The sequence below is a fragment of the Pinus tabuliformis genome, chromosome 8 (assembly GCF_031772625.1).
Source record: "Pinus tabuliformis cultivar Carrire ecotype Pingquan chromosome 8, CPIR1, whole genome shotgun sequence".
Taxonomy (NCBI): Eukaryota; Viridiplantae; Streptophyta; class Pinopsida; order Pinales; family Pinaceae; genus Pinus; species Pinus tabuliformis.
Window position 1 is genome coordinate 240,534,692 of NC_142294.1, and position 288,358 is coordinate 240,823,049.

At 40.0% G+C, this 288,358-nt stretch overlaps 1 protein-coding gene across 2 annotated transcripts; it reads right to left on the reverse strand.

Annotated features, from left to right (window-relative positions):
• Window positions 1-86,209: 86,209 nt before the first annotated feature.
• LOC149235035 (serine/threonine-protein kinase/endoribonuclease IRE1a-like) lies at window positions 86,210-218,355 on the reverse strand. 2 transcript variants are annotated; one of them, XM_089372039.1, is made up of 7 exons: window positions 217,918-218,355; window positions 147,799-148,057; window positions 146,220-147,688; window positions 145,697-145,869; window positions 87,998-88,244; window positions 87,546-87,849; window positions 86,210-86,999 (listed from the first exon to the last, which is right to left on the reverse strand). In XM_089372039.1, exons 1-7 carry the CDS (start codon window positions 218,172-218,174, stop codon window positions 86,853-86,855), a joined length of 2,856 nt encoding a protein of 951 aa, XP_089228165.1. In that variant the 5' UTR covers window positions 218,175-218,355; the 3' UTR covers window positions 86,210-86,852. The 2 variants fall into 2 exon arrangements, with proteins under 2 accessions (XP_089228165.1, XP_089228164.1); XM_089372038.1 differs by having other exon boundaries at window positions 86,297-86,999; window positions 147,799-148,063; window positions 217,918-218,354.
• Between the last annotated feature and the right edge of the window lie 70,003 nt (window positions 218,356-288,358).

The following is a 288,358-nucleotide window of genomic DNA, read 5'->3' on the forward strand; positions in this document are numbered from 1 at the left end:
TTGTGGAATTCAACTCTTCTTAGTGGCTAACACAATGACATTACAGCCATCAGAGCTACAGTCTTTGCAACACCAAAGGCATTGGGTAGGTTGAACACAAGGGGAGGTATCATTAGTCAGGTCACTTCCTGCTTCCCATTGGCTTCCATTTCACAACCTACTCTGAAGATTGTTTCTCAAATATTTAAGGGAGAGGTTCAACTTAGACTAGGCATTTAAGATAAAAATAACCAACATCCTTGCGTCACACCTAGCTCTTAGGAATTGCATATCATATAGGATAGTTTATCATATTAATAAGTGGGTGTCCATTTGGTTACTTGGTTTCAATTTGTAATAAGCAAGAATTGTGACTCCATAATGCACTGGTCTCATCTTAAAATCTAATATACTCATTAATCTTGTTACATTCTAAAGTAGCTAGGCCACTCATCCGTGTCTCCCAAGAAACTTGGTTCCCAGCTTGTTTTCCTTCACCTCATTCCATAAGGAGTACCCCCAATAGCTTATTGTTGGGAGACAGCTAAAACGGAGTGGGCGGGGATCAGAGTGACATGCCCCACCCTGAGTGGTTGTCTCGTTGCTTGTATAGTCTAGGCGACAAAACGGTTGAGAGGTGAAATAAGGTTCTAATTCGTGAGAATTTTCCTCTAAACCCCCACATCCATGAAGGAATATCCTAGGGAAGGGTAAGTATCTCCTCACCTCCCATGAACAAAAATTAAGATAATTTGGTTAAATTTTTGTTTGGACAAACATCTTGTAGCGCACCCTTGCAGATTGTTTTTTTCTCAAAAACCTTTCTTTTCATATGAGGGAATAAAGGTGGAAGAAAAGATAATTTGTTTGGAATTTTGCATGTAATTATATTCCCTTCGACCAAAAGAAGAGCACCAACCCTCTCACCTCTGTCTTGAAACCCTAAGATGCTTAGAAAACAACAACTAATAGAAAATTCTTTGAGGAAACTTGAGGAAGCAGCACTAGGAAACATGGGAGTGGGTTTCGATAGAATGGAATCCAAAGACACTAAAATAATCCACCAATATCCTCCTATGCAAGATGTCTTCATAAGCCACCAATGGATGGGATTCTTTGAAAAACTAAATGGGTATGATCAAGAAATAACCCATGAATTTGTTATGGCCCTTCACTCTCAGGGGGAAGATAGTGCCATCGTTGTTGTAAGAATACTTTACATTAATTTGAATGTAGATCTCATTAGTATAGTTACCACACTACCCTAGGAGTTATATGGAGCAAGGAGGATAGGACAAAAGCCATCATAACCAAGAAAAATGTCTTCCTCCCTGAAGAAATCCAGTTGAAGACAATAATGGAGCTAGAAGGCCTGAGAGCCTTCCTTACCTATCAGATGAAGTGGATTATCACATCCTAAAATACATATCTTCTGAATGAAGGTTAAGTTTTGTGTATGCCTATTAGTTTAGGCTATTTTATGAGCTGAGGTTCCAGATAGAATTTCCCATGCCAAGAAAGCTTAGTATTCCCCACTTTCTCCTTCAGTCTATGATTGAAATGAGCCAGAGGATGAGAGAAGAAAAGCACTAGTTCAATTCTCATCATGGCCTCATCAAGCTCATTTTTGTGAATTCCTTGAGTCACCTCAATAGCCCTATGATATGGACCAATTTTGTGGACATGGATAGGGAGGCCTTCATTAAGACTCAAGCCCAAACTCTGACAGACATGAAGAGGTCACCCAACAAAGTGATGCTAAAGAAGAATTTGAAAAGGAGGAATAATTTGAAGAGAATAAAGAAAATATTGAAGAAGGGACTAGAGAAGGAAAGGAGGAAAATGGGTGGAACCAAAAGCAACAAATGAGGCCCTTGGGGAGCCCTCTAGACCTTTGGAGAATTGAAAGAAAAAGAATAAAGTAAGCCCCCTAGAAGGGAATACAAAACAAGAGGTGGCTACCACCCTTGAAAACCTTAGTGCACCTATCAAAACAAAAAGGAGTTAGCCCAAGCAAGGACGCTTGTATTTCAAGAGAAGGAAGAGCACTAGGATCACACAAGGGAAGCCTAAACCTCCTTCAACAGTCCCAATTACAATTGAATAATCTTTCAGCCACCAAGAAGGAGAATTGGGATGAGGAAAAGGGAAATTTGAGGAAGTCACATCCCTCAAAGTCAAGTGAAATCAACCTCATACATACATAAGAAGGCCAACCACTAGGGCAACTAGAGCCAAGAAATTACAAGAAAAACTACCCAACTATAGGAAGAAAAATAAATGTTATAGGAAGGGGAAGAACTACTTACAAGAAAAACTACCCAGCTACAGGAAGAAAAATAAATGTTATAGGAAGGGCAAGAACTACTACAGGATAGGAAGAAACTGTTGTAGGAAGGAGCAGTAACACCTCAAGAGGAAGAATAAGGACCACAAGAACTCCAAGATCCTGATCCATAACCAGATCTCAGGTCCTACTACAAGTTTTATGAACAAGGATGAATCATACCTAAAAAATTTGTAGTCCCCATCCTACTTGAGCTAGAAAAGGAGAGAAGTTGGACTCATCGATGGATGCAGATTGCTAAGTCCAAGAAAGTTGAGGATGTGGGCCTCATGGAAGAAAAGATGAATAAAATGGGTGAAGAAATGGTTGAATTAAGATTCAAAGAGTCAATCATGAGGGATTGGTTGCAATTAGAAAACTAGAGTCTAAGAGAACATCTATAGGAAGCACAACATGCCACCATGGAAAGCTTGTCCATGGAGGCCATTCGATGAAGGTATCCATCCAAATAATATGACATCTTCCTTAAATAACAATGATTGCAATTTCAATTCAAAACATTGGCACAGTATGGCTCTCTCCCATTTCAGGATTATAGGAAGTTCATTGATTTCTACTAACAATTCAACATTGAAGATAGGGCCAAATTAACAGAGTTCTACATATACAACATGATCCTCACAAACATGAACTTTTGGGACCCCAATTCAAGGTTGCTCTTGGCTTGTCCATGAGGAATAAAGGGCTAAGGAAGTGAAGAAAGTTATGGCCAAGGAAGAAAGTGAGCCTCTATATATTAGAACAGAATTAACAAGCCCTAAGGTTGTAATAAGCAACCATATCCTCATCTCTACATACCCTAAATTAGCCCCTCGCTACCTAGAGAAACAAGAGCAAGTTATCCTCCATTTTGAAGACATGTTTAGGCTTTTGGGGACTGAGAGTTTACAGGCATGCTAGAGGAGATGGCATGCTCTTCCTCACAGTCTACAAATTAGGGAATACCACTCCCCTAAGAGGTTGAGGAATTCCCTAGAAAGGGCCCCACTCTACACTCGATGGATGCAAAATTTGGTTCCTCATCCAAGGAGTACCCATGTTTCATACTCTTGATGGACCCTACTACACAAAAAATGAGCAATGCATGAAAACCATTATTGCAATCACATTTTTTCATGTATTTCTCATTTTTTTGTGTAGCAGGGTCCATCGATAGTATGCAACATGATTACTCCTTGGATGTGGAAATAAATTTTGCATCCAAAAAGTAATCCCACTAAAATTTTGAGTAAAACCTTAGGGATATAAGTTGAAAATATAAGTTGAAAAAGTAGTTTTATTATTTTATTATTTTTTAATATTTTTACATTTTCACCCCAAAAATGGTGAATCATCCCCCATGGTTGACATCATCATCTTGAATCCTATTGGTTCTTATAAAGTCTATTTTGGTTGTACATTTTTCTTAGGAAGCCCATTTTAGACCTCAAAATTCCCCTAATGATCAATAGGTATATCATACAGCCCATTTTTCCATCCTCCAACCTATAATTTCCTCTTTCCTTGCATTTATTAACATTTGTTAACTATAATTTTCTTAATAGTGATACTAAAGGATGGTTCTTATACTTTGTGGCCTAATGTGGTTAATGTGCACGAAAGAGAATGATTTTGAGTGCATTTACTATGCAGAGGCATGTTGGAGTCAGCGGGAGGAGATGTAGGAGGCTTTTCCCCTACATTTACTCTCCTACAACTTGACTTGATCCCTAAAATTACTCACCTACAACTTGAGGATCTACCAGCAGCCAATGCACTCAAAGAATTGTGAGGAACTAAGGAAGCTAGATCCACCTTCTTAGATATTTTTGAGGGTGTTGAAATATGTAGCTAGGTTTGGTCTTCATAATGACATATGTAACCATGATTTTATGTGTTTGGTGTAAAGAGAAAAAAAAATTATTATTTTTATTCTTGAGGTACTTCTAGGGATTTTCATTGAGTCTACAAGTCAATTGAGTCATTGTCATGTATTGAAGACCTTTTGGTAATGTTACATATTGTGAAGAAATTTTATTTGAGTCAAATATAGAGTCAAAGACCTTCTAAGACCTTCTTAAACAAGTAGCAACAAGTCGGCTTACATGAAGGAGCAAGTTGGCCTCATGAAAGGATATTCGACACCTTGTGAAGCCTATATATAAGAGAATTTGACCTCACTTGAAGGACACTCACTCACCACAATAAATTTGATCAAGGAAGAGAAGGAGAATGAAGAAGAGGAAGACTAAAGGGACAAAATTTTGAATATTGTTTTTGGGCTATCTTCTCCTCACACATGCAAAAATTAGGGCAAGTCGAAATCTTGGAAATTTGTTGTGAAACTCGAAGTGTTGAAAAGTTGTTGGGAAAGTCTAAGTTCAGGAAGGTTGTTGGGAAATTCAAAGTGCTAGAAATTTGTTGGGAAAGTTAAAGTGTTGAAAATTTGTTGGGCAAGTCGAATTTTTGGAACGTTTCTGGGAAAGTCAAAGTGCTAGAAAGTTTCTGGGAAAGTCAAAGTGTTGGAAAGTTGTTGGCAAGTTGTTGGGGGTTGAAGTTGTTGAAAGTTATTAGGTCGAATTTATTGTGGGCTGAAGTTGCTGGAAGTTACTAGGTCAAAGTAGCTGGAAGAAAGTTCATTAAGAAGAAATTTTAACTTGGTCTTGGAGGGGTCTTGGTCAAGGGTTATAGGTTTTGGAATTCGTCAATTGAAGTTCTATAAAAAGAGAATAGTTCTTGTGAGTTTTCCCCTCATCAGGAGAGGTTTTGGTTGTGGTTGATTGCTTATATCTTGTGTCCTATTGTTGCAATGTTTTTTATGGTTTGGTAGTTGTTTGATGATAACAACACTAACCATAATCAAGATAAAGAATAAGTTAATAAAGTTAAGTAATATATATCACAAGCAGTTATCAAAGTAATCTAAATTACCTAACCTAGCTTCCCATATATTTCTCAACATGGTATCAGAGCTAAGGTGTCAAGACAAGGAAAGGAATCTTGTAGAAGTACCATCAAAAGGAATATCAAGAAAGGTCAAGGCATGAAAGAGGAAATCAAACTATCAATGAAGAAACTAAGAAATATCATAAAATACCTCAAAACCCTAGTTCCTTCAAAGAAGGGTTACACACTTGAAGCGTTCTTGGGAAGCTCACACATTTTACAATCATCGTCTCAAGGAAAGGAAAGACCTCAAGGACCCTACCTCCCCTCAAAGAATAACTACACATTAGAAACATATTGAAGTCTCCATATTCTAAGGAAGTAAGAGGAAGTGTTTTCATCTTCATCAAGGTGATATCCCTCTCATTGAAGCAAGGATCACATCTTAATCATATTTGAAGAAAGACATCTCTAGAAAAATAAGTATTGTTATCTTCAAGGAAACAAAAATCATCATCAAAACCAAGAAGGTATCAAGTTGAATATATCACCATCAAAGAAGCATATTCACTTGACAAGTAAGTATCCTTATATTTATAATTGAATCTACTATCAAATGACTTCATTTTTCAAGGAGAGAAATAAGTTGGTTGGGTCATCAAATTTATTTCCATGGAAGAAGAGGATAAATTTAATCCTCATAGAAAATGAAGTCATTCGACATGTTAAGGGTTCAATTGTCGAACCACCAAAAGAAGAAGATCTATAAAAATATATGAAAGGGGAAATAATGGCTCAAAGAATCCTAATAGAATCAATCAAGGATTGCTTCATCCCTTATGTAGAAAAATTGGAGAAGTCAAAAGACATCTATGACAAACTAGTACAATTATTCTCTGTAAGTACTAAAAGGGAAGTGATATATTTGAGAATATAACTATTTCAGATGAAGGTATCAAAGGAAGAAGGGATAGCCTCATATTTTATGAGGTTGTCACAAATATGAGACCAATTGCAAGAGTTGGGGTAAATAATGTCCGACCAAGAAATGACCATTTTGGTGCTCAATGCACTACCTAATGAATGGGGAAAATTTGTATCAAGCATTTGTGGAAAGAAGTAAGCCACCCCATTCAGTGAAATCTAGTCATTGAAGAAACCAGGTTGAAGGAAAAAAGTGATTGTTATGCAGAATTTATGATCACAGACAAAGGTGAATTCCCTAGACCTAGTGGACTGGCTTAGAATAACATAAGACAAAGAAAATAGGTTTTTCCTTAGAGAAGTTAGAGAATGAGAAATATGCCTACCTCAAATCTGTAGTAAGCTTATCATTCTTCCTTGCTTGTAAGCTCCAATTATGGCTCCAAGTGTTATGATTAGAACCTGCACACATGACTGAAACAAGCAAAGGATCTACAATGACCAAGTAGAATAATCTATCATATTTGTACATTGAATAATCAAGGCATTGAAATACATGAGTGCAAACATAACACAACACATATAGGAAAATAATATAATATTTTTATTAATAAAAAAATCAGAGACTTTACAACCATAAATAATAGTTGAACTTGTAGAAGTCTCCCCAAGAGGATTGGTCCTTCCTTTCCACAAAAGACACCTCAATATGAAACATAATGCATGAAAATGATAACTCTTTTAGGTTCAACGAAACAGCATAAGGGCACAATAAATATCCAAAATCCAACCCTAATGCTATGGATGGAAGTAAATTTATAGGATATTGATGGTAGTTTATGATTTACCATTATGGGCTTACAACCCACATATGGTGGGAGGATGAGCTCAAGGGATGAGAGGTGAAATTTCCAAGGTAGGATCATATAGGATTCGAGCTCTTATCCATGGTAAATAGTTAAAGCAACCCTTGGAAGCTTCTGGAAGAGGAAGCTTTGAAATATTTTTTATTTTTCCCGATTTTGTAGAATTAGTGCACCTGCAAAAAGGAGAAACTAGTGCTGACCAATGCTAGTCCATAAGGGAGAAACTAGAATTTGTGCAAAAGGTAGAAACTAGCATTGAATGTAGGTGGCTAAAGGGGTAGGATGCATTAAGGCTAAAAACAATTATTTTGAGCAATTAATCCTAGAAACTCATACTTTTTGGAAATTTTATGCTTAGGTATTTGTGAAGGGATGATGAGAACATGTTCACGGATGTTGATTGATCTGATTTGTAAGCCTATTGACCAAATGTGACAAAATAGCCTATAACAGATTGCCCCCTAAAGTACAAAGTCAAAATTGGAAGTTTATGACTAAAGTGCTTTATGTTATGACAAGTTTGGATCAAGAACAACTAGTTGAGATCATCATCTATTACAATACATTTTTATCATGATATTACTGTTGAGGGAGGCATACCCATGCTCAACACATACTCTAACATTACATGTATAATGATCAAGAAGTTGTGTCCACTGATGATAAAGTGTGGAACCATGCTTAGATGATTGTTTGTATGATCATAGCCATCATACTTTGTAATCTTCTATTAATCCTAAAATCATAGCCCAGATGGATGAAACTAGATCTGGGATCTTCTATCTCATTAACTCAATCACTCGATGTATGAGTCTAACCATGCGAATAAATGAGATAAAGTAGAACATGGTAGACAGCATCTGATTACTAGTAAATATGTAAATCGTTAATAGATGTGAGAGAAACCCCCGATGATGGTAACGGCTCTTAAGTTACCATAGTATAATTTTTACAGTGAATAAATGAGTTGAATTTGAACACCGCACAAAATATTTCGGTCAAACACCAATGATAAAAACTTGTCGCCGAGAGTGAGGAAACTTTCCATTGATGTATGCAAGCCCCAAGGTACCAAAGTGAGTTTCTAAGCCAATTTCTTGGATAATGAACTGACGTCGACAAGAAGCGACTAGTCACAGGAGGGCCTTGAGGTAACCCCCATCAACGACATGAAATGGGGATCAATATTTTGGAGACAGAATGATGTTGATGTGGAACTGGTTTAGGAATGACAGAGATGAATTAAGGCTTAAGAATATTGTAGAAGATATCAACTAAAGGACTTTTCTTGAACATATCAGCAACACTTAATAGAGTTGGCAGCATTGACCCAAAAATATATGTGGAGGCTTTGATATGGTGTGATGAACCAAAAGACAAGAAGATTTCTCAACCCAAAAATAACGGAGATGAAGTGAGAGAGTGTCATGTTCAAGAGAAACTCACTACCATTAATAGGTTAAGTACCATTTTTTTCCCAATTTCCCCGACCATTTCTAGTCACTACCTCTTTATTTTTTGACAAGATTGAGGAGGATAGCATATGCTTGATTTGTATTTTCATCCTTCAAATGAATCCCTCTAAGTATTTTTAATGAATCCTAAGAACGACTAGTTTGGTCCCATCATGTTCAATGAGTCCAACACTATGTGATGCTTTTACGAGTCCAACGGAGGTGTAACTTAGCTCCTTTTTCATGTTTAGAGAGTTTGAAAAAGAGGTGAAAAAGAAAACTCCAAAGGTTCCTTTTCATAAATAGTCCCTTGAGTCTGAAAAGGAAGAAAATGATACTCAGGAGAACCTCTTAGCCATGTTCGACTATGGTATTCATTTTTTGTAAATAGCCTATTCCAGTACGGAAATTTGTTAAACTTATCTAGGAAGACGCCTTTTCATTTACTTTAAAAAGTTTGAAAATACATGTGCTCAAAAATCTTTTCATGTTTAGGGAGTTTGAAAAGAGTTGAAAGAGGACTCCATGGAATTCCTTTTTCGTGCATTTACAAAGCCAGAAAAAGTGATAAAAGTACACTCTATATTCCAAATGATTTGTTTTAACTCAAAAACATCATTATTTCCTTCAAACAGCGATTAACTTGCTTAGAACATCACCAAAAGATTAAAAATATCTGATACATAGTAAAATTAGGTCAAACTTCACATTTTACCTCTTGGTGAGCTCTGAGTGCATTTTTCCCTAGATATTAAGTAGTTGATTGCGGCCAATCTAGTGGATCATTTTCAGTGTCGTCACTTCTAGGTAGGAGATCTTACCTTCCTCTTTCTTTTTACAGTTCTAGTTTTTCATTTCATGCAATTTTTTTCAAGTTTTGAGTGATTTGGGGCTTTAATTTTGTGCCCTAGCTCCAACACACCCCAGCAATGTCGAAAAGTGCGCTAAGCTAGTAAAATTTTAATTGTGGAGAGAACTGCATCGCACTATCTCCCTTTAGTAGGGTGCATTGGGCGCATTTAAAAATTGTTATTTTCTCTCTTCACTCAAATTTCTCTTGGATTTTTGCATGGGATTTATTCTAATGATTTCTTTTGTCATGTTTCAGGTATCCATCAGACCAAAATGGCTTTAATTTGGTTAGAAGTAGAACATGAAGTATAATACATGGATGCCTCCAATGATCCAACAACCATACAACCATTCAGAAATTATGGGCTTCTCAAGTTCTTTTGGTTTACTGGGATGAGACAATAGATGGAACTATTGGATTATCTTGTCAAGGAATGAGATGTGCAGGCACAATCCTTTAGGCTTGGAATCCATATGCTCAACATACAAGTGGAATACATCTATTTCTTGATACTTGTATCAAGGAGAGGTGCTCCTATCTCACTATCTAGTTCAAGAAGGGGTGGATAAATTGTCAAGGATTATCTTTATACACATTGTAGACCTCGATCCCAACCAACAAAATATGGGAAAATCAAGATAAAGGATGTGGTCCATTTGCCTCTCATGATAATCCTATTCATCACTGCTATATTGATCAACAGTGCTACCTATCGTTTGGCTAATAAGTCCCAAATTCAATATGCATTAGAGTGCATAGAACTGACAATGTTCAACTAGAGTGAGGGGGTGTTAGAAAACATGAAGGAAAACTCACCAAAGAAAAATATGGGTGATTGAAAAAGTTTAGGTATGGTTCCATTTTGATTTTATTTTCTTTGGATAGGATTCCCTTACTCCGTCCACAACATATTTCACTCGAGCTTCTAGATCCTAGAGCTCCACAGATGAGGCGATGGGTGACCTCATGTCTAGACATGTTGGTATGTCTTCCATGAGATTCACGCCTATCTTCTTTCAATGGTTGCGTATGCAGCTAATTATGATTGAATAATATCCATATGTCGAGATGGATTACCATGTAGATCAAGAGCTTGTGCTACCTGAAGGCAAGAAATGGAGTGGCATAAGTAAAATAAGATCATTTTTATTATTTTTTTATTTTTGAGTTTTACAATTTTTTACTTTTTTTTGGTATTTTCATGTATCCAAGACTAACTATTGATTTTTACATGAGACATTGGGCCCGTTCAACCAGTGGGTTCATCTTATCTTCAATGTCCTGCATACCCACAACAGGCACAGGTTGGAGTACATGTTGTTGCAAGCTCGTGAGAGGTGTTACAATATCTCAATGTGACTAAGACTCTTATAGAGTTTGAGAAACATGTCGAGGGATTAACCCAGGGCATACTAGAGACTAGGGCATATCAGATCCCTCTGATATTTCAATGTCATACTATCAGGGTTCCTGAGCATAATATTCATCTATTATTCAAAGTAACTCGTGCAGTGGTTTGTTATCCTGAGCACCATCAATATTAGTCTACTAGGAGGCTATAGAGCCATATTTTGACTACATGTATTTTTGATATGATAGTCCATGTGGCCACATGTGTCTTTGGAACATTGTTTTGTAAAACTAAACTTTTATAAATATACATCTATATACCTAACGGGTTTTCTCATGTGTTCTATTATATTTTTCAATGTATGTGATGTGAATTTATTTTAATTTAAATATGTCACAAATGTATGTCTAAAACATGATTTTCCAATGCATCTGTCAATGTGTTTAAACTTCTAGGAATGTGTTGATATTTTATATAATCAAAATGTCTTTCCAAAAGATGGGCCCTTAAAAACATATGAAGCATAGTTGGACTTATAATTGAATAGACATTAGTCAAGTGTAGTACTACAAGTTCTAAGTCAATAATAACATATATACAATAGATAACATGAGACATAGCATCATATAATAGCTCGATCACTACGTTATACTCTATGGTGTTATTGGTAAAGTGACCGATACAAATCCCTTGTAAAGTCACTAACTCGCCACTTGGAGCATATATAGCCCATGTTGTGGAGGAAATAATATGAGTACTATGACTAGCACCATTTGCATAACCAACATATGGTTGAAGGGACGTTGACATATGCAATCCAAATGTAAAGCAATACTAACCGAAATGGTACGAAAATCTCAAGGGAACACACTGCAAACACACTCAACACACCTATAGATAATATGTACACAATGAACTATGCATAAATGACTTAAGCATGGTATTTTTTGAGGTACAACCCAATTCTGGGTTGTGCTAACGGAACTCCATCAAAACCAATAAGCTTGTAGGCCCCTTTAGCAAGAACATGTTTAACAATGTACAGGCCTAGCCACATCGGCTCGAACTTCCTAAACCCTAACTTATTAGACCCTTGATAATACAATAGGACAAGGTCACCTTCCAAGAAGGGACAAGGCTTAACATTCTTATCGTATTGTGCCTTAATTCATTTCTTATGGGCCTCATTGGTAATTGCAGCATCACGTCGGGTTTCATTTAAATGTATCAGATGTAAGAGATGCTCTTCTTCTATAGAAGTGGCAGGGAGGAGTTCAACAACAAGTTTCAGAGATGGAATTCCACACTCGATAGGAAGGATTAATTCCATGCCATACACTAATTGAAATGGTGTGAATTTGGTAGTAGTTTTAACAGAGGTTTGATATTCCCACAAGGTTGCATAAAGGATAAGACACCAATCTGATTTGTGGATCCCTATCATGCATTGAAGCATTGTTTTCAAAACTTTATTGATCGCTTCGACTTTCCCATTCTCTTGCAGGTAATAGGGAGTTGATATCTCATGGTGAAGGCCTAACTTCACAGTTAGTTCAAACATCATGTGATTATGGAAATGCTTCCCCTGTTCTGCAACTATAGCCAGTCGTACACCAAACCTTACAATGACATGATTGAAGAGAAAGAGAGTAGTTGTTTCACTAGTGTTATTATATGTAGGCATCGCCTCAACCCACTTGGTAAAATAGTCTACCACCACAATGATGTAGCCATGCCCCCTTGTCAAGTGAGGGTTGCATGTCATAAAGTAAATGCCCCATTTTGTGAAAGGCCAAACCGCGATAATAGGGTGTAAAGGAGTTGGTGGATCAAGGGTTTTACGATTATATATTTGGAAGGCATGACACTTTTGAACTGCGAGGATACAATAACAAAACATAACAGGCCAAAAGTAATTAACACGTAAAATCTTCTATGCAGTGGCATAAACAGACATATGTCCACATGTTGCGTTGTACAACAACCCCCCATTTCTAAAAATCTTTACATAAAATTTTGATAAGAAATGGATCCCTTTTAAAAATCAACTTAGTTATGATTTGTGTGTCCATAAATAAAAAATTTGTATTAACCCATCATAAGATAAAATCCTTATTAAAAGGCCCAATGTAAATGAATCATTTTATAAAGCCTTTTAAATAAAAATAAAGTTTTCCTTTAATAAATATTATAAAACCATTCTTTATTGCGATAAATCGATCGGAGATCGCATATCGCAATAATAAAGGAAACACACACAAAAGCGAAAACCTCACCCCATTCTCCGATCCGAAAAGGTAATCGCAATCGGTAAATCGGAGAAAGCAAATGCCAAAGGTATAATAAAACAAAGCCCCTCAACTCCTTCGATGCGATAAAGAAAATCGCAATCAGAAAATCGGCGGTGTCAATGATAAAGAAACATATAAACAGGCCTACTCAAAACCCCCGATGCGATAAAGCAAATTGCAATCGGCAGTAGGCGGAGCCGCATGAAAAAGAAATAAAGCTCGAGCCAAGTCTCAACTGCGGTCTATTAATTAGGTGTACATCTCGAAAAATAAATTTAAAAGGTTTGCATGCATTATATCACCTTTCGGTAATCGGAGATTTTTACAACAAGTGTTAAATCCCTTCCCTTCGACACTCCCGATCGTCGATTTGTGATTTATCGTCGATCACTGATCAATGAAATCTAAGGCACGTTTGAAATAATCATTCAGCATATGAGTGACGTGATGGGAATTTAGGATGTTATTTACCACGATTGACATGTTAAACAACTATTGAATAATGCAGTTAAGGGTAGATCTTTTAATAAGATTTTATCCATGGTAATCCTTAACTATATTTCATTTATCATATGCCAATCGACGTAACTCTATTCATTGTCATATTGGCTTGCAACAGCACTTCCTTTGTATCACGGTTTGCAACTGTTTGTGCAGAATTCCTCTGAAACCAGAGATCTGGAAAAAATGGGGAAGAAATCAAAGAATCCTGCAATAGCAACTCCTGCATTCAAAGATCTAGGACCAAGCAAAAAATGATTAATCTTAGATACAACGTGTCTTGGTCTGGGAAACACTAGCTGGGAGAGTATTTATAATCTGATTGAAGCAGAGGAGCCCGAAGAGTTATCAGAGGAGGCCACAACCGATTCAACTAACAAGTCAGAAGGAACTCTTAAAGAATTGGCTTGTTCCTATCTTCATAGGATAGTAGCACGAGCTAAAATCCTGCCATATACTGATGTGGTAAGATGGGTGGTAGAGAAAATTCCAGTTTCGGACAAAACCTTTTGCACAACTGATGGGAGGATATTCGGCTCATTTCAGCCTAAGGATCTCAGGAAAATGTATCACTTACCTCAACCTGAGAAGCGATACAACAAAGCATTCCTAGAAGCATTTTCAAAGGAAAATGACTCAGAGTCAGCCCTGATAAAGAAGTGGACACATTTCCCGGAAAAGCACAAGCACGAGTCATCGGGTAAGTACTTTGTCGACTCATTGCCTTCCCCTTACTGCTATGTTGGATCTATGATGTGTAGGATGTGGGGAATACATGATTCTGCTAAATTCACTATAGAAATGGTCCCTCTAATGGAAGCTACAATCAATGGTTATGTGATGGATTGGGTGAATATTTTGTCCAATAAACTAGCCACAGCAATTCTAGAGTACAGAACAAATGCACATCAAACTACTAGGACCATTCCCCCATTCTATTACAGTGCATACATTATGGATACTATTTGTTTCAATTCTGAATTTCCATTACTCAGATGGAGATGGACTCCCCAAGACCCTAAACCAATCCATATTTATCATGAGCAGTTATGGAAGGCTCACTACAAAAATCATCTGTATAAAATTTGCAATGGTTTTATTTTACCTGTATATTACTCTATTTTTAATAAGCCTGCTCCCAGGATATTGTAGGAAGCAGAGACAGACTTGACAGCAGTAGGTAGTTGGTTCGGGGAGGAAAAATTTACTTATATAAGGCTTTTTGGTAGCCTCACTAAACCCCATGTCCTCCCCCTGTATGTGCCCGATAAATTGCTAGCTCAGGAATTGGCTTATCAAATAACAGTAGAAGGGACATCAAAAACCCTTAGAAATTCTAAGAAACAGGTATGGCCTATATTCCCTTTACGATGCGGCGTTTTCACTCTTCATGATTACAAGCACGTAGAGAAAGAGACAAAAAAGATGCTAATGTTGAAGCTTGCCACAATTCCTAACAGGAAATATGATCCAAGAAAAGTTGCCTATAATGTTCTTGAACAAGCCAAACTTGCTAAATTTGATCATGAAGCAGATGACTTCGATGATCTATTTGCCTCAACTGAATCATTATTTCAAGTAAAAGGATTGGCTAGAATCAGGTATCAAGATGAAGGGCTAGAAACGTTTAATAGGCTTAGAGAATAGAGGTTGCAAACTCTACCTTTAGACCTATTAGCCACAATTCCTACAATTCAGCCATCCAGTCAAACTGAACAAACAGCTACTGATAAGACTCCTGATGTGGAAAAGATCTCCGAGAAAGAAAAAATGCCAGAATAGGAACAGGAATAGGGAAAAGGTAGTGAACTCATGGATACAGACATTCACATTGATCCCAAACTACTCAAAGAATGGCAACAGTTCGACTCAATCATAAGCAATACTAAGAGCCTACAGGGATTTAGCATGCCTGAAGTGACAACTACTCAAAAGACAACAACTAATACGGTTCCAACTGAAGGAACCAGCGGCCCACCCATGACTCAAAAGGATATAGAGATGATTCCAGAAAACCCATCCAATGAAATCGTTCTACATGTAGAAGAAATACCACCTTTGGATGTCTTCTACAGCCCTAAGCATAGGGTTGTAATAAAGAGACAAAGGAAAAAGAGAAAACTTGATCAATCTTCTCTTTTTCCTACACAGATGGAAATAACTAATGTGGTATGGAGAGAGGAAGTCAATCCTTCTGAAGACCTTACTAAACTCTCTCAGTATGCTAGGGCATACTCGGCAGCTACTGTGGACAAAGCATCAGAAGTCAGAAATTTGCTTAAAGAAAAGGATTAGACAATTGTTTCACTGGAAACACAGGTACATGAAAAATAGCAAAGGATAGAGCAATTAGAACAGCAATTGGCAGCACAGCAGCAGTCAAACAACCAATTAAACGAGCAATTGCTCAAAGAGAAACAGAGAATAGATCAAAATGCAGTTCAGAAACAAAAGGAATTATCCCAAGCATTATCCAAGCTGAAGACAATGAATGAATAGTTGAGCAAAACAAAAGATGAACAAATTTCTCAACTATCACTGCAAATAGAAAGGTTCAAAGAATTTCCTCAAGTAGGAGAATTCAAATCAGAAGCTCTCTAGATTAATAAGGCATTATCCAATCAATTGAACTTGCTATGTTATAATATCTCTCTTGCTCTACCCCTATGTGAAATTTCTTCATCAATGATTGATAAGTCAGCTGATGCAAGACAGAAATTGGAGCAAGCCGATGAAACACTTACAGAGTTTCTCTCCTGGAAAGAAACCAAGGAAGGACAAGCTGCAAATCTGCCTCAAAGTCTAGAATCACATAAGGAAATCATGTTCCTAGAATGGAAATCTTAACTGATGAAAGTGGGAGGGTGACTTCAAGATGCAGATTGGCGACTGGTAATCTGATTGAATTAATTAATGATACTCTTTATTTGTCCAATTTAATTTCAGAATGCACTCCATGGAAGCTGCCATCAGCCAAAGCATTGGAGCAGACATGCAAACAGGAACTGGAAAAGAGGGAGAGATTGATCGCGAGCATTCAAACTTTAACATGGGACACCTTTTGGTTCTTCCTTGTTAAACCACATAGTCAAAAGGCAGCGATGAAATGTCTAACCGATGTAATCAGTTACATGATTCCTGAAATTACTGATGCCACATATTCTACCCAACTACATTCATGTATGAGTCACCCTCCAGAACTGCAACCGATGCTTGCCATATGCCAGCTCAAGCCATAAGATAGTCAGACAAAACAATGAATCATTCTTACCGACTGCAAGCATGTCTATTTCGGGGAGATTTTCATATATTTATGATTTGGTTATACCAGCTCACAGCATTTTTATTTCATAGTTAGTTAGTTTAGAAAGTATTTATAGACCCTTTCATGTTTTTGGAAAGGGTCCTCAATTTTTGTATTAAGACTTGGATCGGGAGTTGCACTACTGTGCTTCCGATATATAATTTTTTATGAAGACTGGACCTGAATTCTGAATTTTAATGAAGAGTACTTTGATGGGATATGCACTATTGCTTTTTGTGAGAGTATTTCTAAGTTGAAAGATGGGATCTGAATGCGATTGATATCGAAGGGGATTCAAATTACATATGGTACTATTATCTATGTCTTTGCTTCATTCTTTTATATGAATCAATGTTTATTCATTTTTGCTATCATTTGATATATGTATGTGCTTTCACAACAGTCCTTTAGCTTATCACTATTGAATGTTTAAGGATTGTTACTTTTTCATTCATATTTATGTCAATGGTATATAAAGAATAGTGTAATAATGTTTTAATTATTACTTTGTTCAACTACTTGAACAAAGTAATTATCATATGAATGAATGTTCTTGTTTATAAGTGGAGTCATCTATATGCCTACTTGTTAATAAGAATTACCAAAAGTTGCACTAAAACAGAGATTTCCCAGGATAGATTAGTTGTTTATATTTTTGCATTTTAGAATAAATCATCCATCATTACCATTAGATAATAGAAAATCAATCACTTATCCATCCTATTTACAAATCATTGGGAAACTGGTCCCATTATATCCAGTCAGAGCCACCACACCAAATGGAAAAGGAGCTGCCTTTAAGGTCCGGACCGGGTGGTTTTCCCCGATGTCGATGCAGCGATTTTCGAGGCATCAACACCACCACATGACCCAGCATGGAATTCGTTTAGACCTTTCTCAATCTCCTCATGAGTGAGGCACCACCTAAAAATTGTATTGATACCACAGCAATAAAGGGTGTCGCTAATGATTATATAATTTTTAGCCTGGTATCAGATATGTTGTTAGTTAGAGAGAGAGGTATTGGGCCAGAAAGTATGGGTCTAGAGATATATGATGATGTCTCCATACCACAGATTAGATGAATCTATCAAGAACAACTCATCTGGAGTAGAATCGTCATATTTCATTTCAATTTCGAAAGTGGGAAGGTCACAGATAAGTTCAACAAAGACTAAGGATTTCTTGGATTTGGGTTTTTTGAACACCAAATCAAACTCTTGGATGATGACAACACATTTGGAATTCTTTCCCCCTAGTAATTTTTGTGACAAAATTCTTTCCCCCTAGTAATTTTTGTGACAAAATTTACTTCATGGGGTTGCAATCATAAACAACTATATTCTTTTGAAGAAGGATATAGTGGTGAAACCTTTGGACAACTTGGACCGCCACCAAATATAACTTTTTGACATGAGTATATTTGATCTCGGTATCATTTAAGTTCTAAATCAAATAATAAATGGGATGTTTGTCCCCTATGTCATCCTCTTGGACCAATACCATAGTGATGGTAGTAACTGCAATGGCGAGGTACAAGAATTAATCACATTGATAATCTAGGGGATACAACAATGATGCCTGAACTAGAACATCTTTCAAAGCATCAAACACCTTTTGGGCAGTGTCATCCCAATGAAAGGGAACCCCTTTCTTCAAAAATCGAGTAAATCCTTTGGTCAATTCGGCATAATTGGGAACAAATATCCGTAGAAAGTTACCCTTCCCTTGGATCCATTGTAGCTAAAAATGAGAGGAAGGAGAAGGCAGATCTAGGATCGCTTGGACTTTAAATGGATCAATATGAATTCCTTGGTTTAACACAATGAAGTTGATAAGTCGTATGGATTGCACACAAAACGCACACTTTTATGGATTGAACCTAATTTTATAATTTCAACAACATAGAAATATATCCCTCGGATGCATCAAATGATCTGCACGATGTTTGAAGTGGGTAGGTAGGTGATCCAAATATGGTTGGACAATGTGTTTAATGTCATGGAAGGCATAATTCATTTCCTTCTAAAAATTTTCCCCAGTATTTTTCAATCTGAAAGGGATTTTTCGATATGAAAATGTGCCGCATGGACAAATAAATGTGGTTTCATGTTGGTTTGATGGGAGAATGTTTATCTAATTATAGCCATAAAAACCATCCATAAACAAAAATATTTCACTGCCAGCAAGATCATCAACAATCTAGTCGAAAAACGAAGTAGGATAATTGTCCTTAAGACAAGCACAATTTATTTCTCTGTAATCGAAACACACATGTATTGTTCCTTGTTTCTTCATGACAGGAACAATGTTTGATACCCAATCAGTGAGAGGTACTGGGTAAATGAAACTAGCATGTAGAATTTTTTCAACTTCATCCTTAATAGCAGTCACATTCTTAGGATGGATCGAACATAGGCACTACGAATGGGATTAGCATCGGGATATGTTCTGATTTCATGTACAACAATGTTCATATCTATACCTAGCATCTCTTCATATGACCAGGCGAAAATGTCTCAAATTCTTGGAAAAGGGATTTATAGGTGTTAATCTCATTGGGAAAGAACAACGCACCAATATGTACATTCTGGACAATTCTAGGCTTGATCTAAATATCGAGAGGGATAGTCTCTTCAATATTCAACAAATGCTTCTCATAATTGATATTGTGGATAGATATGGAATTTGCAGATATCTCAAAGACATTTGGTAAATAGATATCACTAATATTATCCTCGAAAAAATATAGAAAGGAGGAATGATGATGATTCTCGTCCCACGGCGCTGTTGACATGGCAAATTTTCGCTATACCAACAAGGGGAACTAGCCTGATCATAGGCCCCAATTAGATCTGCTTTTGTTTGAAGTGGGTAGTTCCAAATGGATTTTAAATGATCCCATGAACTGTTCTAGGTGTTGAAAGATTGCTCCTCGGAGGAAGACTTTAGTTAAATCAACAAGAGAAACAACTAACCTATATATATTAAATCCTATATATGTTAATTTTAACTACTCTAAGTTAGTCCTAACTATCCTAATCTATCCTGCAGGAGCATAACAAAAAGAGGTTAAACATCATATATGGATTCCAAGTCTAAATGAATCAATTAATGGTTCACATAAGAACAAGGTTGTATTAAATTCTAATTGCAATCCAATTACTTATACAGGAATACACATTCCTTTCCATACAAATAACACTTGCAATTGATGTTTAACAAAGTTTCGAATCAGAAACCTTTCATGAGTTAACAATGCTATTGAATTATATTCGAATAACTAGGAACAAAAATGAACCATATGTTATCAATATGCACAAAGCAAAACACATTTATCTTTATGCCAACAACAACACTATGATTCCAAACACATGAAAGAAAAGGAAAATAAATCTGAAATGAAAGGCTCCTTTTGACCCAAGCAGTCTTCTTTATTCACAATAAATCAAAGTTGTTCTGCCCAAAAAAAGTCCTCATCTCCTCTCTGGAGGTAATACTTATGCCAAAGGAAAATGACCCTTGGTCTTCCCTCCCCGACTTTTCCTCATCCTACTCTTTATCATACACATTAGAATGTATAGATGTAGAGTCGATTGGTGAAATGGCCAACACGTAGAGGGAATATCTGTTGTAGTGCTTCATTTCCTGGGGAAGTGAATAAATGTTGATTAAAAGAGGATGACTGCATGTCATCCCTTCACACTTGTATTGAGCGGACGTTACTCCTTATCATTTCCGGAAGGAAACTGAAGATGTCGCGCTTATCATCCCACATCTCCCATGATTGAAAGTGTGTTTGGAGGTAATAACATCTTGATGTATCAGCGTTGAGCTTCCTCTTGACATGGAGCATGCCTTCATTATGCACTATGGCGGTTCATATCCATTTTTGTAGAATATGCCTTTGCAATATCAACACCAGTGGTGCAGAGGTGTCATCTTGATATAAATCGCCTTTATCTGCTACTGAGTCCACTCAAACTCGCCTGCATAAATAATTCATATTAGCTATGATTATGAGAAATATGACAAACATGCTCACAAACAAACCTTGCATTCAGCCATAGTTTCTATTTAATCTTGCAACGCAGAGCAACTATGATTATCAAACCACCGAACCTATTGTGACACATATTTGCGTTGCCCATAATATTCATTTTTACTCAAGGATTGCTTTAACCATGCTTCACAAGCAGACCATTCACTTTATGGGATTTTCCTTTGTAAACCCCAACCACAACATTTTATCGAAATACACAAGAAAGCATGGGAAAACCCATGGTCGGCCATAAGGCTGGACTTCAAACATTATGCATCCGGGCCTATAGTTATCGTCGGGTCCGTTCATCGCCCCTTCGCATATCGTATGTCAGTTTACTATTGCCGACTACCGATTGCAATTTGAGATTGGGTTCGGGACCCGAAATAGATATGTGTTACGATTTAATAAGGCCGGCGGGTCTAGTGTATCGTGGTGCGCATTGTGTATAAGCCCCGGGCTCCACCGATTGCGACTTGCGATTGGGGGAAGCGGACCCAAAAATATGTATATTATGGTTAATGATCCTGGCAGGTCTAGCAGATCGTGGTGTGCCTCATATACAAGCCTCGGACTCCGCCGATTGTGATATGCGATGGGCTCCAAACCCGAAATAAATATGTATTACAGTTAATAATGTCATCGGGTTTGGTGTATCGTGGGGGAGGGGTGGGTTGTGCATCAGTGTTTATTGCAATAAGCGAAGAGGGCAAGTTATGCATGTTGTAGAGTATTTCTATTATCAGAGCATTGATATAGAAATAAGGATGTGATGGGAGGTTTTGAGGGTTGAAAAAGTCTCGATGAAGGATTTGAATGAAGGGTTAAAAAGGGTTATAGACGAATCATGTGGCAGAGATTTATTAAAAGGGGCTTAACCATTAGGAATTGAATATTTGACTCGGCCAAGAGTTAAAATCCCTGGGATAAAATAGATCATTCGGAGAGGTGAAATATCAAACTTCTAGGGGACCCATTCAAAATTGCTACCAACGCAGGTTTTAATAGGGCGGTAGTTATGGCCACAACAAATGGCAAACTGTTGGGCGAACCAGTTATCTCTGTTTCCAAATAGACCTTGGATCAATAGAACATCAGGATGTTAAGATAAAATTGAAATTCAAACTGTATAGATGGATAGGCATGGGTTCCACTTCAACATTAATTTCTTCGGGTGGGATAAAGACAAATAGCTTCTACTTACTGATAGGGTTTTGACAGGCATTCTCCAATGGTAGTATTATGGGATTTATTGAACCTCCTTTACCTGTTTTCTACTTTCAAAAATCCTTTCGAGGCTATCACTGGTCTGTCAATACCTATTTAGGTGTGTACCTCATCTCTTTGTCGCTCATCAATCTTGATGTAGATATGTTTATCTACACTTTATATAAGAATTTCAGTGCTATATTTTCATATGATTGAATGGGGCGCAATCATGGATCAGGCCATATTTTTAAACCACTTAAGCAAGGTTGGGCTTGCTGTGTCAACCAATACTCTGAGCCAGCAACAATCCCTACTCCAACTGGCTTCCCAAACAACCTATCCTTCCAGATTGGCACAATGACTCGATATTTCATTTTCTTTTAAATAAGTCCTTCCAGTGTCAGTCACAAGGACTAGAGCACAATTGGATTTGCCATAGGGTATATGACAGTGAGCTTAGCCCATGAAAGGAGGTTTACTTGTAGATGATAGGTATCGAAAAACTTAGTGTGGTGGATGGGTCCAATGGAGAATAACTAAAAACCTTACAAGCAAGTATAGGCTAGGTCTGAGTAGGATTTTTAAAAATGTAGCATTCCGCCATGCCAGTCCAGCTGTGGTTACACATTTTTTCGTTTTATAAAGATGCCCCTGCATGCTCCAGGTATCCAGGTTATCAACAGATCTTACCTAGTTCCTAACAGATGTTAATGAGTGGCTTCGATTTGAATTCCATAGTTGATTTTCCAGTTCTCATAGGCTCATTGAAAATTTGTTTGATTTGTAAGATAATGATGAATTTAGGATCAACAAACTCATCAATAGGTTAATGAGGGAGGCAAGAGTTGAAGGTGGCAAATGAGGGAAATATGAAGAGAATTATAAAAGGTGAAAACGAGATTGGAGGACCGAAATCAGATGGCTGAAAAGGACTGAACTTCAAAACAGAAGGAAAATAAACTTTGCGGAAAGAATAAGAGCGGAAGGGATGAAAATATAACTAAGATAACAACAAAAATGAATTCTAACATACTCAGGAGGTAACCACCATGTGGTGGATACTGGAAGTATCTCTTGAGATGTTGGCCATTAACGGGGAGTTTTTCAGTTTCTCCCTGTAAATTTTTCAATCTGTAATTTCCCTGACCAATTTTCTCCTCAACTTGTAACGGGTCCAGCCATAAGTGTTGGAATTTCGTGTGTTTACCTTTTGGCTCATTTAACTTGTCCCATTTTAGGACTAGCTCTCCTATTTGGTAATATTTATCTCCTGCCAGATGGCAATCAAACCATCTCTTCACAATCATTTGGTTATTTCTAAATTTATTTCTGGCTTTGTCTCTCAATTCCTCCAACCTCACTAATTGGTTGATCCTTTCTTGAAGTAAGGCTGAATGGGTCCCTCTTGAGGCTTGGGAGAGTTGTAAAGAGGGAAGGGTAACATGGGGAGGAAAGATGGCTTCCTGTCCATAGATGAGGAAGTATGGAGAATTTCCTAAGGCCACTTTTGGGGTGATCCTATTGGCCCAAATGGCATTTGTTAGAGTGTTGTGCCAGTTCCTCTGGTTATCGACGACTATGGATTATGTAGATGAGGTTTTTATTTGAGGACTCTGCAACTCCATTTCCCTGGGGGTAATAGTTTGATGCATACCTTATGTGAATTGAATTATCAATAGAAAATTCAATCAATTTCAGTGATGAAAAGTAAGAAGAATTATGAAATATGAGAGTGTCAGGGATGCCATACCTATTGATAATGAATTTCTCAATAAATGATATTACCTCGTCTTCGTTTACCTTCCGAAGTGGGATGGCTTCAGTCCATGTAGTGAAATAGTCAGTCGTCGTGAGTATATACTTATGTTGTTGTGAAGAGTTCGGAGTGATATTGCCTATGACATCTAGGCCCCATTGCCGGAACGAGCGATAAATCATAATGGGCCTCAGGGGAACAGTTGGCTTTCTTTCTCGTCCTGCGGCAGTTTGACATACCTTGCATTTCTGAGGATAGGCATGCGAGTCTCTGAATACTGTGGGCCAATAATATCCAACTCTTAATATTTTGTGAGCAATGGTCTCTCCACCATAGTGACCACCTGCTGGGCCATCGTGCATTTCTTTCAAGACATGATCGGCATCATCCTTTTCTAAACACCTCAGCCAGATTCCATCATAATTTTTTCTATATAATGTGTCATTGGCCAAGTGATACTGATTAGATTTCAATTTGAGCACTCTCGTTTGTGATGCATCCATGTGTTCAGGACATGATCCCTGTGTGAGATAAAAGTGTATGTCGTAATACCACAACTCAGTTTCCAAAAGGTCTTTCGACATTTTGTGCTCACAGATTAGCGTCTCATTAATCCATAGGGGCTCCTCCCTGAATTCTACTTGTGCATTTTGCGTGCTCTATTTTGAGATTGCAACAAGATGATGGAGCTTAGTGAAAAGAGTCGCCTTCACTAAGTGGGCCCGCAGGCTATTTTTGGCGCAAGTCTATTTTTAGACTATGTCTATTTTTAGACATATGGATCATTTCTATTGATTGCAGGTTGTTGTTTATGGATGATTGATCAAGTTTGGAAAAAATAGATGGACTTCTATTTTTGATGAAAGTGTGAGTGATCACAGTGTGAGTGATCAAAGTCTATTTTTAGACTGGCTGTCAAAAATAGAAAGTCAAATATTATTATCTCACAATAATATTTGGACTATAAACTTAATCTTATTCTCTTGGAGCACTTCAGTTTGAGCTACAGAGGTGGCACATGCAGCTGTCAAAAGGAAATACGCTTTTCTTATGAGTCAGTTGAGTTGTTGCATGCATGACTTCAGTTAGAACTCAATCAGTTGAGTTTGGTGGAGTTGATTGTGGAGTTGATGGAGTTATGTTCAGTTTAGCTTTGTTAAACTGGTTGTATTTAGTCTAACTGGCAAATAGACTAGAGATGAGTTGGGTGAATTAGTTATTAATTAATTCACAAGTTATTAACTCATAATACAACTAATGAATACATCAGTTAACTCAGTTGCATGTTAGTGCATGTTCAATTCAACAGGGACAGGTGGTAGAGAATCAGATTACTATCAGTTGTGACTATAGTTGTGCACCAGATCTTGCACAATCAAGGGATTGAGTATGCCAATGAGTTTGCTCACGTATTTTCCCACATTATAGCTTGTGCTCACGTCCAAAAAAAAGTGAGTGACTATTTTGCAGGTGAAAAACGAGTTTGGTGAGCCATTCTCATCAGTTCTTGAGCAGGTATTGAGCAGTGGAGGCAGGCAAGCAGTGGAAGAGATTTGGAGATCAGATCTGAGCTGTATTGTGTGTAACAGAGGTGGAGATACTTGTGAGAAGTATTATGTTGTGTAATGTTACATGACTCAATCATTAATATACAGATAGTTGGGGTTTTTAGCGAGATGCTTTCCCCGGGATACATACTGTGTTAATGTGTGAATGCTCTTGATGTTTTATTGTTATTGATGTTGCTATATTGATGATCAACGTAGAGGAGCTTATGTATTGTGTATGTTTTCCGCAATCGTACATGATCAGGATAATCTCCATTGAATATGTGTTAAATTATTCAAAATTTCTACATGGTATCGGAGTTGCTTGATTTGTAGAAGAGATTTTTACAAGATATCAAGCGAGGATTGATCATCAGATCTACTATTCAGGAAGTGTTTACATTCTATTTCTTCAGGCAGAGTCTGTAATTGGGCCAGGTAACCTCTGGATTCATCCTTCTTTTGGAAGGTGAGATATCCGGTGAATGCCCATACAGTCAATCTCTGTACGAGAAATATTGTGTTCTCACGAATTCTAGATCGAAAGCAGTTGAGTTTGGAGCTGGTGGAAAATCGAATTTTGCAACGGTGTTGTTGAAAATGTCTTTCAACAGATTGCAAATGTTATTCTAAAGCAAGAGCGACCTGGCGCTCAAGGGTAAACTCAGTAACAATAAAGGTGAGAATGGATCTTCATCAAAGGTATCTGATGAAGAGAATTGCGCTTTGGCTGCCAAAGCAAAGAAGGGGAAGAACAAGAAAGCTTCTCATTCCGGTGCGAAAGGCAAGAAGCAGGACATGTCCAAGGTGAAGTGTTTTCACTGTCACCAGCACGGACACTATGCCACTAATTGTCCGCAGAAGAAGAAGAACAAGCAGGTTGCTGGATCTTTAGCAGGAGAGGCTCTAGCCTCACAGTTTGAGATTGATTTTTCATTGATCGCATGCTTGGTTTCAAGTGTGATGGTATCAGTGTGGTTCTTGGACAGTGGTGCATCTTTTCACATGACAGGAGATAGAGATTTGTTCTTTGATCTGGAGGACAAAGATCTTGGAGTGCACATCGAGATGGGCGATGATGGTAGATACAGTGCGACTGGTATCGGTACCATTTCCTTTGAGAGGGAGTCTGGTAAACCCTTTGTATTGAAGGAAGTCATGCATGTCCCAGGATTGAAGAAGAATCTCATCTCAGTGGCGATGTTAGAAGACAAGGGGTATGATGTTGTTTTCAGAGAGGGAAAGGCCTTCCTGCACAGCAAGACAACTAGTGAGACCCGGAAGATAGGGGTTCGAGTGAGGAACCTTTATCAGTTGCATGTAGATGGATGCGCAGCAATGGCAGGCAAGGCAGAAGGATTGGTGAGCCGGGATGATGGCAAGTTGTGGCACAGGAGATTGGGTCACCTTCACCATGGAGCCTTGAAGATACTGCAGCAGATCACTACAGGGCTTCCTAAAGGCACACTTGCGGAGTCAGATCAGTGCAAGGGGTGTACTTTGGGGAAGTTTGTGAAAGCCACCTTTCACGAGAAGGATAGTCGCGCCACGACGATCCTTGAGAGAATTCACACAGACGTGTGTGGACCTTTCTCAGTTGCTTCGACAGCAAAACACAGGTATTATGTGATTTTTGTTGATGATTTCTCTCGTAAGTGCTGGATCTTCTTCATGCAGAAGAAGAGCGAGACATATTCAAAGTTCTGTGAATTCAAAGCACTGGTCGAGAAGGAGTCGGGGAAGAAGGTGAAGGCTCTTAGGAGCGATAATGGTGGTGAATACATCTCGGATGAGTTCAAGGATTTCTGCAAGACAGAAGGGATTCACAGAGAGCTCATAGCTCCCCATAACCCACAGCAGAACGGGGTAGCTGAGCGGAAGAACAGAACGATTGTGGGTGTTGCACGGGCAATGTTTCATGATCAGGGCCTGCCCCTTCACTTGTGGGCGGAAGCATGCAATACAGCAGTTTATGTGCAGAACCGTTGTCCTCATAGGATACTTGGCATGAGTACACCTGAGGAGACTTATTCTGGTAAGAAGCCTGATCTTTATCATTTGAGGATTTTTGGTGCTAACGTTTACATGCATGTGACGAAGGATGCCAGGAAGAAGTTGGAGCCGACCGCAGAGGTTGGGATATTTGTGGGGTACACTGATACGCCCCACAACTATCGTGTGTATTTGCCAGACAGTGGTAAAACTGTTGTGCGACGGGATATAAAATTTCAGGAGGAGAAAGCCATGAAGTGTTCGCTTGAGAGGGAGCTACACTTGCATGCAGATGAGGAGCTATTAGTTCCTAAGGATGAGCTTCAGGACGTGGATCAGCCACAGGATGAGGTTCATGGAGTGGAAGAAACCACTCATGCAGCGCCAACCATCAGAGGGCGAAAGCGCTTGACAGAAGCTGAGCGACCGGCTCAAGATGCAGAGAAAGTTGTAGGACCACCTACAGCCCAACGTAGGCAGAGACAGTCACCTGATCGGTACACTGGATACATGGCTCTTATGAGCAAGTGTGTTGTGACTGAGCCATCCTCTTTCGAGGAAGCTGTGGAGGATCCCGCATGGGTAGACGCCATGGTGGAAGAGTATGATTCTATTGTCAGAAACAGTGCATGGGAGATTGTTCCTAGACCGGAAGGGAAATCAGTGGTGGGTTCGAGATGGATCTACAAAGTTAAGCAGGTAGCTGACGGGAGTGTGGAGAAGTACAAGGCAAGATTTGTTGCCCGAGGTTTTTCACAGATTGAGGGGATCGATTATGAGGAGACCTTTGCACCTGTTGCAAGGTATTCTTCCATACGGACGATTCTTGCTCTCTCAGCGCAGATGGGATGGCACATTCATCAGATGGATGTGAAGACTGTGTTCCTCAATGGAGTCATTGAGGAGGAGGTGTACATTGAGCAACCCGAAGGCTTTGAAGTCTTCAGCAGCAAGTCGCATGTGTGCAAGCTCAAGAGAGCATTGTATGGGTTGAAGCAAGCACCACGTGCTTGGTACACACGGATAGACAGCTATTTCACAGGACTTGGATTCTCCAAGAGCGAGGCGGATCCGAACCTATACCAGATTGTGGTGGAGGGTAAGTTGCTTATCATTGTACTGTATGTTGATGATTTGATTCTAACGGGTGATGAGTTGTTGATACTGTCATGCAAGAAGGATCGCGCTACAGAGTTTGAGATGAAGGATTTGGGCCTCCTTCACTATTTCCTGGGATTGGAAATATGGCAGCGCAGTGGTGGACTGTTTGTTTCTCAGGTCAAGTATGCTCGGGAGATACTGGAGAAGTTCAACATACATGGCTGCAAGCCTGTTGATACTCCTCTTCCTGGAGGTTGGAGGAAGGAGGATGCCACTTCAGGAGAAGAAGTGGATGCCACTGTTTATCGACAGTTGGTGGGGTCGCTGATGTATTTGGTCAATACACGACCTGATATATGCTATGCAGTTAACCAGCTTTCACAAGCTATGGTTAAGCCTACCAAGCTCTTCTGGAAGGCGGGCAAGCATGTATTGCGCTACTTGAGAGGCACATCGGGATATGGTTTGTGGTACATACAGGAGGATGAGGTGAAGCTATGTGGCTTCACGGATGCAGATTGGGCAGGGAGCCCAACAGACAGAAAGATCACATCAGGAGGGGTCTTCAGTATTGGATCGACAGCAGTTTCTTGGTACAGCAGGAAACAGAGATCCGTGGCACTCAGTTCAGCGGAGGCCGAGTATATGGCAGCAAGTTTGGCTGCATGCGAGGCTATATGGATGAGGAAGATCCTAGTTGGTTTGTTCGGTTCTCATTTGGATCCTACTGTGATTTACTGTGATAACCAGAGTTGCATTAAACTCTCAGCTAATCCTGTATTTCATGATAGATCTAAACATATTGACATCAAGTACCATCATATCAGAGATTGTGTGCAGCGGAGGATCATGTTACTTTTGTACATTCCAACGGAGGATCAGGATGTTGATATTCTGACGAAGGCTGTCACCAGGAGCAAATTCGAGTACCACCGAGGCAGGATAGGGGTTGCAGATAATCCATATCTTGTCGAGAGGGAGTGTTGATATTGCAACAAGATGATGGAGCTTAGTGAAAAGAGTCGCCTTCACTAAGTGGGCCCGTAGGCTATTTTTGGCGCAAGTCTATTTTTAGACTATGTCTATTTTTAGACATATGGATCATGTCTATTGATTGCAGGTTGCTGTTTATGGATGATTGATCAAGTTTGGAAAAAATAGATGGACTTCTATTTTTGATGAAAGTGTGAGTGATCACAGTGTGAGTGATCAAAGTCTATTTTTAGACTGGCTGTCAAAAATAGAAAGTCAAATATTATTATCTCACAATAATATTTGGACTATAAACTTAATATTATTCTCTTGGAGCACTTCAGTTTGAGCTACAGAGGTGGCACATGCAGCTGTCAGAAGGAAATACGCTTTTCTTATGAGTCAGTTGAGTTGTTGCATGCATGACTTCAGTTAGAACTCAATCAGTTGAGTTTGGTGGAGCTGATTGTGGAGTTGATGGAGTTGTGTTCAGTTTAGCTTTGTTAAACTGGTTGTATTTAGTCTAACTGGCAAATAGAGTAGAGATGAGTTGGGTGAATTAGTTATTAATTAATTCACAAGTTATTAACTCATAATACAACTAATGAATACATCAGTTAACTCAGTTGCATGCCAGTGCATGTTCAGTTCAACAGGGACAGGTGGTAGAGAATCAGATTGCTATCAGTTGTGACTATAGTTGTGCACCAGATCTTGCACAATCAAGGGATTGAGTATGCCAATGAGTTTGCTCACGTATTTTCCCACATTATAGCTTGTGCTCACGTCCAACAAAGAGTGAGTGACTATTTTGCAGGTGAAAAATGAGTTTGGTGAGCCATTCTCATCAGTTCTTGAGCAGGTATTGAGCAGTGGAGGCAGGCAAGCAGTGGAAGAGATTTGGAGATCAGATCTGAGCTGTATTGTGTGTAATAGAGGTGGAGATACTTGTGAGAAGTATTATGCTGTGTAATGTTACATGACTCAATCATTAATATACAGATAGTTGGGGTTTTTAGCGAGATGCTTTCCCCAGGATACATATTGTGTTAATGTGTGAATGCTCTTGATGTTTTATTGTTATTGATGCTGCTATATTGATGATCAACGTAGAGGAGCTTATGTATTGTGTATGTTTTCCGCAATAGTACATGATCAGGATAATCTCCATTGAATATGTGTTAAATTATTCAAAATTTCTACACTCTATGCTTCTGGTTCTTCAGACGCCCCATCTTTATCTTCCAAGGCTTCTGCGGCAAGCTCACACAATCCCTACCCTTGAACTATCTTCGCCAGCTTAATCTCGAGGTCGTATTCTTGAAGGGCGGTTATCCAATTCCCTCTTCATTCACCCATTTCTTTATGCATGAAGAGGGCTCTTACAGCAGGATGGGGAACGATCACTTTAGTCCTGGCCTTTAATAAATAAGGGCGGAAATGTTTTATGACTTTAAAAACCGCAAAGCCTTGTTTCTCCACGTTTGGGTAGTTTAGCTCTGCTCCGTAAAGATTAGAGCTCATATAAGAGATAGGGACTTCATTGCCATCATCATTTTTTGGGTGAGGATTGCAGCATATGAAACATTAGAAGCGAAAGTGTACAAGAGGAATTCCTTGTTGAAATCGGGACTGACCAATGCAGGGGCTTCTGCAATGGCCTCTTTAATTCGCTGAAATGATTTCTTGGTTTCATTTCTCCACTTATACACGTCTTTCTTCATCATTAGCTGCATGGTGCGCACTATTTTTATGAAACCTGAGACAAATTTCCTAACGAAATTGACCTTCCCGAAGAAATATTGCATTGCCCTTTTATTTGCAGGGGGTTGTATTCTTATGATGATCTCTATTCTTTCAGGATCAATAACAATCCCTTCTTTAAAGAGGATATGACCCAATAATTTCCCTTCTGTAACTTCAAAAATGCTCTTCTTGGGATTCAACGATATTCCATACCTTCGGCATCTTTCAAAAATCTATTTCAGGTGATAGATATGATCCCTTTTGTGATACGAATACACAGTAATGTCATCCATGTACACTACTATTGATCTGTTAATCAATCCTCGGAAAGCCATGTCCATAGCTCTTTGGAATTTGGTGCCCACATTAATAAGTCCAAAAGGCATTTTACGATATGCGTAAGTGCCCCATTTATTTTGAAGGTTGTCTTAAGCTGATCCCCATTAGATGCCAACACTTGATTATATCCTGAAAACCCGTCTAATAGGGACAACATTTCAAACCCAGAAATGCACTGAAGAATGTATTCCATAGAAGGGATAGGATAGTTATCTTTCAGTGATGCTTTATTCAGGTTTCTTAAATCGATACATAGCCTGATATCTCCATTTTTCTTTCTCACTGACACGAGATTGGCTACCCAGTGGGTGTGTCTGACCGAAAAATGATTTTAGCATCCAACATTTTGTTTAATTCTTTCTTCACCAATGGTTCTAGGCTTGGATGCATCTTACGAAGCTTTTGTTGGCAAGACTTAGCCTCCTTTTCCAAAGGAATTACATGCTGCATAACGTTGGTATAAAAGGTTTTTAAGTCACCATATGTCCATGCAAAGACGTCCTTGTACTATTTAAATAGCTTGACAATTGCAGAATTTTCTTGTAGAGAGCACCCCAAGCCCAAATTAACAGTTTTTGGGTCTTCTTTCGTTCCAAGGTTGACCGATTCATACTTCATGGATGAGCTATGCGTTTTTCAGTTAGTCAGCTTCTTGAATTTATCATGTAGGTCATACAAGTGCTCCATCTTGACAAATAACTTGGGAATCATATTGGACTGATATTTTTCCTCATCTTCCTTCTCATTCATAAGCCTGTCATGCTCCTTTTCATCAATGACTGCATCCTTGAATGTCTTCTCGCAGTGCAAGAACTCAAGGATTTGCTCGTCATCTTCGAACACCTGCCAATTTGAGATGTTATCAAGCACGGATGACTTGAAAATCAATTCATCATAACATTTATTCTTCTTTAATCTAAAATCAGGAAAAAGTTTTGCAGCCATACCAGCCATCAGATCGGCATCTTGGTTTTTCCCTCGAGGTATGTATGTGATATTAAAAGAATCAAAATTGTCAATTAAGCTCCATACCTCATGTTGGTACCTTACCTAGTGTGGTGAATTGCAGTGTATCCTTTTCCTTACCTAGTCCACAATTATCTGTGAGTCACCAAAAACTTTAATATTTTTTACCTTCATATCAATGGCCTTTTTCAGGCCCTGCAGCAAGCCTTCGTATTCTGCTGTGTTGTTGGTGCACGTGAACTCCAACCGGCTGGCCATTAGATGTTGGTTCCCTTGCGAGTCAATGAGAATGCTCCCAACACCTGCACCTTCAAGGCAGTTAGAGCCATCAAAATAGAGTGTCCAAAATATAGAGTCTAATGTTACATCAATTGAATTGCTTCCTACGAAATTAGTTCTATCATCTACTATATTACAGGGTGGTTCATCAGTTGGACTACAAGGGAGAGCTTCCAACTGTGTGTTTATTGCAGTTTCTTCAATTGTTTCTGCATGGAATTCTCCAAAACAGGTTTCCGTGGCACAGACATTGAAACTATAATTCCCAAGGATAGAGTTGGTAAACATTACAGGTTTATTAGGGCCGTTTAATTCCGTCACCACATACTTCATGTATATTACTCAATCAACTCTCAACATATCACCCTTCCCCTTCTGAGGCAGCAAGATATGGGACTAATCAGTTGAGAAATATCCATTGAGTTTTGCTGACCAATCCCTACTAAGCAGCATTTTATAAGCCGCAGGTATGTCAAGTACCACTATGTCAATGACTTGTGAGTACTGTGGTTTGGTAGCCATCTGAATCAACACATCTTTCAATTCCCAATTACCTTCACATTCGTTCTATCCAATTGCATAATTCAAGTTCCAGTTTTCTCGGGTATCGCATGAAGTCTTTTAGCAACAGCGTAAGGCATAACAGTGGACGAGGCATTGGAATCTACCAGGAAATGGTGTACGTTCATGTTGAATATTTCAAATGTGATAAGGAAAGGTGGAGTCATGGATTTGGATTTCCTTCCTATCATGGCCACACTGACATCTTGGGGGGTTCGATTCATTTTTGACAGAGTGGCTTCCATAGCTAATGGTGTTTGGGTTGTATTGGAGCTACTGACAGGTCTGGACACTGACTTCTTTGCTTGGTTGCTCAGGATGGTGGGGGTTTTACAATTCTACTCATTCATAGCTTTCAAGAGCAGATCTCTTTGCTGTGTTAATTTTAGGAAATCGAAGCATGTGATATTAACCCTAGATTTCTTAAGATCATCCACAATGTTGTAATCAATGTTATAAACAGGTTAGGGTAGAGTAAACATACCAGTTTTTCCTTTCTTAGGTGGGGGTTTACCATTTTGAGTTTCCTTCATGGCAGTCGAAGATGTATTCTCTTTCTCTGGGTAGTTTGCAACAGGAGTGTTTTGGGACTCACCACTAGGTCTACCCTTCTCAACAGGAACTTTGGGAGTGGATGCCTTCACAGGGCGAACATCTTTTTTTGTCTAGTCTACAGGCTTCACCACGCCCGCAAGTGGCCCTTTACTTTGTGTGTGGATTTCATTAGTGTGGATTTCTATCATACTATATTCTTTGTTTTCATCATTCTCATTTGTATAGAAATCCCACAGTACATTGATTTGAGATTCTTCATCCAAGGGCTCTTCTACTTGGTATTCTTCCTCATTTTCTTGTTCTGGCTCCAGCTCCACTATAGGTTCTTATTTGTTAAGGAGCAATCCGATAAGAGCTAGCTCTTCCATATTTACATTCCCTTCATCGGGTGGAGCAGGAAACACAAGTTGACCATGACCACCTTCTTACGATAAAAAGGTTTGAAGGGTCTTCTGTTGTTATACTCTCCTCCACTCTCTCCAGAATTTTTTTTCATATCGATGACTGTGTTCTTCAATTTCTTAATGATCTGATGCAAACCTTCCACATCTGTGGTGTCCCTTTCTTTGCCCTCACCACTTTGTTATCACTCCCATTATTCTTCTTGGATGATTGTGAGGCTTTCTTTCCTTCAGTCATATGATGACATGTTGTGAGATTGATCATTTCATTCTCTACTTTTATTGCTTCATCAGTAGCACCTTGTAAGGTTTGTGCGTTACTTCTCTTGACCCACATCGCAGTAGGGACAGGGAGAGCAGTGATGTAGAATTCCATGAGAACCTCATCAGTAGGTCTAGCGTTAGTCGGGATTCTATTGAACAAAGTGTTGAACCGGATGTTAAAATCATTGACATTTTCTTTGGGTTCCATTTTTAAACGGGACAGTTCTAAAACTAAGGCCACATGTGTTTTTTCATCGCCAAAATTGTCTAAGAAGGCCTGCTAAAAGGCACCCCATGAGGTGATCGATCCTATTCTCAACCTAAAGTACCATTTGGGCGCTGCACCAATCAGAGTAAAATGAAATAAGCAACATACCACATCCTCATCGGCTACTCCCATCGTGTGCACAGCTAGGAAGAAAGAGTGAATATGGTAATCAGCAGTGTCTCCCTACTTAGGGTCAAATTTAGGCAATACTCTTTCTACGTTCTGGGGTAAGGGATGTTGCTACCCAGGTACCGTTATGGCATCCTGTGCAAGCCATGGAGGGAGTGCTCCTGGAGGAGGTGGTGGTTGATTCCCACCCAGAGGAGGTGGTAGAGGTGGATTCCCACCTGGAGGGGGAAGGTTAGCCATATTATGGATATGGAGGTTTTGGTTGAAGGTTTCCCCCGGGGGTTCTTCGTTAGGATTTTACAAATCAGGCTATGGATTTCCTTTAGAAGGAGGATCCTCAGGAATTTCTTCCCAAGGAGAGTCGATACTTTGCAAAGAATCTAGCATAATATCTTCAAGAGAAAGGGGTTGCAGATGTCTCTTCATTTATGGGATAGATCCTTGACTTTCTTTTTGCTGTCAGAGGTAAAGACTAAAAGATAGGGATCTGTGATAGGGAAAGAGCATAAGCATGAGTAAGTATTCTGACTGGTTGTTCCTAAGTCATAGGGTACTCCCATAGTCTCTCTTCCTTGGGTGACCCAAACACAGGACTTAGATTTCCTTCCTATGCTTCTTCAAAATGAGGCTTTTCCAAATGGGAGGAGGGATATTTTCAACCTTTATGATCCATGCATTAATATTTTCGAATCCTTGCGCGACATTTATAGATGAAATCATAAAAGTTGTGGATGGTGGTTCAGGCCCTCCTTCTAGCACCAATTTGTTGACATGGCAAATTTTTGCTATACCAACAAGGGGAACTATCCCGATTGCAAGCCCCAATTAAATCTGCTTTCATTTGGAGTGGCTAGTTCCAAACGGGTTTTAAAGGATCCCATGAACTATTATAGGTGTTGAAAGATTGCTCCCCAAAGGAAGACTTCAGTTAAATCAACAAGAGAAACAGCTAACCTATATATATTAAATCCTATCTATGCTAATGCTAACTACTCTAAGTTAGTCCTAACTATCCTAATCTATACTGCAAGAGCATAACAAAAAGAGGTTAAACATTATATATGGATTCTAAGTCTAAATGAATCAATTATTGGTTCACATAAGAACAAGGCTGTATTAAATTCTAATTGCAACCCAATTACTTATACAGGAATACACATTCCTTTCCATACAAATAACACTTGCAACTGATGTTTAACAAAGTTTCGAATCAACAACCTTTCACGAGTTAACCATGCTATTGAATTATATTCGAATAACTAGGAACAACCATGAACTGTATGTTATCAATATGCACAAAGCAAAACACATTTATCTTTATGCTAGCAACAACACTATGATTCCAAACACATGAAAGAAGAGGAAAATAAATCTAAAACGAAAGGCTCCTTTTGACCCAAACAATCTTCTTTATTCACAATAAATCAAATTTGTTCTGCCCAAAAAAAAGTCCTCATCTCCTCTTTGGAGGTAATACTTATGCCAAAGGAAAATGACCCTTGGTCTTCCCTCCCCAACTTTTCCTCCTCCTGCTCTTTTCCATACACATTAGAATATAGAGACGTAGAGTCGATCGGTGAAATTGTCAGCACGTAGAGGGCACATTTGTTGTAGTGCTTCATTTCGTGGGGAAGTGAATAGATGTTGATTAAAAGAGGATGACTGTGTGTCATCCCTTCACACCTGTATTGAGCGGACATTACTCCCTATCATTTCCTGAAGGAAACTGAAGACACCGTGCTTATCATCCCACATCTGGCATGATTGAAAGTGTGTTTGGAGGTAATAACATCTTGATGTATCAGCGTTGAGCTTCCTCTTGACATTGAGCGTGCCTTCATTATGCACTATGGTAGTTCATATCCCTTTCTGTAGAATATGTCTTTGCAATATCGACACCAGTGGTGCAAAGGTGTCATCTTGATATAAATAGACTTTATCTACTACTGGGTCCACTCAAACTCGCCTGCAGAAATAATTCATATTAGCTATGATTATGAGAAATCTGACAAACATGGTTACAAACAAACCTTGCATTCAGCCATAATTTCTATTTAATCTTGCAACGCAGAGCAACTATGATTATCAAACCACCGAACCTATTGTGACACATATTTGCATTGCCCATAATATTCATTTTTACTCAAGGATTGCTTTAACCATGCTTCACAAGAAGACCATTCACTTTACGGGATTTTCCTTTGTAAACCCTAACCACAGCATTTTTTCTAAATACACAGGAAAACACGGGAAAACCCGCGGCCAGCCATATGGCCGAACTTCAAACATTATGCACCCGGGCCTATATCTATCGGCGGGTCCACCCATCGCCCCTTCGCATATCGCATATCACTTTACTATTGCCGACTATCGATTGTGATTTGTGATTGGGCTTCGGACCCGAAATAGATATGTGTTACGATTTAATAAGGCCGGCGGGTCCGGCAGATTGCGGTGTGCCTCATATACAAGCCTCGGACTCCACCGATTGGCGATATGCGATGGGCTCCGGAGCCGAAATAAATATGTATTATGGTTAATAATGTTGTCGGGTCTAGTGTATCATGGGGCGGGTCGTGTATCAGTGTTGATTGTGATAAGTGAAGAGGGCAAGTTATGCATGTTGTAGAGTATTTCTATTATCAGAGCATTGATATAGAAATAAGGATGCGATGGGAGGTTTTGAGGGTTGAAAAAGTCCTGATGAAGGATATGAATGAAGGGCTAAAAAGGGTTATAGACAAGTCATGCAGCAAAGATTTATTAAAAGGGGCTTAACTATTAGGAATTGAAGATTTGACTCAGCCAAGAGTTAAAATCCTGGGATAAAACAGATCATTCGGAGAGGTGAAAGTTAAAACTTCTAGGGGACCCATTCAAAATTGCTACCAGGGCAGGTTTTAATAGGGTGGTAGTTGTGGCCACAACAGGTGCATCATCTGACATCATGATCTCCATGTTGCTTTTCATCAGTAGATAATATATTGAAGAAATGGTTGGATGAAATACCATAATATAAGGAATTATCAACCTGATTGATCGAAGAGAAAAAATAAGAGTGTGTTGAATAGGCCAAATAGATGGCTTTATATTCGAGCTCAAGACAGCTTAGCGTCATGTGGTCACCAAAGGTATCAATATTATATGCATCTGGTACTATCCAATGATCAGATGGAGTAATACAATAAGATATCATGTTCACATAGGCAATTGGTTTCTAGTTATCAAGAAGGGGAGAAGGAAGAGGAGGGGGAAAGGAAAAGGTTCCCATAAGAGAATAATCCTTAAGCAATACCACCCCAACATGATGATATGCATGTGGGGTTTCTCCCACAAAAGGGATGCTTCCAGTAAGTTGAGAATTATTCAAAAAAGAAGGTGATTTGATCAATGGCCACTATGCCCCCCTGGTGAGCGAAATATATCATTCTGAGCTAAGTCGAAATGATAGCATTCATAGAATAAACCCATGTACGACCCAGTAGAAGGTTATAATATAATGGTCCATAAATAACTTCAAATTCTACTGACATTGTCTTGCCACCTAATTCAATTTGTAATGAACTCAAAATTCCATAAGGCTTGAAGCCTCTTCCATCAAAGGCCTTTAGAGTAGTTAGTGACTGATTGAGTTGAGGAGAGTCAATGGCCTTCCAGCAAGAAAGTGACATGATGTAGGTGGAATATCCTTCGTCCACAATGGTTTGATGGATAGTCTTACTTCGCACAATAACCTGAATCATGAAAGATAATTGTGCTGGAATTTTGGGCGTATGAGTCTCATGATTAAAAACTACAAGGTTAGAATCTGAAGGATCAACAACTCCAATTGCGGAAAGTAAATCCTTCTTCTGGGCGGGACAATTTTGCAACACCTCAAGAGTCGACATAGTTGAAGGAGCTTGAGCTAGATCCTCAACTATGTTATAATTTTGTGCAACTCTCGCACGAGGGTTGAATGTGGATTTATGAATAACAACCTTAGGAGGTTTAATTTTTAATTCAATAGGAACCAGATTTGGAGAAGAATCTGAAGCAGATGAGGTAGAACTGGCACGTTGATCAGCAGCCTGACTAGTCGAGTGATTCAAATTACCATATTCCTTATTCCTTGTTGCCACCATGACTTCATTTTTTGTCTTGGTGGAGGAAAGCATCATAACCAAAGAAGAGGAAGTGGGATCCCGAGAAACCATTTTAGTCTTCTGATGGTAAAGGGATGTATCAACACAATAGGCATGGTAGAAGATTTAAGAAATTGATTCACTTCCGCTCAATTTGGACAATCATGAGTGAAATTATCGTCATTATATATTAAGGAAGGATAACAAGGTTTCCATTTTTCTTCAAAATACTGGTTATTTTGTTTATCCTATGGAGGATTATATTTCTTCCTTTTACATTTCCCTTTCTTCTTACTTCCTGTTTGCTGAGATTTGTCTTTTGTTGATTGGACGACATTGATCTCAAAGTAAAAGTCATAGGAGTGGTAGAGGATAGGTTTTGGGCAGCCAGAGCATGAGTTAAACCAGATAGTTTACTCATTAATTGATGGCTAACATAACCAATCACTCCATAAATAGCACATGATTCTTTATCGGGAGGTTTTGGAACAGTATTCAAAGATTGCAGAGCATTTGGTATTTTATCGTAGAGTGTGCAAGATTGGGTATAAATAAGATCTAGATATTGGGCACGAATAATTACTTGGTCTTCAATTATGACTCTTCCTTTAGAAATGTCTTATATTATGGATGGTAACAGAGACTTCATAAATGATTCATCTAATAATTGGTCAGGAATGAAGGTTTTGACTAAACAACAATGACATCACCACTCATGAATATGATCAGAAATATGAGTGGAATCATATTATTTGAAGGAAGTCAAAATTTCAGCGTTAGTTTCATAGTGAATGGGTAATTGAAAATGAGTTAAGAATGTGGTTGTTAAGGCACTAAAATTGTCGAACAAAGCTTATGGAAATTCAATATACCACCTTTTTGTTGTACCTGTAAGTGTTCGTTGGAAAAGACGCAATCAAACAGAGTCATCATTTAAAGAGTTCAAGGAACACCATAAATGATACGTCATAATATGTGTAGATGGGCCTTCTCTAGAATTTCCATTGAACTTTGGGATATCACTAGTTAATTTCATTGAAATAACTGACCACTAGGGAGAGTGACAAATAGGATCATTTGTAAGTCAAGTCAGATCTAGAAATTCAAGGATTGCCACAAATGGAAACTGTCGACTAAATTCCAGTGAAGGGTATCTTAGGTAGGATGGGATGGCTTGAGAAACAAGTATTTGCACTCCTGGATAAGGAAGATTATGATAACCTAGATAAGCATAACCTAGTTGTCCAATTTCGGGATAACATTGTTTTTTAGTTCCATAATAACATTGCAAAGTTTGAAATGGTTGGGTTTGCATTTACTAACCTTGGTAAGGAATTTGAGGAATACCTGGATATGGATGCCCTTTGGTATTTTGCAACATCCCTAGATAAGGTGGGATAGGTTGTGTTTGTGCCATGCCATATATAGGTTAACCCATTTGTATTTGAGGAATAGCCTAACCAAGTGGTGGAGGTTGTAAGGCATCTTGAAGAGACTGAGTAAGTGGGATTTGGGAACCCTAGATACCGGTGGAAGAGGTTGATTTAAAGGTGAAGCCTACAAAGGTTGACTTACATGAAATGGAGCTTAAACAGGTTGAGATACAGGTTGAAAAATAGGAAACTAAGATGTATGCGGAACAGATTTAGAGGTTTTAATTTGATTCACAACCAAGCTAGGTTGTACAGGAAATGTGGGCTGCAAAGAATTGACAGCCATTCTTGGATATGGAAGACTCGAATGAGGTTGGGCACTAGTTTTTAGTACTTGATGAGGGGATGGGAACATTTCCACAAGAAGTTTCCACCCTGCTGAAAGAGGAGGGGAATACGGAGGAAACTGCCCCTCAAGAGGAGGGTTCCCAATATCAGGTGGATTGGGTTGTTGTAGGTGCCCATACCAACTAACATAAGGACCATATTATTACTCTACTGAGGGTTGAGATGGAGGATGAGGAGCATATTGTGTAGCGCTCATCAAAGAAGTGCCAGATGGGATTCCAAAATAAGATGACATGGGATAAGTCCATGGACTGGATGTTGCACCAGAAAATATACCAAATAATGACTGGTAACCAAGCGTGATGGATGGGCCACCATATAAATGTGTCTCTAGTGATGTTGCAAACATAGAAGACACTGCAAGATGGGTTGTCTCAATCATAGTAGTAGATACGGATTGAGAAACCATAGCAGACTAACTCATGGTTAAATTTCTCAAAGCAGATTGCTAAGGGAAATTCAAGGGTGAGTTGAAAGGAGATGAACCAGATAAAGGATATTGTGATGGAGTATAAGGAAAAGGAAAAGGATGGGCCTGGTAAAGATGAGTCCCTTTGAAATAGATAGGAGAATAAGGTCGAAGTTCTTTTTGAGGGATCTCCTTAATACTCACAAGATCAGGTGGAATTTTTTCACCGTCGGGTCTACGATATATAGGTTGAGGTTGGGTCTGAGATAGAGGAAGAGAAGAGGAAGTGCCTAAAGTAACAGGTGTAATTAACTGAGGTGACTCGGGTTGTATAACCTGATGTTATGATGTTTCTAATTCAAGATATTCATGTTCAATAACCTCGGGTAATGAAATCTCAAGTGCTTATGTTTCGACTATGTTGGACTCACTAGATAGCGAAGAAGTAATCTCGGGTTTAGTACTCACACGAAAAGAGGATTCTGGTGGATCAATTTCAGATGGAGGACCAGAAGGAGTAGCTCTCGAAGTACCAGATGTGGTAGTCTGCATCTTTTTTTTCTTTTGAAAACATCCACAAGTTACCTCAGGAGGAAGAGGAGGCAATATTTGCATCCTACTTGAATGACAAGGTTGAAGAGGTTGTTCTTCCATGCTGGTTTAATAAATTTGAGAAATTAATAGCAAAAAAATATCAAAAAGGGTAACCTGGAAAAAAAGGTTACCAAGAAACTATGAACTACAATATACAACCTTGGAGAACTAAGGATTTACGTATGATAGGAAATCTCCCCGAATGTTGTGTTCGATGTATCACAATGTACAAGGTTGCCGAATCAGTTACCTAAGGTGAGGATAGCAACCTAGTGTGCACTACCAAAATAGACCCGAAGGTACATGGAAGCACAGTTTGTGTTAGTATAGTCTAATGTGTAATTGTACAATGAAATTGTTCCCATGTACTTTTCATGCATGCAGCACCATACAATATACCTAGAGGTATATGGAGAATGGTTTGATATGCTTACATGCGTGGAACAGGATATCACCCCTAGAATGCAACATTGGAACAAAAAAAATAGCTCCTATGTTTATAGATGTCAAAACACATCTCTAGCCTAGACCTCTAGATGTTTGCATTAATGTTTCAAATGTTCCTTAAGATTGATTCAATAAATTTTAAATTTTATCTTGAATTAAGTTTCAATTTTCAAGGCTCACCATGAATTTCACCTAAATATCCTAAAGATGCAATCTAGCATGATAAAATGAAGTATTTTCTTTTCAATGAAAATATATGTATGGGAGGGAAGAAACAAAGAGTAATGCATCATATAAAATGTAGAAAACAAAATTTGTTAAGCAAATTTACCTAATGCAATTGTTTCAATTTCCAATTTCACACGCAAAACCCTAAATGTAATGAAAAATGCAAAATGATGAGATTTTTCTTTTCAATCCTCTTAATTTCGAAATGAAATGAAAAATAGGATGCTTTCTAAATAACTAATGAGAGAAACCACACAGAATGATGACTATAATATCAATTTCTTCAAACAATCAATGATCAAGAAAAAGTTTGTCAATGACCTAAATGACAAGAACAAAGAAAAAATCAAACAAATTCTTATCAAAGACTATCAAAACCAAAAGTAAACTAAGTGAAGGATGTTCATAGATAAGAACACACTCAAAGATAGTAGGAAAACAAGTTAGACCAAATAAAATCAAAGAGGAAGGAAAGAAAAGAAAATTTTTGCATCTTACAGGGATCAGCGTAGGTGAAAAACAGACACCGATGCTCTACAACACAGGTACATAGAAGGATATGGTGTGTTGAAGCGCTCTATCTCTAGACTAGGGGGTACACTGAGGTAGATCCATCCAAAATACAGCACAAAAAATCAAATCAATCTTAGAGAAGGGTTTTCCTCGGGTCAATCAGGGTCTGAGTGAATCAATAAAGATTGGTTTAAGAGGTGAAAAAGGTTCTAAGGTCAAGGAAACCATTAAGGGAAAAAATCGATCCCCAGTGGAGTTGTCAATTTTTTATGAAGAATTTACGATTACGGACAAAGGTGAATTCTCTAGACCTAGTGGACTAGCCTAGAACAACAAAAGATAAAGAATATAGAATTTTCCTTAGAGAAGTTAGAGAATGGGAAATAATCCTACCTCCAATCTAGAGCAATATTCTGTTTCATCCTCTCTTGTAAGCTCTAATTGTAGCTCCAAGTGCTATAATTAGAACCTGCACACATGACTAAAACAAGAAAAGGACCTACAACGACCAAGTATCATAATCTAACATCTCTATTCAATGAATCAGAAAGGCATTAAAATACATTATTGCAAATATAACACAACACATATAGGAAAACAAAATACTCTTTGTATTAATATAAATAGGAGAGATTTTACAACCATAAATAGTAGTTAATCTTGTAGAATTCTCCCAAGAGGACTTGTGCTTCCTTGCCCCAAAGCACACCTCAATATCAACCCTAATGCATGAATATGATGACTCCTTTAGGTTCAAGGCAACAGCATAAGGGCACAATCAATCTCCAAAATCCAACCTTGATGCTATGGATGGTAGTAAATTTATAGGAGAAGGATGATAGTTTATTATTTACCATTATGGGCTTCATATCCACATATGATGGGAGGATGAACTCAAGGGATAAGAGGTGAAGTATACAAGGTAGGATCAAATAGGATTCAAGCTCTTATCCATGGTAAATAGTTAAAACAACCCTTGGAAGCTTCTGGAAGAGGAAGCTTCAGAATATTTTTTCAATTTTCTCAAATTTCTAGAATTAGCACACCTATAGAAAGGAGCAACTAGTGTTGACCAATGCTGGTGCAAAAGGGAGAAACTAGCGCTAAATTTAGGTGGCTAAAGGGACAAGGTGCCTTAAGGCCAAAAACATTAATTTTGAGAAATTAATCCTAGAAACTCAGACTTTTTGGAAATTTTTTACTTAGGGATTTGTAAAGGGATGATGACAGCATGTTCACAGATGTTGATTGATCTAGTTTGCAGACCTATTGAACAGATGTGACAAAATGGCCTATAACATCAATGTAGAACCAAGTGAACAATTTCAATAATTTACTTCCATGGCTAAGAGAAAAGGAAAGTTTGGTCCTCAGAAAAAGAAGAAGATTGACATGTCAAAGATCCAATGTTATGGTTGTTAGGAATATGGGCATTTAAAGAGAGATTGTCTAAAACTTAAGAAGGACAACAAGAAAAGGAAATAAATAATTTAAGCCCATATCACTGAATAAGTAGAAGAATATAATGATAGTAAATCCAAGAAATAAGGGATAGATATTCACTATTAAGGTCTCTCAGGTATAAAGAAAGGACAAGTAGGAGGTGAAAAGACCTCTACCATGATTAAAGGTTCATTGTCAGATAGAAAGCATTGTAAATATGATAGGATGCATCATATTAGGATATGGAATCATATTAGAAGCATATGATTGAAGCAAGAGCTCATGGAATCATTATAGAAGCTTGAAAGAATAAGTTGAAGTAGAAGACTACATGGTTGTAACAGTCATCAAAAGAAAGGAAGTAGCTCTTGGTAACCTCATTGAAAGCATAAGTAGTATATATGGTTGGAAGAAATTCATATAGCATGATAAAAGATAAAAATAATTCATCATACTTCATGATCATTAGAAAGGAGCATTTGCAAGATGATGATAATCAAAATCCTTTGTTGGAATCTTCATTAGAAGGTTCACCTCTACTAGAAGAAGCAAGTGTCCTGCTAATCATTCTACTTTGTGTGGGATCCATTTTTTAGAAGGATGATGGTATGGTGAAAAAGGAATGCAACATTTCAAGATAGATGAAGTACTTTCAATCAAGGAAAAAAAGTTGTCAAAGGAAGTCTAGATGACAAAAAGGTGAAAAAGAGGTATGTATACATTAATTCATGTCATCATATAGTTGATTATAGCATAGGTAAATTCCCTAATTCATGAGCATGATCGAAGAAAAAGGATATCTTCCTCTGGAAAGATGCATGAAGGCATATTGTTCACATATTTACAAGATGAAATCAACATAATATGTACTCATATGAGGTGGTTAACAAAGATGAAGGAACTATGTATAGAAGCTCTTGGGAAAAATGTGTGAAGAAAAGAAGAGGAGTTTGTGAGAAATGAAACTATGGTCACATAAGATAAGATAATTGATCAACATCAGATGATGAAGATAATTGGCTAAGACATCTCCATGGATAAGGCATGAAGACTTTGATAAAATCTATAAAGAAAGGAAGAGATTTACAAGCAGCTGAAGATACCATGATCTCCACCAAAGAGCAAAGAGTTGTTGGAAAAAATTCCTTAGTTAAGAGGGAGCTTGGACAAGTCCATAGATAAGAGAGAGCTTGGGAATATTCCTTTTATAGGAATGAGTATATCTTCCCTAGTTGAGAGGGATATATAGACACATCATTCTTTTCTTCATATTGTAAAGAAATAATGGAGGATTGGGTAATCATTTGGGACTGATTAGATACTCTTTGAGGATGAGGTAGGGCATCCAAGATACTGAGTAGTTGAAGAGGAAATTCCTTGAGGATGTGTTATTCCAAGATAGAAATTTTCCTAAAATTGCATACCATGTGAACACCCATGTGGGGCATGTGCCTTGAGAGACAATGATGATGATGTCTATCAGTCATTGGTCTCACTAGCATTGTGCTCTGACCTTGTGGAAAAATAGAGTTTTTATTCAAGGCCTTGCTATGTGACAATGTTGGTTGATATGATGAGATTCTCTAGCCTAAGCTAAGGAAGTAACTTATGAGATGGCTTACCAATCCAACTCTTCTTATGAGAATTCGTGAATTTAAGAATGTCCAAATACCTTGTATGGATTATGAATACCTCCTTAGTTAAGAGGGAGTGTTGAAATGTGTAACTAGGTTCGGTCTTCATAATGACATATGTAATCATGATTTTATGTATTTGATGTAAAGAGAAAAATAAATTTATTATTGTTATCATTGAGGCATGGGTTTCATGCTCAAGGGAAATTTAATTTTAGGTAAAGAACCCATTAAATTCTTCTAGGGATTTTCATTGAATCAACAAGTCAATTGAGTCATTTTCATGTATGGAAGACCCTTTTGGGCATGTTACATATTGTAAAGAAAATTTATTTGTGTCAAAAATAGAGTCAAAGGAACTCCAAGACCTTGTCAAACAAGTAGCAACAAGTCGGCCTACATGAAGGAGCAAGTCAGCCTCATGAAAGGATATTGGACACCTTGTGAAGCTTATATATAAGATACTTTTACCTCACTTGAAGGACACTCACTCACCACAAGAAATTCGATCAAGGAAGAGAAGGAAAGTGAATAAGAGGAAGACTAAATGGATGAAATTTTGAATGTTACTTTTAGGTTATTTTCTCCTCAAACGTGGGAAAATTAGGGCAAGTCAAAGTGCTAGAGAGTTACAGGGAAAGTCGAAGTGTTGGAAAGTTGTTGGGAAAGTCAAAGTGTTGGAAACTTGTGGACAAGTCGAAGAGCTGGAAAGTTGTTGGGTAAGTCGAAGTGTTTAAAATTTGTTGGGCAAGTCAAAGTGATATAAATTTGTTGGGCAAGTCGAAGTGCTGGAAAGTTTATGGCAAGTTGTTGGGGGTCAAAGTTGGTGGAAGCTTTTAGGTAAAAGTAGCTAGAAGAAAGTTCATTAAGAAGAAATTTTGACTTGGTCTTGGAGTGGTCTTGGTAAAGGTTCATAGGGCTTAGAATTAATCAATTGAAGTTCTATAAGAAAAGAATATTTTTTGTGGGTTTTCCTCTCATCAGGAGAGGTTTTGACCCTGGATGATCACCTATATCCTGTGTCCCCTTGTCTCATTGTTCTTTATGGTTTGGCAGCTACTTGGTGATAAGAACACTAATTATAATCAATAGAAAGAAGAAGTCAATAAAATTAAGTAATGTATATCACAAGCGGTTATCAAAGTAAGAGAAACCACCTAACCTAGTCGGCCCTAGATTTCTCGACAAAGGGAAGCATTCCTCTTTCCAAGGAGGTTGCCCCTCATTCATTTATTTATAGATAAAAAATCATAAGGGCTCAATAGGATTCAAAATTTTGGAGAAGAGAGGAGCTACTAAGAGCTAGGAGCCTGAGATTGTCATTTTCATCTCCTTTCCATGATGTATTTTAACTTTGTTTTATGTCAATGAAAAATTTATTGTTATCTTTCATCTAAGTTTGTTTCATAGGGTTGAGTCCCCTTCGGTTAGGGCCCAACCCAAAGGCTCTAGTCTCTCTTTGTGTATTGTATCCATGCATTTACTTTGATTAGCAGTATCTCTTTTCTTACTTAACAGAAATATGCTTATAAAATTTGTTGGTGCAGGCCTATCTACCACCTCTCCTGTGGGAAATTTGGTTGATGAATATGTATTAGAAATCAAAAAACATGTGGTTACTTTCCTTTGCAATTGTTAGACCTTAGGTTAATGCTCTTTTACATATTTTCTTTTTTGCATACTTAGGGATTAAATCACAATCTTCTTTCAGCTTTCATGGATGTATGTTAGATGCATGCTACAAGTTAGAATGTGTTTTGATGCAAATAAAATTCAACTCATCCTTATTTTACTTAGTTTCATAAAATTTGACTCATATTTTCTTGTTTAGTTCATTTTCTTTCACTTTGGTTATTAGTTTAACATTATTTTCAAGTTTCAAAAAAGGATAATTATTCTAGTGTGAAGCTGCTACGAGTGGCTTTAAGGGTTTTCATATTCATCCTTTATTCCTCCTACCATTATCAACCTCTTTCTCCTCGACTCACAGTGCCCTCAAAACTTTGCCATTGAAAGTACATTTTTGGGTCATTGAAGGACAATGTGTGCCTTTGTTTTTGTGCAAGATGGGTCTCTAAGAGGTGATAAGCTTGGAAAAAACTTCATACAGCCTTCATATACCTTCATCTACCCTTTCCCACCTTTATATCACCTTTTCCACCCTCAAAATGCTCATGGATCCAATCCTGTAGCAAATTAGGGCAAGCATGTAGCATCCTGTAGAAAATTAGGGCAATCATGTAGCATCCTGTAGCATCATGTAAACTTGACCAAGTTTGCTCCAAAAATATTTATTTTTGTCTCTTAGCCGTGAATTAAAACCCTTGGCTCTGAAACCATGATTGAGGAGGACCAAAGAAAACTTAAGACATGTTTTTTCCTCACTACAACACAATTCTGCAATTTCTGCAATTAAGGATAGTGGACAAATTTTTGTATTTGAAATATAATGATGACTTTATTTATTATATCATGGAATACCTAATGAAATTTGTCACTAAATCTAAATCTGTTTGAACACAATGATTAAAGGTTGATTTACCAATGCAAAGCAGATTAGGTTTGTTGCTTTTGAATTTATGTGTCTTTTAAGGTTTCAATTACAAGCACCGTTATTACATAGGTTAGTTTCCTTTTCAATGCAATTTTTCAAATTTTTCAGTTGGACTAATGTTTATATTCCTTCAAGTAGCATAGAATTTACATTTTGCAAGTCGATTAATGTTTCTATTTCTGCAAGTAATATAGTATTTAAATTCCTGCAATTAAGGTTAGCATTTACATTTGGATAAGTAGCATCTTCATTCCTTTTGAAAATAGAATAATATTTCCATTTTTGAAATTAGAATAGAACTCTCTTTTTATGCAATATCCTTCCTTGAGGTAGTTGATAGAGTGGTCTTTGTATGCCTTGGTCTGGTCCATTGCTTGAAGGTGGCATGAGTAGAACTACTTTGCATATAACATTGTCACCTCTTAAGTTTGTATGAACCCTGGGTTGATAATTAAAGTTGGTAGCCTCAAGAGTTGCAACACTCTTGTTGCAATATTGAGGCTCATCAAGTAGCACATATATACAAATGAGGAGATTCTTTTTTGTTCCCCACAACATTTTCTCTCGATGAGTGATCAACAACCCTGTATCTCATTAGGGGATTTTTAGATTAAACAAAATGAACCTAAAAAGAAAAAATATACTATCAAAATTAACTTTAAAAGAACCAATAGGATTCAAGATGGTTATGTCAACCATAAGGGTAAATATTTTTGGACGAAAATGAATAAAACTATTTTTTTAATCATCTTTTTGACTTATCCTGATAGGTTTACGCAAATTTCAAGTGTACACACTTGTTGGATATGGAATTAAATATTGCATCCAATGAATATCCACTCGGTATGCTTTTAATATAGCAGTAGTGAAATGTGCTAAAAAGACCCCCAAAAAATTGTTTCTTGAAAAGAACCATGTTTTTTTCATGTATTTCTAGTTTACCTCATTGTGGATCTATCAAAAGTATGCAAAATGTGTACTCGTTGAATGTGAAATTTAATTATGTATCCAAGTTCTTACACTTGAAATTTGAGTAAACATAAGAGATATGTCAAAAACATGATTAAAAGAATAGTTTTCGTTTTTACCCTTTGAATATTTTTCATTTTAAATGAATATTTTATAATTTTTTTTAGAGACCTATTTAGACCTCAAATTTTCCCTAATGCAAATTCATTGCCAATTTTCCCAAGAATATTATCCTCTTGATGTTTAAATTCATAATTTAAGTGACATAGATATCTAGCCATAAAAATATTTTGAATTTGCAAGTGTGCCCTCTAAACAATGGTTGATAGCATTGACAGGAAAGGTTTTAGGTTAAGGAATTATGTTTTTAAATAAATTGGTGGCTAAATTTTTTGAGTTGTATATTTCATACTCTCCTTCCTTACCCCCCTATCATGTTCATAACTATATTGAAGTACCTTTCAATTTATAGCTTCAACATGACTCTCTTATGCTCAAGCTACAATAGTGGTTTTATCTAAAGAATCAAATTCAAACATTCTTTCTTTATTTTGAGTATTTTTAAATTTTATTTGAGATGTATATTTTTTGCACTAGAACTAGAGTAAGTTTATCCTTTGATTCCAAGACTTAGGACTTCTTAGTGTAATCTTGGACTGTCATATCCTTCTAGAAAAAGTACATGAGTTGAACATTATTGTGTTCATCCAAATTATAGTATGTGTTTTAATATAATCCATATGCAAACTCATCAAAATCCCCTCCTGAGTTTTTAGTAATCCATTTATTTTCCTAGTATGCTCTATTTAAAATGTTGCAACCCTGCTTTTGACACCTCCTAGTTGCAAATGTGTTGCACCTTGAAGGCTAAATTGGTCTCACTCAATGATTTGTGTGCTTCCACATCATCTCCAAACTCGTATTATGGTATCTTCATCAATAAACCATAGGTAAGTTTCTATACTTTATGTGTGGTTGACAAGTTTTTAGGGGTTTCTCCTTCTATTCCCCAAGGGATTACATCTTCATCCTCCTTAGGTATTTTAAGGTTTTGGAGTAAAGTATCTAGATGTGATTCCATGTTCCTTTTTCCTATAGTTTCCATATCTTTCATTATTTATTTTGCAATCTTCCGTTGACTTTATCAAGATTTTCATTAGTCATGTATTATGACTTTCCCCTTAGCATTTTTACTTGGAAACCCAGGGATATAGTTGTGTAAAAGAGTGAAGTTACATTAATGTTTCAACACCAAATTTTAGTGTTACTTTATCCAAAAAGGAACTAATAATGTAAATATTAATGTAATAGAAAAGAAACATTAAAGTTGTAGACATGAAGAGGCAGAAGTGATGAAAATGGGGACATGGACACACCCAAGGTTGAAATCCCCTACAAATAATAGTAATAGAGGAACACTCTCCAAATAAAGTAGTATATTTGTAGTGATAAAACTGTTATATTCTAAGGGATTAGCTCAACCAATTCTCGCGAAAATTGTTGGGCATTTGGCTAGTTCTGTGTCAATGGGTGTCCAATTCAAATCCATCTATGTTAGGCACTCAATGTTGGTGGGTTTTCTAAGGATGTCATCTGCAAATGTGGAGAAATATCCCTTGGGTTTCCCTGCAAATTTTTCCTTTGTGGGGGGGAATTATTAAAGTTAAAATGAGAGCAAAAAACCCATATTTATAACAACAATAAGAAAAAACTCTAACTTCAAGCTTCACCCACTAATAAAAGTGATATTAAGATTCTTATCATATAAAAATAGTCATTTATAGATATTAAAATATGATTTTATAGAGCCCTAAAACTAGAATAATATTATAAAATAATGAGTGTATTACTGTTACAGGTCAATTTGGGCACATCAACCCCGACTTCAAGATCTGTATTATTAGGGTCCAACAATCCCTAATTTAGTTTTTTTCATTCCCTAATAAGGTAAACCTACTTCATGCTTTCCTTCCAAGAGTTTCCATGTTACCATTCATCCAAAAAGTGTCCCTAAGGAGATCAGTGCAGGGAGCCTTCTATTAGGTTGGAATGCATTACAGGAATTACATTTTCTAGGTGCTATGCATCACATCTAGCCTTTGTTTCACCTGCGATGAGTGAGACTCATCAAATTTTTTGAAATGAATCCATTGGATTCCTCATCCAATGGATGTTTCTGGAAGTTTCCAGATGGATTGAGCTCGCTTTTGGATGAGGAAGAGGATGAATGAACCTTAATCCATTATCCCTTCCTCCATGGAACCACTTCCCAATTTTGGCAAAGCATTCATGAGGGCCATTAATGGCTTAACCTCCTCCATTCAGCTATAATTGAGCAAGAATTCAAAGGTTGGTCAAGGTTGGAATTTATTGAGCTAAGGAAATGTTGTTTGAATGAGATTAGTAAGAGTAGTGTAATGATGTCGAATTGTTGCTTCATGAGGAGAGAACGGTTTGAAGCTGGAAGGATGACACTGAATCGAGCATGCATCTACATTGGTTGTAATCCTTCCTTCTATCAATAAATAATTCTAATATTTTTCCATTCATGTGTTTATATGATTTATATCGTATTCTTGATTCAATTATATGTTTAGTTAACAGATCATCATTATTGTATGCTTTGATGGGTTTTTGTCTCGGCTCATGTGCAGGTACCTTCCAAGTGATTTAAGTACAGAAAGGAGTGGCGAAATCGGTCAAAGGAGAGAGGGATCAAGTGAAAGTTACAGGTTGGTACCTTTTTTCTTATTTCTCTTATCTGTTATCTATAGGAAAAGCTATGAATTACTTTGTTTGTTGTTTCTAAACTAGCTACTAGGTCTAGAGGGTCAGGCGTTTGAAGAAACACTAAATTTTCCCAAAACAAAATGGTGACTCCACTGGGGAACGATCCTATCCCTTATAGTAGCTCGTCATTCTCTTAAAACACTTTGACATATTGTACCTTCTGTTATTCATCGAATTCAAATCCAATTCACTGAAAGTTGAGTCAATTTTGAGCACAAAATTGTCTTACTGTGATCATCGCACTTCTGTGACTGACACAGTGTGATGCAGTGCACTTCCTGCATAGATCCAGTGCAATGCATCACACTGTCTCTAACTATTGCCTATGATGATCCCTTTAGGGTCAGTTTTCCCATCTAGGAACTGAAATTTTTTGTCAATTTTCATTAGTTTGAATTTCTTGTTGAATGTAAATGATGTCTTATCTCTAAAAACAGTCTTTTCATCTCCTTAATCCAACCCTACTTTGATTGGATTGATTAATGTTTCTTTAATGTTTTCTTTGTCATTATCAGTCTATAGTCAAAGTAAGTTTTTGATCGATTATTTTTGTCAATAGAAAAGTGTCGTAAAGTCGTCATTTTCTTCGAATAATGAAGTGTCGTATAGTCTTCCTTCATAGATAATCGATTGATTCACTTGTGCATTTGATTTGTATTTTCATTTAAAGTGTTGAAAATATTCATTTCTTTAAAATTGAAAGTGTCATACAATCTTCCTTTCCCTTTTAATAGAAATTGTCACAAATCGACATTTTTTGTGAAAAGAATTTTGAATTGTTTGTGCATTAGTTTTTCTTATTCCATCATTCACATTAAGAGGAACTAAAAAGGAAAAGAAATACATGCAATTACATTTTAGAGTTTGAGTTTGTGTGTTAAAAAGGAATGGTTTAGGGAATTGCATTAGTTTGTGCTCTTTGTTGTTTGATCCAAAAGTACTTGTATGCTCTATCCCTCATAGCTAGGAATTTCATTGTTGAAAACAAATGGAAAGAGTGCTTTTCATTCTAGTTGCATTCTTAGGAATTTCGAAAAACATGTTGTGGTGAACCCTCAAAGGCAAATATTAAGCAAGATCAACCTAGAATTTACATCAATTAACCTAATAACGCATTGGAACTTAACGCAAACATTTAGAGGTGTCTAGGCTAGAAATGTGTTCTGGCGTCTTAAAACCTAGTGGTTGTCATTTTCATTGAGGTTGGGTGATTCCTCCTCTCTTATTCGATAAGTACTAGTATGGACTTGTGCTCCCTGTACCGTAGAGTATATAGTGGGAGACTCCAATAGGTTGAAATCCTTTATCCCTAAGAAGTTGAGTCTACGGCCTTACCGATCACAATGCACCCAACATAGCATTCGAGAAGACTGACTGTCGTATGGTAAAACCTTGGTAATTTCTCTTTCATGTACCATCAAGGTGTATATTGCAGTTTTTTGATTCGTTTGGTAAACCCTCTCGTCTAGTATCTCCAGAGAAGTCACTTTCGTTGCTTTTCGACTCCTTAAAAGAAAAGGTTCATCTGAGCACTTGTCCTTTCAGGCTCATTAAACATCGAAAGCGACTAGAGTTGTCTTTTGTTTTTTCTCGACTCTTTAAAAATGAAAAAGCAAAGTTGTGTTCCAATGTCGTAAAAATTAATTGACCATGGATAACATCCTCCACTCTTTCTCCTTAGTTGATCTTAGGTTGAAACATATGGTGACAAATCCAGAGTCCACCAATCAAGAAATTCCTCTTGATGGGAATCCTAGTCCTTTTCCTCCTTTCAGAAATATTGGTGCTTCTTATATGGCTACATTGTCCCTTCCAGGAATTACCATTGGTTTACCAGTATGGTTGTTTTCAACCTCCTTGGTTCAAAATGTGATGATTTCCTGCAATCGAGTACACCTCCAACTGGACAAAATCAACCTCCAGTTGATCCTAAAGTTGAACCTTTGCCTTCTTCCTTGGTTGTTTCTTCCTCCCCTTCTTCCTCTTTGCCCAGTGAAAGTATTGGTATTAATAACCAGATGGCTAAGAAGAAGAAGAAGAAGAATCAAATTTAGTAGAGGGGCAACAAAGCAACCATTGATTTGAATGCATCATCTGATGAGAAATCGCCCGTCAAGCCTCACAAAGTTCGATATCCATGCAAACTTTGTGCAGGAGACCATCTTCTTCGAAATTGTCCTAATATTCCTCAGATCTTAGAAGAATGGTCTTCTCATTCACATCATCATGTGTCATCAACTTCTAGATATCATGTTGGTGACACACCATCAACTAGTGATAGTAAAGTTCATGGAAAGAAGGGAAAAGTTAAGTTTCCATGTAAGTTATGTAAAAGGAATCACCCCATTCACCTTTGTCCCTATCTAGATGAAGCCAAAAAAGTGTTGGATAACCGTCCTGCTTCACCGCAACGACTTCCATCTGGTTACAGGAAACTATCCCTAAATCCTTCACTAGTTGATGAATTGAATGACTCAAATCAATCATCAGTCAAACCCACTCTCTCTGAAAGTGAATCCTCTGAGTCTATACCCGACCCAAATCAACAAGTCAAGGTAACAGTTGACCTGATTTCGCCTTCAATAAATCGTACCTTTCCCGAAGAGAGTGAACATGATACCACTCAAGTTCTTTTTGTTTCCTTAGATTCTAATGAGCTTGGGGGTAGTCCTCCTGTTACATCAAGACAGGAAGAAAATCCTCCCGCTCTCGTAACTCAAGGGGTTAATTCTTTTGTTTCTACGGTACCCCCTCCAAGTAGCATAGTCACTTCCTTTTATTGGAATCGACTAGCAGGATTCCGCCTTCCTTCTTATGTGCCTTTCCAAATAATAGTACAAGTTTGTAATATGATTGTTTCTGGCACCATTATAGATGAAGGTGCATCAGTGAGTATCCTTTCCTCAACTGCTTGGCAAGCTCTTGGTTTGCAACCGCTTGTGCATGTTACCCAGAATCTGTTGGCTTTTAATAGAGGAACCAGTCAACCATTAGGGATCCTCCCTCGGTTACCCATTACTTTGGGAGGAAAAACCATTAATATGAACGTGATGGTAGTCCCAGAACCTTTAGATTACAATTTACTTCTTGGGTGTGACTATGTCTATGACATGGGAGGTATTGTTTCAATTCTCTTTCGAGTGATTTGTTTCCCGCATGAAGGCAGAATTGTCACCGTTTACCAGCTTTCATTTCCCAGTCCAAATATAGCTCCTAGTCAACCATCTTCCCTAAGTGGTCCTTTTGTACCAATGGTATCATCCCTGCCACTGGTTAACTATGTGGCAACCTGTTCCATACCTACATCCACTAACGATCAATTCAATGATGTTGTACATCATGTACTGGGGGCAATGGAACCAGATCTCTCCTTCATGAACACTTATGAGTTATGATTGACTTTGAGGATAGTTTTGTTACTGTTTCAACCTCGTTAAAAAATGAAACAGGTCTCTGATGATAGTTCGTTGTCTTGTGCCAAACTTATTAAAAAATGAAACAAGGAATCCAAGGATAGTTCGTTGTCTTGTGTCAACCTTGTTAAAAAATGAAACAAGGGTCCGAGGATAGTTCGTTGTCTTGTGTCAACCTCGTTAAAAAATGAAACAAGGGTCTGAGGATAGTTCGTTGTATTTTGTCAACCTCGTTAAAAAATGAAACAAGGGTCTATGAGGATAGTTCTTTTACTGTGTCAACCTCGTTAAAAAATAAAACAAGTAATTTGAGGATAGTTCCTTGTCTTGTGTCAACCTCATTAAAAAATGAAATCAAGGCCCCCTAGAGCAAAGTTCCAAGTCGAGTCTTTGATTAGATCTCGTAAAATCCCAGTCAACTCTTTCAGTTGATCTCGTAAAAGAACCTTCATTACATCCACTTGATATCCATGATTAGTCTACTTAGGTGAATGTAATGAAGGTTAGGAGGCATGCACCTAATGGTAAAGTTAAGTTTCTCTATAGGTTATGTGAAGGGAATCACCCCATTCACCTTTGTCCCTATCTGGACAAAGCCAAATAGGTGTTGGATAATCGTCCTGCTTCACCGCAGTGACTTCCATCTGGTTACAGAAGACTCTCCCTTTCATCATGTTGGGGGCATGTAAACAAATTCAAGCATAGTTTTTCGTTTTAAGCTTGTGTAAAAATGAAACTGAATCCAAGCATAGTTTTTCATTTCAAGCTTGTGTAAACATGAAACTGAATCCAAGCATAGTTCCCTATGGTTCAAGCTTTTCTAAAAATGAACCCATTTCCATTTTTAACCCTTGTGATTGCCATTCTATCAGCTTTTTCTATCAGATGAGCTTGGTTGTTTCATTCCATCACCACCATCTCTTTGGCTTATCATACACTTTCACTTGGTTGTTTTATCCTTTTTTGAGGAACATTTGCAATGTGTGGTCTTATTAACCAGCCTCTTCACATAAATCAACATGTTTTGAGAAGTTCCAACATCACTGGAACCAGTAGCTACCTTAGACACCACTCATTCCTCAAAATTGAGTTCTCTTTAAGCTCTTTTCAGACTCTCTAAACATGAAAAGATTGTTGATCACTTGTCATTTCTAGCTCGTTAATGGATTAGAATCGATATCTACTCAGTATAGTTTTACCCCTTCTTTGGGCTGAGATAGATTAATTACGAAAAAGGTACTCGTTGGTCAAACATGATCAATAGGTTCTCTCTTGTATTGTTTTATGCTTTTTCGGACTTGAGAGACAAATTTACGAAAAAGAACTTGTGGAGTTTCCTTTTAGTCCCTTTTCAGACTCTCTAAATGTGAAAAGGACCAAGTTATCTTTGTCGTTAAACTCATTAAAAACATCAAATAGCGACAAACTTGTCCATCTAGACAAGACCGAGTTTCACCTTCGCTAGACTCGTTAAAACATCAAATAGCGATGGATTCACCCGAAGGGTGAAATTATACAACAAACATATGTTATCCTCCTCAAGCTTGATAAAAAATAAAGATCTACTGGTCGGAAATGACTGGGGAAAATGGGAAAAAGCCAAGAAAACTTTATGGTAACAGGTCGCTCTTAAACAGGACAGTTTCACCTCATCACCGTGACTATGTGGGTTGGGTCATTCAGCTTGATGGTTATCATACCATTGGTCTATCATACCATCCATCACTTTGTTTTGGGTCAATGCTACCAATTCACTTCAGTGTCGCCAATATGTTCAAGAGAAGTCATTCAGTTCAAAACTTCATCCTTTACAATACAGTAAACCTTCATTTTCATGCCCGCCATTCCTGAACCTTGTGTCATCAGTCGATGTTTCATCTCCAAAATCATTTACCTCGTTTCGTGTCGTTGATGTGGGATACATCAAGGCCCTCCTGCGACGAGTCGCTTCTTGTCGACATCAACACATCATCCAAGAAGTTGACTTAGAAACACCCCTTCAGTACCTTGAGGCTTGCATACATCAATGGCAGGTTTCTCGCTTCTGGCGATAGGTTGACATCACTGGCCTTCGACCAAAAGACTTCGTATGGTGTTCGACATCAAATAATTTATTCACACCTTGCGAAATGTACTGCAGTACCTTGAGGGTCATTATCATTATCGATGATTCCTCTCGCGTCTATTAATGGCTCACATCATTGGCTGGTAATCAAACGATGTCTCTCCATGTTCGACCTCAGATCATCTATTCACATGGTTAGACTTGTACTTGAGTGAAAGATTGGATGAGATTGAAGACCCCGGATCTAGTTTCATCCATCCAGGCTGCGATATATTTTTAGGAGTACTATATCAAATGTACAATGGCCTTACATTCATGGGTCTATATCTGTAGATGATTATTTTGTACATGTAATGAAAGTTTATAAGCTGAGGATGGGTGTTCCTTCCCTCAGCTAGTTTGTGATAAAAAATCAAAGTATCATGATATAGGTATTGTAATTGCTGCAGATCTCCTTCTGTTTCGAAACCTTCTCTCCAAGTGGTAAAGAATCTCACTCGACATGTTTATTTTCAACTTCATGCTTTAGGGGGCAACTGTTATAGGTCAATTGGGCACATCAACCCTAACTTCCATATCTGTATTATTAGGGTCCATCAATCCCTAATTCAGTTTTTTTCATTCCCTAATAAGGTCAACCTACTTCATGCTTGCCTTCCAAGAGTTTCCATGTCACCATTCATCCAAAAAGTGTCCCTAAGGAGATCAGCGCAGGGAGCCTTCTATCAAGCTACAATGCATTGCAGGAATTACACTGTCTAGGCGCTATGCATCACACCTAGCCTTTGTTTCACCTGCAATGAGTGAGATTCATCGAATTTTTTGAAATGAATCCATTGGATTCCTCATCCAGTGGATGCTTCTAGAAGTTTCTAGATGGATTGAGCTCGCTTTTGGATGAGGAAGAGGATGAATGAACCTTAATCCATTATCCCTTCCTCCATGGAACCACTTCCCGATTTTGGCAAAGCATTCATGAGGGCCATTAATGGCTTAACTTCCTCCATTCAGCTATAAATTGACCAAGCATTCAAAGGGTGGTCAAAGTTGGAATTTCTTGAGCTAAGAAAAAAAAATTTGAATGAGATTAGTAAGAGTATTGTAATGATGTCGAATTTTTGCTTCATGAGGAGAGAAGGGTTTGAAGCTGGAAGGATGACACTGAATCAAGCATGCATCTACATGGGTTGTAATCTTTCCTTCTATCAATAAATAATTCTAAGCTTTTTCCATTCATGTGTTTATATGATGTATATCGTATTCTTGATTCAATGATATGTTTAGTTAACAGATCGTCATTATTGTATGCTTTGATGGGTTTCTATCTCGGCTTGTGTGCAGGTACTTTCCAAGCGAGTTAAGTACGGAAAGGAGTGGTGAAATCGGTCAAAGGAGAGAGGGATCGAGTGAAAGTTATAGGTTGGTACCTTTGTTCTTCTTTCTCTTATCTGTTAACTATAGGAAAAGTGATGAATTACTTTGTTTGTTGTTTCTAGACTAGCTACTAGGTCTAGAGGGTTAGGCATTTGAAGAAACACTAAATTGGCCCAAAATAATTACATATATAATAACTCATGTAGATTATAATTCCCAATAAATAAATTATTGGATACATGACCTACATGGGGAAACTTATCAATGGTCACTTTGTAAACCATTTGTTTCTTACCATTTTGTAGGGATGGGGATCCATTGAAAATACCCTGAAGTACTTGGGTATTTTTTACTCAACCTTAAGTACCAAATAATAATGGGAAAATGCAATGTTTCAAATTGTATAAATGACACCTCATAATTGATTTTGCATTAGAAATTATCCCTGATCCAACTAAGGCAATTTAAATTATGATCATTTTAGCTATTGTCCAAACTTCCATGAATGGAACTTTGGATGTGGTCATCTAAAGAGTTAAGAAAAAGATCGAAAAAAGTATTGAGCCCATGATGATAGAAAAATATGTTCAAAGTTGCATGAAGGCCCTCATTATCACCTACATTTAATATTTTTCATGTAAATCTCCCTCCTTAAGTTCCTATAGTCAATAAAAAAATCCTTTTAACTTTTTGTGGGTCAACTTTGAATATATTTAGGGCTTTCACAATATTAATTGGAACATCTGTTGTACTCTATTATTCCCCTAGCATAGCATACATGTGTATAACATATAATATGAACCTTTCATTGGGTCCAATGGGTTCTTAAGTGTTATTGCATCCATATAAGACAAAGTAATGGGTTAGTAAGTTCATTTTATGTAGTCATCTATGTTCCTAAACACTTATTATATTTTGTTATGTTTGGGTACATTAACATGGTCTCTAGGGTTAGGAATTATTTCTACTATAAATACATGACTCTTATGTCATTATAATATGTAGGTTTTAACCCCGTACAGAAATTACCTGCATACAAATTCTAAAACACAGAAAATAAACAATGTGAGAGCATAACACATAAAACACATATACATAGAGATTTTCCCCTGGATCCCAAAACTAGGACTACCAGCTTGATTTTTCATTATGTTCCTTTCAATGTTACAATACATATTTATACATGCCGAGGCATCCAATACCATGGACCGAAAACCATCGCATCCAAAACCATGGACCGAAAACCATCGCACCAAAAACTATGTGCGAAAATCATGCACAAAACCATAGGTAGGTCCACCCAACCTAACATAGGGTCCAAAACCCCCTTTGACCCCCCCCCCCACCCCGCTACGCAATCAGCGCAACGAAGGGGGGGCTCTGCACCCCTTCTAACCCCCCGGTTAACTACGTTGGCTAGTCGTGGAAAGAATATAACACAACCCAACATAATACATCATTAAGAAATCACTTCTCTTATATTGTGTGGTATTTTAGGTTTAAGGAAATTTATAACCATTTGGTAAGTATGGTACCCTCATTTACTTTTAATGGTGGGTGTTGTGAAACTCGACACTTTGAGTAGTGTGATTCCACTTAAATTTTATATCTTATGTATGATTAATGTTATTTATGTATTTTTTGACATTGCAACTAATTTATCAATATTCCAATATGTTTTATTATTTATGGAATAATTTGTTGTACTCTTGGTTTTTGTGCAATTTGGAGTACGAGAAGTATCACAATTGCATCAAGTGGGGTTAAGGCCACAAAAAATAGTATTAGAGCCATATCCAATGTTGTATGGTGATTCTTGAAATGTCACCTTAAAGGAGTATAGTGACTTTCTACAACTACAAAATGTATACTATTTATGGTTCAAGTCCAATGCTAGAGAACTATCACAAATTATAGGTTGTAGTAATTTAAATGTGTATATCATTTGATTTTTAGGGCCTAAAGTTCATGGTCAATGCACCCACACATTAAAATAGTATAATGGACTATAAAAACATGACTAACCACATAAAATTACTTTAAAAACCCATTGCATTTATTTATATGGCTCAACTAACTCATGAGGACTCGTAAGACCTAATGAAAGGGTCATCTTATATGTTATATATGTATTATGCTCTATCAGGGGTACCATAAACTCCAAGACACTAATGTGGTACCATAATTTGACACTCATATATAGAGATAGATTTTGTGTACTAAATGGACCAAATGTGCCTTAGAGGTACAAGTGACTTGGTGAGTGTTTCTAAGGCATACCTTGAGTGTTGGAAAATAGATAATGGCAGTTATTAATCTTATATTCCTTAACCTTTATATTTTCTTGTGAATATTATTTATATTCTTTGTGTTCTTTAGTTAGATATTTTTCATCAAGAATAGTAATAGCAACAATAGAGGACATAAATATTAGGCTCTCAGCCAAGGAAAAACCCCTCCAAGGAGAAAACCTATAAACTCTTCTTTTCTTAGAATCTACTTCAAATGAGATACAAAGACCCAAACCCTAGACTAAGTCCTTCTCCTAGTACCAAGTCATCCCTTCCTCAAGTCCTTTATTGGTTCTACACCAACCAGCTTCAATACTGCAGCTTCGACCTGCCAAGCTTCAATACTACAACTCGTCCAGCTACTTCAACCTTACAATTTTGGCTTTGCAACTTCTTTGGAAACCCTAATCCGGCCTCCTTCTTAGACCTTCCTAGAGCAAGATAGTTCTTCCAAGGTCAACGAGTTCAATATAGGGTTTTCTCCCTTCCAGCGACAAGATTCTACACTTTGTCCTAATGCAAATTAGACATTCAATTTTTGCCTCCTTTTGTGGCACAAAAAACCCTAGATATTTGCACATGTGAGAGAGATATTGAGCCCAGAAACAAGATATTTCATCCTTCTTCCTTCTCCTAAACCTTTGCTTGTCTTCTTCTTGCTTCCCAGCTTCAGATCAAACTCTTTCTTGATAGATTGAACTTGTGAGTGAGTGCGTCCCAAATGAGGTCAAACTACTTCTTTATATAGCCTTCTCAAGTGGTCGAATTTCCTCCTTTATGCTCACTTGTACTTTAGAGCTTCCAAGACTTTCTAAACTCAAAAAATAATTCTTTTTACAAATATATTTTTCTCGGAAAGGTCTTATAAACATGATGTTGACTCCTTTGACTCAAGATAGTAAATCCTAAGACCTAACAAACCCTAGAAGCATGAATAACATACTTTTACCTAGAATACCATAAATAATGAGCATGAAACACATGATTTAATAATAATAACTTATTTTATTTTCTTGTTTTTTACATAGGATACATATTGAAATGAGTACAACAATTATGAAGACTAAACAAGTTACATTTCTCAACATTGGGGACTCATAGGATCCAATGAAAGGGTGATCTTATATATTTTATATGTATTAAGTTTCACCATGGGCATAGAAAACAACAATAGACTAGAGAAATATGGGAATTTCCAACTCTCATGCATAAGAATAGGGTATGTGCACTTAATCAATTATATGATCCTTGGAGTGATGAGGCTTGGATGGTAATGCTAAGGAATAATCCCCTAGGTTTCTGCATATGAAAAGAAATCATTATCAAACCCAACTTTTCAAGATCTTATCCTTACCATAACCTAAGTTAAAATCAAGGGATTTGTGGATCTTAGGAACCTATCAAACCTTTCCTAAGATGGAAGGGACACAAATTTTGGTTCAATCTGACCTTTAATAAACACCCCAAAATAAAAATGTGTCGATTGAGAGGCATTGATTTTTAACTTTGAGGCATTTTAAGATAGTGATCAAAACCATCATATAGATCTTTGATGCTAGAGCCCATTATTAAATTATTTGGCATGAGCTAAAAGATATGGTTGTGCCGTATTTCGTTAAATTTCAATTTGCATGGCAATGTGTGAAGATTGAAACCTTATCTACAATTTAGAAAAAAATCACAATGTTAATTTTAACAAAATCCTCACAAATATTTTTTATTATACTTGTTGGGTAGCAACATGTGTTAATTTCTCATAGAAAATCATTGTACATGTCCAAGAAGTTAACTTAGGTGTTGCCTATCTATGCTAGTTTGTATATCATTGGGGTGTGTTAAAATTGGAAACTAGGGCCAAATTCCACCTTGGGACAACGCATATGATGGAGATGATTATTTCATTGGATTCCTCTTTTCGAGAGGTCCAATTTTGATATAAAGATCATCTCATTCTGACAAGAAAAAGTGGAATTTTGAATTTATTCTCTCTCATGCACAAATTGTCAAGGTCGGCCTTAGTCAAATGTAGGCTCAAGAAGCCCAATGGATGTGTCTCCTCACCCTCAACGAATTGTATAAATAGGAGTGACCTCTCTCCTCATTTGGATATCAGTCATCACATCATTCTTCTCTCTCTTCTCTTGATTGGTTCATACAACTTGGGTAGCCTCTCTCTCTTCTTCGCATGTGTGGTAGGAGGCTGAAGAATTCAAGACAAGCACGGGCCGAAATTTCAGAGAAACAGACCAATGTTGACCAGCATTGACCAGGGCTCATTTGACCATCTTTGACTTCCACTTTCAAGGCATAATTTTGATTTTCCTAGGCCAAGTTGTTGGGCACAGAAATCGAGGTGTTTTGGGCAGTTTGACCTTCGTTGACCGCGAGATTGTTTGACCACATTGTTGAATGAATTTTGACCGATTTTGAATGAGGATGGGTGGATTTTTTTGGTTGACTTTGGCTCTTCTTGGAGGCCGAATTAGACAGCTATTGACCGAGTTGATTGGAGGATGTTTTGTGGATGATTTGACCAGCGTTGACTTTTTGGTTAGGCCTGTAGTTGACTGTTGTTGACTACTAATTTTGGCAGGGGTTGTTTTGGGCAAGTAAATTTGATCTAAGTACTCTCTTTGCTGAATTTTTGAATAATAATAAGAATATTTTATCAAAGGGTTTTCCCCACATTGGGGTTTTTCCCTGGCATCTTCCAAATCTTGTGTCCTCTTGTCTTGGTTTGTCTTCTGCACATGTTTTTATGTTATATTTTCATTTACTATCAATGTGTTTAATTTAATGTGATTGCTACTAGAAATAATTGGAAATTGTCATTGGGATGATCAGGAACTTTGAATTAAATTGTGTTAAAGCATAGAACATACCATTGTTATCTAAAATTAACATGGTATCAGAGTGAGGTGAAGACAAAGCCCAAGCAAGAGTGAGGAAAAGAAATCACTAAGGGAAGTTATTGGACAAGAACTTGGAACTAGTCCCAATGACGACTACATCTTACTTCAAATATGAGGACAAACTTAAGGAAAAATCCAACTATCATGCATAGAAGATGTCTCTAGATTTGACTTTGGAGGAAAATGATGCCATGGACTATGTCAAAGGAAGAATAATGGAGCCTCCTTCAAATTCATCCATAGCTGCACAATGAAAGTACAAGAAAGGTGAGGTTAAAGCTAAGAAAATTATTTTTGATTCTATTCACAAACCTTTGGATGCATATTTTTATGATTTGGAAACATATAAGGAGATGTATGACAAGATGGTTGGGATGTTCAAAGTAAATAATGCAAATCAAGTTCTCTTTCTCAAGAACAAGTTGAAAGACATCAAGATGGATATAGGAGAATCCGTTCAATCCTACTTCATGAGGATTACCGAAATCAAGAATGAACTCCTATCTATTGGAGCAGTCATTGGTGATAGGGAGCTCACTCTTATTTCACTTAGAGGCCTTACAAGAGAATGAGATGTGTTTAACACTACCATTCTCAACAATGACATGATTCCAGGATTTGATGAATTATTGGCTAGATGCACTCAAGAAGATATAAGGATGATGGAAAGAGACAAGCCCTCAAATGGAAACAATCCTACCGCCTCCTCCGCTCATGCTAAGAGGAAGAACAATTTTGGTCCAAGAAGATATTGTCAAGGGTTCAAGTTGGGATTCAAAGAAGGAAGAAAAGGAAGATGCTTCAATTGCAATAGGTTTGGACATTTTTCTAGAGAGTGTCCTCACAAGAAGGATACTCCAAGAGATGATGACAACCATAACAACAACTACAAGGGAAATGGAAATCAAAGGAACAACAGTTTCAACAACAAAGTAAAGAAGAATGCTCCCGCTGCTCGAAATGGAAATGGTTGTCCTCCCAAGAAGTCGAGAAAATCCAGGTATGAAGAAGTTAATGTTGGAGAAAAGAAAAAATAATTATATCTTATTTTTTCCCTCACCACTACCTCTCCTCTGGATACATTGGATCACTGGTTGATTGATAATGGTGCCTAAAGGAACTTCACTGGGTACAAAGAGGCTCTCTCAAACTTGATTGAAAATAAGATGAATATGAATACTATACTTGGGGATAATTCCACTTATCCCGTGAAAGGAATTGGGATTTTTACTCTTCACTTAAATCAAGGTCAAACCCTTCATTTACAAGAAGTGTTGTATGTACCTGATCTGAAAAAAAACCTAGTCTCTATTTCTACAACGCAAGATAAAGATTTCAAGGTGACATTCATTGATGGGAAGGTTCATGTTTGGAAAAGGAACCCAGGAGATGCATTCACTCTTGGATTTAGGGTTGAAGGTCTCTATTAGGTTTGAGGAAGTCTGTTGGGAGAAATGACTTGCGATACTTCTCTTCAATCTGAATTATGGCATTGAAGATTTTCTCGCCTTCATTACAAAGCCTTACCTGATGTAAAGAAGATGGTCACAGGTATGCCTGAATTCAACTTATATCATGAAGTTGTTTGTCAGGGTTGTGTAGCTGGAAAACATACAAGAGGGCCATTCCCCTCAAGTCAAAGTCAAACTACCGATATTCTTCAATTGGTCCATTATGATCTATCAAGTATGCTTCCCGTGACATCTTTGGGTGGAAATTTGTACTATGCAATTTTTGTGGATGACTTCTCTCACAAAAAAAGGATCTATTTCTTAAAGAATAATGATGAAGTGTTCATATGGTTCCTCTCTTTCAAAGCCTTGGTCGAGAATCAAACAAGGAAGAAGATCAAAATATTGAGGATTGATAATGGGACTGAATATGAGTCAAATGAATTCAATGATTATTATAGAGAAGTTGGCATTAAGATGGAGACCACCACTACATATACTCCTCAACAAAATGGTGTTGACAAAAGGAGGAATCGAACTATCATAGAAGCCACTTATTCCATGCTCCATGACCAAAGTCTACCGAAGTTCTTATGGGGAGAAGTTGCCAACATAGTTGTGTATGTTCAAAATAGATACCCGCATCAAGCATTGAATTTCAAGACTCCCGAAGAAGTTTTCACCAGTAAGAAACCTTATTTTTCTCATTTTAGAATTTTTGGTTGTCCCGTATATTTCCATGTTCCGAAAGATAAAAGAAATAAGCTAGATGTATATGTGAAGAAAGGAACGTTTGTAGGATACAGTGAAACTTCGAAGGCATATAGAATCTATGTGCCTCGTCAAAGAGAAGTGGAAATAATTCATGATGTTACTTTCGATGAATATTGTGCCCTTAGGAAAGTATGAGATCTTCCTATCCCTAGGAAGGACAATGATGATGATGCAGGAAAGCAGGATGAACCTCCAACTAATGACCTGATGCCTGATGTTGAAGGTTTGATGGATCCCATTGATCCACCTCCTAGTGAGCCATCTACTTCAAGAAAAAAACCTTTGTGGCTCAAAGATACCCTTGAAGATGTCGAGAGACATATTTCACCGAGGGGAACATTTCATGAAAGCAAGAAGTGTAACAAGTACCAAGGGTACTTCACTTCCATGAGTACCATTGTACAATCTCAACCGTGTACATTCGAAGAAGTCGTGAAACACCAAGTTTGGAAGGATGTGATGAACGAGGAATATGAGTCGATCATGAAGAACGATGTTTTGTATGTGGTTCCTAGACCCAAGGACAAGTCAGTGGTCACTTCAAAATGGCTCTATAAGGTCAAACATGGAGCTAATGGAAGTGTTGAAAAATTAAAGGCTAGATTTGTTGCTCGAGGCTTCTCTCAAAAGGAAGGAGTAGACTACGATGAGATATTTGCACCAGCTGCCCGATATACCACCATTTTTTCGATCATAGCCCTTGATGCCTCACAAGGATGGAGCCTACACCACATGGATTTCAAAATTGCCTTCTTGCATGGCTCGCTTAAGGAGTAATTCTATGTAGAACAACCCAAAGGGTTCAAAGTTCAAGATCATAAGACACATGTATGCAGGTTGAAGAAATCCCTCTATGGATTGAGGCAAGCCCCTAGGGCTTGGTATGAGAGGATTGATAGTTATCTTATGAAGATGGGATTTATTAGGAGCGATGATGACCCGCACCTATACTTCAAGGTTGAAAAGGACAAACCTCTCATTCTGGTCCTTCATGTGGATGCTCTCTTTATTAAAGGTGATGACCCTCTCACTCATCAATGCAAGAGGGAGTTGGCTTCCGAATTTGAGATGAAGGACCTAGGACTGATGCACTAGTTCCTAGGGATGGAGGTTTGGAAAAAGTTCGGTGAGATTTTACTTTCTCAAGTAAAATACATTGCGAAGCTACTTGAGATATGTGGGATGTTGGATTGCAAGTCTGTATCTACTCTAAAAGAAATCAAATTCAAGAAGCTATGTGGAAGTGATGCTCAACCCGGATTAGCAAACCCTTCCAAGTATCGTCAACTTGTGGGGGGGCCTAATGTTCTTGGTAAACTCTTGGCATCCTGACATATGCCTCATTATGAACACGTTGATTCAATTTATGGTCGAGCCTCATCACATCCATTGGATTGCTACTAAGAATGTCTTGAGATATCTTTGGGGCACAATCCACTATGGACTGAGATACACTTCCGAGAACTTGAGACTGCATGGATATTCAAATGTTGACTGGGCTGGAAATGTGGTGGATCGTAAGAGCACGTCTGGGTGCTACTTCTCTTTGGGGTCTGCTTCAATATCTTGGATGAGTAGGAAGCATAAATTGGTTGCTTTAAGCATCACTGAGGCCAAATACATTATTTCAAGTATAGCATGTTGTGATGTTGTTTGGTTGAGGAAGCTCTTCATTGAGCTGTTTGAGCACCTTCTAGATACCACCGTGATATTCTGCGATAACCACAGTGGGATTCGCCTTTCATAGAATCTTGTGTTCCACGATCACTCCAAGCACATTGATGTCAGGTACCACTTTATCCAGGATATTGTACAACGGGGAGCTATAAGTCACCAACACATCAGGATGGATGAGCAGGTCACAGACATTCTCACGAAGCCTTTGGGGAAGGTCAAATTCTTAACCTTCCAAGAGAGACTTGGAGTCATGGAAAGACCCACCTATGAGGGTCTCGTATGAGTTGCACACTAAGCATTGGGAGATCTTGGGGGCTTGGGGTACTTCTTAGAGCTATGAACGACCATAGGGTGATTGGTTCACCTTCCCCTAGTGGTGTGCTAGATACAGGGTGTAGTGGTGTGCTAGATACAGGGTGAGTGGTTCACCTTCCCCTGTGATACCCCATGATGGTTGACATGTGTATAGGGTGAATGGTTCACCTTCCCCTATGATTGTGGACACATGTATGTAGGGTGAGTGGTTCACATTCCCCTATGATTGCGAACACATGTATGTAGGGTGAGTGGTTCACCTTCCCCTACAATTGTCATATGCATAGGATGAGTTGTTCACCTTATCCTGTCGATGCCCCAACATACATCCTACCCATGGAGTTTGGGACTCATGGGAAGTACCTCTCACCTATCCAATGAGTTGGGAAGATTAGTTAGGGACCATAGCACTACCAATGGACGCATCGTGTACTATTGTGATCCCTGTGGCTAGGATGGATGGTGTTCACCAACTTGATCTGGGATCAAGGACTTACTTTTTTTAATGGAGAGTGGTATGATATTGTGACTCTCTCGATCACTTCTTCTTCATTATTAATTCATGGTTCAGCAGAGCAGAGCAGTGATGACAAAGATGGTACATGATGATAGGATGGTATGATGATGACAGATGAATTGGTAGGTGGAATTCTCCCTAGTTAAGAGGGAGTGCTAAAATTAGCAACTAGGGACAAATTCCACCTTGGGACAGCTCATATGATGGAGATGATTATTGCATTGGATTCCTCTTTTTGAGAGGTCCAATTTTGATATAAGCATCATCTCATTCTGACAAGAAAAAGTGGAATTTTGAATTTATTCTCTCTCATGCACAAATTATCAAGGTCGGCCTCAGTGGAATGTAGGCTCAAGAAGCCCAATGGATGTGTCTCCTCACCCTTAACGAATTGCATAAATAGGAGTGACCTCTCTCCTCATTTGGACATCACTGATCACATCATTCTTCTCTCTCTTCTCTTGATTGGTTCATACAGCTTGGGAGGCCTTTATCTCTTCTTCACATGTGTGGTGAGATGACGAAAATTTAAGGACAAGGACAGACCGAAATTTCAGAGAAATAGACCAGAGTTGACCAGCATTGACTAGGGCACATTTGACCATCTTTGACTTCAGTTTTCATGGCAGAATTTTGATTTTTTTAGGCTGAGTTGCTGGGCACAAAAATCGAGGTGTTTTGGTAAGTTTGACCCACATTGACCACAGGACTTTTTGACCACATCATTGAATGAAGTTTGACCAAGTTTGACTAAGGCTGGGTGGATTGTTTTGGGTTGACTTTGACCCTTCTTGGAGGCCGAATTAGATTGTTTTTTATTGAGATGATTAGAGGATGTTTTGTGGCTGATTTGACCAACATTGACTTTCTGGTTAGGGCTGCAGTTGATTGTTGTTGACTGTTGATTTTGACAGGGTTGTTTTGGGCAAGTAAATTTGATCTATGTACTCTCTCTACTGAATTTTTGAATAATAATATGAAGATTTGACCATGGGGTTTTTCCTAGGCATTTACCAAATCTTGTGTCCTCTTGTCTTCTACACATGTTTTTATGTTCTATCTACATTTTCTATCAATATGGTAAGTTAATGTGATTGCTATTAGAAATAATTGGAAATTGTCATTAGGCTGATAAGGAACATTGAAGTAAATTGTGTTAAAGTATAGAACATATCATTTTTATCTAAAATTAACAGGTGCAAGCCCTTGTCCCATGAGTTTAGAGCCCCCTTGGCTCCCTTAGCCCATTCAATGTATTAATCACCACAAAGTGAAGGGAAACTCAAACATAGAATTGGTTGGGTCAGGAAAGAGAATCATGAGCGAAAATCACAATTGGCCTCTCAGTTTAGTATCCAACCCTTTAAACAAGAATATTCCTGCATTGGCCCTAACAAACTCAAAATTCAACAAGCCATCACAACAAGAGAATAATAGATGGAGGGTTGACACTCTATAGCCTGAGTGGCCAACTAAGAGATGGAGGTCTAACAAATTAGGACAAATATGATCCTCCAAAATTTGGGTTAATCGCAATTATTGCATGATATTCATCATAATAAACTTTACGTTAATTTTTTTTATATTTGTACTTGCAATGATGGCATTAATGGTTATCGATGTGTTATAGAGGCCAGAGAGGAAAAAATTTGGTGAAAAAAACCTCAAATTTTGGCTAAAGAAAGTTATGTGGTGTAGTGATGATGACTTGTGGTGCGTTATAGCGCTAAGGGCAAGGTCAAGGGTACCCTTTATCACATCCTTGAGCATCAAGGGAGTGTTATGGTGCTAGATAAGTGACTTACATTGTACTAGAAAGACTAGAAGAAGCCAAATTTGGTGGGAAAACCTTAGAATTTGACTAAGAAAGACCTTTAACGTAGCACTGGTGATTAGTGGTGCACTATAATGGATGGTAGAGGCCTAGTGCAATGCTACAGGAAGGAAAAATACTCAAAACTTGAACAGAGAACTCATATTTCCTTAGTCGACTAGGAGGAGGGTGTCTTTGAGCTACTTAATTGACTAAACAACTCTAGCTAATCACATAAGTTTATCTCCCTTTTATCAAACTATTAGAGGGTTTATCATATATCCCAAACACTGAATAGGCTTGGTAAAAGGTGGGGCCCATCACTTCCCTCCAAGCACAAGAAATTGTGAGGAATTGAGGGGAGGTTGTTGCCAAAGCCACAACAAAACCACATTAAAGGAAATTTCAGCTTAAAAGTTTTCATGGAATTTTCATGTACATAATATGTAAACCAATCAAAATGATTTAAATTTAGAAAGAGATACATGTAAATATTTTGGAGGGAAAAGAAGAGAAGAAAATTATCTTTTTTATTGTATTTTTGTATTATCTCCTTATAGGTTTACTCAAATTTTAAGTGTAGACACACATTGGATGTGAAATTAAATTGCACATTCAATGAGTACTCATTATGCATACTTCTGAGAAGACTCACATTGATAAAAATTGAAGATACATTAAAAAAATGTTGAGAACACGTTTTTTTAATGTATCTTCGTTTTTTATCAATGTAGGTCTTCTTAGAAGTATACATAATGGGTACTCGTTGGATGTGAAATTTAATTCTGTATCCAACGAATGTCTACACTTGAAGTTTGAGTAAACATATAAGGAGATAAGCCAAAAATACAATAGAAAATGTAGTTTTCTTCTTTTCCCTCCAAAATTCATGACCTTTTTTTATTTTTTATTTTTTTTTGTATCCGAGAGGAACCTAGCAGTCCGCCTGACACATAACTACAAATAAATCTTTGGAAGTCTACAACTTGTCCTCCTCTCCGTAAATTGGGTCGCACACAAGGGGATTTGAACCTTTGATCTCTCAAAGTTCACAAATTTCACATTACTTTGATCACCAATTGAACTACCCTTGGGATATAGCTCTTATTTTATTATTTTAACTATTATTTTATTATGTTTCCTTTGGAGGCCACTTTTAGGTTGAAATTTCCTCTAATGTCTAGATAGCTACAAGGGTGGCAAGTGTATTTGTATGCTATCTTGATGTTATTGAATATGTTGAATCTTTGATTAAGGGGAAGTGTATTAAGTAATCCAAAAATATTAGATGGTTGGGACCAAGTTATGATTAAGTAGGTTACATTGTTACACGGACATGAGAATGGGATAAGTCTGAAGGAGATAGCTTAACCTTTCAAGGATTTTCAAGCCAAATATGCAACATGAGGTTGTGCAACACATGGTAGAAGGCATGGCAAGGTGAGAGAACAATGGCATTTATAAGTGTCGGTAAATGAAGTAATGGACATGTTGAGCACAATCCCATGGAGTCATGAAGGCAATAATAACACATAAATAATAATAATAATAATAATAACTTTAGATATTAATATTTTTAAATATAAGCATACAGTTGTAAGACCTAGTTAGGCATGTGTACCCCTAATAAAGTCTAGAGTAATGGGGGTGAATGGAGGCATGTAGGTTTCCAAAATTGGTTCCAAAGATTTTCCCAAAGTCAAATTTAAAATGGAGATTGTTAGGTAAACTTGACTCGACTAGAGTTCTATAGTATGTGGTTTTAGGCCACATGGTATTGGTATCCCATGGTATAGCATGTAATGAAACCTATAAATAGGCTTGGTACCCTCCATTATAAGGTGTCTTTTGGTTGTGTAACAGATCTAATACAATCTGATTTTACCCTAATTGCGATTTTCCAAGATAAATTGTGTTGTTCCTTTATGTTTTATTATTTTTCATTTAATCTTTTTGCATTTTTAATATTGACAACACAGTGTTAGGATATTCTGACACATAGGAAATAGTTAAGTATAACTTGGTCTAGTGTAGAGTTAGGTAAAGTGTGTTTCTTTACTATGTACTTTTGTAACTTACAATCCGACGGTCACGATATATTCTAGACATGAAATGATCTGACGGTTCATTCTCTCCTTGGTATTACCGACACTTGATTTGTGGCTTAACACCCGATTGGTCTATGATCTCTATTTAAAGAGCATGGAGGGTCATTTGTAAGGTGACCGTTCATGAGAGAATATTATGTAATTTCTTTATTTTATTAATAAATTGCTTGAAGTGGTCGCGTTGGCTCAGGCCATGGATTGTATCCCTCTTTGAGGGTTTTAACCACGTCAAGAATACTGGTTTATTGAGCTATGATCTGTTTGTAAGTGGTGTCCTTTGGTGTTCTATCTGAGGAACTTACCCTGTAAATTCCTACATGGTATCGGAGCTATTTGAAGGCTGCATCCGTTGGTGATCCAAATCAGAAGCCGATACAACTGCATCCGACTGTCGTTTCCTAGATCTCCTATTTCTGACCACTTTCGGGCCGAGAGGACTGCTCTATTGTGTTAGAAGCCTTTGTTCCAGTGAGGAACCCCTTTCGTTTCATGCAAAAAGGTTCCCAGTAGCCGTAGCTATGTCATTTTTAAGATCTAGAGGTATACAGTCTTTATTTGCAGTTTTAGTTATTTATCTCTATGTTTATTTCGGTTTCTTTATCTCTCTATTTTATATTACCATATCTATACCTTTCATTTCTATGTATGCTCTTTGCCCTATGACTCTGTGTGATCTAGGAAAATCAAAAACAGAAAGGAAGGATTTTTCTCATGTGTATGCTCTTTTCTGTCACACCTTAGTGTGATCTCAGAAAATCAGAAACATTGAGGAAAATATTTAGTTTCCAGCAAAAGCTAACTTCAAGCCATAAGGTGTGGTTTTTTTTTGTATGTCCGTGTTGGGTTGTGTGGTTTTTTTTTTGTAGGCAAAATGGGATTTTCCAATTAAGCACGTACCCCAAAGCTTCAGTGACTAAAAAAAAAAAAACCCCTTCATGTTTTCCAAAAATTCATAACCTTTTAAACTAGTTCACTTGGTCCAAAGTTACCTTATGAGAATAGAGGTCATGAGTTCAAGTCTTTCTTTTTGTTGAGTTACTTTTTCAAAAAACACATGTAACTTATGTTTTAAAGTTACTTTATGTAAAAGTGTTCTCACCCATTATAAAAAGTGAGTCACTTATAATTCTAAAGTGTCTTTATCTTTTATTTAAGTTACAATTTAATGGGTAATTCATAAAGTACCATTATAAAAGTGACTTTCACTTATTCATAAAAGTGGGTCACACAAAATCTTTTTTTAAAGTGAGTTAATTAGATTAAGTTTGGAAAGGGGGGAGATTTTTTTAAAATAATCTAACATTATCATTCACTTCCGCACATTCACGCACTTTGTCGGCATCTTCAATATTTTTTCTTCAAAAAGTCATAACTTCATCATCCGGAACTCGTTTTCAGAGCATTTTTTTAATCGGCCTAATTTCCGAAATATTTCCATTGGAATACTTCGTTTCAACATCTATAGCTTCAGTTTCTATTAAAATGGAAAGTTCATGCCAAGTTATTCTTGAGAGCACCAACTATTCCAATGGTGGTCCTATATTGTGGATTTACTTAAAAGTAAAGGTCTTTACAGAATAGCCTCAGGCCAAGAGACTAAACCTAAAGATGAAGATAATGACACCAAATGGGAAAATAAGCAAGATCAAGCACGTGGGTTGATAGGGATGTCTATTTATCCAGACCTTAGATTCCATATCGCAAAACTTGATACCCCTAATGAAGCAATGAAATAGATCACTAAAGTTTTTGGAATTAAAAATGAAATTAGAGCCCATCAACTCGAAAATGAGTTGCTTACGTTGGACCCCAATAATTTTTCTTTCATTGAAGATTTTTTGTCCAAGTTCAAGACCCTTATACTTCTTTTGGAAGGTGTTAAGGTTAAGAAAAAAGATGGTAGCCTTATCTATTCCATTCTTACTAATTTGAGACTAGCCTACTCTGTGTTTGTTTCCACCTTCCATTCTACTAGAGAAGCATTTATTTCTCAAGGACAAGACTACAAGTCCCCAAGAAAAACTCTTACATCTTGGTCTTCTTAATCTTGGAAACTCTTCTAAGAAAGCCTTATCCGCCCAGCAACAACCAAATTCAAAGAATCCTAAGAAGAAGTATCCTAAAAAGAATGGTCATAAACCAAACAAAGGCCCTAAGCAATTTCAGTCTCAAAATGAAAAATCAATTCAACAAAATGATAAGGAAAATAAAAACAAAAGGGAAGAAGACTAATAGACATTGCAATTTTTGTAATCGAGATGGCCACTTAGAATCCAAATGATTTAAGAAAATGGAAGCCTTGGAAGCAACAATGAAGAAGCATAACATCCATTTGGAGCACTCTTCAACTTCAACTTCATCTTCAGGAATTGCACTTTTTATATGTGGTTGTCAAGCATCTCGGTCTGATTATGCACTAAATGTATCTTCTTCTTCTCATTCTCATCAGTGCCTCAATGATTCTGGAGCTTCTTATCACATGGCCAAAAACAAAGCCATGTTTTCTTCTTTAAATGATTGTAACACCAAAAATATATATGTTGGTGATGATGTATCTCTTAGTGTTGTAGGGACTGGAACTATTCATCTAAACAATGGTCAATTTAATGATGTATTATGTGTTCCAACCTTATCCTGCAACCTTCTATCTGTATATCAGATAACTCATTCAGGTGAAGGTAAAATCATTGAATTCTCAACTCATGATGTTGTAATTAAGGACCTAAGAGATCCTAGACAGATTTTAACTACTGGCATTGCTGATGATTCTACAAGGTTGTATAAGTTTAACAACTTTGGGTCATCAAATCTTCCCTCAGTATTTGTTTCTCATAATGATGAAGTGAACAAACTTTGGCATGAGCAATTTGGTCACTTAAACTATCGCTCGCTCCCTTCAAAATCTATGTATGGTGACAGGTCTTCCTATGGTATCTTGCAGAGATGGTGCTTGTTCCGGATGTGTACTCGGAAAACATCATTAGGATAGTTTTCAAAAATGTGCCTCTTGGCACGCCTCAGCGCTTTTACAGCTTGTGCATAGTGATTTATGTGGTCCACTTCCAGTTGTTTCATTCTCTGGCTACAAGTATTTCTTAACTTTCATTGATGATTTCTCTAGACGCACTTGGGTATACTTCTTAAAACTCAAGAGTGAAGTATTTAACATGTTCTTGGCCTTTAAGGCCTTTGTTGAGAAGCAATTTGGACATCAAATTCTTAAGCTAAGATCTGATAATGGCGGAGAATATGTTAACAACAAATTCATCAACTTTTTCACTGAGCATAGAATTCAAATGCAACATATTGTTCCATATACTCCACAACAAAATGGTGTAGATGAAAGGAAGAATCACACCTTCGAAGAAATGGCTAATTGTATGCTTCAATCTAGAGGACTTAGTCTTTATTTTTTAGCAGAAGCAATTAACTATGCAAATTACATAGTAAATCGCACTCATACTAAAGTTTTAAAGAATATCACTCTAGAAGAAGCATGGAGCTCAATTAAACCATATGTAAGTCGCTTTCATTTTTTTTAAGTGAAGTGTGGACCCATATTCCCAATAAGAAACATAAAGCCTTAGAACCTAAGAGTTAAAAATGTATTTTTGTTAGATATTCTGAAGATGTCAAAGGATATAGACTTATTCCACTTAAGTCCAAAAATGTTATCATTAGAAGAGATGTAAAGTTTGTTGAAAATATATCGGCTTATGAGCCTAGTTCGGCGGATGTTCCACCTCTCTCTATCCCTTCTACTTTTGAAAATATTTCTTCTTCAGATGATGACAGCGAGGATGACAATCTTCCCCCACCTTCTCAGGATCCTCCTTCAGCGCCTCAGCTCCAAAATGGGTCCGTTCTACTCGGGATGCAGCGGATGCTCTTGCGGTGATCCTACAGATCAACGACATACATGTTCTTAGTTTGATAGATATTCTTCTTTACTGGCTCAAGCTTTAGCGAATTATGATCCTGACACCTTTGCAGAAGCTTCAGGTGATCCAGATTGTGACGCAGCTATGAATAAAGAATATCGTTCACTATTGGCAAATGATATATGGGATCTTGTTCCTCTTCCAAAGGGACGAAAACTTGTTAGATGCAAATGGTTTTATAGAGCCAAGTTTGGACCAAATGGAAAAGTTGATAAACATAAAGCTCGTCTTGTTGCTAAAAGTTTTTCACAAGTTGAAGGCATTGACTATACTAAAAACTTCTCCTCTATTGCCAAAATGAACTCTATCCGCCTTGTTCTTTCCCTTGTTGCCTCTTTCAAATGGGAAGTCCATCAGATGGATGTTAAATCTGCCTTGTTGCATGGGGACTTGCATGAAGAAATCTATATGGAACAACCTCCTGGCTTTATATAAACAGACTCCAACCTTGTATGCCGACTTAAGAAATCCCTTTATGGTTCCAAGAAAGTCCCCCAGGCTTGGTATGCCAAAATGGATAGCTTTCTTTTAGATATTGGCTTTTCTAGGTGTCATTCTGACAATACTGTCTACACCAAGAAAGTGGGTAAGTATCTTATCATTCTTGTTCTTTATGTTGATGATCTTATCCTTACTGGTAGTGATCCCAACCTTATAAACCATGTGAAGTTTGGCCTTAAAAAGCAGTTTGAAATGACAGACTTAGGACACTTGCATTATTTTCTTGGTCTTCAAGTCTTGCAATCCAAGGAAGGTATTTCCCTTTCCCAATCCAAGTATGCATGTGATCTTCTACGCCACTTTCACATGGAATATTGTAAGCCAACCCCTTCTCCCTTTCAGTATGGAGTCAAACTTTCAGTCACTTGTACTTCCCCTGAAGTTGATGCTACCTTATACCGTCAACTTATAAGAAAATTTTTGTATCTGACCCATACCCATCCTGACCTTTCCTTTTTGTTGGCTTTATTGCTCAGTTTATGCAAACCCCACATGAAAGTCATTGGAAAGCGTCTAAAAGAATAATTTGTTATGTTCGAGGTACAATTCAGGTTGGGATTCATTATAGTGCAGAAGCATCTCCTCTATTGGTTGGTTTCATTGATTTTGATTGGTCTAGTGACCCTGATGATCGGAAGTCTACTATAGTGTATGTGTTCACTCTTGGTTCTAGACCTATTACATGGGCTTGTAAGAAACAAAGTGCCATTTCTCTTTCTTAAGTAGAAGCAGAGTATCGTGGCACCGTAGAAGCTAGTAAGGAAGCCCTGTGTCTTCGTCGGATCATGTCAGAGTTTGGATTTCAGCAGCAGCATCCGACTACACTTTGGTGTGATAATTAAAGTGTCATTCAACTATGCAAAGATCCAGTCCAACATCAATGCAACAAAAACATTGAACTACACATGCACTTCATGAGAAAGCTCATTCATGATCATGTTCTTGAAGTGCAATCTTATTCAACAAATGATCAAGTTGCAAACATCTTTACAAAGGCTCTCACAAAAGCGAAGTTTACTAAACTTTGATTTATGGTTGGAGTTTAGGAAGTTGTAACTAAGGGAGGATAGGCTCTAATTCCTCCTTCCTTCTCCTATTGTGTCATATTTGTACATCCTTCAATCTTATCCCAAGTTGTTATTAAGGGGGGATGTTAGGATATTCTGACACATAGAAAATAGTTAAGTATAACTTGGTCCAGTGTAGAGTTAGGTAAAGTGTGTTTCTTTACTATGCACTTTTGTAACTTACAATCCGACGGTCACGATATGTTCTAGACATGAAGTGATTTGACGATTCACTCTCTCATCAATATCACTGACACTTGATCCATGGCTTAACACCCGATTAGTCCAGGATCTCTATTTAAAGATCATGGAGGGTCATTTGTAGGGTGACCGTTCATGCGAGAAACTTATGTAAATTTTCTTTATTTTATTAATAAATTTCCTGAAGTGACCGCGTTGGCTCAGACCATGGACTATTTCCCTCTTTGAGGGTTTTAACCACGTCAAGAATACTAGTGTATTGATCTGTGATCTATTTGTGAGCGATGTCCTTTGGTGTTCTATCTGAAGAACTTACCCTGTAAATTCCTACAGAGTTATTGGTAACACAATCATATATAAAAGCAAAACACGATTAAAAAATAAACTTGCAACACTAACCCAATATTAATCAAATAATATAAAACTAATGAATATCAACCATGTGTTTTTAGAATCAACATATTAACTATATATTTTAGAGCATTTTAGGAGTTTAACTAATTAAACATGTAAGCATTATCTCATAAAGTAACAAAAAGCATAAGTGTGTCATGTATTACAAAATAATAACCAAAAAAATTCATAGTGATTTCTACTTAACACCATAGTAAAACAAATGACTACCTAAAATGATGTTTTAAATTCGGCATATTAGCTATATCTTTTAGGGCATTTTGAGTGTTTAACAAATTAAGCATGTAAACATAATCTGTAAAGTGACAAAAAGAATTAAGTAGGACTTGTACTATGAAATAATAACCAAAATATACCATAGTAGTAATGAAGTGATTCATTATTCCTTTTTAACAAGTTTGTCTTGTCTTTGAAGGTAAACACTATCTCATTAAGTGAAAAGAAGCATTAAGTGTGCCTTATACTACAAAATACTAACCAAAATATCTCAGAGTGGTTTCTACACTGGGTTGATATAATGAAGTGATTCATTTGTCTAATTTAAGGTTTCTTTAATGGGTTAATGTAATGAAGCGATTCATTAGTTCAATTTAACAAGTTTATCTTGTCTTTACGTTAATTCCTTATCCAACTACATGCCCTCTACTAGAAAAGGGGAAAAACATCAATATACTAGTTTATATATCACAATGTTTACATTGAGTTCATGTAATGAAGTGATCCCTAGAGCCCCTTAGTATAATATGCGCCCAAGTTGAAAATTATGTTTTTAATGGATTTCAATTTATTTATCTGATCTGTAATTGAAAACTGAAGGTGATATACAAATTGCAAGTAAAATGTATAGGTGTTTTGGGTAATGGATCAAGTTACTAAACACATTAACGAGTCATTTTTAAATAATTTTAACAATCAAACAGAGACAAATAACCATATTCAAAACACAAAACACAAAACATGATAAAGGAGTTCACCCCTCCTGGGCTACATATCTTGATCCAACTTCCAATGCAGGGCCTCTTTCATTGAGTGCTCCAAAGTGTGTTTCCATGGCTTTACAATGCTTAAACAACAGAGATGTCTCCAATGGATCCAGAACTGTCAAAAACCTCCATACAAGTTATTATGCACCTCATTTGGCCAAAACATTTGAGAAAGTTATGTTTGTTTCAAGTTTTTACCTAATTCCATAGGTAATCATCCTCCAATTCGGCCCAAACCCGGCTTGAGTGCCCAAAACCCGGAACCGACATGAAAATCTAGCCTATAATCCTGCCTGATGGGCGAAATTGTTGGACAGTTAAATTGCCCATTACACCCCAGTTCCGAAAATTTCAGTCGTATGGTTGCACATAGGACCAAGTTGTTGGCCTTTATTCTCCGGTCGTGGGCTAAAGGTGTGCCCCTTTTCCACTATGGCATGGTCACATGTGCAAACATGTGGCCCAAGGCTGAGACCCTAGGGGTTGGCCCCCTCCACGCTCACGCTCTTGGTTCTGTGAAGGGTCATGTGACCCGAGGTTGGCTCTTAGGGTTGGCCCCTTTTCATTTTTCCGCCCGCGGTTCTGTATTGGCTCCTGGTGCTTGGTTACGGTTGGTCAAGTCGTTTGGGCAGTGACCTTGGGGCTGAGGCTAAGCCTTGGCCCTTGGTCCCACCCCTTGGTTCCAAGGGTGTGGGGACCAAAGCTGGAGCTTAGCCCCAACCCAAGTTTAAATATAACCCAGATCCTTTGTATATCAAGTAAAACGGTAGGTGGGGTGGTGGAGAGTCTTGCTATCGGATGGGAGGTCATGCATTCGAATCCGGTGGAGGTCGATTTGGCCAAATACCAAAATTTTGCAAGGCCATCAAGAGGCCACATGGCAACCACTGATTGGCCCATGTGTCTCTCTCTAATTGGTCCATATAAACGAACCCACGAGCCAATAACAACACACCATTCACAGTGAATCACAAGGAAAAAAGTGTCAATCATCCATAGGCCCACAAAAAAATAGTCATGCGCAGTCATATGCCCAGTCAGCATACGGACTGCTAACTAGGTGTACCTGCAACTTCAACTTTTAAAATTTTATTTATTTGGCAATTCGATCAGAACATGATATTAGGAGCATCTGATATCAGTTTTGAGTGAAACGAGTTGCGTTGGATTCAGATCACCAAGATCTATCCAATCGTACAAGTTTCGATCATTTTTTAGCACTTGGAATTTTGAGCACTACACTAATCCCTTGGATCACTCCTCCCCATTAGAAGCTTTTGGACCTCCAAAAGCTCATTTTCAGTCAATAATTAGATGAGGGTACAATTCCCTCACCCTTCCAATTTTAATCCATTTAGCTTTGCTTGGATTTGTTGCTTTGAGATTTTCATGAAAGTACATCGCTTTCCTCGATTTTGGAGTCCTTGTCTTGCTATTAAATATGACATCTTGTCGCAATTTCCCAAGATTTTCATAAAATAAAACTGCCCTTGAAGGAATCTGAACATTCCCTCCTCAATCTTCGATCAAAGGAAACTTATTCAATTTCAAATTCACTTCACTTTGAAAAATGTCTCCATAACGATGCTTAGCATGTCTAGCCTTACACTTGCCTCGACTCTTTACCAAATGTGAATGCCATCGCCATGCACCATCCTTCTTTAAAGCCAAAACATTATGAAACCCACAAGAACATGTTTTGGGACCAATGTTCTCTTTGTCAAGCCTTCGCATTTTCTTTTTGACCTCTGCATGCTTTAACACTGACATCTTGTTCACACCAGTGTTCAACAATGATGCATCCTACTGCAATTGCACTTCATTTTGTTTACCTCTATTAGGAGGCAACCTGTTAGACTCCTGAAACATCTTATACAGGGATTAGCAACCTCAATGAAATCAGATTTCAAACTCGATTCATTTCCTTGAAAGACTTTAGATTCATCAACATCTTTGTACTTGAATATTAGCAATGTGAAATTTTGACTAGCATTAACAATCCTCCTCATGGCGATGAAAAATAGCTCTCCTATCATAAAGATATGGACTTTATCAAGTTCAACCTCATCAAGAAAGCTTGCAGTGATTGCAAATCTAAATATGCATTTCCTTGTCACCTGCAATTTTTCATTCTCACATACACAACCTAAAGGATAAGGTTTAGGATGAGGAATGGTTTCTGAATTCAACTTCTTGACAATGTCTTCTGAGATAAGATTTGCTTGTGAACCGCTATCAAATAGTGTATCTATCTTGGTATGTTTTGAAATGACTCTAATGTGGAAAAGCTTTATTCTTGTTTTTCATATTGAGTATCATTGAGACAATTTGAAGAACTAGTAATTGCAATGTCCTTACCTTTAAAACCCATGGTTGTGATCTTTGTTTCATCCCCGGAATCAAAACCTAAATCATGTTGTGTAGTTGCAGCGGTCTTTTCTTTCTCCTTGTTATTAAACTTATTGGGTCTCATTTCAGGGTGAAATTTCCAACAGTGGTCTTCATCATGGTCTTCTTTAGGACAATGTTTACATGTGATATTTTCTCCTCCTTTCTTGACTACAACATTTTTCTTAGCTTTGCCTTTAAATTCCCCTTTTCCTTTTTCTCCATACTTGAATGACTTCTCACTAGTTTTTTCAGAAACATTTTTCCCTCTTGCCTCTAGATGAGTTGCATGTACACAACCTTCATCTAATTTTGTAGGGTTAAACATAAGAATGGTATGCCTCAAGTAACTATGCAATCTCCAATGTATTTGAGCAAATTATCTTGAGAGGAAATATCTATATCCAAAATCAAATCTCTTTTCTTAAACTCGAGTATAACTTTGCACATTTTGACCTTTAGCTTGCCTAAAGTTTTTCCAATCCATAATAGCTTTTTGCATGTATGCTAATGGATAAAATTGTCTTCTTATTGCAACAACAAAATCATTCCAAGAGGATAAAACCTTACCATGTTTCTTCATGTCCTCTTGAGTTTTGGATTTCCACCAAATTAGTGTTGCAACTTCCAATCTAAGAGAAGCAAGCTGAATTTTGGTCACATCATCTTTGATTCTTTGTATCCTGCAATACACTTCAATCTAACGAACCCAATTATCTAATCTCTCTGCATTTACCTCTCCATTGTACATAGGGAATTCAAACTTAATATTAAGCTTTAACAAATGAGTTTTACCATTTCCTTTTGGAGAATTTGGAGGTGTTTGTGAAAGGGTAGAATAAGTAGAATATGAGGATGAGGATGATGGAGGTGACAGTGGTGGTTTGTCACCAATCCCTCCATTCCTTTTTGGAGGCTTGTCTCATCTTCCTCCATCTCCTTTTGGAGGTTTTGAATTCTCTTCGTACAACCTTGAATTATTTTCTTCATAAAGAACTTTTACCATTTCAAACATCTCAAAGAATGTTTTTCTAAAAGTTTTTTTATCTTCAAAACCTTCTTCATGTGCCATGACTATTGAAGCTTGAGGTATGTTTTTTCTCCTTGAAACAATTTGAGATCTTGGCTCCACAAGTTCTCCTTCTCCTCTTTTAAGCTTCAACCTTGTAAGCATCACAAAAACACTTGCAAACAAATCAAACCTTCACAATAATTTGATGCTCTGATACCAAAATAATATGTAATTGAAAACTAAAGGTGATATACAAATTGCAAGTAAAATTTATGTGTTTTGAGTAATGGATCAAGTTACTAAACACATCAACAAGTGAGTTTTGAACAATTTTAACAGCCAAACAGAGACAAATAACCATATCTGAAACACATAACACAAAACATGATAAATGAGTTCACCTCTCTCCTGAGCTACATATCATAGTCCAGTTTCCAATGCATTGTCTCTTTCATTAAGTGCTCAAAAGTGTGTTTACATGGCTTTACAATGCTCAAACAGCAGAACTATTGTCTCCAATGGATCCAGAACTGTCAAAAACCCCCATACAGGTTTTTTTCTGCACCTCATTTGGCCAAAAAATTGAGAAAGTTATGTCTGTTTCAAGTTTTTACGCAATTCCATAGCTAATCATCCTCCAATCGGCCCAAACCTCACTTGAGCACCCCAAACCCAAAACCGACATGCAAATCTACCCTACAATCTCGCTCGACGAGTGAAATTGTAGGACATTTAAACAATCCATTAACCCCAAGTTCCGAAAATTTTGGTCATATGGTTGCGCATAGGACCAAGTTGTTGGCCTTTATTCTCGAGTAATGGGCTAAAGGCGTGCCTCTTTTTCACTGCGACATGGCCGCATGGGCGTACATGTGGCCCGAGGCTTATCCCCTAAGGGTTGGCCCCCTCCGCGCTTGTGCTCCTGGTCCTGTGAAGGGTCATGTGACCTGGGGCTAGCTCTTAGGGTTGGCCCCTTTTCATTGTTTCGCTTGCAGTTCTTTATTGGCTCCTGGTGCTTAGTTACGGTTGGTCGCATCGTTTGGGCGATGACCTTGGGGTTGGGGCTAAGCCATGGCCCTTGGTCCTACCCCTTGGTTCCGAGGGTGCAGAGACCAGAGCTAGGGCTTAGCCCCGACCCCAACTGCCAACATGCTATACATTAAAGTTTAAATATAACCTGGATCCTTTGTATATCAAGTAACACAGTAGGTGAGGCAGTGGAGAGCCTTGTTGTCGAATGGGAGGTCATGCGTTCGAATCTGGTGGAGGTCGATTTGGCCAAATACTAAAATTTTGCAAGGCCATTAGGAGGCCACGTGGCTCTCTCTAATTGGTCCATATAAACAAATCCATGAGCCAATAACAACACATCATTCACAGCCAATCACAACAAGACAAGTAGCAATCATCCATAGGCCCACAAAAACACAATCATGCCAAGTCATCGTACGGACTGTTCACTGGGTGTACTTACAACTTCAACTTTTAAAATTTTAATTATTTGGCAATTCGATCAGAACACGATATCGGGAGCATCCGATATCAGTTTTGAGTGAAACGATTTGCATTGGATTCAAATCGTTGAAATCTATCCAATCGCACAAGTTCCAAACATTTTTTAGCACTTTGAATTTTGAAAACTAAACTAATCCCTTGGATCATTATCAAATAGCTTAGAAGCATTTGCATTAAATATAATACTATGTTCTAAGGATTCACACATAATTATGTACAATCTCCTCTCTCTAGGAGTAATGATTTTTGTGCCCATGGCCATTTAGTGTCTGCTCAATGTGCTGAAAATGAATATCACCATCAATTGGCTTGCATCACCATCCAAATCGTATCAAGGCAATTACTTTTGCAAGTCTCAACCTCAAGTACAAAAATATTGTCGCAGTTCCACATTAAACTAGAGTTATGTCATTGAAATAAAAAAGTCAACTCCCCAGCGGGTCTATGGTTAGCATATATTCTAGCAATAATTAGGTTCTAATAATACAGAAAAGAGCTGTTATATTATCCATGTGTTAACTATGCTCTTATTCTTTTATAACTATAGAACCCAATAAACTTCAAGATATTGAGGATGAGAATGTATCACTGCTGTAGAATGTTATTATGGCTTACTATTATTTCTTGTAGAAGAAGATAAAACTTCTAGCTATATAAGTATCAATTCAACAAAATTATCTCAATCTCAATTAGAAAAGCAGTCAAGTTTACACATTAAACTGGGTGTTGTCATTCAAATACAAAAAAACCAGCAACTCTCCAAACAGCTTATGGGTGAAAATATTCCAACAATAATTAAGCTTTCATAATAGATATAAAGACTGTTATATTGTCCATTTGTAACAATGTTCTAATTTTTAAATAACCATAATACAATGTAGCATTGTTACAAAATGATAGTGTTGATACATGTCTTGTAATTTATCCATAAACCTTTGATTTCCCTGGAGAGGAGCCAGAAAATTTATTTTTCCTTGGATTTATCTAATGGAGAAAATTTCTATAAACCCACCTCCTCTCCCTTAAATGTGGTTCATAAAGTTTAAAGATAATTGGTTTTTATAAGAATATCCGATTATATATCAGAGATAAAACAATAATGTCTTTTCAAATTCAAGTGCTATCCCTCTGCCTCCTCCCAAACTATTAATCTGTTTTATATCACCGATAAAAGCATGAAGCCTTTTTCAAATTCAAGCGCTACTCAAAGGCGTCATAATAATAAATTACAGTGGCAATGCCTGCAGCATAAATAGTAAAAAGTTAGGAGTATTTTAAAGTACATACATGATCAAAGTACAATGCCAATATAGCACAAGAGAATGCAGCGGTTGTCTTTTAGTACAACGGTTCAAATCCCACTGCCTTCTTTCAATACCAAGTCACAAGAAGAAAAATAGTACAAAGGGCGTGCATATATTTAGAATGAGTTAAACGGTAGAAGAGTAGTCAAGTATTGGATGACGAATTTATTTGTTTGGTGCACCCTCCAATTGCGAGCTTTCAAAACGCCATCTGAATGTCTCTGTAGGACAACTCTAGCCAGATCCTTGAATGAATAAAGAAATGCACCTTCCAGCATTTCAAGTTGTATAGAAGGTCTCCCTAGAAGGCTCTTGTTCCCTATATTATTGAGAGAACATTGTAAACATCAAGCCGCCTTATTTACCTTCTCCTGTAATGGTTCTCAATCCCCTCTCTATTGCAGTCGCTTTTGCAAGTACAAGCCTAATTAGACACTTGAATGTCGACAGAAATACACTTCACAGCTTTTAAATTGTACAATTTCTGAAGTACTTTTTAAAACATTCTTCATCGAAGCAGTGTTGAGAAAACACTTTGTAGACTTCAATGAGTAGCCTTGGAAATCTGCTCCTAAAATAGTTTTCGAACCCTTCAGGAATGGTACCAAGCAGTTCCTGGAACACCAATTCAAATAATAGACGATGATTCCTTGAAACATATATATACGACTTAAATGAAACAGCGAAGCACAAGAATTTTTGAACAAATGCAGTCCTTTGACTTTATTGGCAAAACCATCAATTCAGTAAAACAATGACCAAAATCCAGGCACAGAATAGAATGGAAGCAACTTAAAAATGAGTAAATCAAAGAAGATAAACTGACCCCGTGGCCCAAATGCACGACTAAATTTTAATTTTTAATTATTGCTCGGAAAAACACTTCACGGCATAGAAAAATGGAGAAATTTAACTATTAGTGCCCTATTTTGACATTTAACAGAATGTGCTGCATAGTTTGATGGTTCCTTTGGTCAGTCTCAATTGATATTGACATTTAAAAGTTACAATTTCTTAGCCCTTATTCAATTAGAATTACAAGATTTTCAAGTTTTTCAAAAATGCATCTGTCTCTATTATTCAATTAGAATTACAAAATTTTCAAGTTTTTCAAAAGTGCATGTGTCTCTATTGTAGAGAAGCAATGGCAGTATAACAAACCTGTACAGAGTTTGGGATTTCCCTGTAATGGTTTAATTTATTCCGAATGACACGTAGCAAATCCCGGACACTGTCAAATTTATATCTACGATAACGGCCAATGTTTTCAAGAAAACAACTGTCCAATTTACTATCCCATGTCCCACCAATAGCTAGAGATGCAACGCTTTCCAACGCCTGCAAAAGGTCAGACTGTTGCTCTCGATTCTCTAATTCCACCCTATCACTGGCTTCCCGAAGAAATGACAGGCGCTTTTCTGAACTCCAAAAGAAAGGATGCTGCAAAACTTCAGTTGCCCTGGGCCTGAAACGACAGGAATTCAATGGCATACACTGAAAAACTTAAGTTGGAAATTTGATAACAATCATTCACGTTCATAGTAACTGTTCAACTCTTTGTCTGTGGCAAGCCACTGAAAATAACAACAAAACGCCTTAGATATATTGTTCACCTTTGATCAGCAGCACTATCCAGTAAGCGAGTTACAAGGTCAGCAGCTTCAGGCATATCTTCAATCGGGAAGAGATCATATCGACTATTCACAATGTTCCCATCCCGTTCATACTCTGCACCAAATGGATGTTTACCTCCAGTGATGCAAAAGAAAAGAACACATCCTAGACTGAATAAATCTACTGCACGTGTCTGACGACCATCAAGAAGTTGTTCCGGTGCTCGCCATCCTGAACTACCAATACCTGCCACCAAATCAACATATGGTTATGATCATCCCAAAATAGCTCGTAAACTAAGTTTCAACTCCACTTATTAGTGATTTACAACAGCTTAATGCTAAATTCAGTCGATTGCAAGCATATAGGAGTAAAATTCTTTTATACTATGACAATTATTTATCTGTGTCCAGTAATCGACACAATAGTTGGACTCTTTGAACACCTCAACAAGCATTCTACGCTGAAAACCTTTTGAGTTGATTTCCCACAGGACGTACTGATTATCCAATCTAAGAGTGTATTTCCATCAAATAGAAAATGCTCATGATAAATATAGTTTTACGCCACAAAATTTACCCTTTTCATCTCTTATGTTCCTCTTTCTATGCACGCTCCGAGTGGCTACATTGCAACTACAAGTTGTAATTGAAAAGAAAACCTAAATAGGTCTTAGTATGCAATAATAAAAAGGTTATACTTTGGTGGGCGACCTTCAAAATCTGGAAAGGCGAGAACCCTTAGCAAACATGATAGTTATCTTGGTCAAGAAATGACATGTTCAGGGAATTGTGTTCAGCCATAAGGATGTTCAACTTAAGCAAGAAGCCAAAGCTTGAATGGGAGGTCGAGACAATTCAACTCAGATCAAATCTAAAGCAGCGTTTGAAGAAATGGATCACAGAAATCTGGCAAAAGAGCAGACAATGCGGAAAACAATCATATGGCATGTGGCAGATGAATGAATCAGTTACCCACATAAGCCAGCATTAATATCCAAACATAGGAGGAAAAAGGAGGATGACATTTGGCAGTAAAAGGGTTGCAAGGCAGATTTCATTTTCCATTACAATCGAAGAATGAATGGTTAATTAAGTTGGCTAGAGTTAAAAGCAACCAATCAATGACTGACATAGGGCAGCAGCTTAACAAGTCGAGAAATTAGTATTACTAAATGATATTTGAACTTCTGATTGATTTCACGATGTGAATCAAATTGCTAAAGAATCTGTGTGCATAAAAAGATTTATAACTTGGGAAAGCACTTCCATAGAGGAACCATTTTCCCGGGGACATCTAAGTTGTTGATCACCAGATCTGTTGTCCATGTACATAAGTTTTGGAACCATTAATTTATTGCAATTACAAGCATGTCTCCGACTGCGTCTGTAATACTCTTAAAGACATTAAGAATTCCACAGAGCTAGTGTTAGCAGTTGAAGTCAGAAATCTTGACAAGTTTGTCACTGATGTATCTGGATCAATGTTGATAACATCGCCAAGTTTTCGGCAATGTGCCAAAAAATCATGAATTTTTCAGCCAGCCAATTTTTTGGCCAGAAAATAGTACATTTTTTCATGAAACAAAACATTGTGATGTTTGCAGAAAAATTCCATGGAAGCCGGGAGCGACATTTTCAAAAGCTCTGTTATTTTGGGAGCGAATTTTATATAATATATATTTTGATACATATATGTCAACAAAAGCATGTAGAATGATGAATTAGTGATAAAAAACATAAAAACATGGATTAAACCATATAACATCATTCATCTAGTAGTTATAATCTTCATCAACCACAGGTCCACAAATTACAAGTTCTCATTTATATAGCATGTAAGGGTGCACATAACCAAAATAGCATCGAGTGCAATCCATCTCTGAATTGAAAATACATCAACAAATAGGCTCTAGATGGCCTCTAGCATCCAAAAAAATCATGCTACAACAAATACCTACATATCATCAAAATCATTGCCTATCTTGGGATCTTTGTCATTAATATCACCCTCTAAGCATTAACACGATAGGAAAAATGTAGCATTTCAAGTCAAGATTTTGTTTGAGTGATGGGTACATTTTTAATAGAGTCATGAATCATGATAGAAGAGTTCAACAACCAATGTCACTAACATCAAGGTAAATAGAGGGCTTGGTGCTCTTGATTAAATACGAATTCCATATCCTGGTACATAACAAAATCCAATGGAAACATTGCAATACCCCCAATCCTAAAACCCTGAAAAACTGAGAAGTCTATTGGATTTAAGTGAGATCTGCAATTCTACTTTCTCCATATGAAATCCAATAAGGTCCAAATCACTCTCAAACATCCCAAGTCATTTTGTGGTACCAATGCGCTCCCACTCAAATTGCGTTTTGAGAGTGGATTTGACGGGGGGGGGGCATGCTCCCCCGCAGCCCTAGTCGAGCTGGCAGAACCAGTGAGGTTTTAAGCAATTTTAGGTTTTCTTTTTTTTTAATTTGTTTCTTAGCTGTTGGAGGACGGAGGACTTGTGGTCATCATCACTCATTGTGGAGATAGATAAACAACCATCATCTTCACCATCAAGCATTTTTTAGTGGAGCAAGGTTTCAATTTCATTTGTCAACTAGTGTTGAATAGTCTATTTGTATGTATTTATTCGAGTACCACCATGTTAATGCTATATTTTCATAGATTTATGCCTCTTCGTTTGGCTACATTATGCTTCTTTTTTTGTTATTTTGCCATTATTTTCATGTCCATAAAACAATCTAAGGTTTTTTTAATAGGATAGCAATTTTGCATTTAAGTTTTTATCCACCCTCTTATTGTCATTTCTCATTGCTAATAATATAATCTAGAGCTCTGATTCTTTAAAGCAATAGGCTGTTACTTTTTTTTCTAGTGGGGATTTAATGTCATTTTCTCGTGTTTTTCGTGCCTCAAGTTTGAATTTTGAAGCTGTCCATTTTCATGGCAAATATGCCAGACTTTGAAACCATTTTGGTAGGTATGGGCAACCAGAAGATGGGACAAACCAACAACAATTGAATTGCAAATTGTATGGGCAGCATATGATGGGAGAGATTAGCATGTTGAAATACCATTTGGCTAATATCCCCAAGCATGATGTTGGAATTTGTCTTCAAGCTAGCCCAAAGGTTATGAGAGTCGTGCATAATTCAATTCATGCAAAGGATAGAAGAAAGAAGAGGCAGCTGCAAACAACGCCGAATGTGTAGTCAAAAGTTCATGGCTATCTACCATATTCACCTACTGAGAGTTCCTCGTCTTTTTTTGTTCCTTGAACCAAAGTTGGATCATAACCTTCCATCGTGTCAATATTAGAGAAGTGAGAGAAGGTAGAAGCATATAGAGTTACAGCGAAGTGTCTTTTATAGAGTGACTTACCTTTCATCATCACCAAAAACAATCCAATTTGGTCGTTGACGTGTGATGTCATTGTTGTTGTTGGCCTAGGGTATAAAAGTGCTACCTATGAGGAGTTGCGGGGACCGATTCTTCAAGCAGAAATAGCGTTACAGTGAAGTGCCTTTTATCAAGTGACTTACCTCTCAGCATCACGAAAAACAATCCATTTTGGCAGTCAATATGTGATGTCATTGTTGTTGTTAGCCCAGGGTAAAAAAGTGCTACCTATGAGGAGTTGTGGGATTAATTCTTCAAGCAGAAAATAAGGACATCAACTCTACATTAGAGGAGTTGAAACAATCATGGGAGGTATTTCAATGCACATTGATGTCTGAAGGCTAAACAAATAGGAGGGTAGGACGCTTCTAAATTTCTTGGACATTGTTCTTGAAGTACCAAGTTTATCAAATTAGTGGATGCAGTGACACATGTAAAAGATGCAGCACTGATACGTGATTTGATGGATGGGTTCCTCCAGGAGACCAATTTGCATAATGTGGTGCAAATCATAGCAGATAATGCAGCTAATTATGTGGCTATTGGTAGGATGATTATGGAGAGGCACCGCTCATTTTTTTGGACTCCATGCGCCACAAATTGTATTGACTTGATGCTAGACGATATGGGGAACATTTTCTTCATCAAGGAGGTGATAGATCTAACTAGGAGCATCATCAAATTCATATATAACCATACTTTTATTTTTAGCCTCATGGCGAGATACACCAAAAACAAGGAGTTGCAATGTCTTGCAATCACACGTTTTGCCACCAACTTCATTACTCTCTAGTGTTTACTTCAATGTCAGTTTGAGTTGAAACGAGTATTTGTGATGAGAGACATGATTGTACATATAGCAAGAGAGAGGATGGGAGAGCCAATGTTAGATTGGTGTACACTAACTCCTTCCAGGAAGGAGTGGAAAAAGGGTGCTTCGTTAGCAAACCTTTAGTAAAGTTTATGAAATAGATTGGTAATGATAAGCCCACAATAGCCTATTTGTATGAGACTGTGGATGGGGGAAAAGAAACTATCAAGGCTTATTATGTGGGCAAGGTTACCCTTGAGTTTAGTAAATATACGATATTATGGGATTTGATTGATAATATGTGGATCAGGATGCTCCATCTAGCCATTCATGTAGCAGCACCTTTCCTTAACCCTGCATTTGCCTACAGATGCAACTTTGATTTTGATGGCAAGTTAATGGAAAGGCTCCAGACTTGTCTTCATAGGATGGTAATTGATATTGAGATTCACAACACAATTAATACAAAGATAGAGAGGTATCACGATGGTACTAGACTATCTGGGTTTGATGATGTTGTTCAAGAAAAGCATTAGAATTTAAAATTTCAAAATTTTAGAACTCAATTATGTGTTTTATTTAAAAGTTTGATTATGTTTTCTTATTTTCTATTTTCCACTGTGATGAAATGTAGTTTAGTTCTCTTTTATTCTTATTTGTTGTAGATGTTTAGTGGTGAAACAATGGTGCAAGGGCACCAAATTTACAGAAATTTGCCACCATAATCCTTAGTCAAACCTGTAACACTTCTAAATGTGAGCACAATTGGAGTGTATTTGAAAAAATGTAATCCAAAAAACACAATTTAGGGATGGGTGGAGTGTCCACCCGAAATGTTGGACACAATCCTCGTACCATTTGTTGAAGAAAGTGTAACTAGGTTCGATCTTCATAAATGTACTTTTGATATTCGTATTTATTCAAGAAAAGAAATATTATTTTTGTTATATTTAACAATGAGTTTCTTGCTCATTGAAAGTAGTTTAGCACATGTCAAAGTGTTATAGGTAAGTCAAAGAGTCGAAAGAAAATGTTGAAGACCCTTAAGGGCATGTTACACCATGTATATATTTGTATATGAGTCAAAAATATCCCTCTAAGCAAAGTTAAGTCCTCTCCATGCAACGACATCTTCAAAGAAGCAAAAACGATGAAGAAAACTCAAGTCGGCCTACAGTCCTCAAGTTGGCCTCAAGTCGACCTAAAGGAGGGACAGTCCTCTATATATAGAGGTTGTCCACTCCTCCAACAACAAGCCATCACATCTCTAAAATCAGCGAGAAAAAGAGCCGAGAAAAGAGTGAAGGAAAAGCGAGATAAGGAGCCTCTAGTGTAGCGAAGAAGGAGGAGACATAACCGAAGTTGAAGGCACTGTTTTTAGGGTGAATTGCAGTCACACGTGCGAGGAAAGGAGGGTTGTCTGCGGTCACTATAGCAGCCACATCACAGTTGCTCATCTCTCATCGTTTGGGCTAGAAACTTAGGCCTACAAGGCCTCCTACTTAAGCGAAGAAGACTCTCTCTCAAGCGAAGAAGAAAAGGATCAAATACACAAGGAAACCTCTCACATGTGTGAGAAACTAGGGCTGCAATACTGTCACATCAAGTCTGCAACCTCACATCAAGAAAATGGCTCGGTTGTTCAAGAGAAGGAAGGTGTATTCATTGGTAAAGGATCTCACTAAGGATCAAAGGTTGTAGTCTCTTCTAGAGCTAGTATACCAAGGACTATCAACAGTTGAAAGAAGAACAAGTGTCGAAAGAAGGAGGACGAAGTGTCAGGAAACAAGTGCAGGAACAAGGAAGGACTTAACTTGTGCTTGGAGGATATTCTTGTCAAGGGTCTAGGGTTTGGCATTGATCAATAAGAGAAATTTACGAAAGGGTTTTCCTCTCTATGAGAGTGAGGTTTTGCCCTGGCAGAGAGAAAAAAAACATATTGTGTTCTTGTTCTTATGTTTTTGGTAGCAGTGTGATGAAGTAAACACACATGCATTAATTAAGAAGATTAAGCTAACATGATAAATTGTAAAAGTGCTTCACAAATTGTTATCAAGTCTAGAAGAATCCTACTATACATAATTTCCCTTAATTATTCAACATGGTATCAATGCTAAGGTGACACATCAAGGAAAGGGCATCTCAAGAACACTCATAAGGTGACTCATCAAGGAAGAACATCTCAAGAACATCTACAAGGTTGAAGCATCAAGCCAAGAAGTCTCAATCACATCAAGGACAATAAGGTCTACCATCTATCACTCATCAAGGAAGACTACAAAGCAAGAAGAAAAGCCTTATATAAAGGCACCTACAAGAAGAGCAAATCAAAGAAGGACCTACATCAGGCTACACCACCTTCAAAAGGAAAAAGCACTACAAAGTCAAGTCATCAAGCAAGTCCATTTGGAGAAAGCAACTTGAAGAACATCAAGATTTAAGGAAGGCAAACCATCTAGTCTTCAAGAAGAAAGCAAGTCCACTACATCTCAAACTCTATCAAGTAAGTATATGTCCCCCCCTGAATATGCATCAATGTCTTTTTGCAAGGAAAACAACAAATTGGTTGGGACCACTAACTTCCTTGCATGGAAGAAGAGGACTGATTTACTTCTCAAAGAGAATGAACTTCTAGACCACATCAAAGGGAATATCACTATCCCTGCTAAGGAACAAACTCAAGCCTTAGCCAAGTACAATAAGGATGAGACAAGAACTCAAAGGATTCTAATAGAATCCATCAAAAACTCTCTCATTCCTTATATCTCCAAATTTGAAACCTCAAAAGAAATCTATGACAAGCTAATACAGCTATTCTCAGTAAGCACAATTGGAGAAGTGATATCTCTACGAAATGATTTGTACAAGATGAAGATATCAAAGGAAGGAATAGCTCCATACTTCATGAAGATCTCTAAGATGAGGGATCAACTTCAAGAGCTAGGAGAAGTCATGTCTGACAGAGAAATGAAAATTGTAGTACTCAATGCTCTACCTGAGGATTGGGGCAACTTCACATCAAGCATATATGCCAAGAAGGAAGCTACTCCACTAAGTGAACTATGGTCTCTATGCAAGATAGAGGAAACTAGACTCAAAGCAAAGGATGATGTGGGATCAAAGGAGCAAGCATTTGCAACCATGGCCAAGAGAAAGGGAAAATTTGGCAAATTTGGTCCATGAAGAACAAGCAATAGAGATATGTCCAAAGTCCAATGCTTTGGATGCCAAGAATATGGACACTACAAAAGGGATTGTCCTAAACTTAAGAAGGACAACAACAACAAAAAGAAAAAGGGAAGAAGCTCATGTAACTCAAGAAGTGAAAGAAGAAGACAAGAAGCAGAAGAAGGAAGATCCTCCAGATCTCTACTATGACTAAGTCAACCTCTTTACTTAAAGTCTTCTTTCAAAGTTTTGAGTAGTATAGGAGCATGTAGAAATAGAATAGAATGCATGGTTAAAGATATCTTCTAGAATATAGGAGCATGGTAGATATAGCTCAAGATATTCATGTAGAAGGAGCATACCTATTATAGGACCTCATCCACAATGAAAGAATAATTGATCATGATTAAAAATCTTAGAAGGCCTCCATCATCAAAAAGAAGAAACATTTGCAGGGTAAGGGTCTTCAAGATCCTCTGATAGAATCTTCAAAAGAAGGTTCATAAACAAGAGCAGATGTCTCATTGGGAGTCCCATTCATGGGATTCAAGAAAAGGATGATATGCAGGCAAGAAAAGATGAAGCAAGAAAGACCACACCAAGGACAATCAAATGAAGCCAAGATGATCAAAGAAGAATCAAGATGAGGTATGTATGCATCAAAGTTAAGTCATGTCATCATATATATATTATTGAGTCATGGGAATAGTTCTATGGCATGATCAAGTATAAAAGGATCTCTTTCACCAATGACATGCTCAAAGGCATGTACTACAATCAACGTTGCAGGAAGCGCCCCCCCCGGATCCTAGGCCGGAATCGCGCTCCGTACGGAAGCGCCCCAGGAAGCGCGATTCCAAAAAATCCGAAGCGCGATTCAGATTTTTTAAAGCGCTTCCTGGATTTTAGGAAGCGTGGGCCCCGAAGCGCGCTTCGGATGGCGCTTCGGGCCTCCGAAGCGCCACGCTTCGGGCCCGGAAGCGTGCGCTTCACGCAGCGCTTCGGAGCGCTTCCTCCAAAACCGCGCGGGCAAGGGAAAAATACATCATTTTTTTTAATTTTTTTTAAAGTTAACTTAAGTTAGCATTGAGGGGGTGGGTTAGGGTGAGTTTAGGGTGAGGAATGAAAAGAATAAAGCCCCCATTCATTCCTCATTTTCTCACTTTGAGTTTATGAGAGTTGGAGAAGAGAAGAGAGGAGAGGAGAAGAGAAGAGAGGAAAGGAGAGGAGAAGAGAGGAGAGCTTGGAGGAGTGAAGAAGGAGGAGCTAGGAGAAGGAGGAGGAGCTTGGAGCAAGAGCTTGGAGGACTTCATCTACAAGAGCTAAAGAGGTAAGTTCAAACCCCAAACTCCCTTGTTTTTTTGAAAAAAAAATTGTATTTTTCTCCTCCCTCTCCTACTCTTTCCCATTGTTTCTACTTGCTCCTTTATTTACAGGTTGTCCACCACCTATATCCATATTCCAAGATGGTGTTCTTTTGGCTTCTATGTATCATTCCACTCTTGGTTTTAATGATGGCAAGGGTGAAGAATAGAAGGGAAGAAACAGAAGAGGACATTGGTGATGGTCCTAATAGTAGTGACCCAATGTATGATGAGGAGGAAGGGTTTGAAGAGGAAGGGGATGAACTTGAAGGGGACACTGAAACACAAGATGGGAAAGCTACATCAACACCCTTGTGGAACTATGTGACCAAACTTGATGGGGGAAAGGGTGGTGGATCTTACAAATTTGTGTGCCCTCATGGTTGTCATGGAGGAAAACCATATTGTGGTTCATATACCCGTCTGAGGAGGCATCTTTGAGGGGTGCTGGACAGTGATGAAAAAAAGGGTTCTGTGGGGGTACAAATTTGCCCAAACATTTCAACTGAAGAAAGAAGCAAATACATCCAAATAGAGATGGTTGCACAACAAAAAAACAAGAAACCAAAAACTCATTCTGAATCAAGTGCAACCTCTAAATTTGGTAGTTGCTCATCTCCTCATGGTACTTCTGCAACCTCTGGAGGTAGAAGAACAATAGGGGATTTCCTTAATGTTGCTGGAAGGGATGATGTGGATGGAAAGATAGTCCGTTTTCTTTGTGCTTGCGGTGTACCATTCAATGTGCTTCGCTCTCCCTATTGGCATGACATGGTAAAGGCCATCAATGAAGCCCCAAAAGGATACAAGGCCCCCAACTATGAGAAAGCTAGAACAGTGTTATTAGAAAGAGAAAAAGCTAAGGTTCAAAGAGCTTTGACACGTTTTACAAATGAGTGGGTGGATTCTGGGGTATCCATTGTATCAGATGGGTGGACAAATATTAGAAACCAACATTTGATAAATGTTCTTGGTGTTTCTTCTAGTGGTGCAGTATTTATTGCATGTCATGACTCCTCCTCCATCAGTGCAACTGCACAAAACATTGCAGATCTCCTATTGAAATCAATCAAAGATGTTGGTCCGAATAATGTGGTTCAAGTGATCACAGATAATGCAGCAAATTGTAAGGCAGCAGGAAAAATTATTGAGCGTACTCATCCAAACATCTTTTGGTCTGGGTGCCTGGTTCACACATTGAACCTTTTGATGCATGATATTGTGAAACACAAAGATTGTGGGTGGATTGCTGAGGTTTACAGGAAAGGGAAGCAGCTCATTAAATTCATCACAGGGCATACAAGGGTGAACTACTTCTAAGGCACTTACTCCAAGTTGCAATTGCTTAAAATTGCAAAGACAAGATTTGCTAGTTATTACCTCACCTTTAGGCGGCTAGTGAAGGTGAGACAAGCTTTAACTAATCTGGTGTGTGCTGAAACATGGGATGAAATTAACACTGACACAGATGGTGCTAATGCAGTCAAGGACATTGTTCTTGACAGTTACTTTTGGTCACAGGTTAAATATATTTTGCAATTCACCAAACCAATTTATTACATGATCAAGTTTGCAGATTCAGATCGACCAGTAATTGGGGAGGTGTATGAGCAAATGGATAGCATGTTGGGGCAGATTAAAGACATTGTTGAGCCTAGAGATACCACCTTGTACAATTATATTCGTGTAGAGGTGCAAAACCGATGGGAAATGCTAAATATTCCATTGCATGCATTAGCATATGTTTTGACACCTAAATACTATCATCCATCATGGCTTTCAACACCAGCACCTGGGGGGGAAGCAGGAGAAAACCACACCAAGATCAAGAGGTTCACCAAAAATATATGGCTGCATTGAGTAAATTAATCCCTGATGAGGAGGAGGCTGCATTGGTACGGAGACAGGTGAGCAACTATACGCTCAACACTGGTCCATTTGGGAGCATGCATGCAATTAAAGATCGAGAGACTTTTTATGCTCTTGAGTGGTGGAACATGCATGGAGGGGGTACTCCACTTCTACAGAGTTTGGCATTGCGGGTGCTATCACAGGTGGTAAACACTTCTTCTGCAGAGAGGTGTTGGAGCTCTTATTCTTTCATCCACAGTGTTAAAAGGAACAGGTTGAGTTTAGACCGGGCAGAGAGCTTGGTTTATGTTCATTACAACTTGCGATTGTTGTCCCATTACTGTGAAGATGCAAAGTCTAATAAAGACTTGTTGATTTGGGACAAGAATCCAGAGGAGCCCAATTTGGAGGATGGAGTGTTGCGACTAGAGCAATTAGAGGATGCTCTTTTCCAGGTATGTCCATTGTGGTATGAATTTTCCAATTTTCCCTTATAAAGCATTTCTCTAATTCAATTATTCATGTTTTTAATTTTATTGTTAACTAGTGTTTTTTTTTGCATGAATTTTTTGAGCGATTCTAGGATGATGATGACCGTGTTGATATGCCACCACCCCCACCCCCATCTGGTCCCTTGGTTCCTAGGTTCCATGGTTCAACACCAACAGTAGGGGGTTCTTCTTCATCAGTTTCAGTGCCACGACTTCCACAGGCACCATCTTCTTCATTGCCACCACGTGGCCCGCCACCACGTTCTATTCGTGGTGGAAGGAGGAGAGATTAGTAGATATATTCACAATCTACTACTTTTTGTCATAGATTACTCATTAGACTTGTAGACTTGTGTATTTGAATTTTGAACCTTTTTGGCTTGGCGGTGACCAAGTGACATATTTTGTAAACATTATTATTTGAATTTTGGACATGACAAATGTTGACAGTTGCTCACTTGCTAGATAAATCATAATATGCTCTATGTTTTATGTTTTATAATATGCTTAAATGTTTTATGTTTTATAATATGCTTAAAAATTTGATGTATGTTTGTAATAGCTAGAATATAGATGATTGTTGTACATACTAGTAACTACAATGGAATCATGGATGCCATATCTATCTTGATTTATGCAAAAATATGCATGTTTTCATGTCTTCTACAATTAATTTGGTATTTGGGATGTTTGTTTTGAGTATAAATGCAAAAAAATATAAAAATATATATATATATAGCAGACGCTTCCGCGGACGCTTCGCTTCCTAGATTTTTGGAAAATGACGCTTCCGCGCTCCTGCTTCCGCTTCCGCTTCCGCTTCGCTCCCGCTTCGTGCAACATTGACTACAATGCAATGAAGGTCAACATAAAGAAGTGCTCCCATAAGGAGTATAAGGTGGTTGATTAACCATCCAAGAAGAAGCAAATGAAGAAAGAGATCAAGCATGTGAAGAACACCATGGTCACAAAGAATCACTATCTGACAAGATCCATTAAAGACATCTCCCGAAACAAGGCATGACAACTCTAATAAAGGAAGAAAAAGATCAAAGGACCCTTGAAACCTATGAAGGCCTTGGAGATAGTAAGGTGCAGATAATTGATTCAACTCTACAAAGATGTCATGATGAAGAAGCCATCCAGCAAAAGCACCATTTGATGTTGAAGTAATATCAGGATGAAGTCATGAAGGGCTACTAAATATTCTGAACAAGCAAGTAAAACTAAGCATCCATGTGATAAGTATTCTGAAGCATAGACAAGATGACAAAGGAGTAGCCAGATGACAAAAGGACTTGATATATATCAAGAAGGCCACTTTCCACGAAGGGAGCAATGACATGACTAACCAAGAAGGAAAGTGATCGATGGTCGGTGCCGTACCAAGAAGAAGTTCAAATAAAGACTTCATGACATTGAAGGAAAGAAGGAGATCAAGCAGCTAAAGGACCCATGAAAGAGAAGTTGCTAATGAATGGACTAGTCCCTAGTTAAGAGGGAGTTCTAACAAGTTCCCAACTACAAAGGAGCTTGGACAAGTTCCTTGTTAGAGGAAACTTGGGCATGTCTTTCTCAATTAAGAGGAAGAGATAGACACAACATTCTTGTCTTCACTTGGGAAGAAAGAATGGGAGGATTGGGTAATCATCTGGCATCCGATACTCTTTGAGGATGTGTAAGGCATCCAAGACAAGAGTAGGCAAGAGGATCGATATTCTTTGAGGGTTGGGAACCCAAGACAAGAATAGTCCTAGAAGGTCATACTCAGTGAACACCCGGGTGGGTATGTACCTTGAGAGACAATGACTAAGGTGTTTATAAGTCATTGGTCTCACCAACATTGTGCTCTGATCTTATGAGAGATAGAGCTATTAGTCAAGGCCTTGCTATGAACAATGTTGGTTACTATGATGCTATAACAAATGGATTTCCAATCCAGTTTCTCTTATGTGAATTCTTCAAGATTGAAAAATAGCCAAACACCTTGTAATGATCTATGAATACCTCCCTAGTTAAGAGGTAGAGTTGAAGAAAGTGTAACTAGGTTTGGTTTTCATAAATGTACTTTTGTTTTTATTCAAGAAAAGAAATATTATTTTTTTTATATTTATCAATGAGTTTCTTGCTCATTGAAGTAGGTCTAGCACATGTCAAAGTGTTATAGGTAAGTCAAAGAGTCAAAAAAAAAATGTTGAAGACCCTTAAGGGCATGTTACACCATGTATATATTTGTATAAGAGTCAAAAGATATCCCTCCAAGCAAAGTCAAGTCCTCTCCATGCAACGAAATCTTCAAGAAGCAAAAACGATGAAGAAAACTCAAGTCGGCCTAAAAGAGGGGCAGTACTCTATATATAGAGGTTGTCCACTCCTTCAACGACAAGCCATCACATCTTTGAAATCAGTGAGAAAAAAAGCCAAGAAAAGAGTGAAGGAAAAGCAAGATGAGGAGCCTCTAGTGCAACAAAGGAGGAGAAGACATAACAGAAGTTGAAAGGACTGTTTTTAGGGTGAATTGCAGTCACACGTGCAATGAAAGGAGGACTGTTTGAGGTCACTACAGCAGCCACATCACAGTTGCTCATCTCTCATTGTTTGGGCTAGAAACTTAGGCCTACAAGGCCTCCTACTTAAGCGAAGAAGACTCTCTCAAGCAAAGAAGAAAAGGATCAAATACACAAGGAAACCTCTCACACATGCGAAAAACTAGGGCTGCAATACTGTCACATCAAGTCAGCAACCTCACATCAAGAAAAAGGCTCGGTTGGTCAAGAGAAGGAAGGTGTCTTCATGGGTAAAGGATTTCACTAAGGATCAAAGGTTGTAGTCTCTTCTAGAGCTAGTATACCAAGGACTATTAACAATTGAAAGAAGAACGAAGTGTCGGAAGAAGGAGGACGAAGTGTCGGGAAACAAGTGCAGGAAGAAGGAAGGACTTGACTTATGCTTGGAGGATATTCTTGTCAAGGGCCTAGGGTTTGGCATTGATCAATAAGAAGCTTCAATAAGAGAAATTTACGAAAGGGTTTTCCTCTCTAAGAGAGAGAGGTTTTGCCCTAGCAGAGAGCCAACATCTTGTGTTCTTGTTCTTATGTTTTTGGTAGCAGTGTGATGAAGTAAACACACATGCATTAATAAAAAGAGAAGAAGATTAAGCTAACAAGATAAATTGTAAAAGTGCTTCACAAATTGTTATCAAGTCTAGAAGAATCCTACTATACATAATTGCCCTTGATTATTCAACACCATTCACATAGTAAAAACCTCCAAAAATAGAATGACTTTGTTGAAGTTTTAAGTTCTATGCTATTGTATTTTTTGGATTGTATTTTTTCAAATACACTCCAATTGTGCTCACATCCGAAAGTGTGGGTGGAGTGTCCACCCAATATGTTGAAAGTAATCCTCATTCCATTCACACAGTAAAAACCTCCAGAAATAGAATTATTATGATTATGGACTGCGGAAGACTACATACTCACAAAGCAATTACATTTATTGTAATTTATAACCCTCTATTATACTATGACCCTCGAGACACATTAAATTTTGTATGATACTCTTATAGGATGGAGTTCTCATGTCTCAATGATTGGGTGCATGTCCATTACAATCTCCAATTATGGATGAGGAAAATGGAGAGAACACCAAATTTGGATGCCATTTCCTTTGACAATATTGATGCATTGTCTAAGTGGAGGGTGGAGTTTGAGGTGCCTATCATTGAGGAGGCAAACAATAGGAAAAGAAGCAAGAGGAGGAGGAGGAGGAGGAGAATGTGCTAGCATCAACACAACCTTCTACATAGATTGATGAACATAGTTCTACACCCATTACTCACCATAAAACATTTGGCGCGGGGCAAAAGCCCTCTCCTATTAGGAGCAGCCTTGGCAAAAAACCCATGACCTTTTACCATAAAATAGGGAGAGTGCATTAATAGTAGAAAGTTATCTGCTAGTTTTGTTTATTTTGTCATTTGTTAATTTAAACTCTCATCAACCCTGATCTAATTTTGTTGGAAATATGGTAGCCATGGTCGGTATTTTCTATTGGAAATTGTAACTAGGTTCAGTCTTGATTTATTTGTCATAAAGAAAATTTGAATTGTATTATGTCCCATTTGCACAATTAAAATAAAAGAAAATTTAAATTTTATAAGTGATATTTGTCCTCCAAATTGCCAAGTCGGCCATCCTAGGAGACAGGTCGGCTCAGCCCTATGAGGCACCCTTTCAGTCATGGGAAACAACTATATATATGCCAGCATGCTCATCCATTTGGGAAGAAGTTTGTGGATAACCTGAGGAAAAGAATTTGGATCTGTATGAAGTAATCTGAGGCATATAACTATGGAGCAGAACGAGCTATTAAAAGACATTCTTCTGTTGATGATTCGTGCTTTCCTGTGGCAAGAGCTTTGTGATTTTCGGACCCCCTGCAGTGCAGCTATGTAATTTTCAGACCCTCTGTGGTGTCATCCTGTAATTTTTGGATCCTCTGAGATGCAGCTCTGTGATGATTTTGAAATTTGGACCCTATATGGTACTGCTCTGTGATGATTTTTGGGCCTCCTGTGGACAGACCTATGGACAATAGTTATGATTGAAGATAGATGTGGCAGTTTTCATGATGTCCAGATGGAGGGTTGGCTTGGCATTTGGGGACATTGATTTGACTTGGATTTCTCTTGACTCTATAAGGAAAGGATTGATGTGTTTCCGCCTTGGTGGTGTTGTGCCCTGGCCTCTGGCCTAATCTCGTGTTCTTTGTGTCTTGTGCACTATGATCTTAATGCTTGGTAATTACTCGATGGAGAAGATTAACTAACTAAGAAAGAACTAATAATAATGCTCACAAGTAATTATCATATTAAAGAATTCAATTATCACTGGAATTCCAACACGGTTTCAGAGCTAGGGCAAGAGCAAGAGCACTATTATAGAGGCCATAGATCATAAGGAATTCAAGTTCTGAAGATGATCTCCATAAAGGTCTGATGCTATACGAATTATGTGACTCTATAGCAAGTTTTGAGAAGAGAGTATTTCTTTGTGACTGGAAAAGGTACAGACCCGAGTTCTCATATAATAATCAAGGTCGAGTTCTCTCTGATCCGAACCCTCTGAGATATGAGAAGCAAGTGGAAATTTGGTCTTAAGATCCGAATTAAACCTTTGTGAAGAATTCAAAAGATTGTTGATAGTGAAGTATATCGAAGCTCCCCAATGACCTAGTCCCAGGCTTAATTCAATTTCTGGCCAAGCTTTGGATTTTGTGATAATTCTGGAGTGACCTTTATCTACTATGACATCTTTCCAAGTTAATGAAGATTCTATGCAGATATATATGCCAAGAATATTTCTCAGTAAGAAAAACCTACAACTAAAGGTCCAAAATTGGTTACTATGTTGGTAACAATGCATAATAGGTTGAGACCTAGTTACGCTTCCAAAATAGTATAGAGAATTTGCTGACTGAAGATTTGACTAGACCGAAGTCTAGTATCCTACTAAGTAACCTCTGTTGGGTATATAAAGAACCTAGATTCCTAAAGTATTTTCTTTATGAAAAAGATTCAAGATTTTATTATGTGACAGATGGTGCAAAATTGAAGGTTTCATATTATGTGACAATGCAAACCCTAAAGGCACAATGAATGTGAGAAACTGCGGCACGTTACTACTCGGAATATAGAAAGGTTTGCGGCCCATTATGGTCTAAAGCTGATCATGTTACAATAAATAAATAAAAACAGTCCTGTGACTTTTGAAAGATCATCTTGCTATGACTTTATACATTCAGCCAGGTAGAAGAATGTTGCTAGCAACCTGAAGGAATTTTTTGTGATTCATTGGCTAAAAGTTTGAAGGCAACTCTGGTGGAAGAAGATGACATGCATCTGCTGAAGTGAAGGACTGTAAGTATAGACTGAAGTTGATCAGGTATGTATCTTGTTGTTTTCTCTTTGTTCAAGATCTAGGCCAAAATATGTGTTAAGGTTTCCTTGCTAACATGTACGCTCTTAAGAAGCTTTAATTAAATTGCTGGAGAGTGGTTGAAGTATGAAGGTCTGTAAGGATATATTGACTAGATAAGAGTATTCTCTCCTGTGAGTTAAAATCCTTGGTGAAGATCCTTGGAAAGCATATAGTTAGCAATTGTGTAATTTGTAACTAACATACGCATTCTTGTAGAACTTGCAATTTTTAGATTGGCAGGTTCTGGGGGTCTGGAGATTGACCCTTGCAAGGTATGATTAAGGAAGCTTTCATTATTGCTGAAAGAAGTCCCAAATCTTGGGAATGGCAAATGGAAAAAATGATCATGTAGCTCAAGTTTAAGAGGGAGCTGATTTTTCTTGAGAGATGAAGCTGAAAAAATGGATGCATGAAGTCCATGGATTACGTAAGGGCTGATCATAAGTATTCTGTGCCTTTCCTCCTTGATTGATGGTTTTGGTTAGTTTCCTATCTATATGATCTTTGTCTCTTTCATGTCAATGAGATTGCTAGGCCTACCTAGGGTTTAGCAGCAAAAGGCTAACATGGAAGAGTGTTGCATATTCAGAAGACTTTCTAGGTCTTATAGAAGACCTAACAATTGAAGGAATTGGCAGTTTAATGATTGCATTTATTGTGCCCTAAGAACTGTCAATTTGAAGTGGCAAAGGAACAGTCAGTGGGCTGCCTATATAAGCCTTAAGGACTATGATTTCATATGTTATCATGTTGTTGTGAGGGCTATCTTATGTGTGCCCTCAAGTACAATACTAGACATGACAAATCAGAGTTGAGTAGGTTGCTCATTAAGCCCTAGATTTGTAGAGTGTGCAAGAGATGGTTTGATGTCCTTGTTCAATAAAGTCTACGACAAGTGGGCAAACCTAGAGGATGAGAAGCAGTGCAAGAAGCAGTGCAGGATGCAGTGCAGGACGCCGTGCTGAATGCAGTTAAGTAAAGACTGTTGAAGAATCTAGGGCAATTAGGTTAATAAGATTCTTCTCACGATGATAACTATTTGTGAGGTACTTTTTACTTTTTCTTATTCGCACAATCTTCTCTTGTTATTATTAGAATGTGTTTTCTTACTTCATCAAATAGTTACCAAAACAAAAGAGACAAGAACACAAGATGTTGGCTTTCTGCCAGGGCCAAAACCTCTCACTCTTTGAGAGGAAAACCCGCACAAATTCTTCTTATAGAGATTCCAATTGATGAATACCAAAACCAAGACCCTTGACCTATGTTGCCATTCCCAGACCAAGACACAGTCATCCTTCTTCCTTGATTCTTCGATTTCTTCAAAACATGATCACTACAACATCCAAACGTTGTGATATATCCCTGAACTTTGGCCTCATAGAATTGTGCATCATACCTTCATACTGTCACTAGCATCGAGTTGCACCATGTAACACCTAGCTGCATCATGTATCACTGATCATCATATCACTACTAAGAACAGCAACTGGTATCACTGAGATCTAGCACCGAGCATCACTGAGTATCATCTTATTAGCACAGCACCAAGACTTTATCCAAACTGTACCACTGTGATATGTCCATCCGCATTACAGTGAATATATGTCGAGACAGTGAGGAAGATATCAATGTAATGTCACCCTATTGAAGAAAGTGTAACTAGGTTCAGTCTTCATAATGACATGATCTTTGTAAACAATGAAATGAAAGAAATAAAATTATTTTTGTATGCTTTGCTGCATGGGTTTCATGAGAAAGAAGTTTATTTGTTAGTGGCTCCCATTGAGAGGCTTACGATTTATTAATAAGTCAAAGAGTCAAAGTTATGTATGAAGAAGCTCTTCTTGAACCTATGTGTAATGTATACAAGTCTACAAAAATGTCTAACAGCCCTCCAATGACAAGCACAATCCTCTTGAAGAAGTCGGCCAGCAAAATGAATAAAATGCAGTCATGTCAGCTCAAATAAGATGACATATCTCTTCATTGGTTCATGTCAGCTAAATATGGAGGACAAACTACTATATATACTCAGCTAGGATCTGTGCAAAACAGAGACACAGAAACTCGGATTGTGCAAAGATGAAAAAGTTAAAAACACCTCACAAATAGTTATCATGACTAGAAGATTGTGCAAAGATGAAAAAGTTAAAAACACCTCACAAATAGTTATCATGACTAGAAGAATCTCTTTAACTCTAATTGTTGCCCTAGATTCTTCAACACACCCAAAACTAGTCCGCACTGTGATCACTGTGGTAACCGGACTCCTTGTTGTCTTGACCACTGAGAACCTCAGAAAATATGCCGAGAAGATTGTTGTCGATGATCCGCACCTTGTCTCTGTTGTACCCATCTGAAACCTCAAAGATATATCGAACTGTCATTGTGGAAATGTGAGGGGTATAGGTTCCTATATATATTTGTTTGCCCCTACATTTGAGCCGACATGATCATTTGAAAGCATGTGCCTCCATATGTGAGCCGACTTGTCATTTGTATACATTCTAACGCCGACATCAAGAAGAGGATGATTGTTCCTGTCTATTGGAGGGCTTCTAGTCAACTTGTAGACCAAGATACATTCTATATATGCCCAAGAAGGATCATACATGACATTGACATTAAAAACAAAAATCTCTTGCTCATGAAACCCATGAAGCAGGCCAATAATAAATTATTTTCTTCATTACATCATTTACAAAAATCACAATTACATGTCATTATGAAGACCGAACCTAGTTACATTTTACAACACTCCCTCTTAATGGTACTTTGGTCATTCTCAATCTAAAGAATTTCTCATAAGAAGAATTGGATTGGTAATCCATCCATATAGCGTCATAGGAACCAACATTGTTTCCACAACAAGGCCTTGACTGACAACTCTATCTCTCATCAAATCAGAGCACAATGCTGGCGAGACTAATGACTATAGACACCTTCATCATTGTCTTTCAAGGTACATACCCACTTGAGTGTTCACTGAGTATGACCTTCTAGGACTATTCTTATCTTGGGTTCCCAACCCTCAAAGAATATCGGTCCTCTTGCCTTTCTTCCCAAGTGAAGACAAGAATGTTGTGACTATCTCTCCCTCTCAACTAGGAAAGATATGCCAATTCCTGTAAAGGAATGTACCCAAGCTCCTTCTAACCAGGAACTTGCCCAAGCTCCTTCTTAATTAGGGACTTGTCAAAGCTCCCTCTTAATTAGGGACTTGTCAAAGCTCCCTCTTAACTAGGGACTCTCCTTTTCATTAGCAGCTTCTTCTTTGTGGGTCCTTTAGTTGCTTAATCAATTTCTTTCCTTGATGTCATGAAATTCAGTCGAGCTTCTTCCTTGTAGGGCATTAGCCATCGATTACTTTCCTCCTTGGTTCGTCATGTCATTCCTTTCTTCATGGAAAGTGGCCTTCTTGGTACATATCTGGAACCTTCTTCATATGGCTACTTCTTTCTCATCATGCTTCTTTCAGGAATTTCCATTCACCACATGAATGCTAGTTGTACTTGCGCTTACAACTCTTGTTCCAGTAGCCCTGCATGAACTCATCCAAATATTATTCAAGAAATCAAAACATAACATTAAATCAAATAGTACCTTACGAGATGGCTCTTCATCATGACATCTTCCTATAGGTATTAGCATCTTGCATACATGTTGACACATCTCCCAAAGATATTCATTGTCAAGGGTCTCCATCTTTTTCAGACTCTCATCAAAGTCTTCATATCTTTCTGGGAGATTTCCTAGTCAAATCTTCTTGGTCTTTTGGATGTTGATCGCCTTTATCATGGTTGCATATCTCACGATCTCTTCCTCTTACACATTCCATTCCCAAGAGCTTTCAATCAGATTTCCTTAATTGTAGTCAACCACCTCATACTTCATATGAGGATGAGGATATATTATGTTGATTTCATCTAGTGTGACTTATGCCTTGTTGCATCCTTTCAAAGGAGGAGATCCTTTTCCCTTGATCATGCTTCTCAAGATAGAAGTAGTGATCCATGTTACCTGCAACCATACGACATGACTTTATAATATTAAATACAAGCATACATACCTCATTTTACCTTTAGGTCATCTAGGCTTCTTCCAGCAGCTTCCTTGATTGAAAAGATCTTCAACCCCTTGATCTGCTTCATTTCTCATGTCATCGTACCATCATCCCATGAATTCCATAAGTTGGAGTTCCTGATGAAACACTTGCTTCCACTCTAGATCTGTGAATCCTCCGATGAGGATTCCATCAGAGAATCTTGAGGATCTCGCATATTCTTATTCAGCAGATGTTTCCCTTTTGACTGATGTATGATGAGACATGTCCTGGATAACTTTTTCCTTTGATCCATCAATGAGGCCACCAAGAGATGTTGATTTTGGGTATAACATTGGATGTGCTCTAGCTCTGAAATTTTGTGGAGGAGCTAGAACACATGACATCTCCAAGACCCAGAAATCGTTTGGAGGAATTCCACCCAGATGAGGAGTTATTAAAATAATTAATATTTTTAATGGGGTTCCTAAGTCTAAAAATAAAAATATTAATGGGTATTAATAAGAATATGGTGAGAAACTTCTAAGTGACGAGGATCAAGTCTGTTTTAATCTTAGCCGTTGATTAGGGACTTAATCTTGGCCGTTGATTCATCAATAGGAAAAGTATAAGAGGAGGCTTGAGGATCAGTTGGAGATACACTAAGAGTTCAAAGAGTTCGAGGCTTCTTCCAGCTGCTTCCTTGATTGAAAAGATCTTCAACCCCTTGATTTGCTTCATTTCTCATATGATCGTACCATCCTCCCATGAATTCCATAAGTTGGAGTTCCTGATAAAACACTTGCTTCCACTCTAGATCTGTGAATCCTCCGATGATGATTCCATCAAAGAATCTTGAGGATCTCGCATATTCTTATTCAGTAGATGTTTCCCTTTTGACTGATGTATGATGAGACATGTCCTGGATGACTTTTTCCTTTGATCCATCAATGAGGCCACCAAGAGATGTTGATTTTAGGTATAGCATCGGATGTGCTCTAGCTCTGAAATTCTGTGGAGAAGCTAGAACACATGAGATCTCCAAGACCCAGAAATCGTTTGGAGAAATTCCACCCGAATGAGGAGTTATTAAAATAATGAATATTTTTAATGGGGTTCCTAAGTCTAAAAATAAAATTATTAATGAGTATTAATAAGAATATGGGTGAGAAACTTCTAAGTGATGAGGATAAAGTCTGTTTTAATCTTAGCCGTTGATTAGGGACTTAATCTCGGCCGTTGATTCATCAATAGGAAAAGTATAAGAGGAGGCTTGAGGGTCAGTTGGAGATACACCAAGAGGTCAAAGAGTTTGATTTTTCTGGGGCGTGGTTTGCTAAGAAAGTTGAGCTAAGTGATTTGAGTCGTAGTGAGAGGGGCAGTTCGGCAGAGGGACTTCAGTACAAGGTCGAGGATACATAGCAGAGAGGCAAAGCAGCAGGAGAGACAGCGCAGCTCCAGAGAGGGTGACACGGAAGCTAGAGGGGTTGACACAGTCCCTTAGAGGTAGCACTGGGGTTTTCTGTGGGGCAGAGAGAGCAGTAGTTTAGCATATCGACTTCTGAGCCAGGGAGGCTCACTAGGAGGGTGACGCAGCTCCTAGAGGAGGTGACGCAGTTCCAGCGCAAAGCTTGGAGCAGCCATTGTTGCCCAACACTGGGTACAGCAATTGTCATTTGTGGGGTTTGATCATCTAGTTGCTGGAATTGCCAAAATATCTATCTCTGGATAGAGGTACTTCTGCCAGGTTTATTCTCTGTTGGGTGAGTCGGATTTGGCACCCTAGTTGTATTCAGAAATCTACTTAATAATACAAACCCTCTATATGTTGCACCGGTTTTCCCGAATTGGGTTTTTTCAAAGACGATTGTCCAAAAATAATGGTGTCCCTTGTGTGATTGTCTCAGTTTACTTTACTTCAGTTCATGATTTGTATGTATGTCTAGATTGCAATAGTGTTTTCATCGTTGTTTAAGTAATTAAATAACTTGCTAAATGTAAAGAACAAGTAGGAGATGATAAACCAATGATTGCAGTAGGATTTATGATGTGTAGATTCAGAAATTTTCACATGGTATCAGAGCATTGCAAATCATAGGAGACTGAAGACACCAGCCGAGAAGATCCAGAGAATTTGCGGCAGAGAAGCAGTTGTCTCGAGTGACAGCATTGTTTCAGAGGCAAAGAAGCAGCTGTACGAGTGACACAGAGCCAGAGGAGTGACACAGATCCAGAGAGGAGCCCACGCAGTGACTGCGTCAACTCTCTGGGCCAGCGAAGAGCCTGAAAGGTTTGAATCAGCTAGTTTGTCGGGGCTGAGGAAGCAGAGCAGATTCGATTTGAGGAGCTAGTGGGACGCTGGTTCTGTTGGTGTAGAACAGTGTATGTGGAGACAGAGCCGAGGTAGAGGGAGTCACTGCCTTGACAGATTTCTAGCCTAAGAAAACTAGATCCAGGTTGCAGCAGTGAAGGAGGATTGGAGAGGAAGTTTGGCGAGAGGATTATTGTGAAGGAAATCAAGACTCAGAGGGAGTCTAGAGGAGCTTGTTCCTTAGAGGATTTCTAGCGCCAAAGAAATTTAGATCCAAATCTTGCTAAATTGATAGTAGGAGAGGGAGAAGAGAACAAGACCTATTTTTTAGCAGAGATGGCAATGAATGGGTTGAAGATCAGGACAGATTGGATGGAGCATCCAATTTCATCGTCTAGAAAAGCCAGGATCCTGAAAATCCTAGACAAACATCGCATCAAGGATTATTCCTTAAAGGTAGTTGTTGAACTGATCGACGTTGTCCATTGAAGAAGTATGAGGAGGCCCAGGCTAAGGCCAAGTGCATGATCCTAGACGGGGTCAAAGATCATGTAGTACCACACATTGTTGAGAAGAACATAGCAAGGGAGATGTGGGAGGCGCTAACCACCTTGTATCAAGGATCTTCCGTCCAACGAAAGATGCTATTAGAAAATCAGTTGAGACAGTACCAGATGCAGAAGGGAGAAGAGATCAATCCCTTCCTTCTCAGGTTGCAAGGGATTCACGACCAGTTGACTTCCGTGGGGTCTACACCATATCCTAAGTTCATGGTCAGGACTACCCTAAATGCAGTCATCGAGGACCGGGAGACTTTTGTCCAAAGTATCTTGGGTGGAGCGTCTCTCCCTGGTTGGGAGGAGATGTGGGCAGCTCTTCGACAAGAAGAGCTCAGGCGGATGACCAAGACAAGTAGCAGCAAGGGAGCCCGGGTCAAGAAGGAGGAGGAGTATGCAGCTCTCGCATCATCGGGATAGCAAGGGCAGCAAAAGAGAAAGAAGGACATAACCAAGTTCAGATGCTTTAACTATGGGGAACTCGGACACTATGCCACTCAGTGCCCCCTGAAGAAGGGCAAGGGGTAGGCTTCTGACTCAAAGGCTGCTCCAGCAAAAGCTGACAAGGAAGGCGAGGATGACGATTGTGCCATGAGTTCTCATGCGCCTCTAGAGAAGAGGTGGGGCGACATGGAGTTGTAGTCGAGGGGACTACATGAGGGGCAGGATCCTTGAAGTGCCCAAACTTTTGGATCACATACGGCTACAATAGCCCTTAACGACAATAGAAAAATGACGGGTGTCTGTTGGTGCGAGGTGTGATGGAGCAACAATGGAAGAGCTAGAGTGCCAAAGTCTGAAGCAGCGCAATGGATGTTGTAGTAGTACGAGAGGCACATAGCATATTGTAGCAGCGCAGTAACAGCAGAGGGTCAGCACCGATTAGCAGCAGAGGTAGCTTCAACATCACGAGGCATCCATATTGACCAGCATGTCAGTTTTTGGGTGAATTTCAGTTACTTACTTCTCAGTAACTGAGTTGCAGTGCAGCAGTTAGCAGTGGCAGTGCTATGGGCAGCATGATGCAGCATTTTGAGAGGGAGTTGCAATACAGATGTAGTAGTGACAGTGGCAGAGTCATGGGCAGCAGTACAGGATGTAGCAGTGCAGTGGATGAAGGGCAGCAGGCCAAGCATCCGCAGCACATAGGACCGATGCAGTGCATCAATGTAATACTTCTATTGAGAAGTGTTGCTAGAGCACATTCCTTGCTAAGAGGAAGTGTTGATTTTGGGTAGCATCAAATGTTCTCTAGCTCTGAAATTTTGTGGAGGAGCTAGAACACATAAGATCTCCAAGACCCAGAGACCGTTTGGAGAAATTCCACCCGGATGAGGATTTATTAAAATAATTAATATTTTTAATGGGGTTCCTAAGTCTAAACTTAGGAAAATAAAAATATTAATGGGAATTAATAAGAATATGGGTGAGAAACTTCTAAGTGACGAGGATCAAGTATGTTTTAATCTTAACCGTTGATTAGCGACTTAATCTTGGTCGTTGATGTTGGCATTATGATTCAGGTGTTGTACTTGATGGCAAACGCCTTCAGGTGGTAAATCAAGAAGGACGCAGGAAATTTTGTTTAGCAAGCGCGTCCCCGCAGGTATTCCATACAGAACCCGCGTCTAGGGACGCCGGCCAGCCGTTCAGAAGGTGCGTCCGCCCAGTGCACACATTTCAAGGTAGAGAAAAACTCGTGGGGGCTTCTTGTGTGGTATCTAGCCGACGGTTGCGTGTTTCTCTGGTGTCGGCTCGTGGTATTGTTCCACGCTTTGGGGAGAAGCTTGCCTATATAAAGCAAAGGAGTTCATTTGGATTAGGCATCATCTTGGTTGATCATCTCTTGGTGTGATCTAGTCCATATCTTTAAGGGTAAATCTTCTAATGGACTACGATCTATATGGCGCATGATCAGATCTGTGGATCTGAGTGTTTGGGTTGGTTCTGAAGTCCTCTTATCTTCTATATCTAAAGGGACGCAGATTCAGTGAAGGGAAAGTGCGCCGGGACGCAGTACAGTAAAGGATCAGGTGCGTCTCTGAAGCGAAGGACGCGGCGCGACTGTAGTATTGGGTGCGTCTCTGAAGCGAAAGACGCGGCGCGATAGTGTTGATGTGTGCGTCGGTCGCAGACAAGCAAAAGGAACAGTGCGTCTGCACGCAGAACAGCATAAGGTATACTGCGTCCAGTCGCAGGCCACAGAAAGAAAATATGCGTCCCTGTCTCAAGATGATCTGTTAACTGTATATTTCTGTTCATAAGGTGTTCTGGGTTGTTTCTGTAATTACTGATCTGATATCTATAGTAGACTGTATCTGTTGTATACTTGTTGATCATTTTGAAAAGAAGTAGGGGGTTGTAGCTCCCTTCCAGGAGAAGTCTGGAAAACAAGAAAGAGTTGTAGCTCTTTGCAGGTTGCAGCCTGCGTGCTGGTAAAGGACTGCACCAGTACAAAATCATTGTAAAAAGAATTTTTTGAAAGAAGATAGAGACATTATTGCAGCAGGTGGTTTTTCTCCCGCATTGGGTTTCCACCTTACATCTTGTGTTCTTTGGTGTGACTGTCTATTTTCTTTATTCATGCTCATTGTTTTATGGTACTGATATGCAAGAATATTTCAAAAGATCAAATAAGGAAGATTTGGTAAATTGCTAGATAATACTGATTCCCCCCCCCCTCAGTATTATTTCCAACAATTGGTATCAGAGCAGGTCCTTCAGAACAGCTTGATCGCTTGAAGGTAGATCGTTCATCATGAGCAACTACGAGAGAGAAGCATCAATCAGGCCACCCGTCTTCGATGGAACAAACTTCAATTATTGGAAGGTAAGAGTTACTGCATATCTTCAATCTCTTGGTACAGAAGTTTGGAACATTGTAGAATCAGGCTATGCCTTTCCTTCAGTTACTCCTACAGATCCAGCTGAGAAAAAGCAGTATGAAACAAATGCAAAAGCAGTCAGCACTCTATTAGGAAGTATATCTCAAACAGAGTTCATGAAGGTCATGCACTTCAAATCAGCAAAAGAGATATGGGACAAAATGATCACTAGCTATGAAGGAGATGAACAGGTAAAAGAAGCTAAACTTCAAACTCTCAGGATTCAATATGAGACTCTCAAGATGTATAATGATGAAAGTGTGGCTAATTATTTTCTTCGAGTAGATGAGATTGTTAATTGTATGAAAAATTTGGGTGAAGAAATAAAAGAGACTATAGTAGTTCAAAAGATTCTAAGATCTTTATCTCCCAAGTTTGAATCTAAAGTATCTGCAGTAGAAGAAAAGGAAAATCTCCGTGTTCTCACTATGTCTCAGCTGCATGGAATTCTAACTGCTTATGAAATGAGAAAGGGAGGTCCATCAGATAGAAGGGAAGCTGCTTTTAAAGCATCAGGCAAAGAAGATCACTATGAAGCATGTCATGTTCCAGAAGAAGAGGAAGAAGAATCAAACTTTGTCAGAAATCTTCAAAGGGGTTCTGGAAGGTTCAGAGGTAAGCTACCTTTCAAATGTTTTGCTTGTGGAAGAGTAGGTCATTATGCTGCAAAATGCTCTTATAAGGATAAAGGAAAGGAACCAGTTAGATGGAACAAGAAACAGGGTACAAATAAGAAAAGCTATTACACCCATGAAGATAGCGATGGCTTATCAAACAGTGATGAAGATGAACAAGGTAACAAATATAGATTGTTAATGGCATTTGAAGATGACAATTATGAGGATGCTATAGATGTGGATAACCTTTATGATGAAATTACTAGACTCAAGAGATGTATAGAAGAAAAGAACATGATTATTGATACTCTACAATTTCAGATTGATGAAAAGGAAAAACATCTTGAAAAATTAGAAGGTGAAATTGTTGGTCTTAGAAAAGAAATTGAGAAAACAAAAACTATTAATCTCAAGTTTGTCAAAGGATCTGAAACGTTGAATGAGATTATCAGTGTGCAGCGATCTCCTCTAAATAAGACAGGTCTGGGCTACAATGGAGAAACTTCTCAAGCTTCCACTTCAAAAAGTTATCTTGATGCCGCAAGAAGAAATGAGCAAGAACACAAGGAAGATCATCAGGTAAAGCAGGGACAAACTTCAAACTATCAGGGGCAATCCAGCTTAAGGGTGAACAAAAGCCACAACCAGCCACAGGTAAAACCTTCTCAATTTGGTTCAAGAATAGATGAAAATAGAAATTACAATCAGTCGGCTGGTAGATTCAATAATCGCAGAAACTTCTTCAATGGACAATGCTTTTCTTGCCATAACTTTGGTCACAAAGCAGCCCAATGTGTTGCATATAAAACAATCATGACTAGGGAAGCTCAAAAACAAAGAAGCATGACAGGGAATACAAAAAGGACCTATAACAATTTTTCAGCTCTTGAAAATGAAGTTGAATGCTCTATTTGCAATAATTTTGGACATGAAGATGTTGAATGCAGAAGCAGGTTTCCGGAAAGAAAGGTACAAGAACAAAAAAGGAACAAACCTCAGGCACCAAAACATGGAAAATAAAGGAACCTCAAACAGAAAGATGTGGGATAGCATTCTATGCAGAAGGACAAGAAAATCTATGGTACATTGACAGTGGATGTTCAAAGCACATGACAGGTGATAAAGAAAAACTTGAATCTTATTCTAATTTAGAAAAGGGAAAGAAAGTCTCTTTTGGAAATGATACTCCTGCAACTATAAAAGGAAAAGGTATTGCTCCTTTAAAAGAAGATGTTAAGGCTGGAAATGTTTTGTTTGTTGATGGACTAAAGCATAATCTTCTAAGTGTAAGCCAGATGTGTGATCAAAGAACCGAGGTTATATTCAGATCAAATGGATGTCTTGTTCGTGATCTTGATACAGGTAAAACAGTTCTCAAAGGAAAAAGAACTTCAAATAATCTATACATTTTTGATGAAGAACAACAACAATGCTATTTAAGCAAGGATGAAGAGCACTGGTTATGGCATCGAAGATTGGGACATCTAAGTTTCTCACAAATAAGGAAAGCTTGCAAATATCAGGCAGTTCGCGATCTTCCAGATATCAAAATTCCTGACAACACCATGTGCAGATCATGTCAGTTTGGAAAACAGACTAGAACTAACTTTCCAGAGAAAGAAGGATCAGCCAGTATGCCTCTGGAGCTAGTACATACAGATGTATGTGGACCATTCAGAAAAAGAACACCTAGAGGAGAGGAATACTTGATATTATTTATTGACGATTTCTCCAGGTTTGTTTGGTTGGGACTTATGAAGCACAAAGATGAAGCTTTCGAAAAATTCAAATCCTTCAAAGCCTTGGCTGAAAATGAATCAGGTCACAAGATTAAGTGCCTCAGATCCGACAGAGGTGGAGAATTTACTTCAAATGAATTTTTCGATTTCTGTGATGAACATGGAATAAGGAGAGAATTTTCTACAGCTAGAACTCCTCAGCAAAATGGAGTAGTGGAAAGAATGAACAGAACAGTCCAGCAAATGGCTCGTGCTATGCTTGATGAATCAGGAACTCCTGCAACCTTCTGGGGTGAAGCTGCACATGCGGCAGTTATTATTCTCAACAAGACAAATGTTCGAGTGAACAGCACTCAAACTCCTCATGAGCTCTGGAGTGGTAAAACTCCTTCAGTAAAGCACTTCAAAATCTTTGGGAGCAAATGCTATATCAAAAATACTGAGGAGCAGCTTGGCAAACTTGATCCTAGAGCAGATGAAGGAATTCTTCTTGGCTACTCTCCACATAGCAAAGCATACAAATGCTACAATAAAAGACTTGGCAGAATTGTTGAAAGCATTGATGTAGTGGTTGATGAGAAAGGATACATTCCTAGGCAAATACATCGTGAAGACATTGAAGAAGATGAAAGCTACCCTCAAAGACAGAATGATGAAGAAGAAGAACCGCAAGAACAATTTCAAGACGGACCTCACGAAGAAGCAGAAGAAAGAACAAGAATAGAAGAAAAGACTCCATCCAGATATGTTCAAAAGAACCATCCAGAATCTCAAATCATGGGACAAAAGGAAGCAGGTATACAAACTAGAAGAACAGTTGCAGAAGCTTCAAGTTATTTGGCATTACTCTCCTCTACTGAACCACAAAATGTGAAAGAAGCATGCAAAGATGAATGTTGGGTGAAAGCAATGGATGAAGAACTTGAGCAAATCGAAAAGAACAATACTTGGGAGCTGGTTCCTAGACCAAAGGATAAGAATGTTATCGGAACAAAATGGGTGTTCAAAAATAAATTGAATGAAAATGGAGAAGTAATTAGAAACAAAGCCAGACTTGTTTGTAAAGGGTATGCACAGCAAGAAGGAATAGACTTTGAAGAAACTTTTGCTCCTGTTGCAAGACTTGAGGCCATCCGAATGTTTCTTGCTCTCTCAAGTTGTCAGAACTTCAAAGTATTTCAAATGGATGTGAAATCAGCTTTTCTGAATGGAGACTTGGATGAAGAAGTGTACATTGAACAGCCAGATGGTTTCATTCTTGGAAACGATCCAAATCTTGTATGCCGATTAAAAAAGGCTCTCTATGGTCTCAAACAAGCTCCAAGGGCTTGGTACTACCGGTTGGACAAATATCTTCATCAACAAGGCTTCTCAAAAGGTTCAGCAGATAGCAATCTTTATATAAAAGTTGAAAATGACAAATTACTAATACTTGTTGTGTATGTAGATGACATTATTTTTGGCAGTAATGAAGAAGCTATGAGTCAAAGCTTTGCCTCAGTCATGCAGAAAGAATTTGAGATGTCCTTGCTAGGAGAACTGACATACTTTCTTGGTTTGCAAATCCAACAAAAGAAAGGAGGAATCCTTTTATCTCAAACCAAGTATCTCAAGCAGATTTTGAAGAAATATGGCATGGAAGATGCAAAACCAGTATGTACACCCATGGTCACAGGATGTAGTCTCAGTGCAAATGACGAATCTGCAGCAGTTCATCAACCAACCTACAGATCTATGATTGGAAGTCTACTATATTTGACAGGTACCCGACCAGACATCATGCATGCAGTTGGAATAGTTGGAAGGTTTCAGGCAAATCCAAAGGAGACTCATCTTCAAGCAGTAAAGAGAATCTTCAAATATCTTCAAGGGACTCAAAATTATGGCCTATGGTATCCTAGAGATCCAGATCTCACTCTTCATGCTTATACAGATGCAGATTGGGCCGGAAGCGTGGATGACAGGAAAAGCACAAGTGGTGGTGCATTCTTTATGGGTTCTAGACTGGTATCTTGGTTCAGCAAGAAACAGAGTTCAATTGCCTTGTCTACAGCTGAAGCGGAATATGTTGCGGCTGCATCTTGTTGCACCCAACTTCTTTGGATGATGCAGACTTTGCAGGATTATCAAATCACTTGTACACCTCCTATTCCTATCTTATGTGACAACACAAGTGCAATCAGCATCTCAAAGAATCCGGTTATGCATTCAAAAACCAAGCACATACCAATCAAGTACCATTTTCTCCGGGAACAAGTACTTGAACAGAAGGTCAAGTTGGAGTATGTTCCTTCTAAGGAACAAGTTGCTGATATTTTCACCAAACCGTTGCCCAGGGACACTTTTGAATACCTCAGGCAAAAGCTGGGGGTTGTTGATGCATCATCTCACTGTTGACCATCTTCCTATTGATGGTATAGGCTCAGGGGGAGCACATAATGCATTGTTGGCATTATGGAGAAGGAGATCTTGGAAATAGCTGCAATATGTCTCTGTCTTCTTCATGATGGATTTCTGGTTACAATTCTGGAGAAGCATGAGCATAGGGGGAGCATACCCTTTGCTCTTGATGTCAAAGGGGGAGAATGATGAAGCTGAAAGTTTATGTGGTTGCCATCAAGTCCAAAGGGGGAGTTTGTTGGCATTATGATTCAGGTGTTGTACTTGATGGCAAACGCCTTCAGGTGGTAAATCAAGAAGGACGCAGGAAATTTTGTTTAGCAAGCGCGTCCCCGCAGGTATTCCATACAGAACCCGCGTCTAGGGACGCCGGCCAGCCGTTCAGAAGGTGCGTCCGCCCAGTGCACACATTTCAAGGTAGAGAAAAACTCGTGGGGGCTTCTTGTGTGGTATCTAGCCGACGGTTGCGTGTTTCTCTGGTGTCGGCTCGTGGTATTGTTCCACGCTTTGGGGAGAAGCTTGCCTATATAAAGCAAAGGAGTTCATTTGGATTAGGCATCATCTTGGTTGATCATCTCTTGGTGTGATCTAGTCCATATCTTTAAGGGTAAATCTTCTAATGGACTACGATCTATATGGCGCATGATCAGATCTGTGGATCTGAGTGTTTGGGTTGGTTCTGAAGTCCTCTTATCTTCTATATCTAAAGGGACGCAGATTCAGTGAAGGGAAAGTGCGCCGGGACGCAGTACAGTAAAGGATCAGGTGCGTCTCTGAAGCGAAGGACGCGGCGCGACTGTAGTATTGGGTGCGTCTCTGAAGCGAAAGACGCGGCGCGATAGTGTTGATGTGTGCGTCGGTCGCAGACAAGCAAAAGGAACAGTGCGTCTGCACGCAGAACAGCATAAGGTATACTGCGTCCAGTCGCAGGCCACAGAAAGAAAATATGCGTCCCTGTCTCAAGATGATCTGTTAACTGTATATTTCTGTTCATAAGGTGTTCTGGGTTGTTTCTGTAATTACTGATCTGATATCTATAGTAGACTGTATCTGTTGTATACTTGTTGATCATTTTGAAAAGAAGTAGGGGGTTGTAGCTCCCTTCCAGGAGAAGTCTGGAAAACAAGAAAGAGTTGTAGCTCTTTGCAGGTTGCAGCCTGCGTGCTGGTAAAGGACTGCACCAGTACAAAATCATTGTAAAAAGAATTTTTTGAAAGAAGATAGAGACATTATTGCAGCAGGTGGTTTTTCTCCCGCATTGGGTTTCCACCTTACATCTTGTGTTCTTTGGTGTGACTGTCTATTTTCTTTATTCATGCTCATTGTTTTATGGTACTGATATGCAAGAATATTTCAAAAGATCAAATAAGGAAGATTTGGTAAATTGCTAGATAATACTGATTCCCCCCCCCCTCAGTATTATTTCCAACAGTTGATTCATCAACAGGAAAAGCATAAGAGGAGGCTTGAGGGTCAATTGGAGATACACCAAGAGATCAAAGAGTTCGATTTTTCTGGGACATGGTTTGTTGAGAAGGTCGAGCTAAGTGATCTAAGTCGCAGTGAGAGGGGAAGTTCGGTAGAGGGACTTCAGTCCAAGGCCGAGGATACATAGCAGAGAGGCAGAGCAGCAGCAACAGGAGAGACAACGCAACTCCAGAGAGGGTGATGCAGAAGCTAGAGGGGCTGACATAGTCCCTTAGAGGCAGCACTGGGGTTTTCTGTGGGGCAGAGAGAGCAACAGTTCAACATATCAACTTCTGAGCAAGGGAGGCTCACTGGGAGGGTGATGCAACTCCTAGAGGAGGTGACGCAGTTCCAGCGCAGAGCTTGGAGCAACCATCGTTGCCCAGCACTAGGAACAACAATTGTCATCTGTGGGGTTTGATCATCCAGTTGATGGAATTGCCAAAATATATGTCTCCAGATAGAGGTACTTCTACCAGGTTATTCTCTGTTGGGTGAGCCAGATTTGGCACCCTAGTTGTATTCAGAAATCTTCTTAATAATACAAACCCTCTATATGCTGCAACAATTTTCCCGAATTGGGTTTTTCTAGGGACGATTGTCCAAAAATAACAGTGTCCCTTGTGTCATTGTCTCAATTTATTTCAGTTCATGATCTATATGTATGTGTAGGCTGCAATAGTGTTTTCATCGTTGTTTAAGTAATTAAATAGCTTGCTAAATGTAAAGAAAAAGTAGGAGATGATAAACCAGTGATTGCAATAGGATTTCTGATGTGTAGATTCAGAAATTTTCACAAGAGCTATATTGACTACCATAGATTTTGTTCCAATGGTCCTTCATATTTCCCTATGGTGATGTCACAAGCTCTTGCTTCTAATGCTTCTCCTTCCTTGTTCTTTCTTCTTTTAGTTTCCTCCATTTCTTCGATGAAATGGGCTTCTTCTCTATTCTTCTTGTTATTGTCCTTCTTAAGCTAAGGACAATCTTTCCTATAAAGTACATAACCTTCCATAGCATTGAATTTCAACTATGCTCTTTTTCCCTTTTTTGAGTACCAGAATTTTCCAAACTTCCTTTCCTTCCAGCAAATGTTTGAGTCCTCAACACTTTTTCCCTCAACTTGTCCTTTTCTATCTTGCATAGAAATCACAAGTTGAACTTATCCCATGAATTTTGTTACCCTCGTGATGATGTCATGAGTCTTTATTTCTAATGCTTCTAAGATGTCATACCGCATCTTATTGTAGACATAACCTATGCAAGATCTAGGAGCCAGTGAGAGAGACTATCTTAATGATTTCTTACTCCCTCTTACCATGGAATTATTTTCCTCAACTCCTCCTATCCTTTCAGTGATATGAAATTTCTTTTCTTGTAATGTTCATAATTCTTCTTCCAGCTTCTTTGATGTCTCCAATATTGTTTATGTGAGAGGACTTTAAGAGTTCCTTCCCATGAATTCAAAGGAGACCTTTTTCATTGATATGTTTCATGACTTCACTTATCTACGAGGACTATGACAGTCCTCCTTATTTCATGCAAGGACCTTCGGTCACCCAACCAGCTTATCGATTTCCTTGCAAAACGAAGTCATTTAACCAAAATTGATTAAAGAATGAAAAATACTTACTTGTCATGTGAAGATGAAATCTTCACCTTGATCATGTTGAAAGTGGTTGAAGCAGATGCATTGATGCTTCCTCCGGATGAGATCCTTGTTGTAATGATAGGAAGCTTGCCTTCTTGCCTTCAAGATACTTCAACTTATACATCTGATCCTTATGATTAACAAATTGTTGATATACTTGAGATGGCACTGTATTGCTATCACACAAGTGGACTATGGAACCTTGTAGCATTCTATTGAAGTTGCAGCATCGTGTAGAACCATAGAGCATTGAGGTCACTTGCCATGATTATCATCTTATAGTACTGAGACCCATCACTTAGTATTACTATGGCTGTATCAACGGACACCTTCATTCTACATCGAGTACTGTCCATACAAACTATGACTGAGGTATAGTGAGACCTATTTCTGAGCACTATGTCGTAGATGATCCGCTTCTATATGCCATCGAATATGTATCATCAAGCTCTGGGAATCCGAGTTGTCAAGACTGTTCTCTTTATAGAAAGGATTCAATCCGAGGTTGTGACTATCACTGGTATGTTGAGATCATGCCATTGTGAGATTATTGAGATCATTGTGGTATGACATAGACCGAGACTGTGAGAGGCACTGAAACTACTGCCATGTACCCGAGTTCTGAGCACTGTGATCTAACATCGAGACCTCATCTTTTGACTGAGATTACTTAATCATCTTGTGATCTTCTATTGTGACACCAAGATTCCAATAGCACCGAGACTATGGGTAGTTGTAGACTGCTGTTGTAGACTGATTCTTCAATCTTTGATGTAGATCTTGATCCTTTTCTTTTGATAACCTTCAACTTGCTTTGATGCCCTTCTTAAAACTTGATCCTTGAATGTCTCTTTTATGCCCTGCCTTTGACTTCAGCACCTTAGCTCTGATACCATGTTGAAGAATCTAGGGCAATTAGGTTAATAAGATTCTTCTCACGATGATAACTATTTGTGAGGTACTTTTTACTTTTTCTTATTAGCACAATCTTCTCTTGTTATTATTAGAGTGTGTTTTCTTACTTCATCAAATAGTTACCAAAACAAAAGAGACAAGAACACAAGATGTTGGCTTTTTTCCAGGGCCAAAACCTCTCACTCTTTGAGAGGAAAACCCGCACAAATTCTTCTTATAGAGATTCCAATTGACAAATACCAAAACCAAGACCCTTGACCTATGTTGTCATTCCCAGACCAAGACACAGTCATCCTTCTTCCTTGATTCTTCGATTTCTTCAAAACATGATCACTACAACATCCAAACGTTGTGATATATCCTTGAACTTTGGCCTCACAAAATTGTGCATCATACCTTCATACTGTCACTAGCACCAAGTTGCACCATGTAACACCTAGCTGCATCATGTATCACTGATCATCATATCACTACTGAGCACAGCACCTGGTATCACTGAGATCTAGCACCGAGCATCACTAAGTATCATCTTATTAGCACAGCACCAAGACCTTATCCAAACTGTACCACTATGATATGTCCATCCGCATTACAATGAATATATGTCGAGACAGTGAGGAAGATATCACTGTAATGTCACCCCAAACTAGTCTGCACTGTGATCACTGTGGTAACCAAACTCCTTGTTGTCTTGACCACCGAGAACCTCAGAAAATATGTCGAGAAGATTGTTGTGGATGATCTGCACCTTATCTCTATTGTACCCATCCGAAATCTCAGAGATATATCGAACTGTCATTATGGAAATGTGAGGGGTATAGGCTCCTATATATAGTTGTTTGCCCCTACATTTGAGCCGACATGATCATTTGAAAGGGTGTGTCTCCATATGTGAGCCGACTTGTCATTTGTATACATTCTGAGGCCGACATCAAGAAGAGGATGATTGTTCTTGTCTATTGGAGGGCTTCTAGTCAACTTGTAGACCTAGATACATTCTTTATATGCCCAAGAAGGGTCATACATGACATTGACTTTAAAAACAAAAATCCCTTGCTCATGAAACCCATGAAGCAAGCCAATAATAAATTATTTTCTTCATTACATCATTTACAAAAATCACAATTACATGTCATTATGAAGACCAAACCTAGTTACATTTTACAACAAAGACCTCAAGTGATCATGAAAGAAAGAATCATGGTCTGTTAGGAGGCAAATTTGGAACCTTAGTTTAGAAGTTGCAGATTAGCAAACTCAATGATAAGGGGGCTAGTTGAGGAAGCTACAACAAATCTCCATGGAATAATAGGTAGCTGATGTAAGGGAAGTATGAGTATTTCGAACACAAGTTGAGGCTTGTTGATGTACTCTCCCTATTTAAGAGGGAGCGAGTATGTATTTTTGCTCTCAGGTTGAGAGGGAGTAAGGCTGGACACATGGTTCTCATTGTGACATGTAATGTGATGGATTAGGATTGACATCCTAAGTCAAGTACATGGACATGGATAAGGAGAATGGTGGATTGGATAAGCATCTTGGACAGGCATTCTTGAGTCATGCACTGTGGTGGATTAGCACTGACATCCTAAGTCAAGTACATAGACTTGGATAAAGAATGGACCGGTGGACAGACATTTCCTTGAGGGAAGTAGTCTAGTGGAGGACATTCATCAGGTATCCTAGGTGGAGTATGTGCCTCGAAGAGGCAATATCGTGTCCTACGGAATGCCTCCCAGCATTGTGCTCTAATCTTGTGGAGAGATAGAGTGCACCATTCAAGGCCTTGGAAGTGTGACAATGATGGCTACGATAATGTTGTCATCATTGATGCTTATCAATCTGGATCCCTTCTTATATATGAGAATATCAAGATGAGTCATTATGAACACCTCCCTAGTTAAGGAGTGTTAGAAATTGTAACTCGCTTCGGTCTTCATAATTACATGAAGAAATGATTTATTTGTCATAAAGAAAGTTTGAATTGTATTATGTCCCATTTGGACAATTAAAAGAAAAGAAAATTTAAATTTTATAAGTGATATTTGTCCTCCAAATTGCCAAGTCGGCCCTCCTAGGGGACAGGTCGTCTTAGCCCTATGAGGCACCCTTTCAGTCGTGGGAAACAACTATATATATGCCAGCGTGCTCATCCATTTGGGAAGAAGTTCGTGGATAATATAAGGAAAAGAATTTGGATCTATGTGAATTAATTTGACACGTGTACCTATGGAGTAGAACGGGCTATTAAAAGACATTCTTTTGTTGATGATTCGTGCTTTCCTGTGGCAAGAACTCTGTGATTTTCGTACCCCCTACAGTACAACTCTATAATTTTCAGACCCTCTATGGTGCCATCCTGTAATTTTTGGATCCTCTGAGATGCAGCTCTGTGATGATTTTTGGACCCTCTGTGGTACTACTCTGTGATGAGTTTTTGGCCTCCTGTGGACAGACCTATGGACAATAGTTATGACTGAAGATAAATGTGGTAGTTTTCATGATGTTTGGACGCAGGGTTGGCTTGGCATTTGAGGAAATTGACTTGAATTGGATTTATCTTGACTCTATTAAGAAAGGAATAGTTGTGATTAAATTGTCAAGTTACTAACGATAATTCACTTCAATTAAGTAACTTACTTTTCTTAGGCCTTTCTTTCCTTGACATAAGAAAGAAGTTATAAATAGCTTGCATGTCATGAATGTCTCATGCAACTCTCATTCATGTCTCATGTCTCATGTCTCATGTCTCATGTCTCATGTCTCATACAACCTTCATTCATACCTTGCATGTTGCATCCAAACTCTTCAACAAACAAAACAAGATCTTCCTAGCTAAGACACCAAGGTAGAAGCCCTTCTATAACTACAAAATTCAAAACTCCCTCCTAGCCAGGAAGGGATTCTCCACCACCCCCAGCTTATCCCTGTAAAACACAAACTTCCCCTTCACTAGAGGCTTGTTAAGAATATATACAACCAATATGTACTGCAATCTCATAGCACCTCTCTAGACCATGTCTTTATGAAGTGGTACCTAATCTCTATATGCTTGGACTTCATGAAACACTACATTCTCCAAAAGCTTGATGCAATTTTGGATATCACAGTGTATCACAATCAGCCCCATCTCAAGATCAAATAAACCAGTGAGCATCTTAAAAACCCAAATGGCCTCACAACTCACTAGAAACATTGCCATATACTCCACCTTTGTTGAGCCAAGTGACACTAAGTGTTGCTTCATACTAAACCACAATATCATCGTTGACCTCAAGTTGAAACAACCATAAGTGGATTTCCTATCCACTGTGCTCCATGCTCAATCAAAATCTCTATACCCCTACAGTTGTACTCCACCAGCTCTGACATACATCAGTGCAAAGTCTGTTGGTACCACAAAGGCACCTCAACACATGCTTCGCTACCACCCAACCTTGGCTCCACTATAAACTGGCTAAGTGTGTTCACTGCAAAGCAAATATCTAGTGGCTAGCCTAGTGTTGACCAAATATATCAAGGACTCAATACGTTTCCTGTATAAAGTGGGATCTACCAACTCACTCTCAGAAGCATCAGCTTTCCTCAAGTTGGTAATCATAGGTGTAGACATAGGCCTGTAATCCTCCATCCTGAATCTCTCAAGATCTCGACTACATACTTTCCTTGCCCAAGGAAGATCTCTCATGATTGTTGCCACACCTCCAATCCCAAAAAGTAGTGCATAAGCCCAATGTCCTTCATCTCAAACCCAAAAGCAAGGTCCTCCTTGCACATCCCAATGAGCCTCTCCAATCCTATCAACAATAGATTGTCCACATACAACACCAAGATAAGTGGATCATCCTCAACTAATAGATAGTACAAGTTGGAATCTACCTCACTCTTGGTGAAGCCCAAACTAGGAAGGTACACATCAATGCTGAAGTACCATGTACAAAGAGCCAACTTCAGCCCGTAAAGGGCCTTCTTCAATTTGCATACATGGGACTCCCTACCATACGCCTCAAATCCCTAAGGTTGCTCAGCATACACCTCCTCAATCACCCCACTGGAGAAGGTAGTCTTCACATATGTCTGATGTATTCTCCACCCCATCTCTGAGTCTATAGATATGACTACCCCAACAAATGCATATCTGGAAAAAAGTGCAAAGGTCTCCTCATAGTGCACTCCCTCCTTTCGAGAGATCCTTTTGCCATGAACGTGGCCTTGTACTTCTCGACACTGCCATCTATTGCATGTTTGATCTTATAGATCCATCGAAAAATGACCACAGGGTTTCCCTCTAGTATTCACACTATGTCCCACACATTGTTCCTCGTGATGGAATTGTACTCCTCTACCATGTCATTCCTCCAGATCTATTAATTTGTTGCCTCCTCAAAGTAGAAGGCTCAAAATCACTAATGATGCTCATTAAGGCCATATAGCTAGAAAATCTCACTACTGGTCTACTCTATCTAAACATCCTAGTAGGAGCCTTCAAATGCTCCTCTGCATCTCTCAATGTTTGCTCGGCCCATCTCGGTCTCTTCTTAGCAGAGCTGGAAGGAACATCTTGCTCCTCCTGAACCGAAGATTGTGTCCATGTTGTTGGAATTGTTGGATCTTCCTCAACCTCTAGAGGCTCTTGCTCCCTTTCCTATACCACCACTGGCTCTATGTCATGAGACCTCCTAAAGGTCCTACCCTCCTCGAATCTGACATTCCAACTAAGAATGATTCTCCTCTGTCCTAGAATGTAGACCCTATAGACATTTGAGACCTCATTGTAGCCCACAAAGATCCCTCTCTTAGAAGACGACTCTAGTTTAGTCCTCCTCTCTGAAGGAATATGGACAAAAACTAGACCACCAAATATACAAAGGTGGCTCACCTCCGGTCTCACTCATGTAAAATCCTCCTCAAGAGTCTTGTCCTCCACTACCCTGCAAGGACTCTTGTTCTGCAAGTAAACATTTTTATTTCAGGCCTCTGGCCACAAGCACATATGCAGGTCCTAATCATGGATACCTTCCTTCATTGCTCCAACTATGGTCCTATTCTTCCTTTCCGCAACCCCACTTTGTTGAGGGTTGTAAGGCACTGTGAGATCTCTCTTAATTCATGCCTCCCTGCAAAAACCTTTGAACTCATTGGAGGAAAACTCACCCTTGTTATCTGATCTTAGCACCTTGACCTTCTTCCCAGTCTAGTTCTCCACAAGAGCTTTGAACTACTAGAACCAACTGAAGACCTCATCCTTGATCTTTAGGAAGTAGATCCAAATCGTCCTGGAATAGTCATCTATGAAGGTCACAAAGTAGTTGAACCCCGTGATCAACTCTAATGACATACAACCACTACATCTGAATGCACCATGTCCAACACTCCCTTAAACATGGTCTCTTTGTGAGGAAAGGCTACCTCACCAAGCATACAGCCATTACACACACCCTCCAGATTTACCCTAACCCCCAAAAAACTAGTAACCATCTCTCGCAACAGGTGTAAAGCCCTGTCGCGTGGATGTCCCATCCTCCAGTGCCAAAGCTCACTCTAGTTGTCACTATCATGCACCAAGGCCTTCACAAGCTATCCTCTCATTAAATATAGGTTACTCTCCTTGATCAATATCACACACCTCACACTAGGATATGCTCCTCTCACAATCAAAGAAAAGTCATCTCCCATGAAGTTGACCTCAAGTCCCATGTTCACCATGGCCAACATGGCGAATTAGTTCTTCCCCAACCCTAGTACATATAACACCTCCTTAATCTCCATAGGACTCCCTAAGTCCAGCTGGAACTGTATATTGCTAACATCCTCTAGTACATATCTCGCATTATCTCTGAGCTCTACATGGAGATCTCGGTGCTTCCTAGTGAAGCTAGTAAAGAGGTCTCAAGATCCTATCATATGACAAGAAGCTCCACTGTCCACAAACTACACACCATGAGATATGGTGCCAGAAAAGCAAGAGACTAAGGCAAACTCCTTATCCAACTTGTCGAAAAGCTCATCCATCTGCGCTACTACTATAGTAGAGGTTTTGGGCACTATCTAACACAGTGATTGAGCTTGTGACATGCAAAGCACCTGACTTTGCTCATGTTCTTCTCCTTCTTACCCTATGAAGATCCAACTACACCTTGGTTCTACTTGGTTCTTCACTTGCCCTTCTTTGCTTTCGCAACAAGAGCAAGATCCACCTCATCTTCTCCCTTGTGTTGTCCACCAGAAATAGAACTTTCCCAAATATCCTTTTGGGTAAATTTGTCTGATAATTGGTTCCAATCTAGAAGTCACTGTCTCGCAAAGATCCCCTCCACAAAGGTGGTCCATTGCTTAGCACACCCCTTCAAAGCTACTTTTACAAGATTTGAAGCAACCACAACAAGTAGCTCATCACAAGCCCGCTAAATCCTTGTGAGATACGAGGTCACAGTCTCAGATTTGTTCATGTAAAAACTATTGAGCTTCTCTCGCAGCATCATCTTCTTGTTCTCATTAGTACACTATTATAGACCAGTCAAGACGATCCACCTCTTATATGCAATATTCTTCCCTATGTGAGGGATCACGTGATCCTACATACTATCCAAAATAATTCCCCTTACTTTCACATCCTTCAGCTTATGATCGATTGCTTGTGCAGGGTCAATGGGAACCTGGATTTATGTTCTTGCAAATTCCCACAAGCCATTCACCTTTAGAACAATGGAGATCTGCCTTCCATGGATTGAAATTAATGGCCCCCTCCAACCTGTCTTCATACCTCAAGGCTCAAACCTATTGATGCCATACTAACCAAATCGACTTGGCCACAAAAAACAGTAAATGATTTTAAATCTATTATCCCAAAAAATCTTTTACAATCAAATATGTGATCTCTCCTGTCAGAGTTTTAGAGCTCTAATACCATGTTTAATTTGAAATCTTATCAGCCCTGATTAATTTTGTTGGACACCTAATCCATTAGGGTTGGCGTGGAGGATTGTTGATAGTCATAGAAGTCCATGAGACCTCTTGGAAGATGAAAACCAAGGGCCACACATTATATTAATATGTGTACCATTTGAGTAATAAGGTATCACATGATGTATCTAAATTGGTCTATTATTTTTGTGTGTTCAACGGTTGTATCAGAGTTACCACAAGTTTGTGCCACAACTTGTGGCCTTACTTCCTCAACCTGGGCATTATTCTTTACCAATCAAACTCTCTACCATCTCCTCAGAAATGCCTTTGGCCTCTCTGTGCGTCAGATCCGCCACTATGGCCAAACTCTGCTTGTTGGGCACTTGATTATATTAGGAGGGCTCATTCATATTCCTCAACCTGGGCATTATTCTTTACCAATCAAACTCTCTACCATCTGCTCAGAAATGTCCCAGGCCTCTTTGTGCATCAGATCTGCCACTATGGCCAAACTCTGCTTGTTGGGCGCTTTATTATATTAGGAGGGCTCATTCATATTCCCCACTAGCTATAATGTTCTAGTTTCCACTCTGCGGGTTCTCTACCATTTTGTGACCTTCTGCAACTTAAGGTAGCGCTTGACCTCTCCACACCTAACATGGTATCAGATCTAACATTCTGAAATCTCAGATTCCTGTTAATCTCATTGTTGGGCACCTTGATTTCTTCGACTTGAATCCACTACATGTGATTGATTCCAAAATCGTGAGGGTTTTAATTCTCAAAATGGTTCCATTGCATTGTTCTGACCCCAATTCCTTCTAATTCTCGAATCTTCCTTCATTTCGTTTTGTATTCCAATTAGGTTGATTGGGGACGGGGACCTAAACGAAGGAAAGGAAATGCCTGACAGCATGCCTCTATGATTCAGACAGATAGACAGTATGAGAACTTAGAAGTTGCCTTGAGTTGGTGTATGTAATTGGTGTTTTATGCTTGTGGGTAGTGGTACATGCATAGTAGCCACCTGGGATATTTAGCACCCTTACTAGTTATTTTGTGTTTCTTGGCTTGTTGATCTTAGTTTTGCATTTTATGTTCAGAAGTATGCACAGGACAAAGATGCTTTCTTTGTTGACTATGTGGAAGCTCACCTGAAACTTTATGAACTTGGGTCTGCTGATGCATAGATTCATACCTGCCAGAGAATTCCTTGCAAGATAGCTTCATTTTGTATTTGATCTAATCTTTTTGATCATATGATCAAATAGAACTTAGTATTTTGTCCGTTTGTGAGGATATTTTCCTATGCAGATGGGTTCGACTATATTTTAATGTCGTTGGAACTCTGGAAGCTGAGGCATATGGTGCAGCATTGGTGGTCTATTTGCACTTCATAAATTTGCTCAGTTTGCACAGTTCACTCTGTTCACAAGAGGAATTATTTCATGAGTTTACAAAACATGCTTTTTGTTGCTGGCTGGATTGAGATCTCGCGTTGGATTCTTACTAGAGGGAAGACGCATATGTTCCCTCCTTTCAAGGTATGATAGTTAATGTTAGATCTCCCTGACAAAGTGATTTTATTGAAAGATTGAGGTCCAAGATCTGACAATAATATATATGCTTCATTTATTTTTTATATCAGGATTCTAATGTGTTTAATATTGCAAGCTCCATGCGTCGATCATCATTGAATGGGAAGGGTAGTCCATTCAATTGAACTGTAAAGTTTGCAGAAGTGGGGCATTGCAGTGGCACTTATTTCTTCCGAATAGCGGTTTAGGTTTTGGTAACCAAGGCTTCTCAATTCCTATATTTTATTTGTCAACTTGGCTACAAATTTCTAATATACTCATAGTGGGAGAATGGAAGTTCTCTTTTATCTAGCATTGGGAGCTTTATATCTTTTGTATGTTTACGGGTGCATTTTCAGTTGAAGCTGACACATTTGATTTGTTGAGCTTGAGTTGTTAAAATGATTTTAAAATTGGCAACTAGGGCCAAATTCCACCTTGGATCATCTCATTTGTCAGAGATGATGATTGCACTAAATTCCTCTCTTCGAGAGGACCAAAATCAACCTAAATATCATCAATTTTGGATAAGGAAAAACATGTTTTTTGAATTTATGAAATTCCCATGAGTAACTCATCAAGGTCGACTTGGGGTTAACTAACCAAGTTAAACCCTTCTCCAACTCCTATAAAAGGAAGGGCACTTCAACCTCATTAGACATATCTTAGAGACATCAAAAGGCTTCTAAGGTAACTGAGTTCTTGGAGGAGGACACAGTGTTTGTTGTTTTGGGTCTCTCTTCTCAGGTAGGGTCGAGATTTTCCAGAAGGGCAGCCGCAAACTTTGAGGGAATTTCTGGAATGTTCATGTGGGTAACATCTGTCCTTGCAAGATCAAATTGTAGAACAGAAAGGCTGGTCGTATTCATTGTACTACTCCTGGGTTAGTTTTGGATGTTTTGATAAAGATTTTTAGACTGCTCTTCAGATCTACCACTCTAGGGCAGTTGCAGGTCTGCACCTTCTCAGTAAAGGGGACCGAGACTCCTATCATGGGCCCAAATCAGCTCTAAGGGCCAACGAAGGTCTTCTTCATGCATGCCAGTAAAAGCCGCAGTAGAAAAGAGGGTCTTTGGATCAAATGAATGAAATCACAGTGGACAGTAAGCAACCCTAACCAGATTACAGTTGACTGAATATTGGTATTACAATTTGAGCCCTACACTTGTTTAAGATATTGAATCTTCAAATTGTCAAAGTCATTTTGACTTTGGATTATTGTACTCTCTCTCTGTTGAACATTCGATATTAATAATAAGAAGAATTGATATAGGGTTTTCCCTATCTTGGGGTTTTTCCCTGGCTTGAGCCATATCCTTGTGTACTCTTGTCTTGGCTTGTCTTCTGCATGTTTGTAATATTCCAAACTGGATATTTTGCCAAATTTATAGAAATTTATCTCAACCCAATTTCACCATAAAATTTCCATTCAATTTACAGAAAATCGCCATGTAAAATAGAAAAAGAAAATGCATGCAATTCAATCATACAATGAACAGAAATAATCTCAGCTTTTATTATAATATATAAACTGGGGTTTTACATGCTAAAATAACAAAATCGTTGATATAGTTGAGATAGAACTGGCTACAAGGATCTGCTCCAATTTTGCATGAGCCCTCCACCAAAATTGAATTGAATTGTCACTGCTAAGCTCTCCTGTGAATTCTGGATGAATTCAACAAGGGGAGATGGGTACTCGCCCAATCTCACTAAATCACCCGAGGGTCTTCGTCCTGGGGCTACCAAGGAAGTAGAGAATTGGGTTCCAACCTCTCATACAAGGAGAAATATCAAATCCAAGATGATCCTCTAATGGCCTCCTCCTCCTCTTTTTATAGATCTGATGGACCCCTCTAGAAGCTCCTATTTTAATATTATTTTAATCATTGAGCACATTTCCCTTAATTAAAATATTCTTTTTGATGTGGGAAAATGGTAAATGGGCCACCATGCTTCCTCAAGCCTCTGAAAATCACTTCTATCTAGCCATCTTGTAGATCTTCTCATTCAAGTTCCAACAAGCTATTACACTAAGGTGTTCTGCCAAGCATTCCTTCCGAAATGCCACCTTAAGCGTAATTAATTGAGTTGGCCCATTAATAACTCAATTTTTTGAAAGTTGTCGGAATGCACCAAAACAAAAGGAAAATTGTGCAGATGATGGAATATACCAAGCGAGTGCCATAGACCTCATAAAATCTCCTCAAAACCCCATGTAACAGCTCCAGAAGCCCCTGGGCCCACTGCTGAAGTGAGCTTGTACCTGTGACCTATCTGCCCCAGCCCTAAAAGTCCATCCTAACCATGTCGTGAGGAACACTAGAAAAAGGAACATTACTAGTCCTCTCGCCCCATGATTGCTTGCCCTCAAGCAATCCAAACCTATGGACCAGTCTGGTGGCCCAATGCCACTGAGACCCAATGCCCGGATCCCATACAAACCGCTGGGTGAGGTTATGCCTCTATGTCGACCCACCAAGGATGGATCCCTCAATGCCTGGATCCCAGACCAATCTATGGTTGAACCTGTCATCAATAAACCCTCCTGGATCCCAATGCCACCAAGCATCAATGCTCCATGGCTCATGCTAGGCTATAGGTTCGGTTGTGAATGATGCCCCATCGACTGCGTACCAACTCATTACCTCTCTCTAATCCAACCTCTGGCATAGAACGAGGTCAACCCTACTCTATTGATGTTGGGCTAGTGCTATTGAAATACTGATGAACTGTCGATCCACAACCCACTGCCCACTAGAACATGCAATAACCCTCTTGTCTAAGGGTTCCTGATGTACTATGCCCTGAACTAAGAATGATACTCCATCAATAAGATACCAACTCATGATCTCCCGCCAATCTAATGTATGGACACTTGTGCAAGGAATATGTATACTAGGTTGATACTGGTCCATGCTCAACTCCTGATGCTTTACCCGGTCAATCAAAACTTGTCCAAGAAATCCTACCTCTCTCCCACTAATGGGAAAAAGTGGGTAAGCTGTGTTGTAAGCCTTGTCTATGTACTCCTGGAGAGGGCTACTACCTGAAAATATTGCAACTTTGTTGGTTGTCGCTACATCTGTTTGCATCTCATCAATGGATAGACCCAAAGATGGATGCACTGCCACCTCCCTCATCTGATAGGAAACTCCCTGCTCCTCCAATCTACCAATCTCCTGCAAAATTGTCTTGTCATACTCCAACACCTCCTGAAGACATGTCTGCAAATACTGCCACCCTGTTAGCTATCTGTACATCTGCCTACTCCTCATCAATGGTTGGCCACAAGGATGGTTGTTCATCCTCCTCCATCATGGACTCAATATGAACCTCCAATTGGCTCTCTCCAAAAGGCTCATCATGCATATTGTGCATATCATCCTCCTGAGCTGACTCATGCTCCACCATACGCTGCTCCTGTTGAATCATCACTGGTGACCCATCATCCCGAATGTCTCCCATAGAGTCCACTGATTGCTCACCATACACACTAGAATATAAATCTGGCCTGCTATCAACAACTCTGCATGACTTCTCATGCTCCTCAGAGGCATCCTCATATGACCCATGAACACATCCAAAGAAGAGTCCTTATCTTGAGAGACAGAAGGAATATCCTTATGCTCGACCTCTGCCATCTCCTCTGCATCTCTCAAGCATGAGTGATCGGGTCCCCAAGGTTCCTTGTAGATGAAGCAAAGACCCTTCATCCTCAGCTCATTCTTGTTGCATGGTTGGTCGTCATAAATCCACTGCAACTCCTCCTGGATCAACAGTCTCCTAAACAGTCCAATGTTCTGCTCAACTAACCTTTCGGCTAGTTCATAAGCAGCAAGTGAAACCAATTGTTCCTCCCTCCAAAGGGCCAACAAGCTAGACTGCAACCTTCTGCAAATGGCATCATGGCCTCTCATACATGAGGACAAAATGGACTGCATGTATGTTATGACTGTATCAAGATGATGTTTCCTAATGCTGAAGAAGCATTGGAATATCTGTAGGATCAAGTTGTCACATCCCAACTCAAACATGAGGTCATAAGATCTAACCAAGGTCATGACTTCTAGAATCTCTAGCCTCTTCCCAAAGGTAGGGCCCTCACTATTATCCAAATCCTGAAAGGTTTCCACTATCAGCTTGAAGATTCTCCTGATAATGTCATCACTGTAAGTGGGTATAGGTGCAATCAACATCATGACACTACTAAGACAAGAGGAAACTGGAAGTTTGACTCCTATACAAACGGTACTCCAAATACTTATGTTGTACCAAGGCAAGCATGGCTGGTTTTTTAGCCCAAATCAAACTCTTCCCATCTGACTATTGCACCTTGGAGAGGAGTGAAGTTCTTCTAGTTTGAGAGGGCTTTTGATGTAACCCCCATGCATCTCAAATCTGTTCCAAGTGCATAAATTTTGTATCCCAAACTCATGTTTTTTTTGTGGTTGCTCTCGCTGTAGCAAGGTAAGTATCCCTTTGGAGAATGATCGGTTGATTTTGGCTATGATGGGAGTATGTTTCATCCATATTTTAGTTGAAGAATGACAAGTACATCCAACTGGCTTATATATGACTATGACCCATAAACAAAATTACTGTGAATGTTTCATCCATATTTTAGTTGAAGAATGACAAGTACATCCAACTGGCTTATATATGACTATGACCCATAAACAAAATTACTCCATATTTTGACTCAAACCTAACTTAAGCAACAGACTCTGACTGTCAATGATTATACATGGCAATGACCATCTGATTCCAAGCATAGAGATACTCAGCCTACACTACCACTGTCAGCTCAACAACATTAACACTTAAGTATTGGGGTTTTCGCAGTGCATTATATTAGATATCATTTGGGGATTCAACTGCGTTAAGTATGTCATTCATCTATGACCATTTCCAAGAGAGGTAGTCGTAACTGACTAATTTCTCATGATTTTTAATAGTCCACTTAGCACTCATTGCATTGGGTGATAGTCCACTTCTTCACCCCTGTGAGCATCACCCGATGCAATGAGTGCTAAGTGGACTATTCACATATCATGAGAAATTAGTCAGTTACAACTACCTCTCATGGAAATGGTCATAGATGAATGACTTACTTAACGCAGTTGAATTCCAAAATGATATCTAACATTAACACTACCAGTAACCAGCAATATGTGGTGTTACATGGCATATTAATGACAACCTCTAGATATTCACACAACTATATTCAACTCTTCCTTAGTCATACAATGGACAATAGTAACATAAGACTCTGCAAATGCAAAGCGAGCACTAAAGACTACAAACAGACATAAGTCTATGGCAACGTTTTTGTGTTACTATCCTTGCTAAATACAAGATGGCAGTACCAGCTTATTTAGTTAATATGACTTAACAAATTCCTTACAACAACCATAAGATCAACACACTTGGCATAACTCTACTTTGTCCAATGGTGAGCAAGCTTCTGCTACTAGCATTGGCATATTACTGCAAGCAACGATTTTAATAAATAATTGAATTCAATTAGGAATTGATAAATGCACACCTGGAAATATGGATCCTCTGACAATTACGAACTACCTCCAGATTGTCAAATGACCTTTGTAGTGGCTTAGCTCAGATCCCAACAATTGATCGAAATGGCCCTTGTCTGAAACTTCGGTCTACAACCAATAGGATACTTAGCAATCAACAAAATTTGCACAACATATGTATTTGGTCTTTGCACCTCTATCTACACACCAACTTCAATCGCAGTGCTCAACCCGTGCGCATACTCCATAACTTTTTAGAGGTTAAATTCCATCCCTTGAAAGCTTGTAATGTTCCAGGAATCAGTCTACGAGTACCCAACCTCGATATTTTGCAAAATTTACTATGTCTCTACACTCAATGCATAGTGGTCACGAACATGTGCTTGTTTCGTGATTGATCTGTTGCAATAACGCTATATTTGATCGACAACAAACACGCCACAACGCTTCAATATTTCACATCGTTAACTTTGCTCCACGACCTTCACTAATCGCTGCGAAATCAGCTACAAATACCCCAAATGACTTCGTTGTTCACAGTCAACAGGTCTCACGATCTTCGTCTCTGTCTTTGGTTCAGTTATAACATGGCTTTGTGATAGCATGCACGTCAACTTCTCCCTGCAGCTTCCCTTTTTGACCCACATCAATCATGCCTCGCCCTATGATGCTTCCCGCCATTCAAACGTCTTGAATGCATAAGGAATCTCATCCTTGCATTATAACGAGTCTCGGCCCATCGATGGCCAGTCGCACTAGCAAATCAAGCCACGGGTTCACGCACTCTCTTAGACCAAATTTTTGATGAATGCGTAGCTTTTGGATCCCGCTCCTATGCACCGATTTGATAATCATGCTACAAACAACAAATTATGGCAAGCAATTTCGCAGGTGCCACGATCAATATGAGGCTCTGCTCTGGATCAAAACTATCTCCACTTCACAAATTTCCCTTCGATTGGGCTTCATTCAGACTAGCATCAGCTCTAGAAACTCGGCCTCGGCTCCTGGTGAATCCATGAATTCAGTTCCAACAAATGGTCATAGCTGCCATTTATAGCTTGGTCCAAAGACAGACATCAAGCACCCTCCTGAGCGACTTGATACTACTGTGATTGCACACACGGTCGATCCACTATGTAGACCAACCTGATTACACATGCGACGTATAGGAACTCTTTGTAATTGCATACACAGTTGATCCATTGCCTGGATTTACTTGATCAGGCACACGACTTACAGGGATTCATTCGGTCGAATAAGTGATTTGTTCAAGTTATATACTTGGTTTGGTCTTCACAATTCCACCCGATTCAATACTAGAGCTTGGCTTTGTGACGGATGATTCCTCCCGGCAGCAATGAATCAGCATGATATCATATTATTGTGCCACGGCTACATACTTGGACTCCTAAATTTCCTCACACAACAATTGTCGCATTACCTGTACGCAAAGAACCTGTACATAGTGTTCTCCAGATCCAAAGGTGACAACTTGATTTCGTCTACAATTTCAAACTTGCAACTCACAATCACGCTTCACGCTTACACGATCATCTTCGTATGTTGGTGCCTAAGGAAACATTCTTTTCAAAAATTCGCATGAAAATGACGGCTTGAAGCTTGACCAACGAGTTATATTAACACGTGTTTTTACTGTTGCAAATGGGCTCACGAAGTCACCCAGAAACCTCTCGCTTCAAAACCAAATTATGCATCGATGTCCCCATCTGCTCATTGCACAAGCCAGGAACCACCAATAATCGATCTAATCATCACTTGCCAGTACAAGCAATCGATCTCATCATTTCAAACTATGCTCCCGAACACTGAGTCAATTGGACCAGAACAAATGCCATGACAGCGAGGGGAAATGCCTTTATTATGACAGCATTGCTTGATTCAAACACCAAATATACAAATGCAATCAATTTTGGTTTCAAAGAATACAAGATTTTGGTGCGAGAAACCCTGGGAATTTTCCCTCGTAGACTTGGCTCGGACTCAGTTTCCAATAAACCCTCAGCCTGGCAGGAACACCAGCTCTGATACCACTGTAATATTCCAAACTAGATATTTTGCCAAAATTACAGAAATTTAACTCAACCCAATTTCACCATAAAATTTCCATTCAATTTACAGAAATTTCCATGTAAAATAGAACAAGAGAATGCATGCAATTCAATCATACAATGAACAGAAATAATCTCAGTTTTTATTATAATATATAAACTGGGTTTTACATGCTAAAATAACATAATCGCTGATATAGCTGAGATAGAACTGGCTTCAAGGATCTGCTCCAATGCTACACGGGCCCTCCACCAAAACTGAACTGAACTGCCACTGCTAATCTCTCCTGTGAATTCTGGATGAATTCACCAAGGGGAGATGGGTACTCGCCCAATCTCACTAAATCACCCAATGGTTTCTGTCCTGGGGCTACCAAGAAAGTAGAGAACTAGGTTCCCAACCTCTCATACAAGGAGAAATATCAAATCCAAGATGTCCTCTAATGGCCTCCTCTTTTTATAGATCTAATGGACCCCTTTAGAAGCTCCTATTTTAATATTATTTTATTCATTGAGCACATTTCCCTTAACTAAAATATTTTTTTAATGTGGGAAAATGGTAAATTGGCCACCATGCCTCCTCAAGCCTCTGAAAATCACTTCTATCCATCCCATCCTGTAAATCTTCTCGTTCCGGTTACAATGAGCTATTACACTAAGGTGTTCTACCAAGTATTCCTCCTAAAATGCCACCTTAAGCGTAATTAATTGAGTCAGGCCCAATAATAACTCCATTTTCTTTAAGTTGTCAAAATGCAACGGAACGAAAGGCAAATTGTGTGGATGAAGGAATATACCAAGCAAATGCCATCAGACCTCATAAAAGCTCCGCAAAACCCCGTGAAACACCTCCAGAAGCCCCCTTGACCCACTGATGAAGTGAACTTGTACCTGTGACCTGTCTGCCCCAGCCCTGAAAATCCATCCTAACCATGTCGTGAGGAACACCAGAAAACGGAACATTAGAATGTTCTTTCTTCAGTCACTGTCAGTGTGATAATGTTTCATGAGATTGCTAATGGAAATAAAATAGACTAACAAACGAGCTTATATGGAATTTTGAAGTGACTGTCCTAAGCTAAGAACATGTTATCCAAAATTCAAATTAACATGGTATCAGAGCTCAGGTGAGGACAAGCTCAAGCTGGAGTAAAAGAGAGAGTGGAAAGGATCTAATTCGCGTTACCTCTCTTGAGAACCTTGAAAGGAAGACGTTTTCTGAGAGAATTCCTTCAGGTTATGAGAACAAAAATGCTGACCTAAGTGCACCTTCTGCGGCCTTGTAGAGTGGATTCATAGGCGGAGTTTTGAGACAATTCTGGGCATCCACACATTGATGATTGGGTTTAGAATTTCGATAGCATTTCGGACTCCTTTTTTGAGCACGTCTGAGACTGATATGCTGGTTATCTATGCTCTGTGGCCTATCTCAGTGACTGAAGGCACAGGTCTGTATGCATCGAGCTCCAACATTCAAAACTGTGATGCCCTTTCCAGTTTCCGACCAATTAGGTCACAAACAATGGTGTCATTTTGAATCTTCTTAAGGACATTTGGAAGGCAGATCCGTGAGACTTCATGGCATGATTTTGAGGTTAAATTCCTGGCATAATTCCGAGGATAAGTCCCTTGTTGAGCTCTTGTCAAAAGCATGGTATATTGGAAGACTGTTGCTAACAAATACCACAGATCCGAGCTCTTCTTTTGACTTACAAATCTGAGGCAGTTTATGTGACAAAGCTTGGCACTGTCTAAGCCTTGAACTAACCAAAGATCTGAGTGAATTCTGTGTGCACAGTTCAAGCTTATTCTAAGTCAAACATCTGTGGCAGTCTCGGTCTACTAACTGTTCTTTGCTCAACATTTTCATGACATTTGTTCATGCTTTTTTTTGAAGCATATTTTGAAAACTAATTCAGGCCCGAAGTCATTTCTGAATTGACGCCCTGAAGAAATTCTACGCAAACTGGAGTTTCGGCCTCCTATTTCTTGATGATTAAATTCTACAATCCGGCACCTATCTGCATCCATTCTTGAGGCTGCCTGTGAAAAATTGGTCCTGCAAATCTACATGTTCTAGAGGTATGCTATCTGATATTAATACTGTATTTGAAGGACTGATAAAGGTCATGAATATAATGATGAATTTATTGGGCACCTTGAAAGCAATATTAAGACTGTGACTGTGTGAACAATCGTCCTTCTTTTGGCATGTCTGCAAAGTTGAAGTTGACAGTGGATTAATAATTACAGTCCATTTGTGATAAACCAACTAAGTATCCCTGTGCAATAAAAATTTTTGAGCAAGAGATCCTCAATAGGTTGATCACACTGATATGTGCCATGAATCAACAAGGATCACTATGTTAAAGAAGACAGAAGCATAGTTGATGTCCTTAGGGTTTGCAAAAGTATTTGAATAAGACCAGCAGCAAGCAGACACAGGCAGAGGCATCAGACTTCAACAAATAAAGGCAGAAGCAGTCCCGAACTTCACTCTACATGTGAAGTTGGGCTTTGGTCATCACTGGAATTGCTTCCAAAAGAGCAGAGACAGCATGTTAAATACTGATTTGTGTATGCTGTAAACACCGGTCTATGTTTGGGTGATGTATAGTTCTTATATTGAATGGTTGATGCCATATGGTTAAAGGGTGTCTTACCATTACTACTAATGCCATGTGAAGCAGAGAATGTAAGTGTTTATGTTGTTTTGTCATGAGAATTGCTACAGTGATGTATGGCTGATGCTGTGACTGTGGTTGTTGATTTGATGAGTGAAAAGAGTAATTCACATGTTGTTGAGTTTGTTTGTAGTGGAGGAATAATTGTTAAATCAGAAGATTCGTATTCTTCTCAGAAGATTAACAATCTTGAGGTCGAGGCTCAGCTTGCAAAGTTTTGAAGCTTCCTGAAATCTAAAGGTAGAAAACATTAGGGTGGTAAGATCTGTGGACTGACCTAGGGCTTGTGTATTCCAAATTGAAGAAGTAATTCTGACACTCTGTAGTAACTTGATGGCAAAAGGCTTCGTCCAGCATAAGTCTCATAATCTTTCAGCCTCAATTTACAACAGTTTAGGTATGTTTCTGAAGTCATCCCTGAGAATTTGTGTTACTTTTAGCAGTAAGGATTTATCTGGACATTATATATTGCTACTACTGTGAAGTAGTTTTGATTATATATATAACCATTGGAAGCTTGTTGTAGTCTAAGCATTAGAAGCTAGATTCTGAAGATTACATAACTCATTTAGCACTCTAAGAGACTCGAATGTGAAATATGGAATCAGAAATATGTCCTTGAAGGAAAGTACACTATGAACAACAAAGAACTGAAACTTGTGTACGTATACCTGAGATACACCATGCATTGCAGTACGTAGGAGAAGTGGTAGTAGCTTAGGTAGTTCCTTCAGACACTCATAGAGAATTCCGTTCAACCTTCTTAATTGACTAACCTAGAGAAAATCACTGTGATGATATACAAGAGAAACAATGATTTCTAGAGTTTGATCTCTCCTTGAAAGGAGCACTGAACCCTTGGATACTAACAAAATAGTCTAATCTTTATTATATCTGAATTGTTGTGCTATACATAAGTGACAAAGTGGTTGGTCGATCTATGCGAACATATAATAGCCTTGCATTAGAATGTTTTTCTACCAAATATTTATTATTACCTTGAATCAAAGTTCTAACCTGCAGAGTGAAGCAAAAGCAGTAGTTGCAAGAGTTAATTAAAAAGTTTAACTCAACATCTATATTGATTTAAGATTAAATATATGATGCATTTTCAAAATAAAAATGGTTGCCCCAATGTATCTCCATGTGGATCATCCTTGCATCGTCACCAAAGAAGAATGACAGATGCAGAATACACATTGATTGCAGAGCACTGGATAAGATCATGACTAAGAATGATCTACGTGGTCAATCAACTTTGAGGAGAGATAAGTTCATTAATGTCCAACAAATGAGCAGAAAAGTAGGTCAATAGGAGTCAGGACTGCTGAGTACATGTGTCAATAGATAGTGGCAGCACAGAGGACGGCTCCTAAATAAAGAAAGATGCAGAAAGTAAGTAAAACAAAGTGACATACTACTCTAAACTCAACTTGAAGTAGTATTTTACAGGGCAACTTTCAAGCTAAGACAAATATTCAAGAAATGGGGAACAGAGATTAAACACTTATCTTTGAACAAATGATGGTCCAAAATATTGGCTACATAAATGCAATTCACAGCCCAACCATAGGCATCCAGTGCAAATGCCACCCCCAAGCTGGGCTATGAGGCCACCAGGGCAACAAAACCCACCAACAAACTTACAACACACTCAAATTAACCCATTACCCTCACAAAGCCAATCTGCTTGCTATATAGCGGCCCAGACACCTCATCCAGCTATCAATCAGCTATGGGAGTCGGGACTCTCTTCCCACTGCCATACACAACATAGCTTGGACCTTTCCCTTCTCTGCTAAACAGTGCCTAAGGTTTTCACTACCAACTTGTCCTCTAGTGCAAGCAGAAACAATCCAACTGCCGATTGCCTTTTGGGAAAGCCTGGTGTAGTAATTATTTGGCTTCAAATGTGCCAACGAGCAGCAATATTGTGGGGTAATGGTTTCCTAATATTCCCAGCCTTCACACTTGCTTTTTTGAAGACTGTTGTACTCGTTTCACAGGAAGATCTGCTCAAAATGAACATTGATATACCAGGGATCTCTGGCGTCAATGGGAGTGGAGCTTTGGCTGTCTTTTGACTCAGTATGATTTGCATAGACTGTACTCCGTTTTGCATTAGAGGCATGTGCTAGGCCCAGTTTTAAATTCACAGTGGGTTTCTTCAGATGCTAAAAGCCCTTGGAATTGGAGATTGCATGATGTATGGTCAATGTGGGTTTCTTATGAGCTCCAAGTGCCTGCTTGGTAAGTGATTTATTAGGGCCTCTCGAGTCTCCACCAAGGATCAGTTGGCCAAGAGTGGCCTCTCTGATGGACTTTGCCCTCCTACCTTAAGGCAGAAATTGTGAAACATCTTTTATGAAAGTGCTCTTTTGCCAGGGTTTGTTGGGAGAGTGTTCAGTCAGAACAAGGATTCTTCAGGGGCATTTGAATTGGAGGGCAATGTTGTTTGGGGATTCCAGATTTGTGATTTAGGATTCACTTGCTGGTATCTAGCATTATTTGAGGATTTCAGCCTTGTTTGTTATTTGGAAACTCCACTTCAAATATGTGTTTGAGAATGAGGTCAGTTCTTTGGTTGCTTTTTGTCAGCTGTGGAGAGAGGAGGTACATATGCAACTACTGGGAAAAGGCCTTTTGTTGTTTAAGGATGCCAAACAATTAGTTTCTGGCACCTATTCTTATTTCATAGTTGTTCTAGTTGCCTTAAGGAAGAGGATGTAATTTTCATTGTCTATGCCCTTCCATTTTCCTTTTCTTGTTGCTGATGTAAATCATTTTCTCTGAATATAAGTATCTTCTACAAAAACAAAAGACAAATCATTTAAAAAACAGGATAAACAGATTAGTCAGATTAAAAAAAGTAAGGGAGAGAACCCTTGACACTCTACCCCACCTAAAAGACAACATGCAGACAGCGTATACTCAAGTTTCAACAGACCCTCGAACCCCAACAGGCAGAGCATCCCACAGCATGTTTAGATGTCCCACGTGTTTGGGCATCCCAAGGTCCGTTGAGTGTCTGGGTGATTCTTGACAGGTGGGATTTGGAAATGCTTACAGAATGTTCCTTGAATGCCCCTATATCTCACCAGGAATGTTGGGAATATTCCCAATGTTCCCACCAGATCAGGGACATTTCACTCCTGTTAACAAGCTTCCTGGAACAAAAGAAAAGTGGGGACAGATTCCCCAAGGGCTGCAAGCAGTTCCTGCGCCATCAAGAATAAATAAAGCTCCTTACCAGTTGCATGATGACCCAGAGAAGATGCATCATTTGCTAGCCGCTTGCTTATTCCCATGTCAGAAAGTTTTGCACAAAGACCATTCCCAGCGCTTATCAATATGTTTTGAGGTTTCAGATCTCTATGTATAATTCCCAAGTCATGTAGATGTGAAAGACCTGATACAACATCCCTGCACCAAAGTAACATGGCATTTAATCTTTCATCACTCCGTCTTCACCAAAAACCTGAAGACAATCTAACATAATTCTATGTATAGAAATGTACCCAACAAAATAAGATCCAAAGTTCAAACAAATTGGATGCAACTGCACACGTAGACGACATACATGGAATATATTGAACACAATATGTAATTCCTTTCCCAAGTCAAGTTACTCTAGGAGACTCAATAGAAAAATAACCTAGCCAACAAATCAAATGGTGATCAAATACCCAAAGTAGATCCGAAAGGTAACTAACAACACCTAAAAGCCAAACACACGCAAATTATAGAGACAAATTGAATATGTTGCAGCTTACCTCATCAAATTCAACATCTGTTGAGAAGCACATCCATTATCAGTCCACAAATTTATATTCATTTTTTCACACATCATAGACACCTGCTTAATCTTCTTTATCTGTAAGGAATTAGCAGCTTCACTCTTTGCATGCATGTCATTCGTCACAGATTTTGACAGAGTCATAATAAAATCACTAAGGCTGCAGTTGCAACGCTCCAAAGCAACATAAACAAAATCTGAATCAGTTTCTACCCCATACCATCTAACAATGTTTGGATGTTGATCTGATGCAATGAGATTTTCTATCTCTTTCCAAGCTGCTTCATAGTATGCCTTTACAATGCGTTTAACTGCAGCATTTCTCCCATCAAAACAACCCTCCAATATTATTGTGCCGTTACTCCCATTATCAATGACCTTATCAGACACGAACAATCTGCCAATCAACCGCCCAGCGCCAAGACAAGGTTCCTCTTTTCTTTGTTCCAATATTCTTAATGTTTCACTGCTAGTGTTCTGGGATAGTGTAAGGCCAGTGGTCTGTAAATCTTTAGTTTCCAGTTTCAGTTGTTTCTTGATGTTATTACTATCACTTGTTCCATTTTTATTGTTATTTAATTTACGAACTCTTTTCTTCTTGCTGCTTCCTAATTGTTTCTCATTGAGTTTTATCATCTGCTTCTCACTTCTGCCAATCCAATAAATCAGAGACATCCCAATGAATAACAATGTTGCAACCAATGCAGTCCATAAACCAAATGAGAAACCTGAATGTCGATCAGAGGCCCCAGGCACAGACTGATCTGTCTGAATTTTAACATTTTTAATCTCTGCTAAACAGTTCTTTTCAACTTCACAGGTGTTTTTTAATTGATTTGAGAAGACACCATTTTTATTCTTTTCATTTAATAACTCAATATCCATGTTTTCAACAGGAGGTAGTGAGAGGATGCTCTTTTTATCATGGTTAATTTCAAACATGTAACTTTGATGGAAGGTGAATTCATTTTGATGATGAACAGTCCCTGCTGGTGGAAGCATTTGATATACTTTGAGCTTTATTGGATGTGTCAAAGTATTTGGCGATCTACCACTCACTTCCGAAGTGATCCCAGAAAAACCAACACCAATGGCATCAATTTCTGCAATGCTCACATTCCACTGAACTTTTGCAGTGTTTGCTTTGTATGACCGCAAAATATAATCTGTCCGTGTGATGAAGATTGGTTCCATTGAAGAAAGATCAACAGTTCCTGATTCTGTACTGTTACCAATATTGTGACCAGAAACTACAGATTTATCAGGAAAAAACATGTCTGCTTCATCTGTGGACAGTGGAACCCCTGAATCATATCTACGGATGATATTTCCAGTCTTGGCATCAATAAGAAATGTTGTCATTGTTTTAGATCCAAGAATAAGTGATCCATCTGGTGATAAATGAGGTGTACTGTTAACAAGTTCTGCTGGTGCCTTTGGAAGTAACTATACCATAAGAATAATAAATCAGTCAAAAGAAAGAATAATTCTAGCATCAAACCATATGTTACATATGTATTTTTCAATACAAAATAACAAAAATCATATACATATACCTTTGTCCCATAATGCTTATCAAAGGTATCCAAGTTCCAGTCTTTTCCACAGAATAAAAATTGGTCCTCTTTCACATCTGTGTAACTGATTTCATACTCTTCACTGACGACCACTGTGGAATTGTCATCATTTTTGTCATAAGAGAATGTCCGATGAGATGCAAGTGAAGAGCCAGATGAAAATGACCAAACAATATTGCCAGATTTTGTATCCATGGCATATATAGTACCATCCCATGAAGCAATCAGTACAGTTTCACTGGAACTGGATCAAAAGAAAACATACAAAATATTATGTCTACACTCTCCTTAACTCAAACCCACTGGAGATAAAACATGAAAGAAACATTGCTGCAGGAAGTATTATGACTCAGCAGGAAAAACCGTTAATTTTCTTGAAACTCTGCAACTACTTGATGAATTACTGAAAATTAAGGCAACTGAAAACTGAAACCAAACTTTCACCAAGATACAGAGTTTCTTAGCAATTTATAAGCAGCGGAAAATAATCGAGAAATAAAAACATGTGCACACAAATTGACATGCTTGTTTACCCAGGAAACCCAAATGGGAAAACCTACTTTCTTTGTTGTGGTATTTTATTGATTGATCTTGAGCAATTGGATCTATTACAAAGCAATATGTCATTCTGAGAATACACTTGTTCTCCTGCTGAACTCGCCTGACTTACCTTGCAAATCGCCTGATCCTGCTCCTATTTTCTTGCACACTAGCATCCCATATTTCCTTGCACAAATTCTCCTATTTCCTAGCACAAATCCTGGCTCCTATTTTATAGGGAAAATCCCTATTTCCTTACGCACTTGTGATCTCCTATTTCTTAGGACACAAGCTCCTCAAGTCTGCAACACACAATCAAAAAATGATCTCATAAGAATGTGAATTATGTACCTTCTCCCTCCTCTTTATAGACCCAATTTGAGCATGCAAGGAAGGCCCAGTTCAATTTTAGAAGTCGAGTTGTGATTGTGAGTTAACTGAGAGTCCTAGTGGTTCTCTCTCCAATCAACATTGGAGTTCTTAACTCATTCTCTCTCCAGTCAACATTGATGACTAACTCGTTCTAACTGAACTTGTAACTGCCACCTCGTTTGTAGTCAAACTGAAGAAGATTCCACATAACTGAAGGTCCAACTCTATGCACGCAAACTTGATGATTATTCCAATAAACTAGAAACAAACTCATCCTAACTGAAGTCAAACTCATGAGCTCGCACTCAGGCTAGAGAAAGACAAATTGATGTCTTCACTAGCTAAGGCACATGTTAAAATACCTTCACGCACTACATTTTCAACACTCCCTCTTAGCAAGGAAGGGATTCAGTACAACTCCCAACTTATCTCTGAAATAAACAAAATTGCCTCTTGCTAATGCCTTGGTTGAGATATTTGTAGTCTGCTCCTCTGTTTGAATGTACAGTAGCTTCATTTTTCCTTTCTAAATATAGAATCCATAATCTGTTGTGCCTTTGAGATACCTCAAAACATGCTTCACAACAACCCAGTGAACTCTTGTCAACTCCATCATGAAGTAACTCGGTTCACTACAAAACAAATAGTTGGCCATGTGTTGACCAAGTACATCAACGACCTGATGAATTGCCTGTACAATGTGTTGAGAAATCAATGCTAGTAGGATTAAGGTTAGATTTCTCTTTCTCAATACTTACTTGTGAATTATGTTGGCTTCTTTTACTTATTTGTTATATATCTTTTATCAAGCAATTACCAAATTATGTGTGCATGAATGTTAGGGTCCAACCTAACCCCTTTATTTATATAATAAACCCAAATAGGGTCGAGTCATAGTCATAGTCAGTGAAAGAGTCAATAAACCCGTATTAATAATTGTAAGTGGTTGACCCGCATTTAAGAAAGGGACCACAGTTAGTTGCAAACGGGCCATAATTAATAAATAAAGTGGTTAACCCATGTTATGCAAAGGACCACTAGCCGTTAGGTTGTTGAAGGTCATTTAACTATAAATAGTCGTAGTTAGAAAGGAAAGATCATCGAGTCTTATTTTGTAATCAAGCTCTGCTCTGCGAGAGGTTTCCCCCTTGAAGAGGCAAGTGAACATTGCATTCATCTCTAAATAATAAAATACTTGTTGTTTTTCTCATTTTATTCTGTGTTCTAGGTTGTATTTCTTCGCATATTTGGTATTCTGGAATTTCTCGCAGGTCAAGAGCATAACAAGTGGTATCAGAGCACTTTCCAAGGCTGGTGGTACCTCCATTTTTGCAAAAAAAAAAAATTAGGCTAGAGACGTGTTCCAGTGTCTTTAAACCATGGGATCTGTCGTTGAGCGCATAAACCTGCGGAATTGGGAGGCATGCACGCAAGAAATACAAGAGGTGGTCACGCTTTTTGGACTCCCTTGTAATCCTTGTGGGTACCCCTTCGAGTAGTAGCGCATTAGACAGAACAGCACACAGACTGCACTTCCACATACCCTTTGGGTATATCGGAAGCCCCCTAGGATCACCTGAAACCTCGCCTTAGATAAGTCGTCGGTCGTCTTGCTGCTACAGTACACTAAGAACAGCACTCAGAGAGATTACTTGCGTGTACAATAGGGTAGTCAGGTAGTACGGCTAAGGGTACAATTGATCCTCCTTAGTTAGTGCCTTGAAAGATTGGGCCGAGTACTATTGTTGGACCCTTATGTATATTGCGATTTGTAGCACCTGACACTCCTTTGTGACCATAGTTCCCTCTGCTCTTTGAAGATCACCCATTATCTTATCTTCCAGATCAGATCCAGCAGTTGGGGTTCTACCGCCGCAGTACAATTCAAATCTAGCAGTTGGGGTTCTATCGCCATCGCACCAATCAGATCCAACAATTACGATTTTACTGTCGCAATGCACATCACATTCAGCAGTTGAGGTTTCGCAGGCAAATCTGACTCTTTACGCAGTAAGGCTTGCTACTGCTATAGTTCGGGCCCCATTTTCGCAAGACATTAGGCAGAATCAAGTTTTTTGGAATTTGGCCACTGCAATTTTGATCAGCGGGGAGTAAAACTCCGTTCAAAGTAAAAAAAAATATATATATAAATATATTCTCTGAGGCCTTCTCGAGACGCTTACAAGAGACTTAGCCCATAAGATTTAGGACGACGAGTTGATCGCAGTGGTACCATTCACTTGTCAACTTCAATTTTCTGGCGGTCCCAAATTTTTTTGAAGTGACTTCAAGTGACTGAGATCTGTGTATGGTAGAAACCAGAGCTCAAGTCATGGCCAATGAGAAGATCGAGTGCCTTGAAACAAGGTTGGATGATTTCAAGGAACAATTGGACAAAATTTCAGCATTCATTGAACACCTCACTAAGAGCACACTGGGGTTTCATCAGGAGGCGCATAGTATTGATGAACACCTTGAAGGAGAATCTAGCCATCATATTCACTTCCATGGAAATCACCAACATTCCCACCCTCGGCCACCCAAGTTGGACATGTATAAATTTGATGGCTCTAATCCGACAGTATGGGTAGCACAAATGGAACAATATTTCATTCTGAATGATATCCACAATGATCAAACTAAACTACGTGTGGGATCCCTTTACTTGGACCAAGAGAGATGGCAATGGTGGCAGTGGCATGTGAAATGTTATCCTGAGAACATAACTTGGCATGTGTTCTCAAAAGCCCTTTGTGACCACTTTGACAGAGAATCTAATTTTTTGGGCCGTCTTACTAAGCTCTAACAGACAGGCACAATAAAAGACTACATTACAGCCTTTGAGACATTGGCCATCCGAACAGAAGATCTAGGAGATGAATTCTACTTGGAGTGTTTCATCAGTGGTCTCAAAGAATCCATCCAAGCACATGTCCGGATGCACCACCCACCTACATGGATAGATGCTTGCACAAAGGTTGTCGAAGTGGAACTTGCTTTAGTTGCCCAATCTACTCGTCCAAATTTTGTAGCCAAGGGGCGTCCCACCCAGGCTCAGGGCCCTACCCAAACACTTAAGGTTCAAAAGGTGTCTCCAGCAAAAATGGCGGAACGACAAAAACAAGGATTGTGCTACTATTGTGATGACAAATACTCCCCGGGGCATAAATGCAAGGAACCCAAATTCTTTCAAATTGATGTTACTGATCACAGCTCATTTGAGGAAGCCCCACCCCTTAGGGGGCCAGAGGACGAAGCTGAGGAAACCCAGCATGACAATGATCTCACAACTACGCCAGATGAACCAGTTATCTCGCTACATGCTTTGGCGGGCATTTCTGCGCCCCAAACTCTCAAAATCAGAGGCTTTCTTAAACATCGCCCCGTAGTGGTATTGATTGATAGTGGCAGCACTCATAATTTTATCCATAAGCGAGTCGCCGAAGTTGTTCATTGTTTTGTAAGGGCAGTCTCTAATTTCCAAGTCCTTATTGCTGATGGGGGGACAATGAAATGTGAAGGCCGCTGCAAAAATATTAAACTTCAGATGGGAGACTACCACCTAAAGACCCACATGTTTGCGATTAATATGGGTGGTTGTGACATTGTCTTGGGTGTTGAATGGCTTCGCACACTAGGCCCAATCACAATGGATTTCCAGGAGTTATATATGAGCTTTAAGCAGCATAACAATGATCTCACAGCTACGCCAGATGAACCAGTTATCTCGCTACATAATTTGGCAGGGATTTCTGCGCCCCAAACTCTCAAAATTAGAGGCTTTCTAAAACATTTCCCCGTAGTGGTATTGATTGATAGTGGCAACACTCATAATTTTATCCATAAGCGAGTCGCTGAAGTTGTTCATTATTTTGTAAGGGCAGTCTCTTATTTCCAAGTCCTTATTGCTGATGGAGGGGCAATGAAATGTGAAGGCCGCTGCGAAAATATTAAACTTCAGATGGGAGACTACCACCTAAAGACCCACATGTTTGCGCTTAATACGGGTGGTTGTGACATTATCTTGGGTGTTGAATGGCTTCGCACACTAGGCCCAATCACAATGGATTTCCAAGAGTTATATATGAGCTTTAATCAGAATGACCACATTCATACACTACGTGGACTCCAGGCAGGTGCTCCTACTATCATCAGCTCGCATCGAATGGAAAAGTTGTTAAAAAAGGGCCATCATGGAGTCATCGCCCAGTTTAATGCCATCCAGGCCATCGAATCCACTACTCTTCATATTCATCTGGAGATGCAATAGGTCTTAGACTACCACCAGCAGGTATTTGACAAACCTAAAGAGCTTCCACCCTCTAGAGGTGAACATGATCATAGCATCCCTTTGGTCCTGGGGGCCCAACCGCCTAATGTGCGCCCATATCAATATCCTTTCGCCCAAAAGAATGAAATTGAAAAAATCATCAAGGAACTCCTTGAAGCAGGGGTTATTCGTCCTAACATCAGTCCTTATTCATCACCAATGGTCATGGTGCTAAATAAAGATGGAGAATGGCGCATGTGTCCAGACTTTTGGGCCCTCAACAAGCTCACTGTCAAAGACAAATTCCCTATTCCGGTTGTTGATGATCTGCTTGATGAACTACATGGTGCTCAATTCTTTACCAAGCTAGATCTTCGCTCTGGCTATCACCAAATACGAAAGAAAGAAGAAGACATTCCCAAGACTACTTTCCAAACTCATGAAGGCCATTATGAAGTCTTGGTCATGCCCTTTGTTCTTTGTAATGCTCCATCTACTTTTCAAAGCCTCATGAATCACCTGTTGAAACCATATCTTCGAAAATTTGTCCTCGTTTTCTTTGATGACATTCTCATCTACAGCTTAACCTGGGAAAAACATCTTCAGCATGTAGACCTGATCTTGCAACTGCTCCGAAATCACAAATTATTTGTCAAATTGTCCAAGTGCTCTTTTGGCGTGGAAGAAGTCGAGTATTTGGGACACATTGTGGGTCGTGAAGGTGTCAGGGTTGATCCCAAAAAGATACAGGCAATGCAAGATTGGCCCCAACCAAAAACCTTGAAGAGTCTGAGGGGATTCTTGGGTCTCACTGGCTACTATCACAAATTTGTCCGCAATTATGGTCGCATTACTAGACCCCTCACTAACCTTCTTAAGAAAAATTCATTCCTCTGGACTAATGCAGCACAACAGGCATTTGTGGCTCTCAAACAGGCCATGTGTTCCACTCCAGTATTGGCACTACCAGACTTCACCAAATCTTTTGTGATTGAATGTGATGCTTCAGGTACTGGTATTGGTGTTGTCTTAATGCAGGAAGGTCGACCCTTGGCTTTCACTAGCCAACAACTGAGTGGGAAACATTTGGGTCAATCTACCTATGAGAAAGAACCAATGGCCATCTTACATGTAGTAGATACCTAGTGACCATACTTATTGGGGCAGCGTTTCCAAATCCGCACAGACTATCAAAGCCTCAAATATTTTTTGGAGCAACGTCTCTCCTTGCTACAGCAAAATAAATGGCTGGCCAAAATGTTGGGATATGATTATGAGATAATTTACAAGAAAGGGCGTGACAATGTAGTAGCGGATGCTTTATCGCGCCAATTTGAGGATGAAAGCACCCTGCTATCAATCTCTCTTCCCATACCAAATTGGATTGAAGAAGCCCGCAAGGAATGGCTTTCACACCCCCCTCTCTCTCCCAACTTATTAATAACTTGAGAGCAGATCCTAATTCCTTAGTCGGCTATTCTTGGAAGGATGAGATTCTTCGCTACAAGGCCGACATCCACCCTCAAAACTCGCATTTTGGCAGAGTTGCACTCATCTCCCACTGCAGGGCATGCAGACTTTCAGAAGACTTACACTCGCACTCGTCGTTCTTTCTTTTGGACGGGCATGAAAAATGACATTCTTACTTTTGTAGCTAAATGTGATGTGTGTCAACGCCACAAAGGAGAAATAGTCAGGTTACTAGGAACCTTACAGCCATTGCCACTCCCTGCCTCCGTCTGGACGAATGTTTCCATGGATTTCATTACTGGTCTCCCAAAGTCGGGCAACAAATCCATCATCATGGTGGTTGTGGACAGACTTTCTAAATATGCTCATTTTTGCGCTCTACCCCACCCATTTACCCCCACTTTGGTGGCTCAAGCTTTCATGGACCAGATCTTCAAACTGCATGGCATGCGAACTTCCAATATGTCCGATCGTGACCTGACTTTCACCAGCAAATTTTGGTAAGAACTTTTCAAGCTACAAGGCACCCAACTCCAACTAAGTATTGCCTATCATCCCCAAACCGATGGTCAAACTGAAGCAGTCAACAAATGTTTGGAGACATACCTAAGATGCTTCACTTCAGAAAAGTAGCATCAATGGGTACAGTGGCTACCTTTAGCTGAATGGTGGTATAATACTAACTATCATGAAGCGACCAAGATGACTCCATATGAAGCAGTGTATGGCCAACTCCCACCTTCACCTATTTCTTATATCCATGGGTGCTCTAAGGTGCAAGCAGTTGATCAACTCCTACAGAACCATGCCGCCATGCTAGCTCGTCTCAAAGATAATCTCCATCAAGCTCAAAATCGAATGAAGCAACAAGCAGACCAACATCGTTCAGAGCGCACATTTCAAGAAGGGGATCAGGTATTCCTGCAGCTGCAACCATATAAGCAAACATCGCTCAAAGAAAAGGGCTGCCAGAAATTAGCTCCAAAATTCTACAGACCTTATCAAATACTTCAGCGCATTGGAGCAATAGCCTACAAGCTGGCCTTGCCACCAACTTCAAAAATCCATCCAGTCTTCCATGTATCATGCCTCAAGAAAGTGGTGGGGAACAATTGCAGAATTCAAACCAGTCTACCCGAATTGGATGAGGAAGGTTCACTCTGGCTCCAACCAGAACAGGTCCTCGACACTCGTGAAAGACATCTACGCGGTCGCACGATCAAGGAAGTCCTCATCAAGTGGAAAGACACCTCTCCAGAAGATGCGACCTGGGAACCAACCACTATTCTTCAGCAGTTTCCGCAGCTTCATCCTTGAGGACAAGGCTACTTTTGATGGGGGAGGACATGTTAGGGTCCAACCCTAACCCCTTTATTTATGTAATAAACCCAATAGGGTTGAGTCATAGTCATAGTCAGTTAAAGAGTCAATAACCCTGTATTAATAATTGTAAGTGGTTGACCCGCATTTAAGAAAGGGACCACGGTTAGTTGCAAATGGGCCATAATTAATAAATAAAGCGGTTAACCCATGTTATGCAAGGAACTACTAGTCGTTAGGTTGTTGAAGGTCATTTAGCTATAAACTGTGTTGCATGGGTACCCGCACCCGGGGGTGGGGTTCTCGAACCCGTCCCGGGTTCCCGCACCCAAGTACCGGATTCGGGTACGGGTTCTTCCCAGACGAACCCAGAAGAACCGGGTTCTTCCATGAAGAACCAGGTTCTTCAAAAAAAAATTGGGTTCTTCCCAGACGAACCCAGAAGAACCGGGTTCTTCCATGAAGAACCAGGTTCTTCAAAAAAAAATTGGGTTCTTTTCCTTTAACGGGTTCTTGGGTTCTTGGGTTCTTCGGGTGCTTGGGTTCTTGGGTTCTTCGGGTGCTTGGGTTCTTGGGTTCTTCGGGTTCTTCGGGTTGGGTTCTTTGGGTTCTTCGGGTTCTTCAGGTTGGGTTCTTTGGGTTCTTCGGGTTCTTCGGGTTGGGTTCTTTGGGTTCTTCATAAAAAAACTATATTAAAAATTTAATTTTCAAATAATTTTTTTTTATTGAAATTTAAAAAATAACTTATAACAAAGGTAAAAATTATAACAAAACCTAAAAAAACCTAAATCAACTCTTGTAAATCAATTTGGAATGAAACATTCTTCCACGGTCCTTACCATCAAAACCTGTGTTGCACGGGTACCCACACCCAATTTTTTAAGTTTTTTACAAGTCTTGTTTTTTAAGAATTCTTGTAAATCAATTTGGAATGAAACATTCATTCCCGAGCCAAATAACCATCAAATTATAAACTGTAAATGCACACATACAGGTTCATACATTTTCAGTCAAATAGAAAGTAGGATTGAGACCAGCCATAAGCTGTAATCAGCTGATGCTGTTAAATGGCGAAGGGCTATTTTGGACAATGGCTAAATTAAGTATCAAAATTTGCCAATTTCTCACAGTATTCTGATAACATCATGTTAAGATTAAAACTAGGAAAATATGCCTAAATCATATATGGTCTCTACAGACTTGTACACCAAGTAATCTCTAAAAGTTGCGAAGATGTTTTATGTTTAGATAATTAATATTCAGGCAGAGCTTCGCACTCAAAGACAAACTATCCCTCAAGCCATCAGATCACTGTTGTGCATTTTATTGGGAAACAAAGACTGATAAGCGTGTTTTGTGGAAGGGCAAGGCTGCCACTGTTTTTGGGATTGCTTTACCACAGAGCACACCATGCATGGGGCAGGTGGATGATTAGACATCAAGAAAATTCTAGAACACTATCAGGTTGAGAAGAATCTCCTATGAAAAAATTGTGTTTTTTATGGGAGAGACTAAACATTCAAAGCAAAGTTACAAGCTCAAGCTCCAGCCAGAATGAGGAATTTCAATAAGGAGAGAAGTTGTCTTGAAATTAGAGCAGGAGGCAGAAATGCTAACACTCCTTGGCTATGTAGGAGGAAGGGTCTGTACGACCACAGCCTGATTCATTGATAGGCATCCTTGCAAATGAACCTAAGCTGCATAGTTATTTTAAAGCCTGTGTGTGACAAAATCTGTCCCAAGTTTCACCAAAATAGCTGAGACTAGCATTTATCCTAGTATGTATTTTGAATTTTCAGTTTTAGTAGTAGCCTTGAGCTCTCTCACATAGTTGTCACAGTGTCATGGTTACACGGAAAAGATTCAAAAGAACAGTTTTTTGGTGATAAATTTTGAAATTTCAATGTCAATGTTGAATGTTCAATGATGTGCATGTTTAAATGATTATCATTAAAGTTTTCTTGTTTAAAGTTGAAAAAATATACAAATTCAAATTTCATATATATTATTAATTTATAATTTATAAAATATAATTATTAAAATCTAATATTATTATATTACCCGACGAACCCACGCACCCTGTTTCCAAAAATGCCGTCCCCGTCCCCGTCCCTGTCCCTGTCCCCGCACCCACGTTTCCTGGCAACATAGGCTATAAATAGTCGTAGTTAGAAGGGAAAGATCATCGAGTCTTGTTTTGTAATCGAGCTCTGCTTTGCTGGAGGTTGCCCCCTCGAAGAGGCAAGTGAACATTGCATTCATATCTGAATAATAAAATACTTGCTGTTTTTCTCATTTTATTCTGTGTTCTAGGTTGTATTTCTTCGCATATTTGGTATTCTGGAATTTCTCGCAGGTCAAGAGCATAACAATGAAGATCAAAAAAACACAAGACACAAGATGTAGGCACTCTGCTAGGGCAAAACCCCTATCTAGGGGAAAACCCAGTCAAAATCTCTTCCTTCAATAGTTTTCCTTGAGACTCTTCTACCTAGACAAAGACCTCCTCCACACCAAGCCAACCTCTCCTTCTTCGATCCAACCTTTGACCTAGCAGTAGCAACACTTCGACCCTAACAACTTCGACTTGGCAGCTTCCGACATCAGCAGCAGCTTCAACCTTGACTAGGAGACTTCGATCTCCTAAACCAGCCCACACGAGAGAGAGAGGCACCAAAATTTCGATTTTCTTCTTCCCTTCCTCCTTGACCAAACTCGCACTCCTTTTGGACCCTTCCTTCAACTTCGCACTTCTTCCCAGCTTCCAAAGATCGAACTATGCTTGAGAGAGTGAGATGCTCAAATGAAGTCAAATTGCCTTGTATATATAGCCTTCCAATGAGGTCAAATTGCCTTCCTTGAGGCCGACTTGATCTTCATGAGGCTAACTTGGTGTGGAGGTTACATAATTTATTTTTGACTCAAAAATAATTATTTTTACATTGTTAGAAAGCCCAAGAAGGGTCTCATAAAATACACAATGACTTTATTGACTATTTTTTGACTAATACAATTATGACCCAAGCATGAAACCCATGCTTTAATAAGTCATTGTAACAATAATAAAAATTCTTTTAACGTACATTTTATGAAGACCAAACCTAGTTACATTTTTCAACACAATGTAGCATCATCTCACTCTACTCTGCTAGTATCCACCTTCCTCCAGTTTATGACTAGAGGCGTGGTCATGGGCCTCCAATACTGCATATGAAACCTCCTGAGAATCTTTATAGTGTACTTCCCCTATCCCAAGAAGATCTCCCCATCACCATGCCATACCTCTAGCCCGAGAAGATGGTGCATAAGCCCTATATTCCTCATCTCAACTCTCTTGCAAGATCTATCTCGCAATCCTGAATCAAGTTGTCTGCTTCAGTCAATATAAGATCGTCAACATAGAGCACTAGAATGAGCAGAAGCCCTCCAGCCATGATATAGTATCGGTTGGCATCTGCCTCACTCTTAGTGAAGCCCAATCCCTGAAGGCAATTATCAATGCAAGTGTACTATGCTCTCTTAGTGCCTTGAGCCCATAAAGAGCTCTCTTCAGCGAACAGACATGAGTGTCAATACTGAAAGTCTCAAACCCCTCTGACTACTCCATATAAATCTCCTCCTCAACCACCCCATTGAGGAATGTTGTCTTCACATCCATCTGGTGGATCTTCCACCCCATCTGAACTGCAAGTGCCAAAATTATCCTAATGGATGAATAACAAGCCATTGGAGAAAATGTCTCATCATAGTTGATGCCCTCAACCTATGAGAATCCCTTGGCCACAAACCTAACCTTGTACTTCTCCACACTCCCATTTGCTCCATGCTTCACCTTATACACCCAGCGTGAGCCTACTACTTATTTGCCCTCTGGGTGTGGCACAATCTCGTAAACATCATTTTTCATGATGGAGGAATATTCCTCCACCATGGCATCCTACCAAACCTACTGACAGGTTGCCTCCTCATAACAAGAAGGCTTTGTGTCCAACAACTCAATCATCAACGCCATATATTTGGTGTACCTCTGTGGCGGCTTTCTTTGCCTGAACATAGAGCTCAGAGTCTGAACTCGCTCTTGGATGTCCTAAATCAACTTCTCAGCCCCACTTGGCTCTCTTCCTCCCTGTGTTGGGAGTCACTGACTCAGTGGTTGCCTCCACTCATCCTAGTCTCTCCTCTTGATCATGTGCGGACTCCTAGTCATCCTGTTGTGTGGCCCTCTTGCCACCTGGCTTAGACTCAATCTATGGTACTGGTCGAGGCTCCTACTTGGGAGCGAGTAGATCCTCCTCAAGTACTCCAACCTACTCTCGCTCTTAGGGCTCCCTCAAAGCTCTGCTCTCCTAAAACCTCACGACTCTCCTCTACACACTTCTTGCCTTGCTGCTCAAGGTTGCGCCTGTCTCAACTTGCAACCTGTATAGATTCTTCATTCTCACACCTATCTACTTCATACACCCAAAAGCTAAGTGCTTGAGGTAAGCCTTACCTCTGTTGAAGATGACATCATAACCCTTATCCTCTAGGGTAGCCATTGAAACAAGGTTCTTCTTCAAACCTGGAACATAGACGACATCCCTGAGATGAAGAGAGTTACTAGACTCCCTCTCAAAACTGACAGTACCAACTCCCATGGTCATGCACTTTCCATCATCTCCTAGCTCAATGTGAAACTACACGTCCTTCTCTTCCAACTATTTGAAATACTCCTTGTTCCCAATAATGTGTAAGGATGCTCCAAAACCAATGCTCCATACACTACTGCCTACTAAGCTTGCAATGCAAGCTACCAATGAGAAATTTTTCTCGATCATAGAAGAAAACCTATCTACCTTAGCTAATGCAACCATATGATCCTCACTGGACCCCTTCTTTCGATTAGGACATTTAGTGTCATAGTGCCTAAACTTCTGGCAATGGAAGTACTTGATCTTACTCGTATTTTTCTTATTCTTCTCGTCCTTCTGACTAGACTCGGCCTTACCTTGGCCTTCTTGCCCTTGGCTTTGCTAGCTTTGCCTGCCAAGGCAAAGTTCTCCTCGTCCTCTGTCTTTGTTGATCTTCCAGCTCTTGAACACAATCTGATCACAGCCTTTCCTAGTTGGGAAGGTTCTCTTCGCCACTAACTGCATCCTAGAAACTCTCCTAAGACTTGTTAAGTCCCAGAAGCACAAGACTCACAAGGTCAACGTCTACTACAGTATCGCCCATTCCAACTAGCTCATCCCGAACCTGGGTGAACTTGGAAAGATAAGTAATGATGGGCTCTCCTTTGCTCATCCGGATATTTCTTAGCTTGTCCTTAGAGCAAGCTTCATGGCATCGTTAGAACCCTAATACAAATCTAAGATGGATTTTCACATATCATATGTTGTCTTCTTCCCATGGAGATGAGGGATAATATGGTCTTTAACCGCCTCACGAATGATGCTCCTGGCCTTGGTGTCATTCTTGTTATGCTGGATCAACTGTTGGGCATCCTGAAGTGGCATTATTTGATTCTTCATAAATTCTAGCACCCCATTATCTTCCAACACCACTGACATAGCTCCCTCTATGAGCAGAAGTTCAAGGCTCCCTCTAAACAATGGTCTGCCCTTAGTCCTTGGAACGCCATCCTGTTATCCAAAGAACCGATCTTCAAACTCTAGTGCAAGCCTTTTGCCTTGTCAAACATACATGGAATGTGGATAGCCAAATAAGGTAAAGCGTGAATGCATTTACTATTAACAAATGATATACATATATAATACACTCATATGAATGTTGGATTCATATTCCAACGTCTCTTGGACTCCCTTTGATTGTTTATCTTCCACACCATAACCCTTAGAGGATTAGGTGTCCAACATTCCCCCCCTTAATCCGAAGGGATATGTATGAATCCAAGAAGAGAGTTGCACTACAAAATGTGCAAGAAATGCATGGCAGCACTAGGTTGAATGTGCTCTCTGAAAGGTTGGTATAAGGGGGTGGTTTAAGGATGACCACCAACACTGGAACGCTTAGTGGAGTTCCCGGAACTCTTCCAAGTCTGGCAAGAAGCAGAAATCTTCTGCTAGAGGAAGTGTCCCTAATGCTTTGGAGAGGGAGTACTTCAACCTAAAAAGGGAGGTCTCAACCCCGCATAGATGGTTTAAGGCTAACCACCAACCAAAGGCATGCTCAAGGGCATCTTTGTCTCTGGCTACAACTCTAAATCTGGTATGGCAGGTTGTGGCTCAGGCTCGCTTGATGTGGCTTTGAAGCTTGTATATGACCATAACTTCCCCCCCGTCAATACAAGGTGAGAAGATGAAGAGATCTCAACTGCAAGACTTTCAATATTTGAGAACAAATCATGTTGTATGAGTGAAATATCTTCTTGGCTATTGAAGCCCATTGCCAAGAAGAAATCCATCGAAGATGAATCTTTGTTCTTGCAGGAGGCTTGTTTTTTAAGCATCTGTGTGAAGAATGAGTACGCTGACCACAATGCTTGCACGGATGAAGATCAAAACAGTGATCTTTCATATGGCCAACTCTGTCACAATGTTGGCATTTAACAATTTTTGTCTGCGAATGTGGAAGAGCAGAATCTAGAACAGGTGAAGGTGAACCGTCATGAAGAAACCCAACACTTTGAAATTGAATGGGCTTGGAATAATCGGAATATGAAAGGACACATCCTTGTCATATCCAAGACCAGTTTTGTGCTTGTTATCAACAAGTTCTTCCCGAAGTCTGATGATGGGCTTGGGAAGCGTATGCTGAATTTCTGCTTCTGCATTCAACTCTGCTCTTGAGATGGGCACTGCATCTGAATCAACCTTAATCTCATTGATATGATTACGTTCTAGTAGCTGATGGGAGTCTGTCTCAATGTTCTGAACAGAAATAGGTTCAAAATGATGACCCCATTGCTAGAATTGAGATTCTAGTTGCAAAAACTCGATCTTTTCATGTGCATGTTGCAAACAGTTTCGAATTTGAGAGAGAGAGGCTTTGCTGACACTTAGCATACCATCAATATCAGAGTGTTCAACAACTCTAATGCATCATCAAGACTGGCCACTATCTCAGAATAAAGGCTCAAAGTAAACAAATAAGCGTCTTATTTTCAAGAAATTTGTGCAAGGAGTCCAAAAAAATCTTTAAACCAGGCTAATAAGCAGTTTGAGTATTCCTTCAAAATTATAATTCTTTCTTGCCCAAAACTTGCAAGGAGCCAACAAACTAGACAATGCAAGTTGGTTCTTGGTGGAGACTTATATATCTCAATACTAAAGAATGCCAAAAGATCAATATTTGTTCCTAATGGAATATCATTTTATGTGTTGTCTGGACTCTTGGAATGGCAATAAATTTGCATTTAATGCACATATAAACTTTATCGACACCAATGCACATTACTTATTCAATTCAAACTTGTATAGAGACCTTCACGATGTTCACAACTTATGCACAACATTTCACGACTAGTTCAACAACCAACCAATACATGCCATCAAGCAGTAAAATGTCAACATGCAAAGATGTAAAATACTTCATCTCGAGTGCAGGCGTTATAAAATTGACGAGGGTTGTCCTTATGGCCTCAATTTTTGGCACAACACATACTATTCAAATAATATTAAAATTGACTATAAAATGGCTCCATTATGCCACACTACTTGAAAAGTCCACCATCAACAACCACAAGGAGACCAATACTATATATTCAAAGGGGTGGTACCAGTCAATGGACTTTGTAATGCAATTGTTCACTACAACACCATTATGACCATACGAATCCTTCACATATGAACATATGCTCTCATGTAAAAAAATGCAGCGTACCAAACCAGTTCACCGACGTACCATTCCACCACACTGAAATGAACTACCGGAAGGAAACAACACACCAAGAGCAAGTTAATATGGTGGTTGCATGCTGCACTCAACTTGGCTCAAAAAGGCTTTTTCCACGAACACACTAGGTCTTTCTCTACAAGAAATTGCACAGTCTTCTAGCGGACTATTCTCGTGGCTTACACGAAACAAATCTGAATCTCTTCCTCCGCTAGATTTTCCCCTGCCAGGCATGAATATTCCACCTACACTTCCAAATTATGTGGAACCAACAAAGACCATTGTCACAACCCTTCCAAATGGTCCCAAAGTTGCATCTGAGAAATCTTTGAGCCCAACTGCATCAATTGGATTGTACGTTGATTGTGGTTTCGTGTATAAGCCCCACGTGGATTGTGGTTCCGTGTATGAGCCCCACGTTGATTGTATTTCCGTGTATGAGACCCCATTGTCTAGCGAACGCAGTTTTTCTTGACTAGGAGCTAAAGGAACATCTAGCAAAAGTGAAATCAGAGATTGCAGAAATTTCGATCAATCCCCAAAGTTTGATTTTGGAGGCACTGCATTCAACTGGCTATGCTGATGCATTAGGGAACCCTCTCATGCCTCCTGAATCTGCTATAAACAGATTGAATGGCACAATTTTTTCAAGATGACAACTTAAATCGTCAAGATAGACATCCTGTAGCTTTGAATTTTGAATGAAATGCCACACAACACAAACAGTGAAAAGCGATCAACTCCCCCTCTATGATATTCGACCTAAATTTTAAAGAATAAAGCGACTCAGAGATCTGATGGAGTAACTGGATGATACAGTTCTGGAAGAGAAGCATTACAACTAGGATGATGCAGTAATGCCTCGATAACATTGGATGTGCAGACCCGCCAGAGGTGTTTCTACCAGGCCAGGGAAATAGAGGTCAGAAAGAGCGGTAGAATGCCAAAAATGCTTAGAGTAACGCCTTACAAGGAGTGGAGGTTGATAGTAATAGGCCCACGATGGTCATGAGTAGGGCCTAAAAGCGTTAGAAAAGGTAGCCAAATAGTGGAAAAAATAGGACCCAAATTTACTGACAGTTTTTCATGAGCGCTAGGGAGGACAAGCGGAAATGTAGAAGTTATTAAATTTCACTGACAAGTAGAAAACCTGACCGGATGGTAGATATTGTAGACACGTTTAAAGCAAGGCCTCTGATCTGTGTTATGGCAAACTCAGGATGGCAGAACTGAAATGCACAATGACCACAAAACCTGTGGCTCAAGAGCAGGGCAGGAATTCGCCTGCTTTGATACCATGTCAAACATACATTGAATGTGGACAGCCAAATAAGGTAAAGTGTGAATGCATTTACTATTAACAAATGATATACATATATAATACACTCATATGACTGTTGGATTCATATTCCAATGTCTCTTGGACTCCCTTTGACTGTTTATCTTCCACACCATAACTCTTAGAGGATTAGGTGTCCAACACGCCTAATCTACACCCTTCACTAACCAGTCAATCTGGTGTTGGTCTTTGTGCCGATCTCTACTCTAATACCATGTTAATTTTCTTGAAACTCTACAACTACTTAGATTAATTACTGAAAATAAGGCAACTGAAAGTTGAAACCAAATTTACTTTCACCAAGATACAGAGTTTCTTAACAATTTATAAGCAGCAGAAAATAATCGAGAGATAAAAACACATGCACACAAATTGACACGCTCGTTTACCCAATAAACCCAAATGGGAAAGCCTACTTTCTTTGTTGTGGTATTTTATTAATTGATCTTTGAGCAACTGGTTCTATTACCAAGCAATCTGTCTTTTTGAGAACACATGTCTTCTCTTGCTGAAGTAGCATGACTTGCCCTGCAAATCCCCTGATGTTGCTCCTATTTCCTTGCGCAAATTCTCCTATTTCCTAGCACAAATCCTCCTATTTCCTAGCGCAAATCCTAGCTCCTATTTTATAGGGAAAATTCCTATTTCCTTGTGCACTTGTGATCTACTATTTCTTAGGACACAAGCTCCTCAGCTCTGCGCACACAATCAAAGAATGATCACACAAGAATATGTGAATTATGTGCCTTCATTCTCCTCTTTATAGACCCAATTCAAGTATCCAAGGAAGGCCTAGTTCAATTTTAAAAGTCAAGTTGTGATTACTAGTTAAGTAGGAATCCTACATGTTCTCTCTCCAATCAACATTGAAGACTAACTCATTCTAACTGAACTTGTAACTGCCACCTCGTTCTGTAGTCAAACTGAATAAGATTCCACATAACTGAAGCTCCAACTCTACAAATGCAAACATGATGATTATTCCAGTGAACTGGTAATAAGCTCATCCTAAATGTAGTCTAACTCACGAGCTCGCACTCATGCCAGAGAAAGACAAATTGAGGTCTTCACTAGCTAAGGCACAGGCAGAAGACATTCACTCGTTACATTTCAACAATTTCCCAAACACACCTCATGGCTAATGTTTATAATATATACTTAAAAAAGATGTCAAAATCTCAAATTGAACTATGTTATATGGTTAAATCTGTTTTATGATGTATGGATAAATCTATGACATGCTTCATAATGATGTTAATATATCATTGGATTGAAATATTTTAACATGTGTTTTATTAATTACATGAACATATAATTTTATTCATGATTAAGACTATTGGTTTTCAAATTAGCGAGATTGAACACAAGAAAAATTGCTCCTGCATAATTAATTTTATGTGTTAGACAAAATGAAGATTTATGGTACAAAACATTTTTTAGATTTGGCTACTAGAAATATCGATGGGTCTCCAACCAAAAATAGTTGACCCTAGACTAGGCAAATCTTACCTCACATTTGTCTACCCTATCTTAACACTACTGATTTCCGACATAAATAGGATGCCCATCTAAAAGAGTCATTAAATACTCCACATTTCCAATGCACCCACCTTAATGACTATTTTATTTTCCTTTACACCAAGAATTTCTTTGATCTCTGAAACTTATCCTTGGGCAACACCTTGCGAAGATGTTTGTTGTCATTGGTTTCTTCATCCTCACTTGATTCTTAGTTATGTTACCCACCAAATTGTGAGTAAACCCCAGGGATAATTCTCCCCCCTTTGATCCAGCTTGCCAATCAGTTTGTAATGTTCTGAAATAGGAAAAATAGTGATATGCAAAGCAAATTACAAATACAACACCAAAAATAACAACCAGTTAAGCCATTTTTTTAATCAATTGGAGCAAAGTACAATAGTGTGGAAGTTGTGCACATGGGCTTGTCTCAATGGCAAGTGTGACAAGACCCAGGTGATAAAACAACAAGCCCAAGTGATAGAATCAACTGCTCCAATAATGCCCTGCACTGCCCCAGAAATCTGCACTATCTGCTGGAAAGAAACTGATGAAAATCCCACCTCTGGTGCTCAGAAAATTATGCAAAATTAATCACGATCTCTTCACCAAAAACCCACCAAAACCCAGAAAGGATTTGGTCTGGTTTTGACCCCCAAAATTCGGCCCCCAAATGCCACCACCTCCTCCAATTGCTAGAAAATACGGCCTACCTGTAACTCACAAGAAAATCTCTTCAAAGCACACCCCCATGAATTAGCTACAGAAAACAAATAAACATGAAATCTGAAAACTCCACAAAACAACAAGTTTAGTACACTACTGAGCAAAAATATTGAAGATGAGTCATTTATTAAATATCCAATGAGAAGCTAAGTACAAATATAGTGGAATGTGTGCACTTGGGCTTGCTTAAGCAAGCACACAAATTCCAGGTGAGAATGAAGAAAAGTCCACGTTGAAATGGCTCAATGCCTGTATGTTATGCCCAAAAATTTACTATTGTTGCTACTGGAGGCCCAAAAATTTACTATTGTTGCTACTAGAGGCAAACTGAGATTTGAAGCCTCAAATCTGCGCCAAAAATTCTGAAAAATTAACTAGATGCTTCTCTCACCCAAATCTACTAAACCCAGAAAAATATTTGGCTAATTCCACTTGACCTGGAAAGCCCCAAAATGTGCAAATTCCCTTAAAATAATGTTGTCGTTGCTACTACTATTGCTATAGGAAATCTACAAAATGACCCCTCAAAACCAATGTGGAAAAAGTCGAAGTCGGGATTAAAACGGCAAGGATCCAAAAGTTGAAAAACTCTTTAAAGTCGAGAGTTTTTTGAAAAAGTCCGCAAAATTAAAAAAAACACAAAAATATTCATTTTATTTTTATTTTTTTTAACATCTAGAGTATCCACAACATCAAATAAATGCATTTCCACATAAATATGTAAAAAAACTAATATATAATATGTATATGAAGTATAGTGCTACATCACATATCAAAATAGTGAATCAACACTTGAATCTTGAGTCTTGTCTGAGTCTCAACTCTCAAGAGTCAAAATATCAACAAAAAATATAATAAATGTATATCATGAGTCATCTACATGTCATAAAGTAATCAGTCACTGAGATCCTCTTCCCCTTTTACGGGAATAGGGAATGGCTTTGCCTTTTCCTCTAGAGGAAGAAGGCCCAGCCCCTGGAAATACAAATGGAATCAATCATCCTCTAGAAACTGATAAAAGAGGTGACCTTTGTCCTATGTTGTTGATGCCCATCCTAGATGGTGTCACCTTCTCCTCATCATCCTCATATACCTCTACCTCCTGACATTGATGTTGCTCCTCCTCCTCTACCTCTGGCTCTCCCTCCCCTGCAAATGCTACCTCCTCTAGATCCACCTCTAACCAATCCGGGATCGAGTCCATGGTCGGCCTCTCAATCTCGACCCTCCATGCAACAATGCTATCAATATTGTCCCAGGAGATGGCTTCCACTTCAAGAGGTTTCTAAATTAGTACTTAACAATTTAAATATTAAAAATAATCAAATGAATTCAAAAAAAATAATTTGAAATTTTTTACCTATTGCTCTTTTTGTTGTGTATTTTGTCAAATACACTCCAGTTGCGCTCACACCCAGAGGAACTGCATGTTTGGCTGAGCACTCGAATGGCAAGCTTTTGGAGATGGGGTACTCTGCCACCATAGCTTGTCCACCAAGCATCTACAAGTTAAAAGAAAAATGAGAAACATAAGAAAAAACATTGAAATTCTAAACTTGAAAGTTTGAAACAAACTAAAGCTTACCTAGCATTTTAATCGTCCTATTCTTAATAGCCATGGTAAAACCAAATGTGCCACCCCCCATCCTATATACCTCCATTTCTTTAGAAATATCTTCACATTCTTGCTCAGATGACACCATCCTCTCGACACAAGTGAAAAATCCATCCATCACCTTGGCATCAAATCTGAAACCACAGGTGTAAGAAAATGCGGGGTTGAGGTAGATACCTACAGCATGAATGGGGCGATGGAGGGTATTGTTCCATTGCTCATCAATCACTCTCCATATGACCTGTTGTTTCTCTAACCCCTCGTCTCCCTTATCTTCATAATAAGCACGAATGGCTTCTTTGGCCCTATCCATGGCCTCATACAAGTAGCCCATTACGGGCTTGTCTCCATCAACCAACCGAAGAACCCTTACCAAAGGTTCTGAAATGGCACACACCTCCTCTACTCTTGCCCAAAAGCTCTAATCATATGAAACTAGTCTGCATATGCCCTCTCCCTCTGGTTTGCGGCTAATAGATAAAGCATACCAATCCGGTGAAAGAAACATGCTCTTCACATCCCACATAGAATTCAACAAAGACTGAAGAGATATGAAAGTAGTGGCAAATCGTGTAATGGCGGGATGCACCAACTCTTTGTTTTTGGTAAATTTTCTCATCAAGCTAAAGCACAGATGCATGACTATATATAAATTTTGTTATGCTCCTGGATGATTCAACAATATCCCTCACAATAGGAATCTTACCTATATCCTCCAACATCAAGTCAATGCAATGAGCAGCACAAGGTGTCCAAAACAAGTTAGGATACCTCTCCATAAGCAACTTGCCAGCTGCAACATAATTTGCAGTGTTGCCCATTATGACTTGGACAACATTGTTTGGGCCTACTTCCTGAATGAAGAGGTCCAACAACTCACATAATAAACGTGCACCTTTAATGTGTGTAGATGCATCAACAGATTTCATAAACATTGTCCCCTTGGGACAACTAATCAAGAAGTTAAGAAGGGTCCTACCCTTCTGGCCAGTCCAACCATCTGACATGACTATGCATCCAGTTTGTTCCCATGATACCCTAAACTCCTCCAATCTAGAAGTGCAATCAGACTTTTCATCTTGAAGAAGAGGCCCTCTCAATTCTGCAAAGGTGGGGAATTTGTACCATGGGCCAACGACAGCAACAACATCAAACATAGGTTGGTAGAATGGGTTTGTCTTGGCAATGTTGAAAGGAACATCACTCCATAGAAGACACTTACTGACCAACCTGTCAGCTTCTGCCTTTTCCTTTTTTTTAAGTGTTAATTTGATGCCAGGTTGTGCACCAAGTGTGGTTCTAGGAACAAAAAAAATGAGATAGATGAGGGGATAGGACATATGGGTGTGGAAGTTGATGTTGAAAAAGCACTGCCACTCTCATTTCCCCCCCACTCTTGAGGCCCCTACAAGTTGGATTTTTAGTGTTGCCCTGATGTCTTTTCCCTCCTCTTTATCCATCAATGATTGAATGGCCCGTCAGATGATTTCTAGAGATGTATTTGGGCAAAGGTCAACATTTTGCCCCGGAATTTGCCCCAAATAGAACTTTAATATGTTGATACCTCCTAACATATGCTTGCCACACAACTTGCAAGTCAAATACATTCTATTGATCCCCTAGATTTTGGTATAGTATCTAGTTCACCATATTCCCACATAGTGTCCAAAAGCCTTGGCATTTTGTTTTAAACTTTGAACTTGAATTTATAACTTGGCACAAAAAAAAATTGAAACAAATAAAAATTTCCCCATCACATAAGAAGCAAACACAAATGCAATTGTTGATTTTAGATTTTAAATGCCTCTTCTCAGTGACTTGAAAACACTCAGATTCAATAAACAAGGGTTTGAATTTTTGTCATTTTATTCTTGAAAGTTGAAGTTTTGCTTCAATCTAGATTCTAAACAATGTTTCCCTTTCAAAATTCTAGGCAAAAATAAGATATAAACAAACTAATAGAATTATAGAAAGATTTAAGAAGCCATTTGTGTAAAAAAGACTAAGAGAGAAATTAAAATACATACTTGGCAGCAGCAATAAGGCACTTTGAATCTCTCACGTTAAGCAGTGGACAAATCTCCAAATCCCCACCACAAAACTAGTAAATCTCCACCTCTAGGGCAATGGCAAACAACTACTCTCTCCACAGGGACGAATGGGAGCAAAAACAGCAGAGAAATATGATTTTTCGGCCTTTTCGGCCGCTTATCCGCAGCCTGGGAGTAACCGCTAACTTTTCGGTTGACTCCCGAGTATTTTGATTTAATCAGTAGGGAAAAAGTCTGCAAAAAATCAGCCAATTAAATCGTTTTTCTGAAGAAAAAAAATTGTGTTTTGGGGATTTAATCCCGATTTTTTGCCTATTTTTTCCACACTGCTCAAAACTACTGTAAAATTTTTGAAAAATTGGAGAGGGGCTCCTCACACCCCAACCAATAAAACCCAGAAATCGTTTGAGCTAATCCCAACTGGCCCAGAATGTTCAAAGAGTGTGAAAATCCCAACTAAACCAGTGATTCGCCCTGCTACAAGAATGAGGATTTCAGACTTGAATATCATCTAGAAAATTCTAAAATTTTAGCCATGCACTCCTCTCACAAAACCCAAAATAACCCAGAAAATTATTCAGCTAAATCCACTAGTCACTGAAACCCCAAAATTTGTATGTAGCCTTCACCGACTATACTAGTGTGCTACAAAATTGAACCATTGCAAGAATGCACAATTTCCCCTGAAGGGAAACTCCTCCAAATCCCTGCAAAATTACTTCCTCAAACTTCCGGCCAAAATTAACTCCAATACTTGGCAAAACACTATTGCTCAACCCTGCAAAATAGTTGGAAATCCAGCCCACAATAACTGATCCTCAAATGAGCAACTTGAATTGCCTCCATGCCCATGGAATGACAAACTAAGTGGATACCTGCAATAAAGCTCTGTGGAAATTATGAATTGGACTCCCCAAATTACCTCACTAGGGAGACACTCGAAGTTCTCTAAAATGAAGGTGGAAATTTTGCTTAGAAATTCCTTGTGCTAAACAACACTAGTTGACTTGGCTAATCAGCTCAAGCAAACTCTCCAATTCTGAAATGAAATGCCAAAATAGAATGATCAAAATGAAGCTCTAGCCTTCCTTTTATTGTTTCTTTCTCTTCCTCATACCATGGTTCGATTTCTCTCACACTATGCTTTGATACCATGGTTTGATTCTTCCCATGGTTCGATTTCCCTTTTTGGTAACCTCCACAACTTATGTTCACTTTAATTTTTCTTCTTTTCCTAAGTCCCAACCATTGCCTTTTCTCCAAAATTTATTTAATACCTCCACAACTTATTTCTCCTAATTTTATTTATCTAAAAATATTTATTATTCGCCAAAATTTCAAAATTGAGAATTTCCCTTAGCAAAATTATTAATTGGGGACAATACACAGTTGCCCCACATTGATCCACAAATAGCCACTCATAGTTGCCTCTCAGCCACTCTCCTGTCAGTGATTTTCTTTTACTTGATTGAATCACCTGCTGAAGGTGGGTCTTCGAAGTTCAAATATGAGGTACACTAACCACTTTTGTAACAAGTGCTTTCATTTAATGGTTTGAGGCATTCTATTAGGGATAACGAGCTAAATTGAATAATCGACCACTTTTGACTGTATACCTGTTCCCCTATTTCACCTTGGTGGTTATATCTCACCCCTACTCTAGTATAACCTTCCTTAAGGCCTTTCTTTCCGCTATCCAGGAGGGGCATGAATAGTAGGCCTTGATTGATGATGTTTGTCCATGCATTATCCGTGTTTTCCACTTTCCAACCTTTCCCATATTCCATCTTCCTTCTTTGAGTTGATTGCTTCCTGCTCACATTCTCTAGTTTCCCCTGTGTATCGAGTCCTGAGTAAAAGGGCCCGAAAACATGGCCCTAAGAGGTTGACACAGCTAAAAGGAAGATAAAATCCTATATCGCCACACTGAGCTCTACCCCTCTCATTAGCCCTCACCTAGTTCACGGTTTATCGTGATGTATCTAAATAGAAGGAACTTTGAAATTCCAAACATGAATGAGCAATGCACTGCAACAGCTTAACAGGGTATTTGATGCATCAAATGAAGCTTGTAACCCAAGCTATCCATGCAAAGAAAAAGAATACAATTTAAAGAAAAAGGCCCACTCAAGGGGTGGTAAAAATAGGCAAAGGAAAGGGGTAACTCAAGTCCAATGATTACTCCCTCTTCACATCATATTACTTGAGGAAATTAGTTGCATATATAGTACACCACAATGACATCTTCCATGAAGTCAACCCCAAACCATTTCACTCTTTATCTTACACCTTCTAGTTGATGGGTTCACTTAAGAACAATTACTCCCCTTAAGGTTAGAAGCACCTAATAGGGCCCATACTTAAGTAGTGTAACCTATCTACATTTCTTAAGCTAGAAATACATTTTAAGATGGACAATACAGATCTTCCCACATCTACGAATTGTGGAATAGAAAAGATAGAGATCGTGGATCCTGCTTCCTTCACATACCTCTCGCCATGTGTCCTACCTGCGATTCGCTGGTCTTCCAGTACCACTTTCCTTCTCCTTATTACACTGAATCCCACCTCCCTAAATCTGAATGGGTGAGACTTATGTGATGTAATTTAATGCATTGTTCCATTGAATGTGGCACACTCTAATATCCTTATGGTTTGAGGTAACTTTGATGTTGATCTCACTTGATTCCACGAGTTGTGTTAGGAATTTGCTCCAGGTTTTATGGGCCATCAACACTTCATAGAGGACATCCAGCGCACATGTGCCTCCACCAGAGACCTTCTAGGCAAGTCGTTGCACATTTTTTGAGGGGCATTGGGGCATGCGATGGGTACACGAACATATAGCATGATATCCTCTTCCTCAAACACCTTCGACGTTGAGTTTGAGTTTCAATGTTGGAATGTTACTTCCAATGATGATGTTCTTCAAGGCCCTGGTGGACACCACCTAGTTGGCTTTGTGCCCGAGGGAGCAAGGGGTTGCAAGCCTTATATGCCATGTGATCAGGCACCACGACAAAGGGTGGAAGAGGAGGAAATTAGGGTTGTTAGATGCTCTGAGGAGCTATCATCATTGGATGAACCCCGGAAGAATTACCTCAAAGATTTCAAAGGGAGGCCTGAACGAGCTCGCCAAGACAACGTGGCGCATGTGGTTGTTTGCCTGGCAGTTGATGTAACCGGAGGGAGGACCCCGTATACATGTTATAATGAGATTATGCGTTTTTCTAAGTAGCAGAGAGTTCGATGGGACCCATGGCCAACCTGGCAAGCGTCGTGGCCAAGAGCAACGTGGCTACACTCAATAGGATTCTTAGGGAGTGTGCCTTCCCCGCTACTAGCAGAGCATCCTCTAGCATTTGGTATGTTGACAGTGGCACTTCCCGCCACATGAAAGGAGTCAGAGAGTACTTCTCGGAGCTTTTAGAGGGTGATACTAATATGGAGGTAGTACTTGGTGATGACAGCATTGTTAAAGCAATCGGTGTGGGGACATTGACATTTGATAGGGGACCCAAACCTCCCTTGAAAGTGTCAGATGTTCTATATGTGCCTAGAATGAAGAAGAACCTGATATCCGTCTCAGCACTTGAGGATAGAGGGTATGATGTGTTGCTCAGGAGAGGGCAGGTGCTTATATATCTTAGCGGAACTCCAGCTTCTCCAGCTAGAGAGATTGGTGTGCGCCATGCCAAGGTGTACAAGTTCTCATTCCAGCCCCTGATGGCATTGAGTAGCAGCACCCGGGACAGGACCAACAGCAGATCTAGCAGTTCAGAGTTGTGTGAGATTTGGCACCGCAGGATGGGGTACATGTATCATGGGGCCTTCAGTACATTGCGGGAGATCACCACTGGTGTGCCAGATTTCAATTCTGATCATCTTGATGTATGCAAAGGATGTGCTATGAGGAAGTTTGCCAGATCCCCTTTTCCCAGCAATGACAGCAAAGCGATCGGGATCCTTGACTTGATTCATACCGATGTGAGTGGTCGGATGTCTCATGTATCCTTGAGTGGCTATGAGTACTATGTTTTATTCATTGATGACCACTCCAGGAAGACCTGGATTTATTTCTTGAAGACCAAGAGTGAGGTCTTCAAGCGGTTTCAAGAGTTCAAAGCTCTTGTGGAGACCCAGACAGGTAGGAAGATCAAGGTCCTCAGGTCGGACAATGGAGGGGAGTATACCCTTGGTGAGTTTGTTGATTTTTGTGTTGAGGCAGGCATTAGGAGGGAGTTCACAATTCCTTACTACCCCCAGCAGAATGGGGTTGCAGAGAGGAAGAACAGATCCATTGCAGGGGCTGCCAAAGCCATGCTTCATGATCAGGGTTACCTTTATTTTTGTGGGCAGAGGCCTGCAACACTGTTGTGTACTTGCAGAACAGCGGTCCACATCGTGCCTTGGGGAATGTGACTCCGGAGGAGGCTTTTTCTGGGAAGAAGCCTGATGTTGGGCACTTTCGTATCTTTGGGTGCCTTACATATTCCTATGTCCCCAAGGAGAACAGGACCAAGCTAGAGCCCACTGCAGACAAGGGCATCTTTGTGGGTTATAGCGAGACCTCGAAAGCTTATCGGATTTATATTCCTGCGCAGAGGAAAGTGGTTGTTAGGCAAGATGTGAAGTTCGAGGAGGAGAGAGCTTTCAGGAGGTCACAGGAGTTAGAGTATCTAGAGTCACCAAACCCTCAAGAGCAGTTGAGTCAGTCATAGGGATCCAGTGGTCAGGGATCAGGAGGTACGTCGATTACAGTGTCAGGGCCATCAGTGAGCAGTGGCTCTCAGAGTCAAGTGGGTGGTTCTTCGGGCAGCATGCAGGGCAGTCCGCAGAGCAGTTCACAGGGTAGTCCACTAATGGACAGTTCGCACGGTACTTCAGCATCTACAGGCACAGGTTCAGGCATGAGGTCAGTTGATAGGCCTTCAAGAGTTCAAGCTTCTAATGATGATGAGGATTCTTTCACTCCAGTGGGAGAAGTATGCTCAGGGAAGAGGAAGCCCAAGTGGCTTCAAGATACCTTGCGCGAGGCCACATCAGTTGCTGGGCCAAAGAGACAGGTTAGAGAGAGTAAACCACCTGAGCGGTTATGTAGTTACATGGCATTGGTAACAAGCATTGTTGACTCCGAGCCTTCTAGTTATGAGGAGGCAGCTAGCCAGCAAGTCTGGAGAGAGGCCATGATGGAGGAGTATTCTTCTATTATGAAGAACGATGTTTGGGAGGTAGTGCCGAGGCCTAAAGGTAAATCAGTTGTTACTTCCAAATGGCTCTACAAGATAAAGCATGCTGCAGATGGCAACGTCGAGAAGTTTAAGGCTCGATTTGTGGCGAGAGGGTTCTCACAGGTAGAGGGAGTTGACTATGAGGAGACCTTCGCTCCCGTAGCTCGGTATACATCTATTCGCTCCATTATATCGATTGCAACAGAGATGGGTTAGAAGATCCACCATATGGATGTGAAGACTGCATTTCTCAATGGCTTCATTCAGGAGGAGGTTTATATTGAGCAGCCGCAGGGCTTTGAGGTGCATGGGAAGGAGTTCCATGTATGCAAATTGAAAAAGGCACTCTATGGCCTACAGCAAGCTCCTAGAGCTTGGTACTCAGGGATTGATACATACTTGCAGCAGTTGAGTTTCACAAAGAGTGAGGCTGATCCGAACCTATACTTCATAGTGGTGGGTGAGGAGCCTCTCATTCTGGTGTCGAATGTTGATGACTTGATCATCACTGGTGCAGAGAGACTCATTGAGGGCTGCAAGAGAGATCTTGCTTCAGAGTTTGAGATGAAGGATATCAGCTTGATGCATTATTTTCTGGGATTGGAGGTGTGGCAGGAGGAGGGGCATTTCTTCCTGGGACAAGGGAAGTACATTGTGGATATTCTTAGCAGATTTCACATGGAGGACTGCAAACCCATGTCTACACCTATGATCACTAACTAGAAGAAGCTTCACGCTTCTGATTCCGAGTTGGTGGATCCTACTCTATACAGAAAGTTGATTGGTTGTTTGATGTATTTGGTCAACACTCGACCAGATATATGTTTTGCAGTTAACACTATGAGTCAGTTCATGTGTGAGCCCAGGAGAGTGCACTGGGTAGCTGCAAAACACATTCTTCGTTACTTGCAAGGGATAGTGGATTTTGGTCTGGATTATAGACAGGGTGATGGAGTGAAACTGGCAGGGTACACGGATTCAGATTGGGCAGGTTGTGCTTAAGATAGGAAGAGTACTTCCGGGTGTTGTTTTGGGTTGGGTTCGGTAGTTGTGTCATGGATCAATTGGAAACAACAGTCAGTTGCATTGAGTTCAATTGAGGCAAAGTATATGGCTGCTAGTTTGGCTAGTTGTGAGGCCATATGGCTTCGCAAGATGTTGTTTGGTCTATTTGGTCAGGCATTGAGACCTTCAGTAATTTACTGTGATAATCAGAGTTGCATAAAACTCACAGAGAATCTAGTTTTTCATGACAGGTCAAAGCATATTGAGATCAAGTATCACTTCATTAGAGACTATGTCCAAAAGGGAGTTGTCAAGCTTGAGTACATTTCCACAAATGAGCAGGTAGCGGACATTTTCACCAAAGCCTTACCACGCGGCAAACATGTATACTTCAGAGACAAGATGGGAGTGGTGAGGAACACTTTCCTCAGTAAGAGGGAGTGTTAAAATTTGGGTACCAGAGAACAAGTGGTTCCCTAAGGCTTTGATCTTTGGCCTAGGGAAAAGCGTCCAAATTTATTTTTTACTTTTCTCCTAAAGTGACTTTTTAAGTGATAAAGTCAATTTAATTTAAAAGTTACTTTATAAGTGGTAAAGTTACATTCTAATTTAAAAGTGACTTTATAAGTGGTAAAGTTACATTCTAATTTAAAGGTGACTTTATTAAAGTGAATGAAGAATTAGAAAGTGAAAAAGCGACTATGGAAATAAAAGGCTAAGTGGGTCAAAATTAAGTGGGTGAGTTAAAAAATAGAAAGTGAGAATTAAATGCACATTTATTCTCATCCCTAGATTTAAATGAATCTCAACCATTAGATCTTAGGGTAACCCAAAAAGTCATTTAGAGAATAAAAGGAAAAGAGAAGAGGAAAAGATCATTCATTCTTTCATGAGCATTTGAGAGAAAAAGGAGAGAGCAAGGAGAAAATTCCTGAGCAGTGAGGAAGTGAAGGAGAGCAGCAAGAAAACATTTCAGCGAATCTGGGCAGCAACATTTATTGGCATGCATCCCAAGGAAAAATCGTACAGCAGGAGAAAGGCACAGAAATCGAGGAAGAGGGGCAACAAGTTCTGGCACATTTTTCGAGGCTAGCCGTACAGCATTTAATGTTGTTTTATTGTTGTAAAAATTTATGTTTTCGTTGTTTGTTGATTGGCACGATTTTCGAGGCAGAGTTCAAGCACGGAAATCAAGATAAGTTGTAATTTGTGGTTGCTGGAATTTTTACTGTATATTTTAGTTTCTCTATAAAAGCATTTTCGGAAATAAAGAAGAGCTCTCAAACTGGGTTTCCCCAAGAGTTGTAGGGGGTTTTTCCAGGGCCACATTGACCAAAAACCACTGTGTTATTTTCTGCGTGTGGCTGTCATAATTTTGTTGTGTTTTATTTATGCCATTTCAGCGGTTGTAAAATCTCTAAATTTGTGTTTTCAGAAAAATATTATCATTTCCAGATTTTAGAATTTTTATCATGCTTGGATTTAAAACTAAATGCATGGAGTGATAAGGAACACTGATAACCAGAGTGGGGGTTGAAATTTCTTCATCCTCCTTGCTTGCTTGAGCTTCGGCTTCCTCAACGCTCGCTCGACCTTTCGTCTTCTTTTCATAATCACGAGTTTTGAACTATCGTTCTGTTTAGTGATTGATGCCCACTATAGATCATTCGAAATGATATGTCTTATCGTAGATTTATATGAGTTTCACCAATGGAAAGACGCGTTTAGTGGAAGAAGGCCAGCCAACTTGAATATTAAAAACATAGTGAAGAGTCTTCCATATTCACAGAAATCATATAGAATAGGCTATACCCATATAGAGGTCCCACATGCCACATCATCCTTTTATCGCAATCGCAACTTCCGGAGGTTCGCACATAACATAGCCGATTCCCAACTGCCAACGGAGCGGATGCGATATGGTATTAAACAGTTATTAATAAGTCTGTCAGGTCCACACCCTTATCACAATCACCGGTTTGACATTCCTTTGTACATTGCGATTACCACGGATGCGACATTTGATTAAGCCATGCTATAATGGTGTAGTCGGGTCCGCAATTATATCGCAATCGGCATTTTAATGTGGCAAGGCTTTTAAAGAGGCTTGCGATATTGCGACGGACGCGATATTATATTACATCATATTGTAATGGTCCCGTGGGTCCATATATATATATATATATATCGCAATCACATATTTTATCATGACACGGCTTTACACTCTTGTGGTATTCCTTAGCGATCCTCCACCGTTGATCTTCTCTCCAGATCTAACGGTCCCGACTTAACCCAATCAACCCAAAATCGTCCGTTGATCCTTCACCGCCGATCAACCCACGCTAGATCCAACAGCCTACATGTATTTCGGGTGGATAACTTGCGAGAGGAATACCCGCCCGATAAAGCGGTTTTCTCTCTCCAGTCTCCTGCCACACATCGGTCGATGAATGGTATCAGGTGATCAGCCCTAAATACCACTTACAGCCTTGAGTTCACCCGATGAACCCACTTACCGCTTATGGAAACTATGCTATCGGTGGTTAATTTGGGCCATCCATCCTCCAGTTTCAACGATATGATTTAATCTTCACTGTCCATTGCCCTTCATTGGTTTCTTGGCCTTTCCTTAGGAATTTTAGGAAAAGTCTGCATTCTCTGTTATAGTCAGATATTCTCGGTCTTCCTCTGTTCCGCTGTAAAACTCAATTGCGCCTACTTCTGGCTGATCCTTCCATCCATTCACACAGAAATCTCGATTTCTACATGCCTAGATCCAATATAACGCTCCTGGTCTGACAACTTCCAATATTCTCTACTCTGATATGTTCCTCTTTGCTTCTTTTGATGAATTCTTCCTCTCGATTCTTCTTGGGCATACATTACACGCGATACTCCCGATATGGCTCCTCCGATGTGGCTCCTCCTCAATCTTCTGCTCTTACACTTGCTTCTCTTCTCTGCTCTGATAGCTCTTCTTAGTAATACATTACACGCGATACTCCCGATATGGCTCCTCCGATGTGGCTCCTCCTCAATCTTCCGCTCTTACACTTGCTTCTCTTCTCTGCTTTGATAGCTCTGCTCTGATAGCTCCTCGGCTTCATATTTCCATTAATGACAATCTAGATCAACAATCTCCCCCTTTGTCATTGATGGCAATATTCTTCTTCTCTCCCCCTTTGACATTAGTGGCAAAGGAGTGCACGAGGACTCCCCTTGTCCTGCAACATCTTTATGAATCAACTTAAGTGATGCTAAAGAGATAACCCCCATCTTTTGACGAAGATGTTCAAATGCTTCTCGAGGAAGAGGTTTTGTGAAAATATCAGCGATCTGCTCCTTTGTATTGATATATTCCAAGATGATATTTTGTTCATGTTAATTTTAGGTATGTTCTATGCCTAGAGCAATTTATTTAAATTTTCACAGTTAGCAATCACATCAGCATTAAAGTAAACTGCAGATAGAACATAAATATAAATTGCAGAAGACAAGCCAATACAAGAGGACACAAGATGTGGCGCTAGCCAAGGACAAACCCCACAATGTGGGGAAACCCTTGATCAATTCTTCTTTTATGTTCTTCAAAGTTCAGCAGGGAAAGAGAGAGAGAGGGAGAGAGTACATTTCCAACAGAAGTCAACACTTTGACTTATCTAGATCTAAGCATAGATCATCTCCTATAACGATGAGATCAGTTGAAGACATTTTGCTTCAACTGATTCTCCAAGGTGACGGCTTCACCTATCGTAGTGCTGCCTTTCGTCCATTAGCTGCACCTTACAGTGTAGCACTATCATGCTACATCATGCATCATCATTCTGCTCATGATCTCATCACTATGCTGCCCATACATCATGTTGTACTCCAAGTCACTGTTGCATGTCACCGAGATCCATATACCAGATCTCTAATCCTCTTTTCCATCGCTGCTGAGATCCTCCTCATTTCAGCACCATTGAAGCCATTATTACGAAGATCTTCACTGTTGCTTCATATCAACGTGATCCACTCACTGTGATCTCTATGCTTTCATTGATGCACTAAGACAGTCATTACATTATGTCAATGAGCTCTTCATTGAAGTCATCATTATGTGGATTGTTGCAATATACCTTTGTCATCACTGTATATTTGTTGAGACAGTGATTCTCATTACTGCTTTATTATGTAACCCTTGTCACTGTTATGCTGCTGAGACTACATCATTCCTTTATCATTTGTACCAAACAATATGATAAATCCTGTAGAGCAGATCTGCTCCAATACTCACACGAAAGAATGTGAGATACCTCCTTCAGATCATAGGTATGCTGAGACTCTTCTTCACTGTGATGACGTTATTCATTGCTCCTGGCATCGAGGTTGTGACTGCACCGAAACCCTAGGTGCAGTCAAACCCTACTACGGCTCCTCTCTATGTGACTGCGGCTTCTTATCTCCATTGCAACGTATTCCATATCTGCGTATGACCTGTGTATATGTTATGTAGAGTTGATGCGCAGAATTTTCTCTTCATGAATTGTATATATAGATCTTTATGAACAGCGGTGTGTATATATATAACATTGGACAGCGTTGATATATGTCATATGAAACAACGTGTATATATATAACATTGGACAGCGTTGATATATGTCATATGAAACAGCGTGTATATATTATATGAACTGTGTGTTAATTATTCCCAGCGTATAAATGTCATGATCAGCATTCCATGACAGCGCATAGGGTCCAGCGTACAAGGTTTTGCATCCTCATAAGCCTGCGGCTTACTGCGGCTAGGGCTCCATGAACAACGTTTGACTATGGTATACCTGCTCCTTAATTCGTAGATGAATACATCTCCATAGCCTGCGGATTCATGACTGCGTTCTCCATTAGGGCATCATCATACTAGGCCAGCATAATCCATAGTGTATCTCCTTCTCCAAAAACCCAAGATGTGGAGAGGAGATCACTTGAAGAGAGTTGCCAAAAGACTTCAAATCCTCTTCTATTTATACTGAAATGTAGATGATGAATAGACACATCTATAGGGCTTCTAAGCCTACTCAAATTTCTGGTCGGCTTGATAATAATTCCATAATCAAAATAAATTCATATCTCCATAAATACTTATCGGAATCGGATGATCTTTAGATTAATCCTACACCTCTCGACGAGAGGGATCCAATAAAAATATCAGCTGCATCAATAAGCTGACCCACATGGAGTTCGGCTTGAACATCTTTTGACGAAGATGTTCAAATGCTTCTCGAGGAAGAGGTTTTGTGAAAATATCAGTTATCTGCTCCTTAGTATTGATATATTCCAAGATGATGTTTTGTTCAGCTACTTGTTCACGAAGGAAATGATACTTGATTGGTATATGTTTGGTCTTTGAGTGCATCACTGGATTTTTGCTGAGGCTGATCGCACTTGTGTTATCACAATAGATGGTAATTGGTTGATTTGTACCTATGTTGACATCTTTTAGAGCTTCCTTCATCCATAGTATTTGGGTACAACAATCTGCGACAACTATATACTCGGCTTCAGTTGTAGATAGTGATATGGATGTCTGTTTTTTGCTGAGCCAAGATACTAAACAGTCTCCCAAGAAGAATGCATTTCCACTAGTACTTTTCCGATCATCGACACTTCCGGCCCAATCAGCATCAGTGTATGCAGTCAAAGTAAGAGTTGAGCTCTTAGGGTACCAAAGACCGAAATCAGGAGTTCCTTTCAGGTATCTGAGAATTCTTTTTACAGCCAACAAATGGGATTGTTTAGGAGCTGATTGAAATCTTCCCACCATTCCTACTGCTTGCATAATGTCGGGTCTTGTAGCAATTAAGTACAGAAGGGCTCCAATTATTGACCTGTAATGAGTTGCATCTACCAGAGGGGAGTCATCATTTTTGCTCAATTTGCAACTTGTGGTCATAGGTGTGCTCATGGGTGCACAGTCTTCCATTCCATATCTTTTAAGCATGTCTTTAAGATATTTGGCTTGAGATATAAACATGCCTGCTGTGGTTTGAGATACTTGTAGTCCAAGGAAGTGAGATAACTCTCCTATCATTGACATCTCGAACTCTTTTGACATATTTTGAGAAAACTCATGGCTCATCTCATCATTATTACTAGCAAAAATCAGATCATCAACATAAACAAGTGTGACTAGTAACTTATCCTCATTCGTCTTTATGTAGAGATTACTTCCTACCACCCCCTTCTTGAAGCCTTGTTGTTGTAGATAGTGATCCAATCTTGCGTACCAAGCTCTAGGAGCTTGTTTCAACCCATATAATGCCTTTTTCAACTTACAAACAAAGTCTTTTCCTTCTATTAGATTAAACCCTTCTGGTTGCTCCATGTAGACTTCTTCCTTGAGTTCTCCATTCAGAAATGTTGATTTTACATCCATTTGATAGATTTTGAATCCTTTTGAGCAAGCAAATGCCAAGAACATCCTGATAGCTTCCACACGAGCTACTGGTGCAAATGTTTCTTCAATGTCCATTCCTTCAATTTGTGAATAGCGTTTACAAACAAGCCTTGCCTTGTTTCTGATGATTTGTCCATCTTCATTCATTTTGTTTTAAAACACCCACTTGGTTCCTATTATGTTTTTGTCCTTTGGAAAAGTTACCAGTTCCCATGTCTCATTCTTGTCAATTTGAGACATTTCTTCTTCCATGGCTTTTACCCAATGAGGATCCTTACTTGCTTGAGTAAATGTTTCTGGTTCTATCATGGATAGAAGAGCAACATCATTCTTCTTTGGTGTACTAGTCATCCTTCTTCGGGTTTGCATCCCTTCATCCATATTGCCAATAATCTGCTCTTCTGGGTGATATTTTTGGAGAAATTTCATCTTTGAAGGGGTTTGAGATGGTTCTTTTTCCTTGGTTTTTCCTTGGTCTTTTTCTTCTTTTTCAGGTTCTTCTTCTTCAATGAGAGGATCAACTTCATGTTCTTCAATTTCTTTTTCTGGAAGGTCTTCATCAATTTTTACATCAATGCTTTCCACTATTTTCTGTAGTCGGTTATTGTAGCACTTGTAGGCTTTGCTTCTTATAGAATATCCAAGAAAGATCCCTTCGTCAACCCGTGAATCAAATTTTCCTGGTGAGTCATCATTGATTTTTATGAAGCACTTGCTTCCAAAAATCTTGAAGTATTTTACTGACGCAGGTCTTCCTTTCCATAATTCATAAGGAGTCTTTTCATTATTTGGTCTCAATTGAGTTCGATTCAATGTATAGACAGTTGTCCCGACTGCTTCTTTCCAGAATTTTGTCTGCAAGTTAGCTGCTATTAACATTGTTCTTGCCATTTCTTGAACTGTTCAGTTTCTTCTTTCAACTACCCCATTTTGCTTTGGTGTTCTGGCAGCAGAGAGTTCTCTTTTAATTCCATGTATTTTACAGAATTCATCAAATTATTTTGATGTGAATTCTCCCCCTCTATCTGTTCTGAGACACTTAATCTTAGAGTCCTTTTCATTTTCCACAAGAGCTTTAAGATTCTTAAAACACTCAAATGCTTCAGATTTATATTTTATAAAATATACCCACATCATTCTAGTATAGTCATCAACAAATAAAGCAAAGTACCTTTCTCCTTGGAGTGCCGGAGTTCTAGTTGGTCCACATAAATCAGCATGAATGATCTCCAAAGGCTTTGATGTAGAGAACTCCTTGGTCTTGTGACTTGTTCTAGTTTGCTTTCCATGTTGACATGGGCCACATACTCCTTGATTTGGTTTGAATAACTTTGGAATGTCTCGTACTGCTTTAATCTTGTTGATATTGATCAAGTTATCGAAGCTTGTATGTCCAAGTCGCTTGTGCCACAACCAACTTTCATCTGTTTGACTTAAGTAGCATTTATCTTCTTGAATCTTGTTCAGAATGTAGATGTTGTCTAGTGTTCTAACCCCTTTCGCCACAAGTTCCCCTAAGGAAGAGTTCCTTATTTCACAGTCTTTGGTGCTAAAGACAACATTATGTCCTTGATCACAGATTTGGCTAACACTCAGGAGGTTGTGTTTGAGCCCGTTTACTAGCAAAGCATTTTGAGCTTTTCCTTTTCCATTAATAAGAGTAACAGTTCCTTTTCCAGCAATTTTGGCAGATCCACTTCCAAAGGATACATTTCCTTCCTTTTTGTTCAATGAGACAAACTTCCCTTTGTCCCCTGTCATGTGTCTAGAGCACCCACTATCCACAAACCAATGATTTTCATTATTTTGAGCACATAGAGCTAGGCCACATTTATTCGTGTTGGGATTCTCACTTCTTGCTTTTCCTCTTTTGAGTGGGCAATTTTGTTCATTGTGTCCATTATTATTACATAATGAGCAAATCAGATCAAATTTGGCCAAGGGATCAAAAGAATTGTAGGTTTTGATTTGTCCTTGCCCTTTGGGGCCATATGGTTTGTTTATTTGATCCTTCAGTTTTGGTGTGTCATTCTTACAAGCCATGCAATGTCTAGCTTGATGACCAAAATTTTTACAATGGAAACAATGCCCAAAAAAGATAGTTTTGTACATGTTGTAATAGCCATGATTTGAATCAACATTCTTCCTTGAAGTTACTCCCGCTTCATTCTTTGGATTTGAGATGGGCCTTTGATGAAATACTGTTTTGTATCTGTTGTAACATCCATGATTCGAATCAACATTCTTCCTTGGAGTTACTCTCTCTTCATTCTTTGGATCTGAGCCTTTAATGAAATAATCTTTCTTCTTTTGGGTTGTTGGAAAGTACGTCGGCATAGCTTTTTGCATTATTCTCCGTACCTAATAATTCTCCTTTCAAACCTATTCCAAATTTGCCATGTTGAGGTTTTTGATTATTTAGGATAGTGTCAAGTATTTGAGAGCTTTTCCAACCCTTTTTAACTTGCTCCAATTCCTTCCTCAGAGATACTATTTCAGCTTCACGTTCTTCGCAAGCTTCTTCTTTTTCCTTTAGCTTATTTTTCAAGAGATCTTCCCTTCTTTTTGTTTCCTCGTTTTCTACCTTGAGAGAAATGATTTTATTCCGTAATTTCTCATTTTCTTCAATGGCACTTATTAACAATTCATCTACATTTCCATCTATCCCTGATTCATCATCATTTGAGAATGCCATGAATAATACTTCTTGGCTGCTAGCATGGTCATTTTCTTCATCTGATTCTTCATTATCTCCTTTGCAGTGAGGGAACTGGTTAGTTGATTTCTTTTTGATGACTACAAATTCATCTTTATCAAACTCATCTTGCTTAGAGAGGAAATTCTTCTTATTGAACCCTTTCTTTTTGTATACCATCCTTTTATAATTTTCTTCATCATCACTATCATGCTTATGAGGACATTTTGCAGCGTAATGACCTATCTTTCCACACTTGAAACAAATAAGAGGGTATTTACCTTTTAGCTTAGATCCTTTCGGATTCAACATCGAAGTCATCACTACTGACATTCCTTTCTTTCCCCTTTTTTGATTTTGAGGCCTTGAACGCTGCATCTTTGGAACTTGGGCAACCTTTTTTCATCTCATAGGCAATGAGGATTCCATGGAGTTCATCCATCTTGAGAGTATCTAGATCCTTCATTTCTTCTATGGCACTTACTTTGGAGTCAAATCTGTCTGGGAGAGATCTTAAGACCTTTTGAACAATGGTGTTTTCTTCAATGTTTTCTTCCAATCCTTTAAGAGAGTTGACCACTTCAGCTACTCGGAGAAAGTATGATGCAATATCTTCTTCATCATCCATTTTCAGACTTTCAAATTTCCTTCTATGAGTTTGAAGCTTTGCCTTCTTGACTTTGGAGTCCCCGTCGTATAAGCTAATTAGCTTATCCCATACTCCTTTGGCAGAGTTACAATTCATGACTTTTGTAAATTCAGAATCAGTGATTCCACTAGTGATGGAGTTTAAGGCTTTTGCATTTGCAACGTAGACTTTCCTCTCGTCTTGATCTGTTGGAAGAGTGGAAGGAGCTATGTACTCATTTAAGACCGAATGCCAAACTTCAGGTCCAAGGGACATTAAGTAGTAGGACATTCTCTTTTTCCAGAAACCAAAATTTGTGCCATCGAACAGAGGAGGTCTTCCTGACACTTCTTGATTTCTCATCATGGCTAAGAATCCTTCTTCAAGCTATTAGGTTGATATGAAGAAGCCCGCTCTGATACCAATTGTTGGAAATACTGAGAGGGGGGTGAATCAGTATTTCTTTTCAATTATTATTTTTATCAGTTAAAAACATTTATAATTGGAACACAGAAATAGATAACAGGAATAGATGCTTTTATTAATGTGATCTTTGCAATAAATCAAGTACAATATATATATATATATATGGTTTCAATCAGTTGCCAAGCACCAACTTGGACTCTTTGTGAGGCTCCAACCTCCAGAGCACCAACTCTGTCTTGTCAAGGCACCAACCTTGAATTTAGGAGCACCAACTCCCAGGACACCAATCCTTTCAGTTCTGAGGCACCAACCTCAAGGGCTCCAACCCTCTGCTGTAACTGTCTGGATCTATTTGGTTATAATTCTCTGCTCCCAACCCTACTAGACCTATGACTTACTTTTGTCCTCCTGTTCCTTCCACTTATGCCAAAACTTCGGCTCCCTTTTTTTTCTTACAGTTCGCCAACAACACTTTGAACCTTCCTTGTTCACTGTTATAGAAGCCTGATACGCCTGACCTTTTGGCTTCCTCCTTGCTCGCTTGAGCTTCGGCTTCCTCAACGCTTGCTCGACCTTTCATCTTCTTTTCATAATCACGAGTTGTGAACTACCGTTCTGTTCTGTGATTGATGCCCACAGTAGATCATTCGAAATGATACGTCTTATCGTAGATTTATATGAGTTTCACCAATGGAAAGACGCGTTTAGTGGAAGAAGGCCGGCTGACTTGAATATTAAAAACATAGTGAAGAGTCTTCCATATTCACGGAAATCATATAGAATAGGCTATACCCATATAGAGGTCCCACATGCCACGTCATCCTTTTATCGCAATCGCAGCTTCTGGAGGTTCACACATAACATAGCCGATTCCCAACTACCAACGGAGCAGATGCAATATGGTATTAAACAGTTATTAATAAGTCCGTCGGGTCCACACCCTTATCGCAATCACCGGTTTGACATTCCTTTGTACATTGCGATTACCGCGGATGCAACATTTGATTAAGCCATGCTATAATGGTGTAGTTGGGTCCGCAATTATATCACAATCGGCATTTTAATGTGGCAAGGCTTTTAAAGAGGCTTGCAATATTGTGACGGACGCAATATTATATTACATCATATTGTAATGGTCCCGTGGGTCCATATATATATATATATATATATATATCGCAATCGCATATTTTATCATGACACAGCTTTACACTCTTGCGGTATTCCTTAGCGATCCTCCACCGTTGATCTTCTCTCTAGATCTAACGGTCCCGACTTAACCCAATCAACCCAAAACCGTTCGTTGATCCTTCGCCGTCGATCAACCCGTGCTAGATCCAACGGCCTACATGCATTTCAGATGGATAACTTGCGAGAGGAATACCCGCATTGGTCGATGAATGGTATTGGGTGATCAGCCCTAAATACCACTTACAACCTTGAGTTCACCCGATGAACCCACTTACCGCTTATGGAAACTATGCTATCGGCGGTTAATCTAGGCCATCCATCCTCTAGTTTCAACGATATGATTTAATCTTCACCGTCCATTGCCCTTCATTGGTTTCTTGGCCTTTCCTTAGGAATATTAGGAAAAGTCTGCATACTTCGTTATAGTCAAATATTCTCAGTCTTCCTTTGTTCCGCTGTAAAACTTAATTGCGCCTGCTTCCGGCTGATCCTTCCATCCATTCACACGGAAATCCCAATTTCTACATGCCTAGATCCAATATAATGCTCCTGGTCTGACAACTTCCAATATTCTCTGCTCTGACATGTTCTTCTTGATGAATTCTTGTGTTCTGCTTCTTTTGATGAATTCTTCCTCTCGGTTCTTCTTGGGCATACATTACACATGATACTCCTGATATGGCTCCTCCGATGTGGCTCCTCCTCAATCTTCCGCTCTTACACTTGCTTCTCTTCTCTGCTTTGATAGCTCTTCTTGGGCATACATTACACGCGATACTCCCGATATGGCTCTTGGCTCCTCCTCTATTTTCTACTCTTACACTTGCTTCTCATCTCTGCTTTGATAGCTCTGCGCTGATAGCTCCTCGGCTTCATATTTCCATTAATGACAATCTAGATCAACAGAAAGGAGGTTGAGGTTAGTGTGATGTGGTGACCTAGGGTAAGACATGTCACCTCGACGACTTCCTATGGCGCTTGGTGCAATCCCACCAAGATTTTATTCTCGGGGTTATGTGGCAGTGGTGGAGCCCACATGTGCAGCCATGAAGAAAGGCAATGTAATGTGTAGGAGGGGTCCACGAAGGGGATCAGACCTCACGCAATTGGTTTGAAAATGCTTCCCATTGGATTGACGTGGCGGTATGGCAGAGTGGGGTTCCATGTAACCCCGGAGGTTCTTCCCCGGCAGATTCAACAAGGCACTGCAAAGGAAATCCCTGGGATTTTAGTTTTGGGGTAAGGTGGCGTAGAGAGGCCCACGTGCCTCGTATATATATTATATGTTTATATATGTTAAGCCCTAGGGAATAGGGATCTCGTGAGTATTGACAGCCATGAATCAGTGGCAAATACTGTTATGACTTGGAGAGCCATGCGAGCACCATGTGGGGACCATATGGGAGCCACGTGGCCAATCTTGATGACATGGCATGTGGCTATTGGTCGAATCTTTGAAGCCTCTTATGTTTTGACCTGGAGGTTGGATTGAGATGAAATTTATAATGTTGGAAAGGTTTCAATGAGACTATCATGATGGTGATGTCCATTTCATGTTTTGAAGAGTTTGAGAAGATTGAAAATTTAGACACCATTTCCATAACTGGAACCTTGGAGGTCAAGTCATTAAAATAAGTGCCTCTTTCTACCCTTAGTAGGAGCTAGGGATCGCAGGGGGTGTGCTACAATTAGTAAAATATTATTTTGCGAAGTCCAACTAGTCATTTGCTACTCATTAAAAATGTTCTATAAAAGGCTATCCTCCCCTCATTATTTGTCGTTGTTGTCATGTGACACGAGTGCCATCATTATAATAAAAAGAGCTCATTTTTGCAAACCCTTGTCCATATTTTTCTTTTTTATGTTTAATGTGTGAGGTGGCTTTTATTTGTACCCTTTTCTTATCACACTGTTATTGGGATTACAATTTAATAAACTCATACATAAGCAAAACTACACTGCAATTAATAGGTAGAGCCACCAAGGGGCTACATAGTCACATGGAGAGCGCAAACTGGGGAGAAACCCCACTTTATTTTTTTGTTTTGCAAGTGGATTGCTCCAAATCAACTAGACCATTCCAAAGGGGAGCTTCAACTTTGGCAGGGTTACGTATTCATCACATACTCAATCTAAAGAATAGAGACGACACACCAAAAGGGCGACTCCTACTTGGATTTGAATGTTTTTGGGGTTATCAAGTCAACAAGGGTGACTTCTCATAGAGACCAAACCCACTCCCATGATTATCGGCAAGACCAACTTAAGAAGGTGTTGTTGATGGTGTCGCTCAGGCAAGTACTTCAACACATGCCTAAGTGTCTAGGCATGCAGAAGTCGCTCAAAATCTCCTTAAACACTTGCTCTAGTGTGAGAAAGTAGTTTTTGTAACTTAGCCTAAGTTAGACTTAGGAAAAGCACAGAAATATTATGTTGACTTATTGAGCTAAAGTAAACTTCGGAAAAGTGAGGTAAATTACTTTACTAAATAAGTTTTAATCTCGACCCTTGATCTCACATGAGGCAATATCTTATCTCAGCCATCGATCACTTTGGAGATTAGGATTAAGGATTTTGCTCAATGTAAAGTTATAAAAGCAAGGCTAAGGAGAAGGTGAAGACACACCATACAGCAGCACAAGATTGAAAGAGGCATCTCAATGAATGTGTTAGGTCCAAGGAAGGGGACAGCAAGGAAATCCAAACTAGCAAAGGAGGGCTTGATCAACAAGATAAGATCCAATTGTTATAATGATTTCCTCAGTTAGGCCATTTTCCCAAGAAGGGAGCCCTAGTAAGTTTAGAAAAATATAATAAACTGTGATTGGGTAGAATTTGTTGTGTCATCTTTTCGTGATTGAGATTGTTCTATTTTGCTTCTACAATTTTTTTACATTAACGAACCTAAGTTGTGCATTTAATCAGTAGATCGTTAGTCTGCCAGGAATTAAGTTTAAAGTTATAAAAGCAAGGATAGGTTTGCAAGAATTCTAACATGGTATTAGATCTAAAACTCTGAAAAATACCGAGATTTGAATCACAGGTGCCAAGTTCATACAGGGTTGTCGAGGCCAAGTTCAGTTGCATTCGTACAAGTGAAAAATTAATTAAGGAAGGCCAAGGAAAACGACCGTATGGTTTGGCTGAAGAGAATTTTTTTTATGCAAGGGGACAAATTCATTCTCTTTGTTGCTCAAAAAGTTCAAAATAAAAATAAAAAATAATGGAAAAAGAAATAAAGAGAAGGGGGATGGTTGAGTAAGCCACGAAGGACCTAGTTCTAGTAGTCGGCAAGGGTTGTCGGGCCACAGCCACCAAAGACTAGCCACATAAGTTGAAATGCGAGAACAAATTAATAGTGGACTAGTTGCCGCAGACGTTGTCGACCAAGACCACAAAACAGGAAGGATGTGCAAGTGGATCTGAGGCAGAGGTGGTGACTAGGGGGGTGAAGACAAGACTAGCATGCTCGTAGATGGGCAAAGAGCAATGCCAGGTGGAGACGTAGGAAGTCAACAACAACCTAGACAGTGGACAAGCCAACAAAGGAAACACAGGTTGTGGATAGACTGTGAGTCAACAAAGGACAAAGCAACAATCAAAGGCAACAACGGATCAGTGGTAGTAGAGGCTGAAAAGCCACCAAAAGAAATGATTGGAAGCTTAGGAAAAGGCAACAATATGGATCGATCGCCACGACACAGCAAGTGGAGGGCGTAGGGATTGACTTCAAGTTGACAGAGTCAAACAAGATACAGGTGGTAGGGTATAGGAGGTTAGCTGCAAGTATAGTCAACTCAAGAAGCACGAAGATGTTCATATGTGGCTGTACGATACCACATATCAACCCAACGATGTATAGTTGACAAAGAAAAGGTCATTAAGGTCGCTATATTTGCATGTAGAGATTAACAAATTACAATTGTGATTGGTAGAGGTTAGCCCTCATAGGGAGAGAGAGATCCCATACCAATCAGGTTGCAACAGCCAGAAGTTTTCAATGATTTTCCGATTTTGAGATGGCATCAAACGGTCTAAGGTTCGCAAATAGGTTGGATGATGAGGCTTACAACTTTAGTCCATGGAAGGATAGGATAGTGGTGGCTCTCAAGGAGAACAACCTATGGGAGTTTGCAAACACCAAGGTTACAGCTTCTTTTGACGCTACAGCTCTGGCAGCCCACAAATTGAATGAAGTGAAGATCAGACGTATCATCATGGATGGGGTGAAGGATCATGTGATTCCCCACATATTAGGGAAGAATAGTGCCCAAGTGATGTGGACCGCTCTGATGCATCTATATCAAAGTGACAAATAGAATCCGAAAATGGTGTTAAGGGAGAAGCTTAGGAACACCAAGATTATTTAATCAAATGTCGTGGCATCATAACTCACTAGGATTCAACAAGTTCAAGATGAAATTGGAGTTGTCGGGGTAGCCTTGCCAAATGATGATCTTTTAATGATAGCTCTGAACGGGTTCTCAAAATTGTCGGCTACCTTTGTGATGAGTATTCTAGCAAGAGAAAAGCTACTAGATTGGAACAAATTGTGGGATGACTATACCCACAAGGTGATTTGGGAGAAATCATTGTCTGGAGAACAGTAGAAGACTATGGATGATGAGATCCTTGCTCTTACCAATCAAGCAACGAGAAGCAAAGGTTTGGGCATTAGGGGAGGAGTCAACCTCACAGTGCAAGAAGGACTTGACTAAGGTCAAGTGTTTTGCCTATCATAAGATGGGACACTATAATTCACAGTATCTAAAGAGGAAGAAAGGAGGAAAGGGCACACATCCAGTTGTAGTTGGTCGATAGAAGCTCAGGAGGAGTTTGCCAAGAAATTTGAATCAGAAATCGTACTTGTTTTCTACCTTACCTCAAGCACATTACTAGTGGGTGTGTGGCTACTAGACAGTGGAAACAGAAAGGCATATGACATGTTAAATTTTTATAACCAAATTGTAGATTAACTGCTAAACAAATTTTCACAGAAACAGAACCAACACAATGGGTTAATTAACAGCAATAAATAGTGGAAACAAATTCACATGAAACCAATCATGACAACAAAATAACACAGATATACCCAAGAAACCCCAGAGTGAGGAAAACCTGCAAATGTTGGGCTCTTTTATCTTCAATTTTAGAAGAAAAAATTCTTACCGAAATTACATGAATTTGCTATAGCAATTACACAACGATAATTTCGAGCTCAAAACCCTCACTTGGCCCTCTTATACAGCCCACACTTGGCCCTCTCGACCCACACGTGCGCCCCAACTAATTTACTTCATCGTACAAGAGAAAAATCAGCCTCTTGCTAATCAATTTGGTCTTGGTCTCGCTATAGCTAGCTCGACCTCACAACTCACTTTCTCTGCCCAAATACTCGCTGTCATTCAATCTCCAACTCGTGGTCATCGATTGTGTCTTCAACTCAACCCTTAGGCTCAATTTATAACTTTTCTAAGCTAAAATTGACGAACAAGATTAACTCATCAAGTTAATTGAAGATAAATTATTTATCTTTAGTTAACATTCTTATCTTTAGCTTTCTCTACTTTAATTCAAGTACCAATCATAAATTTAGCTTGCATTACATGCATACCACATGTAACTCATTTGCATGCATGCAACTCCACATCTAACATGCAACCTACTTGCACACTCCACATGTCGCATGCAATCAACATGAAAACTCCGTACGCCGCATGCAATTCACATGCATGTCGCATGCAATCAACATGCAACTCATATGCATGCCTTGCATGTCATGCAACTCACATGCATGCTTTGCATGTCACATGCAAGCTTCTAAAAAGGTAAAACAAGATCTTTCCAATTACGACACAAAGCTAGAAGACCTTTTGCAACTACAGAAATAAACACTCCCTCTTAGCGAGGAAGGTGTTCTGCACAACACCCAACTTATCCTTGAAGAATACAAACTTGCCCTTCATCAAGACCTTGGTCAAGATGTCTACTACTTGTTCGTTTAAAGGAATGTACTGCAACTTCACTATCCCCTTTAGCACACAATCTCTAATGAAGTGGTACTTGACCTCAATGTGCTTTGACTTGTCATGAAACACTGGATTGTCAAAGAGTTTGATGCAACTCTGATTATAACAGTAAATGACAGTCAAATCTAGCTCCTGATCAAAAAGCCCAAGAAGAAGTTTATGAAGCTAGATCACCTTGCATGTAGCCATATTGACTGCAATATACTCAACCACTGCAAAACTCAGTGCAAATGCCTTTTGTTTACTATGGTAACAAGAGACTACTCCTGATCCCAAATGAAACTGCGCCTTGAAGTGATTTTTCTATCAGTTGTATTGCCTACCCAATCCGCATCAATGTACCCCTCTAGTTTCACTCCATCCTGCTAAATAAACCTTGGCCATACCCAATTGTGCCTCAGAGATATCTCAAAACACACTTCGCAGCTACCCAGTGCACTTGCTTAGGCTCTATCAACTATTTGTTTAAACTTTAAAGTCAGGTCCATTGCCTCTAATCTAGAAGCATTAATCTTCTTCCAATTGGTCACAATTGGCGTGGACACGGGCTTACACTCCTCCAACTTGAATCGCTTCAAGATCTCAACTGTGTACGTCTCTTGTCCAAGGAAGATTTCTCCCTCTCTCTGCCACACTTCCAACCCCAAAAAGTAGTGCATCAACCCCAAGTCTTTCAACTCAAACTCTCGTGCAAGATCCCGCTTGTAGTGCACTATGAGCTCCTTTGACCCTATGAGAAACAGGTTGTCAACATACAAGACCAATATGAGAGGCTTGACCTTCACCCGAATGTAATATAGGTTTGGGTTTGCCTCACTCTTGGTGAAGCCCATGCTCTGCCAATAACAGTCAATACATGCATACCATGCCCTAGGAGCCTACTTGAGCCCATATAATGCTCTCCTTAGCCTGCATACATGGGGGTCCCTCCCATGCACCTCAAAACCGTGTCGCTGCTCTATGTAGATCTCTTCCTTAATCACTCCATTTAAGAAGGTTGTCTTCACATCCATCTGGTGAATCCTCCAACCCATCTGCACTGCTACAGAAATGACAGGCTTGATGGATGAGTACCTGGCAATTAGAGCGAAGGTCTTGTCATAGTCGATCCCCTCTTTCTACAAAAAACCTTAGCCACAAAATGTGCTTTGAAATTCTCCACGCTACCATCTGCAGCATGCTTAATCTTATACAACCATCTCCAGCCCACCATTGACTTGCCTTCTAGCCATGGTACTACCTCCCAAACATTATTCTTCATGATGGAAGAATACTCTTCCACCATGGCATCCATCCACACTTGATGCTTGGATGCCTCCTAAAAGCTGGAAGGCTCTACCTCAATCAATTCACTCATAAGCGTTGCATACCCAGAATAACGCTTACGAACCTTACTCTATCTCATTGAATATTGTGGAGTACCAACATTCTCCTGGGCCTCTCTCAGTGTTTTCTCAGCCCAACTATTCCTCTTCCTCCCTGTGGTAGGAGTCTAAGGCTAAGGAATCCTCTGTTCCTCCTCCTAATCAACCTGCTTGCTTTACTCTCCAACTTGCATGGTTGTCCTCTAAGGAATCTACACTGCCTCAACCTTGGGTGGCTACTCCTCCTCCTAAACCTCCATCAAGCTTCCAGAAATCCCAAGAGCTCTCTCCTCTTCGAACTTCGCATCCCTATGTACAACTGTCTTCCTGAGGGCAGGAATGTAAACTCGATAAACCTTCGATGTCTCACTATATCCTACAGGGTTACCCTTATTTGCAGTCAGTTCCAACTTGGGTCTCTTCTCCTTGGAAACATGACAACATACAATGCATCTGAAGCTGCGTATGTGCCCCAAATCCGGTTTATTTCCTATGAAAGCCTCCTCTAGTGTTAATTAGCCCAACACCTTGTGTGGGCTTCTATTCTGCAGGTACACGATAGTGTTGCAAGCCTTTGCCCATAGAAACCATAGCAAATATTGATCATGAAGCATGGCCTTAGCTGCTCTATAGCCCTAATTTTTCGTCTAGAACCCCATTTTGTTGAGGGTTGTACGCAATCCTTCTTGATATCTTCCTAAGCACAAAAGTCCTTCAAGGCATTCGTGGTGTGCTTGCCTCCATTATCCGACATTAGTGTCTTGATCGCCCTCCTTATCTGATTCTCCACGAGAGCCTTAAACTCCTTGAACCTGTTGGAGACCTCATCCTTATTCTTTAGAAAATATGTCCAGGTCTTTCTGTGGAAATCATCAATGAAGGTAACATAATACTTGTACCCATTCAAGGATTTTGTTGACATGGGCCCACACACATTTGAGTGTATTAGATCCAAAATCCCTTTAGACCTAGTGTCACTGCTCGGAAAATTGGTCTTGGCATATTTCCCCAGTGTGCAACCCTTGCACACCTCATGATTTTCAACCTTCATCTCAAGCAACCTGTAACTATCTCCTTGAGCACATTCAGTGTTCCATGGTGAAGATTGATGATTTCTAGTAGCATCGGATGTGCTCTAAGCCTCAAAATTTGCAGGGAAGCTTGGACACATGTATTCCAAAATAACCAAAAATCATTTTGGGAAATTCCACCCAGAGACAGTTTTATTAAAATAATTAATTATTTTTAATTGGTGCCTAAGTCTAAACTTAGGAAATTAAAATAATTAAAGGGTATTAATCAAATTGTGGGTGAAACTTCTAGAAGAAGATGAGGATCAAGCCAAAATGATTTGAGCCATTGATTAGAATCTAATATCGATCATTTGTTCTCAACGAGAAGATTATAAGAGGAAGCTTGATGCGCATTTGGAAGACATCGGAGACAGATCAAGAGATCGAATTTCTCAGAGAGGGCAACGCAATAGTTGCTAGAGAAGAGATCGAAGTGATTTCTTGCAGTGAGGGGCAGGGATAGTTCCAGTTGGAGAATTTCCTGATCTAGGAATACATTACAGAGGAGGCAGAGAGAGATCAAGAAGAGGCCGCGCAAAGGCTACCCTGGGCAGCAGAGTCTAATGCAGAAACAGCTCAGAGCCTGAGAGGAGATCCATATTTTGCTGGAGAGGTCGAGTTCTGAAGCCGGAAGTCGGGGTGTGAGACCAGGAGGGCAGAAGTCGAAGTTCCAAAAGCAAAATGATCAGCGAGAAAGAGTGACGCAGAACAGCGCAGTGATTGCACAAAAACTACGTAGAGGCTGTTAGGGGCTACCCATTCAGTGGCTGGATCAATCTTGGATCGCCAATGATAGTGTGAGGTATTTCTCACTAATCTTCTGTCATTCAAATTCTATATATTGTATAGCCAGCAAGGCATCCAAAGATTGTATTCAGAAAACTACTGCTTAATAATACAAACCCTCAGTGGTTGCACTGGTTTTCCCGCATTGGGTTTTTCCGAGGACATTTATCCAAAAATAACGGTGTAATGTGTTGTGTATTTCTTTCTTGCTCAATTTCTTGTTTCTGCATATAATTTTTAATTTGTGAAGGTTGCAGTGTATTAGTTTCAATATTTGTTGTAGGAAGCAATAAATAATTTTGTTCAGTAATTAACAAATATAAGGAACTTAATCAGTTGTTGCAGTAGAAATTTGGGCTTTCAAATTTTCACATGGTTTCTGAGCTGCAGGTGAAGCAAGAGAGCATAGCCAAAAGAGCCCAACGCTGAAGAGGAGGGTTGAAGTGCTGCGTAGGCAGCAAATTGAATCCCCAGAGGGATTGCGCATTCCAAGTCAGGAGGGCAAAATTTACGAGGAAGGTCTCTCTCTGAGTGAGTCAACAGAGAGGTAAGACTTCCAAATCGAAGTTTGCTAGTGTGCAGCGCAGAAGCTTCAGCAAAGAGGAGGTTTTTGGTGTGACACAGTTTTCTGCAGGAGTTGTTGGGGCAGAAATACGTCAAAAGGAAGAAGAGAGAGACTATTGAGGGAATTCTTCCTCAGAGGATTTCCAGCCAAGAAGTTTCAATTCTCATTTGTTGAGCAACAGCAGGGAGTAGCAGATCTACTAGCAGGGAGTGCGTAGGCCAGCCCAGCAACAACGCAGAGAGAGAGGAGGCAGTTCGACATTTCGTTGGCAGAGATGGCAACTAATGGGTTACGAGATCAGGATCGGTTGGAGGGTGCATCCAACTATGTGATCTAGAAGGCAAGGATCTCATGTCTTCTGGATGAGCACGATCTCAAAACCTATGTCGACAGTGTGGTAGTTGTACCCATGGATCCAGATCCGCTCAAGAAGTACAAGGCTGAAATGGCGAAGGCCAAACGATTGATCCTCGACGGAGTGAGAGATCACGTAGTGTGTCACATTATCGGCAAGGATACTGCCCGGCAGATGTGGGAAGCATTGGCCACGTTATACGAAGGATCTTCCAAGCAGCGGAAGATGTACTTGGAGCAGAAGATGAGATCCACATAGATGCAGACAGGGGAACGAATTGATCCATTCCTAACGAAGCTTCAAGAGATCTGGAACTCGTTGGCAGCTGTGGGGTCAACACCTCAGCCTACCGAGATGTTGAGCCTAGCCCTAAATTCAGTCTCAGAAGAATGGCAAGTGTTTGTCCAGAGTATCCTTGGCAGAGAGAGATTGTCAGATTGGGAAGGAATGTGGGCTGCTATTCAACAAGAAGAGATGAGGAGAGACTTAGTCAAGTGCAAACTTGATAGTAGCAGCGACAACAATGGGATGAAGCCAAAGGAGGAGGAAGAAAATGTAGCGCTTGCATCTAAGGGGCAGCAGGAGCAGCGGAAGAAGAAGAAAGATGTTTCGAAGATCAAGTACTTTTGATGTGGTGAACTTGGTCACTACACTACACAATGTCCTCTCAAGAAGAAGGACAAGGACGAGAAGCATGATTCAAAAGCTACATCCGAAAAGATAGAGGAGGAAGAGTTTGCCATGGTTGCCCAGATGCCTCTAGGGGAGAGGTGGGGTGATCTAGTACTGGCAAGATCCTTGAGGAGTCCACCTCTTGGATCAATACCTTGTTATGGGAGCCCAGATCAGAAGTAGCAGGATGGACCAATGTCAGTTGGTGCAAAGGAGTGTCGGAGTGACAGTTGCAGTGACTAGGAGCGCCAACGATTGAGCAACGCAGAGCAGAGTTGGCAATAGTGCAGTTGTCACAATGAAGAGTTAGCAACAACACAAAGGCTTCAGAGGCTCAGTGCAGAGACTAGCAGCGGTTAGAACTCTAGCAACAGATGCATCATGTTGAACACATGTTTAGTAATTTTGGATGTTTTTTCGTTGCTAATGCAACAGCAGCAGCAGTTGGAGAAGGTTGCAATGCAGATGTAGTGTTGACAATGGCAGTGCTAGCAACAGCACAGATGCAGAACTTATGAGGGTTGCAATACAGATGCAGTGTTGTCAGTGGCAGGGTCAACAGCAGTACAGATGCAGCATTTGCACAGTAGTTGATGGGCAGTGATGTCAGACATCAGTAGCATAGAGGGAGATGTTACAAAGAAGGGTGATGCTTCAGCAGGTTGCATTACTAGAGCACATTCCTTGCTAAGAGGGAGTGTTGATTTCTGGTAGCATCGGATGTGCTCTAAGCCTCAAAATTTGCAGGGAGGCTTGGACACATGTATTCCAGAATACCCAGAAATCGTTTTGGGAAATTCCACCCAGAGACAGTTTTATTAAAATAATTAATTATTTTTAATGGGTGCCTAAGTCTAAACTTAGGAAATTAAAATAATCAAACGATATTAATCAAACTATGGGTGAAACTTCTAGAAGAAGACGAGGATCAAGCCAAAATGATCTGAGCCATTGATTAGAATCTAATTTGGGTCGTTGGTTCTCAACGAGAAGATTATAAGAGGAGGCTTGATGGGCATTTGGAAGACATCCGAGAGAGATCAAAAGATCGATTTCTCAGAGATGGTAGCACAGCAATTGCTGGAGAAGAGATCAAAGTGGTTTCTTGCAGTGAGGAGCAGGGATAGTTCCAGAAGAAGTGACGCAGACCCCAAAAGGAGTAACACAGAACAACGCAGTGATTGCGTAGAAACTGTTAGGGGCTAGCCATTCAGTGGCTGGATCAGTCTTGGATCGCCAGTGATAGTGTGAGGTATTTCTCACTAATCTTTTGTCAGTTAGATTCTCTGTATTGGATAGCCAACAAGGCATCCAAAGATTGTATTCAGAAAACTACTGCTTAATAATACAAACCCTCAGCTGTTGCACTGGTTTTCCCGCATTGGGTTTTTCCGGGGACATTTGTCCAAAAATAACAGTGTAATGTGTTGTGTATTTCTTTCTTGCTCAATTTCTTGTTTCCGCATATAATTTTAATTGGTGAAGGCTGCAGTGTATTAGTTTCAGTATTTGTTGTAGGAAGTAGTAAATAATTTGTTCAGTAATTAACAAATAGAAGGAACTTAATCAGTTGTTGCAGTAGAAATTTGGGCTTCCAAATTTTCACAAAGATGGGCCATCCTCTTGTGCCACAATTTTCCTAACTCTTTATTGTTGCTCACCAACTCATGCGCTGGCTCAAACTGCAATCGAAACAAGTTGTCATGCCTGACTCTAATCACTTTCACAGCCTTGGAATCCCTGGGATGAATATAGACTTTGCCCCCCTCAAAGATCACAAGGTAACCCTTGTCTTCCAAAATAGAAACTGATATCAGGTTCTTCATCATCCCTGGGACATACAACATGTCTTCCACTCCCTGTGATACTTTACCGTGCCAATACTAGTTGGATGATACTTAGCATTGTCTCCAAACTTTATGTAGAAATCCAACTCCTCCTTCAGACTGGTGAAATATTCTTTGACTCCCCTCATGTGGCAAGAAGCCCCACTGTCAATATACCACACATTGTTGGCAACTAAACTCAAGAGATAGGCAGAGTGAAAACTCATTCTCAAACCATGTTGCAAACTCATCCACCCCTACAATAGTCGCAACCTACTTCTTATTCTTTCCCTTGTTTTTCTTATTTGGGCACTAATTGGCATAATGATCCAACTGATGGCAACAAAAACACTTCACCTAACTCGAATCTTTCTTCTTTCCACTCTTGGAAGAAGACCCCTTGCTTGGCCCTTTCTTGGCATTTGCTTACCCTTGCTTGCAAGAGCAAGGTTCTCCTCTTCTTTGAACCTCTTCTTTTGATCTCCTCGTTGACCACTTTCTCGGATCTCCTCCTGGATGAAATCATACCAAAGCTTCGCCTAATCAGGTAGGTGATCCCAACCCATAGTACACTTGACAAAGACTTCCCAGTGCTTTGTAAAGCCATACAAGGCTATATGCGCTACCTTTTCCTCCACAATCATCTCTCCAACAGCAGCCAACTCATCCCTACCCTCTGTCAACCTGGACAAGTAAGATGTTACACAACTTGTCCTTGAGCATGATCTTTCAGCGATAATAGTCACTCTGATATAGCTTAATGAGCACATCCCACATCCTTGTAGTGTCTTTCTCTGATAGATGGGGTATCAAATGATCTTTAACCCCATCAAGGATAATCCTCTGCACCTTGGCCTCTCTAACCTCATGCAGATCTAGGGCAATGGGATCATTGGTGGAACCACTTCTATACTTGCATAGGCCCACAACCTGTTCTCCTTGAGAATAGAAGTGATTTGAACCTTCCACTACAAGTAGTTTGAAGCACCCTCAAGCCTATCCTCATATCAAACATTGGTTTCTATTATAGAAAAACCCTTAAAGAGATTGAAAACTGAAATCTGATTTTTGTCCTAAAACATACGTCAAATATCCTTGGCTTTGTATCCAAAGTTTAGAGCTCTGATAACATTTTAAAAATTTATAACCCAATTATAGATTAATTGCTCAACAAATTTTCACATGATAGAACCAAATCAAATTTTATCTATCTGATTTGCAACCCTGCATTAGTTAACGACAATAAGCGAAGGAAGAAAATTCACACGAAACCAATCACATCAACAAAATAACATAGATATACCCAAGAAATCCCAGTGCGCGGAAAACTTGCAAACATTGCACTCTTTTTTTTAACTTTAGTAGCAAGAATTCTTATAGCAGTTACATGAATTTGCTACAGCAATTACACAACGATAATTTCAGCCTCAAAACCCTCACTTGGCCTTCTCACCCAGCCCACACTTGGCCCTCTCATCCAACCCACACATGACCCAATTGATTTACTTCAGCGCACAAGAGAAAACTCAGACTCTCTTGCTAATCAATTCGCTCTTGGTCTCGCTATAGCTAGCTCAACCTCACAACTCACTTTCTCTGCCCAGATACTGACTTTCACTAAATCTCGAACTCGTGCTCATCAATTGTATCTTTGTTTGAACCCTTAGGCTCATTTTATAAATTTTCTAAGCTAAGATCAATAGCCATGATCAATCACTCTCATTGAATCTCCAACCTGTGCTCATCAACTGTGTCTTCAACTCAACCCTTAGGCTCAATTTATAACTTTTCTAAGTTAAGATCGACGAACAAGATTAACTCATCAAGTTAATAGAAGATAAATTACTTATCTTTAGTTAACTTTCTTATCTTTAGCTTTCTTTACTTTAACTCAAGTACCAGTCATAAATTTAGCTTGCATTACATGCATATCTCATGCATGCCACATGTAACTCATCTGCATGCATGTAACTCCACTAAGGGTTGCGGGGGAGTGCCCCCCTCGCACCAGCTCTCGAAGCGTACTCCGAACAAAAGTGCTTAAGGAGCGACCCAATGAGTGCGCTCCCGTATCACTCCAGTTTGGGAGTGATTTTCAGGAGCATGCTCCCGCCGCTTCCACAAGTGGTTAATACTTCTTCTGCAAAAAGGTGTTGGAGCACCTATAGCTTCATCCACAATGTCAAGAGAAACTGCTTCAATGAAAACCAAATCAGAAAGTTTGGTTTATGTAAACTACAACTTGAGGTTGTTGACACATTATTGTGAGCGGGCTCAATTTGATAGAGCATATATCACTTCAGACAACAACTCGGAGGAGGATAATTTTACAAGTAACGGTTACAAGTACAACTTTAGTGATGACAAATGTTATATATTGAATTTTGAAACTTCGAAACTTTAAGATTGATGAGAATCGAGTTGTTGTAACATGTGGACCTTCAACATAACTTCTACTGTCAAATCTTCTGCCTAATGAATAATCCAGATTGACTACAAAATTATAATATTTTACAAGGCAATTTTCACAAAAATTTCCTTTCGGAGGCACTACCCCCAAACCCCCACCAAGGGAGGCTCAAAGGCTATCACTGCCCCCTAGACCTCCATGCAACAATAGTAGAGGGAGGGGGGAATCCCCCCCACCTGGGACTGGATCCAAACGCAACATAAACAAGACCTCTGAATTAGGAAGATAATCAGGCTCCACACCCAGCATGATGAGAATCAAGATGTTGTAACTTGTGGACCTATGGTTGATGAAGATTATAACTACTAGATGATTGACGTTAAATGGTTCAATCCATGTTTTTTATGCTTTTTATAGCTAATTCATCATTACACATGCTTTTGTTGACATATATGCATCAAAACATATAAAAATATATATTATATAAAAAGCTCCCAAAATCACTCCCAACCCAGAAGCTTCTGAAAATTGTTGCTCCCCACTTCCGCTTCCCACTTCCAAGCAACCTTGACTTCGCATCTAGAATGCAATACACTTACACACTCTGCATGTTGCGTGCAATCAACATGCAAACTCCACATGTCACATGCAACTCACATGCATGGCTTGCAAGCCACATGTAATCAACATGCAAACTTCACATGTCGCATGCAACCCACATGCATGCCTTGCATGCCACATGTAATCAATATGCAAACTCCGCATGTTGCATGAAACCCGCATGTTGTATACAAATTTGTTGTTGTAGTGCGATTGATCTCTCCATTTCAATTCCACTACAATTTATTATCTGAGTTAATAAACCAGTGTGTTTATTTTATCAACAATTTCATCAATATTTGAGATAAATATTTTTTGGGTTTTAATGAATTTTTGAAGTAAATTAGATCTAGTATAAAAAATTTGAACATGGTATCAAAACTATAGAAACTATATGGGAGAGATCAGATATCACAAGGGTTTTACAGCAACAAGAAAATTATTTTACAAGGAGGGTTTTGTGGCTAAAGTCAATCTGGTAATATGGCATCATCAAGTCTGAGGTATGAAGACAAGTTGGAGGGGGTTGTAAACTTTAGTCCATGGAAGGAGCAAATCACCCTTGTTTTAATGGCAAATGGTTTGTGGGAAATTGCAAGTGAAGAGATTCGAGTTCCTCAAGATGCTGCCCAACCAGCTGAACAAAAGATATAAGAGCCAGGGACATCATTTTGGATGGTGTGACGGATCACATAATCCCTTACATAATGAAGAAAGATTCAGCCTATTAAACATGGATGTCCTTGACAAAGCGGTACTAGAGTGACAACCAAAGCAAAAATATTGTGCTAAGGGAGAATTTGGATAACATCAAGATGAACAAATCTAAGATTGTGGCCTCATACTTCACAAGGATTCAACAAGTTCTTCATGAACATTCAATTGTTCGGGAAGAAGTGTATGAGATGGATTTTGTCAAAGTAGCACTGGAAGGGTGTACTAAGCAGTGGGCTACATTTGTGACATGTATCCTCACCAAAGATAAGCTTCCTAATTAGGCTAGATTATATGACAATTTCACCAAAAAGGAGATTGGGAGGAATCCATGATCCAGGATGATTCCATTGATTCATTGCATAAGTGTTCAAGTGTCATCGTCAGTATTCAGTGTCGTCGTCAATTCAGTTCAGCTTCGACAGTATTGGTTATGGATCAGGTTGTTCAGGTAATGTTATGGTTTCATGGCATTCAGTTGATATGGGTTTGTACCTGGCTATCGACTTATGTTCATCGACAGTTCCGCCAGGATTGGTCGACGACATGTGTCTTGTCGTTCGCCTTGCAGGATTTAGTGACGACATGGGTTTTGTCGAACTCACAGGTGTTAATGTCGACAAGTTTGTCATCATGCGACAAATGTCGCTAATGTCGCTTGGTGACGATTGATTGTAAATGGCTTTTGATGAACTCTAAATATCAAACCCTAATCTACATCTAAACCTAAACCTAATACAAAACCATATATCAAACATAAATGCAACATTCTAAATACATTGGAAATTATGTGTTAAATACCTAACAACTATGTGCTAACTATCAAAACTAGCGCATTAAAACTATCTAACACATAAAATCCTAAACCTAATGCTCAAACCTAAGACCAAAAAAAAACCTTTGATATAAACCCTTGGCATAGTTTAAACATTACAAACAAAACAACATACACAGCGCTAACCGCGCGAGTAGCCTAGCCGCGTCGGAGAACCATGTGACAAGTATGTATAGACCGTCGGGAGGTTACATCACCGCGCAGGTTATAAACATCAAACAGTCAGGGGACAGTTAACATGTGAAAGGGAAGCAGTGGTGTAAACCGTCAGGTTGTCAAACCATCAGAGAAACCGCAGCAACAATCGCCAAGTCTCGGAACTGCCAACTGAAACCACAACAAATAACATCGGGAGTGGACACATGGCAAACCGTCAGCGCAACAGTAGCCTTAACCATCGGGCGGATAAGCCACCAAGTGGCAATCAGGCAGTCGACCGCTCAGTGTTCACATTACAGTCGTTAGCCCTCCACCCGGTTAGCTGACCGCCTGCGGTTAAATGTTAATGTAAAGTTTATTTATGGATTTTATATGGTTTTGGTTGTTAAAAACTAATGCGACGGTCATTAAACCTAGCCTAGGTGTCATGAAACCATAGGACCGAGATTCAAACCATCCAGAAGCAAACCAAATTCATCTCAAATACAGCGAAAGGTTGTTTTTATGTACCTGCAGTTCTATAAGAGGCAATGTTGTCCATGGAGGAGATTAGGAGTGGTTTTTTGACTTTTGTTTGCAATTTCTGGAGGTCATAGGCAGTTTTGTTTTCAACGTTACAGGAGCATCGGGAGTCGGAATTGGAATCCATATGAGGCGTTGGAAAGGTGGTTCAGAGGGCTATCTAATGACAATGATCAGAAGTGCTTGCGTGCACATTCAGACTGATCAAACCTCTGTGTAATCAACTCCTTATGTTCATTCCAAATAAAAACGGTTGCCCATCTTGAAAGCGGACCCGGAGACGTAGTCCATTAGGGACGAACTCCATCATCAATCTTGTTGTCAGGTATCGCTGTGTTTTCACTGTTTTCACTTCTGTTATGCATTGTTTATATGTTTGATCAGCTGTCGTAAAGTGTTCTTCTCAAGCAATTGTTCCTCAATTTCCGCACTTCCAGTTAACATTCAAATCATAAATGGCTAATCAATTATGCATCAGTTTTAATGAATGATCATTTCAGATCAATCATAATTGGTGGACAATGCAAAGGTGGAGATGAGGAGACCCTTGCTCTCACTAGGCAAAGGTAAAGCCAAGCAAAACCAGAGTGGAGGAGCATCTTCACAAGGGAAGAAAGACATGAGCAAATTCAAGTGCTTTGCATGTCATAAATTCGGTCATTATGTCGAACAATGTCCAAACAAGAAGAAAGGCAAGGGGAAAATGGTAATAGTTGCATCTGCATAGATAGATGAGTTCATAAAATTCAAGAAGGAATTTGCCCTAGTATCATATCTTTCTGGCAGCATTACAAAAAGGGTGTGGTTTGTGAACAGTGGAGCATCTTATCACATGACAGGATCTTGTGGTATCTTTCACCAGTATGGCCAAGGAGCACAGAGATCTACATGTGGAGCTTGGTAACAACACCAAATATGCAATAGAGGGCATTGGCAACATAAAGTTCCAGCTAGACTCAGGGAGTATTATGGAGGTGAAGGAGGCGATATATGTACCTAGGTTGGAGAAGAATTTACTCTCAGTTTGAACCATGGGGAATAGAAGACTTGAGGTCAGCCCCACAAGAGGTAAGATAGTTGTTAGTTAGACCAAAAGAGGCTAATCCTAGCGTGAAGCGAGTTATAGGCAACAAGGAGAATAACCTATATCTATTAAGAGGATAGCTAAAGAAAGCCTTAGTACATAAAAGTGACAGCCAAAGTGAGATTTGGTACATGAGAATGGGACATCTACACTATAGGGCTCTACCACTATTATGGGAGATGGTCACTAGTTTTTTGTAGTTTATAGTATGGACCATAATGGTGTGTGTAAGGAATGTGAGCTTGGCAAGTAGGCAAAGGCAACATTTCCTAGTAGTAAGACCAGGTCCAAGGGAGTATTGGGATTTCGTGCATTTTAACATCTATGGCCCTATGTCAATGGAGTATATCTTAGGGAGCAGTTATTTTGTGACATTCATAGATCATTCTAGAAGGACATGGATTTACTTCCAGAAGGCCAAGGATGAGGTCTTCAGTCAGTTTCAAGAGTTCAAAGCTCTTGTGGAGAACCAGACTAGGAAGAAGATCAAGGTCCTGAGATCAGACAATGGGGGTGAGTATACCTCCAACAAGTTTAAGGATTTCTGTAGGGAAGCAAGAATCAAGAAAGAGTTAGCAATGCCCTACAATACGCAACAAAATGGAGTAGTAGAGAGGAAGAACAGGAGTATAGTCGAAGCAACCAAGGCCATGATCCATGATCAAGATCTACCTATGTTCTTATGGGCAGAGGCATGTAATACAATTGTATACTTGCCGAACGGGAGTCCTCACAATGCACTGGAGAACATGCCTCCTGAGGAAGCTTTTACATAATTGAAACTGGAGGTGAGACATTTGCACATCTTTGGTACTCTAGTATATGTCCACATTCCTTCATAGAAGAGGACTAAATTGGAGCCCTCATCAAAGGGGCATTTTTGTTGAATACAGTGAGACTTCAAAGGCCTACAGGGTCTACATTCCAGGACAGAGGAAGATAGTGGTTAGGAGGGATGTCAAATTTGAGGAGGGTAGGACCTTTAGGATGTCACATTGGACAGATCTAGCGTTGGTAGAGGATCAAAAGCAAGAGGATCTGAAGATTTAGCAGGCACTAGCAACACTAGCAGCAGGGGCACTGCCTTCAAAAAAAGAGGAGCGAGATGTTCGTTCGAGCTCTATCAGCCGGAGGCAGAGATGGGCTGAGTAGACATTAAGAGATGTTGAGGAGCACGTGGAGGCTATTGGCAACACTTCATGGACAGCAGACCACTAGCCAAATTTTCTGGTTATATGGCCTTGATGAGCAGCATCAATGAATCTGAACCTCCTACCTTAGAGGAAGCAGCAAACTAGCAAGTTTAGAGGGACGCCATGGTGGAAAAGTATAGTTCCATCATGAGGAACGATGTGTGGGACATAGTGCATGCCTTAAGGGATGTTAGTGGTCACTTCTCGATGGATCTACAAATCAATCATGTAATAGATAACAATATCGAGAAGTACAAAGCGAGGTTCATGGCAAGAGGGCTCTCCCAAAAGGAGAGAGCAGACTATGAGGAGACATTTGCTCCTCTCACCAGATATGCATCTATTAAAGCATTCATTCCTATTACTTCATAAATGAAGCTGAGAATACATTAGATGGATGTGAAGACTGCCTTCCTCAATGGGGTAATTGAGGAAGAGGTGTATATTGAGCGGCCTCAAGGCTTCGAGATGCACCGGAGGGAGTCCCATGTGTGTAGATTGAAGAAGGCCTTATACGAAATTAGGCAAGCACCTCATGCATGGTACTCTAGGATTAATGGGTACCTACTTGGATTGGGCTTCACGAAGAGTAGGGAAGACTCAAACTTGTATTATGTACTTGTTAAGGGTGAATTGCTCATTTTGGTCCTCTATGTTGATGATATCTTCTTGACAGGATCGGAGAGGCTCATTGGGATGTGCAAGTAGGACCTTGCTTCGTATTTTGAGATGAAAGAAACTACATTGATGCACAACTTTCTGGGACTAGAGGTGTGGCATCAGCCAAAAGAGATTTTCCTAGGGTAGGGAAAGTTTGCAGTTGAGATTCTGTAGAGATTCAAGATGGAGGATTGCAAGATAATGTCTACACCTATGATCACTAACTTGGGGAAGCTTAATGCTTCTGAAAGTGAGTTGGTGGATCCCACCTTGTACAAATAATTGATCAGGTCCTTGATGCGTTTGGTCAACACTAGGCCAAATATTTGTTTTGTCGTGAACACAATCAACCAATTCATGGTGGAGTTGCGAAGAGTTCATTATGTGGCAGCAAAGCATGTACTCACGTATCTTTGTGGTACGATGGAGTATGGACTGAGGTATGTCAAAGTTAATGGAATGGAGTTGCAGAGCTACACAAATTTAGACTAGGCGGGAAGAGCAATGGACAGGAAGAGTACATCAAGTTGTTATTTCAGCTTGGGATCAGTTACGATCCTGTGGTATAACAGGAAGCAACACTCAATGGCACTTAGCTCAACCAAGGCCAAGTACATGGCAACGAGTATGGCAAGTTGTGAGGCCATATGGTTTTGCAAGATGCTCATAAGAATATTTCATTGTGACTCATGAGACATCAATCATCATTGTCATGATCACCACTGCTCTCCTCTGTTGCATCCTCCTCCTCTGTTTATAATGTCACCTTTGCATCTTTTGGTATGAAGGATGACCCCTCAACGGTATCACCGTCATCAAAAGTGGCAGGGTCTAGCACTGGCTCATTAAGATCAATAGTATCACCATCATCAAAAGTGGCAGGCACTAGCACTGGCTCATTAAGATCCAAGTTGGCCAATCCCAACTCAACACTTGTCCAAACCCATATTGTCATGCCCCTACACCTGCAGTAGTCTTCCAACCGCTTATAGCGAGGTGCGGCACCACTGAACACTTTCTTTTCACCAATACTTATGTTCATGGACTACGCCTAACCACTTGTCCTACTTAGTTTGTGTTTCTCAACCAAGTATTATTATTATTCCTTTATACCAATGAACACCCATACACATTCATTATCCACAGCAATTATAAATAACAAGACAATTGCAATAGTATAAAGGGAGGGGCAACTCCCTGAACAATGAGTCTGCCCGAATATATTATATTAATCAACTTTTACAAATGTCCACAAGTATACTTGGAAACCCCAAGTTTCATACTTAGCCAAATTTACAACATGTCACACCTTCGTGTGCCAACCAAGTTCCTTGCCCGAGTTGGGCGGGCGCGCCCTCACACGAGCTGCCAACCGCACTCCTCAACCGAACTTCGTTTATCGCTGCATGACGGGCGGGCAACCTCACCCGAGTCACCCCACATTTCCTCTTGCACGACGGGCGGGCGACCTACCCGAGTCACCCGAGACACCTTCGTTTCACCCGGCGACAACCTCACACAAGTCTCCACCACATACACTTGCACGCCAAGCGGGTGACCTCACCCGAGTCACCACCCGCGCTCCTACCGAACGGCAGGCGCCTTCACCCACGCCCTCACCCGAGATACAAAACCGTGCCTTCACCGTGTCCCTTTGCCCAAGAGCGGGCACATTAACTCTGCACCTCTTTTGCGACCTGCACCTCTTTGCACTTCCCTCTTTGTATCACCAAATGATCATCCGAGTTCGTTGGTGCCAAATGATCCAACGCCTCGCTGTATTTATACGAATGGTGGGGCGAGTCGAGTTGCCCAAACCGACTCGTCCACCATATGTCAAATGTCCCTACACATGCTCGTTCGCCTTGTTTATTGCTGGTCGGCCAACAATCTTCGCCCAAGTCGCCATAGCATGTTGGGTCGGCCCGTGGGCTATGTCAAACGCTCCCACGCTATAAAACATCTTCGCTCCACCTCTCATGCGCATTATACATATGTATCTTCGCACATTTTGGTTCAAGCCTTTCGCTCGTTCATGTTTCCAACTCATTCGTTCACCAAACAAGTCGTCGCACTTCACAGTGGTCGTGTCAAGAACCGTAGGTCCTTACACATATCATCCGGAAAGACATCCCACATCTTTGTCTTTCCCTTCAACCACTCATCCCTTTGCCTGTAAATAAGACAAAGGTTGGAGTGCACATACATCATTGTCTCTGCCCTAGACTGCTCAAGCCTTCTCTTCTTGACATAATACAAATTCCCATATGTGCTCCAATTCCTCTCGCAATACGAGGATGAAGTCACTTGAGAGAGCATCCTCATGGCTAACTGTTATAGAGGAGGGCTTGTTGCCCCATGAGTTGCCCACCAAGAATAGGGCTTCTTAGCCCACCTGTCTCTAATCACATCATATCCTGCAAATCGACCAGTGTCAGTGGAAAACTCTACAAAGGCATCCTCCACATCATCAATGGATGCTCTATCCTGAAAAATCTACCTCAATGCATCCTTCCTCCCCTGTGAAATTTCACCATCCATGTGGGGAGGGAATCTACAAGATGGTCCACCATTCAGCCACTCCTGGTTGTCGTATTTTGGGTTCAATGAGTGAGCCAAACAATGCAAAAGTGTGCAATTCTTGTCCCATCTACTGACAAGAATATCCTGTATGGTGGTGAATAAGGCCTCTGATGATGTCTCATACTCTGGAAATCACTCTGTAAAATAATAGTCCTCATAGACTCAATCATGAAATCACATCCCTCATAAACCTCTCCTAGGATGGGTTGGTCTGTATCGGCAAATTGTAGCAAAGCAATGACAAGGTCCATGATCTTAATAAGTAGATATACCCTCTCCCACCAAACATCATCTAACACTGTGTTCTTCACTATTTTTGAGGTTGTTTGATCTGTCTTCCTCCAAAAAGACCAAAACTCCGAAATAACCATGGATCCAAGAGTGGTCTTGACCTCCCTCAACCTCTTCAACATGATGAATGAAGAGGCAAACCATGTATCTGCAATCTTCAATGATGATAGATTGGTGTACTCCTTGTAGATTGTGAGGGCATTTATATGATTTTGCACAAAGTTGTGGATATGTCGTGCATCCTCAATAATACTTCCAATCCAAACCACATCATAAACAATAGATTTAAGTGCTAAATTCAAGGAATGGACAATGCAAGGTGTCCAAAATACTTGTAGATATTTAGCTTCCACAATCATGCCAACAGCCTTGCAAACAGGTGCATTATCTGTAATGATTTGCAGACAAGAATCAACACCTACATCTTCAATAACTTCAATGAACAACTCACCCATATATTGTGCATCCTTGTATTGTGTAAGTGCATCCATTGATTTCAAGAAAACTAGACCATTCAAGGAAGACACCATGAAGTTGATGAGTGGGTGGCGTGTTGGATCTGTCCATCCATCAAAAACAATACTAACCCCAAATGTTGGCCATGCTGATTTAAGAGGGTCAAGCATTTTGTCCACCTCTTTCTTTGCCTTAGTCAATCTTCTTTGACCCAGCAGGCACATACCCTGATGGAGCCCCTTGAGTTAGAGCTCAACACATCTCAATAAATAAAGGTGAGCATGCAACATTAAAGGATATGAAGTTCTGATGGAAAAAGAATGCAATGATGAGATCTAGCTCTTCTCATTTCTCTTTCTGAAAAATCTTGTCCATTGAACCAAGTGCTACTGCCTTTCTTTTCACTGCTTGACCCAAACCCCCCCCAAAACTCTCAAATGGAAATTTGTTGCTGCTTTTCCTCAAGAATGGAAGGGATCGTCATTCTTGTTTTTTTATATGATGCAGCCACCCTTGCTACACCAACATTGGCCTCTTTTTCCATTTCTTTCCTCTTAGCTAAAGACACCTGTGTACATGCTCCAATCCCACAATCTAGTAAAGCCAACAAATGACCTTTCACACGGTAATAAGTGCTCTTGAAATGATTGTTGCAATAGTTGCATTTTCAAGCAACATTGCCTCCTCCCTTCAACTTGCTCTCTGGCTCTTGATCTCTTGTGACATACTTCCACAAAGGATATTTGTTTTCTTGAACCTATTGTCTTTCTAAATTCATTATGCCCTCAACATTTAAAGTTCTTGTTGCAGCCCCACTTCCAATAGAGGGAACACTTGCAAACCCTAATGAAACTGGAACAGAAGGGGCATCACCAATGGGAACATTCTTCCCCTTCCTTTGCCCTTTCCCTGCTGCCCTTGATTGAGCCATGAACGCTGTAAAAAAATAAAGAAAAAAATGCACATGTAAACTGCTGTAATAAAAATGCAAAAAAAAATAGAAGCAAAATGCACTTACTTGTTGCTTGAATCACCTCCAAAATGCTCCCAAACCCTTTGCTACAAGCTCCCCCTTCCTTTGCCCTTTCCCTGCTGCCCTTGATTGAGCCATGAATGCTGTAAAAAAATGCACATGCAAACTTCTGTAATAAAAATGCAAAAAATATAGAAACAAAATGCACTTACTTGTTGCTTGAATCACCTCCAAAATGCTCCCAAACCCTTTGCTACAAGCTCCCACACACTCAAGAATGAGTGCCAAATGAGCCCAAATTGGGCTTTATGGGCCGCATGACACACTTTTTTAGGGGACATGTGTCCCAAAATCAGGACATGCAAAACACGTTGTCAGGATTCATGTGTCCCTCAAATCCCACCCTCCAGGACACATCGGACACACTGAAGGGACACGTGTCCCAGCGAATCGTGTCTGATTCATGGGATTCGGGACACGCCAAGGGTTTTGGACGAATCTGGTTTCATAGTTTGATAAGTGGATTTTAAGGACTCATTTAGCATCTTCCAACCTCCCCACCCCCTAGATCTGAGATTAGGGAGTGCTATGGCACTCTTTGGGTGGCTAATTTGGGTCTGATAGGTTGCTATCCGTCTTTTTACACAAATTTTACAGTCTGATATAACAGGACAGCAAGCTATTTTGACCTATTAGTCCTTAACCAATAATCCAAACTGAGATTTAATTACATATTTAGTTAGGATAATTTTTGTATAGTTTATGTTATTTGATGTCTTCTAATTTGCTGTTTAGTTTTCTGCTACATAGTTATACCTACAAAGAACTAGAAGCCTTGGAAATTAACACCCCCACCTCACTTCAACCCCATATAAGGCCCTGATTTTATTTGGGATTGATTGAGGTTTCATTTGGGACTCCTCCCTTGACCACTTAGGAGGTCGTTGGGTCTAAGACTCTAAACAGCGGGGGCTTCACTGACATGACAATGGGTCCCTACCATGTAAGCGCCCATCCAGCAGGTTGTCAGAGCCTTAGCAACATTGCTAGTTAGATTGTTAATAAAAACCATCGACCTCACATCTCCAAAACTACCCAATGGTGGAGGACAGAGACCTATTGGAACAGGTATTCGCCATCACAAGACTATAATATGATGGAAAATTTCCAGATTACAAAGCTAACTAAGTTCTAAGATTAATAACTCACACAAAAACTAGCCTTCTCAAAGCAACCATTAAATGGCTGACAGTAGCTTCAATAGTTTGTTAAAGCATGTTAACTCAACACACAAACCAAAATCAATGCACAAGGAGACATGATTTACCCAAGAAACCAAAAAGGGAAAACCAACTTTGAATGGGGCTCAGTCCCCTCATTCTTGCAATCTTTGGTGACAATGCAGCTAATGCTCTTTGTGCAACCTCCTCTCCTTGGCCAAAAGACTCATTGAGAATGAGCATGAAGGAGGAAATAGGAGGCATTGTCAGGTAGGGGGAAGGCCAACTCCCATGCCCCTTTACTTCCCATTCCTAAGCCTTCTATCTTATTCATTTTTCTTTCATTTATTTTTTTTTACTTTTCTCTCACTTCTGTCTCATTCATCCTTACATTTACTTTTTTTAAATGTTTACTTTGGTTAATTGCCAAATTGTCTTGAAGGTACTAAATCTTACCTGTTCATTGGTTCAAATCCATTTGAATCAATGGTGCATATACGTGTTGTAGAACGAATATGATTATAATGAAAAATGTCCAAGACTGCTATGAAAAGTACAAAGGGGAGGATGATTCCATGACTATGGAAGTAGGAAGTGGGGAGGAAGGGCATGGGCACAATTTTCCTTCTTTTGTCATCCCATAAAGTCACAACCACTTCACCTTATTTGTTAAAATCATAATCCTTCGGGGGTTTCTTGAAGGACATACCATCTTGATATGCCAAAGGTATATAACCTAATCTTCTAGGAAAAAAGCTTCTTCAATTTTTTAGTCTTCTTCCACTGCTTACATTATGTTACCAATAAGTTGAATGATCTTCCATGACTATAACCACCTTCGTCCAACACTTGGAAGTTGTGCGTTGGTGTCAGCCTTCGTATGCCATATGGTTTGGTCATTGGTAGAGAGGAAAGATCTAGAGTTGTAGTGAGCAATTAGAAATGGGACAAAATTGGAACATGTACTCCAGTTTGTGTTGAGATTGGAACATGTTTGAGCTAAGGTATATAACCTAATCTTAGAAAAAAGGGTTCTTTCTTTTTTACTCTTCTTCCACTCCTTGCATTATGTTACCAATAAGTTGAATGGTCTTCCATGACTATAACCACCTTCGTCCAACACTTGGAAGTTGTGCGTTGGTGTGAACCTTCATATGCCATATGGTTTGGTCATTGGTAGAGAGGAAGGATCTAGAGTTGTAGTGAGTAATTAGAAATGGGACAAAATTGGAACATGTATGCCCTCGAGTTTGTGTTGAGATTGGAACATGTTTGAGCCAAGGCCTACCATCTCCCAAAGGCAATACGCTAACTTGGACTCTTCTCACCCACACTAGAGGGCTGACAGGTTTCTGAAAAGGGGGCATGGGGAAACATTTCCCAAGGTGACTCTTGACCCTGGCTCATGTAAAGTGAGGGGAGCATGCCACCCACCCTAGGGGACACATCCCCTTGGAACATAATTTTAATAAAGCCCATGCAAATAGGCGTTTTTCTTTGGCTAACATGGTGGCTGTTGTGTCAATTTTTCTACGCATATCATTGTGCAGGGCTATAAAGCTGAGGTGGACATTGCCCATATCTAGTATCTTCTAGATTATGGGGGTGAGGTCCCTCGTACCATGAGTCAAGAGCCTTCTGCACCTTATCCAATTCCCTTAGCTTTTTTGCAACTATCCCAGCAGAATGGAGTCCAAGGCAATCACAGAATTGTTTGGGCTGTGAGGTAGCACTAAGAACATTGGAGCATCTTAAGTATTCCTGGTGATGATCTAAGAGTATGGATCAAAACGTTGAGAATCGAGATATCTATAACACTATAGCGCAGTTCTGCTCCATCTTAACATTGGAATAGCTAGCCTCGAAGCCCTCAGAACCAGACACCGTATGAACAGTTGGCTCTCTTGCCTCTGGCGATTTCTAAAGTCTAGAAGCCACCACAACATGAGAACAATATATGCAAGGTTGATACACTAGGGCCCATGACTCAATATGAGAGATGGGAAGGGTGATGTAATAATGACAGGGATGATCCGCTAGCCTCTAACTTTATCCCAACGACTGCATAATCTAGTGTTTTTATAATCTTTGTTTTTGCGTTGTCTATACTTACCATGATGGAGCTTTTATATTTTGGACACTCAAAACATTGAGTTTATAAATTTTTAATTTTAATGCCTTTGGTGGTACTTAAGGCGATTGTCCTTGTAACCCACTTTTTTCCTTAAATGACCATGTCCATGTAGTGATTTATGGATAGTTAAAGAAATCATAACTTCTTAAATGAAAACGTTTTCTTAAAATTTAAGAAACAATAACAATAAAGAGAAAGAATACAACAGGAGGAAAAATACATATACGAAAAGAATACAACAATAGAGGAAGAATACATATGGTTTTATACATAATGATTTATTAATAATTAAAGAGATTTATTGATAGTTACAGGAAGCATTTACATTAATGGTAAAAATAGGATTAAGAGAATGGTCATTTAAATGTGTTTTTTTTTTTTTTGAACCACACCCAACTATTTGGCCTCAGTCACAGCGGGATCGAATCTAGAAGGGTTGCTTTGGATATTTTCAGATAAAGCCGGCCAAGGAATTCCCTCAGAATCCATTGTGGTAAACTCCCACCAGTCTACCGCCAGACCACAGCCTGGTCGACTCCAACAGGTGAATATTAAGAATGTAACTCCTGTGAATTGCGCAATAGCATTCACTCTAAAAAGAATTCCTGGCATCGATAATGTTTTACAAGAAGATTTCCCAATGATTTCTGGTTTTTCTAGGTCAATAGGATGTCTTTGCAATATATCCTTAAATCCTCTTCCTCGCGCAGTATTACCGAAAAACTCGCCGTACCTATAAATGAATGATCATAAAGGAAAAAATAGGGCAATAATGTCTTCGGGTTCTTTCATAAAATTCTCTATTATGAAGTGTGTAGGATTTCGGAAAAGCATAGATCCCGTAGGTTAATAAATTTCGCATTAACGAGAACCAGAATACTTCAAAAACGTTAAATGATTAATGTCAATTGAAGGTAGAATATGCTCTTACGGGGTGTTCAACGGGGCCAGAAATGAAGAAGTGGGCAGTTCGTCGCGCCTGCTCAGCTGTTTTCCATGGTCAATTACGCTAGGGAAATCCTTCACTGCTTCTGAAATAATAACTCCACTGTCTTCGTGAGGAGAAATTAATTTCACGGACTCCGCATCCCCCTCTACCTCGTTGATCTCCAACGCGGCTCCATGGCTACTAAATTGTGTGACAATTATAAGCAAAATGAAGATGCACAGGTTAATATACGACGCCATTGACGCTTCGGCGAATACAAAATCATAGGAAAAACACTTCTCCGCACACCAACAGAGAAATTAGTGATGCGTTTAGGCTTCAACATAAACGGTGAATTGAGATCTGCCCGAGGACAGACTCCCTGATTTAGCCAGTGGGACTCAATTCACGAATCCCTTCGCTTCCTCGCACTTTCTCATAAATTATATAATAATATAAAACTGTGGTCATATGAAAATTATATAATAATAAAAAACTGTGGTCTATGAAAGCACGTTCGAGGGGCGAAAGCTATTAAATAAATGCGAGCACTGATTTGTGTACATTCGCCGTAGTCTAAACACATTGTTTTTTGGCCTTAAAAATTATGGAAAGTTTGGCCAGATTTTGATAAAATCTGGCAATCCAGTTTACAGCTTTCTTTAACTTTTAAGTTGATGTATAAATTTCAAAATAAAATATATATATATATATATATATATATATATATATATTTTAATTAAAATATAACATTTATTATAATAGAAATAAAAATAATATATTTTGGTTAGTTTTAATTATATCAATGATTATGTTTATTTAAATAGCGTTTTCATAATTTAAAGCTATATAAATTAAATAATTGATAGAAGCTTAATAAGTATCAATTTATAATAAGCATTAAATCACTTATTTTTATTTCATCATGGAGATTTTTAATATGTAAGTAGGATTTGTTACAATTATGGTTCAATACCATGGTTTATTAATACCACATGTTCAAAGAACTATAACTCACTTCATATGACACTTGTTTATATGATTTTTTTTAATTAATCAATTTAATTAAAGGGGGGAAATTACACTTTGAAGATAAATTCCAACATTTGATTTGTGTATACTACTATAAATATTTTATAATATTTTACTAAGGTTAAATCCCTACCATCTATCTAATAATTATTACCCCTTAGGAGTGTCTATTTTGGGACAAGGCTTTGACAATTTTAATCTAATTATCAATAATTATTCGCGGTGTCTAATTAATAAATTAAATGGCCATTTTCCGAGCATTTTTCCTAGTATTTTTCTGTTCAAAACCGATGCGAATATTTAAAAATCATAAGTTTAAGTTGTTTAATATCATAAGCTTAAGTTGTTTGATTTGCAAAGATTGAGTGTTTCAGAGGTTTTTCATTATGTTGAATTCATGTATGCATTCAAAAGTGTCTTTTAATCAATAATAAATCACAATTTTTTGCACGTGACGTGCATGATACGACGGCTGGGGCGGATGGCTTTCGCACCCCCCAGCCGTGTTCGATTCTTGCGGAGGACCCCTCGCTTCGGCGAAATTTGTGACGGCTATGCCGTAAATATCTGCTGGCTTCGGCCGTATTCTGCTGGCTTCGGCCATATCGAGTGTAATCTGTGGGCTTCAGCCATATGATAAGGATTTCTCTTTGAAAAATCACAATTTGCAAAGATCGAGTGTTTTAGAGATTTTTCATGATTTTGAATTCATTTATGCATTCAAAAGTGTATTTTAAACAATAATAAATCACAATCTCTTTCGAAATTGTATTGTGAGATCCCTACATGTTGAATTCATTTATGCATTCAAAAGTGTATTTTAAACAATAATAAATCACAATCTCCTTCAAAATTGTATTGTGAGATTATTACCAAAACATCATTTAGTCTATTAGTTAGACTATGCCAATAATTATTAGGTAGATGGTAGAGATTTAGTCTCCATGGAATCTTCTAGAATATTCTTATTAATAGTATAGGCAGATAAAAGGTTGAGATTTATCTTCAAAAAAGTTATGTGATTTTTGTCATTTCAATTAAATTGATTAATTAAAAAATTGTCATATGAGCATGTTTAATATGAATATGAGTTATGGTTTTTTGGGCGTGTGGTATTAGTAAGTCATGGTGTTGGCCATGGAATTGTAACAAAACCTATTTATAAGTTAAGAATCTCCATGGTAAAATAAGGTAAATCTCCATGGTTATATATATATATATATATATATATAATTTAGTTAATTTTTAAGATTTGTTTTGGTAACTCCTCCTTTGCGATGGAACGCTCTAAACCCTAGCTCACTGCCTGCGCTTCGGCGCCTGCGCCCTAGGTCCCCTTGCCCTGCGGCCCTGGGCCCTCTGTCATTGCTTTTCTGCGCCCTTCTTTGAGAGCCTGCCTGTGTGGTTCATTTGCTGCTGGGAGGAGTTCGAAACTCGTGTTCATGGAGGTCCCGGGCTCACCCCAGGCAGGCCCCCTCCCCCCCCCCCACCTTCTTCTGCCGAAGCCTTCTCTCGGCTCTTGGTCGGCTTGCCGCAAAAGAAAAAGAGTGAAGCTGCCAAATTCGTCAAGAGGCTAGAGGATATTCCTAAAATCTCCCTGCCGCCAGAGACTCTGATTCAAGTCACCCTTTCCTTGGTTGAGCAGGCTCTCGTCGGCCAGTTCACCGGACTATGGCCTTCTCCTAAGTCCACTGAGAACTGGGTCAACAAGAACTGGGCTCCTTTGATCAAGAATAGCGTCACTTCTTATTTCTTAGGACGAGGGTTTTTTCTCTTCGAATTCACCTCTAAGGAAGACAAAGACCTGATTTTCCATAATGGCCCCTATTTCATGGGTCCCCAGGGCCTCTATCTCAACAAATGGACACCAGATTTTGACCCTGCAGTCGACGTTCCTACAGCTGTTCCGGTGTGGGTCAGGCTTCCAAATCTCCCAGTGCACTGTTGGAACTGGGACTCGTTGCAGCACATCAGCAACGCCCTTGGGAAATTCATAGACTGGGCAAACAACAAAGATCAATATGATTGTGCCCGAATCTGCGTAGAAGTAGATCTAGAGGTGGGACTTCTTGAATTCATCAAAATCAAAGTAGGAAGCTTGACTACGAGCAGTTGCCCTTCAAGTGCCGAAAATGCCATGTCTACGGCCACTTCGCCAGAGGATGCCCAACAAATGCTGAACCAGATAAGGGTAAAGAAGAAGGCTGGAATCAGGTCAAGCGTGCCAAGAAAACCCAAAAGCATGTTGGTCCAACCGGAAGAGGCCCTTAGCAGGCCCCTTCTCAGCAACCCCCTCCCAGAATGGAGCAAGAAAATAAATTCGCCCCTCTTAGCTCGCAAATAGAGGAAACACAGGAAGCAGACATCCAAAAATCAACCCCCATCACAAAAGGTACCCCCTCTTCTCCCAAGGGGGCAAGCCTCGCTGAGAGCTCCAAAGGAAATACTGTAGAAGTCGAGGAAGTTGAGCAAGAATCTGAAGGCTCGGAGGAAGAAGGGGAAATAGGAGAATCTCAAGCCTCGATAAGGAGATCCACAAGGGGCCGCAAAACAGATCGGGAAAAAAGAGAGCTGGAAACCTTCAAAGACAAGCTCCAAGGCAGCCAGCCAACTCTTGAGAAGCTACTAGCGACAAAACCAAAGATGGCGAGAAATCAGCCCCAAGGCTCCAAGGGAGCCAACCAGAAATACAAATGATGAAGATTGTCTCCTGGAATTGTAGAGGTATGGGAAGCAGAACCAAAGAAGAAGCCATCAGAAGTTTAATCAGGACAGAAGCTCCAGACATACTTCTTATCCAGGAGACCAAACTGGAGGACTCCGCCTTCCTTCAGGTAAGTAAGAAACTCTGGAATAAATGTGAGGCGAAAGCAATCTCAGCCCGAGGGGCTTCCGGTGGGGTGGGCACCCTCTGGAACGCTAACAAATTCTCAGTCATTTCTGAGACCCTCAACCTTCACTGGTTGTTCTTAAAATTGCAGCATGTAGATACAAATCAGATTTTTAGTCTCTTCAACGTGTACGTTCCTGTGAACGCCGGGGAAAAAAGGCCTGTTGGGACTCCTTAAGAAACCATGCAGACCTAGTTAATCTCGAGAATATCATCATTGCTGGAGATTTGAACCTCACACTCCTGTCAGCAGACAAGAGAGGGGGCAGCATTGTCCGTGATCCGGCCAGGGAATGGGCAGAGGACCTTATGCAGGACTGGGACCTGCAGGACATCAAGCCAATCTCTGGCAAGTACACTTGGACTAACAAAAGAATTGGTCCTGGTCATATAGCTGCCAGGTTGGACAGATTCTTTCTTCAAAGCTCTTTTCTTCTACTTGGTATAGAGGCTAGAGTTCATATTCTCCCTTGCAGCACTTCCGATCATAAACCCATCAAGCTGGAACTCGTGTTTCAGCTTGACCTTGGACCTATACCTTTCAGATTTAGCCTGCTCTGGGCTAAGGAATCGGACTTCATGCAATTAGTTAAGGACACTTGGTTGCAGTCAGTCAAAGGCTCCCCCTTTTTCGTCTGGGAAGAGAAGCTCAGAAGAGTGAAAAGGGCTTTGAAAAGCTGGGCCAAATCTCTGCCCAATCCAGCCAACGAAAGGAAAAAAATTCAATGCATTCTGGAAATTCATCATCTCCAAGCTGAAACAGCTGACATAACAAAAGAGATTCTAGATAAAGAAGCCTTGTTTCAGCATAACTATCACAAGGCATGTCTAGCTGAGGAAGAATACTGGAGACTTAAGTCTCGCAGTCTTTGGCTTAAAGCAGGGGACAGGAACTCTTCCTTCTTTCACAAACAAGCTCAGGCAAGGAAATGTACCAATTCCATTTCTGAAATCAAAGATGGTACCATCATTCACAAGGATAATGCAAACATCAAAAAAGCAGCTTCTCTTCATTTTAAAAGCCTGTATAGCGAAGATATAAATCTGGATCAAAATTCAGATATGATGGACGGGATCCCCTCCCTGATTTCTGCTGAAATGAATCACCTCCTTGAAGCTAAAGTCACCAAGAATGAAGTCAAGGTTGCCTTATTTGCCATGGACCCAGACAAAGCCCCTGGGCTAGATGGATTCTCAGCCAAATTCCTCCAAATTTGCTGGTCCATTGTGGAAAAGGATCTTTACAAAATGGTTCTAAAATCCCAAGTTTGCCAGAAAATCGGAGGCAGCATGAACTCTGCTTTTCTTGCTCTCATCCCCAAAGAGAAGGGAGCCAACTCCTTTAACAGGTTTCGCCCGATTTCGCTTTGTAATATAGGTTACAAATTGATCACCAAAGTCATCGCTAATAGACTGAAGCCCATCCTCCCCAAAATCATACCGGAAAGCCAAGGAGGTTTCATTCAAGGTAGACAGATTGTGGACAACTTCATTCTAGTCCAAGGGGCAATCCTTTCAAGCCTGAGTCACAATGAAAAAGGTATGGTTGTCAAACTTGATTTAGCAAATTCTTTTGATAGAGTTAGGCATAGTTTCCTGCTGAAAGCCTTACATAAGCCTAGATTTGGTGAGAAATTTATAAATTGGATTCGAGCTTGCATCTCGGAGCCTTGGATTGCCCCATTAATAAATGGCAGAGCTGCTAATTTTTTCAAAGCCACGAGAGGGCTCAGGCAGGGGTGCCCTCTCTCACCTCTTCTATTTGTTCTTCAAGCCTCTGTCCTTAGTTTTTACCTAGACAAAAAAAGGGCAGATCAGGATATTGCTGGGCTCTGTATTGCAAGAGGTGTTAAAACCATTAATCATGCCCTCTTTGCAGATGACTCACTGCTATTGGGAGCAGCTTCTGGGCTTATTGCCTCCAGATTTAAAAGAGCTTTGGATGAGTTTTGTTTGGTTTCGGGAAGTAGTCTAAACAAAGGCAAATGCCATATCTATTGCTGGAACACCACTTCCAGCTTGCTCAACTCCATTTCCAGAACCTTTGGTTTTGCAGCATCCTCAAATTGGACTTCCTTCAAGTATTTGGGCCTCCCGATTTTTCTCAAAAAAGCTTACAGCAGAGATTGGCTCCCCCAATTGGAGAAATTCAAGAACAAGTTGCTTGCCTGGGGTTATTCCTGGCTTAACATTGCTGGTAAGTCTGTCCTCATTAAATCTGTTCTTTCCAGTCTTCCCTTGTTTCAGTTTTCTGTCCTTCTCGCTCCCACTGGTATTCTCAGAAAAATGGAGGAGACCATTTGAAAATTCTTTTGGAAGGGGGGCAAGTAGAATGAGAAAAATATTCCGCTGGTCAACTGGGAATTTATCTCCAAACCATTGTTGGAAGGAGGCTTGAATTTCAAGAATCTTGGCTACCATAATGTTGCAATGGGAGCTAAATTAATCTGGAGAATTATTGCCCCTAAACCTGGCTGGGCGCAATTAGCTCTTTGGAAAAAATACTTCAAAGGCCAGCGTTCTCGCTGCCTAGATCACCCTAAGATGCACCCAAATACGCCCTTTCTGAAGCTTTGCAACAAAGCTTGCTCTCTCATCAACGATCATGCCTTCTGGGTTCCTGGTAATGGAAAAAGGATCAACCTCTGAACAGACAGAATTTTCAATAACGAGTCACTGGGAGACTGTCGTTCACTCCAAACGCTACGCAAATGGATGAATGAGGCTGGAAGGCGAGCTCTGTGGGACATTTCAGCTTGGCAGAACCCACACTGGGTTGGCTGGAATCTTCAAACAACCCCAGAATTATCTATGGAGCGCGAGATTCTGATTTCCAAGCTCCACGAACTGTCTCCATCACTGGCTCGAAAAAGGGACACAAGAGGATGGGGTACACAGACTGGTGGATACACCGTTGCTCAAGGTTACGCCAAGCTGTGTGAGCGCCCCCATGTGGCCACGAACCCTGAGCCTTGGAAAGGGATATGGCATTATCCCACCTTGCCTAAAATCAACTTCTTCAACTGGCTGCTATGTCACTCCAAAATCTTGATAGATGATAATCTCCAGAAATGTGGTTTCCATGGTCCTTCAAGGTGCAGCCTTTGTAAGGTAAACTAGGAAAGCGTAATTCATCTGATGCTTGAATGCACCTTTACTTTGCAGATTTGGACAGAATTGTTGGGAACTCTGAGTTCCAACATCGTGTTTCCTTCCTCCATCCCCGATATTTTTGCTAAATGGCTGCAAAGGTATCCTGGGCCCCCCCAAAAAACAAAATTATCAGAGTTGCTTGGATTGCTCTCCCTAAAATAATCTGTTGGCAGGTTTGGCTTGAGAGAAATAAAAGGATCTTTAGAAGCTACGAACAGGAGGCCAAGCTTGTGGTAGTTAAGATTAAAAGCCAGCTTAAAGAGAGTCTGAGAGAACTTAAAGATGATTTAAATCTCAGCCAGCAAGATATAAATTGGGGCTCCTCTCTCGATCTTCAGTTCCAAAAAAGTGCAAATAGTATCTCCCTCCCCAAAGATTGGCAAATAAGACTTTCAGCAAATGAATTCAAGGATTGGGCCACAAAACAGCAGAGATACTCCCTATTTTTTGATGGGGTTGCAAAGGCCAATCCTGGAAGAGCTGGCGCTGGAGGCGTCATCTTGAATCCCGATGGCATAAGGATACACAGTTTCGCCTGGGGCTTGGGCATAGCTTCTAGCATTCAAGCTGAGGCTTTGGCTCTTTTCCAAGGTCTCAAGATTTTGAAAATGCTGAACATCAGGGAGGCTAATGTAATTGGGGACTCTCAGGTTATCATTAACATTATGGTGACACATTCTAAGCCAACGGATCTAAGGCTTGCAAGGCTGATATTCAGAGTAACAGATCTTGGAGACTCTTTCCAGAATTTGAATTTCTATCATGTGTTGAGAGCTAATAATAAGGAGGCGGACATCGAAGCCAACAAAGTAGCCCTCCTTACGGCTGGAGCCTTACTCAGAGGAGGACAGGAAACATGGGAACCAATTCCTTAATTTAGATAGTTGTCATGTTTTATTGCCTTTTGTTAAATCAATTTGTATGTATCCATAAAGTTGGGAAAATCTCTGAAATAGACTACATAGTAGCAGTCAAAAAGAGATGTGAGCTAAGCATAAACGCCATGGCCTTGCATGGTTGTGCGGGACTTGTGGAATTAGACTCACCTTTTGTAATCTGTTTTTTGGCATTAAGGCCAAGTATCTAATATATCCACTATCCGTTTCTGTAAAAAAAAAGATTTGTTTTGGTAATGTAAGTTGTATCATGAAGTAAGTGTTTTGATGTTTATCTATGTTTATCAGTCATTTAAATTTATATGGTTGCACTAGTTGATAATTAAATTAAAATTCTAGAAGTCTTATTCCAAAATAAACAAATGGACTTAAGGTTTCCAAAATTTTAAAAATAACCAACCTAGATCCATCTTAACTTTGGATCTACTAAGGGCCCAAAGGGATCAAATTGATTTATGCTAGTTATAATTATAATTAATTATTATTTTTTTATTTTAAATTTTGAGTAAGTATAATTATTATTTTTTATTTTTATTTTAAATTTTGTGTAATTTGACCAAGTTAAAATATTATATAAATAATTATAATTATAATTGATTTTATTTTATTTTATTTTTATGAAATTTGACCAAGTCATGTTTAAAGGATAGGACATGGCATTACAATAGGCATAGTTAGGACCTTACAATAGACCTAGTCTATATAGACGAAATGGTCTATTTTCACAATCATTTTTTTTTTTGTAGTTAGGACATTACAATAGGCCTAGTTTATATAGACAAAATGGTCTCTTTTCACGATCATTTTTCTGGTTAATTTTAATCAAATTCCGTCAAAGTTTTTAAAAACTTGAGTTTAAATTGATTAATCTGCATAATTCGAGTGCTCCAGGGGTTTTCAAGTGTGTTGAATCCATTTATGCATTCAAAAAGGTATTTTTAACAACAAAAAATCTTGAAATTGTATTGTTGAATTTTGGTGAATTCCAGTGAAAAAGGTTATTTCTTTTATAAGTTAGACTACGCCCATTACAACATCTCTTCCATATTGGGTTGAAGAGTGTTTCTTGATGTAATTACCAATATTTACTAGGTGGATGGCATGGATTAAACCTCCAAAGAATATTCTTAGTAGTATACACAAATCAAAGCCTAAGATTTATTTTTGAAGTAGTTGTGTATTTTTTGCCCTTTTAATTAAATTCATTAATTAAAAAAAATGTCACATGAAATGGGTTATGGTTTTTTGGACATGTTGTATTGATAAGCCATGGTATTGGCCCATGGTATTGTGACAAAACCAAAGTGGGGTTGAATCTCCATAGTTAAGAATCTTGTTACATGTTTTTTGAAATGTGTATATTAATTCTTTTTATCATTATTAATAATTATTATTAAAAATAAAGTTAAAACTCTTATGATTTTTTATTTGTAGCAACATGAGACATATGACAATGGAAGTGTTTTTAATGTTTATTATGGATTGGTGCATATCAACATTTACCCGTGATTTAAATTATATGGTTGTGATACTTAAGTAGATGGTAGAGATTTAACCTCCACAAAATATTCTAGAATATTCATAGTAGTAAGTAGATGGTAGAGATTTAACCTCCACAAGATATCATAGAATATTCATAGTAGTATTACAAATCAAAGGTTGAGATTTATCTACAAAGTAGTTATGTCAATTTTGTCATTTTAATTAAATTGATTAATTAAAAAAAATGGCATATGAACAAGTGTCATATGAAGTGACTTATGGTTTTTTTGGGCATGTGGTATTGGCAAACCATGATATCGCCTCATGGTATTGTAATAAAGCATATTTACATATTAAGAATCTCCATGGTTAAGAATATTGTTCCATGATTTTAAATTTATATATGTTTAAGTTATATATTAATTCATTTTATTATTATTATTATTAAATAAAATTATAAATTAGTGAGTTTTGATTTATTTATTTTTTGACAACATGAATATATCATGTAGTAAGTGTTTTGACGTTTATTAGTGTAGCATTAACCAATGCAAGTTATAATGTTTAACTTTGAAAAACGAATACCTATTTTTCAATATTATTGGAAACAATATTTTTGAAAACATTTGATTTAACCATAACTTAAAGGCCTTGTTGCAACCTTTGCACAATATAATGCCATGTGGAAAATTGCCTCATATTTTTGTGTCATAATTTACGGATGAAGTTGTAATATTTATGCCATGATTTTTAGATATTTGTACAATGAATTTTCATTATTAAGTTTCATAGGAAAACCACTTAAAATTAAAATTCTTGAAAATAGCCCATACACGTGTAAATAGCACTTTTACCATCAATTACACTCTGCCATAATTTAAGCTAGTATCTGCATAAAAAAATGGATATGTGATCTTCAACACATTAACAAGTAGGAGTAAAAATGTAAATGTGCAACTTATTAATGGTTATTGTCCACCAAAAATTTATGCAAGTCCTTGCCCCTTATTAGACAATTAAATTTTTCACTTCACCGATCAATTTGCAAATTTTCTAAAAACATAATTTCCACTTGATAATTTCCACTTGAGTGACAGGATTACGCTACCCTACAACACTTGTTATGGATTGGATTCATTGTTGATCTTACAACCCACTATGAAGGGAATGAGGTAAAAATATTTCATTGCCACTCTCAACCATAAAAAAATATTTCAATGTCATATGAACTAACATAATTTTATATCAACTTTAAATAGACAAAGTAATTAAATGCTGAAAAAAAAATTCAAATTTTCCCTTTTCAGTGTTAATCTTGTGTGATTTAAAAATATTTCAATATAAAACTTAAATCAATTATTTGAGGTTAAGTAATATTTACTAGTATTTATAATTACCTTCCATATATATAATTATGATATTAATGATGACTAAATCAAATCTCAAGATGGAAACCCTAATGCCTTTAGTCGTCGCCCTATTCTTGAGAGATTTTTCACTTTAGGACCATGTCATTTGCGAGAAAACACCTCATCTTTTGTTTCGCATATGGTAAAAAAGGGAGGAATTTTTTTACAATGCAGTTCTCCCTACATCCAATCTAAAGTTGTTGCTTCAAATCTTTTGAACTTTTTAGTCTTTGTGAAACCACTTTTAGGGGGCACTTTTTGTATTCAAGTGAAAGTCGTCGATCTTTTCTCTACACTCGCTACCAAAATGCAAGATTGGATATGAATTCCCTCCATTTTTAGGTGGCTTATACACAAAGGTAGGTAACTTCAAGAAAGAAATTCACTCAGACATTATGGCATAGCCAAGGATGCTTCAATATTTTTAGTTTCAAGATTAAATAGTGGAGCCAAAGGCTAGGGTGTATCCTCTGGCCCTCAATTAAAATCCTTCAAGGATACCCTTAAGCCAAGGCTTGCACAATCATTTCCCAAAGATATCTCAGGGTCATTAAGGTCAACCTTCATTATGGATCAGGCGAAAAATATCCCAACTATTAAAGTGGATCATCCTCAATCCAAGGATGCTTACATGGATTATTTGACACATGCCATTATCTGTCGATTTAATGGGTTATGACCTTCTACATTTGCACTTCGGGAATGGGTGCATCAAGCTTGGTCCCCAAATACATATATGTTTTTTTGCTCAAAGAGTTTCTTTGTGGTGTATTTTAAATATCTTCAATATTATCGAAAGGGTTTTGATGAAGGTCCTTAGTTTTGGGGTTGTGTTGGGATTTTTTCCAAAACATGATTTTATGGTTTTAACCCTCTTTCTATGCCAACTACAGTCACTCCATTTTAAGTAAGACTCTCAATTATGCCCCTTCATCTATTGCATCTAGACATCTTAGCTTATGTGGGCAATTCACTCGATCGTTTTATTAAGGTAGACCCAAAAAGGATTGAGAAATGTATTGTGACCTTTGCTCTCATAAATGTTGAAATAGATATTGGCAAAGGGTTGTTAGACAAAATCCTCCTCGATTAGAACATATTTATCTTTTCATATTTGGTGGACAATGAAAATACAACCTCCTATTGTAGGATTTTTCAACAACCTAGTCATCTACAAAATGTCTACCCCTCTTCTCAAGGGTTCTCTCTCCTCCTTTGAAAGCCATGAATAAGTCACGAGGATGGTAAGATCCAAAAGTTCCAAAAGGATCTAAGACTTCTTAAACTCACAAGCTAGAAAATATGTAGCAACAAAAAGCTTCTACATTGAAAATGAGTCCTTTAAACTCAACTCAACCGCATGTAGGGATATCTCATCATACATATGTTGGAATTCATCCCTCGAATGGATGCACATGAGATACAACTATGGTCTTGGCTTTGTCAATGAGTGAGCACAAATGCTTCCATGAATCAAGTCACTCAGATAGTGATAAGGAAGCAACTATCATAGGAAACCCTCCAGATTCAGAATCATATCAAGAAAATGCAGTCATTGTCTCGTCTACATTTGTTCCTAGTAACTCCTCGGAATGTATTGTACAGAATAAAAAAAAGGAAAAAAGGGCCCTCGGAAAAATCTATGATCAATCTTGGGTTATTTTATTAGGAAAGTATTAAATGTAATGACATTGTCAATCAGAGGTTAGGTATTTTTCATGTAAATTCAGGTCAGCTTGTCTCTTGATATTAGATTTGGTTGGTTTTCCCCTGGAAATGACCAAGTCAAAGTTCTCCATGAACATGTAATTGATGATCAGAAGGTAACACATTTTTTTAATTAAAAAAATACCTATATTTCAAAATATATTAATTAAAAAAAAAATTGCATGGACAGTGTAGTCCATAAATAAAATATTTCAATGTCAACTATGTATATATTTTATATGGTTAAAAAATCTATGTATATATTAAACAAAGAAATTGAAAAGATAAATTCTTATGGATAAAACATTTCAAGTAGTCTCACTATTCTACATTTTAGTCCCTTTTTAGGTATATTTTTCAGTGGATTTTGTTTAAAATCCTACAAAGATTTACTTTCTTGGAATTGCAAGTTCAACTTATGTAGTTTACACAACCCAAAGTGCCCAAAGAGATTTTCAAGGCTTTAAATCAATTTATAGCTTAAATCGATAGCTTCAAATTAATACTCAACAACCCAAGGAGTGTTCGTTTGATCCTATTTCATTCATGAAAGTTAGTTTATCTACATGTATGTGTTTATGTGTTAAAGACAAAAATTGTAATTATTCATACAAAGCTTATTTATCTTGGAGTGTTTTCCTAAATTCAATATAAACTACAACCCTTATGTTGTATCATTGACATTTCATTGGCTTATGGAGAATAACATTTGACATTAATATCTAATGCAAACCTAGCCTCATATCCGAGTGAAGGAGAACCCATTCGGCCCAGCCCTCTATCACAATAGGCACTTCTTTGAAGCCCTGCAAATATATATTCTTAGCGAATAATACAGTGGGAGGAGGCGCTAGCATAAGCCAACTCTACGTGAGTATGGCCAAGAATCCCTTTCAAATCCCAGACTCTCTAATAAGACCTCTGCTATCTATCTAAACCTTAGGATTGGGCCTATGTTGCATTATCATACTCTATTATACTTCCATCTGCTTTAATTACCAAAATTTGTCTCTATACTTCCAACAATGGCTTCACTGTTATCGACGTGTAGTCAATGCCACTTAGTCCAGCACAAGAGGCCCGACACTATGGAAATTAACACTTGTGAGGACCATCGAGGTAAGCCCTTCCAGGCGGGGTCACTTTACCACATTGGCCCACTCCTCATAGCCTGACGCTATAACAAAGAACAATTATAAAAACTCGCCAAGTGGAATCCTCCTGACAGGACCCACACTTTCTTTTGTTTAATATTCTAATTGTCGTGTCTCAACGTAGAAATTTGACATGAATCCTTGGATTGTCAACTCACATTGTCGAGTTGGGCATCGGCCAGGTGGGCTCCACCTGCTCCAATCCAACCCGACGTTGAAACTTTTTGCACCATATTGGATCCTCCAGGTACTCTCGACCTCTAGGTTGGCGCTCTATTATGATATTCAATGTATCCGGTTGTGAAACTTCTAGCAACTCCACTTATGCCACATCCACCCGACTTAGTTGGCCATGACTCCCTCTGGGTATTGTCTTCGGGATGACATAATCCTAGCCCTTTCCTTTTCGGTCGCTTAGACTTGGGTTCCAAGACTCTTCTTCTGGGCTTGAAAACTCGGGATAATGGAGATATCTCTATCTCCCGCTCTCGTCTGTTGACAAACTCTTTTCACTTCATGTGCGGGTAGCACTACACATCCCTCTTGCAAGTAATATACATGAATCCGTCCTGAGCTTCTAAGATTTGTCCAAATCTTTATGACTCCAATAGACATTTGACTATCTCTCCTAAGCTTTCCAATAGTTTATCCTTTTACAAATGTATCTATGTTATCTTTCTTAAGTTTATGGGGATTGTTATGGTCGCACAACGCTCATCTCTCCTGAGCTTCCTCACCTGCACACACTCACATAATTAATAGTCAAAATATGTGCTTTATCATATGCACACAGAAATTTGAATGCTTGTCCGAGAATTTTCTCATTAACTTAAAATATTTACATAAGGCCTTTTGCCCTCGTGGCCATATTTACATTCCATTGGCCCTAATTTTGGCCCTTCAGCTTCTTAGCCACACTTCTCCTCTCTCTTCTACTTATTTCATAATTTAGATAAAAGAATTATGTACATGGAGGATTGAAACCAATTTGGTTTCAGATCCAGGAATTCCCCCTATATCCATAAAAATCTCACCCATACTCTCTAACTTAGGACTTTTTAGCTTTTCAAATCTATCACCAATCTAACTATCCTTCATTCTCTCTAACCCGCTCAATATTCTAGAAATATCTCTTAATGAGAATATTTCATTACAACATTTCTCATAAAAACGTGGGTTTATACATTAAAATAAAGAATGAAATCAATCTCAGGGAACCAACTCCCTTGGTAATGAAAACACCCCTACTCTGGTCAAAATACATCTTGGCTTGGAGGTAGGATGCTCCTGCTTGATACTTCCAAAGTGAAAAATAATCATGGTCTCCTGACCATGTGTTGGTGAAATTATGCTTTCCTGGATCCCAAACTTTGTTTTGCAGTAGGTCTTCCTTTGTCATGTTGTCATTGATCCATTGTCTTATTTTTCATTCTTCCTGGCTTCCAGACCTTATGTTGCAATTCTCCCTTCTACTTGTTGATGTAAGCTTTTTATGTCCTCATCAGTGTAAGGTCCCACCTTACCAACTATCAATAATATAGAGAAGTGTTGAACACTAAGATTCAAAATGTGATATGTTTTTTTTAATGTTTTTGTTTCCAAATCCCAAGGCAAACCCAAAGCCAATGTCTCACTCAAACCCCAAAGCCAAACTACCAAACGACAACCATCACTTGATCCTCAACCTCAAAAATCATATTTAAAGGAAAGAGTATTTAGTGGGATGAGTAAATATCAAACTTTACGAGCCACAATTTCCAACAAGCTAATAGTTACTTCTGTTGCAATTAAATGTGTTCAAGAGTGACTAATTTGATTTTATTTTAAATAACATGCTTATGAATTCTTTACTTAAAAGGAGAATTCAACTTCTATAGGAGTGGTATCCAATAATTATGAATTCAATTTGACTTTACAACAATTCACTTACCCAAATTTGACTTTATCAGCATGAATTTTAACTCAATGGGATTATCACGCATATTCATTGAGACATTCCAGAAACATCTTGGTTACAAATCTTAATTTCACTTAGGCATTTTTTTACAGAAAATTCATAAATGTAAATAGCTACAGCCATTGAAGCATTATGACAAATAGTTTGCAAGCATACAATATACAACGGTTGAGGCATTTTGTCAACCACTTGGCGGCCATCATCTCTTAAGACAATTTTGACAACCATTAGCAACATGAATATAAGATTCTTACTCAACCTATTTAACTCATAAAATTCATAAATTAAAACTTCAAATATTGGCATATTAAAACAGAAACTAAATCATCTTAATCCTTCACCAAAAACTCGACAATAGGCACACATAGTTAGCAGTAGTAATATGCAAAATCACCCAGATTTACGATCTGGGTTCTGAAAAGTGTTTTTTTTTTTAATCAAATGGGGGGTCACAGGGCCATAAGGCACATATACCCCCTGATGTTGGGCTGAATCGCAACCAAAATGCCCAGGGATGTGATTATTTAAAACAACAAAAATTTAAATCCTTAATGTCTCATTTACGACTTTTGTCAAACACATGGAATGCAAACTTTCATCTACAACTCTACATGAAGAAAGACAACCCAAAGTTATTCTACTAAGATATTTTCATTGAATTCACACATTTCTAAATCCATCATATGATTTCTTGAAACATTTTACAACCCACAAGCTAATTCCTTTGACATTATTTAACAAGCTTATTGCAACCATTGCTACAATTTGACAAACACATGGCAACCCTGAATGCTACAGCCATTAAGGCTTTCTATTAAAATTCCTAATAATACTATAACAAAAACTTGATTAAAAAAAACTTGGATTATTGATAAGAATATGAAACATAATCCATAACTGGAATTTACCTCAAACTTACCTCAAGCCTTTGATCTTCTAAACCATATTTTATCTGCTATTATTTTTTTCATTTTCTTTTAAGGGTTGATTCTGTAATTCCTCTAGGTATATTTTGGATACATGTCTATTTTCTTACTTCTCTTGTCTATTTTCTTACTTCTCTTGTAAGCATTACTCATTCATGGATTTTGTCAAACACTTTGCAAAATATTCTGAAACCTTTTCTAAAACATGCATCTAATTACCTTAAAAAAAACCATAATTTGCGAAACTCTTACCCAAGTCCTTTGGAATTTATTTATTGCAATTACCTTCAACAATATTTGGCTTTCCTTTCTCAAATGCTACAATACCAAGGTTAGTACAATAAACTACACCAATAATAATTCCATAATAGCTTGAGATCTAAACATCCATACATATAGACCACTCTTAGTCTTCATTTTCAACTAGCCAATAAGATTCTAGATAACATAAGCTTAAACCAAAATTAGATGCTTACAACAATTTAAATTTCTACTTTTTTATTTTATGCTAAAGCTATACTACAATTTTAGGACAATGAAAATTATACCTAAAGAGATATTCAACTCCAATCGCTGAGAATATGATCCCTTAACCAACTCATTTGAACCATCCGGTTTTCCACCCAACCATATCCAGGGAGAACTTCTCCCCCTGGAACCCCCAAGTTGTAAGAGCTCACAAGCAGTACCAAAATATAACAGTAGAGAGATATACAAGGCAAGATGAGGAAGATAAGTTTCACTTCTTCCCAATACCACTCATGGTCAGCTCCACCAGGTAGAGATACTTAGTAATTTAGTTTAGGAATTTCAAATTCCTTTCGAAAGCAATTGGCTACTCTCCAAGTCTCTCCCTCTCATAATACCTTTTTTTTAAATCTCTCCAACTCTTGGTATCACAATGCACTCCCTCAAGTGAGAATACATGAGACACATATATAGGAGGAGCAACAAATTCTTGTCATAAAGGAGGAGTAATATGCATGCCTTGTATTCCATTTAGAGGAGTGTAACTCATGCCATTAAGGATAGGTATGCATGCCTTAGTTAAGGAGAGTGTAACATATGCATTAAAAAGAGCATAAGAGGAATCTTTTATGACATGTATTTCATGAGTGTAAGAGGAATGCACCATTCATTGATGAACGCATAAAAGAAAGTGTAATGTATTATTAAAAGAGAGAGAGAGATTTACATAAATCCATGAGAATCATCAAGGAGAGAGGTGTGAAGTGATTGAGGAGATGAAGGTGACTTGTAATTCCCTTTTAATAATAATATCAATCTCATAAAAGATAATAATAATATTAATAATATTGAGGATTAAGTCGAGATTGAACTATTAAGATTGATTAATGATAAGTTAAGTGATTTTCCTTCAACTATACTTGATTACCCATTGATTGAAGGTGATTTACTATTTTTGGAAAGTCATACTTGAGATGCTAGACATGACTTCCTATTTTTAAAAAGTCACTCCAGAATTGTCAGAAATGAGATTTTATTAAGGAAATCCATCACTGAGCTGCCCATGAGTGGTATTTTTCTTCCGGAGAATAGGGATTTCGCATCCCTATTGCATACATCTTTGTGCCTTAGTAGATTGAGGACTTCGTGCCCTGATCTACTCTAAGGATCCAAGATTCCACACCTTGATCTTTTAAATATTTAGGACTCTGTGTCCCAATCCTTTTATTATAGATCCAATACTCTACGTCTTTATCTTTCATGGATTTAGGATGTCACGCCCTAATTTCCATGGCTTATCATCTGCTCTACTTTGAAACTCTGTGCTTCACCTTAAGGTACTGATTATGAGCTCATACCCATCTGATGGTTCATTGGTAAGGCCTTGTTCCAAGACCTACACACATCATAATCTCATAGATCAAAGGAATCAAATGAATTTCATAATTAACTTATTCACATTTTACCAAAGATTGTGCATGACTTCCATAGTCATTTTGGTTATGGAGAAATGACTTCCGCAACCATTTATAATTTAAACATCCTTGTTTGCAAATAACCATGCCCCCTATCACATCCTACTCAATACAATATTAAACATATGTAATCATAAAAATAATGTATCATGACTTCCACAGTCATTTATAATTTAAGCATCCTTGTTTGCAAATAACCATATCCCCTGCCACATCTTGCTCAATACAAGATTAAGCATATATAATCATATAAATAAGGTATCATGACTTCCACAATCATTTATAATTTGAGCATCCTTGTTTGAAAATAATTATGCATATATAATCATAAAAATCATATATCAACCATAAATCATAATTAACCATATGTTCCACATAACCATGATCATCCATGGATCTACATGTCTCAATCCTGGATCACCATCCATGTCATACACCAATGTATAAGTTAGGATATTGTTGATGGTGTTGGACCCGCCAACATGTCAGGGGATCTCCCTGGTAAGAAGTCCTAACTATACCTCAGAATGTTTGGAGTAGGAGTCCCAGTAGTGGGTAGTACAATAGTGCATTTGATTGTTGTAGCATGTAGAGGTAAGCAAGATATCTTTGTCGGAAGCAAGTGTGTGACCTTGCGGTGAGTCAAGAGAGATGCATGGGGAGGTTCTAACACACGAAAGGGGAAAAGGAAGTGTGTCCCTTAGAAGCCTGTAATAGTACGCAGCCTGAAAGGAACACACGAGCAGAATGACATCACGGGTTGGAAGCAGAATAGTCCACAATCCAGGGTGACGGGTTAAATCAACAACATGATTCCAACAAGATTCATACAATCATATACAAAGTAGTTCATACATGAATGCGTAAGTTAAATAACATACATTGATAAAGTGGCCAGAATAGTCCAATTACAATAACAACATATGCATGAAAATGTGTTGGTTCTATTATATTATATATAAAGTGAAAATATCATCCATACATACAATTATGACAACCACTAGCCCCAATAGTGGAACATTACAGTCAACACCGCCTACTCCTCCAAAGAGATGTACTCGCTCTGCACTGTGGAGAAGCCAAGGCTTGTCACAATACTCTCCAAGCCCTCTCTAAGCAATGCCTAGCAAAAGCTTGGCTCCCAAAAGCTTGTTCTATGAGTTATGAGGTTCTATATATAGCAAAGGGTGGGTGACCCTTAACATTCCCCTTTGTGACTCTTGGACTACCCTCATGACTCTTCAACTTCATTACATATAACTCTTTACATTACATAATGACTATTTTCATTCCACTAATGACACTTGGAATTTCACTTTACATTACATTTGATTACAACAAGTATGGCCCATAGTAGTGATGTGGTCGAGACAACTCATGACACAACTCGACATGACACTGTTGACATGTACTAGTTAATTGTGGTGTCCATGTCAAGTTGTTGCATTGTTGAGTGATAGATGTGTTCTTGGATGTGTTTTGTCTTCACCTCTACATAGCTTGGTGTTTCGGGGTCTCCAATGGTCTTGGTCTTGCAAGATGGTTTCGTGACTGTACTCCTTTACTTTTCTGCTCGATGTGCTTTGTACATCCGTCTAGCTGCAAGCAAGTATTTAGCATGCATTCCTTCTTCATCATGTTCTTCCTCTTGCCATGTTCCATCAATGTACATGTTCCTACAATTCACTCATGAAAGGACAACATCAAATATGAAAATATCCTAGTCTAGCATGATGCATTGTTTTTCGTGTTCGGGTCCAGGTGACCGAGAGGGAGGACAGGACACTGAAACTACACAAATAATAGCTTAGGCTGGGATGAGGAATTCTGGAGCTCGGTCTGCACTGTTAGGAAAAAATTGCGCAGTGATCATGGGAGGCAGAATCGGGCAATGAAAGTCACCAGTGCTGGTTGTGAAATGAGACCTTGAAAGGGATAGCTTTTGCACAATTTCCAGAAGGAGGACAGAGCAGGGCTACAGAGGGACTGTTGGGAAGTTCTATGCAGTTTCCAGGGAGAAGACAAAGCAAGGTTGTTGGGCATTTCTGTGCAATTTCTGAAGGGAAGATAGAACAAGCCTGCAGATGGATTGTTGGTTAGTTCTGCACAGTTTCTAGGAGGAAGACAAGGCAAAGTGCAAGGGAACTGTTGCGTATTTTTCAAGAGGAAGATAAGACAAGCCATAGGGAGACCAACTAGGAATTCTACGCAATTTCTAGAGGCAGTGCAGAGTAATCCAATAGAGGACCTACCAGACAGGACTCCACAATTTATGGAGACAGTGCAGAGCAAGGAAGCAGAGGCATTGCTGATCATTTCTGTGCAGTTTCTAAAGACAATGTGGGGCAAGCAGTAGGGGAAACAGCTCGGCATGTCTACATAGATTTAGAGAGCAGTGCATCCCGAGGTCTCATTGTAGTGCATGTTTCCAGCAGTCAAGATGGAGGCTTGATAATTGATCTTGTGAGAAGCGTAGTTTGGATTAGGCTTGGAGGCAAATTCTGCGTAGTTCTGGGAGGGAGACAAGCTGCTCACTTCTAGGATTGTGCAGTGCAATTCGCCTAGAGCACAGCCTCAAGCACTATGCAATTATGGGAAGTAGAGTAGGGTCACTGAGGGTTGAGACTGCGCAATGCAGCTCAATCAGGGTTCGACTAAAGGAGGTTGTCCAGTCGAGCATATTTTTTAGGAAAATGGCTCAGTGTCGAAAACACATGAGTTTGTGCTGACTAACATTATGATCATACACTTAGCATGTTTTGACAATGAGACAATATAGACCAACAAGACAAAACATGTGCTCAGTGAGATTTCCTTAAAGCTAAGAGCGACAAGTGCAACACTTGAGATAGACCTTTGAATGACTGTGACGACACTTGCGCGAATATGCCTACGACTTTGTGTGTGAGTACGATTGATGTTCACAGAGCTAAGACAACCCAAACACACAAAGACAAACCTTCAAAATCACTAGAACCAAATCGCAAGCACATCACAACAATCAACATGTCAAAAGACAACAGTTGGTCCAACAAACAAAAGGGAGCAAGACATGTAGAGGAAACCCATAGAATGACTTTTAGTGTTTGCAAACATGCATGTCATTGAAGAAAAAATGATATGACGATGATCAACAATACTTTAAGATAAACTATGAGATGTACTTCAAAAAATATGTACTTTACTTACCATACTTACCCTCCAGATGGTTATGCATCTTACAGAGTTTGCATGCGGTCTCGATCTTTTATCATAACTCAGTTCCTTGGTTTTTCTCCTCAACTCCTTGAGATTCATCTAGCATGTCATCTTTCCTTGTGGTCATTGATAGATACATCTGCATAGCTTTAGTGGGCAGTGACTGTTGTCGGGATGATGTCCTGGGAGTACACTTGTGCAGTTTCTGAATTCAAGGCAGACTGGGCAGCTGAGGGACAATACTACGCATCTTCTGGAGACAATGGGTTTCGACCGAGGGAAGGACACTTGAGGAAACTACTGCGTATTTTTGGATGCCAAGGGAGGTTGGGGTCTCTACGCATTGCGTAGTTCCAACAAGCAAGGAAAAAAGCTTGAGGGTTGCAAAGCGGAGTGTGTAGTTCTGGAAAGCTTGATGAAGCTAGGTTTCTCAGGAAACTGGCTAAGTGTGGGATCAATGAAATTGACGTAAAAAGTGATATAAATTGACTATGGTCACACACTCGAACACTTAGTGATATAACATAGACCATCCAAAACATATAAAACATACTCTGCTTGATGCAATAACCTTCGTGATAAGAGTGCGTGAAGTGAGTGTGAAACATGTCTATGTAATGAGAACAACTCATACACACAAATATTTCCCCTTGAAGCAAAACAAACTTCCCTTTGCATGACAAACGATAATCCCCATGCCCAAATATGACACCTGCTGCATAAAGATGAGAACGTGAACAACTCTTAAGATCAAGGAGGGGGCTTGAGATTATCAACTTACCAATAAGTGAGCCAAGAACAATCGATTACAAGATCCAGGGTAGGCTCCGAAATTTGTATGTGAGCCAAAATTTTGGAGTGTGGTTGTAGCTACTACAACATTAGTGACACACTGGTAGAACTCCAGCTCTCTGTGTGGTCCTTGTCTCGTGAAAGCGAGTCTAACTCTTTTGGAAGTATTGTTTGATTCTTTGATCATCATGGCTTCCTCACTAGCTTGAGTGAAAGATGTAGCCCCTACCATTCTCTTGATTGGTCAACACACATACCAATCCAAGTCAACTAAGTTGTTTTGATTGGGGATGAGGGTTATATTGATGCACAAGTCATATAAATTTCAGAGTTTTAGTTTCATCTCTGTTGTTGCTCCGCTGCCAGTAGGCCTAGACACTACCCCGATGGAGTCACGTAGGAACACAAGCATCGCTCCACTGCCAGTAAGCCTGGATAGTACCTTGGCGGAGTTACTTGCATCACCTCTCTGCGCAAGAAGCCTTTCTCTTCTTTCACCTTTATTTTATTTTTCATTTTCAGAGAACTGTTCATAGTCACTTATTTATTTTCATGAGGCGGAAGAGGGATCTTGACTTATTGAGAGTAGAAGAGGTTGTTCCTTCAGAGAAATATGTTATATATGCCTCTAACATAATTGTTAAGGTTTCCCCCCTCACCTTACTCTACGTGAGTAAGCTGACAAGGGTTAACCCAAAAACCGATTAGAGTAGGCGGTACTAGTTAAAAGTGCAAGCATTGTGTTTTCACCAAGACTCACTCTCAACAGAACATATTTTTGATCAGGGTATCATCGACTTAAGATAACAAGCTCTTCATAAACAGAGAGGACAACAAATAACCAAATGGTGATAGCTATACAAGTCCTCCTATACTTTCTTGGTTTGTCTCAAGAGCCAAACATGGTTTCATGTGAAGCTAACCTATGGTTGCAAACAAGCAAACAAACAAGAAAGCAAAGGGAAAAAGTAAAGAGAAAGAAAACAAGCATGCAAAGAAAAACATGCAATCAAAACAAAGAAAGAAAGCAGAGCAAACAAAATGTAAACACTACTCCTACTCCTACACTAAACAATGCATGGGCCTCCTCATGTAAAGTGATATTTCCAATGCAGCCACTGGTGCATTGGTTGACCCATGTTGGTGAAGGCATGGTAGACAAGAAAGATAAGCATGTAAACCAACAAACAAAAAATATAAGACAATGAAGACCAACACGCTCAAAGTTTAAAAGCGTCCACAGAAAAGAAAAGAGTAAATGTGCAAGACAAACATTTTGTGGACGTACCATGGTGTTGTGACACACTGTGCACAAATGATAAGCACATACACTCTTTTGACCTTGACTGACGAGCAAACATGAAGAAAGAAGAAAACTTATATTTTGCAAGAGTGCTTATTGTGTATGACTCCTCCAATGCAAGAGCGATGGGATCACATGATTCCAGTGGAGGAAGTGAAATCTATGAACTTGATTGATCTTCAATGCAAATAGGAGAGTGATGAGGAGCATGTGGTGTTTCAACATATTTCTGATCGAGAGTGGAACTGACCTCAGGACAACGAGGGCCTAACATAACCATCAGCGTAGGATGAAGTTCATCGACATATTAAGGGGTTTCCACTTCATCAGTAGGTAGACCATCAACAACCAATGGCTTAGAAATATCAACAACGAGTGAATCAACATCGTGATCGAATGAAGGAGTAAAGATATCATGACAACCATGATCAGAAAATTTGAGATGTTCATCGACATCCTCATGATCTAACGAATCATGCAAAGGGGTTGATGAGAAACAAGAATGTTCACCCTCTGCGTTTTCGGAAATGACAGATGAAATATTGAATGGATTTTTAGAGAAATATGTGTCCTCTTCGCAATGCAATGACAAACTAACATTTGGTGTGTCTTGTGAATGATTAGAAGTAGCAACATCTGACGATGAGTTTTCCCAAGGAAAATCCAAAGTTGTAGAATCACAAGAGATGTTAGAATAGAGAGGATGAGGCACGGATGGAAGGAAGTCATCCTTCATTGCAGGTTCTTCTTCAGATTCCCGCACACACTCATCATAAATGACAATGCAGGTTGGTTGCACAACACCAACTCTATCGAAAACTTGATCCTTGTGAACACAAGATGTGGAGTTTGGAATGGGAGAACACAACACAGTACAATCTGGAGGATCAATAGAACGAGAGGATGGAGGTTGAGAGAACGCGTTCAAGTGACAACCAACAACCTTGAAAGCAAAATCTGCGCAAATATCCAGAGCAGGTGGGGTGGGAGGATGTGATAGTTCAACACATGTGTGCACACCTTCTCCCACCTCGTACTCGGAGCTAGAGCTGTTTGATGAGAAGTGCACTGAGGATCACTTGTGACAGCAATCTTGTCTGTCTTAGATTTGGGAGCTCTAACACCGAGGTATGCTGGGAGGGGTACGAATGAGTCTAAGATATGTGGATCCTCAGATATGTGAAGAAGATATTGAAATCTTTCATTGATAATTTTTCAATCAATTTCATCTTCAGGAATTTGAAATGCAAGATTACGAAAGAGTTTGTTAAATTTCTCAACCAATTCATCAGGTGCTTTCTGTAATTCCAACAATTTTTTATTGAGTGCTTTACGATCATAATTATGGAAAGCATGACCCAACTCTCCAACAAATTGATTAAGAGAGTGAATGGATTTTGCGGGAAACATGAGATGTCATTGCAGTGGATGCCCTTGAAGCGTGAATGCGAACAACTAGTAGGCAATGTAATCTTCATGGATTTCATTCCTTACACAGAAGGCTACGAAGGCATCTTTGTGTCTAAGCCAGGCTGCTTCACCTTCACCATCATATGTGTTATGTGACAAGTCATTCCAGAGATCCTTTGATACTTCAAAATCATTTCCATAAGAAAGACACGTCAGAGGATAAACTGTAGCATAAGTCATGAAGATGTGTAGAGATTCAAAATAGACTTTGACGACTCAGCTTGTCATCTGGCCCTCCTTTTAGTGCCATAAATGTTGACGGTGTTGGACCTGCTAACATGTCAGTGGATCTCCCCAGTAAGAAGTCCCAACTAGACCTTAGACCGTTTGGAGTAGGAGTCCCAACTAGACCTTAGACCGTTTGGAGTAGGAGTCCCAACAGTGGGTAGTATAGTAGTGCCTTGACTGTGGTAGCGCGCAGAGGTAAGCAAGATATATTTGTTGGAAGCAAGTGTGTGACCTTGCAGCGAGTCAAGAGAGATGCATAGGGAGGTTCTAACACATGAAGGGGGGAAAGGAAGTGTGTCCCCTAGAAACATGTAATAGTACCCAGCCTGAAAGGAACACACAAACAAAATTACATCACAAGTTGGAAGCAGAATAATCCACAATCCAGGGTGATGGGTTAAATCAACAACACGATTCCAACAAGATTCATACAATCATATACAAAGTAGTTCATACATGAATGCATAAGTTAAATAACATACATTTCTAAAGAAACCAGAATAGTCCAACTACAATAACAACATATGCATGAAAACGTGTTGGCTCTATTATATTATATATAAAGTGAAAGTTCCATCCATACATACAACCATGATAGCCACTAGCCCCAATAGTGGAACATTACAGTCAACACCGCCTGCTCCTCCAAAGAGATGTACTTGCTCTACACTGTGGAGAATCCAAGGCTCATCACAATACTCTCCAAGCCCTCTCTAAGCAATGCCTAGAAAAATCTTGGCTCCCAAAAGCATGTTCTATGAGTTATGAGGTTCTATATATAACAAAGGGTGGGGTGACCCTTGACATTCCCCTTTGTGACTCTTGGACTACCCTCATGACTCTTCAACTTCGTTACATATAACTCTTTACATTACATAATGACTGTTTGCATTCCACTAATGACACTTGGAATTTCACTTTACATTACATTTGATTACAACAAATATGGCCCATAGTAGTGATGTGGCCGAGACAACTAATGACATAACTCAGCATGACACTCCTGACATGTACTGGTTGACTGTGGTGTCAATGTCATATTGTTGCGCTGCTGAGTGATAAATGTGTTCTTGGACGTGCTTTGTCTTCACCTTCGCATATCTTGGTGTTGTGGGGTCTCCAATGGTCTTGGTCTTGCAAGATGGTTATGTGCATGTACTCCTTTCGCTTGTTGCTCGATGTGCTTTGTATGTCCATCCAGCTGCAAGAAAGTCTTCTAGCATGCGCTCCTTCTTCATCCTGTTCGTCATCTCACCATGTTCCATCGATGTACCTATTCCTGCAATTCACTCATGACGGGATGACATCAAATTCGAAAATATCCTAGTCTATCATGATGCATTGTTTTCCGTGTTCAGGTCTAGGTGACTGGGAGGGAGGATAGGAAACTGAAACTGCGCAGAGCATAGCTCAAGCCAGGATGAGAAATTCTGGAGCTTGGTTTGGATTGTCATGGAAAAATTGCGTAGTGATCACTGGGAGGCAAAATCAGGGAGTGATAGTCACCAGTTTCAGGGACGAGATGAGACCTGGAAAGGGACAAATTTTGCGTAGTTTCAAGAGGGAGGACAGAGCGGGGCTACAAAGGGACTGCTAGGAAGTTCTGCGTATTTTCTAGGGGGAAGACAAAGCAAGGTTACTGGGATTTTCTGCGCAATTTCTGAAGGGAAGACATAAAAGGCCTGCAAAGGGATTGTTGGTCATTTCTGCGCAGTTCCTGGGAGGAAGACAAGGCAGAGTGCAGGGGAACTGCTGCGTAGTTTTCAAGAGGAAGACAAGATAGGCCATAGGGAGACCAACTGGGAATTCTGCGCAGTTTCCTGAGGTAGTTCAGAGCAAGTTAGCAGAGGACCTACTAGATAGGATTGCGCAATTTCTGGAGACAGTGCAGAGCAAGGCAGTAGAGCCCTTGTTGATCATTCCTACGCAATTTCTGAAGGCAGTGTGGGGCAAGCAACAGGGGGAACAACTGCGCATGTCTGCGCATTTTTGGAGAGCAGTGCAGCCCCAGGTCTCAATGTAGTGCAGGTTTCTGACAGTCCAAAGGGAGGCTTGATAACTGATCTTGTGAGAAGCACAGTTTGGATCATGATTGGAGGCAAATTATGCGCAGTTCTAGGAAGCAAACAAGTTGCTCACTTCCAGGATTGTCTAGTGCAGTTGTCTCGGAGGACAACCTCAAGCACAATGCAGTTCTAGGTAGCATAGTAAGGTCATTGTGGGCTAATATTGTGCAATGCAGCTTAGATGGGGTTCGACTGAAGGAGGTTGTCTAATCGAGCAAATTTTTCAGGAAAATGGCTAAGTCTCTAAAGCAAGTGAGTTTGTGCCGACTGACATTGTGATCATACACTTAGCATGTTTTGACGACGAGACAACATAGACCAACAAGACAAAACATGTGCTCACTGAGACTGCCTTAAAGCTAAGAGCGACAAGTGCGACACTTGAGATAGACCTTCGGACGACCGTGACGACACTTGTGCAACTATGCTTACGAATTTGTGTGTGAGTACAAATGATGTTCACAGAGATAAGACAACCCAAAGACACAAAGAAAAACCTTCAAAATCACTAGAACCAGATCACAAGTATGACACAACAATCAACATGTCAAAATATGACAGCTGGTCCAACAACCAAAACGGAGCAAGACATGTAGATTAAACACATCGAATGACTTTTAGTGTTTGCAAACATGCATGTCATTGAAGAAATAATGATATGACGATGATCAATAGTACTTCAAGGTACACTAAGTGATGTACTTAAAAAAGATGTACTTTACTTACCATACTTACCCTTCAGATGGTTATGCATCTGACAGAGTTTTCATGTGGTCCCGATCTTTTATCATAACTTGGTTCCTTGGTTTTTCTCCTCAACTCCTTGAGAGTCATCTAGCATGTCATCTTTCCTTGTGGTCACTGAGAGATACATATGTGCAGTTTCAATGGGCAGTGAATCCTGTCGGGATGATGTCAAGGGAGGAAACCTGCGCAATTTCTGAATGCAAGGTAGACTAGGTAGCTGAGGGACAATATTACGCAGTTTCTGGAGACAGTGAGTTCCGACAGAGGGAAGGACACTTGAGGAAACTACTTCACAACTTTCGATGCCAAGCGAGGCTGGGGTCTTTGTGCATTGCGCAGTTCGAGCAGGTAAGGGAAAAAGCTTGAGGGTTGCAGAAACAGAGTGTACAGTTCTGGAAATTTGGATGAGACTAGGTTGCTCGGGAAATTGGCTAAGTGTGGGATTAGTGAAATTAACGTAAACAATGATAGAACTTGACTATGGTCACACACTCGAACACTTAGAGATACAACATAGACCATCCAGAACATATAAAACATACTTTGCTTGATGCAACAACCTTCGTGATAAGAGTGCATGAAGTGAGTGCAAAACATGTTTATGTAATGAGAACAACTCATATGCACAAAGATTTCCCCTTGAAGCAGAACAAACTTCCCTTTGCATGACGAATGATAATCCCCATGCCCAAAGATGACACCTACTACATAAAGATGAGAATGTGAACAAATCTTAAGATCAAGGAGGGGCCTTGAGATTATTAGCTTAATAATAAGTGACTAAGGAATGATCGATCACAGGATCCATGGTAGGCTCCAAAATTTGGATGCGATCCAAAATTTTGGAGGGTGGTTGTAGCTGCTACAACAGATACCAAAAGAGAAAACATCGATAATATGCTCTTAACCAAAATCAGTTCTTATACATACAACCATAGAGATTATCATAAGCACATAGCAACCAGGTGATCCAAATTAGGTCTATAGCATATAAGCATGCACATAATTATGTCGTGCATAATATTATATCATTATATCAAAATCACCCTCTCTAAGTGTCACAAAACAAACCTTGCAAAGGTGGGACACTACAATCAACAAATTTTTTCCATCTCTTTTCTTTTCTACAACATACCTAATTTGAGATATCTTAACCATCAACTTTCTTGTCTCCTCAATCTCTTGGTATAGCTTGTATTTCGACTTCCAAAAATCATTCATTCCTTGTTGGAATGTGTTGTTGTCCTTCACTAAATTATCTAGATTGGCTTCCCTTCTGGTCTGCATTTGTTGTTGAAATGCGTCATCATTGTTGACTCTTTTTTGCTACATTTTCTCCATTGGGAATCCATTTTTATCCTCTTGTAAACTGCTACAGTCTAGTATCATTTCACTTGCTTCTCAACCAGTCTTTGGATTGTCCAACCAATCCTCTAAAAGCTTCAATTATGTAGCAACAAATTCCATGTCCATGCCTTTGCAAACTTGCATGTGTTCCTCCAATGGTTCTAATGCTTCTTTGTTTTCCATCCAGTCCTGTATTTCTTGCAAGTCTTCATCAGCTGCAAACACAAAACACTTGTTAGTTTAAAAAACATGAGACCTTGAGGTCTCTTTTGTGGCTGCCAACATTCTTTCCTCATGCAACATACATCCCTTGAAGTTGCCCACTAACTCTTCCCCAACTTATTCAATTTGCTTATAGGTGTCCACATCCATACATTCATCAACCTTAGGCTATTCTAGCCTCCTTTTAGCCTGCATAACAATCCTCAATGATTTCTCTTCTTCATCTAACATAACTTCCTCATAATCAATACTATCCTCTCCAAGGATGGACCCTTGTTTTGGTGCACAAATGCACTTTGTCTCTAATTTTGGCTTTGGATTAGACTCAATGATTTTGAGCATCTTCAACCTTTTATGGATCATACCTATCATCCACCACCTCTAGTTCCTTGCATGCAGTCTCTTCACTGGCCATTGAACACATAAATTCCACCTTTTATTTCTTGCCTTAAAGCTACATGTAGCTACTTTGTTTGCCTTCGTAATTGTTCTCTCATTTTACTGAGCTCTTAATTCATTTGAGCCATTTCCTTCTCTTTCTCTTAATGACTCATTCCCCACTTGTTCATGCCAACTGCTTTGGCATTCCTCTCTTTGTGAATCTTTCCTAAATCCATCATATCACCATCAGTGGTCATTTTACCCTATGCTTCTTCTTCTTGTGAAATTTCCTTGTTCACCTGTGAGCTGCAACCAAGCCTTTTATTTGCAGCAAGCTGATCCAGGTGGATATTGGTCTCCAACCACCTATTCCACCTATACCTCTAGTCGGTTTCAATTGTTTCCTTGTTTATTTCAACATTTACTATTTTTAGCATTTTTTTCAGGTCCTGATCTTCCAGAGTAGTTTTGACCCCCTAAACGACATTTTTTTGAGGTTCGTTGTAGGCTTATAACCATAAGTATGGGCCTACAACAAAACCTATAGTACTCGGAGAGACCTTTCCAACAAGGTATCGTGCGCGCCAAACAAAGATAATACGGCCAAGTTACGACCTCAGGAAGTTGGCTGCCCAACTAAACTTAACGAGACCCATAAACTCTTTGTGTTTCATCTCTTGGGGTTAGGGTTTTGATTGTTTAGGGTTTTCTCATGTTTTTCAATAATAAATAGGCCCTTAAGCCTCATTGTAACACATTTCAAAGGCATGTAGCCGCCACATCTCTTCGTAGAAATAAGCTACCATCGCCCAAGCTAGTCTTATTCCCATTCTGTTTGTAAGCATATTTCAGTATTTGATATTAATGAAATGAAGTTTTATTTCTACTGCATCTTTGTATTTATGGTTATATATGTAATTTGTTGCGGTCCTGTTTAAATTCAGATCAGGGTTATCAGAGTGGTCTACTCTTTCTTAGTTTTTCTTTGCATGTCCCCAACGAGGTCGAGATATAAGGAATTAAGGCTTGAACTAGTCGAACCTTTGCAAGACCAACCTCACAAATCCTGACAGCCTCACAAATCCCGACGACCTCTCATGGCGGAAGAAAAGAAAGACGAGGGGGCAAGAGATCCTATCAAAATCTTGCTTGAAGAAGCCCTCGAGCGACAAAGGAACATGATGATGGACAACTTTGCCTAGATCCTTTAGCGGCTACCCAGGGGCGATGCATCTACTTCCAGCAGCTACTCTGAAAACGCCACACCCTTTAAGGTACAAGTTAACTTTGAGATTCCCATATTTTAGGGTTGAATAGATGCAAATTTCATAGATAAATGGTTAAATATGTTAGAAGGATATTTTTCTATTCATGATTTTTCCAACAAGAAAATATTACTTTTTCTCTTCTCAAATCCGCATCCCACATTAAGGACTGGCGGGAAACCTACTGCGAGCAGAAGGATGAAAGTACACCCTCACTATTTTTTGCCACACCCAATTGGGATTCATTCTGGGACACCATCGAGGAGCAGTACTACCCTGTTAGGAGCTATGAGGATAAATACATAAAGTGGACCACACTGCGACAGGGAAGGAACCAAGGCGTGCTGGAGTTTACCAATGTTTTTCACCCTTCTCATGAAGTTGGGTATCAAGGATTCTGAGAAACATTTGGTACTCAAGTACTGCAGCTGCCTACATAGGTACATCTAGGATGAGATGGAGTTCCTGGATATCTCCTCGCTCGGCGCGGCATACCGATACGTTGTCAAGATTGAGTAGAAGCTTAAACTGAAAAAGAGAGACTTTGGATCTATGAGTCCGAAGCAAGGGAAAGGCACCCCCAAACTGCAGAGCAAAGGGAAAAACCAAGGCAGGTCGACCCAGGATAACCCGTCGATGTCGAAAGTAAAGAACAACACCACAAATACAAAGAAGGACACATGAAAGTGGTGTGATTTCCATAAGAGCTCCACTCACAAGACAAGTGAGTGTCGATCCAAGCAGTCACTAGTGGCCGAGCCAAAGGCTTCTGATTTTGAGTCATGTTCCAACTCTGAGTCAGAACCCGACAAGGGGAATGACAAAGGGAAGCAGATCATTAACGTGGAGCCTAGTGCCACTGTGGCCACCACCGAGATCCATAAGATTAAGCCCGAAGATCCAAAAGAGGGGGAGCACCTATTCCACTCATAGATGTGGGTGAAGGGTTCTGCGCTGCAATTCATTATTGACAGCGAGAGCCAAAACAACCTCATTTCAAAATAGGTCATGAAGCGACTGAACCTACCGATTACAACACATCTACAGTTGTACACCATCGGGTGGCTTCACCAAGGATGAGATCTTTGCGTCACCCAGCAGTGTCGCCTTCCCTACAACATCAAGCCCTTCATAGATGAGGTACTGTGTGATGTTGCTTCTCTTTAAGTTTGTGATGTATTATTAAGAAAACCATACTTATGGAAGTAGCATGTTGTATATGAGTCTAGACTTCACTTTGTTATTATTTCTTTGGGTACTAAGTTATACAGGATACCATAGGTAGGCCCACCTACCGCCATCTCTTTGATCTCTGCTAAGCAATGCAGTAACATCATCTTCCAAACTGGGAAATTTGTTTTCTTTTTGGTTTGCGCTCAAAGTCAGGGGAAGGTCGTAGCCACGTCCATGGCCCCCAAGAAGGGTTCCTCCAAGAAATAGAAGCAGGTGGATGCGGTCGTGGAAGAATATAGGGACATATTCTCCTCACCCACAGGGGTACCCTTACATTGTCAGTGTTGGGTTGTGTTATATTCTTTCCACGACTAGCCCACATAGTTAACTGAGGGGTTAGAGGGGGGGCGGAGCCCCCCTTTGTTGCGCCGATTGTTTAGCAGGGGGGGGTCATAGGGGGTTTGAGGTGTACCCATAACCCCACTTTATGGGGTCTGGGGCAGAGGCCCAGAAAATTTTGGTTTTGTACCCTATGTTAGGTTGGGCAGACCCACCTATGGTTTTGTGCATGATTTTCACACGTTTTTTAGACGCGATGGTTTTCGGTCCATGGCATTGGATGCTTCGGCATGTATAAATATGTATTATAACATTGAAAGGAAAAAAATCAAGCTGGTAGTCTCGGTTTTGGGATCCAAGGGAAATCTCTGTGTATATGTGTTTTATGTGTTACGCTGTCACATTGTTTATTTTCTGTGTTTTAGAATTCGTATGCAGGTAATTTTTGTACGGGGTTAAAACCTACATTTGGTGTCAGCGCTATTTTGGCTTCAAGGGGACGCTTTTGTTGCTGAGGGGTTTCGCTCGGGCCCGTGGTAGACCCTGTTCAGTGGGAGATCTGCGAGATCGATTCTGGTGGTGAAAGAAGATGGCGAGCAGTGGAAAGATAGAGATATAGAAATTTAATGGTCAGAGTTTTGAGTTGTGGAAACTCAAGATGGAGGATCTGTTGGTGGATAAAGATCAATGGATCGCGGTAGATCCAGGTACTAAACCAACAAGAGTGTCCGATGAAGAATGGAAGAAGTTGGATCGAAAGGCAAAGAGCACAATACGATTGTGTGTCTTAGATTCAATATTGCTGAATGTATCAGGGGAAGATATGGCGAAGGCTTTATGGGACAAGTTAGGGACTTTGTACCAATCTAAGTCTCTGATGAATAAACTGTTCCTGCGTAAAAAGCTGTATAACCTACGGATGAAAGATGGAGACTTGGTGACAGAGCATCCGAATGCATTTAATACTGTGGCAAGTCAATTAGCATCCATTGATATTAAAATTTCAGATGAAGATAAGTGCATCAGTTTGTTGTGTTCTCTACCAAATTCGTGGGATAGTCTGGTTATTGCAATAGGTAGCAATGTAACTACCTTACAGTTTGATGAAATAGTCTCAACCTTGCTGACGGAGGAGATGAGACGGAAAAATATGGAGAGCCAGAATGGTGATGCCTTGTCTGTACGAGGACGGTCCCAGAACAAAAACAAAAATAAGTCATCGAGTGGGAGATCTAAATCTAGAGGGAGATCTAAATCTCCAGGAAAACCTGTAAAGGTGGTGTGCTGGAAATGCGGAAAGGAAGGCCACTTTAAAAGGGACTGTAAATCTAAAGCTCCTGACAAAGGAAAGGGATCTGATGAGGCTCCTTCTGCAGAGGTGAAAACCACCTCAGATGAAGGTGGGGATGTGTACTTGGCTTCTTCAAGTACACATGTAGATCACGAGGCATGGTTGATTGACTCAGGTGCATCCTTTCACTTCACTCCCCATAGAGAGTGGTTCTGCGAGTATGAGAAATATGATGGTGGTGATGTCTTCTTGTGGGATGACAGGAAGTCTAGAATCGCTAGTCGCGGAAAAGTAAAGTTGAAGTTGCAAGGTGGAAGGGTTAAAATGCCTCTAGGTGTTCTACATATTCCCGCATTAGCCAGAAATCTGATTTTTGTAAGCAAGCTGGATGATGTCGGTTTAAAAACAGTGTTCGAGAAGGATACCTGCAAAATGGTTTAGGGATCACTGGTATTGATGCGGGGAGTTCGGATTAGAACTCTGTATAAGCTGCAAGGTAGCACGGTTGTTGATGGGTGCAACATTTTTGTGGTTCCTGAAAGTGGAGCAGAAAATCTAGTGGTCTCTCGAGAGAAGACCATGCTGTGGCATCAAAGGCTTAGACATATTGGAGAGAAGGGCCTTCGAATACTTCGTGGTGAAGGTATAGTAGAAGGTATTAGTAATAGCTCTCTGGATTTTGATTTCTATGAAAATTGTGTATATGGGAAGCAGAATCGGGTGAGTTTCCCCTCTGGTAGTAAGAGGGTGAAACATATATTAGAACTTGTGCACAGTGATGTGTTTGGACCTGTGAAGGTTCCATCACTGGGTAAGTCTGTGTATTATGTATCATTTATAGATGACTTCTCAAGGAATTCATGGATATATTTATTTAAGAAGAAATCTGAAGCCTTTTACAGGTTTAAAGAATTTAAGGCTCTCATGGAAAATCAGACAGAGAAGAAGATAAAGGTGCTGAGGACAGATAATGGTGGAGAGTTTTGCAGCAAGGCATTTGAAGAATTCTGTAAGAAGTGTGGTATAGCATGACAGAAGACTACTCCATATACACCTCAACAAAATGGAGTTGCAGAAAGAATGAATAAGACGTTGATGGAAAGGGCAAGGCGGTGGATACTGCATGTTACCTGGTCAATAGGTCACCTTCATCGGCGTTGGAGGATAAAACTCCACAAGAGATATGGACTGGTAAGAAACCCTCTCTTTCACATCTGAGGGTATTTGGATATGATGCATATGTACATGTTCCAAAGGAGAAACGAACCAAGTTGGATAGTAAATTTGAAAAGTGCATCTTTATTGGGTATAAGGATGGTTTAAAGGGTTATAAGCTTTGGAACCCAGTCACACAGAAGGTTGTGCACAACCAAGATGCGATGTTCAGAAAGGTAAAAGATGTTATTAAACATGAAGTCCAACTAAAGGAACCTGAGAAGATAGAGTTTGAGCTTAAGGAGGAAGAACCAAACTCTACAGTAGAGGAGGAATCAGAAGATGAAGAGCCACAAACTCTGGTGTGAGAAGATCAGTTCGAGAAAGAAGGAATCCAGAAAGTTATAGTCCATCTGCTTTCTATTCAAATTTTTCTTTATCTATTATTGATGATGATCCCAGAACTGTGAAGGAAGCAGTAGATTCAAAGGATGGCAAACTCTGGAAAGAGCCCATGGTTGATGAAATGGCATCTTTGCACAAAAATGAGGCTTGGGATCTGGTGGAGTTGTTGGCTGGAAGGAAACCCATTGGCAGCAAATGGGTGTTTAAGAAGAAGACAAATGCAGAAGGAAATGTGGAGAAATACAAAGCTCGATTGGTAGCAAAAGGTTATTCCCAGGTGTCGAGAATTGATTTTGGTGATATTTTTTCTGCTGTTGCCAAGGTAACTTCTATTAAATTACTTTTATCTGTTGCTACTACTTTTGATTTTGAGGTAGAACAAATGGATGTGAAGATAACATTTCTTCACGGGGATCTAGAAGAGGAAATATCCATGAAGCAACCTGAAGGATTTGCGGTGAAGGGTAAGAAAGAACTGGTATGCAAGTTAAAGAAGTCTCTGTATGGGTTAAAACAGTCACCAAGGATGTGGTATCAGAAATTTGATACATTTATACGGGGACTTGGCTTCACCAGAAGCAAAACAGATCACTGTGTGTATTTTAAATTAATTGGTGACCGTGTTATTTATCTGGTCTTGTATGTGGATGATATGTTGCTGGTTGGAAATGACAAAGAAATTATCCAGGATTTGAAGACCTAATTGTCCTCCAAATTCGACATGAAAGATCTTGGTGTTGCAAACTATATTTTGGGCATGGAAATTAAAAGAGATCGGGCAAAGAGGAAGCTCTAGTTAAACCAGAGGAAGTATGTCGAGACAATACTGCAGAGGTTTAATATGTAGGATAGTAAACCGGTGAAGGTTCCTATTCCTGTAGGTGTGAGGTTATCTACTGAACAATGTCCCAAGACACAAGAAGAGGAAGAGGACATGTCCCGTGTTCCATAGGCAAGTGCAATCGATAGCTTGATGTATGCAATGGTCTATACTAGACGAGACATTGCACATGTTGTGGGAGTATTGAGCAGGTTTATGTCAAAACCAAGAAAGGAGCATTGGACAGCAGTGAAGCGGGTTTTCAGGTATTTGTGTGGCATTAGTGATTATGGTTTGTGCTACAAGGAAGAACAGGATTGGACAGAATGTTGGATATTCGTGGCTTTGTTGATGTAGACTAGGCTAGAGATCTGGATCAGAGAAGATCTACAAGTGGGTATGTGTTTAACCTATTTGGAGGTGCAGTCAGTTGGATGAGTAAGAAACAATCTGTAGTAGCACTATCAACTATAGAGGAAGAATACATGGCAACCACTCATGCAGGCAAGGAAGCAGTTTGGTTGCAGAGATTGTGTTCAAGTATGGGGTTAGTACAGGGTGCTATAAGGATAGACTATAACAACCAAAGTGCAATTTTCTTGGCAAAGAACCCCGCATATCATTCAAAGACAAAGCACATTGATGTTCAGTATCACTTTGTGAGGGATATGATAGAAGACCAAAAGGTGTTGCTAGTAAAGGTGGACACTTTGAAGAATACTATAGATGCATTGACAAAATCTATGAGCTCTGAGAAGTTCTCTTGGTGTAGAGAGACAATGGGCATTTCAGGGCTGGAAAAATGACTAAGCTCTCTTGTGGCCCCCTGTGGAAAGAAAACAACAAGTGGGAGAATGTTGAGTTGTGTTATATTCTTTCCATGACTAGCCCACGTAGTTAACTGGGGGGTTAGAGGGGGGCAGAGCCCCCTTTCGTTGCGCCGATTGTGTGGGGGGGGGGGGTCACAGGGGGTTTGAGGTGTACCCGTAACCCCACTTTATGGGGTCCGGGGCAGCGCCCTGGAAAATTTTGGTTTTGTACCCTATATTAGGTTAGGCGGACCCACCTATGGTTTTGTGCATGATTTTCGCACATGTTTTTTGGACACGATGGTTTTTGGTCCATGGTATTGGATGCTTCAGCATGTATAAATATGTATTATAACATTGAAAGGAACATAATCAAAAAATCAAGCTGGTAGTCCCAGTTTTGGGATCCAGTGGAAATCTCTGTGTATATGTGTTTTATGTGTTACGCTCTCGCATTGTTTATTTTTTGTGTTTTAGAATTCGTATGTAGGTAATTTCTGTACGGGGTTCAAAACCTACAGTCAGGTCAAGCATTCAATCAATCTCACTCCTGAAGCACCTTTGCCCAACGGGCTGATATATCACCACTCCATTATGGAAAATGAAGAGATCAAGCGGAAAATCCAGGAGTTGCTGCAAAAAGGGCACATCCAACCAAGTTCCTCGCCTTGTGGGAGCCTAATTGTACTGGTATAGAAGAAGAATGAAACCTGGAGGTTCTGCATTGATTATCGGGCATTAAACAAAATCACTGTGAGGAACAGGTATCCAATCCTATGGATTGATGACCTGCTGGACCAACTCAAGGGGGCCAAGTATTTCAACAAGATCGATTTGAAGTCTGGTTATCACTAGGTTCCAATAAAGCCCACAAATGTATGGAAGACTACTTTTAAATCCAAGGAAGGACTTTTTGAATGGTTGGTTATGCCCTTTGGGTTGAAAAATGCCCCCACTACTTTTATGAGGCTAATGGATGACATATTGCGACCCTTCACCAAATTGTTCGTGGTGGTTTATCTGGATGACATCCTCATCTTCAACAAGAGTTGGGAAGAACACTTGTAACACATTCAACAGGTCCTTCAAACCCTTCGACAACACAAACTGTGTGCCAACTTAATGCACCTTTCGTATGAGCCAGGTCCAATATTTGGAGTACATCATAGATGAGCGTGGTGTGCATGTGGACCCGACCAAGATCCAAGTCATTCAGCATTGGCCAGCCCTGACCATTCTAACAGAGCTTCACATCTTTTTGGGCCTTGCAAATTTTTATCGGAGGTTCATGTTTGGATTCTCCCATATCACTTGGCCTTTGAGTTAGATTACTAAGGGGTAGGGAGAAAGCAAATTTTTCCTGGTCCGAGTCCCAACAAAAGGCATTCGTTGAGTTGAACCGCAACCTCTTCTCTACACCTATACTCACATTGCCAGACCTGCAGCAACCATTTGAAATCGAGATAGATGCCTCAGACTATGCTATTGTTGCAGTCCTCACCCAGCATGGGCATCCAGTGGCCTATCATAGTGAGACACTTTTCGATACAATTCGAAAGTACCCCACCTATAATAAAGAAATGTATTCCATCGTGCAGGCTTGCCGAAAGTGGAGGCACTGCATTTTGGGGAAGGAGACGGTCATCAACACAGATCACTGACCTCTTCAGTTTATACAGACACAGGAGAAGTCGCAAAACAATCGCCATCAGAAGTGGTCTAAATATATGCAACAATTCCACTTGAACATTAAATACAAAAAGGGAAACACCAATCATGTTACAGACTACCTCAGCTAGCCCCCAGTTGCAGCACTGACTACTGTTCTCAACTCTTGTGGTCACGAGACCTCTGGATGGTCACAAATATACAAAAATGATCCAGAGTTTGCCTCCACATACCAGATGCTAGGAGATGGGAAACACGTTCCTGATTTCCATCTCCACGACACATTATTATGCTACCCGGGCCACATTTGTGTTCCTTCAAGCGAGCGTGCCAAACTGATTTGGGAGGCGCACTACAGTTGGATTGCAAGACACTTTGGGGTGGAGAAAACTGTGGTTGTACTACAAAAGTACTTCTATTGGCCCAAACTACAACTGGATGTTGGGAAATATATCAAATCCTGCACTGCCTGCGGCATCGCCAAGCCATCCATCAAGAAGCAAGGCTTGTACACTCCTCTGCCTACTCCCAACAAGACGTATGAATCCATCTCGATGGACTATATGCCTGGTCTCCCTTCTGCCAAACATGGTAATGACTGTGTATTTGTGGTCGTGGATAGATTTTCTAAGATGGCTATATTGGCAGTCTGCAAGAAGAGTATCACAACAAAGGACACTACCAAACTCTTCTTTGAACGAGTATGGGTACATTTTGGGATCCCGTAGACCATTATATAAGATCGGGATAGCAGGTTCCTGAGCACATTCTGGTCAAGCCTTTGGGCACTATTGTACACCAAGCTCACCAAGTCGACTACCTTCCATCCCCTGATTGATGGCCAGACGGAGGTCATCAACAAGATAATAATGCACATACTTGCATGTACAACTCCAAGCATCCTCAAACCTGGGATGGGAGTCTTCCATATGTGCAACATAGTTATAATAGAGCTCTCCATAGCTCAACTGTTCACAATCCCTTTCAATTGGGTGTAGGATTTCAATCGTTGTGTCTGATTGATGTTGCCATGCCTCAGGCAACTACACAGACAAATCCAGACATGTATTGTCTAAGGTGGATAAAGTGACCAGATTTATTGAACGGATCCAACACATCTGCTAGCAATTTCATGACATCCTGGAGAAGTAAAATGCCAAGTACAAGAAGTGACATGATCAACATCGGGTGCCACACAAGTTTTAGGTGGGTGACAAAGTCTGGTTGCATTTGCAGAAAGAATGCCTTATCAGACCCTGTTGGAAGCTCAGACCACTCCGATATGGGCCTTACGCCATTACCAAGGTTGTAGAAGACAATGGTTTTGAGCTCAACATTCCCCCATTCCTTGGTATGCACCCAATGTTCAATGTGGACCGCCTTTGACCATACTTCCCACCATTATTGGACACATCAGACATTGGAGAACAACTCACACCAATAGAGTTAAATCCAGACTACATAGAACAAGCCAAAACTGATCGAATTATGGACACACAGGTCAAGAATACTCGCCAACAAAATATCCAACTATATCGGGCTATCAAAGCTGGCCAACTCTTGCACCGAGGCAAGTGGCTCACCAGGGACTAGGTTCAACAGAAATTTCCCCACACCATGGAGGCTCTGCATGTGATGGAGACCATTGCTCTCTAAGGGGGAAGGAATGATCTAGGTGGATATTGGTTTCCACCCACCTATTCCACCTAGAACTCTAGTCAATTTCAATTGTTTCCTTGTTTATTTCAGCATTTACTATTTTTAGCAATTTTTCTGGTTGTGAACTTCCAGAGTAGTTTTGACCCCCCTAAATGACGTTTTTTGAGGTCTGTTGTAGGGCCATCACAATAGGTAAGGGCTTATAGCAAAACCTTTAGTACTCGAAGAGACCTTTCCAATAAGGTATCGTATGCTCCAAACAAATATAATATGACCAATTTACGACCCCGGGAAGTTGGTTGCCCAACTAACCCCAACAGGGCCCATAAACTCTTGGCGTTTCATCTCCTGGGGTTAGGGATTTGGTTGTTTAGGGTTTTTTCATATTTTTCAATAATAAATAGGCCATTGAGCCTCAACTTAACACAATTCAAAGGCATGTAGCCACCACATCTCTTCTCAGAGATAATTTACCATCGCCCGAGTTAGTCTTATTTCCATTCTATTTGTAAGCATATTTCAGTATTTGATATTAATTAAATGAAGTGTTATTTTTGCTGCATCTTTATATTTATGGTTATATCTATAAGTTGTTTCGTTCCTATTTAAATTCGGATCACAATCCTTGCTACCAATACCTCACCAAACTTCCTCTGAGCTCAGCCTTTTGGTATTACTGGTTCCTCCTTTGGAACTTCCTCTTGACAATTCTCCCCATAATTACTGTGGAACTGCCCTTCTCTTTTTCTGACAACTTCTACCCAACTATTGCTTATTGGAAGTCACCCTTGTTCCTCTAGTTCTTTGTAGTAGAACCTATTCTCCTTATCTCATTCATAGCACAACTACTTCTCAACTTTCCTAGTTGTCTGGCTATTGCAAATTTAACTGCTCACTTCTCTTGAGAACTTTGTTATTCTCACCTCCTCAGCCTTTAACAATCCATCTTGCTGTTGGGTTCTATTACAATCCTTCTTCCTCTAGCCTCTGAGAGTCTAAATGCTCCCTCTTCTCTTTCACAACTTTTCTTGCTATCCTCTACGCACAATCCTTTGTGCATACTTTCTCACACTAAGAGCATCTCAATTTACTCCAATTACTTATAGGAAAAACTAATTTCCTACAAAATATGCAATCAAAATCAATCTATTCTGTATCTAAAGAACATTAGGGTTTTTTCTACAATCATCAAGAACAAAACAATGTTCAAAACTGTATTCATGCTTGCTACTTCTCCAAGAGCTTCAAGCCTCTGCACCTCATGTTTGTCTTCCTTATGTATTCCTTTTTTTCCTTACTGCTTTTCTAGTGATCTCGGGTCTTTGCTGACTCTACTCCAATTCAATCTGATCGGAATATTCTATCCTCCTCCACTGCTTTTCTCTAAGAAATTTAAGCCTCTATTGGCTTCGCTTCATTATTGTAGTCTTCTGATTAAGCATCAAAATTGATTCTTTGATACCACCTGATGCAAACCCGAACTCTTATCTGAGCACGAGTTTTCTTAGAACCCAGTTGGCCCAGTTCTTTTTCAAAATAAGCACTTCTTTGAAGCCTTGCAAATCTATATTCTCAGCGAATAATATCGTTGGAGTCTTTTTTCAATGTAGTGGGAGGAGGCGATAGGATAGGCCAACTCTACGTGAGCATGGCCAAGAATCCCTTTCAAATCCCAAAATTTGTAATAAGATTTTTGTGATCTACATAAAACTTAAGATCAGGCCTACATGACACCGTCCTACTCTATTATACTACTATATTCTTTACTTCCCAAACTTTTCCTCTACACTTCCAACATTGGATTCACTGTTATCGACACGTAGTCGATGCCACTTAGTTCGGCACAAGAGCCCGATGCTATGGAAATGAACACTTGCGAGGATTGTCAGGCTAAGCCATTTCGGGCGGGGTCCACTTTGCCATGTTGACCCGCTCCTCATATCCCAATGCTATAACAAAGAACATTTATAAAAGCCCATCGGGTGGAATCCTCCAAGCGGGACCTGTGCTTTCTTTTGTTTAATATTCTGATTGTCGTGTCTCGACGTTGAAAGTCAATGTGAAGCCTTGGCTCTTCAACTCACATTATCAGGTGACGCATCTGTCGAGTGGTCTCCACCCGCTCCGATCCAACCCAACGTTGAAACTTTGCGAACCATATTGGATCCTATGGCTACTCCTGACCTCCGGGTCACTGCTCTATTATGATATTCAATGCTTTTGGTTGTGAACCTTTTGGCAGCTCCACTTATGCCATGTTCCCTTGACACTTAGTCGACCACTGCTCCCTTTGGGTATTGTCTTCGGGATGAGGTAATCTCGATTATTTCCTTCTCGGTCGCTTAGACTTGGGTTCCAAAACTCTTCTTTTGGGCTTGCCAGCTCCAGGTAACGAAGATATCTGTGTCTCCTGCTCTTGTATGTTGACAAACTCTTTTCACTGCTGGTGCGCGTAGCACTACGTAGTCCTCCTGCAAACAATTTTCGTGAAACCCTCAATGTTGTGGGTGGAAACACCCTAGGGTCTTGGGTTGAAAACCCCAACAAAGTGGAGGGCATACAACATAAAGAAACATGCAGATAAACAGTCTAAATGCTTAAACTACTAAAGTAGGAAGAAGTGGTATTACCCGGAGGTCCTACGTTCGAGATTGATTTCGCAGGGTCTGAACCCTCTGCTCCTTCTAATGCCTTTAGAACCTATAACTTATCCAAGCAAAGCATATACAACATCATTCATAGAAAACATGTTCATGATGTAGGTGTTAAATCATATAAGCAGGTGAGAAAATGAGCATTAACATAAGATTCATAAGCAAATCATAACATAGATTAATGCATAAACACAATAAATATCAGGAACAAAACATCATTTCTTTATTAATGTAAGCTAAATGAAATGTGGAAAACTACAACCTGAATCTTCTTCCAGCTCCAAGCGGAACCTTCCTCTGGATCCGTCCTGCCTAGGTCTCAACAATCTTCCTCCATCGATATCCACAAGGATGTCATAAAAGGGATGAAGGACATCTCAAATAAGGAAACAAAGGTTTCCTATAACTTGGGAGTGCAGGAGGCACAAGGATTTCTTCAGACTTGATCATGGATGTAATCAACTATAATACCAGTATCTCATCTCTACTCCCCTTAGGCCTTCCCATGGAGGTTTATTTATACTTCTCCAAATTAGTTTTTTCAGTTGGGAAATAGTTGGGCCACGGGCTTTAGTGAAACCCGTAAACTCTGCTCGAATTTAAGGAGATTATTTATTTTTTAGTGTTTTAACACATATATGCGGGTTGGGTATAGATTGACCCGCATTTACATGCTTTTTATACAGGGAAAAATAGTGTATGGGAAGTAAAACACTGTTTTTTAGAATTTGGAGCAAGTCTGGAAAGGAAGGGTTACCCCAGGCCATAACCAGAGCATCAAATCTACCAAGAGTGGTAAATGGTGCTATAACAGATGCCCCCTAATATATGAGGTCAGAAGGGGTACATGATGGTCGAAATGTATTAAGTGTATAGAAGGAATCCTGCCGAGACCTGAGAGGAGTTCACCAAAATTCAGCCTACCAAGCTAGTGAAAGAGATCAGAAAGAAACCTGCTATCTAAGGTGGGCATACCCATGCTCAGAGATAATAAATCATGTCCACATGTCAAGTACAAAAGCGGATCCAATATGTGTATAGGTATAAAAAGACTGAAAATACATGGTGGATCATCTGATCATATCCATAGAAGTACATGTATCAATATCACATATAAAGAACTAATCAATGCTGCAGAAGTAGAAAGGTGATCACTAAAGTCATAAAGTTGATCCAAAAAGTACCAAGTCAAATGGTGGAATAAATGGTACTACACGCAACTCGGGTGCCAACATATAGGATGTCGCTGTAATGAACTACAACATATAAGGTGGATGGTGTCACTGGCAGAAACAGGAGGGACTGACAAGTGAACCAACAGATGCTAATGCAAACCCGAGGTCTTTACCAACCGCCGTGGTAAATTTCTACACAATGGGAATAAATGATCTGAAGTCGACCATGTGATAAATCGTTTGATTACTGGTAATTGATGTATACCGTTAACAAACACGAGACTACTCATCGATAATGATGATGAGAGCCAAGGTACCCAATACAATATAATAAGTGTGAATAAATGAGTTGAATTCAGACACTTGGAAGAATCTATCAATCAAGAGACAATGATGTTTTCCCACTGTCGATAGCGAAGGAGTCTGCCACTGATGACTACAAACCCTAAGGTACTGCCAAATGGACTCTAGACCTTATTCCCAGAGCAATGAGTTGAAGTCGATGGGAAAATATCCGTTGGAAGGTAGGCATTAAGGCATCCTTCATCAATCCAACGCAAGTGTAACTCGTAGGCCAATAATGTGGAAGGAATTAGACGAATAAAGATGTAGTAACCCAATAGAAGCACGTTTCCAGCATACACAAGATGTAGTTAGCGCACGATAGAAACCCTCTGAACCTACCAATAATGAAAGCTGACACAGAGGCGAGGAATCCATCAATAGGGTCAAATGGAAACCAAGGCACTGCACGAATCCCAATGTGTGATAATGAAAGCTGACGTCTAACACAAGGGAAACCAATCAGTAAAACACCCATGATATTGATCGATGCTGAGCATAAGGTTACCTATCAATAATGAAAATAGGGCCAAGGTGCAGCTCTAGATCCGCTCTCAGAGCAATTTTTCGTAGTCGATAAGAGCAAGACCCACCAGCAAGAAGTCAATGGAGACCTTCTCAAACCAACATGAGAAAAGGACCAAATAGCTGATGTGATAATGAACATGACTCTGACAACCAAGGATGGCCGACTAAAAAATAGGTCAAGAGACACTGCAGAAAGGCCGACTCAGGTTTACTTCCCTTGAACAAGAGCACGACTCAAATGTGACTACATGGTAGCATATGATAACTTTGTATAAGTTTGTCATGCAAGAGGCATAAGAAAACTCTCCATATGATTGGAAGAGATAACCAATTGGAGGAGTACTGACTCAATAACAAGGTTAAGGCTCTCATAATTCAAACTAAAGCCCATCCCAATGGAGGAAAGACTTATTTTTGAGTGCTTTGTTCAAGGGTGACACAATTGACTCTAGCTTCCATCAATTATGGAAATAATGTCTCGTTCCCGCTCTTTTTGGAATATATATATATATTTGTCTTTTTCATATTTATAAATCCTGAAAAATAATAAAAGAATGCTATAGTATAGTGGAAAGAAAGAGTGTCCAAAAACAGATGCACTAGTTCCTGGGAGGGGAACATTCCTATGCTTAATGCAAGGTGATGAAACTGGTCAATGACACTCAAAGGAATGTTCTTTCCACGGGTAAGAGGGTGTCAAGTTGTAGAGGCTAAGTGATTGCAAGGTTGATTTCACAAAAGACATGGTAAAAATGTGGCTTAAACATGAGTCCAAGTGAAGCCGACTTAAGGCCAAAATGTACAAATGGTCAACATGTAATGCAACAATACAACTCAACACAAAGGAGCCTCTAGGGTATAAAGCCAAAAAAATAGCGAAGAAGTAAGAGAATGAGTCTTCAACGCACAAGTCATGGCGGGACTAAAGAGGACTCCCGAGCCTATGCAATATAGCAGCATGGGCAACATATGCTAGCGAGGATCTAACTAAGATTCCCATGTAAAGGTTGGCTCTACCATCATATCATGATTTTACAAGTCGGCAAGTGAAAATGGTTTTAGAACCAAGACATGATGGGGTCGACCCTATGGCAAAAATATCGCAGTATGGAGGCTAGTATGCAAAATGCAGTGGAAAATGATATCCTAACCTATATGCTAATGAAAACAAATACCTGCCATGACGGGTCTGCAGTCATGGAACCGAAGCAATCTCTAAAAAAATCTCCAAAGTATCCTGAAAAAAACAACCCATCCTAATACTCCAAGCCAAAAAGGTCAAAAAGTCCACAAAAAGAAAAAATAAACTTAAAAAAAAGTAATTCTCATATGTCAACTTATATAAGGACTTTTTGACTCACAATTTCTCATTTGTGTTTTGAGAAATTGGGTGAAGGAGTTGTGGAGAAAAAACCAAGCAAGCTTCCTCCATCAAATTCATCCATTCAAATGGCCTCCAATATTCCAGGTAACCTTCTAACTAAGATTTTAACAAGTTTTAATTATTTTTAAATGTTTTTGTCACAAATTTGACCGTGGGAATTTATTTTAAAAATTTCACTCTACGTACACGCGGGTTGGACACATGTGAACTGCGTGTAGGAAATCCCTATACGCGACTGTGTTAATACCAAACCCGTGTGTGCGTGAATTCAAAATTTGAAACACGGTTTTAATGATTCAAAACATCATTTTTTTGCAGAATGTCGATTACTTGGCATGAAAGAGAGCATAATGTGATTGATAATGAAGTAATGGAAGATCAAAATGCATTATATGCCTTATGAGGATGTAGATTGTTAAAATTTTTCAAAATGTTGAATATGAAGGAAAATACCAAGTTGCTTGAGATGTTAATCCACTATTGGAGTCCAGAAGAAGATGCTTTTGTCATTGATCAGATTCCCCATAGGATTGAAATAGAGGATATCTATTTCATCACAGGTCTTTCCTGGAGGGAAGAGAGGTTCTGTGGTGCAGGTAAATTCTCAGTGCAGACACAAACAATTCCTCTAGCCTAAGAGAGCGAGTCTAGCCACAAACAAACAATCTATGGAAAATCTCCTTAAGCTAGAATCAATTAAGAGGTCATACCTCTTAGAATGCTATTCTGCTTGGTGATGATCCTGCTTCCTCACTCTAGCTATCTTCCGTTTCCTTCCTTCGAATACCTAAAACAAGAAAACAACAACAACAACAACAAATGTGACTCCATGCAATATTGCATTCAACCTACTTAATAGGTCAAGGAACATTAAGCCATAAAGATGTAAAATGACACTTCATGTAGGAAATCAATCGATAGTTGCATTAATATAAATAAAAAAGAGATTACAACCAGTGCCTTGATGCTGCTGGTCCCCTCCGACGTATCCGAGTTCCCACACTTCTGCTAGCATGTCATGGATAGCCCCGACAAATGGAAGTTTAAGGCCTCTTTCCATCTAGTCTCAAAACAAACCAAAATCATACTATTCTCCCCCAAACACACACTAGAAAGCTATAAGCTATAAATGACTTGCTGATTATTCACACTTGCTCCAAAAATCCAACTAGTTTTTTCTTGGGAAAAAGAGAGGCTTATATAGCTTGGATGGATGGGAGATGGTTCATCTCATCATGGGAGAAGGTCTTATCTCTTGAGGTTGTTCCATCCTAATAGGGGAAAGGAGCCCAAACTGATTTCCTCGGCTCTATCTGGCCCAACCATCTACCAGACTTCCGTTACGAAGCTTCTAGACATGGAAGCTTCAGCTCCTTATTTAAAAAACCTTCCAAAAGAGGATCAACGCGACTGGAAAAGGGCTCAGTCGATCCGATCGGTGTGAGGGTTAGTTTTAACCTTTATAAATCGGCACGAGGAGAAAATTGGTCAGTAGCATCAGTCTTGTAAACTGGGATAGAAGGAAGATTCTTGGGAAATGATGCAAAGGGGAATTATTCTGCTCATGAAGAGGGACATACTAGGAGTTTCTTCATGATGGGAAAGCATGTCGGGTACACTATAGAGGTCCTCCAGGATCGTAGATGGGGAGTACAGGGATAGTGACAAAATGTTGTGTAACAGATGCCCCCTAAAGTGTGAAGGCCAAACTAGAGTGAGGGGTGAAATGCTTTACAAGTGGAAGCAAGGAACCAGAGTCCGTCATCAAAAAACCTGCAAGCAAGCATAGATACATATACATCACTAAAAACTCTGAATAATGATACATGAATTGTGGTATGGACGCAGCCATCCAAAGAATGATCATGTAAATGGATCCAAGGCATCCAATAGAGAGGATCATAATGAAACTAAGGTATGGTCGTAGCCATCCAATAATGAGAAGGATCACATATAACAACTCATGGTATGGTCGCAACCATCCATCTGAAAGAGACATATATATCAACATGACCATGTCACATCGCCTCGTAACCTGGACTTGTGTAATCTTATCCCAGGGCCTTGTGCTCTAAACAACCCAATAAAAGTACAAATCCTGACATGTGAATGAATGTAAATGGATCCAAGGCATCCAATAGAGAGGATCATAATGAAACTAAGGTATGGTCGTAGCCATCCAATAATGAGAAGGATCACATATAACAACTCATGGTATGGTCACAACCATCCATCTGAAAGAGACATATATATCAACATGACCATGTCACATCGCCTCGTAACCTAGACTTGTGTAATCGTAGCCCAGGGCCTTGTGCTCTAAACAACCCAATCAAAGTACAAAGCCTAACATGTGAATAAATGTGTTGAAGTCGAACATGCTAGGAAGTCGCTTGATTACCGGTCAATGATGTGAAATGTTAACAAGTGCGAGAGAGACCTCCAATAATGGCTCTCAAGGTACTGGCAACATAGTTCACAGAATGTGAATAAAGGAACTGATGTCAAACACCCGTGAAATCACCCGATCAAAATCCAATGATGTGAACTTGTTGTCGAGTGTGAAGAACTTGCCATTAGGGCATGCGAGCTCTAAGGTACTGGAAGGGAGTCTCTCGGCCAACTTCCTGGATAATGAGCTGAAGTCGACAAGAAGCAACCATGTCGAAAGAGGGCCATGATGTATCCCACATCATCGAAACGAGACAAAAGGGATGCAAATGATCTCAGATGATACAAATAATCAGGAGTAAGTGTAACTGCAAAGGGATTGACTCTTGAACATACTGGCAACACGATTCCTGAGTTTGGAAGCTGTTGGATCCATAGGATCGGTGGTCATGAGGACATGGCAGAGATCAAATGGAAGGCAAAAATGAGCGGCCCAACCTAGGAAGGTCAAATGAAAAGTAGGATATCCCATCCCGACACGAAGTAGAAAGTGTCATGTTCAAGAGTGAGTTGCCGACATGACCAATCGAATTTCCAAATATTCCCTCACCATTTCTGGTAGGTACCCCAATTATTTTTTATCGCAAGCTTGAAGGGGATAACATATGCTTGCACTGTAAGTTCATCCTTTGGATAAATCCGATCTAGTAAGTTTAATGAGCCCTAGGAAGGAGAAGCTCACATTCGTCATGACGATGAATCCAATGTCGTTTAATGTTTTAACGATTTCAACAAAGGTATAAATCAATATCTTTTTCATGTTTAGAGAGTTTGAAAAAGACACGGAAAAGAAAACCCCACATGGTCCCTTTTCGTATATTTGTGTCTTTCGAGCCCAAAAAGGTAGAAAATGATGCTCGAGAGAACCGCTTGACCATTTTAGTCAAGGAGTAACTTTTTCATAAATAGTGCATCCCAACCTGAAAAAGGGGTAAACGTATGCTGGGTGCATGATGTTTCATAGCCTTTAACGAGTTCAAAATGATAAGAGCTCGACAATCTTTTTTTGTTTAAAGAGTTGGAAAAAAGCTTGAAAGCAAGCCCCCCATTTTATTCTCTTTTACGAGTCAAAAAGGGAAAAATGCTCGGCGATCTTTTCATTTGAGATTTACGAGTCGAGAAAAGAGTTGAAACACGACTCCATTACCATCATCGACAATCCATCACCTATCGCTGCACAAGAAAGGTAAAGGCATTTTCCAGTTTTGAGGCAAAATAGGTAAAAAAACTCAAAAACCCTAATATTTCATGAAAAATGGGGTAAAAGTAATTATCTTTTACCATTTACCATCTTACCTTTGTGTGAAGAGAATTTTTTACCCACTTGTGCCCTAATTTTCCGGAGCAAATTCCAGGAGATCCGAGAGGTCATTCGCAGCACTGTCAATTGCAAGTAAGAGCCGATGCCTTAAGCTCCATTTTCATACTGATTTTTCTTATTTTTATCCATTTCTTGGGTTTCATGGGGAGCTTTTTGCAAAAAAATTTCACCCTCGGTCGGCGCGATTTCTAGGCATGGAATCACGCTGATCGGGGGTGGGTAAAACTGCCAATCGTGCCGTCGGCGCCACTATTTTTAAAATTGTCACGCTGACGCCGTGAGAAAATTTTTTCATGTTCCTTGCTCAATTTAGCCATTTGAACCCAAATTTTTGCTACCAAGGATAATCATTGACTTGATCACATGGTTTTTGCAGGAAGAAATCATGAAAAATGGTAGATTGGAAAGAATGTGAGCATGAGGATGTTAGTACTCAAGTAATAGCTGATCCAAATTGCTTGGAGGCTTTGAGGAACTGTGGGATCCTCAAATTCTTTCTTACACCAGGTATACGGGCCCAACCTGAGTTGCTACGGTACCTGATTAGTCTCTGGGACATAAATCGAGAAATTTTCATCATCGGTGACCAAGAGCTGGAGTTGGAGACTTCAGACATTTATTTCATCACAGGACTGTCCCGGAGAGGGGAACCAATCAACCTATATGGGTCGAGGCTAATTGGGGCAAGCGTGACTATGCTACTTGCCGAACATTGCCCAGAAGCTCTCAAATCCAAAAGTGGCAAGATTGAGATTATGACCGTTCGGGATCTTGTGTTGAGAGTGCTACTATTGACCATCAATAGAGTGGCTGGGTCCCAAGCATCGCATGAGACCAATAAGTCGAAGTTTCAGTACACTATCGACTGCACGGTGCCCACCATCTTTAACTGGGCAGAAGCAATGAAAATCAACATGAAGCGGCAAGTATCAAAAGCTAAGGTGGGACACCTGAAGCAGTTTTGCTTTGGATATGTGCTGGTGACCTTCTTCTTGGAACGGGTACCGCTATTACAATACCAGCTGACTAAGGTAGATCCGCTAATTCCATGAGACCCACAGATGGTCCGTTGGAGTGAGTTGGTGCCTAGGGTTACGGGGGGCCAACAGATGTCCTACAAGCCCGCCTTTTTCTTGTGGCTACGATGATAGCTGATCGTAGTGGAGGATTGGCCTTACAATGGTACCGAATTCTACAGAGGCTTGGATATGCTGCTCCTAGAAGGGGAGGATTTTGATGATGGAGGTAAAACCAAACAATTTTTTAGTTTTTTGATGCTTTTTTACTATTTTTGAAATACATGTGTTCATGACACTTTGATTTTATGAATGCAGATGTTGGACCATAACGCCCTGCCGGCATGTCCCTGATCGCTAGGTACCTCGCTTGGCAGTTTGATGTCACTCCTTATCAGGAGGGAAGCGACAACGAGGAGGAGATTACGCGGAATATCGAGGGTTTGACCCATGGGATCCCAGAGTATGCTCAGATGGGTGATATCCCATGCCAGTACCAAAGGCATATGGTGGGGGTGTCAGATCGGCTTCGTCAACTATTGACTCGTGTTGTCCAATAAGTTACATGCTATCATGAGCATCATGCTGTTTAGTGCATAGGTCTAAAATTCCATATTTTTGAGGCCTGCGAGCCACAAATGTATAAGGCCTGCGAGCTAGCGATATATTTCGAACACACATATTATTTTTTGAGGTTTTGATGTATGGCAAACATTACCGACGTGCACACACACACACATATATGATGTACTTCCTTGCTTATTATGGTACAAATGTTTTTGTTTTTGAGTTGTTACATGTTTCGCAAATGTCTATCCAACACATAATTAGCTAATGCATCTATTAATGTATTCATGTGTTGAGGAATATGATGATATGTAATGTAATCAAAATTTCTCTCTAGCAGATGAATACGTAGATACATTCTCAATATCTAAGGGTTTCTTATGAAATATTGCCCGTTGAGTTGAAGAACAAGAAGCTGTGAATCAAGGTTGACAACCAATTCCCGGATGCCAAGAGCAATAGCATTTGACAATAATTCAATAACCACGCTATACTGCGTGATGTTATTGGTTGTTCGACCTAGACATCTACCTTGAAGATCAATCAACTCACCATGGGGGTCATAAATGGCCCATGCCGCGGATGATAGATTCTGGGAACTACAGTAACCACCATCAGTGAAACTGACATGAGGGGACACCGACATCTGCAAAGCAGGTAAAAACATAATAAGAAGAGAAGTTGCTTGAAAAATAACACACCAAACCACAGTATACAAAAATGAATGACACACTATTGTACAAAAGTAACCATGCAAGATGGCCTAACGATAATACTTTTTGAGATAAAGCCCGTTGCGGGGCTTGTCTAAGGGATTTCCCTCATAGTCAATGACCTCATAGGCCCCTTTTAGTAATACACGTTTAACAATGTAGGGCCCATGTCACATGGGTTCGAACTTGCCTGCCCCCAACTTACCATTAGCCTGATCATATAGAAGAACCAAATCGCCCTCAAAAAATGCTTGAGGAGAGACAAACTGATTAAAGTGGGATTTGACCTCTTTTTTCTATGCTTCGATAACCAGAGCAACAAGACAATAAGTCTCATCAAGTCGTTCTAGGTACAAGAGAAGCTCTTCCTGGGGTGAGGTCTTAGGGAGAAGTTTAACAACTAGCTTGAGGGATGGGATTTTGCACTCAATTGGTAAAGTTGCTTCTAGGCCATAGACTAGCTGGAATGGTGTGAATCCAGTTGCGTCCTTGGTCGAGGTTCGGTAAGCCCACATAGCTGAAAAGAGCATGAGATGCCAATTTGACTTATGCATCCTAATGGTGCATAGAAGCATCGTGACCAAGAGTTTTTTCACAACTCAACTTGGCCATTTGCCTGAGGTTAGTATGGGGTTGAGCCATCATGGCGCAAGCCCAACGTAGAGGTCAGCTCAGCCATCATGTAATCTTGAAAATGGGAGCCATGGTCGGTGACAATGGCCTAAGGCACTCCAAACTTAGAAATAACGTGATTTAATAGAAATTGAGCCGCGTTTTACCGTCCACAGAGTATGTAGGCATCGCTTCGACCCATTTGGTGAAATAGTCCACAACAACGATAATATACCCATTCCCCCTGGCCGAACGAGGGTTACAGGTCATATAGTCGATGCCCCATTTGGAAAAAGGATCGATGGTAATAATGAGGTGTAGGTGAGCAGGTGGGGTGCACATCTTACGCTGATAAATTTGGCACTCATGGCACTTGCGAACGGCGAGGATGCAATCCTTGAAGATAGAGGGCCAAAAATAACTAGAGCGGAGGATTTTTTGAGCAACAGCATATGCAGACAGGTGACCACCACATGCGCCAGAATGGCAATCATTCAAGACTCTCTCAGCCTCCTCGAGAGTGAGACAACGACGAAGAATTGAATCAACACCGATGTGGTATAAGGTATCTCCAATGATACGGTAAGGTTGAGACTGATGCTGAATGTGTCAACGATCATCCTTGGTCAACGCAGACCAGAAGGTGGATGTCTGGAGATATACGATGATATCACCATACTAGGGGTTGAGAGTGCTAATCAAGAAAAGAGTCTCGTCCAAGAGCTGCTCATCGACACCAGCAGGGAGAGAAGCGGAGGGAAGGGAGCAAATCAACTCAGAAGAAACTAGTGATTTCTTAGATTTGGCAGTAGTAAACACCAAATAAAATTCTTGGAGGGTAACAATCCATTTCGAATATTTCCCCCCAGCAACTGACGATTTAGGATGTAGGTCATGGGGTTTCATTTCAAAATCATAGTGGTAGTGCGGAGGAGAATGTAATGCCGAAAGTACTGAACAGGCTGTACGACAGCCAACACCAACTTCTCAACATGAGCATAACGCGTCTCGGTGTCGAGGATATTGTGATTGAGGTAGTTAATAACATGGTCATTGCCTTCGCCATCGTCCTATACCAGCACCATGGCAATAGTACTAGAGGCTATAGCTAGATAAAGGAAGTAATCACGATGATAGTTCGGAGGATGCAACAAAGGAGCATTGATGAGGACAGTCTTTAGGTCATCCAAAGACTTTTGAGAAACCTCATCCCAGACAAACGGGGTTCCTTTCTGTAGTTGATGCAATGAAGATGGAGGGGGTAAATTAACTATGGCCTCGACTTTAAGAGGATCAAGGCGAATGCCTTCCTTCGAAACAATAAAGCCAAGGAGTCATCCGGATTCGATGTAGAAGACACATTTATGCGGATTCAACCAGATGTTGTAGTGTCTACAATGAAGAAAAAATTGCCGAAGATGATCAGGGTGATCATGGCGGTTACGAGAATGAGCGGGGAGATCATCCAAGTAAGGTTGAACAATGTTTTGAATGTCATGGAATGCATTAGACATCGCTCTCCGGAATGTGGCCCAGCATTCTTAAGGACAAAAGGGAGCTTTTTGTACGCAAAAGTCCCCCAGGGATAGATGAAGGTTGTCTTATCTTGATCAGCCGATGCAATGTTTATATGGTTGTAGCCAGAAAAACCGTCCATAAAAGAAAAGAATTCACTCCTGACACATTTGTCAATGATCTGGTCAATGAAGGGAGTGGGGTAGTTATCTTTAGGACATGCATGATTGAGATCACGGTAATCGGTGCAAACGTGAATAGTGCCTTGCTTCTTTGTCATCGGTACAATATTCGACACCCAATCTATAAGAGGGATCGGATAAATAAATCCAACTTTCAAAAGTTTTTCAACTTCACCCTTAATGGCGACCTTTTTTCTAGGGGGCACTAGATGAAGCCATTGGCGAATAGGTTTTGCATGAGGATAAGTTGGGATCTTGTGCATGACTATACTTGGGTCAATGCCGGGCATTTCTTCATATGACCACGCGAAAACATCCTAGAATTCTTGGAACAGACGAGTATAGATCTTGATCTCTTCTGGAGAACAAGTTACCCCGATATGGACATTTTCAACGACACCAGGTTTGACAGAAATATCAATTGGCATCGTTTGGGTAATGTTACCCATGTTCCCTTCTGACCAAACTTCGTGAGTCAGGATCGGTGTCTGAAGCAGAATGGATGGGAACTGAGAAGAGAACTCCTCGAGACAAATAGACATGACCGTCGGGCTAGGTAAGAACGAGGAACAATGATGAGTGTCGTTCCAAGGTACTTCTTGTAGAGACATTACTTCCATGATACTTTTGTCAGAAAGAAAAGTCTCAGATAAGGGATCGGGGATTCCAAGGAACCCAGCCACGGGGATTGAGAATACACATCGAGAGGTGTTCTCGAAATAGGATGATCAAAGGATAACGAAGGTGAGAACGAAACAATTTCCATGTAATCAATTTCAGCGGGACTTAACGTCATAACCTTGCCCCATGTATCAACAAGATTCGACAAAGGAATGACCCAAGGATCAGACTTAACCAAAATCATCTTGACAGAGGTAACATGAGGAGGTGGGAGCGGAAAGATGCCCATCAAGGCATGATCTTTAAAAAGTCCTGCACCCACACTCTCATAAGGAGCACTAGTGTGCTTGACATACGGAACATTGCCATCTAAGGAGGAAGAGGCAAAGAAGGACAGTTTGTCGACTGTGACTATCTTCCCTTGATGGGGAAAATGAATCATGTGAAAGAGGGAGGAGGCTACAACATGCATGGCATGGGTCCAACTTCGTCTGAGTAGAATATTGTAGTTAAGATTAGCGTCAACAATCTCTACCTTGACATGTAGTGTCTTGCCCTCTAATGTAATGGCAAGGTTGGGAAGGACACCGAATGGTCACGGATCACGCTCGTCAAAAGCTTCCAAAGTGTAAGGGGGCTGGTTCAGAGTAGGAGAACCAGTTGCCTTCTTGTTGAAAATGCAACAAGATGATGGAGCTTAGTGGAAAGGAGTCGCCTTCACTAACTGGGCCCGCAGGCTATTTTTGGCGCAAAGTCTATTTTTAGACATATGGATCATGGTCTATGAGTTGCAGGATGCTATTTGTGGATGATTGGTCATGTTGGTAAAAATAGATGGACTTCTATTTTTAGACATATGGGCGGAGTATATTTTTAGACTGCCAGGCTAAAAATAGAACAGTCGAATATTATTAGCTCTTAATAATATTTGGACTATAAACATTATCTTATCCTCTTGGAGCACTTCAGTTCGAGCTACAGATGTGGCACATGCAACTGCCAGAAGGAAATACACTTTTCTTATGGGCCAGTTGAGCTATTGCATGATGGAATTCAGTTAGAACTCAAGTGATTGAGTTTGGTGGAGTTGATTGAGGAGTTGATGGAGTTGTGTTCAATTTGACTTGGTTGAACTAGTTGTATTTAGTCTAACTGCAGAATACAGTAGTGATGAGTGATGTGAATTAATTATTAATTAATTCACTAATTATTAACTCATAAAGCAACTAAAGAATACATCAGTTAACTCAGTGCATGGACAGTTCAGTGGAGACAAGTGTTAGAGGTGCGTGAAAGAGTGAGACTGCTATCAGTTGTGAATATAGCTGTGCATGAGATTTTCACAATCATTGATTGAGATTGCCAATGAGGATTGCACAGTACAAGCCAAGGAAAACGAGCTTGGATCATTCCTGTTCTTGCTTTGGATTGCGCAGTAGAGGCAGGCAGACAGCGGAGGAGATTTGAACCTGTGACTTGATTCAGATCTGAGCTAGTTTGTGTGTAGCAGGTGGAGATAGTACTGAGTACTTGTGAGGAGTATTGTACTATGTATTGTTACATGTTCTTTATCATTATAATATACAGATAGTTGGGGGTTTTCAGCTGTATGCTTTCCCTAGTACATACTGTGTTAATGTGCGTATGCGATTGATGTTTCATTGTTTTTAATTCCGCAAAATTGATGATCAACGTAGAGGAGGTTATGTATTATGCATGCATTCTGCAATAGTGTATAATCAGGATAATCTCTGTGAATAAGTGTCATATTATTCAAAATTTCTAATCGGAGCAGAGTTGATCATCAGATCTATTATTCAGAAAGTGGTTACATTTTATTTCTTCAGGCAGAGTCTGTAATCGGGCCAGGTAGCCTCTGGATTCATCCTTCCTTTGGAAGGTGAGATATCCGGTAAAAGCCCATACAGTCAATCTCTGTACGAGAAATACTTTGTTCTCACGAATTTTAGATCAGAAGCGGTTGAGTTTTGAGCTGGTGGAATTCGAATTTGCAGCAGTGTTTTCTTGGTGTCAAAGTTGAAATGTCTTTCAACGGATTGCGATTGGAGTATGCTCTTGAAGGCAGCTCAAATTATATTGCATGGAAAGACAGGATGGAGGCAGTGTTAGATGACAATGGGCTGAAGGAGTTCATAGAGGCTGAGGTCCCAAAGCCTACTGATGCTGCTCACGTTGAGGTTTGGAAAAAGAAGACAACAAAGTGTCGAAGGATTCTGTTGGAGGGCGTGAAGGATTACATTGTATCCAACCTACATGGAAAGGTTTCTCCATACTTGATGTGGAAAGCGTTTACAAATTTATTCCAAAGCGAGAGTGACTAGAGGAAGCTGGCGCTCAAGGATAAACTCAGAAACATTAAGTGTGAGAAAGGAGACAGTATGCCCAAGTATCTCACGAAGTTCACTCAATGTTGGGATGAGTTGGGAAGTGTGGGGGTGACTGTCGATGATGTGGACTTGGTGAGCTTGGCTCTCCTTGGTCTTCCGAAGAGTTGGCATTACTATTAGGACTCTATTAATGGTCGGGAGAAATTTCCAGGATGGGAGAGACTTTGGTCAGATCTTGTGCAGGAGGAGATGAGGCGGAATATTAGGGACGAATCTTCATCAAAGGCACCTGATGAAGAAAATTGCGCTTTGGCTGCCAAAGAAAAGAAGGGGAAGAACAAGAAAGCTTCTCATTCTAGTGCGAAAGGCAAGAAGCAAGACATGTCCAAGGTGAAGTGCTTTCACTGTCACCAACACAGACATTATGCCACAAATTGTCCGCAGAAGAAGAAAAATAAGCAAGCTGCTGGATCTGTAGTGGGAGAGGCCTTAGCCTTGTAGTTTGAGCTAGATTTTTTGCTGATCGCATGCTTGGTATCAAATGTGATGGGATCGTTATGGTTCTTGGACAGTGGTGCGTCTTTTCACATGACAGGAGTTCGAGATTTGTTTTCTGATCTGGATGAGCAAGATCTTGGAGTGCACATCGAGATGGGCGATGATGGTAGATACAGTGCGACCGGTATCGGTACCATTTCCTTTGATAGGGAGTCTAACAATGTAAACTTTGAAACGAGAACTGATACTGTTACCCATTTCGTAGAGATAGCAAAAAAGTGACCTGATTTTGAAAAGGGGTGATGCAGAACGAACATGTTTTTTTAGAGCATACTTTTTGGCACTTTAATTTTTTTATGTACATTACGTTTTAGAATCGTTTTAGAATGGTAGTGATTTTCATGCTGATTTAAAAAAGCGAGTATTCTGCATCACCACCTTTTTTTAAAAGACCTGTGTTTTGGCTTTAAATTTTCTAATGTATAAAATGTAAGTAATTATTTTGTAAATTTGATCATTTTTGAAGTGGTCGTTTTCTTCACATTTTCTTGTTTTGTATTTTAATTTTAACTTTTTTTTTTAGTGAGGTTTTTATTGTTTTGCATTTTTAAATTAGGAGGTCGATATTTAGAATTTTCGATATTCTACATATTTATACATCCTTAATTAATTTTTGAATCCACATGAAATAATTGTTTCTAAAAAACAATATTTTTTAACAATGGACATAAAAATAACCATTTTTTTTTTCTAAATAAGACTGAGCTATTATATTACAAAAAAAGCAAAAATTACATCAGCAGTATTACAACAGAGCCGGAGCCCTGTGATTCCTGTCGTAGGACTGACAGTAAACTCAGGAATAATCATCTCCAGGATTACAAAAGACTGACACTTGAACCAGATCGACATTCATGAGACCGACATACATATTTAGCTGAGACTGAAACACATGGAGTCTGAAACAACTATAGATAGCCGACACTTTGACAGAGAAGGACATAATTACATAATGACATAGAGCAGACACATATAAGATAGCGGTGAGAGCAGACAGTGAGAAAATTCCTTGCTTAGAAACCTGGAGCGAAATGCTGGGCGAGCTATTCATCATCAGTGGTGTGCGGGTCGTCCTCCATTTTGCATCTGGGAGGCTGGTGGATGTCCTGTTCGGTGGGAACGTTGCGCTGCACAGGTTCACTTGGGCCTGCCCCAGGGTCTGGGGAGAAGCTGTCTTGAACAGGGCGTAGCATGTCAATGGCGGGAAGTTGCATGTCAACTGTGGGAGCCAACCCAGGCATCCGCGGAGGGCTGGCACGAGGAGCCTCATCTTGACCCCGAGGATTGCTGCAGTGCTCCACCGAAACCGTTACAAAGAAAGTGGAATTTGACAGTGTACATGGAATGCGGTATCTTACCATTGGGTGCTCAAAGTGCCCACATTCGATCCGTTCCTGGTGTTCCGCCGCTCTTCCTCTGCCCACAGCCCTTCCCCTTGTTCGTCTGCGCTCAGAAGAAACCTCAATTGAGGAGGAGGGGGAGGGGGCTTGCCTCTGAGACGAGGCCCTGCCTCTATAGCTCCCACGCCGACTTATCCCGCGTTGGCGCTCTCGCTGCATCCTTGAATTGGGCGGGTAGCAGGTATACTCACGCGTAGCCTCCCTCGAAACCAGACTCCCAATCCTTATACCAGACTGCGGGTAGCAGGTATACACCACCGCCGAGCTCCCAATCCTTATACCTGACTGCGGGTGAATGACATGGATGTCATACTTCCCCGAATTGCTTGAATTGAAAGAATTCCCCCTCGCGGCTTCAGAACCTCCACAACCGCTCTCAGAATCCGAACAGGAGCCAACACAGTGAGCCACCACCACCTCCCTCCGGACCAGAGCATGAGCAAACGAGAATTGCGGGAGAATGTCCGAGAACCTGTGGCTTTGAAGCACCACCACCACCTCCCTCAGGACCAGAGCATGAGCAAACGCGAATTGTGGGAGAATGTCCGAGAACCTGTGGCTTTGAAGCGCCATATTCCAGTTACCAAGACGTGCAGTTAATGCAGAAGGGACTCGTCTGCCATGAACCATAACCTGCGTTCTTAAATGCTGCCTGTTGCTATAACTAATGCAAATCCTTCTGGTGTACGTGGCTCGTCCGGGCGGACACATGCCCTTATGACGAGCCACAAGCCTGCTATGCCGTATAACCACCCGCATCCGGGAAAAAGTAACCATTTTTAACATAAATATAACTAAAAAATTACATGTTTTGAATTTTTTTTGCTAGAATTGACATGTCAAAATCACAATTTTTATGCGATAATTTTAACCAAAAACAGTTAAATAATAGCTTTTTTTTTTATGAATTTCATGTCAAAAATAATAATAATCATTTTTTTTTTTTCAAAAAATAATGATTAACTTAAAAATCAATGCGAAAATCACATATTACAAATATTGAACGTAGAAAAACCCTAATTGAGTGTTTATTATTCTCATAAAATGTCAAAGTCAAAACATTGCAAAGCTTGATTTACAAGCATAACTTAAATTTAATCAACAATGTCACGTAATCCAAACTCTTCGTCCTCTAGAGTTTCATCATTGTCTTCTTCCACAATATTTTCTGTTTCCTTTTGCTCACTTTCCTCTTCTAATGGGTCTTTGATGTCTGCGAATCTCCCAATGTATGTCTTTCCAAACATTCCATGTAATGGTGGTTGGGGTTCCTTTGCCTTTTTTGCCACATGTGATTCACTAAAGTTCCCTTTATTCAACCCAATTTCTTGCATTGCATCTGGAAGAATTTGAAGAACATTAATTCTTTGCTGAATGAAATTGCACTGTACTAGATCTTTTTCAATTGCAATGCAATTTTTTCCTTTTTGAAGGAAACATGCTAGCATTGTACCTAATTATCAAGCACAAAAGAAATAATGAACTAAATTAGTACAATGACATATTAATTAAAAAATAACATATTGAAATTCAATTCCATATAATAAAACTTACCTGAGCCAGAATCACCCAGCAACCAGCGGGGCGGGCGGCTGGTGGCTGGTTGATTCCTGGAATCACCCAGCAACCAGCCGTCCGCCTGGTTGATTCTGGGAATCAACCAGCCACAAACCGGCGGCAGGCTAGTGGCTGGTTGATTCCGGAAATGAACCAGCGACCAGTCGCCTGCCCGGTTAGTAGCTGGGTGATTCCGGGAATCAACCATCCACCACCACCAGCTGGCCACTCAACTGCTGGCTGGTTGAATCCCAGAATAAACTAGCCACCAGCCGGCCGCACCAGCCACCAGCCGGCCGCACCAGCCACCACCCGCCCGCCTAGCTGGCGGCTGGGTGATTCCGGAAATCAACCAGCCACCAGTTGGGTAGCAGCCATAGTTGGGCGACTAGCTGGTGGCTGGCTGATTCCCGGAATCAACCAGCCACTAGCTGGCCGTCCGGTTGGTGGCTGGGTGATTCCCAGAATCACCCAGCCACCAGCCGGGCAGGGAATCAACCAGCCACCAACCGGCCGCCCGGTTGGTGGCTGGTTGATTCCCAGAATCAACCAGCCACCAGCCGGGCAGGGAATCAACCAGCCACCAACCGGCCGCCCGGTTGGTGGTTGGTTGATTCCAAGAATCAACCAGCCACCAGCTGGCCGCCCGGTTGGTGGCTGGTTGATTCCGGGAATCAACCAGCCACTAGCCGGGCGGGCGGTTGGTGGCTAGTTGATTCCGGGAATCAACCAGCCATTAACTAGCCGCCCAGCTGGTGGCTGGTTGATTCCGGGAATCAACCAGCCACCAGCCGCCCGCCCAGCCGGTGGCTGATTGATTCCGGGAATCACCCAGCCACTAGCCGGGCGGGCGACTGGTGATTGGTTGATTCCCGGAATCAACCCCGCGGCTGGTGGCTGGTTGATTCCCGGAATTAACCATCCACCAGCCGGGCGGCCAGCTGGTGGCTGGTTGATTCCGGGAATCAACCAGCCACCAACTCGGTGGCCAGTTAGTGGCTGGTTGATTCCCGGAATCAACCAGCCACCAACCGGTCGCCTAGTGGTGGCTGGTTGATTGCACGGCTGGTGGCAGGTTGATTCCGAGAATCAACCAGCCACCAGCCGGACAGTGATTTTGGGAATCAACCAGCCAAAATCACCCAGCCACCAGCCGGCCGGGCGGGCGGCTGGTGGCTGGTTGAATCAACCAGCCACCAACCGGGCGGCCAGCTAGTCGCTGGTTGATTCCCAGAATCAACCAGCTACCAGGCGCCCACCCGGCTGGTGGCTCCGCCCGGTTGGTGGCTGGTTGATTCCCAGAATCAACCTGCCACTAGCCGGGCGGCCAGCCGGTTGAATCCCGGAATCAACCAGCCACCAACCGGGTGGCTGGTTGATTCCGGGAATCAATCAGCCACCAGCCGGGTGGGTGGCTGGTGGCTGGTTGATTCTGGGAATCAACGAGCCACTAGCTGGCCGCCCGGCTGGTGGTTGGTTGATTCCGGGAATAAACGAGCCACCAGCAACCCGCCCGGCCGGTGGGTGGTTGATTGCGGGAATCACCCAACCACCAGCCGGGCGGGTGGCTGGTTGATTCTGGGAATCAACCAGCCACCGGCCGGGCGGACGGCTGGTGGCTCGTTGATTAACGGAATCAACCAACCACCAGCCGGGCGGGCGGCTGGTTGATTCAGGGAATGGCTGGTTGATTCAGATTCCCTGAATCAACCAGCCACCAGCCACCCTCCCGGCTTGTGGCTGGGTGATTCCCAGAATCAACCAGCCACTGGCCAGCGGGTGGCTGGTGGCTGGGTGATTCCCGGAATCAACCAGCCACCGGCCGGGCGGACGACTGGTGGACCAGCCGGCCGGCCAGCTAGTGGCTGGTTGATTCCGGGCTGGTGGCTCTGCCCGGCTGGTGGCCGGTTGATTCCCCGAATCAACCAGGCACCAGCCGGGTGGCTAGCTGGTGGCTGGTTGATTCCCATAATCAACCAGCTGATTCCCATAATCAACCAGCCGCCAACCGGGCGGCTGATTGATTCCCCAGCCCGGCTGGTGGCTGGATGATTCCAGGAATCAACCAGCCACCAGCCGGGCGGGCGGCTGGTGGCCGGTTGATTCTGGGAATCAGATTCCCGGAATCAACCAGCCACCAACCGGCCACCCGGTTGATGGATGGTTGATTCTCGAAATCAACCAGCCACTAAACGGTTGCCCGATTGGTAGCTGGTTGATTCCTAGACCGGTTGGTGGCTGGTTGATTCTCGGAATCAACCAACCACCAGCTGACCGCCCAGCTAGTGGCAGGTTGATTCCGGGAATCAACCACCCACCAGTCGAGCGGGCGGCTAGTGCCTGGTTGATTCTTGGAATCAACCAGCCACCAGCCGCCCGCCCGGCTGGTGGCTGTTGATTTCGGGAATCAACCAGCCACCAACCAGGCGGCTAGCCTATTGTTGGTTGATTCACAGAATCAACCAGCCACCAACCACCCACCCGGCTGGTGGCTGGTTGATTCCGGGAATCAACCAGCCACTAACCGGGCGGCCAGCCTATTGTTGGTTGATTCCCGGAATCAACCAGCCACCAGCCGCCCACCCGGCTGTTGGCTGGTTGATTCCCAGAATCAACCTGCCAGTAGCCGGGCAACCAACTGGTGGCTGGTTGAATCCCGAAATCAACCAGCCACCAACCGGGCGACCGACAGGTGGCCGTTGGCCGGTTGATTCCGGGAATCAACAAGCCACCTGCTGGCCGCCCAGCTGGTGGCTGGTTGATTCCGAGAATCAACGAGCCACCAGCTGCCCGCCCGGCCGGTGGCTGGTTGATTACGGGAATCACCCAGCCACTAGTCGCTGCCCGCCCAGCCGGTGTCTGGTTGATTACGAGAATCACCCAGCCACAAGCCGCCCGCTCGACTAGTGGCTGGGTGATTCCCGGAATCAACCAGCCACCGGCTGGGCGGGCGACTTGTGGAATCAACCAGCCACCAGCTGGCCGCTTGGTGGCTGGTTGATTGCCGAAATGAACCTGCCACTAGCCACCCTCTTGGCTGGTGGCTAGCTGGTGGCTGGTTGATTCCCGGAATCAGCCAGCCACCAGCCGGGCGGCTGATTGATTCCCCCGCCCAGCTGGTGGCTGGATGATTCCGGGAATCAACCAGCCACCGGCCGGGCAGGCGGCTGGTTGATTCTGGGAATCAACCAGCCACCAACTGGGCGGGCAGCTGGTGGCTGGATGATTCCGGGAATCAACCAGCCACCAGCCGGGCGGCCATCTGGTGGCTGGTTGATTCCTGGAATCAACCAGCCACCAGCCACCCGCCCGGCTGGTGGCTCTACCCGGCTAGTGGCTGGTTGATTCCCGGAATCAACCAGCCACCAACTGGTCGCGCCACCCATCCAGCCACGCGGTTGATGGCTGGTTGATTCCCAGAATCAACTAGCCACCAGCTGAGCGGTCAGCTGGTGGCTGGTTGATTCTGGGAATCAACCATCCACTAGCTGCCCGACTGGTGGCTCGTTGATTCTCAGAATCACCCAGCCACCAGCTGGGCGGAGCCACCAACCAGGCGGGCGGCTGGTCACTGGTTGTTTCCCGGAATCACCCAGCCACCAGCCGCAGAGCCACCCACCGGGCTGGTGGCTGGGTGACTCTCGGAATCAACCAACCACCAGTCACCCGACCGGCTAGTGGCTGAGTGATTTCGGGAATCAACCAGCCACCAGCCGCAGAGCCACCCACCGGGCTGGTGGCTGGGTGACTCCCGGAATTAACCAACCACCAGTCACCCGACCAGCTAGTGGCTGAGTGGTTTCGGGAATCAACCAGCCACCAGCCGCCCGCCTAGGTGATTCCGGGAATCACCCAGCCACTAGCCAGACAGGTTACCAGGGTGGGGCGGCCCGGAATCTCCCAGCCACCAGCCGGGCGGGCGAGCGGGCCACCGGGGTGGTGCCACCCTAGGCTTCGCCACCCCGGCGCCCGCCCGACTGGTGGCTGGGTGATTCCGGGAATCACCCAACCATCAGTCCCCTGCCGGGCTGGTGGCTGGATGATTCTGGGAATCACCCAGGCACCAGCTGGGCAGAGGGAATCTCCCAGCCACCAACCAGGCGGGCGGGCGGGCCGCCGAGGTGGCGCGGCCTGGGCTGGTGCCACTCCGGTGGCCCGCCCGCCCGCCCGGCTGGTGGCTGGGTGATTCCAGCTGCCTGGGTGATTCCCGGAATCACCCAGCCATGAGTCGGGTGGGCGCGGGCGGCTGGTGCCTGGGCGATTCCCGAAATCACCCAACCACCAACCAGCCGGGCAGGCGGGGTGGCGCGAATCACCCAGCCACCAGCCGGGTGGGCGGGCGGGCCGCTGGGGTGGCCCGGCCTGGGCTGGCGCCACCCTGGTGGCCCGCCCGGCTAGTGGCTGGGCAATTCCGGGAATCACCCAACCACCAGCTGAGCGGGAGGGCAGGCTGCCGGGGTGGCACAGCTTGGGCTGGCGCCATGCTGACGGCCCGCCTGCCCACCTGGCTAGTGGCTTGGCGATTTCGGGAATTGCCCGGCCACCAGCCGCTCGCCCGGCTGGTGGATGGGTGATTCCGGGAATCACCCAGCCACTGGGTGGGCGGGCCGCCCGAGTGGCACAGCTTGCGCTGGCGCCATACCGGCTGCCCGCCAGCCTGCCCGGCTAGTGGCTGGGGGATTTCGGGAATCACCCAGTCACGAGCCGTGCCACCTCGGCGGCCTGCCCGCCCACCCAGCTAGTGGTTGGTCGATTCCCAGAATTGCCCAACCACCAACCGGGTGGGCAGGCTAGCCGCTGGGGTGGCGCGGCTGGGCTAGCGCCACCCCAGCGGCCCACCTGTCCACCCTGCTGGTGGTTGGACAATTCCTGGAATCATTTTTCTTTTGTATCTAGCATGTTATGGTTGAAAACATGTTGAATTTATACTTAGGAAAGAAAAATGATATCCTACCAAAAACATTAATGTGTTTTTTTCCTCATAAACAACTTTGTTTGGCACATAAAATTTTTGTTTTACTAGCATTTTTTAAAAATTTTGATAATTGACCCTAAAAAAAAGTCATTGTTCCAGTATCATCACTTTCGTTTTTAAGCTATATTTTGCATGAAAATTTCGTAGTAAATTTCGTAGTCACTGCCATTTTTAAAACATGTTCAAAATTGACCCCTAAAAAATAAAATCATCGTTCCAGTATACACACTTTTCATTTTTAGCACTGTTTTTGATGTTTTTTCGGGGTTTTTTGGCCAGAGTTCCCGTTTTGAGTTTATAGTTCCCGTTTCAAAGTTTACATTGTTGTCTGGTAAACCCTTCGTATTGAAGGAAGTGATGCATGTTCCAAGATTGAAGAAGAATCTTATCTCTGTGACGATGTTAGAAGACAAGGGATATTATGTTGTTTTCAGCGAGGGAAAGGCTTTCCTGCGCAGTAAGACAATTGGAGAAACCCGGAAGATAGGGGTTCGAGTCAGGAACCTTTATTAGTTGCATGTAGATGATTGCGCAGCAATGGCATGCAAGGCAGAAGGATTGGTGAGCCGGGATGATGGCGATTTGTGGCACAGGAGATTGGACCACCTTCACCATGGAGCCTTGAAGATACTGCAGCAGATTTCCACTGGGCTTCCTAAAGGCACCCTTGCGCAGTCAGATCAGTGCAAGGGGTGTACTTTGGGAAAATTTGTGAAAGCCACCTTTCACGAGAAGGATAGTCGCACCATGACGATCCTTGAGAGAATTCACACGGACGTGTGTGGACCTTTCTCAGTAGCTTCGACAACAAAGCATAGGTACTATGTGATCTTTGTTGATGATTTCTCTCGAAAGTGCTGGATCTTCTTCATGCAGAAGAAGAGCGAGACATACTCAAAGTTCTGTGAGTTCAAAGCACTGGTCGAGAAGGAATCGGGGAAGAAGGTGAAGGCTCTTAGGAGTGAAAATGGTGGTGAATTCATCTCTGGCGAGTTCAAGGACTTCTGCAGCGCAGAAGGGATTCGAAGAGAGCTCATAGCTCCCCATAACCCACAGCAGAACAGAGTTGCTGAGCGGAAGAACAGAACGATCGTAGGTGCTGCATGGGCGATGTTGCATGATCGGGGCCTACTCCTTTACTTGTGGGCAGAGGCATGCAATACTGCAGTATATGTGCAGAACCATTGTCCTCACAGGATACTTGGCATGAGTACACCTGAGGAGGCTTATTCTGTTAAGAGGTCTGATATTTCCCACTTGAGGATTTTTGGTTCTAACGTTTACATGCATGTGACGAAGGATGCCAGGAAGAAGCTGGAGCTGACCGCAGAGGTTGGGATATTTTTGGGGTACACTGATACGCCCCACAACTATCGTGTGTATTTTCCAGACAGTCGCAAGACTATTGTGCGATGGGATATCAAATTTCAGGAGGAGAAAGCCATGAAGTGTTCGTTTGAGAGGGAGCCACACTTGCATGCAGATGAGGAGCTATTAGTTCCTAAGGATGAGCTTCAGGACGTGGATCAACCACAAGATGAAGTTCATGGAGTGGAAGAGACCACTCATGCAGTGGCAACCATCAGAGGGTGAAAACACACTACAGAAGCTGAGCGACTGGCTCAAGATGCAGAGAAGGTTGTAGGACCACCTACAGGACAGCCCAGACAGAGACAGTCACCTCATCGGTACACTGGATACATGGCTCTTGTGTGTTGTGACTGAGCCATCCTATTTCAAGGAAGCTGTGGAGGATCCCGCATGGGTAGATGCCATGGTGGAAGAGTATGATTCGATTGTCAGAAACAGTGCATGGGAGATTGTCCTAAGATTGGAAGGGAAATTAGTGTTGGGTTCGAGATGGATCTACAAAGTGAAGCAAGCAGCTGACGGGAGTGTGGAGAAGTACAAGGCAAGATTTGTTGCCCGAGGCTTCTCACAGATAGAGGAGATCGATTATGAGGAGACCTTTGCACCTATCGCAAGGTATTCTTCCATACGGACGATTCTTGCTCTCTCAGCGCAGATGGGGTGGCACATTCATCAGATGGATGTGAAGACTGCGTTCCTCAACGTAGTCATTGAGGAGGAGGTGTACATAGAGCAGCCTGAAGGTTTTGAGATCTTCAGCAGCGAGTCGCATGTGTGCAAGCTCAAGAAAGCGCTGTATGGGTTGAAACAAGCACCACGTGCTTGGTACACACGGATAGACAATTATTTCACCATACTTGGATTCTCCAAGAGTGAGGCGGATCCTAACCTATACCAGATTATGGTGGAGGGTAAGTTGCTTATCATTGTACTTTATGTAGATGATTTGATTTTTACAGGTGATGAGCTGTTGATACTTTCATGCAAGGATGATCTTGCTAGGGAGTTTGAGATGAAGGACTTGGGCCTCCTTCATTATTTCTTGGGATTGGAAATTTGGCAGCGCAGTGATGGACTATTTGTTTCTCAGGGTAAGTATGCTCGGGAGATACTGGAGAAGTTCAACATGCATAGCTGTAAGCCTGTTGATACTCCTCTTCCTGGAGGTTGGAGGAAGGAGGATGCTACTTCAGCGGAGGTAGTGGATGCCACTGTTTATCGACAGTTGGTGGGGTAGCTTATGTATCTGGTCAATACACGAACCGATATATGCTATGCTGTTAACCAGCTTTCACAAGCTATGGTTAAACCAACCAAGCTCTTTTGGAAGGCAGGCCAACATGTATTGCGTTGTCTCAGAGGCACATCGGGATATGGATTGTGGTACAGACAGGAGGATGAGGTGAAGCTATGTGGCTTCACGGATGCAGATTGGGCAGGGAGCCCAACGGACAGAAAAAGCACATCTTGAGGGATCTTCAGTATCGGGTCGACAACAGTTTCTTGGTATAGTAGGAAGTAGAGATCCGTGGCACTCAGTTCAGCAGAGGCCGAGTATATGGCAGCAAGTTTGGCTGCATGCGAGGCTATATGGATGAGGAAGATCCTGGTCGGGTTGTTCGGGTCACACTTGGAGCCTACTGTGATTTATTGTGATAAACAGAGTTGCATTAAACTCTCGGCTAATCTAGTATTTCATGATAGATCCAAGCACATTGACATCAGGTACCATCATATCAGAGATTATGTGCAGCGGAGAATCATGTTACTTTCATAGATTCCAACGGAGGATTAGGATGCTGATATCTTGACGAAGGCACTCACTAGGAGCAAATTCGAATACCACCGAGGCAGGAGAGGGGTTGTAGATAATCCATATCTTGTTGAGAGGGAGTGTTGAAAATGAAACAAGATGATGGAGCTTAGTGGAAAGGAGTCGCCTTCACTAAGTGGGCCCGCAGGCTATTTTTGGCGCAAAGTCTATTTTTAGACTATGTCTATTTTTAGACATATGGATCGTGGTCTATGAGTTGCAGGATGCTATTTGTGGATGATTGGTCATGTTGGTAAAAATAGATGGACTTCTATTTTTAGACATATGGGCAGAGTCTATTTTTAGACTGCCAGGCTAAAAATAGAATAGTCGAATATTATTAGCTCTTAATAATATTTGGACTATAAACATTATCTTATCCTCTTGGAGCACTTCAGTTCGAGCTATGGATGTGGCACATGCAACTGCCAAAAGGAAATGCGATTTTCTTATG

What these genes read in the sequence shown, in the direction of transcription:
- LOC149235035 (XM_089372038.1), bottom strand. Translation starts at nt 218,174, where the DNA reads ATGGCGTCGTATATTAACCTGTGCATCTTCATTTTGCTTATAATTGTC. An exon ending in CAGATGTTGAATTTGATGAG is followed by an intron (nt 145,870 to 146,219) that starts GTAAGCTGCAAC and finishes ACTTTGGTGCAG; the next exon opens with GGATGTTGTATCAGGTCTTT. An exon ending in AAATCCCAAACTCTGTACAG is followed by an intron (nt 87,000 to 87,545) that starts GTTTGTTATACT and finishes TTGGTGTTCCAG; the next exon opens with GAACTGCTTGGTACCATTCC.